Source organism: Tamandua tetradactyla, chromosome 1 (genome assembly GCF_023851605.1).
Source record: "Tamandua tetradactyla isolate mTamTet1 chromosome 1, mTamTet1.pri, whole genome shotgun sequence".
Taxonomy (NCBI): Eukaryota; Metazoa; Chordata; class Mammalia; order Pilosa; family Myrmecophagidae; genus Tamandua; species Tamandua tetradactyla.
In genome coordinates, this window is record NC_135327.1 from 161,993,950 (window position 1) to 162,282,307 (window position 288,358).

Below are 288,358 nucleotides of genomic sequence, written 5' to 3' on the forward strand. Positions count from 1 at the left end.
TATCCAAGGACTCAGTGGTCAAATTTAGTTCATTTCTAATTTAATCTTCATTTTCCATTTTTGTGAAGATTCTATTCAACCTCCTGGGCTGATTCTCTAATTCCTTTGTATCTTTTCCTAATATCTATCTCTGTCTTTTTCTTCTATCTTCTGGGAGTTTTTTCTCAATTTAATGGTCTGAAACATCTATTGTTTTTTTTCATATCTACTATCATATATATATATTAAATTTCTAAGAACTCTTTTTTATTCTTTAATCTCTCAAGATATTAATGCAAATTTTTAATGTTCCTTCTCTAGCAATTCTTTATATCAAGTTTCTCTCTTTTTTATTTGCTTAATTTGACTTCTGATTTTGAAGCTGGAGTGGAATATGAATAGGGCTGGTGGTTGTATCATTAAATGTGTAGACTTTGAAATTTTCCCTTGTTTTTTCTATTATGACCTCTATCTCCGAAGATGCCTTATTACCCTCTATTCTAGAGATCCTCTGTTTGATCATCTTCAGAGAAGAAATCTGCAATATTCTGCTGAATTGGATGGGCCAGTGACCTGGCTGTGGAATGCAGAAGGTAAATGGAACCTAAGTTTTTTTTTCTGGCATAATATTTTTATTCTGAAATGTATCATACATGGGACAGTAATGAATGCACACTAATATACAGAAACACTAACACATACACATGTACATAAACAGCCACATAGCTAAACAAATAACTGTGAAATGAACACCTATAATCCCCACCCAGGTCAAGATATAAAAAATTGCCAGAACCTTAGAACACCCGTGTATTTGGCCTGATTGCAGTCTCCCTCTGTCCACTGGGACTTTTATCACTGATTACGATAATCAATTTTTGCTTTTCTTAATAGTTTTTCATCCTATATATGTGTACTAAAGCTATATATTCTTTAGTTTGCATGTTTTTGTGCTTACTATTTATACATTATATATTTATAGTAATAAAATATTATACTATTTTCCTCTGTGAGCTGTTTCTTTTACCCAACATTATAAGATTTATCTATGTGTTAATTTATCTAGTATAGTTTATTTCACCAATATATAGTATTTCCTCATGGGAATATACTGAAATTTACTTTTACACCCTACTATTAATGGGTCATTTCCATTTTCTTGCTCTCATGAATAATTTATATGTCTTGGTCCACATGGTCAGGAGTTTCTCTTGTGCATCTATTTGAGAGTGAACTTGCTGCATCATGAAGTCTGTGCATGTTGGAATTTTCTAGGTAAGTTCAATGGATTTCCAAGGTAGTTGTGTCAATGTAACCTCCAATCAGTAGTGTATAAGGATTTCAGTGTTTCAACATCATGCCAATCCTTGCATTTGACCTATTTCTTAAATACACTTTCAAGCAATATTCCTGCTTTTAGCCCTATCTTCATCCCCACTTCCAGAGAAACCTAGTACTGCCAATTTGAGAGCCATTTGGAAGTTTTATAATTTGGTCACTGGTTAGATTTTCTCACCGTTGCCTTGGGTCCAGCTTCCTTGGCTCTGCTCAGTCAGTTATCTCTTTCTGTTTGCTTTCCATCTTGCAAATGTTTGTTACTCTTATTTCCTGTGCTATTCTGTTTGCTCTTTGAGGATATTTGTCTTTCTTTTTGAAAATTCTTTTCCTGTCATTTTAGTGGGCTTCAGAAGTGAACGGAAGTAAATGTATGTTTAACTGGAAAATCCTAAAACCAGTTTTCATGAGAATCAGTGGTCATGAGAATCAATGGACTGATCAGGCTGTAGTTCTCTGCTCCATTTTAGTATGGAGCTGAATTGGTGGAGAAGGAGCCTTAAGAGGATAAAGTTGTTTTCACTTATGGGCACATGGAGAAAGGAAGGTTAGCCTTAAATATTCTTATTATTAAAGTATTAATGTTAATGCAATTGAATTTCTACTTGGAAAACTTATAAGAATGATTTCAGAAGAAGGAAGAAAGAAAAGACAAAAGGAAGGAGGAAAGGAACAATAGAGGAACAAAAGAAAAGAGGGAAGGAAGGAGGAAAGGAAGAAAGAAAAAAGAAGAAAGGAAGTTAGTTGCAATACTTATAAAGCGAAGGTCCTCCAACTCGCACCTTGATGCAAACCTAAAATCAGTGCAGTAGTCTGCATGGTATTGTATTCAGAGAAAAATGCCTGAGAACCAGAAGACTAATTGGTTAGAAAAATTAAGTATTTACTGAAACTTTTAAAAGAATCTTCTTTCCCATATTATTTCTGACTTTCTCTCTGATGCATATGCTCACCCACACACACAGACCCCCCCACACACATTTTGTCTCTTTCCAATCAGTACACTAGGCCATTCCTAACTCTCCCCCCTCTACTCTAACTCTGGTCTTTGTTTGTATGCTAACTGAATCTCTCTGACTACACCTACCTCAAGTTGTCAAAACAAAAGAAAACCCAGGTCTTGGTCAGGAAACCTAAATCCTACATCCTTGAATGGGAGTGAGAGTGCATGTAATCATAACTTAAGATCTTATATTTTGTCCCTGTCACATTAGAAAAAAGGAAAGAAGTAAAGAAGGAGGGAAGGAAAGAAAATAAACAAGGAAGAAAGAAAGAGAGAAAGAAAGAAGAAAGGAAGAAAGAAGGAAAGAAAGGAAGATAGGACAGGGGAAGATTAAAAGGGTGGAAGGATATTATATTATAGAATTGTGGACAAAATGCTGATGTTTCCTAAAAGGTCAAGCCTAATTTTCAGAAAGATTTGAAGCAGCTTATGTTAAGAATACAAATATAAAGAAGTTATTAAAGTGAATAATAAGAAGAGAGCAAAGTGAGAAAGTGACAATAGCAGAGTATGCAAATACTCAACAGCAGAATAAATCCATAAAACCTTTTTGGTAAATAAGACACCTTCATGTTTCTATATTGAAACCAAGCTATACCTTTGCTATTATTAAACAGTCATAATGAAGCTAATAATCCAACTATATATTTCACTTTAATAAACTTACTCTTCTAAAGTCCTGTTAATTTAAATTGTATATTATATCTACTCCAGTAGTGCTTTCTCATGAATTACAAATTCTTTAAGATCAGCTCCTGAAAAAATAAAGCTCTATCATTGCAGAATCATTGCCAGGTTGAAAATCAATTTAGAGCATGATGTATTTCTTCAAGGTCAAAGATGACAAAAGTAATAATGATATTCCTTTACAGAATGAAAAAAGTATAACAATATTCCTTTACAGAAATAAAAACTCTTTCTTTGAAAGGAATATTATTATCAACAAAATGTTAATTCAAGAAAAATTTATTGCAAGTTCATGAGATGCCAGGAACTATAGGAAGAAATGAAGAATAATTGTAATATAACATTCAAGATTTCCCTTGTAGAAACTTCCAGTCTTTTAAGAGATGGGTCAGGCATGGTAGGCTTTAAATCACTAATAAAGATGGACTCATTTTGTCTAAGAAAGTGAAATAGGCCTCAGAGAGGAGGTAATGCTTAAACTGGTTCTTAAAATAAAGAAGTTTTCCAGGGACAAAGGAGGGAAAGATCATGCTTGTCAGACAGAGGGAAAGGAACTTAGGTCTAGAGATAAAAATGTTTTGAAGAACATGGCTAACTTGGTGTGAGCTTCATACATATGAAGAGGCGAGAGATGGGGTTTGAATGGGGAGCAGACCCAGAATATGATGAAGGGCTATGTACCTCTGGTAGTTAGGTTCCCATGTCAACTTGGTCAGGTGAAGGTGCCTATCTCTGTTTCTGTGGACGTGAGCCAAGGTATGTGAACTTCATCTATTGTTCATTACATCTGCAGTCAGCTAGGAGGCATGCCTGCTGCCATGAATGATGTTTGATTTACTTGGTTTGTGCTTAAATGAGAGAACTCAAAGTATCACAGCCCAAGCAGCTCAGCATACCTCATCTCAGCACCCACAACTCAGCCCAGGCCTTTGGAGATACAGAAAGGAATCACCCCTGGGGAAAGTTGTTGGAACCCAGAGGCCTGGAGAGAAGGCCAGTAGAGACCACCCTGTGCCTTCCCACATAAGAAGGAACTTCAGTTGAAAGTTAGCTGCCTTTCCTCTGAAGAACTAATGAAATAAATCCCCTTTTATTAAAAGCCAGTCCATCTCTGGTGTGTTGCATTCCGGCAGCTAGCAAACTAGAACAGTACTCAAAACAAGATGTTGTGCATTCAACTAATTAGACTAGTGATTTCTCTCACCTGACCTAAATGATTTTCAATATTTCAATAGAATCCATGGATATTGTCCATGAACTGTAATATTGTACAAACAAATATGGTTTTTTTTGGTTTTATTATGGATTTTTATGAATGAAATCTTTTGAAACAGAGCATCTTTTGAGTTGTGGGATATGACAAAAGTGATATTTGATCATGAAAATATTGGACATCTGAAAGTTCTTTAGCAGGAAATCATATTTAAATTGTAAAAGAAAATAAAAAAAGCAAAATCCCTAACCTCTGTGTGTTTTCTTTTCCTGTTTGTTATATGTAGTTGTGATTGTTTCTTTTAGATTTTAGCAAACCTTAAGAATTTAATGAAAACAAAAACGTATTAAATTAATCTGGGACCTAGCAGGGAACACAATTTATCCTATATAACTTAAATGAGAAGATACCACTGAAGAGATCTTATTAAGGTTTGGCAAGGTTTAACTAACTAAAGAATGAAGAAGGATCCAGAGACTAGCAGCACTAAAAAACCTTGCCACCTTTAAGGCTGAAGGGACAATTGGAGGAAATGGTGTAACTATGGCAGAATAATTGCTGGGACAATGGCGCACAAATCACCTAGAAGAAGCTGTCATAGTGGAAGGTGAAACCAAGGCTAGAGATGCAAGACCGTACTAGTTGGGAATAAATGCCCCAACCCCTCTCTCCTTCTGCCCTCTCACCTCCAGTTAGTGCTTCCCATTGTCAATGGCCATGGAGATCTAATGATGTAGTTCACAGCCAGCCTCCTAGGACAGAGTATTCCAGAGAAGAACAAGGAATAGTAACTGGGGATAGGGTGGTGTACACACAAAGGGTGCAGAGAAAAGAGACTTGCTAAAATATTAACTCAATGAATTAATCTCATTTAAAAATTTGCAAGAGAAAAGTCATGTTCACAGACCATCTGCAGAGAAAGAGATACTGTTATGCAAGGGATATCACTGGTTTCCAGTTCCTAGTTCTAATCTTTTAAGAGGTCTGCTTTATTGCTTCCTGTTTTAGTTTGAAAGCTGCCAGAATGCAGAAAAGCTTTTAAAAAGGGAATGTATTAAGGTTTAACTTAATACATGAAAATGTCCAAATTAAGACATTCAGAGAAAGATACCTTAACTCCAAAGAAAGGACCGATGAAGTTCAGGGTTTCTTTCTTAGTTGGAAAAGCACATGGTAACATCTGCTAGCTTTCTCTCCTCATTTCATAAGGGGCCCCAGGTGAGTTTTCCTTCTGCTCCAAAGGTATCTAGCTGTGTAGGCTCTGTTGGTACTGGCAACTCTAAAGTTTTTTCCAAAATGGTTCCCTCTTAAAGGGTGCCAGTAAGCAACACCACCTTGAAGAAATACATCTCCATGGAAACCATCTAATCAAAAGTTGCCACCTACAATTTGTTGGGTCACACCTCCATAGAAATAATCAGAAAAATCTCACCCAGCAATATTGAATGAGGATTAAAGAACATGTCTTTTCTGGGGTACACAATAGCTTCAAACCAGCACTGTTGCATTGAATTTTTATGTTACCATGGTTCCTTTTACTCAGATGGCTTCTATGTTTTGGAAACCAAGAGAAAACTAAGAGAGTCAATCTTAAAGAACAGCTGCATCATTGCAGAAATTTTGCCTAGAAGTGACTGGTATGTGTGTATGTACTGCTTCATATGGAGAAAGAAATACTTTCTCTAGGAATAGATATTTCCTTTCTCTCCATTTCTGTAGGTAGGTCATCAACTGCTGTTTTATTGCATATTGACTTAAGCATGACCTTTGTCAGTCAGGATAGGCTAGATTAAACTCTATAATAAACAACCTGAAAAATACCAGAAGCTTAAAATAAAACAGGTTTATTTCTTGCTCCTGCTACATGTCCATGACAGGTTGGTGGTGGGGCTTTGCTTATTATGGTCACAAAGCTGGACCCAAGCTATCAAAGTAGCCACCATCTCAAAGGCTTTCTTTGTTGGGGGGAGTCTCATATTGCTACCTAAGTGTACTGGCCCAGAAACTGTCACAGCACTCCTGTTCACATCTCATTGCCTAGAATTAGATATGCATCCTTACCCAAAAACAAAGGGGCAAGAAAATTTAAATCTACTAAGTACCCAGAAAGGCAAGAACTGAAAACAGTTGGCAAACATCTCTAATGACTGCTACCACTCATTCATGGAAAAAGATACTTTGAAATAGGATCTCTATATAATTGTTATATTTGTGGGTCAGGGACCCAAGATGCACTGGTTTAGTCAATAGAATAACCAGAACTGAGCACCTACCAAGTTTATATTTGATTTCCTGTGTATATTTGCTTGCAGTCTATATTAGTCAGGGCTCTTTAGGAAAAAGAACCAACAGGAGATATCTGTAAATATGAGATTTCATAAAAGTGTCTCACACAACTCTGGGGATGCACAAGTCCAAATTTCATAGGGCAGGCAGCAAGCTGACAGCTCCAGTGGTCACCGATGAGCCCTCCAGGAGAGGCTGGCTGGCTGAAGTGGACAGAGTGATTCTCTCTTCTGACTCCTTTAAAGCTCTCAGCTGATTAGATTAATGTCACTGATTGCTGAAGACCTCAGCTGGCCCTGATTGTTGAAGACCTCAGCTGGCCCTGATTGCTGAAGACCTCAGCTGGCCCCTTTGGCCAACTGCAGTTGTAATCAGCCATGGATGCAATCAACATGCTGATGATTTAATAAACCAGCCTTCTGATTTATTAACCAACCACAAAATGTCCCTGCAGTAATGGTAGGCCAGTGCTCGACCTGGGCACCATTACATGACCAAGCTGACACATGAACCCAACCATAACACACCCAGAAGGTCAATGGAAGTTTTACTTTTTCTCTGTAGAAAGAGAAAACCATTGACTATAATCATTCTCATCAGTTGCTGCCTTTGCAACACCTTCTAAGAAAAATCCTGTGGTGTGTTTCACTTAAGAGGTGATAAGATTTCTTAATCACAATCCAAACTGTCTTTAACAAGTTTCAACACAAACTATAAATAGCCAGAATACCATCTGTTTCATATACTTTTGCATCAGTGAAACATGAGGGAAAAAGCTACTTGAGTCACCTATTTAAAGTTCTTCAGAATTGTCAACTGTCCCTTTAAACCTGTACTAGCATACCCTTTTGCTCATGCCACAATCTCCATAAGCCAACCAGCATTATCTCACATAAATAGGACTCAATAAATTTATGTCTGAGAAAAAAAATGCAGCCTTGCTTAATAGATCTAAATATCAGCCTTGACTTTAATTTGCTTTTATGACCTTCTGTCTTTATGCCTCCACATGAGAGTATAAACACAAAATTTCCTCAATTTACTAACAGGTTATATTTCAAAATATTTTATCAATATGCTGGTCACATAGGAAATAGAAATTAATTTTCCCATGCAAATTATGTTATAATTTGGTTGTTAGATTCCCAGATTTGATCACAGGGGCTTTATTTCTTTCCCTTCTGTTTTCTATCCTCCTCCAAAGCCCACTTTATTTTCTTTGCTAGTTCCAACTGTGGAGTGGGGAGCCAAGTTTTAAAGCCTTAGAAAAAAATTAGGTCAGGTGGGGAAGGAGGGAGAACCAGCTGTGTTTATGTGGCAGTGGTATTGAACCAGAAGATAAGATTTTAATGGTAAGGGAAAAAAAGGAGGCATTCAGAGGAGCCCCAAAACAGTGCCTCTTTTGTGCAGTCTTTCATGTAAAAGGCTTCAAGATTGGTTCACATAAATTGAGCATTACCTTTACAGAAGTACTGATTTAGCACATAACATCCATTGCTATGCCATTTCTCTGGACTATCCTATCCCCATATCTAGATTCTAATCTTATTAACACATCTCAACTTCCCAATGCATATGTATACATCTCTTTCTCCTTGATCAGTTTGGCTAGAGTTTTATCAGTTATACCAGTATTTTCAAAGAACCAGCTTTAAGTTTCATGGATTTTCTCTATTTTTCTGTTTTCTATTTCATTGATTTCTGCACTTATCTTTATTAGCTCCTTAATTCTGCTTACCTTAGGCTTAATTTGCCCTTCTTTTTCCAGTTTCTTCAGGTGGAAATTAAGATAATTGATTGCGATCTTTCTTCTTTACCAATATTAAAAACAATCTATGTATTTCCTTGTAAGCACTTCAAAAAAAACATGTATATTCTTCTAAGTTTGGGGATAATGTTCTGTAAATATCAATTAGATCAAAGTAGTTGAAGTATTGTTCAAATTTTCTATCTTGATTTGTCACTAATTATATCAATTATTGAGAGGTATATTGAAATATCTATCTCTAGTAATGGAATTATTTTTTCATATCTAAAGTTCATCTCCTATAAACAGCATATAGTTTGATCTTATTTTTTAAATAAAATCTGACAATGTTTTCATTTTAATGGAGTTTTTGGTTGATTTATGTTTAATATAATTATTGATGTATGTAAATTTGTCTACCATTTTGCTATTTGTTTTCTATCTTTCCCATCTCTTATTACCTTCATCGTTTCTTTCCTTGATTTAAATTATTTTATATGTCTATTATGCATATTAATTCCTTTATTGGCACTGAAGCTATAATTCTTTATTTTAAAGTTGGCTTTTCTAGGAATTATAATGAATATCCTTAACTTAATATAGTCCACATTTAATTAATATTATACCACTTCATAGATAAGATCCTTATAATAATATACTTCTATTTACTCCATCTTTCCTAGTGTTATAATACATTTTATTTCTAAATATGTTATAAAATCCCCAAACACAGTTATTACTTTTGCTTTAAACAAGAAATAGTCTTTTAAAGAAATAGAGAAGTGAGAAAAAAATGTTATATTTGCTGGTATATTTAACATCACCTGTGCTCTTCATTTCTTAATTTAGATTCATGTTTCCCTCTGCTGTCATGTTTCCTCGGGTGAAAGGACTGCTGGGAAAGTCAAGAACATGCCTAGTGGTCATTTCCCAGCTCTCACTTACCTGTCCTTTTCTCTTTTATGCAAATGTTTCCATATTCTTCAGCCCAGAGGAGGCTTTAAGGTCTAATGGCCTGACCATACCTTAAACTAGAAACCAGGAATAAGAAGTTCCAGCAGCTTATCAGGACAAGAACTCTCAGTGGTGGGCACTCTTGCCCTAGGGTATATGAACACCCATTCTTGAGTAGTATAGGCATTTCTCACCTGTGATATGAAGTGGCTATGTGGAGCTGCTTATACCAAACCCCGACCTGAGCTGTTGACCTCCCTGAAGAACTGGCCATAATAGGATCTCTTCCTTTGCACTTTTGGACCATTCGTGCTGTGTAAGTAATAAAGCAGTCTTGCTGAAATTTCTGTAGTGCCTGAGCCTGTGTTCCTACAACATACCATATAGCAACTTGTATAGAAACATACCATAAGCCCTTTCTTTAACTTATCTTGTAATCATGATCTCCCAGTGGTAAATTCTCCTAACTTTTGTTTATATGTATTTGTCTTCATTCTGACTTCGTTTTTGAAGTATATTTTCTTTGAGGGTAGACTTCCACATTGACAACTTCTTTTTTCTCTTTCAACGTTTTAAAGACGTGATTTCATTCTCTTTTAGCTTGCATTGCTTCTGATAAGAGGACTGTGATCATTCTTATTATTGTGCCACAAATTTTTTTTTTTTAATTTCACCAATTTAATTTATTCCATAAAGGGGTTGCCCTCTCACTGACCTGAGGAAAAGAAATAGTTGAAGTCTAAGTTTAGATCCAAGTAGGGATCTAAACAAAGTCATACAGGGTCTGATAAATCCAGAGATTTAATGTAAGGTTTTTCTTTGATGGCTTTTAAGGTTTTCTCTCTATCTTGGTATTCAGCAAGTTGACTGTGATGTGCCAAAGAGCAGTTTTCTTTGTTTGGGGATTGCTGAGCTTTTAGACCCTTGGTTTGAAATTTTATAGTTAAAATTGGAAAAATGTTTGCCTTCATTTTCTAACCGCCCCCCCCCTTTTTTTTTTTTACTACATTCTCTTCTCTCCTTCTGGGACTCTAATTGCACATGGGATAGAGTGCTTTATATTTTCTGAAGTTATTTAGGCTCTATTCATATTTTTAGCTTTTTCTTTCCTCTATAATTCAGTTTATATAGTTTCTATAGATGTCCTTAAGGTCTCTAAACTTTATAGAATATATCATGTTTTATACTGATTCTTAATACTTTCAATAAATTTCAAGACTAGAGGCATTTTTACTTATCTTTACTGATATTATGTGTGTCTCCTTTCTCTCATAGTGAAAAGCCCAGTTAATAAGTGTTTAGTCCTATAATGCACACCTAGTCTGAAATTTATAATATAAATACTACCATCTCCATAACATGTTTCTTAAGCACAGCTTAATATTCTTGTGCAGAATTTTGTAATCCTTAGCATATCTCACTACAGAAGTTCAGTTATATCACTGTGTTTTAAAGTCACTTGGTATGGTAATGTGACTGATATTTAAAATTCCATTTGCTTTGTTTTGTTTTAATATTTAGGCATTTAAAATTTTTAAGGTTGTTTTATAACTAAATAAATTATATAGTTTCAAAGTCAAATCTACAGAGTATTTTATAAACTAAGAAATCTGGTTTCTATCCCTATCTTTCCACCCTTTCTCTTTCCCTTTATAGATGAATAAATATATAAATTATACTTCTGTTGTATGAAATAAAAGAAAAAATTTTCATATCCTCCTTTTAAAGCTAAATAGTACCACTAGAGGCATGCTTTTCCTTTATTTATCACCATTTTAATTCAATAATATATCCTAGAGATCATTCCATAAAATATTTTAAAAATCTTATTTTTTATTACAAATTTTTTTTTTTACAGAGGCATAATACTCTATTGTGTGGATGCACCATTAGAGTATTTAACCAGTCCCCTATTCAAAGAACTGGGTTGCTTTCATTCTTTAGCTGTTATAGGAAAAAAGCAATGACTCATTTATGCATATGTATGTTCATATTTTTGTTGGTTTATCTTTGAAGTAGTTTCCTGGCAGGACATTTGTTGTGTCAAAAGATAAGTGAGGTTTCTGGATCAAGATGGTGGCTTAACAACGTGCATGTTTTAGTTCGTCCTCCAGAACAACTACTAAATAAGCAGAAACAGTACAGAACAGCTCCTGGGGCCATGTCAGTGACCAGACACACAGTGTACCCCAGTATGGACCAGCTGGACCGGCTGCGAGCACCCTCCAGAACCGTGAGTTCCCAAAGCTGCGGCGGCCAGTGCCCCTCCCCCACAGGCCGCTTCCCAGAGGGTAAAGGAAAGAACTTTACCAGCAGCAGGGACTGGGCACAATCAAACGCAAATTGTGGAACTAATTAACAAATTCTAACTACTAAAACTAGGCCCCCAGCTTAGGTGAACCTGATCAAAGCAGAGGTTGCTCATTTTTGCCCCGGTGCCAAGGGGGCAGGACTGACAGAAAAAGGGGGGGGAAAAAAAAAAAGAAGGAAACAGAGGTTTTTGTGGCTGTGTATCTACAAAGGCTTGACTGCCTCTGGATACAGTGGCAGGACTTTTCAGGCTGCAACTGCCCCAGGCATAGGCAGAAATGAGCTCTTTTGGGGGCTTATCTGGAGCTTGTGCCTTCCCCAGGGGAGGGGTGAAGCCCAACTCAGGTGGAATCCCTCCATCAAGGAATTCAGACCCCAGGGCTTGGTAATTTGAAGCCATTAAAACCAGCCTACAACCTCTCCTCTCTCTCCACCATGCCCCCCAGCAGGGAGAGTCTGCCAAAGTTAAAGGCACCGCATCATCCTATGCTGGTGGGACCTGCAGTCAGACGAGCACCACACACAGGGCAGGATAAGAAAAACAGAATCCAGAAATTTCACAGGAAAGTCTTTCAACCTGCTGGGTCTCTCCCTCAGGGAAAACCGACACAGGTGACTTTTTCCTCCTGATAGGAGGCCAGTTTGATCTGGGAAAATCTGGCTGGGGTCTATAATATCTAAGTAGACCCTCCTAAGTGTGTGTGGGGGAAAGGCACCATACAAGCAGGGCAAGAAACAAGAAAACAAGAACTGAAAAATTCTCCTCTGTTAAACAAAACTTAAGCTAAAGGTTAAGATAAAGCTGAACGGAATGTCAAAGAACAGATAGACAACAAATTCATCCAGCAAGAAAACCCTAGATAAAAGAAGTGAAAGCAATCTCCAGAATAAACTAATTAAGGTAATTAAATGCCTAGACGCCAGCAAAAAATAACAAATCACACTAGGAAAATTGAAGAGATGGCCCAGTCAAAGGAACAAACCAACAATTCAAATGACATACAGGAGCTGAAACAGTTAATTCAGAATGTATGAACAGACATGGAAAACCTCATCAAAAACCAAATCAATGAATTGAGGGAGACTATAAAGAAGGCAAGGAAAGAACAAAAAGAAGAAACTGAAAGTCTGAAAAAACAAATCACAGAACTTATGAAAATGAAAGAAACAGTAGAACAGATGAAAAAAACAATGGAAACCTACAATGGTAGATTTCAAGAAACAGAACATAGGATTTCAAAACTGGAGGATGGAACATCTGAAATCTGACAAGAAACAGAAACTATAGGAAAAAAAATGGAAAAATATGAGCAGGGACTCGGAATTGAAAGACAATATGAAGCGCACGAATATATGTGTTGTGGGTGTCCCAGAAGGAGAAGAGAATGGAAAAGGAGGAGAAAAACTAATGGAGGAAATTATTACTGAAAATTTCCCAACTCTCATGAAAGACTTAAAATTACAGATCCAAGAAGTGCGGCGTACCCCAAAGAGAATAGATCCAAATAGACATACTCCAAAACATTTAATAATCAGAATGTCAGAGGTCAAAGAGAAAGAGAGGATCTTGAAAGCAATAAGAGAAAAGCAATCCATCACATACAAGGGAAGCCCAATAAGACTATGCACAGATCTCTCAGCAGAAACCATGGAGGCGAGAAGACAGTGGGATGATATATTTAAATTATTAAAAGAGAAAAACTGCCAACCAAGAATTCTATATCCAGCAAAATTGTCCTTCAAAAATGAGGGAGAAATTAAAACATTTTCAGACAAAAAATCATTGAGAGAATTTGTGACCAAGAGACCAGCTCTGCAAGAAATACTAAAGGGAACAATAGAACAGATACGAAGACAGAAGAGAGAGGTGTGGAGAAGAGTATAGAAAGGAAGACTATGAGTAAAGGTATAAAGAAGGAAAATTAGATATGACATATAAAATCTAGAAGGCAAAATAGTAGAAGAAAGTACTACATGCAGTAATAACACTGAATATTAATGGATTAAACTCTCAAATCAAAAGACATAGTCTGGCAGAATGGATTAAAAAACAGGACCCATCTATATGCTGTCTTTACTCAAAGGACACGAGGCCAAGGATACAAATGGACATTTACACACCAATGTTTATAGCAGCATTAAAACAATTACCAAGAGATGGAAACAGCCAAAATGTCCATCAACAGACAGTTGGCTAAACGAACTGTGACATTTACATAAGATGGAATATTATACAGCTGTAAGACAGAATAAAGTTATGAAGTACGTAACAACATGAATGGACCTTAAGGACATTATGCTGAGTGTGATTAGCCAGAAACAAAAGGACAAATACCGTATAGTCTCACTGATATGAACTGACATTAGTGAATGAACTTGGCATATTTCCTTGGTAACAGAGACCATCAGGAGATAGAAATAGGGTGAAATATTGGGTAATTGGAGCTGAAGGGATACAGATTGTGCAACAGGACTGAATATAAAAACTCAGAAATGGACAGCACAATACTACCTAACCGTAATGTAATTATGTTAAAACACTGAATGAAGCTGCATGTGAGAATGATAGAGGGAGGAGGGCTGGGGACATAAATGAAATCAGAAAGAAAGACAGATGGTAAAGATCGAGATGGTATAATCTAGGAATGCCTAGAGTGTATAATAATAGTGAAAGGTACAATGTACAAATTTTAAAAATGTTTTTGCATGAGCAAGAACAAAGGAATGTCATTATTGCAGGGTGCTGAAAATAGATGATAATTAATACTTTAAACTGTCACCTTCTGTGTGAGAGTAAAGCAAAAAATGTTTATTTGTTACAAAATTTATATTTTGACTAGAGCATTTCCTAATATAACTCATGTAGGTAGTTTGATTGAATGTCATAAGTACTTGGAATCTCAGGTAGGACATGAGATTTTGTTGGTTTGTCCAGAGTGATGCCCTGATGAATCCCAGAGTGATTTGATCAGTGACTGGAAAAGTATTTGCAAGCCCCCTTCGGGGAATGGTGAGAGTGGGGAGAAATTCAACTTCCCCAAGTTGAATTCTTGATATTCTCACAAGCAGTGTGGACAACCAAAGCTATAGGCTGAGCCCCAAGTCTTGGGGTTTGTTCATATGAAACTTAACCCCACAAAGGATAGGTCAAGTCTACTTAAAATTTAGGCCTAAGAGTCACCCCCAAGAGAGCCTCTTTTGTTGCTCAGATGTGACCTCTCTCTCCAGCCAACATGACGAGCAGTCTCACCACCCTCCCCCTCTCTGTGTGGGACATGACTCCCAGGGGTGTGGACCTTCCTGGCAACGTGGGACAGAGATCCTGGAATGAGCTGAGACTCAGCATCAAGGGACTGAGAAAAACCCTAGAATGAGCTGAGAATTAACATCAAGGGATTGAGACAACCTTCTCGACCAAAGGGGGAAGAGTGAAATGAGACTAAGTGTCAATGGCTGAGAGATTCCAAACAGAGTTGAGAGGTTATCCTGGGGGTTATTCTTATGCATTAAGCAGATATCACCTTGTTGTTCAAGATGTAGCAGAGAGGCTGGAGGGAACTGCCTGAAAATGTAGAGCTGTGTTCCAGTAGCCATGTTTCTTGATGATGATTGAACAATGATACAGCTTTCACAATGAGACTCTGTGAATGTGAAAACCTTGTGTCTGATGCTCCTTTTAGCTACTATATCAACAGAAGAGTAGAACATATGGAATAAAAATAAATAATAGGGGGAACAGATGTTAAAATAAATTTAGTTTGAAATGCTAGTGGTAAATGAAAGCGAGGGGTTAGGGATATGGTATGTATAATCTTTTTTTTTCTCTGTTATCATTTTATTTCTTTTTCTGTTGTCTTTTTGTTTCTTTTTCTAAATTGATGCAAATGTTCTAAAGAAATGATGAATATGCAACTATGTGATGATATTAAGAATTACTGATTGTATATGTAGAATGGAATGATATCTTAATGTTTTGTTTGTTAATTTTTTTAATTAATAAAAAAAGTTAAAAAAAAAAGATAAGTGAGCATGTCCTTTTACAAGATACAGTCATAGTTCCCTCCATAATGATTGTACTGGCTTTTGAAAAAATTTTATCTTCTCTAGTTTACTCCTCCTTCTCTTTTTTCTTTCTTTTTTTAATGAAAAATATATATACAAAATAGCAATAGATTTCAAAGTACATTGCAACAGTTAGTTGTAGAACAGATTTTGGAGTTTGATATGGATTACAATTCCACAATTTTAGGTCTTTATTCCTAGCTGCCCTGAGGTACTGGAGGCCAAAAGAAATATCAATATATTGATTCAGCACTCATACTCATTTGTTAAAGCTGAACTTCTCTGTATAACTCCACAATCACCTTTGGTCTTTCTCTCACTCTTTAGGGGTATTTGGGCTATGCCCATTCTAACTTTTTCATGTTGGAAGAGGCTGTTGATTATATGGGATAGGAGGATGGAACTAGGTAATGTTCTGGAAAGGCTGGTCCCTCTGCATTTTAGGACTTATCTGGTTCAGGCACCCATATGGAGGTTGTAGGTTTCTGGAAGGTTTCTAGTGCATGAAACCTTTGTAGAATCTTATATAATGCCCTAAGTGTTCTTTAGGATTGGCAGGAATGGTTTTGGTTGGGGTTTGGCAAGTTATGATACGTAGCAATGTCAAACTGAAGCATGCATAAGAGTGACCTCCAGGGTAGCATCTTGACTCTATTTGAACTCTCTCAGCCACTGATACCTCATTACACTTCTTTCCCCTCTTTTCATCAGATGGCATTGTTGAGTCCCATGGTGCCAGGGCCAAACTCGCCCCTGGGGGTCATCTCCCATGCTGCTAGGGAGACTTTCATCCCTGGATGTGATGTCACACATAGGAATGGCGCAATGGTTTCACTTGCAGAGTTGGACTTAGAGAAAGAGAGAGAGAGACCACATCTGAGCAACAAAAGGAGTCCTTCAGAGGTGACTCTTAGGCATACATATAGGCAGGCTAAGCTTCTCCGCTACATACATAAGCTTCACAAGAGCAAGCCTCAAGATCAGGGGCTTGGCCTATTGATTTGGGTTTCCCTAATGTTTGACACAGTATCAGGGGTTTCCCTGGAGGCAAAGTTTAATAGTTCCATATTGTTTTTCCCATCCCTCAAGGGACTTTGCCAATATTTTTTGATTATCTGCTTAATATATTCTAAGAGGTATCCAGGCATTAAATTAAGCTATACAGGATTAAAGGCCCTTGTTGTTATTCAGGACTCCCTGTGTTTCTGTTGTTTTAAATGAGCTAACCAGACTGGTTGAGTTAGATTAAGTGCTAGAGAAAATTTAGGTTCTGGACAAAATAAAACTTTCTTCCTTTGATCTCAAACGTAGGTGAGGTTTTAAAATGTAGACAATGTCTCCCTTATCCTTGCGTTCTGAGTTACCTTAATCCCAACCTGCTCGGCTTCCTTCTGATTGTACCAGTTTGCAGACCCAGCAGGTCTCTACGGGAGAACCTGTTTCCCTGTAGACTTGCCAACAAAGTGGGTTGTCAAACTTTGGGATATTTGCCCTTCTGCTGGATAAGAAATGTTATCTCAGTGTAGTTTTAATTTGCATTTTTCTTAAATAACAAACTTTTATACTTAAAATTTACCATTTTCTCAAGGGTAACTTTTCTTGCAAAGTCTTAGAAAAGGGAGAAATTTCTATTTGTGAAGGCTGATTCTCATGTGTACTAAAACATAATTTTAAAAAACCTTCCTCTTCTGCCAATATCTTGGGGTTTTCGTTTACACTACAGAGAACAAATTGTAAACCACTCTGCACAATGTCCCAGCCCTCAAAATGAGGGTTCGATTTACCATGTAATTTTTTTCTGGTTCATATTTCTGTTCTGAAAAAGCTTCTAGGTTTGAGGTTATAAACAACATAATTTGACTGTTTACTTGTGGTTAAACAAATGACATGGGTATATGTTAGGGAAAGAATTCCTTTTGAAGGAAAAAAGTAGGGCAACAGTTTCCAACAATTATTAACATCTATTTTCTGAAAAATATCTGATTCAATATTACTGTAGAAAAATCTGGTTACTGTCATAATAAAGGTATATTTTTTTCTATTCAAAGAACTTTAGGTCCTGGTAAGAAAGCCATAAAGGTCTGAATTTGTAGTCATTCTCATGAGTTTGACTCAGAAAAGATATTCAAACCTTTTTTCTTATTGATTTGTATTTTGTTCTTCCTACACTTCTTTATCCCTCCATTCCCAGGTTTCCTCAACCTTTTTGCTCAAAGCTTTTTATTTTCCTTTCCCATTTGTTTACATTTTCTTTTATTCTGTCTTGATCTACTCCTTCCTTAATTCCCATCTTAGAACAAGAAACATCTTTTACCTGAGTTATGATTTACACCTGAGTTATTTCTCGTAAAGAAAGGCTTCCATGTATGTTCTGGTTGACATTTTTGATCTAATGACCTTAACTTTCATGTCTGAGATCATTTATGGAAGGGTGTCAGGAAATTTCAGCCCCTAGCAGGCTGTGCCTACTTCCTGGACATGCTATACATTTCTGTGTCTTTCTCTTTATTTCTTTTATCGTATGTTATTATTACATGATATATCTTTTATCATACATTATGGTGCACATATTAAGTGCCAGTCCAAAGAAACATAGATAATTAAGGCAGAGTTTTTGCTTGAAAATGTTCACAATCTACATCTTGATTGATTTTGTTTATGACCTGTTAATGCATAGGGCAAATGGAAATTTCTGCCAGTGACCATCTTACTCTCACCACTACACGGCTTACTCCTACTTAGCACTTCACCTTATTTGCTGTGTTCTTCAGGAATCTTTTCTGACTGTTCCCTCTGTATTTCCAAAGTTGTTTGGTGGCCCTTCTCGAGGCTCTCAAATCATCCTGAACTTTCCCTATTTTCTTACATTTCACCAATGTATTGTAACTATGTCTCCCTCTAAACTAGAAGCTCCATGTGGCAGAAACAGATCTCTATCATTAACTGTGATTTCCTACTGCCCAACATCATATATACAACATAGGAGACAATCAAAAAGTATTTTCTGAATGAATGGTTATACACATACAGGTATATATAAATCAAAGATGTATGAGTCGGAAAGAAAGTACCTCTCAATATAGATACTGTAAGCAAGGGTGCCACAAGTAGAATAATCTCCTTGAAATGTGTTCCAATGAGTATTTGGTAGAAATTTTGCCTGTTCTAATCTCAAGAACATTTGAAGTGTGCTTTTAAACAACAACCAAATTTGTTTAACTTTCTTTAGTGGCATTGATTGTACCCATGAAACACTAATGAATGACTTATTCTGACATTTACTGGTACGCATAAGTATTAGATAAGCCTTATAAATGTTAATCAGTAATTCCTTTTAGTGCAATCACACTCTCACCAATGACTTTAACTAAGACCAAAGTGCATTATTAACCTATCTGCCCAGATAAGTCGCAACTTCGAAAATTAAAGCCTGAGGTAGGAGAGGAGGTATTATTTTCTTGTGATAACACATTCCCATTTACATTGCCCAAACATTAAAAAAAAAAAAAACAGTTTTTATGTCTGGATATATTTATTGAATTTTTCCCTGGCTGTACTTGTGGATATATATATATTTTTTGCTTGTTTTGGTTTTGTTCTTTTTATAATATTGGCAAGACATTGGGAACAAAAGAGACAATTTAATGGCTGAAGATTTTCCTAGCTTGTGATTATACCAAAGCAAAAAAGAACCAATTTTAGTTCTTGTTTATAATATTTTTAGAAAATATCTTGGTTTCAAAGCTACATGTTGGCATCTCTAATTTACAATCTTTTCTCCACCTTTTATAAATCACTTGTTCTCTCTCTGTCTCACAGGTATTTTCTATGCAAACTGAGTTTTGATTAAAGCTATTAGTCAAGCTGTGAAGGGGCCAACTGTGAACTAAGTAGGATTGTCTGTTGATGTTTTCTTTTGAAGAGCAGATTAGTCTTTGTTGGGACAAATGATCAAGTTATTTTACTGGACAAGTCTCCCAGAGAAATAAACTCATGTTAGTAAAGACAATAATAAAGTCATGCTAACAGAGTCTACATTGTGGACAGTCAGCTGTGTGAGGGGTAGGTAGAATTGGCCCTCAGTGTCTGAGCCGTGTTTCAGTATGTAGATCAATATGAACCTTAATGGATTCAGCCAAAAAGAAACCTTGCCTGTGTCAGTGAAACTTTTGTCTACAAAATGTCTGGCTCCTCTTTGAGACCTTCAGTTTGGGCCTGCTTTAGACACAAGGGAGCTGGCATTCAACACAAAGCTTTCTCTTGTTTTGAAAATGTTAAAGTCATTGCTTTACAGCAATAATAATTTTGATTATTTATGAGTTTTGACAGGCTATTTTATTTTTTAGGTTATCTTGTATGAATATGAACTTTTCTTGAGGCCCTGATCATAGCTGATTGATTACTGGATAATAATGTGCTTACTGTAGAACAGCTTTTTACTGGGGCCTCTAACAGCTGACATGGGGGTGAAGGGAGAGGTGGAGCACCTTCTTTCTTTGAACTCTCCTCAAATTACATTTCTTAGGCGGATCCCTGGTCTCCACCTAAAATATAAATATTTTTATGTTTTGTTTTTTTCCTGTAGGTTGCTTCTGGACCATACTTTCCTCTCTTCAAAAAACCAGAGATAAATTATCCTTACTTCTATCTTATGGAGTTGATCATTGAAATAATTCTAAGCATGTCACCCAAGATTTTCAAAGATACCCTATGGAACTTCATGGCTATAATGAAATTCCTCTTGACACTGTATGTGACTGGTATATACTTTAGAGCATTGTTACATTTTATCTTTTGATTTGAGAAAAGCTAAGCTCGTACTTTTAACTTTATGTTTGGCACAGGATGGACCTATGGCTCTGGATGTATAGGGAACAAGGAAGAGTTCCTAAAATGTTTCCTTGATGGAGGTATTGAAAGTGTCAGGACTCCATCTTCAAAAGCCGGACAGAAATTTTATTACTTTGGGGATATCAAATACCAGATGACAACAGAGAAAGACAAATCAAGCTTTCTAGACTAAGTTTCTTGGAGCTTCTAGTTCTGGCCTTGTAATAAGAAGGAACTAATTTAATTTCCCTGAAGCTTTAAGATTATTGAGTGGGATTTTTCATTCATTCAAAGTTTATTAATTCCTTAGCAATTATGAACACCTTTATATTCCTGGCATAGTGTTAAGATCCTAAGATAAAATTCTGAGTAAATCAGAATCAAAATCAATCTTGGTCTGAGCTCATGGAGCTCACATATGGCAGGTGGGAATGGATTAAATCACATGCTCATACTTGTAGTTGAGGTAAGAGCTATGTAGGAAAGAAAACAGTTGATTCTAACATGTAAACTGGCAGTACTCGCCTGACAGAGTGGCCAGGGAATGTTTCTCAGAGGTAGTGATGCTTTAGCTGATGTCTTGAAGGAAATGGTGATCAATACCAAGTCAATGGGCAAAGTATGAAAGTGTGAACTGATGATATTTAACTGTGCTCTGTACTGCTGTAAAACATCAAAGGTTAAAATCCCCCTTACCCCTATTTTTTGTTTTCCTAAAATCTCCATTTGTTGGAAATGCCTCACATGTTAACTCCAAAGAATCACCCCTTCCCCAAATGACTTAAATGACATTAACTATCCACCCTTCCTCCCAACTTATTTGTTTACCTGTGACAAGACCAAACATGGCCCTCTATCCCCTATTGCCCAAACCTGCTTACAAGGCCAGATACAAACTCTTCTGCTCTTGTCCCTCCCCTACTTATGTTATTCATGACATTAGTAATTATCTAAGATTCAAATTGTTTGTCCCCCTGAAGCTAGTTGGACAAAGGAATAAACATTTCCTGATTGTTTAACTGACTGAGACTTCCTCTAATTAGGAGGATATGATTGGAAACATTGCTTATGCAACCAAAGCTATGCCTGGAATATCATATTTGAGAATGAGGTTCGTTTCATAAGATATGACTAGACACTTTCAAGAAACGAATATTGACTTTATGGAGCCTTTACTTACAAAGTCCTTTTATGAACACTGGCCTTATATGTGGATTACAGGGTTTACAGGGTTCTTAGCCTTGCAGGTGAGAAAGGAAGGTCAATTTTTGGCAGTCTCAGGAAATAGCAAATTTGGGGGAACTTGAAAGAAGAGGAATTATCCAAAGTTATAGATATTTCAGGTGAAATCTGATGATGAATTATTGGATTGTCTTACTAGCCTTAAGTGATGTCTAAAAGTCCAATCTGTGATTCCTAATAAAAACTTCCAACAAAGTCAACTTAAGACTGAAATGATAAATTACCATTCCTCCTTCATCTATGTAAATAATTAAGCCAAAGCTACCAAGCCATGTTTTGTGATCAGTAAGAATAATTGTCTGAGATTATGTTTTATTAAAAGGGGAGGAAGATGACTGTAAAAAGAAGTTTTGTTTTTCATTGGAAAATTATAGCACACCTTTCTGGGTTATCAAATTCTGGCCCTGTGCTTTGTCTTTGAACTTTATTTTACCTTTTTGTAAATTGCTGGTAATTGATCGATTTGTAAACTGTCTTGTTTGATTGAAATTAATTTCTTCCTCCTCCACTATGGAAAAACTGGTTTTGCTACCTACCTGTAACTTTAACTGGATCCTCATACCTTGCACAGATTGTCAGCCATTACCAAGTTTTCATCATTTCCAGTTTCCTTCCACATCTGGCTATAATGTTTCCAATTTTTCTCCCCCATCCTGACTTGGTATCTGAGAACTAAAACCTGACTGCCACATCCTTGTGGGAACTCTAGTCTGCCTTGTAACTGACCTATTCCTTAGGACCTGAAGATTATTGATGAGGCTCAGTCACTTGCTAGAAAGCTTGAAGGACTGAACTCTGCAGCAGACCATGCCTGAACTGGATTTCTCCCGGGGCAAGTTCCTGGGCCACTAAGTGGGCCCCATGAAATGCTCAGGTCATACACAACCTCATACAAGAGGTGACCAATACTGGACAGTATTACCAAGAGTACTGACAACTTAGCTTCAAGAAACTCAACTTAGTTCAAGAAATTTATCTGTTTATCATTGAAAGATTTTCAACCACCAACCTCTTGGAATCTGCTAGCCTAAATACTCTCAGTGTTCAACTTCTTGGGTCTCTTACTTTAATACAATGTTTTATACTGATATTTCTATTTTTCATTTCAGGTATCCTCTTTTAAGATGACTGAATTCCATGACTCTAAAACAACTGTCCTTTGCCACCACTTCTCAATACCTGATTCAATTGTATTGCAGGTACTATGTCAACAAGTATCTTCAAGAAACTGTATCTTAGACCCTGGTTCACTCAATTCAGGGATTTTATTATCACCTGTGAATTGTTCGGTGATGAATGATATTCTTTTGTCTTGGATAAAATGGGGGGACTAACAATATTGAACTTTACATAAACCTATTGCTTCCAGAAATTCTCCCAACCTTTTGTTTACCTATTTTCCACCCCCCCCCCATCCCCCAACCCTTTTGTCTGTTCTGGGAAAGGGCGTACTGGACTACTGCAAAGAACCACCTTTCCCCCATATGATTTAGATAAGACTCCTTGGTCCACTCTCCTGATTCTCATAAGAATTGAGGACTCCTTTACTTACCTGTGACAAGGCCAAACAAAGGCTCTTTCCCCCTTTTGCCTCTAGCCAATTTCCTATTCTTCAAATCATGAGTGATTAGCTAACATTCAAAATGTTTGTCCCTCTGAAGCTAGCTAGCCACAGGAATAAACATTTCTTGTTTATCTGACTGACTGAGACTCCCCCCTCATTGCAAAATGATCCCAACTGGTCATCCCATCTGTAATTTGTCTACTTCTTCCAATAGAAGTGTAAGGCAAAACTACCTTCCCGAGACATTCTGCCCTTCAGATCTGGGGGTTTATCTTATGGCAATAGCCTGAATAAAATCATCTCCTTAATTGTCTGGTGCATTCTTTCTGAAAGTATTGAAGATAATTCCTTGTGTTGCATGGGGAAATGGGTGCCAGTGGCAGTTGCACTCCATTCCAGACAAGAAAAAGAAATAGAAGCATTGTAAAAAACTACTAGCTTAAAGAACCATTTGATAAGAGCATGAAAGGTACTGACAGATTGTTTGTAAAATTTCAACTTAGAGATATGAAAAATAAGCAATATAAGGTCTTTAAAAAACCTGCAGTGTTCAGTTACAGTAAGTCTAGCCATTTATAAAATAAAACACTTGAAAAAAATTAAATACTACTCATTTAATCATTCCTGACAATTGAAAATAATACCCTGAATTGGGAGAAGATTTTGTTTTTAATTATATTTTACCAATAGTTTTCATTGCTTTGAATATATTTTTGCACAAACCAGCATTTAGATTATTAAGTAAATTTAGAGATAAATGACCAGTTGAATCAAAACAAAGACTTCAATTAGTAATCCAAATAAGTTTTAAATTATTTGATATATTTAATTATTTCACATATTTGATCAGAGAGAATCTCCTTCAGAAAAGTTCTGTGTAAAACTTCAGTAGATGTTAATGAATAAAAACATATTTATGTTCACAGGGGTTGGCCTTAAGCTATTGCAAAATCCCTAGAGCCAAATATGAGTCGTCATATAGTCTACTATATGTCAACCCAGACATAACAGATATAATTGCAGTTTGGGAAGCACAGACTCAGGTTGCAACCCAAGTTGTGTCCCATCTTGGGTCTTGCAGGCAAGGGTTTTTAAAGAAAAAGATTACATAAATTGTTTGTGATTGGTGGCTATTTGGGGTGTTCCAAATATCCTTTGAGTTAGATAGTTTACTGAATTCCTTATCTTGGGGTTTGTTTCTGGTGTCCAGATATCCTTAGAGCATTCTGAAGAACATTGTTGTTTGTGGCTGTGCACACTTTGGTAGTCTGTGATACCTGGCTGAGATTTGCATAAGAGTAACCTCCTGGATAACCTCTTGACTCCATTTTAAATCCCTTTGCTATAGTAATTCTTTTGTTTTATTTCTCTTTAAATTTTTCCCTTTGATCAAGATCTTTCTCTGAAAGCTTTGCTGATCAACATTTGTTATTAAACCCTTGGTGCCAGAGAGACTCTTCCACAGGAGTCATGTCACATATTAGGGGTAAGATAATGAATTTATTTGCATTTTGGTTTAGAGACGAGCCACATTTGAACAACAAGTAGGTTTTCAGGGGGTGATTCTTAGGTATAAATTATAATTAGGTTTGGTTCCATCATTACAGAAATGTTTCATAAGTGTAAGCTTCAACATCGTGTTATCCTGACTAGGGAGGTAGTCACGGCTGTTATTTTGAAGTTGAGTCAAGGAATAAGAGACATTTAAGTGAGTATACTAAAAAAAGGATTAGTGAAAGCCTATGCTCTGAATCTGGTCTCCAAAATCTAAAATTTAGCTAATTAAATAAGTCTCAAACTTCAGGCTTCTCTAGTTCATGTAAAATTTGAATTTTCTCTTTGATATCTTTAATATCTATCTGGGTTTGAATGCCTATGGGTGCAACCAATAACTAAGGCCTCCTATGGAATCTAAATTAGCATGGATGCAGCAATTTGATACATTGTTTAGGTCAGCATTCATTTGTATGACTAGGAAAAAAAAGATGATTTATGGCAAGGGACTAGGCAGAGAGAGTAAGGGCAAGAATGAGGAACTAAAAAAGTAAAGGATTCATTATTGGCGGGATAGAGATGGACTGGGGTACAAAAGAGGCAGTGAGGGAGGGATAAAAATGTGAATAAGAGAGGTAATAAGGTAATAATGAAAAGTATAGCAGGTGTTATTGAGTTCATTTCAATCTGATGAAAATCAGGTCTGGTCCTGGTTCTTGGGTAGCTGTGTACATCAGATGCTGCCTACTTCTAGTCCTGGTAGGTCCCCACTAGGAATAGATTTACAAGCAGTACTTGGAGCTTTCTTTAAATGAGAAATATGAATCCAAGAATCAATACCTTCTAATTTAGCTATACATGGGTTAATTAAAAGTACTTGATAGGGTCCTTTCCAGTGAGGTTAAATGCATCTTTATGGAAATCTCTTTTCCAATATACAAAGTTGCTAGGCTGAAGATGGTGGTTTTGAATTTTTTCATCTCCTGAACTGCACTGTAAAAGGACAGTTCCACCAAGGTTTCATTTTTTCTTTATGGTTTCAATTAGTTCCTAACAATAGGTTAACATATGTCATTTTATGAGGTAGGACTCATATATTTCAAAGTTTATTTTCATGGCTCTCCCTATTATAATTTTAAATGGAGATAACATGTTTTCCAAAAGGCATGGATCTTGGATTTAATAAGACTATAGGTAAGGCTTTTGCCATGGTAGATAGAGAAATTCTATGGCTTTAGCTAATTGAGTTTTAATTATCCTATTTGTTCTTTCTATTAAGCCTTAGGATTGAGAGTGATGGGCACAATTAAAATGTTACAAAATGGGTCATATTTTGCATATTGTTTTCATAATTTGTCCTGTAAGTGGATTCCTCAGTCATGTTAATTCCAAGAGAATCCCCCAATTCAGAATTATTTTTTTGTAATAATACCTTTGTGACAGTAGAAGCAGTAGCACAGGGAAAGGCTTCAGGTAGTAGGAGAATATGCAAGTCATTATTCAAACATTTATAGCCTTGGGATAGGGGTGATTGAATAAAGTCCAAATTGGCAAATTTCAAAAGGTCCAGTTGGTAAGGGAAAATGTCCTTTAAGAACTATGAAAAGGTTTCCCTGGATTATGCTTGGGATAAATGAAACAATTGTGAAATATTTTCATAGCTATTTTAGGGGATGGTTTCTAGAAATATTGCTTTCTTCAGCTTTTCATATTCTCAGCATTTCAGTATTTCATTATATCAGTATTTCAGTAAGTCATATCATAATTAATTTCAGAGCTATTTCCTATTGGCACTTAGGGAGGACTAATTTACCATTAGGTTAAAACCATGATTTAATTGCAGGCTTATAAAAACTGTTGGCATTTTTCCATTTTTAAAATCTCTTGACGAGCATCATTTTGTTGCACCCCAAGGATGTTTTTATGCTTCCAATAGAATTATTTGGTTCAAAAGTCATTATAGAAACAGGAATAGAATTATATATTTTTAACTTTATTATTGTATAATATAAGATATAAAAAAAAGCAATAGTTTTCAAAGCACTCTTCAACAAATAGTTACAGGACAGATCCCAGAGTTTATCATGGGCTACCATATAATCCTCTTAGGTTTTTACCTTTAGCTGCTCCACAACATAGGAAGCTAGAAGGCTTAAATATTTTTTTTCATCACAATCGACTTTTTTTTTTTTGTAAACCAAAAAGTAATAAATTTCAAAGCACAGCACCACAATTAGTTGTAGAACATATTTCAGAGTTTGACATGGGTTGCAGTTCCAAAATTTTAGGGTCTTACTTCTAGCTGCTCTAATATACTGGAGACTAAAAGAGATATCAGTTTAATGATTCAGCAATCATATTCATTTGTTAAATCCTATCTTCTCTGTATAACTCCACCATCACCTTTGATCTTTCTATCCCTTTTACTAGGGGTGTTGGGCTGTGGTCATTCTAACTTTTTCATGTTGGAAGGGTCTGTCAATAATATGGTATAGGGAGATGGAACTATCTGATGTTCTAGAGAGGCTGGACCCTCTAGCTTTCAGGACTTACCTGGTCTAGGGACCCATCTGGATGTTGTAGCTTTCTGGAAAATTACACTAGTGCATGGAACCCTTGTGGAATCTTATATATTGACCTAGGTGTTCTTTAGGATTGACTGGAATGGTCCTGGTTGGGGGTGGGTAGGTTATGATAGGTAGCAATGCCTAACTGAAGTTTGCGTAAGCGCAACCTCCAAAATAACCTCTTGACTCTTTTTGAACTTTCTCTGACACTGATACTTCAGTTGTTGCACTTCTTTTCACCTTTTTGGTCAGAATGGAATGGTTGATCCCATGGTGCCAGGGGCAGAGGATTAGAATTTACAACTGTATATTTTGCAGCTATATCTTCCAAGTGGTTGCCAGTGCTATTCCCAGTATTTGCCTGAGAATGACCAGGAATTTTTATGATATGCAAAGCCTTTGTTAGCAGTATACCATCTAGGATTTCTGTAGCATAAGAATTGGTTCTTTTCTCCATTGGAGGTTAACAAAACTTTTTTCCTTTCCATAATATTCCAAAGTCATAAACAACTACAAAGGCATACCACCTGTATCAGTTTGAAATTATTAGGGACCCCAGAAAAAGTGTGCTTTAATCTTGATCTAATCCTTTAGAGGCAGCCAAGTTTCTTTTAGTCCTGATATTACTTAGGGTGGAAACTTTGCCTGGATTGTTTCCATGGAGATGTGACACACTCAATTGTGGGCACAATCTTTTGAGTAGATGAAGTTGTGACTGCTCATTCAAGGTGGGTCTTGATTAGTTTATTGGAGTCCTTTAAAAGGGGAAAAATTTTAAAGAAACCTCAGATGCTTGGAAACAGTTGCTTCAGAGCCAACAGAGACAGAAACCTCTGGAGATGCAGGAAGAATATACCCCCAGGGAAGCTGTTCGAAGCCAGAAGTCAAAGGATCAGCAGATGCTAGCCCTGTGCCTTCCCAGCTGACAGAGGTGTTCTGGACCAATTGGCCTTTCTTGAGTCAAGGAATCTTTCCCTGGATGCCATAGTTTGGATGTTTTTATGGCCTTAGACCTGAAAATTTGTAACTTAATAAATTCCCTTTGTAAAGGACATTCCATTCTGGTATATTGCATTCCAGCAGCACTTAACAAACCAAAACACAACTATTGGTGAATATGTTTGTCGTTTTTCCATCTGCAGTACATAGGTTCTTATGAGGGTAAAAAGTTCTGCTTACTAGGCTGATGTGGCATTATATAAGACATTTGCTTCTATGATTTCATGGCTAGAGGTTTTAGCATATCTAACTGGATAGATTTCTGAGTTATCTTTAAGGTAAAAACCATCTGTATGTTTCTAAGTATAAGATAATAACTGCACTATCAATTAAGGTTTCTTTTAATCTGTTCAAGGGATTAACAATTGGTCAGCTAAAGCTCTCCAGTTGAGTCAGAAGTAGTAGAAAGTAAAGTAGCAGGATTAAAGTTGTCACAATGAACAAGTGGGAAAGTAAGAGAATTTCATACGAAATTAATCTGTTGCTAGAAAAGCCTTCAACAGAATGAGGGACATAAATAGTTAAGGAAGAGCTCAAAAGTAATTTTTCAATTGATTCTAAAAGTTTTGCTATTGTAGCAATGGACCTCATGCAAGAGGAAGCCCCTTGACTACAGTATCCAACTGCTGGCTACAATATCCTAGAGGTATATGGTGGTCTCCATGCTTTTGTGTAAGGAAACCTAAGGAGTTATCTTCTCATTTATAAACAAAGAAGAAGAAAGGCAATTTGTAATTAGAGTGTCCTAGAGTGAGAGTGCTGGCAAACTATGCTTTTATTTCCTTAAAGGAATTTTGATTAGTTTTATTCCCAAGTAAGGGGTTCAACATTAATCAAGGTATATAAAGGTTGAGCCATCAAAGAGAAATTAGGAATCCAATTTCTGCGGTATCTTACAGGCCTAAAAGTCTTCTTAATTCATGTTTGATCTTGGGAAGAGGGACAGTTAGAATGCTTTAGCTTTGGTTAAGATCTAGGTGGAGGACCTGGAGGCAGAAATAGGTAGGGCAGAAAGAATGGGACCCATAGAAGACCCTGGGGACCATAAATGGGTTGGAATGGTATCTACAAAGGGGTGATGTTTAAGTTTTATTTCTTTGATTGAATTAAGCAAGATATGAATGGGTCTTAATTCCTTATCCAGAACTGTTGAATATGGTTCCTAGGGTTCTAAATTAATTTCTGCCTTTTGGGAGAAAGATACATGTTCTTGGAATAATCCAAGGAAATGTCTTCTGAGATGGTGAACTGTGGCAGAGGGGCTAGTTAAAATTGGTGTGCCTTGTAAAGGTTCTAACTGAAAGAGAATTGGGGGTAATAAAAGACAATCATGAGTTTATTGGAGACTCCCACCATTTGAATTGTTTTTGTACTCCAGGGAGGAGGGTTAATGAGGGTGGTGAGATTTAAGATAAAGAAAGTGGCTCCAGTATCTATTAGAGCTCATATAACCTTGTTTCCAATTTTAAGATCTATTTTGCCTAAAAATGTGACCTGGAAAATTGGAAAAACCTCTGTCATTTTCCCAGAGAATGCAGTCACACTGAAAGGCACCTTGTTTTCTTAGAAGGCAAAGAACATCCAGGGGTTTTCTGCTATTTTCAGGCAGTTTTCGGCATTCTCTTTTCCAATGTCCATGTTGTTTACAATAATTACAAGTACTGGTACCCTGAACCCTGGTATCTAAAGAGTTCATGGGGGGCTTGTTTAGCTGTTGTAATTGTAAATTCATAGTTTATGCCAATAGTATTTGTGCTATTTTGGCTTAGAATCATTTCTTTCTTTTTTTTCCCCAGACTTTTTAAAAGTGTGATCTAATTGATCTGTAATATTTACTAAATCATTAGGTTCCATTATGGCCCAATTTAGTTGTTTTCATTTTAGACTGGTACTTAGTTCTTCTGAAAGGCCATTACCCAAAGTGCAATTAAATTGTGTAGAGACTTTCATACTTAGTATGGTCAAGACTTGAGAATTGTTTCAAAGGGTTTTCTGTGTCTTTATAATAATTGTATATGGATTCATCCAGTTTCTGAGTATATTGTTGAATTTTTCTCCAGTCAATAATTTGGGGAAAACTTATAAAGTTCCTTAGCTAGCTTATAGGCCTCAGTTTTGTCACTAGCTCATTGCCTTGAAAAGTCATTTAAGAAACCTTCCCAATTAGTTTTTTCTGTCCAGATTTTGGAATGCCCTTCACCAGCTATCATGCAAATTAATTGGTAAAGGTCTGACTAAACAGGCTTATAAGTCTGAATGATAAGATTGAATTATTTTGCAAAACCTACTGGGCCTTCAGTAGGATTTGGAAAATCTTATTACTATAGAAGGGGATTTCAGCTAAGCCAGGACATAGAGAAGGAGGGGAAAAGGGGTTTAAAGGAGAGTTAAAACTGTCAGAGTCAGGAGTTTTGGGTAATTATTCAAGCTTCATAATGCACTTAGATAAGTCTTTGTCAGTCTGGTTAATTTAGTATTTTCTCTCCTTGAGAAACAATTTTCAAATTAGTTACATGTTTGGAAGCTTCCAAATATCAATTAAAATAAATATCCCATTTGGGTTGTTTAGTTTTAGAGCCTCTACCTTCTAGGTAAACATGCAAATATATCTGTTTAGTCATATTAAAAGATCCTTATTGTGGCCATTAAAATTCAAGATTTCTCTAATGTGCCAGGTCCAGCAAGCTAGGATTTTACATGAGGCAGAACCATAATTTTTGTACATTAAACCATCTGGTGTATTAGTTTGGTGGTGCACCATTAGAGTTCTTAGGAATTGGAGCCCATTCTTTTAGTTAGTTAGACTGTGAGCATTCCTAAATTCCAAACCTAAGAGCAATTGTCTGGGATTTGGGCAATTATGGTGTTTTATAGTGTGCCTTTCACAGGATTCTTGTTTTTACCTGGTGGATGGCCTGTGCTCAAGTTGCCCAACCCATGACTAGCTGTTCCTAGTTAAATAGAAATTGTCTCAAGGGTGGTAGGTGACCTTGTCTCAATTTAGCCCATTTGCGACTACCTTAGCCTTTCATGGGAGTCTTGGTCTTCGTAAGCGAAGGGTTCTCATCAAAAGGTGAAGGTGCTCTAATAGTGTTTAAGTGCCCATTCAGTGTCCCCTCCCCCAAATAATTATTTGGTTGCTTACAGTCAGATCATAGGTCAAATTAATTGTTAGAGAGGTGTTTCTTCACTGAAAAGAGCTCAGTACTAAAATGGGAATTTTAAAAATTTTCTTTGCCTGCCAAAAAGGACAAACACAAAAGAGCTTCTGCCACCAGTCCAAACCAGAAAAACAAAGGTTTGAATACAAAAGGGCTACCACGCGCCAAACCAAATGACCCAAAGTTCAAATGCCCTTACCAAAGAAAGGCCAGAACCTCAACCCAAAAGAGGGAGGTTCGGAACAAAGAGGACTCACCAACAGGACCCTGAGGTCGTTAAGGAGATGACAGAGTGCAAGGGGCTGTTGCAGATACCAGAAATGAATCCAACAGTGGCTTCAGAGTCAGGTTGGCGGTCACTTCAGATCCTGTTTCTGACATCATGTAATGCCAACCAAGAAATAACAAACCAAGCTACAAGGCAACAAAGGTGCTTATATGGGGTCTTAAAATTGCCATTTGGGGAGCACAGATTCAGGTAGCAACCCAAATAGTGTCCCATCTTGAGTTTTTCAGGCAAGGGTTTTTAAAGAAAAAGATTACATAAATTGTTTGTGATTGGTAGATATTTGGGGCACTACAAATGTCCTTCAGGTTAGATAGTTTATCTTGTGGCTTGTTTCTGGTGCCCATTTGTCCTTAGGGTTTTAAGGAATTATGTTGTTTGTGGCTATGCATACTTTGGCAGTTTGTGATATCTGTGTGAGATAACAGAAACCTCCAGAATAATAAGGAATTCCCCTCTATTTGCTTGAGGCCACAATTGTCCAACCTACTTCACTGCTTGCTTCATGAATTAGTCTTAGAGTAAGAAAAAACTTTGTTCTAGTTTGCTAGCTTCCGGAATGCAACACACCAGAGACGGATTGGCTTTTAATAAAGGGTGATTTATTTTATTAGTTCTTCAGAGGAAAAGCAGCTAACTTTCATCTGAGGTTCTTTCTTATGTAGGAAGGCTCAAGGTAATCTCTGCTGGCCTTCTCTCCAGGCCTCTGGTTCCAACAACTTTCCCCAGGGTGATTTCTTTCTGCATCTCCAAAGGCCTGGGCTGAGCTGCGAGTGCCTAGATGAGGTGTGCTGAGCTGTTTGGGCTGTGCTACATTGGGCTCTCTCATTTAAACACCAATGAATTAAGTCAAACATCATTCATTGCAGCAGGCATGCCTCCTAGCTGACTGCAGATGTAATCAGCAACAGATGAGGTTCACATACCATTGGCTCATGTCCACAGCAACGGAACTAGGTGCCTTCACCTGGCCAAGTTGACAACTGAATCTAACTACCACACTATTATTTAATGACTCTTCATTATTTGGGCTGAAAACTTGGGTTGAATGCTCCTTGGTTCAATAGCTTGTTTATCAGACTTTAAGATAAGGCACCTTACCTTCCAAGAGACGAGTGTTTATATATTCTGGAAGAAAACAAACAAACAAATGTTGCTGTTTATTGAGGATTTAAGTTAACAAAAGGAGATGGGGTTGCTGCTCCCATTCTGAGTCATAGGACTTTACTTGTAGTATTGGTATAAATCTCATAGAATAATCATTCAGACTAAACAAAGGTAACCTAACAGAATACCTTGAGTCAGAACTACAATCCCGAACTGCACACCCCGTTGGGGACCAACCTGCCACAGGAACCATCAATGAGCACTGACCCCCGTTTGGTATGGCACCTTTCTCACTGAATACTTTCTGACTCAGGTGTACATGAATCCCTATACAAAGGCAGCCCATCAAGAACAAGCCCAGAAACCAATCTTTCTTTATCCTGCTCTGCCAAAGGCACAGCAAAGAAGCAATTTTTAAAATCTATCATAATAAGTCAGTTCTTAGAAATTACAACTGGTGTGGGCAAGCCAGGCTGCAATGACTCCATAGGCTGAACCACAGTATCAACTTTTATCAAATCAGTCAACATTCTCCATTTTCCTGACCTCCCTCCTGCAATAAATATTGGAGAATTCCAAGAACCACAAGACGCCTCTAAACGTCCTGCTCCAAACTGTTCCCAAATCAACCGAGTCAGAGCCTCAAACCTCTCTACAGATAAGGGCCACTGCTCAACCCAAAAAGGCCCGCCTGTAGTATTTGTAGTGGATGTCCCTGGAGCATCTCCTCACTTTATGCTTTAAGAGTTCCCTTATTAGATCCCTGCTCGGGCGCCAATTGCCGAGTCCGGCTCAAGCAACTGTCGAAACAGGGTAAGAAGTGGTAGTGAGAGATTGAGAAGAAACACAACTTAGAGTTTAAGACAAAGCATGAGCCAGGTAGTTCATTGCCTGACTGAACACAATAAACAAATAGAAACAGGAATATTTTCCCCGTTTTGTTATGTTCACTGCAAAGCCTTCATAACCAATTTCCATTACTTAAGATTTAAAACATTATGGCCTTAAGGCTGAAATAACAACATTTTTGAATGAGCTCGAATAAGCTTACTAATTCAGATGTTTTAACAGGCACCCCAGTAGCTTTAACACACACACATACTCCTCCAGCCGCCTATTATGATTACCCGTTACCCTGATGATCCAAGGAAAATGCTTACTTTACCAATATGACTCGAGTCCTCTTCTATCGGCTGGACACACGTGCCTCTAATGAGACTTTTCCTTGGTTCCTTAATATTGATTTGGAGTCTTCTTCTTCAAGCCCCACGTTTGGGCGCCAAATGTTGCTTTCTGTAGAAACAGAGCTCGAAGGATATTAAGGAATGATGAGAAAAAAAAGAAAGGAAGAAAGAAAGAAAAACACAGACGGGCTCAGGAAGTCTTCGAGCTCTGTTTCTACAGAAAGCAACAAACAAACTTTCAAGGTGCTACAAATGCAGCCTTAGCAGCTTGGCAGAATTCTATGGAGTGGAGTAGTCATCAGAAATGTTTCATAGGCAAAGAAGGAAAACCACATCTGAAAAAATTGACAGTGCTTACACAGGTTCCAATGGAATTCTGTGATTTTCTTTTACATTGAGAGGGAAGCACTCATTTATGAATAAAAAGGTATAAAAATGTGCAAAAATAATTTTAAGAGCTGTTTTACTTTCAGAAAGGGAATATTTTAAAATTTAAGGAAATGTTAAAATGAGAACGCAGTTGGTGTTAAGCTATTTTAGATGCTCCTTGCTCCATCTAGTGAGTTATACAAGCAATAGCATCAATATTTGTCTCCTTTGTACATCTGGGAGTGCTTACACTGTAGAAAAGGAGACTAGGAGATAGAACAAACACATTATTAAGTTTGTTCTGAGACATCAATACAAGTCATTTTATAACCTTGATGAGCGTTTAACATTATTTGAATAATGCAGATTTGGGTCTCACTGAACATTAGAACATTATCTTTGTTCTTGAACCCATTATTTTTGCATAGCATTTCCAACTGAAGTTTATGGAAGGTTAGAATACATATTTTAGATGAGAAATAGCACCAAAATGCCTGTTGAAACATGGAAATAAGAAATCAAATATTTTCTTTAACTCTTAGAATATCTAATATCTAATTAGAAATGTTGCAATACTTTCTTATGTAAGAATAAGACAAAATACTTTTTAGAAAATAGTCACCTGATATTTGTAAATGATATTTCTATAAGAGCATTGTCACTTATTGAAAAGGAAAGTAAAGATAGCTTTGAAAAGGTTGAGAAACATGAGGGTCAGGGATGCTAAATGTAACAACATTGAGTTTTGACTGCTATCACAAACATTTTACTCAAAGAGGTATGGAAATAAAATATGTGAATTTACCTGAGAAAAGATATAGAGTGAGTTTTAAATGCCTTTAGTTCTTTCTAAAATAACTTCTTTCTGTTACAAATTAGGCCAGTATACAGGTGACCCTGAGCTGTTGGAATTGCAGGGAATCACCTGAGCATCACAAATCTTCCATTTGTTCCATCTGCCAGAATGGGTGGCCAAGTGAAGTGCTGCATCAGTCAGAGTTCTCCAGAGAAACAGAACCATATAAATATTTTTTATAGAATTATAATAGAATATTTATTATAGAGTTTATTATAGATTATATATTATTTTATATCCCTAAATATAGGCAGTAATATATATTATGTATTTTGGCATTTATTGGCTTTGTACTATTTTTGCATTAATACAGCATTTTTTTCTCATTGAAATTTGATTGCATAGGGACATTATGCCAAAGACTTATTGCTGTGGACTTAGAATTTCTTTTTCTTTTGTTTTTCAAAAGTTAATGTGAGTGGGCTAAAGTAAGTCTTTGTGAATTATGTCAGTTTGAAACTGTTATGTACCCTAGAAAAGCCATGTTCTGATCCAGTCTTGTGGATGCAACCCATCATGGGTGGGACATTTTAATTGGGTTGTTCCATGGAAATGTGACCCTACCCATTCACTTACTGGAGTCGATTAGGAGGGAGACATGTTGGAGGAAGCACAGATGCTTGGAGAGCTGACACTGACAGCAGATGCTTGGAGACAGACAATAGCTCAGGGAGGAGGCCACTGGGACCTGGAGCTGAAAGCAACAAAACCCCAGAGCAAAGGGCCAGCAGATGTCACCATGGACCTTCCCATGTGACAGAGATACCTCACATGTGATCGGCCTGTCTTGAGTGAATATATCCTCTTGCTGATATCTTAATTTGGACATTTTCATGGCCTTAGAACAGCATATTTGTAACCTAATAAATTGCCTTTATAAAAGCCAATCCATTTCTGGTATATTGCATTTTGGCGGCACTAACAAACCAAAACATGAATTGTGTAAAGCAAGCCATCAGAGACTGAGATTGATATCTAACTCTTTCTCTGTCCAAATTCTTGCAGTCATCATAGTTATGACTTATAAAAAACAAAGAAAACTTCCAAAATAAAAAGAAAACTATTCTGGAAGACTGGAAATCAGGCTTATTTATTTAAATGAAGACCATTTTAGTAATATGTGAATTCTGTTTCCTTTTACAGCTTGTAAAATTTTTAATAAAATTTTTCATTATAAATATCACTTTGGAAAAGGTTTCCTATATTATGAAAATATCACTTAATAGCATGTCTGGACCTTACCTATCAGTATCTTTTCAGAGTCCCCAGAGAGGTATCTTTGTAATTTCCAAATCTAATATTTATAATTTCTCTCCTGGGGCATTCCAAAATAGATGTTAGTTAAAATAAGATTAAAATTCCAGAATGATTTCCAAATTGTTAAAAAAATATGTATTTTGAGGTGAAAATGAGAACAGATTTGAATTGGAAGGACTGAGTTCATGATGGAAAGACTAAAATGGGCAGAAAGGAAATACTGGAGGATTCTAAGGCAAACTTTACCCACCTGACAAACTTCTTAATGAGTAGAAACTCTATTCACATCAGTAATTAAAATAAGTTTATTGGACTAGTGTTCTTTTATAGGGACTCTTTATGTATGGTTGGCTTGAGTCATATTAATATTAATATTAATATTCATGTTTGTAGCATTTGTAAAAGACAAATTGTAGTCAAGTTTGCAGAATATAGCATTTTTATTCAGGACACCAAAGTTTTACTGCACCAAAGGAAGCCAAATGGGAAAAAATGTTGGGGTTCTAGGAATGGGAAATTATAGACATTAAAAAAAATTAGCTTGACTACTGATTGGATGAATGTTTGTCTATCTTATAGGGGTGGGTTTAGAGCAGATGGGCTTTATTTGTACTTGGTCAAAGGTAATGAACTAGGGGCTTGATTGGCTTTATGGGTCAGGATTTCATATTTCAAAAGATCAAGAGGAAACTTAAGAAGGCATGTTTTATTGTTATCATTGTTGGGTTTTTTGCTCTGTTATTTATAAATACACAACCCTGGGTCCCCACTAAAGCACACAGCTCCTTGGAAAACCAGAATATAATCTAATGGCAATCAATTTTGTAGAGTTATTTTGTGGTGTTCCAATACTTTGTCAGCTGGTGAGCTGATAGCTTACCCTAGGTGGGAGGTAGATTTCTCTAACTCTCAAGGTATCTTTTTCCAATGCCATCTGTAAATTTTCCAACACAGTATATACCTGCCCTGATGACAAGGGAAACAATATCAAGAATAGATTACTCCATGAGTTTAGCCTGGGCTATAGGTTTTTCCATGATCCATTTATAACTGTCTCTAAGCAGTCTTTTAAAGATGTTTCTTCCAGTATATCAAGTCTGAGTTGAAGGTCATGCAGAGCCCACAGTAGAGGACTCTCAAGAAAGGCATACTAGGTCTAAGAACTGCATATATGGGATTAGTCCCTTACAATAATTTGCACTTTAACATTGTAATTGGAGTCCAAGAAAGCAGGGGAAACAATAACTCTCACTGGTCTTCCTGTTATGATTTCATAGGGGATTAACCGGTGTTTCCCCAATGGGCTAGATCTTATGGTCATCAGGGTTAAGGAAAGAACCATACACCAAGGTCAAGAAGGAGGAATTCAAATAATTTAGCTAATTTAAGTTCATTCTACCTTTCCTGAGGATTAATGTCAGTGACTCTGAAGCTTTCGGTTGATAGGTGAGACCTTGCAAAGTTCTTTGATTATAGTTAACAATAAACTGGGAGACTTTTGCTTGAGAGAATAGCAGGAATTCTACAGGTGGGGAAAATGAAGTCTAATAGTTGCTTTTAACTACTGTGAGGAAACTAATCTTGTAACAAGGAAAACTTCCATCCACCAAGAAAATAGACAAACGATATTCATATCCCATAGAAGGGGATAGCTGTATAAAGTTCATTTGAAGGTGTTTAAAAGGGTAGCGGTGTTTGACCCTGTCTCACCCTTACAATTTTACCAGGGTTATGTCAATTAAAGGTGGAACATGATTTATATACTTGCCTTGCTCCTCCTTTACACTTCTCCCTGCTTTTTTTTTTTTTTTAGCTAAAGCTGAAGCTCTGGCCTGTAGTTGCTTATAAGCACTTTCAGAGAGGAATCAGAATAAAAGCATGTAACTGACAAGGAAATTTGCCTGTTCTTATGGCATATAGCAATTTTTTAAAGAATAACTAAAATTATGACCAATAATAACATACTATTTATTCTAATATCATGCAAATCACTATCAGGACATATCATGGACAGTGAGAACATTGCCGAATCACAAGGACTTTTATATAATCTCTAAATATTTATATGAATAACATTTAGCCATATAAGTAGCCAAAAGAAGATTAGGAAATCCTTTTTAATTTGACAACACTTCCTGTGCAATTATTAAATATTAGATGAACATAACTACTTCTAGTACTTCTCTTTTTATGAGGAGAAAGAACAAACCTTTGTGATTTGAGATAAAAACAATAACTTTAAGGATTTGATTTTGAGAAGGTAAAATGTTAAAAGTTGTCAGGGGGTTTATGCACTTGGCTAAATAGGATAATAGGCCACTAAAAAATAGTGACTACCAACCAAAGTAACAAAAGATTTTAAAATAAATATAAGCATTATCATAAATGTAAAAAGAAAACAAAGAGGAAATAAGAACTTAGTTCTTTTAAAAGTGAGAAGACTGGGTATCTTAGTAAAGAATGATAAGATCAGTATAAGTATCAATGAAGGTATTATTCTGATATGACATAGAATCTCTGTCTTCTAGACAGATTAGATGGTAGATGGTTAAGGAAAACCTTTTATAAATTCTCACTGAAAGCAGACCAATAATCCAAGAAACTTTTATCACGTTAACAGAGAGATTACCAAACTCTGGCTTTGTCTGAATAGAGTATTTGATATGAAAGCTCTATGAAAAATCTTATATTTAAGCCTATCAAATCCTAGTCAGCATTTACCATAACAAATAAAATTCATTTCCACAAACCTATAAATTCCTTTCTCCATTTAGTTTTGTCCTACACTTCTTGCTTCTCATTCTGCAACCCCCAGTCATATTACTTTAAGACAAAATTACTCCTTTTCCTTAACAAAAATACATTCTGCATGCCTTACATACTTAAGTTCCCAAAAAGATCTTGGAAATTGTCTTCAAGCCAACATCCTACAAAACACAATAACTCTTGAATAAGGATAGTATTCTTATTATCCGTGTAATATCTCAGGATAACTCAATTTGGTTAAACATGAGTTTACACTTTTTTCAGCATTTTAAACATCTAGTGGATAAAAAATACTTAGCATATTCGATCAGTAAACCTGTATAAGTTTAGGAAGAGCATGGCCAAACAGAATAAAATTGTATGCTTGTATTGCACTTAACCTTGATAAATTTGCAGACATAGAAGTTTTTATCTAACTAACAGTATTAAACTAGTCCTGTTCATAAAAGGTTTATCTAGATTACATGCACTTGAATTTTTAAAACATTTGGATTTAATTCTACAAATACTCTTTTTGCATTGGAAGTATTAGAACTTTGATTTCCTTCATTTCTGGGACTTTAGGAGTATTTATATATAAGCACCTATTTATCTTTAAGCAATTTGAATAGAGCTCTTTTAAGAATTTTTACTTGTTCATTTGTTATTACCATTGGAGGTAGGAAGAAAACATACATCAAACTGATAGGCACGGGTATAGAATTTATACCTTCAATTAAAAGATTTTCAGCCATGAGTCAGACATAAAAGCACAGAAACACAGACATATAAAACTTACTAATTTATATAAAAGAGCTGGCTTTCTCTCCTTGCTCCACCCTTATATTTTTTTCAGAATTTTTGTAGTTGGCAGATGGGAGAAATGGAGCAGTGCTTATTAAAGTGTCGCCTGGGGGATCAGTGTTTTATGTTCGTCTTTGTATTCATGTGCTTGTTTCAGTTCCTGATCAATAAGTGGGTTTTGAAATGAAAATGTCACTCAACAATTTACATAAAATATTTCCTTAAAAGAAAAGAAAAGAAAAAAAAACCTTTCCCTAATTTTATATGGCAGTGCTGTGCTCTCCTATGCATAATTTCAAGACTTCCGGTAGTGGGAGATGGAATTGGCGAATTCAGAAACTCACTGACTACACCGATATTTATTTTGTTTTGCCCTAATTTAGTGTTTTAGTGTTCAGGAAAAACCATTGCATGTATGTACATATTTGTAGATATGTATTTATTGTTTATAATTTGTAGATATGTAAAGAGTAAAAAAATTGTTACAATTTCTGTTTACCTGATAAGATCAAGTGAACAAAATGGTAAATTCAGGCTTTTCACAGATGCTTCGAATTGTCTCTTACCCACTGTATCATCTTACTTGGTACATAGAGACAAATTCACTGTTGAGAATAATGATGCTTAAGCTTCAGGGGTGTTCTGAGGCCCTGGGACGCACCCTGGAAATTAGAACACAAGTTCATATGTTGGCAAAACTAAGATATTTTAAGTGTAATCTGTTATGAACTCCATTTCTATCTACTCTGACTTCTCCTTTGCTGTTGTATCCCCTTGCATTTCCTTGCATTCTTGTATTTTCCAGGTAGCACTGGAGTGGCTATGAGCATTTTTGAGATCCAGTTAAGGGGAAGTTGAGCTACTTTGCATTTAATGGATTATATTTTTTTGTGGTTTGCAGCTGCTTCTGTGTAGAGTTAAGCTATTGCCAGTCATCCTGAACAATCTTGCACCTCCTGTGCTGACTCACCCCTGCTTCCCAACTCAAAGGCACAGGGCTAGAGATTATATCTTTTTTTTTTTGCATTGAAGTAGTTTCTCTTACAGATGATCACAGGAAACGAAGTGGTGAAGAAATGGGACAGCCAAGCAAAGAAGTAAGGAAAATCAACAAAAGTTGGTTGCTACAATGGGCAACTGGGGCTCAATCCTTCTTGCACCCACTGAGGGAGTGTGTAGTACTCATCTCAGAACTGTGCCCTCAAGGACAAAGTAGTAGGGTATTTATCCATGGAAGCCATGAGAATATAGCTCATAAATCAGCTACTACAGGGTACTAATTGACTAAGATGAGCTGCTGTGCTTGGAAATCCACCACTGTGTTTGCACTTAGACCCTATCTCCCATGGGCTGAACCCTGGCAATGACTGAGTGTGGCAGGGATGCTAAGGTGGTCCATTTCTGGGAGACATGGGATTCCTTTTTTTTGGAGGACTTCAGCTCAAGGATTCCCTGAGGACTTTGCTGAACCTTTCTTAGACTACATGGCAGTGTAGGATGCACCCACTCAAACTTCTCTTCTATTTCTCTTAAGGTGAGACTAGCATGGTTGTCTGACAGCTCTCCCAGATTTCCCTGGTCCACTCCCTACCTCATAGCATCTACATCTCTCAGGACCCAGACAAACACATCCACCACCTTCTTGGTTGAGGGTCACTCTTAGAGGCATGAACTCGCCAGCATTTTCAGCCTGCCCCATGTCCTCTTCCCACATGTTCCCAGGACTAGCAGAGATGCAGGAAGCCTTCTATAAGGGATCTGTCAGTAGTCGCTGGGTGAGCATATATGCAGGGCATCAAAAGTGACTGTCTGCTATTAGCCTTATGGTTTGATTGACTGCTGAAATACACAAATAGAATGTTGCGCTCTATGAATATGACCAGGAGAAAAGGAGGGCTAAGGCAATGACATTCCTAGGTCTGTTAGAAAAAATAAATATTCTCAGCAAGTAGGGTTACTCTAGTTTTCTTTTTTAATGTACCTGGAGCTTTATTTCATCTTCTTTCCTCCACTTGTCTCTTCACTTGCCAATTTGATTGGTTGCTATTGATTAAAATGGAAAGTGTTTCATGATTAGAACATTTCTATCACCTGGTAACAAAAAGATACAAAAAGAATCTTTGTAAAGAAGCTCTTAACAATGAGTCAGATAGTTGGCTTTCCATAGTGCTAGTTTCCTTCCCAGTTAACTCCCTGAGGATGAAGGACCCCATGCATAATAGGTAAGATGCTGATAATCATACCCATTACATAGTCATAAAAGGACTGAAATGAGATAATTATATGAAAGCACATTGCAAACTGTAAAGGGTAAAAAGGAGTTACTTTGAGGTCTTTGCAAAACTTATTACACTGATTCAGATGGACTATCCGTCATAGGTTGGGGCAAGTCTGCAGAAGGACGTGTATAAAGAGGAAAAGCTCCCAAGAATATGATTAGCATACAGTATGTCCTTCAAATATGTGTTTCCTTCCATTAACTTACTTTAAACACACCTTAAAGCTCCTTTATGACATTCAGACAATAAAAGCAATTTTCAGCTATTGGGAAAACATTCTGTTCTATATGTTAAACAACATGCCAACTGTTGTAATTACAGCATCCCTAAGTGTTCTGCATTTATTTGAAATTTAATAGAATCAATTTTCTGCCTTTGGGATAGTATGGTGCAATTTCATGTGTACCATTAAAAATATAGATATTTTCTACTCACTGATTTAGTAGCAAATGTAGAGAAATTATTGATACTGCATGATAAAAATGAAGAAGCATGAAACCCTAAAAAATGAAGAATCTAATTTAAAGAATGAAAGAGGCAGAGATAAAAACAAGAGTGACTGGTCCAGCACCATGTACTAATATATCTCAATACTTTTTTTTATTAATTAAAAAAATTAACTAACAGAACATTTAGAAATCATTCCATTCTACATATACAATCCGTAATTCTTAATATCATCACATAGTTGCATATTCATCATTTCTTAGTACATTTGCATCAATTTAGAAAAAGAAATAAAAAGACAACAGAATAAGAAATAAAACGATAATAGAGAGAAAAAAAAAAACCTATACCTCACATGAAGCTTCATTCAATGTTTTAACATAATTACATTACAATTAGGTAGTATTGTGCTGTCCATTTCTGAGTTTTTGTATCCAGTCCTGTTGCACAGTCTGTATCCCTTCAGCTCCAATTACCCATTATCTTACCCTATTTCTATCTCCTGATGGTCTCTGTTACCAATGACATATTCCAAGTTTATTCACTAATGTAAGTTCATATCAGTGAGACCATACAGTATTTGTCCTTTAGTTTTTGGCTAGTCTCACTCAGCATAATGTTCTCTAGGTCCATCCATGTTATTACATGCTTCATAAGTTTATTCTGTCTTAGAGCTGCATAATATTCCATCATATGTATATACCACAGTTTGTTTAGCCACTCGTCTGTTGATGGACATTTTGGCTGTTTCCATCTCTTTGCAATTGTAAATAATGCTGCTATAAACATTGGTGTGCAAATGTTCATTTGTGTCTTTGCCCTTAAGTCCTCTGAGTAGATACCTAGCAATGGTATTGCTGAGTCATATTGCAATTCTATATTCAACTTTTTGAGGAACTGCCAAACTGCCTTCCACAATGGTTGCACCATTTGACATTCCCACCAACAGCGGATAAGTGTGCCTCTCTCCACATCCTCTCCTGCACTTGTCATTTTCTGTTTTGTTGATAATGGCCATTTTGGTGGGTGTGAGATGATATCTCATTGTGGTTTTGATTTGCATTTCTCTAATGGCCAGGGACATTGAGCATCTCTTCATGTGCCTCTTGGCCATCCGTATTTCCTCTTCTGGTAGGTGTCTGTTCAAGTCTTTTTCCCATTTTGTAATTGGGTTGGCTGTCTTTTTGTTGTTGAGTTGAACAATCTCTTTATAAATTCTGGATACTAGACCTTTATCTGATATGTCGTTTCCAAATATTGTCTCCCATTGTGTAGGCTGTCTTTCTACTTTCTTGATGAAGTTCTTTGATGCACAAAATGTTTAATTTTGAGGAGCTCCCATTTATTTATTTGTTTCTTCAGTGCTCTTGCTTTAGGTGTAAGGTCCATAAAACCACCTCCAATTATAAGATTCATAAGATATCTCCCTACATTTTCCTCTGTTTTATGGTCTTAGACCTAATGTTTAGATCTTTGATCCATTTTGAGTTAACTTTCGTATAGGGTGTGAGATATGGGTCCTCTTTCATTCTTTTGCATATGGATATCCAGTTCTAGGCACCATTTATTGAAGAGACTGTTCTGTCCCAGGTGAGTTGGCTTGACTGCCTTATCAAAGATCAAATGTCCATAAATGAGAGGGTCTATATATGAGCACTCTATTCAATTCCATTGGTCAATACATCTATCTTTATGCCAGTACCATGCTGTTTTGCCCACTGTGGCTTCATAATATGCCTTAATTCAGGCAGCGTGAGACCTCCAGCTTTGTTTTTTTTCCTCAAGATACTTTTAGCAATTCAGGGCACCCTGCCCTTCCAGATAAATTTGCTTATTGGTTTTTCTATTTCTGAAAAATAAGTTGTTGGGATTTTGATTGGTATTGCATTGAATCTGTAAATCAATTTAGGTAGAATTGCCATCTTAACTATATTTAGTCTTCCAATCCATGAACATGGTATGCCCTTCCATCTATTTAGGTCTTCTGTGATTTCTTTTAACAGTTTTTTGTAGTTTTCTTTGTATAGGTCTTTTGTCTCTTTAGTTAAATTTATTCCTAAGCATTTTATTCTTTTAGTTGCAATTGTAAATGGAATTCGTTTCTTGATTTTCCCCTCAGCTTGTTCATTGCTAGTGTATAGGAACACTACAAATTTTTGAATGTTGATCTTGTAACCTGCTACTTTGCTGTACTCATTTATTAGCTCTAGTAGTTTTGCTGTGGATTTTTCAGGGTTTTCGACGTATAGTATTATACCATCTGAAAACAGTGAGAGTTTTACTTCTTCCTTTCCAATTTTGATGCCTTGTATTTCTTTTTCTTGTCTAATTGCTCTGGCTAGAACTTCCAACACGATGTTGAATAACAGTGGTGATAGTGGACATCCTTGTCTTGTTCCTGATCTTAGGGGGAAAGTTTTCAATTTTTCCCCATTGAGGATGATATTAGCTGTGGGTTTTTCATATATTCCCTCTATAACTTTAAGGAAGTTCACTTGTATTCCTATCCTTTGAAGTGTTTTCAACAGGAAAGGATGTTGAATCTTGTCAAATGCCTTCTCTGCATCAATTGAGATGATCATGTGATTTTTCTGCTTTGATTTGTTGATATGGTGTATTACATTAATTGCTTTTCTTATGTTGAACCATCCTTGCATACCTGGGATGAATCCTACTTGGTCATGATGAATAATTCTTTTAATGTGTTGCTGAATTCGATTTGCTAGAATTTTGTTGAGGATTTTTGCATCTATATTCATTAGAGAGATTGGTCTGTAGTTTTCTTTTTTTGCAACATCTTTGCCTGGTTTTGGTATGAGGGTGATGTTGGCTTCATAGAATGAATTAGGTAGCTTTCCCTCCACTTCAATTTTTTTGAAGAGTTTGAGCAGGGTTGGTACTAATTCTTTCTGGAATGTTTGGTAGAATTCACATGTGAAGCGTCTGGTCCTGGACTTTTCTTTTTGGGAAGCTTTTGAATGACTGATTCAATTTTTCACTTGTGATTGGTTTGTTGAGGTCATCTATTTCTTCTTGAGTCAAAGTTGCTTGTTCATGCTTTTCTAGGAACTTGTCCATTTCATCTACATTGTTGTATTTATTAGCATAAAGTTGTTCATAGTATCCTGTTATTACCTCCTTTATTTCTGTGAGGTCAGTAGTTATGTCTCCTCTTCCATTTCTGATCTTATTTATTTGCGTCCTCTCTCTTCTTCTTTTTGTCAATCTTGCTAAGGGCTCATCAATCTTACTGATTTTCTCATAGAACCAACTTCTGGTCTTATTGATTTTCTCTATTGTTTTCATGTTCTCAGTTTCATTTATTTCTGCTCCAATCTTTGTTATTTCTTTCTTTTTGCTTGCTTTGGGGTTAGTTTGCTGTTCTTTCTCCAGTTCTTCCAAGTGGACAGTTAATTCCTGAATTTTTGCCCTTTCTTCTTTTTTGATATGGGCATTTAGGGCAATAAATTTCCCTCTTAGCACTGGCTTTGCTGCAGCCCATAGGTTTTGATATGTTGTGTTTTCATTTTCATTCACCTCGAGATATTTACTAATTTCTCTTGTAATTTCTTCCTTGATCCACTGGTTGTTTAAGAGTGTGTTGTGGGCGGGCCGCGGTGGCTCAGCGGGCAAAGTGCTTGCCTGCTATGCCGGAGGACCTCGGTTCGATTCCCGGCCCCAGCCCATGTAACAAAAACGGAGAAACAGAATACAATAAAAACAAGAAAATGTTTAAAAATGTTTCCCTTTCTTCCTTCCTTCCTTCCTTCTATCCTTCCTTCCTTCTCTCTGTCTTTCCTTTAAAAAAAAAAAAAAAGAGTGTGTTGTTGAGCCTCTACATATTTGTGAATTTTCTGGCACTCTGCCTATTATTGATTTCCAACTTCATTCCTTTATGATCTGAGAAAGTGTTGTGTATGATTTCAATCTTTTTAAATTTGTTGAGACTTGCTTTGTGACCCAGCATATGGTCTATCTTTGAGAATGATCCATGAGCACTTGAGAAAAAGGTGTATCCTGCTGTTGTGGGGTGTAATGTCCTATAAATGTCTGTTAAGTCTAGCTCATTTATTGTAATATTCAAATTCTCTGTTTCTTTATTGATCCTGTGTCTAGATGTTCTGTCCATTGATGAGAGTGGGGAATTGAAGTCTCCAACTATTATGGTATTTGTGTCTATTTCCCTTTTCAGTGTTTGCAGTGTATTCCTCACGTATTTTGGGGCATTCTGGTTCGGTGCGTAAATATTTATGATTGTTATATCTTCTTGTTTAATTGTTCCTTTTATTAGTATATAGTGTCCTTCTTTGTCTCTTTTAACTGTTTTACATTTGAAGTCTAATTTGTTGGATATTAGTATAGCCACTCCTGCTCTTTTCTGGTTGTTATTTGCATGAAATATCTTTTCCCAACCTTTCACTTTCAACCTATGTTTATCTTTGGGTCTAAGATGTGTTTCCTGTAGACAGCAGATAGAAGGATGCTGTTTTTTAATCCATTCTGCCAGTCTATGTCTTTTGATTGGGGAATTCAGTCCATTAACATTTAGTGTTATTACTGTTTGGGTAATACTTTCCTCTACGATTTTGCCTTTTGTATTTTATATATCATATCTAATTTTCCTTCTTTCTACACTCTTCTCCACACCTCTCTCTTCTTTTCTTTTTGTATCTGACTCTAGTGCTCCCTTTAGTATTTCTTGCAGAGCTGGTCTCTTGGTCACAAATTCTCTCAGTGACTTTTTGTCTGAAAATGTTTTAATTTCTCCCTCATTTTTTGAAGGACAATTTTGCTGGATATAGAATTCTTGGTTGGCAGTTTTTCTCTTTTAGTAATTTAAATATATCATCCCATTGTCTTATTGCCTCCATGGTTTCTGCTGAGAAATCTACACATAGTCTTATTGGGTTTCCCTTGTATGTGATGAATTGTTTTTCTCTTGCTACTTTCAAGATCCTCTCTTTCTCTTTGACCTCTGACATTCTAACTAGTAAGTGTCTTGGAGAATGCCTATTTGGATCTATTCTCTTTGGGGTGCGCTGCACTTCTTGGATCTGTAGTTTTAGGTCTTATATAAGAGTTGGGAAATTTTCAGTGATAATTTCTTCCATTAGTTTTTCTCCTCCTTTTCCCTTCTCTTCTCCTTCTGGGACACCCACAACACATATTTGTGCGCTTCATATTATCATTCAATTCCCTGAGTTCCTGCTCAAATTTTTCCATTCTTTTCTCTATAGTTTCTGTTTCTTTTTGGATTTCAGATGCTCCATTCTCCAGTTCACTAATTCTAACCTCTGTCTCTTGAAATCTACCATTGTAGGTTTCCATTGTTTTTTTCATCTCTTCTACTGTATTTTTCATTCCCATAAGTTCTGTGATTTGTTTTTTCAGACTTTCCATTTCTTCTTTTTGTTCATTCCTTGCCTTCTTCATGTCCTCCCTCTATTGATTGATTTGGTTTTTGAAGAGGTTTTCCATTTCTGTTCGTATGTTCAGAATTAGTTGTCTCAGCTCCTGTATCTCATTTGAACTATTGGTTTGTTCCTTTGACTGGGCCATATCTTCACTTTTCCTGGTGTGATTTGTTATTTTTTGCTGGTGTTTGGACATTTAATTACCTTAATTAGTTTATTCTGGAGATTGCTTTCTTATCCTGCCCAGTATGTGGCACTTATCTGTCTGCGGGTCCCACCAGCAAAATATTTTGTGGCTCCTTTAAATTTGGAAGGCTCTCCCTGCTGGGGGCATGGTGGAGACAGAGGAAAGGTTGTAGGCTGGTTTTAATGGCTTCAAATTGTGAAGCCCTGGGATCTGAATTCCTTGAGAGAGGGATTCCACCTGAGTTCCGTTTCACCCCTCCCATGGTGAAGTTTCAGGTGGTAGACAGCCCTGAAAGCAGCCTGTTTCCATGCCCGGGGCAGTTGCAGCCTGTGCAATCCTGGCGCCGAGTCCAGATGCAACCAAGCCTCCGCAGAAACAGCCCCAGAAGGCTCCGCTTCATCCCCTTTCCTCCCTTTCAGTCAGCCCAATAGATGACTTCTGCCTTGATCAGTTTTGCCTGAGCTGGGGGCCCACTTCTAGCAGTCAGAATTTGTTTGTTAATGCCACTATTGGTGTTTGGTTGGACCCAGTCCCTGCCACTGTTGGAGACTCTTTCCTTTCCCTCCGGGAAGCTGCCTGTGGGGGAGGGGCACCGGCCACCGCGGCTTGGGGAACTCGCTTTTCTGAGACTTGCAGCCAGTCTGGGAAGCCACCTGTGAGGGAGGGGTGCCGACTGCCAACCTCCGCGGCTTGAGAAAGTGCGCGCGGTGCAGGAAACTCACTGTTGCGGAGTCTTGCAGCCAGTCCAGCTGGTCCAGACTGGGGTACGCTGTGTGTCCGGTCTCTGTCGTGGCTCTGGGAGCTGTTCTGTACTGTTTCTCGTTATTTAGTAGTTGCTCTGGAGGATGAGCTAAAATGTGCGCACCTTACTAAGCCGCCATCTTGGCCCCTCTAAATACTTTTTCTTCTTAAACTGAGTAATGGAGGTAGGTCAGAATTTGCACTGGTGTGAATCACTCAGATCAAGATACAGAAAAAGGGGACACATATATTATTGGTTAGTGTTAAAAATACAGTTAATTGGCCAATGCTCTGTTTGTCTTTTACAAGCCAGATTTTAACAACAGTGACCCTCAGGACTCATTACAAGATTTTATTATTTGAAATACATTTTACTTTTGTATTTTCTTGAGACAGCCTTAAAGATTAATGTCTAAAATAAACTCAAGTGTTGAAAAATTTTTTAAAGATACAATCAGAAAAGTAATTCAACATGTCCCCAATTCTTTTAAATCCAGTGATGAAATGCTAATCTTCAACACATTTGGCAAAAAGCAACAACACTCTTGGGTTTTCATACCTCCTTATGTTTGTCTTTCAGCTAACAATCTTACCTATTTTTCATCCAAGACAAATTAAATTAAACCACTAGAATTCTGTAGGCATCTTCCCCCCTCAACCATCTGAAGAAATAAAGTTAGCACAAAATTACAATGTTAAAGATGTTTCATATTTATGAAAACCATAGTGTTAATTAAGTAACAACAAAAAAAATGAGGGGTGCTTTTAACTAAAAATCAGTTCTACTATTGACTTACCATTAGTTTGATAGATGTCCTCTCTTAGCATGGAATTTAACTAACCTTGATCTCTAAAATACCACGTGAATTCATATTCATATTGTCATGTAATTGCCTGTTAACATATCTCTCTTGCTACTAGACTCAACTTTTTGAGTGCAAGAACTGCATTGTGTTCTTGCACCTAACCCAGTATCCTGCACATAGTACAGATTCAATAAATGTGTTGAGTCAATGAATAATTACATGTAAATGAATATAAATATGTGTTTCTGTTCAGATGTATATGTTCATTAGTTAAAGGTGATAAACACTCTAACTGATGGCCACAGATGACCAATATGCATGACCTCGAGAAATGGCATGACAGCATGAAATAAAAGGCATGTCCTGGTGTCTAGGTAATATCAGATCATTTCTTTACCTGGTCAATAAATTTAAGGGAAAGATGGAGAAATAGGATTACAAACTTTTATATTTCTGGGACACAAGTGCTTCTAGAGATCATATCTCGATCAGCACATGTCATCCAGCTCCCAGCACCACACGTATGTGGGAGCAGAGAAGAAGCATAGTTTAACATGTACAGACACAAAAGTTCATCTCTGTAACTACAAGAACTATTAGCTAGAGTTCTCTGGAGAAACAGAATCAGCAAGAGATATCCATAGATATAAAATGCATAAAAATGTCTAACGTAACCGTGGGAATGTAGAGTCCAAGGTCTGTAGGGCAGGCCGCAAGCTAGTAACTCAGATGAAGGTCCACAATGAAGTTCCAGGAGAGGCTGGCTGGACAACTGTGGGAACAGAAGAGTTCAAAATCCATAGGGCAGGCTGTGAAGTTGGTGATTCCAATGAAGGGTCTGGGCAAACTCCACCAGAGAGGCTTGCCAGCTGAAGCAATAAGGAAGGACTGTCTCTTCTGAATCCTCCTTAAAAGCCTTCTGGTGATTAGATTGTCACTCACTGCAGAAGACATTCACCTCAGCTTATTACAACTGCAATCAGCTGTGGATGCAGCTGATATAATCATGATTTAAATCCATGAAATGTCCTCATAGCAACAGATAGGCCAGCACTTGCCCGACCAGATGACCAGGCACTACCACCTGGCCAAGTTGACACATAAACCTAACCATGACACCAGGAAAAGAACATATTTATGATACTGATCATTTTTTTCATACTTGTTATATTGTAATTTCTTTTCACATTTTAAATAAAATTCATTTCTGTATATGTATTTGTATTTGTAATTTTGAATGACTTTTCATAAATTGCTCCTTTACTATCACTTTCGATTAGAGAAGCTTCAGACTACACAGAATCAGGATTTGCCCTGTTGGAGGCTGAGAAGTTAAAAAAAAAAAACAGAAAGATTGAAAGCCTGGTCTGGATTTCATTCAGATCATGGTTATGTTTCATGGCAGATCAAGATCAATAGTGGCTGAGCTGTAGGAGAAACCATGTTAGCTGAAATTTTATTATTTATTATAATACTCCTCAAATTCTCCATTTGTAGGATTAAATTGTAAGATTTCAGAATTTCTCTGGTGCCCAAAGTTGTAATAGGGATGAAAAAGGGAGAGCTATGACTTCAGCAAACTGCAGCTTCTCCCCTTAACCTCTGGCCAGCCTAGCTCCCACCTTAACCCCCTTCTGAGTATCATGCCTTCCCAGTGGGGGCTCCTTTCTTTCCATAGGTCCTGCTCAGTGCATCCCCTTCCTTTCTCCCAGTGCTCCTTGTGCTTCCCCTCTTCTATCCAGGACCCTTCTGAACAGAGTGACATCCCAGCTCTAAATTTTTTCCAACTTCAATCTCTTCAGAATTTATCTGATCTACTGGTCCTTTTCTTCTGGGGCTTATTTTCATAGATAGCTAGTAAATAAAAAATAAAAGCAAAATAAACTTTAAAACAGTTAATTAAGTGCTAATGACTAATATCAACTCCCTTCTTAACTTTTTTTTTTAAATAGGCTTTATTTTATAGAATACTTTTAGATTTATAGAAACACTGAGAAGATGGACAGAGAATTCCCATATATAAACCGCACCCAATTTTCTCTTTTATTAACATCTGACATCAGTTTGGTAAATTTGTTACAATTAGTAAGTCGGTATAATATATTATCATTATATAGCATCCATAGTTTAATCAGATTTTCTTAGTTTTTACCTTATTACATCCTTTTTTTTGTCCCAGGATATCATCCTGAATACTAGATTAAATTTAGCTACCATGACTCCTTAGTCTCCTCTTGTCTGTAATAGTGTCTCTGATATTCTTGTTTTTGATGATATTGAAAATTTTGAAGAGTACTAGTCAGATATTCTGTGGGATGTCTCTGATTCGGAATTTGCCTGATGACTTCCTCATGATTTTACTGGGGTTAACTGTTTTGGGGAAGAAGATCATAGAGATAAAGTACTATTTATGTCCCATCATATTAAGGGTACATCCAGCCAACATGATTTATTACTGTTGATGTTGACCTTTGTCAGGTTTCTGTACTGTAAAGTTTCTCTTTGTTTTGCCCCTTTCCATACTATATTCTTTTGGAAATCACAGAGTGAAAAGGTTTGCTCCCCTTCCCCAAAGGCAGTTTCTACATAAATTATTTGGAATTCTTCCTTACGGGAGATTTATGTTTTCTGTCCCATTTATTAATTTATCTAGTCATTTATTAGTATCAGTATGGACTCGTGGATATTTATTTTGTACTTTGGGTTATAATCCAATACTACTTTATTTATTTTCTTGTTCAATTTTTTCCAACTTTCATCACTGGGAGCTCTTTCATTGGCTCTTGATTTGGTGTCTGTCTTAGTTTGCCTGGGCTGTTGTAACAAAGTACAACAGACTAGATGGCTTAAGCTACAGACATTTATTATCATGCAGCTCTGGAGGCTACAAGTTTGGAATCAACGTTTTGGCAGGTCCATGCTTCCTCTGAAGTCAGGAATATGCTGATGGTGGCTGGCTGGCTTGTGGCATAACTCAGTCTCTGCCTCCAACACGTGGTTGTCTCTCTGTCTCTAATTGTGTCCAAATTTACTTGCTTATAAGGACACCAGTCACATTGGATTAGAGCCCTCCCTAATCCTGCTTGGCCTCATTTTTTTTTTTTTTTAACATGGGCAGGCACCGGGAATCAAACCAGGGTCCTCGGGCATGGCAGGCAAGCATTCTTACCCACTGAGCCACCGTGGCCCGCCCTTGGTCTCATTTTAACCAATAACATCTTCAAAGATCTTATTTCCAAATAGGATCATATTCATGGAACTGGGTTTAGGACTTCAACATATCTTTCTCGGGGGATATAATTTAATCAATAATAGCTTCTGTATCCTTTTGATATACCCCATTGTTCTGGGATTTTCTTTTGTTGTTATTTTTTGTTGAATGCTTTTCCTTACTTTTTGGCACTACAAAATTTCTCAGGCTCACCTTGCGTATTGTCAGTTATAGAATGAGTGATTTCTTCAAGGACCCTAGTTCCTTCAATAAAGAATGGTATTAGAAAGATCTAATGCTAGGTGCATTAGATCTGGGTGCTAGGTGCTCTTTGCTTTTGATTTTTGATTAATTTTTTATTATGAGATAACTATAGACTCACATACAGTTCTAAGAAATAATGCAGAGAGATCTTGTGTATCCTTCACACAGTTTACCACAAAGGTAACACCTTGCAAAATCATATAGCACAACAGATTTGACAATTTTCTTGATTTGGAGTTCTTTCGGTTTTATACTGTTTGGGGTTCGCTCAGCTTCTTGGACTGGTAGATTTGTGTCCTTTGCCAAATTTGAGAAGTTTTCAGGCCTTATTTCTTTTTTTTTTATTTTTTATTTTTTTTTATTTTTTATTTTTTTTATTAACGGAAAGAAAAAAAAAGAAATTAACACAACATTTAGAAATCATACCGTTCTACATATGCACTCAGTAATTCTTAACATCATCACATAGATGCATGATCACTGTTTCTTAGTACATTTGCATTGGTTTAGAGGAACTAGCAACACAACAGAAAAAGATATAAAATGTTAATATAAAGAAAAGAAATAAAAGTAGTAATAATAGTAAAAAACAACAACAACAAACAAACCAACAAGCAAACAAAAACAGAAAAAACCCTATAGCTCAGATGCAGCTTCATTCAGTGTTTTAACATGATTACTTTACAATTAGGTATTATTGTGCTGTCCATTTTTGAGTTTTTGTATCTAGTCCTGTTGCACAGGGGCCTTATTTCTTTAAGTACTTTTTAACCCCTACCTTCTTTTTATTTTCTTTTCAGGGCTCTGATGACATGAATATTAGTTCTTTTGTTTTAGTCCACAGATATCTAAGTCTCTGTTCATTTTTTTTTCAGTCTATTTCCTCTCTGTTGTTCAGATTAGGTAATTTCTATTGGTCTATCATTCAGTTCACCAATCTCTTCATTCTGCTGTTGAGACCACCACTGCATTTTTTATTTGTTATTTTATTTTCATTTATAAAATTTCTATTCAGTTCATCTTTCTATCTTCAATTTTATGGCTATTTTTCTGTTTCTTTTCCAAGGCTCTATTTGTTTTTCAGTTGTTTCAAGCATGTTGGTAATTGCTTGTTGAAATATTTTTATGACAGTTGCTTTAAAATATGTCTCAGATAATTCTAACAATCCATGTCATCTTGGTGTTGACAAGTACTGATTGTCTTTATTCATTGTTTGAGTTCTTCCTTGTGCTTGGAATGATGAGTGATTTTTTACTTGCAACTTGGGCATTTGGCATTATATTATGAGAGTCTGAATCTCATTTAAATCTTCTGTTTTTACCTGTTTTTCATTGTTCATTTTGACATTGAACTCTTTTCTTACTGCCAAGTGGGGTTAGAAGTCCAACTTCTCCACTTGACATGTGTTTACATCTGAGCAGAGCAGGGGTTCCTCAATAGGGCTGGGTGGAGATGGGTGCTCCAGCTCTCCATCACTGATACCTCCTGGCTATGTGTGGTAGAAGTGCCTTCCTACTGCTCCTCAAGTGGCTTTCACCGATGCCTTGTGTGGTTCATGTTGTGTAGTTAGGAATTGGCTTCTTTATAACTGGGTAAAAGTCCTGACTCTATTCTCTGCCTCTCTGAAACCACTGCAATGGCATGAGAGGAAGTCCCTCATTACTTCTGAGTGGGAGTAGAAGTGTAGCCTCTGGTCTTGGCCTTTGCCAGCGTGGGTGGTGGTGGTTCCACAGTTTTGTCTTTGGTGTTTAGCTGAAGATAAGCTGTTATTATCCAAATATTTTCTGCCTTTCTTGTCTTATGGCTAAAGAGAACAGATTTAGGGGGAGGCTTATTCATTTATTGGTCTTTATCTGTTGGTCTTTCCAGGTAGCTGTTTCATTCAGCTGCATATCTGGGGATATATGAGGCAGGAAGAAAACCCATAGAATTCATCAACATATTATTTCTTACCTCCCAAGATCCCTAACTGGTCTTGTCTCCATCTTCCAAAATTATCTTATATTTATTTTATATATAATATCTAGTGTTTTCAGATGTACTGAGAAAAAGGAATAGGGAATACTGTATCTACCCTATATCTCAAAAGTAGAAGCCTCTTACTTGCTCTTTGAGTTATTTTTGGAAGCAGCAATTTAATTTAGCACCATCACAGAAAGGTACTGTATTGCAGGTGGAACTATCTGTTTTTTTTTCCATGAAAGAGTCACATTTCTTATTTTCCTTTATAAAACATATTTGGACTTCTGTGTTACATTGCATTTGTAAACTTTAAAGGTGAGAAATAGGATATTAGCCTGCCATGGAAGAATGTGAGTTTTCATTTAAATCTACTTAAGTGATTGCTCTAAGTTTAAATCAGTGGTATACATCCACTGCACAGATTAATGAACTAGTTTCTGTTCTCACCAACAGTAAGAAATGCATTATACAAGACAGGAAGGCCCAAAGAACTTCTGTGAAATGCAACAAAAATGTTTTGGCTTCCCTACAGCAGCAGGATGGCATATGAGAATTGAGGACTACCCAAGAGTACTCCAAAAGCAGTGCCCAATACCTGGTATAACTTAGAAACTTTCCAGAGATAGTTACTTGTGCCAATTAACCTATAATTAATTATCATTTTGTCAGTTGAGTAAAATTCATTCACTCCTGTGGGTTCTGCAGAATAGTTAACCCAAAGCTCCATAAGCAAACAGTCAAATTCGGTCACATGATCATTTTCAACCACAGTGAAAATAAGCTTTTTTGTCATGTAATAACTTTCAGGACTTTGTTTTTTTCTTTTTAAATAAAAAATTAAATGATTCTTGAATGAATTCCTGAAATCTTGAACATGGGTGGAATTTTCCATCTGAATCCTTCAGAAAACAAATATGTACCTAATAAATTCAGAAATGAATTGAGATGGGACAAATTGTGGTGGCAAACATATCCTAAAGATCAAGATTTCTATACAAGAAAGAAAAGAGTAAAGTAATAGAAAAATCAGAATATTATCATTAGTTGTATTAGTTGGGTTCTTCAGAGAAAAAGTGACAGGAGGTGTGTGTGTATATATATATATGTATATATATGTATACATATATATATATATATAGAGAGAGAATATAATGAGATTTATTATAGGATTTGCCTCACATAACCATGGAGATTGACAAATCCAAATTCTGCAGGGGCAGACCTCAAGTTGGAAACTCCAATGAAAATATTGATGAGGTCCCCAGGGGAAGATAACTGGCTGAAACAGAGATACATATTTTTCTTTCTGATTGCTGAAATTATCAATTCTCCCTTTAAGGCCTCCAACTTATTGGATGAGACTTCTTTCACTGCTGAAGTCAAACTCCTTTGTTGATTGTAGGTACAATCAGCTATAGACGTGTTCTAGTTTGCTAGTTTCCAGAAAGCAATATACCAGAAATGGAATGGCTTTTAAAAAGGGGGATTTAATAAGTTGCTAGTTTATAGTTCTAAGGCTGAGAAAATGTCCCAATTAAAACAAGTTTATGGAATTGTCCAATCTAAGGCATCCAGGAAAAGATTCCTTGGTTCAAGAAGGCTGATGACGTTCAACATTTCTCTCTCAGCTGGAAGGGTACATGGCAAACATGGCAGCATCTGCTGGCTTTCTCAGGGCTCTTCAAAAAAGGAACTCTCTCCAAAATGTTTCCTCTTTTAAAGGATTAATGCATCAAGTCACAACTCCATGGAAATTATCTGGTCAAAAGTTACCACCCACAATTGAATGGGTCCCATCTCCATGGGAACAATTAAAAAGCTCCCAGCCAGCAATATTGAATGAGGATTAAAGGACATGGCTTTTCTGGGGTCCACACCAAATTCAAACTGGCACATTCCACCCTTTGAACTCCCAAAAGATGTAACAATATCAGAAAGCCTTTAACCATTTCAGTAACAATACACATACAACACGAAGTCAGAAACAGTATAAAATCTCATCAAAGTCAGTTACAGGTATGGTCTATCCTAAGGCAAAATTCTCCTCTGGCTCTGGACCTGTAAAACTCAGAACAAGTTATTTACTGCCAACATACAAAAGAGTAAGATTCATAGGCTACATATACTCATTTCCACAGGGAGGAAGGAACACAGGGGTCACAGGACCCAAGCAGTTTTGAAAACCTGCAGGGCAAAGTCCATTAGAGTTTAAAGTCTGAGAGTCATTTATCTTCAGGGCTTTAGAAAGGGGCAGTCCCACCCTTTCCAAGGGCTTATACAGTGGCCTGCTTCTCTCTGAATGCAACCTTGGGAGCACTGGGGAGACCACCTTCTTCTCGGCTCCACCCTCTCCAAGCATTTGGGCTGCACACAGGCTCTCTGCCATCTCCAGGGCACATGCTCAACCCCTCCATGTGGTGGCAGCCAGGCTTTCCCCAAACCCCAAGGAAAATGCTTCACCCTCTCCAAGGACTGAAGTGGCATGACTCTTCCACTGCAATGAGGTGGAAGGTCCATCCTCTGCCTTTGGGGCAAACTTACCCTCTCCACATGCTTGGGTGCTTCCATTCTCCTGGCCTGAGGTTTCTTGACTTCAGACCCCAGCCTTCATAGCTTTGCCTCTGAAGTTATTTTTCCTCCAATGTGTCCCTTCTCTGTCCCTCTCAATCCCAACTGGCACTGATTCTCTTTACACAGATCCCACAACACTCTCATGGGTTTTCTATGCAGTAGCCTCGGATTGTGCCTGTCAGACATAAGGAGATTTCACAAATCCTTCCAGGATAATTCCATATCCGATCCTGGCTTTCTCTGAAATGGTTGGCTGTGTCCACATTGGTTACATCCTCACGTGGGGCACTATTCTCTGGGGTCTCACTTTCTGGAGGCCCAGAATTTTCTAGAACTTCAATTTCTGGTTTCTTTGTACCCAAGAATTCAGTTCTCAGCTTATTTCTTTCCTGTTGCATTTCACTATAAGCTGTAAGGAGAAAACAGGCTGTGTGATTTCCACATTTAATTTGGAAATCTCTTCTGCCAAATAGCCAAGTTCATGGATTTTAAAATCTGCCTTCCAGCCAAGGCCACTGGTCAATTTTGCCAGATTATCTGCCATTTTAAAACAAAGATCACCTTCCTTCAAGTCTGCAATAATACATGCCTCATTTCTGTGTAGAGCCTGGACAGAGGTATCTTCAAAGTCCCCATTTCTACCAAGAGACTCTTCAAAACATTCTAGGCCTTTTCTATCAAGCTCCTCACACCTTCTCCTAAATCTTCCCCTTATCCATTTAAAAAGTCATTCCAACATGTTTGATATTTGCAAACCACAGTAGCACCCCATTTTCTGGTACCAAAATCTGTTCTAGTTTGCTAGCAGTTGGAATGCAATATACCAGAAATGGAATGTTTTTTTTTTTTCTGGAATGGCTTTTAAAAAGGGAAATTTAATAAGTTCTAGTTTACAGTTCTAAGGCTGAGAAAATGTCCCAATTAAAACAAGGCTATAGAATTGTCCAATTTAAGGCATCCAGGGAAAGATACCTTGGTTCAGGAAGGACAATGATGTCCAACATTTCTCTCTCAGCTGGAAGGGCACATGGCAAACATGGTGGTGTCTGCTGGCTTTCTCGTTTCTCTACAAAAAGGAACTCTCTCCAAATGTTTCCTCTTTTAAAGGATTAATGGGCGGAGTCACAATTCCATGGAAGTTATCTGATCAAAAGTTACCACCCACAACTGGATGGGTCACATCTCCATGGGAACAATTAAAAAGCTCCCAGCCAGCATTATTGAATGAGGATTAAAGGACATGGCTTTTCTGGGGTCCACCACAAATTCAAATAGGCACAGATGCCACCAACTAGTGATTCAAATTCACAAAATACTCTCACAGTAACAATCAGGCCAGTGTTTGCTCAACCAAACAACTGGATGCCATAACCTAGCCAAGTTGGCACATGACATTAACCATCACAGTAGTATAGAGCAGTATTTATCAAAGACCAATTGCTTTTGAAAGTATAGAGCAAGTTATTAAGTCTACTGCTATAAAGATAAAGGAAGAAAGGAAGAAGCAAACTAAGATAATTATCTAAAAAATATCATTGGTTTTCAAAGTATGGTCTCTGAACCAACAATATTAGCATCACCTAGGAATTCATTAGAAATACAAATCCTCAAGCACCCAGCTAGACCTATTGAATTGAAATATTGGGTGCAACCCAGAAATCTATGTTTTAACAAGCCCTCCATGTGATTTTAGGTAAATGTATATTCACTGATAACAATATTTCATGTCACTCTAGGTGAGGAATAATTTTAAATATTTTTCTAATGTGTTTATATAATATTCTCCTCTTCATTACTTGGATTATCAAATAACCCAGCAGTCTATTCATTACTTCTATTGTAAATTTCTCTTTTTCTTTATGAATTGATGCCTTTGGTATAATCTGGTTTGTTTGATTTTAGTTAAAATTCACTTTTCAGTGTTGGATTCATTTCTCTTGATTTCAGCCTCATCTTTAGGAACTTTGTTTTATATTTAATTAATTTTCTATTTTTTCTCATTTCTTTAATGAATACATTTTTAAATACTAAAAGAAGATACCCCTCGTATATGAAAACATTGGGGAAATGTAATTTCTAACTTGTTTTATAGAAACATTTCAAAACGTAACATCCTCCAAAATATTTCAAATTCAACATCTGTTTAGTTGAATCCCCAAAAGAGCCATGTACAGTCCAGCACCACTCAGTGAGATGGTAGTATGATGGAGGAAGGTCAAGGTGAGATGAGTGTTAATCATAAACTTCAATTTCAGGTAAAATATTTTACTTTCGCAAACTTTACAAAAACATATGTATTAGTTTCCAATGCTGCCATAAAACTACCACAAACGTGGTGGTGCAAAACAACAGAAATTTATTCCCTCACATTTCTGGAATCCAGAAGTTGGAAATGAAGGGTGACAGTAGGGTTATGCTCACTCCAATGGTTCTAGTGGAGAATCCTTCCTTGCCTTTTTCAGGTTCTGGTGTCTCCAAGCTTTCCTTGGCTTGTGGCTGCATAACTCCAATTTCTAATTTCATCATCACACGAACTTCTGCTCTTTTTCTTGAGTCTCTCTTGTGTTTATTTATAATGATATTTGTCATTGGAATTAGGGTCCACCCACATAATTCTGGATGATATCATCTTCAGATCCTTAACTAAAGTACATCTACAAATGTCCTTTTTTCTAAAAATTGTCATGTTTACAGTTTCTGGGTGTTAAGATGTGTATATATCTTTGGGGGGGCCACTATTCAATGCACTACAAAATGCAATGATGGGAGTATATGGTTAGCCAATCTTGCCCTCCTGCCCCCATCATTCTGGGACTGTGCAAATGAGAGGCCCTGAAGCTGAAGACTTTTAGCCTTTATGTTACAAACTCTAGGCAAATGATCTCTTATGAAAGATGCCTTGTGTTTTGTTCTGCAACTGGAATGGAATCCGTTTATAATTCTGGGGTTAAACATCCCATAATGCCCACCCCATAAAGATATGTTAACCATGGTATTGCAGCTTTCACAAAATCTTTTCTTTTTATCTTTTTTTAAGACTATAAATTGAATCTTTTTTTTCAAATCATTATAACAAAGAACCATAAAACTTTATGATAATATCATTTATATTGGTATTTTAGGAACAGCTTAAATGTTTCAATATGACATTATATCCCATTACAAATATTTTTTTCCCTCTCCTCTTCTCAAGATTATTTAAGTGAGTGAGAGACATCTTACTTGTGTTTCTTACACAGAGTAATAGATACTCAAAAAAACATTGAATTTATTTGAAAATTGAATCCAATAAGAGAACAAAAATGAATTTTTCTTGTATACTTCAGAAACTTCTACATGAGTGACAATTTTATAAAATCATAAATAACTCACCAAATCCAAAATAGTTATAGAGGCTAGAGATAAACCCAGAAAGCATATTAGTCCAGATGTCTGTCAAACTGAAATTCTTATTCTATTTAAAATTGCCCCATTCATGGCCCCTTGCCTTAGACAAAAGGGATTATCTCATTTGTGAGGTTCCCATCTATGCTGGTTTGAAGGTATTATATACCACAGTGAAGTCATGTTTTAATCTTGATTCAATCCTGTGGAGGCAGCCATTTCTTTTGATCATGATTCAATATTGTAGGTTGGAATCTCCGATTAGATTATCTCCACAGAGATGTGACACATACAATTGTGGGTGTGACCTTTGATTAGATGGAGATGTTACTCCACCCATTCCAGGGGAGGTGTTGATTAGTTTACTGGAATCCCTTAAAAGAGGAAACATTTTGGAGAGAGTCAGAAATGACAGAAGCCTCAGAGCCAATAGAAAGCAGATGTAGATGCTTAGAGAACAGTTGCTTCAGAGAAGAGAGACACAGTTGTTTGGAGATGCTTAGAGCCCAGGACATATTACCATGAGATATTAAGCAAGCCAGAGCCTGGAGAGAGCCAAGGGAAGCCAAGAGATGAAAGCTAGCCCTAAAGACACAAAGTGAAGACCTCCCATAGGAACAGAGGCTGAAGGCAATGGAGCCCAGGAGCGAAGGATCAGCAGATGCCAGCCACATAACTACTCAGCTGACAGAGGTGTTCCTAACCCACTGGCCTCCCTTGAATTTAGGTATCTTTAATGGGGTGCCTTAAGCTTGGACATTTTTATAGGCTTAGAACTGTAAACTCACAACTTATTAAATTCCCCCCTTTAAAAATCATTCTGTTCTTGTGTATAGCATTCTGACAGCTTACTAACTAATACACCATCCAACATGAAGTCTTCTGACCAAGAAAGCATTGTAATTAACCCAATTAATCATGCTGGTTCCCTTTGGCATTTTTAGTAGACAATCAGAGGGAGTTGAACATTCCAAAGGTGAGAATAATATTAACAAAAGCTTCTTGAGGGCTTTCTCTGTGCCATGCCAGGTGCTCTTTTGAACATTTACATGAAATAATAATTCTTTCAACAGATAAATCTATAAAGTAAGAACTATTAGCTCCATATCATAGATTAATTTAAGTCACACAGAAAGTTAGTAGTAGGGCCATGATTGGACAACAGAAAGTGTGACTCTATAATCTAAGCCCTTAATGGCTATTCTATAAAACTGGGTAAAGGAATAGTGTGTATATACTCAAAGAGAATTTGATACTCCTTGAGACAGGTACTGGTTAGGCCTTTAGAAACATAGAGGCAGGTACTATAATGCATACCTTTACAAAAACCTTGCTTTTTAATTTTTCAGGTAGATTGAGTGAGTCAAACAGAAAAAGCTGCTGAACTTGATCCTGAAGGTGTCCACCATTCTTCTCATTATTTTGATATTTATACTCTATGTGGACAGCACATACACTTCTGGGAGTTAGGGTGAGGTGACCAGATGTCCCAGTTTCTTGGAGATAGTCTCAGTTTTGTTATGTTCTCTTCTTGGTAGTTGATGGACCTGGTAAATATCTTGGATCAGGCTCTCCTTGACTTTCCTTGAAAGAAACTGAGAAATATTGGTTAGTATTATGATAACTCTATTAGGAGCTTAGTAAATAATGTATGAAACAATTTCAGCACTGTTCTCTTAACTTTGTAGTGCATTATAGCCTTCATGGTAAGTCTTCATGAAAAGAAGTGAATCAAGTGAGGATGATCCAGACATATCTCTCTAGAACTAAGAGATACAGTTCCCAGGCATCATTCTCCAGTCAAATTCACTTAAAGGAACTATCCAGACTTTTCTCTGTTTAATCTGTTGAACAATTTATGTCATATTTTAAAAGTACTACAGGACAGTCCACTGAACTACAAATTATAATTTAATTTTACCATATTATGTTCTCAGAAACCAAAAAAATTCAACTTTTTGAGTGGTTGAATGATAGTAAACAAGGATGCAATTTAATCTAGAAAACCATTCAATTATATTTTCAACATTGCCTTTTTTAATGGGGGAAAGAAAACCTGAAATACCAAAGTATTATAAAACAAATCCATTTCACAAATTAAAAAATATGCCAAGATGGAAAATATGAGTAAATATAACCTGTCACTCTACTAATAAAAAGTATATGGTTTCTTCCATATATGGTGTCTACAAAATCATCAACAAGTCCTCTTAAAATGTGATGCACATCAGGAAATTTGGACAAAGTTTAGATCTCTGAGTGGTAATCAAGCTGAGAAAGTGGAGGATGAGGAAGCAAAGTGTACATTCAGGACTTTCTTAGGGGAGCCACATGATCTAAGTATGACACACAAAAGGCCCCTTTTCTTGTCCAGGTCACCTGGGCAAGAGGGGGATCTTGTTAAGGTCCTCTCATGCCTCTGACTTATAAAGCCAAAGGGCATTTGGAGAGATATGAGTGAATCTCAGCTTTTCTTTACCTGGAAGGAGGAGAGGGAGAATAGAGGTGCCTGAGTGAGTAGAGAATTCACACTTTGAAGCCTATAACTAGGTTTCCACATGATTTCCACCCTCATTAAAGAAGTTTCTGAGTTTGCTAGCTGTTGGAATGCAACACACCAGAGATGAATTGGCTTTTAATAAAGGGGGATTTATTTCATTAGTTCTTCAGAAGAAAGGCAGCTAACTTTCATCTGAGGTTCTTTCTTACATGGAAGGCTCAGGGTAATCTCTGCTGGCCTTCTCTCCAGGCCTCTGGGTTCCAACAACTTTCCCCGGGGAGATTCCTTTCTGCATCTCCAAGGCCTGCACTGAGCTGCAAGTGCTGAGATGAGGTATATTGAGCTGCTTGGGCTGTGCTACATTGCACTCTCTCATTTAAGCACCAGCCAATTAAATCAAACGTCATTCATTGCAGCAGGCATGCCTCCTAGCTGATTGCAGATGTAATCAGCAACAGATGAGGTTCATGTACAATCGGCTCATGTCCACAGCAACAGAACTAGGTGCCTTCACCTGGCCAAGTTGACAACTGAATCTAACTACCACACAAAGTATATCATTGAACATATACACTTCACAAAGAGAGGTTTATGGATTCTTTTGGAATGCATGAAGTATCAGTTGCAATTGGTATGCTATGCACAAAACCTGGCAATAGTTGGAAACCAATCGATTCTTCCAGCCATCAATAAATAATTCAACATACCTTTTCAAACATTTACTATGTACCATGCATTGTGTTAGGTTCTGGTGATAAAACAGAATTCTGCACCTTAAGGGACTTAAAGACCAATAAAGAAGACTGTATATAAATGAATAAGTGCTATGATGATTTAAAGGAGATCTGACTAATGCATTTTAGGAACACAAAGGAGACAGTCAAATCTATCTATGTGTGCCTGTTAGTATGTGTGAGTGTAGGAGAATGTTGTCTTTTAGAACATGGTCTTAAATTCTTTGAAACTCTTCTCTTCAAGGTAGAGTCTTTTTCCTCTCTCCTTGAATTTGAGAAGGCCTGTGCCTGTTTTGACCAAAAGAATGTGGTAGAAATAATACTATGTGACTCCAGAGGATGAGTCATGGAAAGCCATGCAGCATCCTCCTGTTTCTTTTGGAATGCTCACTCTCTAGATACTCCTTTTGGATACACTTCTCAGAACCAGCTGCCATGCTGTGAGAAGCCTACGCCATGTGAAGAGGACTGTGTAGGCTTTCTGGTTCCTACCGAACCGAGCCTCCCCCTCATCCAGCCCTAGAACAGACATGATTCTGATTTATCTGTGCAAGGCCTTTATTTATTACTAGGCTTCACTGAGATATATTATAGGAGAACCAGATAACTGGAGAGATATACCGTATTTATGAGTAAGAAGGTGTCGTGGTTAATTTTATGTGTCAGCCTGAACAAACTGTAGTACCAGTTGTTTAATCACACATTAATTTAGGTATTGCCGAGAAAATATTTTGTAGATGTGGTTAACATCTACAATCAGTTGATGTTAAGTAAAGTTAATTACTTCAATAATGTGAGTGGGCCTTAAGGCCTTAAGAGCAAAAACTGGAATTTCCCAAAAAAGAAGAAATTTTGCCTCAAGACTACAGCATCAACTCCTGCCTGTGCTTCCAGCCTGCTGCCCTGTCCTACATATTTCCAATTTTCCAGCACCCATAATCATATGAGTCAATTTCTTGAAATAAATCTCTTGAAATAAAAAAGTAGACAAAGGCATAGATAAATACATTAGATAATAGATATATATATAGAGATAGATAGCTACATATACACCTACCTGCATACACACATACCTACACACATATATAGATAATCCTATTCTTTATGTTTCTCTGGAGAACCCTGACTGATATAGAGGGGATGGGAATGTTAAAATGCCTCACACCTCACTGTCCTAACCAAGTTTCAATCATTTTTCTCAATAAGTACTTTTCCATTGTTTATGCCTTTTTTGTACATCAGAGTTTCAAAAGTTATCAAATGACATTTTTAAATTTAAATACTTTTCCAGTTTTATCGCTGCTTTTTTGCTTGTGAGAAGGATTTGCCAAAGTCTTACCATTCCTCTTACTCATTTTAAAGTCCCAATAAATTCCAGTTCTTCAGATAAGTGTGTTTGAAAGGACAGGTACCACTGTTTCCATCTGAATGTTAAGGGTTCTCTGCTTCTGCACTTCTAATTTGATTATCTGGCCAGTTAGATGGCATTTATCACATATAAGTTTGTAATATTGTCTATATATTTTTCTGACTTTATCATATTTTCATTTTACATTTTCAACTGCAGCATAAGCTTCCCCTCTCCATTTTTCAAAGATTCTTCTGAGTAAGAAAAAAATGTGCAACAAATGCTATTATTTCTTTAAAAAACTGAATATACTCTTATTATTGTTTATTACCTTTTTGTCTCCCTTCATTGTAAATTTAATATAGTAGTCACTTAATGAATGATCACCTGTCTAATGAAAACAAGCAACCTTTACACTGAATTGTGTTTTTATAGAAAGTCAAAGTCCAACAGAGCAATGGCAATTTCCACATGTTGAAAACTAGCTACAGTCCATTTATCTCAAGCAAGACCTAATATAGTAGCATTCTACTTTGACAAAAGAATTGGGGCAGTCCCTTAGAGTTCATGCTAATTAGATTGCAGATGGCTTCAAATCTTTTCAAGCTTTTTTTCTTTTTTAAATTTAAACACAATGGGGAAATGAATTAAGTATTGCATGTCAGTTAGCCCAGCTGCATTGTAAAGCAAGTGTAATTTCAAATTATGCATGTCATCTAGCCATAGGCTTACTCAACTGTAGGAAATTGGTCTCATTCTTGGCGAAGCAAAATCAAAATAAACTTTAATCCAACAATCTCAATATTTGATAAGCAATAAAAAGTAGCATCTGTTTGTCAAAAGAAAGAGTCTAAAATGCTGGACAAATAGATATGCTTCCATAAATGTCAAGATTTTTTGTTCAGATTGTGCAACGCAGAAATATTATCTCCATGACCATATACGTTTTTATTATCATGTCTCAACAGGAGTGCTCTGGTTGAGAAACCACTTTGATTCTAATTTTTTGCCCCCACAGATTATGAGTTTCTCATTCATCCTTTCAATCCCCTGTTTTTTTTTCTTCTTTTGGAATGTTCAATCAAATTCAATGTGGCCAATTTTGAGTTATTGGAGCATAAAAATGAAAATGTTTCTTTCATCAGATAGATCATTTTTCAAGTGTCTGGGGATAGTTAACTTAAGGGATGATTTTTGAAAAGTCAGACTTTCTTAAGAATGAAATTATTCAAGAAAAGTTATTTCATCGGCAATAAGACCATTGAAATAAATGGGTGGTAGGGTGAGATTTGGAGATGTATAGAACCTGGAATGCATATAATTAGTTTTATAATAAATACTTTAATCCATCTGTTCTCTTCCTTCATTATAGGAAATGATCAGTAATAGGTGGCCTTGACTTTTCTCTGTTATTCCACTTTCAATTTGTACTTCTTGTATGTCTCCAATACCTTGGGCAATTGGACCCCAACTCCTTCTTTTGTGCATACTCTTGTGGCAGAAAGGTTGGAGAAACAGAGTAAAAAGGAGAGAAGAGTGTTCTTCAAGACTAAATCCCCCCTTCTACATTGCCCTTCTGTATCTTTTAGAAAGGCCAGAGTTGGGTACATGATATTAGCCACACAGGAGGTTGTTGTTACTGCCCCATATCACGGTATTTTCGTTTCCTGAGATGCTCAAGCAAATACCATGAAATGGATCAGGTTAAACAATGGGAATTTATTTGCTTACTGTTTTGAAGCTAAAAAAAAATCCAAATCAAATGTCATCAAGATGATGCCTTCTTCCCAAAGACTGACTTTCTGGGGTTGTCTGCTGGTGATCCTTTCTTGGCTTTTCTTCATATGGCAGTGAACATGGCAGCCTCTCCTGTACTCTCCTTTCTCTTCCAAATTCGTTGATGTTCAGTTTCTAGCTGTTGCACTGGTTTTATCTCAGTTTGTCCAGATTTCACTCTATATGAAGGACTTCAGAAATAGGATTAAGATCATCTTGATTGAGCTAACATCACAACTGAAATAACCACATCAAAAGTCCTACTTAAAATGGGTTCACACCCACAGAAATGGATTAAATTTAAGAACATGTTTTTTCTGGGGTACATACCACTTTAAACCACCACCACAGCTTTATCTTATTTAGTTGTCCTGCTTTTCCTTTGCTAATTATTTTCTTGCCCTGAGATTCCATAGTCTGAGCACTCTATTTTCCATAATAGTAATGCTTTTGGCAGAAGTCTAGGGAAGCAAGTGTTGTCTCAATAAGCAGATCTTTACAACATGACAGCTACCTGACTTATGGAATGTAATTCAAATGGTAAAAGAAGTTTACTGGGTGCTGATGAAACTGCACAATATCTCTACAGTACTTTGATTGTCTCTGTTGGTGTTCTATCCAGGTTCCCTGGTATCTATTTTCTGTGTGTCCATCCCCCAGCTACTGTGTGCTGTGCTTCTAACCGCTTGCCCCGCCCGCAACCTTCTTCAGAAGACTGCCCTTTGGCTATTAGAGCTGCTTTGCTAGTCTGCACTAAAAAACAGGCAGTGTACAGGGCAGTCAGTAGCCTATGACCTACTGGTGTGTGAGCACAAAAGCCCAACTTGCTTGCATCAGGGCAGGACAAACTCTAGGGTCTCATTTATGCTTCAGAGCTTGTCACAGGATCAAGCCAGAACTGGGACTTTACTTGAAATCCATTAGAGCTTGGCTTTGATATCTTGCCTTGCTTCCTTCTCTCTGTTACTGGTTTTGCCCTGGAGTACATCTTTAACAAATCACTTGTACATGAATCCTCATCTCAGGGTCTAATTCTAAAACTCAACTCAAGGCAAATATCATGACTGTTGTAATTATAATAATAATGATAGCTAATATCTGGCTTACTCCATATCAGACACTATTTTAAGCATTATGTATAATGCATACATATATTATAAGTAAATAAATATATATCATGTATGTTCACAAAACTGTGAATAGGTACTAATCAGCATAGCAGTTGACTTTGCACAATAGTTTAAAAGATATAAGGCCTGATCAAAGGTCATCCCTTCTAGTTTTATTACTGACCTCTCTTTTTTCCTTCCCCACTTACTCTCCTCAGTCCTACCTAGGCCTTATGTTTGCAAGTCTGCACCTGGTATCACCACATAGTCTTTAGATACCTACAAAGATTTAAGGTTCTTGCCTCAGGGAAGTTTGAGGAAGGGGTCCATTACATACAGTTGTTCCAAATCACACACAGACCTGAGAGGGAAGTGGGGCTCGGGCTGTGGCACCCAAGATTACAATGGTCATGAAAATGGTGGTCAGCCCTTCTGCAAGAGAGTTAATTAAAATAATTTTAGGTAGGAAGTGGCAAGAGGGTAGTGATATTAACATACCTGGTTTTACAGAATTATGGAGATGTCAAGGATTTTGATATCAATTTTGCTCCCATTCTTCTCCCCACATGTACCTTATTTAAAAGAAAATCATAACTTTATTATATGCAAATTACTAATTAATAACATCTTGTAGGATTAGCAATTCCAGTGCTCCTGAAATCCTATAATCTTTTTCTGTAAATTAAGTCAAAATTTCAAATTTCTCATGCCCAGGAGCCTAGCAAATACATTTATTAAACACTTTTGTTTTGTTACATTTCTTTATGTTTCCTTTTATTTGGAAATGGAGAATGACCTATACTTGTCAGGATTGCAATCCTTTATGCACTGGAAAACTGTCATTATGCGGCTTTCTCCTGTGTTGGCAGAATAATTCCCTTTTTTTTTTAGCTCTTCATTTTCCAATCATTTAATCATCTTGCTACTTTCAGATTCCTTTCTACATTCCTTTTCCTCCTAAGAGAACACCTCAGACTTTGCAAGACATATTAAGTAGGTGTATTGCATACATACAAATTCCATGAATGCCTGATTGTTTTACAAATATCCTTTAGGCTTACTCTACTTCAGGCTTCTTTCTCAAGTGTTGTATCAATGTCTGTGTTTCCCATGCCTAACTACTAAATAAATAAAGTAATTAATAAAGGCAAGAGCAGTACCCTATGCATACACTTTATTGCGAACCCTAAATGTTTTTCTGCCTTTTAAAAAAATGACATCGATAAATCACTTTGTCCCATCTTGACTCCAACCCAGTTGAATCTCTCTTACATCACAGCATCTTTATTCCTTCCTTCAACCTAATAAATCCATTACCAGGGGTTAATGCCTGGTATCCTGGAAGGGAAGGTAATCTAGTACATCACAAAAAGCATTCAAGATTTGGGTTTGCATCTTGGATCTGCTATTTTCAGCTGTAGGATATTAGGCAAATTTCTTAAGTCTTTCAATTATTCAGTCTCCTCACCAGCAAAATGGAAATTTTGATAGATACTTTGAAATTTTGACAGTTGGAGACAATACATCTAATAGGTTGTCAGTCAGTAGTCCCTTATCAATTGAGTGCAGCTGATGTCAGGGAGGCTTTCAGCTTCAAGGAGAACCTAGGCCAATCTTAGTAAAAGAGCTTTGACTTTCTTGAGAGGAAAATTTTCTCTGATGTATATACAACAATGACTTTGTTTGAGGAAGTCTTTGCCTTACAAAGATTTCACTGATAAATTTGAGAAAGTGCAGGGTATAATGAAAGGAGTACTCAATGTGGAATCAGGAGACCTGACTATCCTCCTTTGCTTTGCTAATGACCTCCATAAATTGAGCAAATCACTTAACCTGTATGGGTACCAGTTTCCTTATCTGTGATAAAACGTTGAAATAGAGGATGTCTAAAATGTTCCTTCTAAACTTTTGTGACTCGGAAATCCTTTTTTTTTCTTTTTAAATTCAATTTTATTGAGATATATTTACACACCATATAATTCTTCCAAAGTATGCAATCAATGGCTCACAGTATCATCATCTGAGATTCTGTTTGAAGAGCTCATGAGAGACTGGGGGAAGGTAGTTGCAGCAAAAACAGCTGAGAAATTGATGTAAAAGAACAGCTTCCTTAGTTATAGGCATAAGATGATACTCAGCAAAGGAAAACATCCTATAGTTAAAACTAAATTTAAAAAGAAAAGAAAAAAATTGGCAACTTTAATGTATTTTGGAAATTTATGTTTTCATGGAATATTTTCAGAGTTCATTGGCATTAAAAACCTTGCAGTATGTCAGCTACACTTTCCTAGGATGGTTTCTAGCAGCATTTAGAAACCCAGCCCTTGGAACTGGATAGCATTAGGTTGAAGGAAGGAATAAAGATGCTGTGATGTAAGAGAGATTCAACTGGGTTGGAGTCAAGATGGGTAATGACACCATTAATTTTTTCCTTTGTGTTTTTGACTTCTATATCATATGTATTTATTTTTCAGGAGGGAGATTATTTTCATTATGATTCTGAGATGTGCAAAAAGTAACTTCCAGTTGCCACAAACTTACCAGAGACCCTGCTGGGAGACAGAGCATTAAGACACATGCTGTGCTTTCATCCCTGTAGAACCTAGAATGTAGAGTGAAATGGCTGTGTTTCAGCAGTCAATCCACTACTGTGCATATTACTTGCCAGAGGAGCTGCTGTTACTGAAATGAAAATAGATTCAATTTTCATTTTTCATATCAGATGGTAATATGCATTATAGATATACAATGCATCCATCCTCATCAATATGGCCATGACCCCAGCTACGTCCTTTATCCTCTCTTTTATAACAAATGGCAGAGAACTTGATAACTTTGCCGTGAAATAAAGCTACATTGGTATAACAGTTATTATATAGATTTTGTATCATTTTTATTGCTAAAAAATACATTTTATTAGGGTGCATGGGTGGTAGAATGCTCAGCTTCCATATGAGAATCCTGGGTTCGATTCCCAGTCCATGCACATGCTCCCCCCAAAAATACATTTTTATTGATGATAATTGGGAAGACACAGAAAATATAAATGCAAAAATTAAAATACTCTGGAATAAAATATTATTACCGATAGCTATTGGTAAATTTTTTTTCACATGAACAGGCCCTGGAAATTGATAATATTTTGATGGGCATTCTTTCAGTCTTTTTCTGTGCATTTCAAAAACTGTATCATGAAATGTTTTCCATGACATTAAATGTTCTTTGGGAATATGTTTTAGTGGCTATTACACATGGATAATATTAACAATATTAAGCACCAATATGGCATAGGCACTGATTAATCAGAGGAAGTCCTACTGGTTCACAGTGGCTAGAAATCAGTTGCTTGTACAGTTCATGGTTTCACTTATATTCTAGTTTACTAGCTGCTGGAATGTGTTGTACCAGAAACAGAATAGCTTTTAAAAGGGGGAATTTATTAAGTTGCAAGTTTACAGTTCTAAGGCTGTGAAAATGTTCCAAATAAAGCAAGTCTATAATAATAATGTCCAAATTAAGGCACCAACAAGAGGTTACCTTCACTCCAGAAAGGCTGAAGAAGTTCAGGGTTTCTCTCTCAACTGGAAAGGTACATGGAGAAACTGGTGATGTCTACTAATTTTCTTTCCAGGCTTCTTGCTTCATGAAGCTCCCCCAGGGGTGTTTTCCTTTTTCATTTCCAAAGGTCTCTGGCTGCGTGGGCTCTCGTGGGTCTCATGGCTCTCCCATCATTCTGAAATTTTCTCCAAAATGCTTCTTCTTTTAAAGGATTCCAGTAAATTAATCAAGACCCATTTGGAATGGGTGGAGTCACATCTCCTTCTAATTAGAGGTTAATACCCACAATTGGGCTGGTCACATCTCTGTGAAGATAATGTAATCAAGCTTCCAACACACAGTACTGAATAGAGATTTAAAAAAAAGGCTGCCTCCACCAGGTAGATCAAGATTCAGACATGGCTTTTCTAGGGTACAAAACCCTTTCAACCAGCACAACATACATATAAAAAAATTTAAACAATACATGATTGCTGAAGTTCCAATAATTTTTCATTATGAATTATGCCATAATGTTCACACCTTTCATTATATTTGGTATATAAATGGAGTCATTGGATCAGAGGAGCTGCACATTTTTAAGCGCTTTAATACATATTGACAAATTGCCACCATTTCCTCCCATCTGCAATGTATGAGAGTTCATTTCCCTTTGCCTCGTCAAATGGGTAGTATTTTAATAAATAAACTCTAGAGTCACTGTCCGCGACTTCTCGCTCAGCGTCAAGCCCCTGGCCGGCGGGTGAGACAATGAGGAGAGACAGAGAGACGCAGACAAATCCGCGCTGGTGAGAAACACAGATCCAAGACACGTAGCAGTTGTAAGCACAGACCTTTACTGGAGTTAAGCTTGCATTCTCTGTTACAGGTTCCGCGCGGGCGAAATATCCCGCGGGGGAACAACCTCTATGCGGCCGTCAGGTACGGCTCCCTGTGGGTCGTCTCCACCCACCCCGTCCGGGTAACCTCTTATATACTGTGCCCAAACCCAATAGGTTAGTGCCACGTATACAGAGGTGATTGGAAGATAGGGTTGGTGGGCGTGTGCGTCATTTGCGGAAGCAGGATGTGAGCGCCATCTTGGCTCACTCGATGGGCGGGGGGAACTCTAGAGCAGGCTGCAGCGTGTCCACTAGGCCAAACCCGGAAAGCGGCTCTCTACAAGTCACTTTGGCCAAAATCATTTAAAATTTTAACTTGCAATTTTTTCATATATCTCCATTTGTAGTCCATTTTTTCCTGTTATATATTTCCTTTTTATAAATATTTACCTTTTAAAATTTGTATGTTTCATCAGTTTGCAAGAACTAACTATATTTTAAGGATCTTCATTCTTTTTCATTTATGTGGAAAATAGTCTTTCTCATTTTTGCAGTGACTTCTCTTTCAGCTATTGATGACCTTTAAAAAAATCCCTCAAATACAAGAAAAAAACTTGTGGTACATGAATAAATAAAATACGCTTGGAAAAAGTTTTACTCAAGTTAACATACCATAATTACATGATAACCTTTTCAATTAGGACTTGATTTTGATAAAATATAATCCTATAAGCCTTAATTGATTGCTAAGGATTTATAGCAGTTTTTCACATGATCAGAGAACTAGAGTTTCAGTAAATGTATTAGTATATTTTGTCATGTATTCATCCTTCTATCCTTATCTCCTCCTTTGGATTCTTAGCCTTTTTCAGATGTTTTAGTCAGAATGCTGTTACCTACTATCAGTAGAACCCCAACCTGAGTGCCTAAACATTAAGGAGACATTAGCTTACATAACAAGATCCCAAAAGAGGCTGGCCGTCGAATTGGATAATTTGGGAATTCAACCTTATTAATGACTTAAGTTCTCTTCATCTTCTCAGTTCTGTATCATTAGTTTATCTGCTATAACTCTCCATAGTTGCAAAATATTTTTAGCAGCTCCAGGCACACATATTCATACTCCAGAATCCAGAGACAGAGAAAGGTACTGTTCCCCCCCTCCCATGCTTATTTTATAACAGAGTTTCCCTGAAAACATCACACTTTCCAGAATTGCATAACATGCTTATTCCTCAATCAGTTAACTAGCAAGGGAAATAATATTTCCATGATTGATTTAGACTATTCAAGATCTACCTGTCTCCTGGGGCTGAGGATAGAGTCATGTTTACTGCCCACATAGCAAAAAAGGAGATGAGAGGGCATGTTGCAGTCAAAAAAGAAAGAGAAGGGTTGACACAAGCAATCAACATTACCTGCTATGGAAGAAAAAGAAGAACGGTGGTTTGCATATTAAAATTTCTATACAAAAGTTTGTTGGATAAATCAATAAAATAAAATTCTTAGGTACTTTTTTGCCTAATGTGCATGTGGTACTCAAACACAATAACCCAATGTGTTAGGTATTGCTACTATTTAAATTTTTACATCAGATAATTTAGATGTTAGCAGACGTTTTAAACAACTTGTTCAAATTAATTGAATCTGGGTTATATTGCAGTATCCTTGTCTGAAGCTTATATATGCTCTTAGCACTATACCTAACTGCCCCTTTGAAAGAAGAAATCTTGCCTTGCATTTTCTTGCATCCCAAGCAGCTAGCACTGTATACTGTTCAAGGTAGGCATTTGAGAGTCCTTCATGATGCCAGTGGTAATGCAACCAGATCATAGCTAAGGTGTATGTGCTGTGCTCTCCAAGAAGTCTCAAAGTTAGCATGGATGGAATACTAGAAAAAAGAACATAGTCATTGTGATCTGATTTCTACAGCTCTTTTTTTTCCCTACAGTTATTTTTAATGTCTTATCTCAAACTTTCTAAAGTTTGAGATTAAATATATACATGAGGAAAACTGGGTTCCTATCCATATGCCTAATAGCTATAGTGGATAGTAAAAGCTCTGCAGTAACCCTCTCACCTACTGTACTCCTCGTTCTTAACTACAACTGATAGGTTATATCTGTAACAATCTTAAATTCAACATTGCAAGAAAAACCCACAGCCACAGGGCTAAGTGGTAGAAAATTGAAAAGTGCTCTATTATCTTAAAGTCAATGTCAGCATAAAGAAAATGCTTTGGATAAAAAAGAAAAAACATCCACAACTATAATTGTTTCTCATTGCTGGTAAGAATTATGATTTTTTTTGAAAAAGCTCCTTCCAAATAAATCACTTGTTTTAAATTTTATAATGAGGCAAAGTCATTTGTGAGGCCTCCTCTTCAGCACGTTTGTATAAATATTATAAATAAATAGGACTCATGTCTCATTAGAATTCAAGATCTGCTAAAGAATATCACAGGCTTGGGTATTATTATGATTTCAGAACTCTGGAAGTGACTTCCAATCTACCTAAAGTTTCATTAAAGGGAATAAAATTAATTAGAAAGTTACTATATTAGGGAGGCTTTTACTCCTAAAGCAACATGGGTTCATATTTCAGTGCAGTATCAGTTGTAAAGACAATATTGAGGCTGCTGGAAGTGGATATGCTTGGTTAAAAAAAACCCTTTTGTTGCATGGATCCATACAACATTGATAACCACATTTCTAGGGCAAGAGGTGCTTTTGTGGGTAGGGTTTCCCAGGAGATGAAGTAACCACTAATTCACCCAATGTTTATTGAGAAGGAGTTACTGTATAGGACATTGGGAATACAAAGTTACCCCTGAGCTCACACTCTAATGGGACTATAGATAGATAAACCACCAATTAGTCTCCAAGGTGCTAAATATTCTGCTAGATGGATGCAGAAAGTACTCTGGAATCCCAGAGGAGAGAATAACTAAATCTGAGTAGGACAATTGGAGACTCCTTCACAGGGTGGCAAGTCTGTTTTGTGGGTGTGCAGACTGGGCCATAGCACTATGTACAGTGCTGGCTGCTAGGATGCAGCAAAGTATATGACAAGGTCTCTTTGGGAGTGACAGCAAGGTGTAGTGGAGAGAGCACGTTTAGAAGGCTTTGCACTTGGTTTTAATGCCCTACTGTCTTGAAATTCCTAGTAATTTTTTAACAAGGGGTTCTGTATTTTCATTTCCCCCTGGCTCTCATAAATTATATAGCTAGCCTGTGTGGTGGTCACATGTGAGGGGCATCAGAGTTTAACATATGAACAGAAAATGGTGAGAAAAATTTATGTTGGGTCATAGGGACAGCCTGTACAAAGACGTTATGGTATAAAAGCTCTCTTCATGGGAGTAGGGATGAGGTAAAAGTTGAGATGACAAAAGGGAAAAACAAAAGTGGTGAGAGATTAATTGGTGTTCTAGTTTGCTAGGTACTGGAATACAATATACCAAAAACAGAATGGCTTTTAAAAAGGGGAATTTAATGAGTTGCTAGTTTACAGTTGTAAGGCTGAGAAAATGTCCCAATTACAACAAGTCTATAGAAATGTCCAATCAAAGGCATACAGGGAAAGATACCTTGGTTCAAGGCCAATGAAGTTCAAGGTTTCTCTCTCAAGTGAGAAGGCACATGGCAAACACAGTCACAGTTTTGCTCTCATCTGGAAAGGCACATGGTGAACATGATCAGGGTTCCTCTCTCATCTGGAAGGGCACATGGCAGACATGGCATTATCTGCTAGCTTCTCCTCTTGGCTTCCTGTTTCATGAAGCCCCCAGGAGACATTTTCCTTCTTCATCTCCAAAGGTCGCTTGCTGGTGGACTCTACTTCACGTGGCTATGTCATTCTGCTCTGCTCTCTCTAAATCTCCTTCATTCTCCAAAATGTTTCCTCTTTAATAGGACTCCAGAAACTTCTCAAGACCCACCCAAATGGGTGGAGACATGTCGTCACCTAATCCAGTTTAACAATCACTCTTGATTGGATTATATCTCCAGGGAGATTATCTAATTACAGATTCAAACACACAGTATTGAATAGGGATTATTCTGCTTTTATGAAATGGGATTTACATTAAAACATAGCTTTTCTAGGGGAACATACATCCTTTCAGACCAGCACAATTGGAAAGGCTCCTTGGGCCTGGCTTGTGAAGTAATAAGTCTCTCGTGCTCTGTGCTATGGTAGAATAAGAGGTGGCATGTTAATGAGGAAGATAAGCAGTAATCATTGATCCCACCTCTCTAAATTCAGAATGAGTTGGATTGTTCAGCAGGATAACCTGAGACACCTGAAATTCATTTGTCATTCCTAGATCTAGAGAGCATGGTGGAGTAAAAGAAGCACGACGTTGAAGTCAGACATTTGGCTCCTACACTTATCAGATATGGCACTGAGACAAGTTATTTAATATCTCTGAATCTTGGTTTCCTCATCTGTAAAATGCAGAAAATAATGCATAGCTCACATTGAGGATTAGATGAGATAATGCATATGAAGTGCATGCCTATGTTCTGTGTGCTTTTCTAGGGGTGGCTATTTCTTAGAAACGATGACAACTTATTTGTGTGGTTATCATTTTCCCCTTGTTCAAGAAATTGGAGTTGATAATTCTCAATCCATTTTAGCCTACCAAGCAAATACAAAGTAAAAAGAATAAAAACTTATTTTGGAAGGGAGAAGTATGGGTTTGGTGAAACCAATGCCCCTTGAATTCCTCTTGTGGTTGCTCTTTCCCCAAGATGATGGTCCCTTTGTATATCCAGTGTCTCCAGTGCTCTCAGCCCATTCTTCTTTGTTCTTCCTCTTCCTGATCCAGGCAGGTTCCCACTGTTCCCTTCCTCCCAAACCTAGAGCACCATTGCTAATAAATTCTTCTAGACTCATTCTCCTCACTTCTTGTAAGATCTCCTAACACCTGTAAAATCGCCTGGGTTCACCTTCTGTATCTGCCTCTAACAAGTTGTGGGAACTGGAAGGGGTGTGGACTTAATAATCCTTATCTTTTTTCTTCACTTGTAAAATGGGAATAATAATGGTATCTACTTTATAGGGTTGACATGAAGACTCAATGAATTAAGACATCAAGTACCTACAATGATAATTGGTAGAAAGTAAGCACTTATATATTAACTATTTTTTTTTGTATTTTCTGTAACAATAGGTATAATAGCAGCTATCATATGGCACTGTTTGAATTAGGTAATATACCTAAAAGCACTTCATTTAAAACCTGGCACCAAGTAACCCTGAATGATGATGGTTATTAATATCTGAATCCCAGTTATAGTGAAATAGTTTCAATTCTTCAAATGAATGATGCTTTCCCTCACTTCCAGTCCTCTTCATACACTGTTGCTTTTGGCTTGAACACTATTCTCCTTTAGGTAACATCTGTTCTTCAGATGTGAGTGTATTTATCACTTCTCTGGGAAGCTAGCTTTGTCAATATCATAGAATGGTCAGGTGCCCCTGCCTTGTCTCCCCATTTGCTTTAACACCCTGGGCTTTTCCAATTGTAGCATTTAGCAATCTTTACGATAATTATTGATCTTATTGTCCTCCCCACTTGTCAGGAACTCTGTAACAAAGAAAGCTATGTTTCCTTTGCATACCTTTGGACAGTTCTGATGCATACTATGCATTAAACAAATAATAATAAAATTGTTGAATTAATGAAAAATAGTAAGAAAGATAAGAGGAAAACCAGGACAGAGTAGTACCAAGAAATTCAACTTATAAGTGTGTATCAAAAAGGGATTACTAAGCTGTCAAATGCTAAGAAAGAGATTAAGTAAACTAAAGTCTTAAATGTATGCATGGGGCTTGACCACTAGGAAATTATTGGTGGCCTAAGAGAAAACAATGTAGTGATGTGATGGAGCAGGGAGCAGATTGCAGAGGAAGGAGGAATGAAAGAGAGGTGATAAACTGGAGTAGCAAGTGTAGATGCCTCTTTTATAAAGTCTGGCTATGAAGGAAAGAGTAAGAGGGCAGTGGCCAGAGGGAATAGGGGACCTAGAGGTGGCGTATGTGTGTGAGTTTGTGACTCTGTGGTGTTCCTGTATATAGGAGTGTGTGTGTATCTGTGTATAAATCTTTGTATGCCTCTGTGTGTGTGTCCATTTATCCATGTGTCTGTGTGCCTCTGTGTATGTCTCTGTGTGTTTGTGTGTGTCTTTATTTATCAATGTGTGTGGGTCTGTGTCTCTCTCTGGATGTGTTAACTGTGTGTTTGTGGGGGGAGAGAGAGAGAGACAATGTTTAAGATGGAAGAGAAGTGAATATATTTCTAAGTTGGAGAGAAAGAGGTAGCCTGAAGGGAGAGGTCACAAGAAAAGCCTGTTAACATCCTTCCTGACTGTAGGATGGGAGGAACTCAGAGGGCTGATGTTTCTGGGAATTTGCCTGCTAGGATTGGAATGAAGATGTTTTAGGTACTGTGTTTTATATATATATATGTATAAATGTCATATGTCATATATATATATATAAATGTACATTTTATTATCATCACATACTTTGAGTGTATTAGTCCTTAAGTACTGACTTATATTTCGAAAACCTGCATCCCTCCATTTGATACATATCTGGAAAAACCACATTATAATTCATTGCAAGTGAAAAGATTTGACTGCTTAAAGACATTGAATTGTTGTCTCCATTTTTACTTACAAAATATTCTTCATGCTTTCGTGTAAACAAAGTCTGAGAGAAAAATGAACAAATGATACATTTATTCATTGAAAGTTTAAGCACACTCCAGATATACTGTACACAAACTTAAAACTGTTAAATTAAAAATGGAATAATGTAGAAATCTCTGCTTCTGGTTTTGAAACTCTCAATATTTGCTCTTTTGAAAAAACATTGGGAGTGTAGCAGGGGACGTTGAATCCATATTACCAAGAATACCAAGAACAAGTAAATAAGTCAGACACCATTTGCACTTTGTCACTGTCTAAATTCCTAAGCAACATATTTGCTGAAAGAGTATATACTTCTGTCAGACCACTAGAAAAGAGGGAAAACTTTAAAACAGTACTTGGTAGAATAGAAGGTTTATTTTTTGAAAAATGTGATCACACACATAGAAAAGGGAAATATTTTCAGTTTTTTTTTGTTACTGAAAGTTCCTTCTCAACGGAGTTATCAAAAATGTAGAAATACAATTTTTAAAATTATGTGAAATTTTTTATATTTTATATTTAGAAATATGTGAAATTGAGAGAAAATTTTAAAAATTCATTTTGATTAGGGATTGCATGCCCATGTAAAATATTCACAAGGTAAAAATGAAATACAGTGACAAGTAAGTCTTCCCTTCACTATCCCAGTCACTCCAGGTCTTGTCCTAGAAGCAAGTGCTGTTATTAATTTCTAGTGTGTGAATCTTGGAAACATTCTTTGCATTTATAAACCTGTACATATTTATATGTTTTCCTCTATTAGTAGCAGACTATATACCTTGTCACGCACCTTGCTTTTATCCTGAATAGATACTGAGTTAAGGAAGTAAAAGAAAGATAATATTGGATGTCCTTAACCAGCAGAGCTTTGGCCAAAAGTTACAAGTGAAACTGCTGTTTCCACATCCTGTCCATCCAAAAATATGCACAGAGGTTTCTGTTTTGTACTGGGACATGAGGGTGGAGAAGGAAAGAATTTGAGATGGGGTGTCTGTGGTTGTGGGGAGTTAAGGATGGGAGTTGTTCTGGCCCTTAGACTGGGTTGGACTGTCCAAACTTCAGAGAAGTGGCTGTGGTCAGAAAAATAGCTGTTTTTTTAGGAGTGATTTGGTGGATTTCTGGGAAGTACGAGATGGCCAAAAGTTAATTTCTGGGAAAGAAGAGTCATTTCAGATCCTTGGTAAACAAATGAGGCATAGAATTGTAGAGGAGGCCATTTCCTCCACCTTGGAACCCAGCAATGATGTGACACTTGTTAAATCTGTAGGCAGAGAAGGTGGAAAATTATAAGCCAGAATAGGAAAGGAAGGAAAATGCAGACACCATGTAGTTATAGACTAGTTTGTGATACATGTGCGGCACCCTTTTGGAGAACACCCAAAAATAACTTACAGGATACTTAGAGATGAGCTAATTGCTAGTCAGTGAATTAGTTGGGGCTCTGCCGTCATAATTTGGTTATAAAAATAGGCTACAATTTTATTTTATACTTTCAGCTTAATGGAACCTGGGAAACCTGGCTGGATAGCTACAACAGAAAAGCTGAAGTAAAGGTGGTTGCCTTAAGGTCCACCAGCAACCCCAGAGTTCAGTGGAGCAAAGAGCATGTGAGTGTTTGGGTGAGAGGTGTATGAGTGAGAGAGCTTGGGTGCAGAATCATCCTAGGTCCTACCCAAGAGGGCTGCAGAAATAGATTGGCCATCTTGCCAGATTCTTAGGGGCTAAAGAAAGCATGTGAACAAGTAGCCTAGAGATAGACCCACCTAGATCCAAATAATTGGGTGGGCTTTCAGAATAACCCACTAAAATATCTCTCAGTAGAATCAACTCTAAGGACCAGCTCTAAGCTTCAGCCAAGCTCAGGTAGTGCTGCCCCCATTTGACCAGTCAAAGAACTGCTGTTCTTCTGCCAAGCATCCCTAGAAGGGTCAGAAACTTCCACACTGTGAGGAACAGAGGAGGAACAGATGCACTGGGGGAGCAGAGAGAAGAAGCTGGCCATACTCCATGGGAAAGTAGAGATCTCAACTTTCATTCAAATTCAGAATTTTGTATACTACATAGAACTGAACATTTTAATAGTGAGGCAGCAGTTTATGAACTTAAATTGTCTGTGGTGTCCGCACATTTCCCATTTTCATGCAAGTTTAGGAAAGGAACTAATTCTACTAAATACATAGGACAGTGCTGTATGCTCTCATCCCATGAGTTGTATTTGTTCCAGGTAACGGTTACCTGTAGACATAGGAGAAAAACAAAATTAAAGAAATCCTTGGATTCTCACGATTTCACTTCCTATCTCCTAGAAGTTCTTCAATTTTTACTTTGTTTTTATAGTTTTCTTCCTTGCAAGGTCACTAACACTTTCCTGTCACTGCTTCCCTATCATTTATTTTCTTTTATTCTCCCAAGGTTTCTTCTATTATTTTGAGCTACTGCCCTAACCGTTATAATGTTATGCCCTTCTCAGGCTGATTTGCCCACTGTCCTTACTGTGCCATTCACAGGAGGCATCATACAAGCACTTTCTGCTTCATAAAGTACAGCCCCTTGAGAGGGAACAGCCTAAGAACATTGCCCTCCAGCTGCTGTGGGCACCCCAGAGCCAGGACATTTGGTGATGGCATTCCCTTACTGGTACTCAGTTACTAGCCAACACCTCAAGATTCATTTGAAGTTATAGGCTGCTCATTGAAAATGAAACACCCTTTGCACACTTCCATGGATTATTTGAACGCCTTACATTAAGCAATCAGTTTGGCCTGTATTAGGGCTCCCTGTTAGTTTAGAGTGCTTCTCCTGCATAAATGCCCTATAGGCAGAGAGGAAGGACCTTTAACTCTTAGCTCCACTCTAACAATGTGTATTTTGCAAGCTGAGGATGATGTTTACCTCTCAATTGAGGACAATATTGCCACCCATTCATAAAATGAGTGAATAGCCACAGCATTTTTAGCAAAGTGCAAGTCTTTATTAAAGCATTTGCTCAGTGTTAACTATGGATGATTATTTAACCCTAGGTTATTTAAATCACAAATTTGCTTATTTCTTATGTTCTCAGGCTGTTACTACCTCTCTATCTACCCTCCATCTACCCTTCTCCCCTTTTTTGAGGGCAATAGCAATAGCACTTTGATTTACTTCCTATTACTATGGAATTCACATGGGTCTTTGTTTCTGGCCAGGGACTTCCACCTTAATCATCTGCACAGACAGTTTAAATGGCTTGCAAATAATAACCCTGCAACATTTAGGACTCAGTTTCCTTCCCATCTAACTTAATGCTAAAGCTAGAAAATAGGAGAGCATATGGTTGAATTATAGAATTTTAGAATCGGACCCCTTAAAACTTCAACTCTCTCATTTCACGCACTTTCTTGATGTTTCCCTTTTGTCTCCCTTTTATATTGCCTGGCTTCTTAACACATGGAGAGGTTTAAAAACACTTCTTGTATTTGGCAGTTTCATTACACTTTTATTCCTTAGCCTTCACTGACATTGGAGTATTCCCTTTCCAAACCACGTAGCACTATAATTTATTTTTTGGCTCCTGGTAAGACTCTACATTACTGTTCATTCCATGTAGAATCAGGAACCAGTGCGCATGTTGTTGATGCTTTTGCTCCCTGATGACAGGTAATAGAAGAAGAAATAGCATCTAAAAAAAGAGTTAGTCCCTGAGGACCTTCCCTGTGGTGAGTGTGTAGGATGAAAGGACGAAGGTGGACCATATACCTCAAGATTCAAGATCAGACATTATCCAAGAAGTGCCAGAAGAACACAGAACTCAACAAATTTTCTGAATGCTAATTGGTTTCCATGATCACTTTGTCATATGTTTTCTCCTTTGTTATTAAAGTGGAATTTCTTATAAAGAAAAAAGTAAATCTATTGGGATTTGTAATCCAAATTAATTTTGGAAGATTAATAGCTTTACTATTGTTGTTATGGGACAGATCGCAAAGAAATGGGAGGCAGGAGGTGCTGGGTTGTTTGCATGATGAATGGACGTGAATATTGTATCACTTCAATGGGCAGCTGTCAGATAGAGAAACTGTAGGAACATATGGGGAAGTCCATGCAATGTTTTTCTTCGTTAGATGAAGGACACTGTGCCTTTCTTCACCTACGGTTTTTGCTTAAATTCTACTTTGTAGAAAAAAATAAAAATTAGCACCTATAACAAAATATATATTAAAATAATCATAATGGTTAAAATTCTTCTTAATATTTTAGTTAAAAATCAAATAGTCTTGGTTTAACCAATTTGCAGTTTTTATGACTAGTTTTCAACTCCTACACTATTCACAGCAAGGAAGCCAACAAACGTTACAAGTAGTCTTGATTTTTGCCCCTTCAATTGCCTCCTCCAAACAACTGGATACCATAACCTAGCCAAGTCAACACATTAGCTTAATCATCGCAACACTCAAAAGAAAAAGTTAAAAACACTTTAAACATAAGCAAAATTAAGTTCCAAGTTTCAAAGTTTTCAATAGTTTGGAGAATTAAGCCAGTATTTCTTTTCTTTGTAAACTGTATCTTCCAAAACTTGATACCATAAGATAATTGGCTGGCAGATTAGTTGATATTTGAAGATATCTCTTTTATCTTTCTGTCATAGGATCATCGAAATGAAGCAAGAAGGAATATCCCTCAACTAGCCAGAGCTATTCTGTCCATTTGCTAAAGGACACTTCTCAAGAAGCACAATAATGTATCCAAGAACTCAGTGCAGTGCCATTTTCCTTGTGACTTTTTTTTTTTTTACTTTGGCAGCCATTTTAATGCTATTTAAGAGGTAAGCTTTTTGATAGGAATTTAAGAAAATAATGCTTTTCCAATGTTCTTTTTCCTTGTCAAAATTTAAGTAGTTCTAAAAGAAAATATATTTTGGATGGTTAATAATATGACACATTTCTCAATCAAACAAATCATGCCAAGTTCCAAGTGGGCCTACTTCTCATTTTGATATAATTCCCAGAGCTAAAATTTTAATATGAGAAGTGGACTGGGGAGTGCTAATCTAATTACATTTCACATTTGGGAAACTGAACCAGAATAAGACTTGCCCCTAAGCCATTACAGAAAAACATATAACTGTATTTTTATTGTTGTTTCTTATTTTTTTAATTAAAAATTTTCAATTTTATGAAATTTAAAAACATGCAGATAGTTTAAAAAGCCAATTAAGGCATATTAGAAAACAGCTATTCCTTGCTTCCATTTTTCCCCTACTCTGAATCTGATCTCCTATAAAGTATGTCAAATTCATTAGCAGTTTTTTTTCAGATACTTGCCTTTGTTTTTGTAAATTATATTCTAATGCTGTCATATCTGAATATAGTTTTAGATATTTTAGACACTATTATATATTAGTTAATTGATTTTCAAGATGAAAATCTAGTTTCTTCACTTTTTGCACCCTGAATTTTACATTATCATAATACGTATGTATTTGTTTCTACTAAACCTAAAAGTATACATGATTATATTTCCTTCCTTGAAAAATCTCTTGCTTTTTTTTGGGATTAGCAATTGCCTTGTTTTTCACTTATTTATTTTTCTCCATGACTTTGTCTATATTTCTTTCCAAAGACTTCTGTGAATCTATAAAATCTTTCTAAATCTTATATTTTCACAAGCAAAACCAACAGATGACATATCTATTCCACCTTTTTCCTGGAAATCTCTTTACATCCTCTTATTCTATTCTGGGTGCTGCTGCACCACTATTGCTTTGGAATGACCCTTTGCTACAATTCCTTTAACTCCTCTTCTGAATAGGAAATGCTGAATCTGAATTTGGTCATCTTTTTATTCCTTTTTTTTTAAATTTCTTCCCTCATTTTGGTGGCACACATCCTCCAACAGCTTTCTAAGAAAGGGGTAACTCATTTAGAGAATTTGAATAACCAAAAATGCCTCTATTCTATTTTAATACTTGACTCTCACTCATTTATCTTATTGCTTCATTATTTTCAAATTTCCGAATTGTTGAGAAGTCCAAAGATATTCTGATTTTTATGTGTAACTCATGGTTTTTATATGTGACTTTTTTTATATCCTCTTTGAAAGCTTTTAAGATTGTTTCCATTTGCTAAAGGTGCTAGAATGCTATATACAAAATGGGTTGGACTTTTTTTTTTTTTATTCTTAAGTATTTTATTCTTTTAGTTGCAATTGTAAATGGAATTCATTTCTTGATTTTCCCCTCAGATTGTTCATTACTAGTGTATAGAAACACTACAGATTTTTGAACGTTGATATTGTAACCTGCCACTTTGCTGTACTCGTTTATTAGCTCTAGTAGCTTTGCTGTGGATTTTTCAGAGTTTTCGAAATATAGTATCGTATCATATCTGCAAACAGTGATAGTTTTACTTCTTCCTTTCCAATTTTGATGCCTCGTATTTCTTTTTCTCGTCTAATTGCTCTGGCTAGAACTTCCAACACAATGTTGAATAACAGTGGTGATAGTGGACATCCTTGTCTTGATCCTGATCTTAGGGGGAAAGTTTTCAGTTTTTCCCCATTGAGGATGATATTAGCTGTGGGTTTTTCATATATCCCCTTTATCATTTTGAGGAAGTTCCCTTGTATTCCTATCCTTTGAAGTGTTTTCAACAGGAAAGGATGTTGAATTTTGTCAAATGCCTTCTCTGCATCAATTGATGCAGAGATGTAAAGGTTGGCCTTTACAATGGGAATTTATTAGCTTGCAAATTTAGTTCTAAGGTCATGAAAATTTCCCAGTTAATGCATCAAGAGAATGATACCTTCTCTGAAGACAGGCTGCTGGCATCTGGGGCCCCTCTGTCAACTGGGAAGGCGTATGGCCAGTTTCTACTGGTCCTTCTCTCTGGGTTCTGTTGCTTTAGCTTCTGTGTGTCCTTTTTTGTTTCTGTGGGCTTTCCTCTCTTTGTGAGCTCTCTCTCCAAGCTCCTCTCATAAAAGACTTCAGTAAAGGATTAATCAGTAAAGGATTAAGACCCCCTCAAATTGAGTGGTTGATATCTCAATTGAAACAACCTAATCAAAAGTCCCATCTACAATAGATCTGCACCCACAGGGATGCATAGAAAAAATATGGCCTTTCTTGGGGCTACATAACAGCTTCAAACCGGCAGAAAGATCTTTTCTTTTTTCCTAATATTCTGCAATTTCATGACAATGTGCCTAGGTGAGAATAGACTTCCTTTATTTTGCTAGATCCTCAGAGGTCCTCTTTAGTCTGGAAGCTGATAACAGATTATACATGCAAGAAACTAAATGGGGGGAATGCCTGAGAAGAATAGAGGAAGAATCAGGAATAAGGAGGGTGAACCTTTTGGCTGCTAATCTAGTATTACACCTGTGAGCAGAAAAGAAGGGCAGCAACAGAGGAAGACTGGGCAGAAAAATCAGACTGCAATGCAATTCTAAGTTTTAGCCTGGTTGATGGCAGTCCTCAAGTTAGCATTTCCTGTTAGAGAGATCCTGCATCCCATACACACATCAAGCTTTCACTGAGGGAAGTGTGGACACAGTGCGAATGTGGTGGTGGATCCAGAGATGCAGCAGCTGGGCTGTCAGTCAAATACGTTCCCCAAAGCAGGTTCTCTTTAGGGGGACCTGAGCAATGGATTTCCATGGCTGCTACAGGCTACCCTTGTTCTATACAGATTTACCTCTACACACAGGTTTTGAAAGCAGCTCCTTCATGTTTCCTGTGGGTTTGTCCTTGAGAGGAAACATGGAAGAAGGAAGTTAGTGAGATGTACTAGAGCAACTTTTAATGCAGTTGGGCTCAAAATAGCAACTTGTACTCACCCTCTCCCATTTCCACTATCCATTCTTGATTTTTCTCCCCCTTATCTATCACCTCAGTAGATCTTGGTGAATTTCCTAGTGGTATAACCAAAACCATCATTCCTGAAGGGTCCGAGACCTTAGAAATCAGACTTTTCTCCGGTTGGGGTTCTGGCACATGTCCATTTAGAGTAACAATAAGGAAAGGAAGTACCTAGACGCACCAAAGTGGATCTCCTGAGTTCCACACATGTTTCTCCATGCTCCTGTTGTTGAAAAACAAACCCCTCCTCTGGCAGATGAAGGTTGCTACTCTTGCCAAGATGATAAGTCTTTAGGGTGGGAAGAATTGTGGCTCTATGAATATTTAATTTGAAAGGTATTTCTAACTTCAGAATATTTGGAAACTATGTTGACTAACAAAAAGAGAAGAAAATTATTCATTTTTTAATGTGACATGGAATAGGAAAGGAACAAAATGTATCTGCTGTCTCCCACAAGGTGAAAAATGCAAGGCCCAATCTTGACACCTATTAAATAGGCAGAAGGAGAAGCTGCCTATTTAATCACAAAGTTAGAGCCACTGAAGGATGACAAGAGTCCTTTGGTCTAAATTTTCCTGTAAGTAGGTCAGCAATGAAATTATTCCAGACTGATAATTTTCTGTCCTATTTTTTGAGCCCTTTATGGAAATTCCATAATCCCTTTCTTCATTATACTTTTTAGCATTTAATTACCTGCAGAATAAAAAAGAAGACTTGTAATATAGTAACTGTTAACATTTTGTATTATAAAATCCATGGCAAGTAGAGTCTTCCAGAGATGGCTAGCTACTTTTTTAGATGACTATGGAAATTGAAGAACTGTTCATTTTTACTAAATGTTCTAAATGTCTTGTCCACATGGATAATTCTGTATTCAGTCACCAATCCCCATACCACCCATTGAGAATCATTGCTCCAGAAAAGATGCTTTTTAAGTCTACTTTAAATAAGAGTAGATTTCAGAGTATGGGTGTATCATATGATTTGAAGGGCTGACTATGAATGAGAACTTCAGGAAACCACAGTGAATTATCTGGCAATTAATCTGAATCCTAGATTGGTCTCAGGCCTTTGCTTTAGGATTAGCAAAACAATCAAAGGAGCCTGAGCTGTTTTGTTCTAGTGCCATGGTTTCCACCTACTGCCTTCTTCTATAATCCTCTTTCAATGGGAAGTGGTATCAGAATGCCACTTCCGCTGCTATGCTTTGGAAAGCAATAGAGTTCAAGATGTTTATCCTGTGTCTTCTGAAACCAAGCGTCTTCCATTCTAAGACTTACAAACAAAATTCAAAACAGTGCTCTTGGAGCAGAATTTCAAGGGAAGCCCCTACAAAGACCGCCAACTGCATGGTTTTCAGAAAAAGGAACTCCTGCCTCAGTCTTTTGAAACCTGAATCAAGTAAAATAGCATTCTCATACCAGAGTTTGAATCACATTTCCTCTATCCACACAGTTTCTATAGTCTTGCCAGAAAGAGTATTTACCCGTCTACTTCCTGATTTAAAAAAAAAATCTGGCTGACCTATTTTTAATATGCTAATCATCTCCATCTGTAGGCACTTCCTAGCCTCTTTAGCTTTTCTTGGCCCAATCTCAAATCCCAACATCTCTTCTAAGGCAAAAAAGAAAAAATATGGTTATCCACCTTATGGCTAGACACCAAGGTGCATAAAAAGAAAATTGGACCTTTCCATAACTAAACATAAATATGGACACAAATTAGCAATCAACATTTCAACAGTAAGTCTATTTAAAGAAATAAACTAAACGGGAACTTCTCTTCACTTTTCATTCTGTTCCTCTGAAAAAATAGTTCACCAAGATACTTTAATCATGGACACGTTTTCACACATTTCCTAGATATATAATAAAGTCAATATCAGCCCATTTAAATGAATCAGTGGATGTAATCATGCTAAGTCTCTGCGTTTTCTACTGACTATAGCTACTTTGACCTCAGATCATATACTTAGCAATAAAAATTACATGGGCTACCTCATGAAACCTCAGATTATGTGATGAAGGAAATAACATCTTTGAAAAATGGACTACACTTTTAAAATAATATGTTTTCCTTGGTTCCTTGGAATTGTTTTTAGAACTGAGAGGAGGAATTAAAGCAAAGTTCCATCATTTTTAGAAGCACCATTGCATGTTTTCTATTTAGACAGGAAGTGGATGGACTGAGATTGAAACTGGCATAATTTTCTGACAAAGATATTGAGAATGTCTTTTTAACCAATTCATGGGAAGCAAACTTTTGTTTTCTTATATATATTTTAGAAATCAGGGAATGTTCTTCTTTTGTGTTTTAGCCATCCAAAATTCTTTTGAAAGCCACAAAACTATTTTAAATCACACTAAAGTCCATTTTCACTCTCCCCTAGTTTGGTCAATAGCCAAAATAAACACGTAGAGATGGGTGTTATTGGCTGGGAGGAAAAAAACAAAATGAAAAAGAAAACAAGTCCATGCATATAATTTTGTAATTATAGAAAATGAAATAAAACCACATGCAGCATCCACTCTCATTTTAAAATGTATTCACTTTCAATTACTTAAGTAATATATGAATACATACCTCTTAAAATACTCAAACAATACAGAAATACATAGAGTAAAAAGTTAGTCAAGACTTCCAGGAAGATGGCCAAATAGAATAGCTCGAGATTAGCCCTGCTCCATGGAAAAGTTAGAGAAAGGACAGGAGGGTGACTGAGGCGGTGATTCGGGAGGGTGGCTGACCTGGGAGAGCCTTCTGTACCACATAGGGCAGCCATAGTTGTAGAGGCCGAGGAACTGAGAGGCAGAAAACTGGAGCCTAGTGTGGAGGTGCTGAGCCCACAGGAGTGCGCGATGGGAATCCGGGACTAGGAAGTAAGCTGGGCTGCGTTCCTTGGGCACGCTACCCTCACCAGTGCAGCCACATGACCAGTGACTCATCCCATACCCCATGCACCTGAACCTCATCACCCACTCTCATTCCCCATGCTTCAGGTACCCTGACTCCACCAGCCCCAGTGTACATACTTGCCCCCCCCCACCCAAAGTGCAGCCCAGCCCACCATACCTACATCTCTCCTGAGCACTACCTCCCCTCCCTCTTCCCTGCAGGCTTTTGCCAGCACATAAAGGCTGTGGGCACTAACCTACATACCCAGGCTACCCCTGCTTTCCTGCCCATAGTGTTGCACAGCCTCATTCCGCCCCTCCCCCATGAGCTCTGCACCTCAGTTTATGGCACTTCTAGACCCACACATGCACATGAGCCCCCAATCACATCATTCAGCTCTGGGAACCTCAGTTTATAGTAGTCCTAGAACCGCACATACATACAACCCTCAGCCATACTTCCTAGCTTTGAGAAAGTGTTGACCTGTGCAGCTGGTTCACATTTGTCCCCAATCCACAAAAGCATAACACCAACCTGCTGCCACTGCTCTACACATCATATAAAGGGTCCCTGGCCTTAGGCCAGTGCACAGGAGGGTTACACCCACCCAGATTGGTGCACCTGCACAACTACATCTTCCCTGGCCACTGGGCACCCATGTTCACAAGCATCAGCGTAACATCCCCAACCTGCACCTATACCTGCCCTGAAACAAATCACCCATGCCCTGCTCCCTGCTGTATAACCAGCCTGCAAACACAAGGCCTTAGACTACTGAAAGAAATCAACTCCCAAGGTAAATCAACCAAGATATTCACATGTTACGAAGACAGCAGAAGATGCTAAGCATATCACAATGCAGACAGATATAATCCTGCCTAATGACCAAATTAAAATTCCAGAGGAGACACAGACATTGGAACAGCTAATCAAAGAGGTTCATACAACTCTACTTAATAAAATAAGTGGGATAGCAAATGACATAAAGGAGATCAAGAAGACAGTAAAAGAGCATAAAGAGAAATTTTAAAGAATAAATAGAAAAATAGTGGATATCACAGAGATTAAAAACTCTATTGACCAAATAAAAAACATACCAGAGGCACACAATGCCAGATTTGAAGAGACAGAAGAAAGAATAAGTGATATAGAGGGCCAGGATAACTGACTTTGAAGACTCAAAACAGCAAATGGCAAAAACGATGAAAAAATTTGAATTGGATCTCAGGGAAATGATAGACAAAACAAAGTGCACAAATATAAGAATCATTGCTCCAGAAGGAGAAGAGAGGAGTAAAGGGCTAGAAAGAGTAGTTGAGGATACAATGAGGGAAAACTTCCCAACCCTCATAAAGGACATAAATATACAAGTCAAGGAAGCCCCATGAACTCCATACAGAATATATCCAAATAAGCCTTTCCCAAAACACATTTAATCAGTCTGTCAAATGTTGAAGAGAAGCAGAAAATCCCAAAAGTGGCAAGAAAAAAGCAATTGACTACATACAAGGGAAACCAAATAAGACTGAATTCAGACTACTCAACTAGCACCATGGAGGTGAGAAGGCAGTGGTATGATATATTCAAGATACTGAAAGAGAAAGACTTCCAGCCAATAATTCTGTATGCAGCCAAATTGTCCTTCAAAACTGAGGGAGAGATTACATTTTTCAGAAAATGAAGTCCTGAAAGAATTTGTCAATAAGAGACTGACCCTACAAGAAATACTAAAAGGAGTTCTACCAGGAGAGGGAGATCTGGAGGAGGGCACAGAATTGAAGAGTACCACTAATGGTAATTTAAGAAATAGAAAGAGAAAGAGGGAAAAGAATATATAGATCTAACAAATAAAATTAAAAAATAAGATGTTGCATTCAAGAAATGCCTTTTCAGTAATAACTTTGAATGTTAGCAGACTAAATTTACCAATTAAAAGATACAGATTGGCAGAACGGATTAAGAAACATAATCCAGCTATATGCTGCTTACAAGAGACACAGTAATACAAATAGATTGAAAGAGAAAGGATGGAAAAAGATTTCCCATGCAAGTTGTAACCAAACAAAAGTAGGAGTTGCTATACTAATATCAGACAAAATAGACTTTAAATATAAAGACATCATAACAGACAAAGAAGGACATTATATACCAATTAAAGGGTCAATTCACCAAGAACATATAACAATCATAAATGTTTATGCTCCCAATCAAGGAGCTCCAAAGTATATGAGAAGACATTGGCAAAACTGAAGGGAGCAATAGATGTTTCAATAATAGTAGGAGACTTCAGTACACCACTCTCCTCTATACAGAATAAGCAGACAGAAGATCAACAAGGAAACAGAGAGGTTAAATAAATTAGTAAATGAATTAGACCTAACAGACATATATAGGTCATGTACCCCAAAGCACAAGGATATACATTCTGCTCTAGTAGCCATGTAACATTTTCCAGGATAGATAGATAATATGTTGAGGCACAAGACAGGTCTTTATAAATGTAAAAAACATTGAAATTATTCAGAGCACTTTCTCTGATCACAATGGGATGAAGCTGTATCTTAATAACCACCAAAGAATGAAAACATTCACAAGTATATGGAGATTAAATAACACTCTTAAACAACCAGTGGGTCAAAGGAGAAATTGCTAGAGAAATCAGTAGCTATCTGGAGATGAATGAAAATGAGAATACAACTTATCAGAACTTATGGGATGTGACAAAGGCTGTGCTGAGAGGGAAATTTATTGCTCTGAATGCCTATATTAAAAAACAAGAAAAAGCAAAAATTGAGGACATAACAACACACCTAGAGGAACTTGAGAAAGAACAGTAAATTAACACCAAATCAAATAAAAGAAGAGAAATAACAAGGATTAAAACCAAGAAAAATGAATGGGAGAACAAAAGGACAATAGAAAGAATCAATAAAACCAAAAAATGGTTCATTGAGAAAATCAATAAAATTGATAGGCCAGAAGCAAGATTGATAAAGAAAAAAAGAGGGAGGATGCAAGTAAACAAAATCAGACATGAGAAGGGTTGCATTACCACAGACCCTGAAGAAATAAAAGAACTCATAAGAGGATACTATGAGCAACCATACACCAACAGATTCGACAACTTAGATGAAATGGACAAATTCCTGGAGATAAAAACAGGCTACACTGACTCAGGAAAAAATAAAAGATCTCTACAAACCAATCACAAGTAAAGAGATTCAATGAGTCATCAAAAATCTTCCTACAAAGAAAAGCCCAGGGCCAGATGGTTTCACAGAGAATTTTATCAAACACTATGAACATAATTAACTTTTCTTTTCCTGCTCAAACTTTTCAAAAAAATTGTAGAAAAAGGAACTCTACCTAACTCATTTTATGAAACTAATATCATTTTAATACCAAAACCAGGTAAAGATACTATAAGAAAGGAAAACTACAGGCCAATTCCCTAATGAACATAGATGGACAAATTCTCTATAAAATATTAGCAAATCAAATCCAACAACACCTTAAAAGAATTATAAACCTTGACAAACTGGGGTTTATACCAGGAATGCAAGGATGGTTCAAAACAAGAAAACCAATTAATGTAATACAGCACTTTAACATATTGAAAGAAAAAAATCACATGATCATCTCAATTGACACTAAAAAAGCATTCAACAAAATCATCATCCTTTTCTGATAAAAACACTCCAAAAGATATGAATCAAAGGTAACTACCTCAATATGATAAAGGGACTATATGAAAAACCAACAGCCAGCATCATACACAATGGAAAGAGATAGGAAAGCTTTCCCCCTAAGATCAGGAAAAAGAAAAAGATGCCCACCATCACCACTATTATTCAACATTGTGCTAGAAGTTCTAGCCAGACCAATCAGGCAGGACAGGGAAAAAAAAAATCCAAATTGGAAAGGAAGAAGTAAAACTCTCATTATTTACAGATGGCATGATACTAAGAAGATCCTGAGAAATCTACAGCAAAGTTACTTGAGCTAATAAACAAATGTAGCAAGGTGGTGGGATAAAAAATTAATGTGCAAAAATCAGTAACATTTCTATACACAAGTAATGACCTAACTGAGGAATCAGTTAAGAAAAAATTCCATTCAAAATAGCAGGTAAAAGAATCAAGTACTTAGTAATGAACTTAACTGAGGACGTAAAGGACTTTTACACAGAAACCTACACAACATTGCTAAAAGAAATAAGAGAAGATCTAAATAGGTAGAAAGACATTCCCTGCTCATGGATAGGGAGGTTAAATATAGTTACGATATCAATTCTCCCCAAATTGACCTGCAGATTCACCACAGTACCAATCAAATTCTAACAACCTACTTTGAAGATTTGGAAATGCTAATTACCAAATTCATCTGGAAGAGAAAGAGACCCCAAATAGCTAAAAGCATCTAAAGAAGAACAAAGTGGGAATATTAACACACTTTGAGTTTAAAACCTGTCACAAAGCCACATTGGTCAAAACAGCATGATATGGCACAAAGACAGAAGCATTGACCAATGGAATTGAATCAAGAGTGCAGAAATAGACCACCAAATCAATGGTTCATTGATTTTTGACAAGGCCCCCAAATCCTCTAAACTGGGATAAAATAGTCTTTTCAATAATTGGGCATGGAAGAACCGTATATCAATAGCCCAAAGAATGAAAGAGGACACCTATCTTATAGCCTACACAAAAACTAACTCAAAATGGATCAAACACCTAAATATAAGAGTTAACACTTTAAAGCTTCTAGAAGAAAATGAAGGAAACATCTTCAACACCTAGTCATAGGAGGTAGCTTCTTAAACTTTACACACAAAGCACAAGCAACAAAAGAAAAAAAATAGATAAATGGGAACTCCTCAAAATCAAATGCTTCTGAACCTCAAGAGATTTTGTCAAAAAGGAGAAGAGGCAGCCAACTCAATGGGAGAAAATATTTGGAAATCACAAATCAGACAAAGGTTTGATTTCCTATATACGAAAAGAAATCACACAACTCAACAAAAAATGAACAAACAACCCAATTACAAAATGAGCTAAAGATATGAATAGGCATTTTTCTGAAGAGCAAATCCAGATGGTTCAAAAGCACATGAAAAGATGCTCCTTTTCATTGGCTATAAGGGAAATGCAGATCAAGACTACAATGACATACCACCTCACACCTATATGAATGGCTGCTATTAAACAAATAGGAAACTATAAATGTTGGAGAGGATGTGGAGAAACTGGGACACTTATGCACTGTTGGTGGGAATGCATAATTGTGCAGCCACTATGGAAGACTGTTTGGCAGTTTCTTAGGAAACTTAATATCGAGTTGCCCTATGACCCAGCAATAACACTACTTGGTATATACCCAGAAGAGCTGAAAGCAATGACATAAACAGACATTTGCACACTGATGTTCATAGCAACATTATTCACCATCACCAAAAGATGGAAACAAACCAAATGCCCCATAACAGATGAGTGGCTCAACAAAATGCAGTATATACATACAATGGAATATTATGCAGCAGTAAGACAAAGTGACATCCTGAAGCACATGACAAAATGGATGAGCCTTGAGGACATAATGCTGAGTGAAATTATCCAGACACAAAAGGATGGATACTATATGATTCCACTTTTATGACCAGCATAAAGATATAATCAGAGGCTTATATTACAGAATATAGGGGACTTAGAGATATATAGAAGCTAGAGATGGGTGAACCATTAGCTAATGAGGTTTAACTCCAATGTAGGGGAATAGACAGGCAGGAAGGTGGTTCTCTAGTGGGTTTATAAGTAATATTACCATATTGAAGATGAACAAGAGTGAAAGGGGTTGTATAGACCTATGTGTCCCACTGATTAACACTAGAAATATGAATTACTTCTTGCGAGAATTACTTCAAATAAATGATTCTTGTACAAAGAGTATTTAAGTCCAGGGTACAGGAGGAAAACTGCCATTGCATGCTGTGAACTATGTTCAAAAGGAAACCATCAGTACTACCACACTAACAGCAAAGGTAAATAATGGGGGGAAGGATAAGAGTTAAGAGGAGGTTTAGATTTCCTATTTGGCAAGGGTGTGTTTATTGGGTTTCTTTCTCTTGAGAACAATGAAATTATCTAAAATTGAGAATGTTGATAGACTGTGGACTTTGGGCCCTATCCCTGATGCCCAATGAATGCAGATGGCTGGAGGATGCACTGATGCAGAAGTAGATTGGCCAACAATGGTGTATACTTATGAATGAAGGTTGTGCTGCTACAAAAAAGAACAAAGTCATGAGGCATACAACGATGTGAATGAACATGTGGGACATTTGGTGAGACAAAATAAGCCAGAAAGAAAAGGACAAGAATGGTATGGTCACCTTTAGAAAATGCTTATAAGGAAACAGGGGTCTTGATTGTAAGCTTTTAGAACAGACACATTAAGTCTGGAGTGGTGATTATTATTTCTGGATTTTGAAAGGCTGTTATATATATATAACCTGATATTTAGAGATAAGAATGAAGCTGAACAGGTTGGGGTTAAAGTAATTCAGAACATAGGGGTAGGAAGACAGTGTCTATATTTTAGAACCACACATACTCTTTGAGACCAATGGAAAAAAGGTTTATTTGGTCTCAAACTGAGATTTTCTGTAGTGCATAATCTAATTCAACCTATTTATACAGTTCATTTGAACAATTGAAACACAGGGAGCACAGAATAAGAAAGAGGCCCTTTAATCTTGTGTAGATTATTGTAATGCCTGGGTACATCCTCGAGTATATTAAGCATATTATCAAAAAGTATTTGAAAGTTCCCTGAGGGATGGGAGAAAGAATATGGAACTATTAAACCTTATCCTCAGGGAATCCTCTGATACTGTATCAAACTTTAGGGACACCAAAATCAATAGGCCATGCCCTCAATCATGGGGCTTACTCTTGAGGTAATGGAGAAGCATATACTACCTATAGGCATGCCTAAGAGTTACTTCTGAAGGACCTCTTTTGTTGCTTAGATGTGGCTCACTCTCTGTAAGCCCAACTGTGCAAGTGAAATTATTGCCCTCCCCCCACATGGGACATGACATCCAGGAGTAAAAGTCTCCCTGGTGATGTGGGAGATGACTCCAAAGGATGAATCCAGACCTGGCACCATGGGATCAACAATTTCATCCTGACCAAAAGGGGGGAAAAGTGTAATTAATAAAGTATCACTGGCAGAGATTTCAAATGCAGTCGAGACGCTACTGTAGAGGTTGCTCTTATGCAATTTCAGTTAGACCTTGTTACCCATCATAACTTGCCAACCCCCAACCAGGACCATTTCAGCCAATTCTAAAGAACACCTAGGGCTATATATAAGATTCCCTAAGAGTTCCATGCACTAGAGTAACTTTCAGAAACCTACAACCTCCAGATGGGTCCCTGGTCCAGATGAGTCCTGAAATGTATCCCAGCCTCTCCAGGGCATCAGATAGTTGCATCTCCCTATCCCATATTACTTACAGACCCTTCTAGTTGTTACTTCTAGCTGTTCTGAAATACTGGGGACTAAAAGAGATAACAATTTAATGATTCAGCATTCATATTCATTTGTTAAATCCTATCTTCTCTGTATATCTCCACCATTACCACTGATCATACCATCCCTCTTTTTAGGGGTGTTTGGGCTATGGCCATTCTAAATTTTTCATGTTGTAAGGGTCTGTCACTAATATGGGGTAGGGAGATGGAACTATCAGATGCTCTAGAGAGGCTGGGGCTCTAGGTTTTAAGACTTATCTGAACCAGGGACCCATTTGGAGTTTGTACATTTCTGAAACATTACTCTAGTGCATGGAGCCCTTGTGGAATCTCATATATTGCCCTAGGTGTTCTTTAGGATTGGCTGGAATGGTCCTGGTTGGGGGTTGGCAGGTTATGATAGGTAGCAAAGTCTAACGGAAGCTTGCATAAGAGCAACCTCCAGAGTAGCCTCTTGACTTTATTTGAACTCTCTCTGCCACTGATACTTTATTAGTTACACTTCTTTTACCCGTTTTGGTCAGGATGAAATTGTTGATCCCATGGTGCCAGGTCTGGATTCACCCCTGGGAATCATGTCGCACATCTCCAGGGAGACTTTCACCCTGAATTTCCCATTCTATTTTAAATCTCCTAGCCATAATTACTGTTTTATTTGCAGAGTTTGGCTAAGAGAGGAGCCACATTTGAAGAAAGTGGTTCTCAATAACTGATGCTTAGGCATTAGTTATAGTTAATTTCACCATACATTTTATAAGTACAAGCTTTAAGATTAAGAATCTCACACATTTGCATAGCTCCATGGGTAACTTGGCCATTATTTTAGATATGAGACAATGACTAAGAGACACTGTTATTAATAATAGGAAAAAAGATTAGCAAAGTTTTTAATATGCTGAGATTCTAGTTACCGCAAGATCCAAGGTTTGGCCAGTACCTTTTTTTTTTTCCAGAAAATGTTTCGGCTTTACAGAACTATCATACATAAAACATAGGTTTCCCATATACCACCCCACCACCAACTCTGCATTACTATGGAACATTTGTTATGAAGACAGCACGCTTCTATAATTGCACTATTAATTAAAGTCCATGGTTTGACTTAGGGTTCACTGTGTAGTAGAGTTCCATGAATTTTTTTAAAAGTCTGTTTTATTATTGTATATGAAATCTAATATTTCCCCTTTTGAACACATTCATATATATATTTCAATGGTTTTAATTGCATTTACAATGCTATGCTACCATCACTACCATCCATTACTAAAATATTTCCATCATTCCATTAGGAACACTGTGCATTTTAAGCCTTAAATTCCCATTCCTCTATCCTGTCCCTTGGTAACCTATATTCTAAATTCTGACTCTATGCTTATTGTAATTGTTTCAAATGAGGGAATTCACACAATATTTGTCCTTTTGTTTCTGTTTATTTCACTCAACACGATATCCTCAAGGTTCATACATGTTGTCACATGTATAAGGGCTTCTTTTTTACAACTGACAAATAATTCCATTGTGTGTGTGTGTGTGTGTGTGTGTGTGTGTGTGTGTGTGTGTATATCATATTTTATTTATCCATTCATTGGCTGATAGTTTGGTTGTGTCCATCTTTTGGCACTGTGAAAATGCTGCTATGAACATCAGTGTGAAAATACCTATCTGGGTCCCTGCTTTCACTACTTTTGAGTATATACCTAGTAGTGGGATTGCTAGGTCATATAGTATTTCTATACTTAACTTTTGGAGGCATCACCAAACTCTTCTACAGTGATTGCATCATTTTACAGTGCTACCAGTAGTGAATGAGTATCTGTATTTCTCCATATCCTCTCCAACAGTTTTTATTTTCCTTTTTTTTAATAACAGCCATTCTAATAAGTGGAAATAGTGTCTCATTATGGTTTAATTTGCATTTCCCTGATGGCTAATGATGTTGAGCATCTTTTCATGTGCTTTCTGGCCATTTGTTTATCTTCCTTGGAGAGATGTTTGTTCAAGTCTTTTGCCCATTTTTAATTTTTTTATCTTTTTGTTAAATTGAAGGATTTCTTTATATACACTGTATATTAAACCTTTATTGGATTTGTGGTTTCCAAATATTTTCTTCCATTTTGTTGTTTGTTGTTTAACTTTGTTGATGAAGTCCTTTGAGCACAAAAGTTTTTTATTTTGATTAAGCCCCATTTTTCTATCTTTTTCTTTGGCTATTTATGCTTTGGGTATAAAATTTAAGAAACAATTGCCCAGTGCATTAGGTGTCAGGACACCTAATGTCCTGAAGGTGCTTGCCTATGTCTTCTTTGAAAGTTTGATAGTTCTGTTTCTTATATTTAGGTTTTTGATTGGTTTTGGGTTGATTTGGGTATATGGTATGAGGTAGGGATTCTCCTTTTTTGGCAAATGCAAATCAAGTTTTCCCACCACCATTTGTTGAAGAGAACATTCTTTCCCAATTGAATGGGCTTTGTCCCCCTGTCAAAAATCAGTTGGTCATAAATGTGAGGGTTGATTTCTGAGCTCTCAATTTTATTCCATTGACCTATGGCTGTCCTTGTCCAGTACTATGCTTTGTTTGCTATGTTTGCTTGTTTTTTTGCTGTGACTTTGTAATAAGTTTTAAAATTGGTAAGTGTGAGTATTCCACTTTTTTCTTCTCTTTCAAGATGGCTTTAGGTATTCAGGGCCCCTTACACTTCCATATAAATTTGATGATTGGGCTTTCCATTTCTGAAAAGAACTTTGTTGTAATTTTTATTGGGATTGCACGACTCTACAAATTGCTTTGGGTAGTATTCACATCTTAATATTTAGCAGTCCAATCCACGAACAGGGAATATACTCCCATTTATTTAGATATTTTACTTATTTTAGTAAAGTTTTGTAGTTTTCCATGTATAAATCCTTTAAATATTTGGTTAAAATTATTGCTAGATATTTTATTCTTTTCATTGTTATTGTAAATGGGTTTTTTTTCTTGACTTCCTCTTCAGTTTGTCTATGGAATCACCACTGATTTTTACTTGTTGGTTTTCTACCCACGATTTCTCTAGGGATTCATTTTTATATCTAGTACCTTTGTTGTGGATTTTTTCAGGATTTTCTGTTTATAGAATCTTATCATTGCAAATAGGACAATTTTATTTCTTCCTTTCCAATTTAGGTGGCTTTTTTTTTTGCTTAAGTTCTCTGGCAAGAACTTCCAGTACAATATTAACTATTCCAGAATAACAGTGGGGACAATGAGCATCCTTGTCTTTTTCCTTATCTTAGAGGGAAAGCTTTCAGTCCTTCAGCATTAAGTAGGATGTTAGCTTGGCCATTTCATATATGTCCTTTATCTGGTTGAAGAAGTTTCTTTCTACTCCTAGTGTTGTAAGAGTTTTTTCAAAAAAGTGTACTGCATTTGTCAAATGCATTTTCTACATTGATTGAGATGATCATGCAGGGTTTTTCTTCATTCTTTTAATGTGATGTATTACATGAATTGATTTTCTTATGTTGAACCACCCTTGCATACCTCAGATAAATCCCACTTGATCATGATGCATAATTATTTTAATATGCTGTTGGTGGGGGTTGATAGTTATTTTGTTGAGGATTTCTGCATCTATATTGATAAGGGATATTGGTCTGTAGGTCCATTTTCTTGTGGTATCTTTATCCAACTTTGATGTAAGGATGATGATGGTCTCATAGAATGAGTTAGGGAATGTTTCCTCCTTTTCAATTGTTTTGGAAGAGTTTGAGCAAATTGTTCTTGGAATGGTTAATATAATTCCCTTGTGAAGGCATCTGGTCCTGGGTTTTTCTTTGTTGTGAGATTTTTGATGATTGATTCAATCTCTTTACAAATAATTTGTTTGTTGAGATCTTCTATTTCTTCTTGACTCCAAGTAGGTAGTTTGCATGTTTCTAAGAATTTGTCCATTTTATCTAGGTCATCTAATTTATTGACATGCAATTGTTCATAGTATCTTTTTATAGCCCTTTTTATTTCAACAGGATCAGCAGTAACATCCTCCTTTTCATTTCTGATTTTCATTATTTGTATCCTCTCTTTTTTCTTTGTTAGTATAGCTACAGGTTTGTTGATTTTGTGATCTTTTAAAAAAAAAGCCAGCTTTGGGTTTTGATGATTTTGTTTTTTTAATCCTTTCTATATAATTTATCTCTACTCTAGTCTTTATTATTTCCTTCCTTCTGCTCACTTTGGGTTTGGTTTACTTTTCTTTTTCTAGTTCTTGCTGTTTTGAAGCTAGATCTTTGCTTGAAGTCTTTTTATTTTTTAATGTAAGCATTTAGAGCTATTAATTTCCCCCCTCAGCACTGGCTTTGCAGTTGTATTTTCATTTCATTCACCTCAAGATATTTCCTAGTTTACAGTTGATGTCATGCTTAGCTCATTGGTTGTTTAAGAGTATGTTGTTTAATTTTGACATATTCATGAATTTTCCATTTCTCCTTCTGCTCTTGATTTAGGTCAGATAACATAAATTGCATGATTTCAATATTTTTTAATTTATTGAGACTTGTTTTTTGACCCAACTTCTGGTCTATCCTTGAGAATGATTTACGTGCACTTAAGAAGAATGTGTGTTCTGTTTGTGTTGGGTGCAGTGTTCTATATATATTTGTTAGGTCTAGTTGGTTTAACTTATCATTCAAGTTCCTGTACATCCTATTGATCTTACCAGATATTCTATCCATTATTGAGAATGGTGTGTTAAAATCCCCTACTATTAATGTAGAATCAACATTTTCTCTCTTTGAATCTGCCAGTATTTGATTCATGCATTTTGGAGTTCTAATATTAGGTGCATATATTTTATAATTATAAATTATATATAAAAGACTTTGTAAAGCCTTATACCTTCTTTGTTCCTCATTCCATTTGTCTACTTTTTACATTTATTTATTTTTTGTGTTGAACCATATTGAGTGCAATTTCACATGTATCTGGAAATTTTTTCATCTATTTTCCTTGTGGTTACCATGGGCTAAAATTTAACCTCTTAAATATATAACAATCATTTTTGGTTTAATACTAATCTTCAATAACATGCACATATAATTTTCCTATGCCCAACTGACTCCTACCATTTTTGTACTTGCTACAACTTATATCTTCATACATTGTATGTCCCAAGTCATAGATTTATCATAATTTTTATGCATTTCCATTATAGTGCTTGTAGGAAGTAAGAAGTGGAGTTATATACCAGATAATTAAATACAATACTACTGGCATTTATAATAACCCAAATGGTTAATTTTTATCCTAGGTTTATTTCTTATTGCTTCTTTGAACCATTGTCTAGTATCCTTTCCTTTCATTCTGAAGAATTTTCTTTGGCATTGCTCCTAGGGCTGGTCTAGTGGAGATGAACCCCCTCAGCATTTGTGTATCTGAGAATGTCTTAATCTCTGCCACATTTTGGAAGACAATCTTGTCTTCCAATTCACTGATTATATCTTCTGAAAGATCCAATCTGCTCTTGAAACCCTCCAGGGCACTTTTTATTTCAGTTATTGTGGTCTTGAACTTCAGTAGTTCTGTTCGATTCCTTTTTAAAATTTTTATCTCCTTACAAATTTTCTCTTATTGCTCATTCATTGATTTCCTGATATTCTTCAGTTCTTTCTCTGTATTTTCCTTTATCATCTTGAATATTTTTAAGATCATTTTTTAAAAGTTTTCATTTGGTATGTCTATACTCTTATCTTCTTCATTGGTGTTTTCTGTATTTTTGTCCTTTTCCTTTGGGTGAATCATAATTTCCTGTTTGTTTTGTTGGTCTTACGCTCTATTTTTTTTTTTTTTGCATACTGTAAGTTTTTAAGTTTTAACTTTGGAATTTACTTCCTGGGATATCTGTTTCTTGGTTTTATAATCAGCTTGTTATAAGACAGAGTTTCTTGAGCTTCAGGAAGGTCTGCCAAGGGGGATGCAGTGAGCAGGGTTTTCCCTGTCTTTCTGGATTTCTGCTTGCTCTGTGATTTTGCTTGTTAGTTTTTTTGGAGTTTCTCTGTTTCCAGGAGTTTGGTTGTCCCCTCTGTTTCCCAGGAGATAGACTTTTCTCTCCCAGTTATTTAATGCTGGCAGGACTTTGCCCCAGACTGTCTGCTTCTATAGTTTTTTACACTCCTTTCATTGTCTCACACCGCTTTTGCCTGGAGGGCAATTCTTAGAGGGGAGTGACCTGGAGACGACTTTCCCAAGTCAGTCTTTCCCAGCCAAAACAGGACTAGAAACTCACGAAGGGGTGTAGACCAGTTCCAAAGTGTTCTAGAGAGGGGATCAGGAAGGGCTCCAAAAACTTCTCCAATGGCTCCCCAAAGCTCAGCTTTTCTGGTCTGCCCAGCAAGTACAGACCTTCAACTAATTGCCTCCCACAGCCCTGAGGAATGCTCCATCTTTAAATCTCTAGCACAATTGTCCATGTCCAGAGAAGGTTGAAACAATACTTGCTCTCAGAGTCAGGCCCCGAGATTTGAATTTGCTAATTAAAAGCCATGATCAACGATTGGCCATGTATACCCTTGTTCTTGGAGAAGGGGATTTTTACATCCATTTCTTTCACTGGCAGTTAGCCAGGTACTGGTCCCTGTAGTGGCCTGCTGTGAAAGGGGGGAGCAATTTAGTTATTGATGCAGCACAGTGTTCTTCTGGCCTCTGGAGTTTCAATAGTTGTTTTAGACATTTCCTACCTGTGTAATAGTTTATTTATGGGAGGACTGAGTCCTGGAGATCCTTACTGTGCCATCTTCCCAGGACGTCTTCCTGGCATCATTTTTAATTATGATATTTCAGTTAAAGCTTTGGTTATATAACCAGAGTCTTCAATTATATCCTGTTAACAAGGAGCATATTTTTATTGGATATATATTTTAATAAAAATAAGAATATTCAGTAAGGATTTCTGAATCTAGAGCATTAGGCAGGAAGAAAAAGATGAATATTTTATGAGTTTTTGATAGTTGAAAGGAAAAGTAAAGGGGATTTCTTGCATTAAAGAAAGCAAGATTTTTAGCAAAATCAATTTTTTAATCAATTAATTAAGTCCTAAGTAATCAGTTTTTGCTCCTCTTAATGTTGTTTTAGCTATTTCATGTCTCCATTATCATTCTGCTAGATTTTTGGGAATTTTGAGTGAGTCTCATGTTCTAGTTTGCTAGCTGCTGGAATTCAATATACCAGAAACAGAATGGCTTTTAAAAAGGGAAATTTAATGAGTTGCTAGTTTACAGTTCTAAGGCTGAGAAGATGTCCCAATTAAAGCAAGTCTATAGAAATGTCCCAACAAAGGCATCCAGGAAAAGATACCTTGGTTCAAGAAGGCCAGTGAAGTTCAGGGTCTCTCTCTGAAGTGAGAAGGCACATGGTGAACACAGCCGCAGTTTCTCTCTCATCTGGAAAGGCACATGGTGAACACAGTCAGGGTTCCTCTCTCATCTGGAAGGGCACATGGTGGACACAGCATCATCTGCTAGCTTCTTCTCCTGGCTTCCAGATTCATGAAGCTCCCCAGGGGGTATTTTCCTTTTTCATCTCCAAAGGTCGCTGGCTTGTGGACTCTCTGCTTCATGGTACTGCAGCATTCTGTGCTCTCTCTGAATTTCCTTCATTCTCCAAAATGTTTCCTTTTTTATAGGACTCCAGAAACTTATCAAGACCCACCCAAATGGGTGGAGACATGTCATCACCTAATCCAGTTTAACAACCACTCTTGATTAAATCACATCTCCAGGGAGATGATATGATTACAGATTCAAACATACAGTATTGATTAGGGATTATTCTGCCTTTATGAAATGGGATATAGATTAAAACATGGCTTTTTTAGGGGACATACATCCTTTCAAACCAGCACATCCCATGTTATGGTCCTAAAATTCTTTAAGCAATGCCATTAGAAGCTGGTGCCCTAGTTTACCTGACACAGATCTTTTTACAGGTCTCTGAAACAGTATTTTTTGTTGGAACACTGTTCTAGTTTGCTAGTTGCTGGAATGCAATATACAAGAAATGGAATGGCTTTTAACAGGGGGAATTTAATAAGTTGCTAGTTTACAGTTCTAAGACCAAGAAAATGTCCCAATTAAAACAAGTCTATAGACATGTCCAATTTAAGGCATCCAGGGAAAGATACCTTGGTTCAAGAAGGCCAACGACGTTCAACATTTCTCTCTCAGCTGGGAGGACACATGGCGAACATGGTGGCATCTGCTGGCTTTTACGTGACTCTACCAAAAGGGGTTCTCTCCAAAATGTTTCCTCTTTTAAAGGATTTCAGCAAGCAACTCCACCTTCAGTGGGTGAAGACACACCTCCATGGAAATCATCTAATCAAAAGTTACCACCCACAATTGGGTGGGTAACATCTTCAAGGAAACAATCAAAATGCTCCCACCTGGCAATATAGAATGAGGATCAAAGGGCATGGCTTTTCAGGGATCCACCACAGATTCAGACTAACACAAGCACCTATCTGTAGTTCATTTCAAGTGTTTTCAGAAAAACATCAGAATAAAATAAAAAATTATCAGTGGAATACAAAAGATAAAACATAATATAGACAAAAAATAGTTATGGTTAACTTATTACTGTTTCATAAAAGTGAAAGATCTAGTGAGTTTGTTATTAAATAATGCAATTGAGAAGGAAATTTGGTTTGTTTTGTGGGTTGTAATATATTTTTAAGAATAACTGAAATTATGACTGATAATATTAGACTGTTATCTAATATGAGGCAGATTAGTAAAGGATCTTTTCTGGACAGGAAGGAGATTGATAAATTGTTAGGATGTTTATATAATTCCTGGCATAAATATATACTAATAACATTTTATTTATATGAATCCAACAAATAGAAGGTTAGAACATCCCTTTTAATTTGCTGACACTTCCTATGTAATTTATAATACATCAAATAAACATTTCTAGCACCTCTTTTTTTTTTATAATATGAAAGAGTAGATTCTTTGTGATATTCCAGGGGCCCTGTGGAAAATTCTAAAGAAAGTTGGAAATAAAAAAAGATAACCATTTAGCATTTGATTTAAGAAGGCAAAATATTAAAAGTTGTCAGGATTTGAACTCTTTGGCTAATAGGATCACAGGTCACTGTGAAACAGTCTTTGGCTCTCCTTTTTAATTAAAGTAACAATAAAAGATTTTAAAAGTAAATATAAGAGATAATATGATGGTTAAAAGCCTGTTTTTTTTTTCTTAAAAGAAGACTTATTTCTTTTAAACAGTAAAAAATGACAAAGTTAACATAAAATACAATAAATTGTTTTGATAAAATACACTTTCTCCATTTACATTGATTATTCAGGAAAAACCTTTACCATCTCTTATTAAGAATAGATCAATAATCCAAGAAACCTTGTTGTTTTAATAGAAAGAAAACCAAATTTTAGTCTGGCATTGTTATGCTATTTGATACTAAGGCTTTAAAAGGTTTTATAGATTCACTGATCCTTATCCAACTTACTCATGAGAAACAAAATTCCTTTTCCATCAATCTTTTATAACTTTCTATATCCATTCAGGTTTTATCCTACATTTCCTCTTTCTTATTTTATAACAACCAGTCTTTTTTTTTTTTTAGGACAGAACTATTTTCTTTTTCTTTAATATAAACACATCCTGTATACCTTATACACTTAAGTTAACAAGATAATTTTGGAAACTGTCTTTAAGCTGACATCTTACAAAACACAATTACTATCAAGACAAAACTTATCCAAATAATGACCTAATTTGGTTAAATGCACATTAGGAACACATTTTTTTAACTGGGTCTTTTATGTGCCCAGTGCTTGCTTTCTTCCTTTAAAATTGGACAATCTCATTTACAACGTTCCTGTTGCTTGCAATATATATAGATATTGTCCTTTATGTTTCCTTCTTTAGAGGTACTTCTATTTTTATATTAATTGTCATTAAAAAGGCAATCAGGGACACTTTTATAATTTTTGTATTCCACCTTTTTGGAGTTATTATAATTATAAAGCTGTTATTTTATTATCACTTTATTTTTATACTGATTCAGAGTTCTTTTAAGATTAAGGTTCAGCTAATTTAACATTTATCTAAAGGAGCAGCTTTCCACTCAAGTTTATGTTTTTTAATTAATTTCCTATGATCAGGTTTAAGTTCATAGATAAATAATGAGGTTGTTGTCTTTTAAATGCTTCAGCAAAAGGTGAAAGACCTAAATAAGCAGCAAAGTTCTAAGACAGCTGCTGCTTAGAATTACAAATGGATTTATCATTTCTGCTTGTTTGTTTACAAATTTGGACTATTGACTAACTGGTTTTTTTTCATGAAGAAAACTTTTGGTGTGGCATTTAATAAGTCCTTTGTAATTTAGCTGGCCTTTCTAAGAGTGTTCTTCTCTGTATTTGTAAGGTCCCTTTTATCATCTTTGACTTTCCCATTTAGCCACCTCAATCCACTTTTTTTTTTCATTCAGACTCAAAACCATACGTATAAATTAAAAATGGTCAGGCAATCCTGGATAATATACTTCAATCAGAATTCTAAATTTCTCATAAAATTGGTCCATTTTAAGATTGGGAAATTCCTTAATAATAGCCCTGAGCTCTGCACTTGATCGGGGGCTAAAAGTTATCAAGGAAGCCATTTTGGCAGTCTTACAATGTCTTGTTTCATAGGAAATTTGCCAAATTTTAGTACTCAGGCAAAGGATATATGGAAGGAACACAAAGGGAAGCAGTAGGATTGGGAGAATCAGAAAGGGTAATATGGTTCAGTCTAGTCTTTTTAGCCAGAGGCTAAAATTTTTTAAATTATTAAGGCTAAATTTTTACTTTTCCTAAGCTCTCTGCAAGGAGTCCTTTAAAGCAGCAATTTTGGAATCAGATACTCATTTGGCTGATTTGACAGACAAATTAAAGAATGCATTTATTTTTTCTGTGGGATCCTCAGTAGGATTTGGATTTTTTTTGGTTATGGCTTATAGTTTGACTTTAGTCCAAGGAGTGTAGGTGATAGGAGCAGTTCTTGAGCCTCCTTTATTAGGTTTTATTTTCAAAGGGACTAGGAGAGGAGGGTCTGAAGAAGCTTCAAGGCCCTTATTATAAAAGGGCAACTTGTAGGGAGGAGGATAAGAAAGTAGAAGAGGTGCTGAGGCAACCTCAGAAAATTTAGAAGTTTTTGAAGTTTAGTTATGCATTTAGATAAGTCTTTGTTTTGTTCATTTTGCATTTTTTTCTTGAAGAGAGGCAATTTTTTAATTTGTTATACATTTGGAAGCTTCCAAGTGTCAATTAAAAAAGGTATCCCATTTAGGTTGTTTGATCTTATAGTCTCTATTCCTTAATTTGTGTGCACAAATATACTAATTTGGGCATATCAAAAGAACTTGATTGTGGCCATTGTAATTCAAGATTATTGTTAGTATTTCAGGTCCAGAGAGATAAGAATTTATATGATGCAAGACCATATCCTTATACATAAAAACAGTGGGAGAGTTTGATGGCAGTGCACCATTATTTCTGACAGGATTTATCTTAGGGTTGGGTTAATGAGGTGTTTTACAGTGTGCCTTATACAGGACACTTTAACCTGACAAACAGCCTGTGTTCTAGTTGTCCCACCCACCATCAGTGGTTCCGAGTTTGTTGGAAATTGTCTTGAGGGTGGCAGCTGACCCAATTGTCAATTTTCCCTGTCCATGACCACCTTATCCTTACACAAGTGTTTTGAAGCCAAGGCTTTTCAAAGAAGACATAAGGTTTTCTTATAGCATCAAATGACTAACCCATGCCCACCAAAATGATAACGGGATTGCTCTCAGGACAAAGTTCAATTAAAATGCTAGGAGGCATTCTTCTAAATAATATCAGAGAAAGAGAAAAAGAGGGGATTACAAATATTTGAGTATTCACCAAACAGGAGAAATTCTTGTATAATGAAAAGGGAAACCAAAAGGCCTGCAGCCACAAGTTCAAGCTAAAACAACAAAATTCAAAATAAAACCAGAAGAACCAAGTTCAAAATGCCCTTAACCAGAAGGTGCCCCAAAAAGGCCAGGACCTCAGCCAAGGGAAGGGAGGTTCAGACCAAGAGGATACACCAAGAGAAGTCCTGAGCCGCTGGAAAACAACAGGGTACAAAGGGTTCTAACAGGTACTGTGCTCAAATCCAATGATTTGAGTTGAGGTTGTGAGTCCCTTCAGAAGACTCTTCTAATACCGTGTAATGTCAATCAAGAAATAAACTGAGCTGCAAAGCAACAAAAGCATTTACTTGAGGTTTTAGATTTGCAATTCAGGGAGTACAGCTTCAGGAAGCAACCCAAACTGTGACCCGCTTGGGGGCTTCCAAGCAAGGGCTTTTAATGAAAAAGAAGATTACATAAATTGTTTGTTAAGAATTGTGATTGGAGGATATTTGGGGCTTTTCCAATGTCCTTCAAGTTAGACCGTGTTTTGGTTTGCTAAAGCTGCTGAAATGCAATATATCAGAGATGGGTTGGCTTTTACTATGGGGATTTATTAGCTTACAAATTTACAGTTCTAAGGCCATGAAAATGTCCACAACCTTTTCTGGAAAAAGGCTGCCAGCGTCTAGGGCACCTCTGTCACATGGGAAGGCATATGGTCAGTGTCTGCTGGTTCTTCACTCTGGGGTTTCATTGCTTTCAGCTTCTGGCTTCAGTGGCTTCCTCTATCAGTTTCTCCAGGGGCTTTGTCTCTCTGCTCTCTCTGAATTTCATCTCTCTTAAAGGACTCCAGTAAAAGGATCAAAACCCACCTTGAATGGGGTAGGTCAAATCTCAATTGCAATAACCTAACTGAAAGGTCCCACCCACAGTAGGCCTGCACCCACAGGAATGGATTAAAAGAACATAGCCTTTTCTGGGGTACATACAGTTTACTGATTACAGTTTACACAGTCATTTCACTGATGGTTTTTCATTTTGGTTCCTGGTATCCAGATGTCCCTAGAAACATTTTTGCTTTTGGTTTTGCATACCTTGGCAGTGTGTGATACCTAACAGACATGCATAAGAGTAGTGGCCTCCCAATACCATTTTAAATCTTTTAGCCATAGTAACTCCATTTTGTTTTATTTCTTTTCTCAGAACTTATTTGTAAATGTCATATTTTGAAGATGTATTATCCATTAAGGTGCGGACTCATTTGTGAAGATCGTCTAAGATTCTATCTAAGTGTGGCCAAACTGATTGAAAATAGGCCTTATTCATATGGCTGAGACCTTATTCTGAGAAGAAATTGAGAGGCAGCAGAGGAGCCAGAAGCCAAAAGTCACTGAAAACCCGAAGATCAAACACAAGGAGATTACCGTATGAAAAGAGGCAGAGATCAAAGCAAGGACCCAAAGATTGCTGCAAGCCAGCAATAGAATTCAACAGACATAGACAGAACAGACGTAGGAGAGAAAGCATGGTCCCCGCTTTAAGGAAGTAAATGTCTCTGAGATCTTGACTTCCTTAACTTCCTCACGTTTATGACTAAAAGTTCATATTAAGTAGTAACAGGCAGATGAATTTAGGGAGTAGGTAAATATTGGCATGATAGAAAGTGTGTGCTAATTTCTATGTATGCCGTGGTACCTAAATTTAAAATATAAATGCTACCATATTTCTGATTTTAAATGACATTATAATGAGCTCTTAATTGCCTTTGTAGCTTTCTCCTTCTTCTTGATAACAACTAATTCATTATGCCAAAAGCAGCACAGATCATGGGACTAGATTAGCTTTTAAACTGCTGCCAAATCTGTTTTTAGGATTTTATCTTTGCATTTTTCCTTAATGCTATATTTTAAAATATTTATTAGACTCTAAAATTGACTACATTACCTGATTACCTGGGAAATCTGGGACCTAGAGATATCAAACACCAAAGAACAAGGGAATAAGCAGCTTAGGCAAGAAAATATTGCAACAACTGGGATCCTATGTCTGTGCAAATATTGGTCCTGCCTGCTAGGCTTCTACTCAGATTTATCTTTTCCTTTTTATTGCTCCTTAAATTTAGCAAGATAAAAATTTCCCCTACTTGTAACCTAAATCATATTGAACAGGTCATTTTGGTTTGAGGTCATAAATAACAGCAGAGCCATATTAGGTTTTGGCAAATTTATTGGATTATGGGTTTGTAAGCCTTGAGGAAATATCTCTTGGAATATTAATATATTTGTCATCAAACTGAAGGAATTCTTTAGAAATTGGAGGAATTATCTTTAAGAAAAAAATTTTATTATAAAATAATATGTGCTCATTGTAGAAAATTTAGAAATATATATAAAGTGATCAAAACAATCAACTATAATTCTACTGTCCAGTGATAATTCTTTGTAGGAGACACTGTTGGTTACTTATTTGATAGACATTTCCAACTCCTTTCCCTTCTAAAATAAACCAGATTTTTCAAAGTGACAATATACACAGTCCCAGGGGATGTATCAGGTTTGGTCTAAAGCAAGCATGGGTAATACTACTATTCTTTCCTCTTTATGTGCATGTGATGAGTTCTGGCCTATGGGATGCAGAAAAAAATCTTCTGAAGATGCTTTCTAATAAAAGGCTGTATTTTAGGAGAAAGTCTCTCTCACTAACAACCATCTTCCTTGTTTGAACTCTGTCATATCTTGTGAGTATTGGCCAAGGCAGCCTAACTTTTCATTAGCTCCCCTTAAACTTTAGAACAAGCTTTTCTCTGACTCCAGAACCCTGGCCTCCCTCTTACCTTGGCCAGGTATCTAAGAGCCTCTAAGTAGTTCTTTATCTCCCTCTCCCCACCTCCTGGCCCTTGCAACCTCCAGGTGGCCTAACTGCCTCAAAGGAAAAGATTTTGAACCAGATGGTCAACCTCAGAAAATCTCTCACCCCTCCCAGAGGCCAACTCTACTTACTATCTTCAAGTACTTTTTCATAAACTTACCCTTGGCCCTTAAAATGCTCCCTGTCCTTTATTTTAACAGAGTTAAGTTCTACTCTCTCTTTCCTACCAAAGTAGCTATATGCAGTGGTTTTTAACTGTGTGTGTAGAAAATCATGTTCTTTTTTTTTTTAATTAATTAAAAAAAGAATTAACAAAACAATTAGAAATCATTCCATTTTACATGTACAATCAGTAATTCTTAATAACATCACATAGTTGCATATTCATCATTGCTTAGTACATTTGCATCGATTTAGAAAAAGAAATAAAAAATAAAAAGACAACAGAATAAGAATTAAAACATTAATAGAAAGAAAAAAAAAAACAAAAAACCTATACCTCACATGCAGCTTCATTCAGTGTTTTAACATAATTGCATTACAATTGGGTAGTATTGTGCTGTCCATTTCTGAGTTTTTATATCCAGTCCGGTTGTACAGTCTGTATCCCTTCAGCTCCAATTACCCCTTCTCTTTTTTTTTAATTAACGGAAAAAAAGAAATTAACCCAACATTTAGAAATCATACCATTCTACATATGCAATCAGTAATTCTTAACATCATCACATAGATGCATGATCATCATTTCTTAGTACATTTGCATCGGTTTAGAAAAACTAGCAACATAACTGAAAAAGATATAGAATGTTAATATACAGACAAAAATAAAAGTAATAATAGTAAAGTCAAAACAAAACAAAACAAAACAAAAACCTATAGCTCAGATGCAGCTTCATTCAGTGTTTTAACAAGATTACTTTACAATTAGGTATTATTGTGCTGTCCATTTTTGAGTTTTTGTATCTAGTCCTGTTGCACAGTCTGTATCCCTTCAACTCCCATTGCCCATTATCTTACCCTGTTTCTACCTCCTGCTGGACTCTGTTACCAATGACATATTCCAAATTTATTCTCGAATGTCTGTTCACATCAATGGGACCATACAGTATTTGTCCTTTAGTTTTTGGCTAGACTCACTCAGCATAATGTTCTCTAGGTCCATCCATGTTATTACATGCTTCATAAGTTTATCCTGTCTTAAAGCTGCATAGTATTCCATCGTATGTATATACCACAGTTTGTTTAGCCACTCTTCTGTTGATGGAGATTTTGGCTGTTTCCATCTCTTTGCAATTGTAAATAACGCTGCTATAAACATTGGTGTGCAAATGTCTGTTTGTGTCTTTGCCCTTAAGTCCTTTGAGTATATTCCCAGCAATGGTATTGCTGGGTCATATGGCAATTCTATATTCAGCTTTTTGAGGAACCGCCAAACTGCCTTCCACAGTGGTTGCACCATTTGACATTCCCACCAACAGTGGATAAGTGTGCCTTTTTCTCCGCATCCTCTCCAGCACTTGTCATTTTCTGTTTTGTTGATAATGGCCATTCTGGTGGGTGTGAGATGATATTTCATTGTGGTTTTGATTTGCATTTCTCTAATGGCCAGGGACATTGAGCATCTCTTCATGTGCCTTTTGGCCATTTGTATTTCCTCTTCTGATAGCTGTCTGTTCAAGTCTTTTTCCCATTTTGTAACTGGGTTGGCTGTCTTTTTGTTGTTGAGATGAACAATCTCTTTATAAATTCTGGATACTAGACCTTTATCTGATATATCATTTCCAAATATTGTCTCCCATTGTGTAGGCTTTCTTTCTACTTTCTTGATGAAGTTCTTTGATGCACAAAAAGTGTTTAATTTTGAGGAGCTCCCATTTATTTATTTCCTTCTTCAGTGTTCTTGCTTTAGGTTTAAGGTCCATAAAACTGCCTCCAGTTGTAAGATCCATAAGATATCTCCCAACATTTTCCTCTAACTGTTTTATGGTCTTAGACCTAATGTTTAGATCTTTGATCCATTTTGAGTTAACTTTTGTATAGGGTGTGAGAGATGGGTCTTCTTTCATTCTTTTGCATATGGATATCCAGTTCTCTAGGCACCATTTATTGAAGAGACTGTTCTGTCCCAGGTGAGTTGGCTTGACTGCCTTATCAAAGATCAAATGTCCGTAGATGAGAGGGTCTATATCTGAGCACTCTATTCGATTCCATTGGTCGATATATCTATCTTTATGCCAATACCATGCTGTTTTGACCACTGTGGCTTCATAATATGCCTTAAAGTCCGGCATCGCTAGACCTCCAGCTTCGTTTTTTTTCCTCAAGATGTTTTTAGCAATTCGGGGCACACTGCCCTTCCAGATAAATTTGCTTATTGGTTTTTCTATTTCTGAAAAATAAGTTGTTGGGATTTTGATTGGTATTGCATTGAATCTGTAAATCAATTTAGGTAGGATTGACATCTTAACTATATTTAGTCTTCCAATCCATGAACACGGTATGCCCTTCCATCTATTTAGGTCTTCTGTGATTTCTTTTAGCAGTTTTTTGTAGTTTTCTTTATATAGGTTTTTTGTCTCTTTAGTTAAATTTATTCCTAGGTATTTTATTCTTTTAGTTGCAATTGTAAATGGGATTCGTTTCTTGATTTCCCCCTCAGCTTGTTCATTACTAGTGTATAGAAATGCTACAGATTTTTGAATGTTGATCTTGTAACCTGCTACTTTGCTGTACTCATTTATTAGCTTTAGTAGTTTTGTTGTGGATTTTTCTGGGTTTTCGACGTATATATCATATCGCCTGCAAACAGTGATAGTTTTACTTCTTCCTTTCCAATTTTGATGCCTTGTATTTCTTTTTCTTGTCTAATTGCTCTGGCTAGAACCTCCAACACAATGTTGAATAATAGTGGTGATAGTGGACATCCTTGTCTTGTTCCTGATCTTAGGGGGAAAGTTTTCAATTTTTCCCCATTGAGGATGATATTAGCTGTGGGTTTTTCATATATTCCCTCTATCATTTTAAGGAAGTTCCCTTGTATTCCTATCTTTTGAAGTGTTTTCAACAGGAAAGGATGTTGAATTTTGTCAAATGCCTTCTCTGCATCAATTGAGATGATCATGTGATTTTTCTGCTTTGATTTGTTGATATGGTGTATTACATTAATTGATTTTCTTATGTTGAACCATCCTTGCATACCTGGGATGAATCCTACTTGGTCATGATGTATAATTCTGTTAATGTGTTGTTGGATACGATTTGCTAGAATTTTATTGAGGATTTTTGCATCTATATTCATTAGAGAGATTGGTCTGTAGTTTTCTTTTTTTGTAATATCTTTGCCTGGTTTTGGTATGAGGGTGATGTTGGCTTCATAGAATGAATTAGGTAGTTTTCCTTCCACTTTGATTTTTTTGAAGAGTTTGAGGAGAATTGGTACTAATTCTTTCTGGAACATTTGGTAGAATTCACATGTGAAGCCATCTGGTCCTGGACTTTTCTTTTTAGGAAGCTTTTGAATGACTAATTCAATTTCTTTACTTGTGATTGGTTTGTTGAGGTCATCTATGTCTTCTTGAGTCAAAGTTGGTTGTTCATGTCTTTCCAGGAACCCGTCCATTTCATCTAAATTGTTGTATTTATTAGCGTAAAGTTGTTCATAGTATCCTGTTATTATTCTCCTTTATTTCTGTGAGGTCAGTAGTTATGTCTCCTCTTCCATTTCTGATCTTATTTATTTGCATCCTCTCTCTTCTTCTTTTTGTCAATCTTGATAAGGGCCCATCAATCTTATTGATTTTCTCATAGAACCAACTTCTGGTCTTATCGATTTTCTCTATTGTTTTCATGTTTTCAATTTCATTTATTTCTGCTCTGATCTTTGTTATTTCTTTCCTTTTGCTTGCTTTGGGATTAGTTTGCTGTTCTTTCTCCAGTTCTTCCAAGTGAATAGTTAATTCCTGCATTTTTGCCTTTTCTTCTTTTCTGATATAGGCATTTAGGGCAATAAATTTCCCTCTTAGCACTGACTTTGCTGCGTCCCATAAGTTTTGATATGTTGTGTTTTCATTTTCATTTGCCTCGAGGTATTTACTAATTTCTCTTGCAATTTCTTCTTTGACCCACTCGTTGTTTAAGAGTGTGTTGTTGAGCCTCCACGTATTTGTGAATTTTCTGGCATTCCGCCTATTATTGATTTCCAACTTCATTCCTTTATGATCTGAGAAAGTGTTGTGTATGATTTCAATCTTTTTAAATTTGTTAAGACTTGCTTTGTGACCCAGCATATAGTCTATCTTTGAGAATGATCCATGAGCACTTGAGAAAAAGGTGTATCCTGCTGTTGTGGGATTTAATGTCCTATAAATGTCTGTTAAGTCTAGCTCCTTTATAGTAATATTCAGATTCTCTATTTCTTTATTGATCCTCTGACTAGATGTTCTGTCCATTGATGAGAGTGGGGAATTGAAGTCTACAACTATTATGGTATTTGTGTCTATTTCCTTTTTCAGTGTTTGCAGTGTATTCCTCATGTATTTTGGGGCATTCTGGTTTGGTGCGTAAATATTTATGATTGTTATGTCTTCTTGTTTAATTGTTCCTTTTATCAGTATATAGTGTCCTTCTTTGTCTCTTTTAACTGTTTTACATTTGAAGTCTAACTTGTTGGATATTAGTATAGCCACTCCTGCTATTTTCTGGTTATTTGCATGAAATATCTTTTCCCAACCTTTCACTTTCAACCTATGTTTATCTTTGGGTCTAAGATGTGTTTCCTGTAGACAGCATATAGAAGGATCCTGTTTTTTAATCCATTCTGCCAGTCTATGTCTTTTGATTGGGGAATTCAGTCCATTAACATTTAGTGTTATTACTGTTTGGATAATATTTTCCTCTGCCATTTTGCCTTTTGTATTATATATATCATATCTGACTTTCCTTCTTTCTACACTCTTCTGTCTTTTCGGTTCTGACTCTAGTGCTCCCTTTAGTATTTCTTGCAGAGCTGGTCTCTTGGTCACAAATTCTCTCAGTGACTTTATGTCTGAGAATGTTTTAATTTCTCCCTCATTTTTGAAGGACAATTTTGCTGGACATAGGAGTCTTGGTTGGCAGTTTTTCTCTTTTAGTAATTTAAATATATCATCCCACTCTCTTCTAGCCTCCATGGTTTCTGCTGAGAAATCTACACATAGTCTTATTGGGTTTCCCTTGTATGTGATGGATTGTTTTTCTCTTGCTGCTTTCAAGATCCTCTCTTTCTCTTTGACCTCTGACATTCTAACTAGTAAGTGTCTTGGAGAACGCCTATTTGGGTCTAATCTCTTTGGGGTGCGCTGCACTTCTTAGATCTGTAATTTTAGGTCTTTCATAAGCGTTGGGAAATTTTCAGTGAAAATTTCTTCCATTAGTTTTTCTCCTCCTTTTCCCTTCTCTTCTCCTTCTGGGACACCCACAACACGTATATTTGTGCACTTCATATTGTCCTTGAGTTCCCTGATACCCTGTTCAAATTTTTCCATTCTTTTCCCGATAGTTTCTGTTTGTTTTTGGAATTCAGATGTTCCATCCTCCAAATCACTAATTCTATCTTCTGTCTCTTTGAATCTATCATTGTAGGTATCCATTGTTTTTTCTATCTTTTCTACTTTGTCCTTCACTTCCATAAATTCTGTGATTTTTTTTTCAGTTTTTCTATTTCTTCTTTATGTTCAGTCCATGTCTTCTTCATGTCCTCCCTCAATTTATCGATTTCGTTTTTGAAGAGGTTTTCCATTTCTGTTCGTATATTCAGCATTAGTTGTCTCAGCTCCTGTATCTCATTTGAACTATTGGTTTGTTCCTTTGACTGGGCCATATTTTCAATTATTTGAGCATGATCCGTTATCTTCTGTTGGCGTCTGCGCATTTAGACAGATTTCCCTGGGTATTGGATCCAAAAGTTTGAAAGATTTTTCTGTGAAATCTCTGGGTTCTGTTTTTCTTATCCTGCCCAGTAGGTGGCGCTCATGGCACACGTTTGTCTGCGGGTCCCACCAGTAAAAGGTGCTGTGGGTCCTTTAACTTTGGAAAACTCTCGCCGTCCGGGAGGTTCGCTAGCCGAAGCAGCTTGGAAGAGTTCGAGCCGGCCCGGGGTCCGGACGCGGGGAGGGTTGCTGGCTGCCGCAGCCCGGGAAAGCGCCTGTCCGAATTTCCTAGTCGCCCGGGCGACAAGCACGGCGGGAGGGCGCCAGCTGCAGCGGGGCCCGCCCGGGAGAGTGCACGTTCCCGGGGAGTCACGGGTTTGGAAGGGGCCTCCCCCACCCGTCACCATTCTCCGCAGCCTGGGGATTTCCGATCCAATTCTCTCAGTTGGTCCGGTGGGCCGCGCGTGGTGTGGGCGCCAGCCGCGCGGTTTCAGGGGACCGCCTCTCCAATTCTCCCAGCCGGCCCGGGAAGGGGGAAGGGAGTGTCTCTGGCCGCTTGCCGCCCCGCCTGGTGAAGCCCGCGCGCCTCGGCGATCTCACCTGAGTGGCTTCTCTCAGCCAGCCAGCCGTTCCAGGATGGGGTACGCTGTCTTTTTTATCTCTGTTGTGGCATTGGGTGCTGTTCTGTATCGTTTCTACTCCCCTAGTAGCTGTCCTGGAGAAGAAACTAAGATCCGCGCGTCTTACTAAGCCACCATCTTCTCCGGAAGTCCGAAAATCATGTTCTTGAAACTAGCTCATTCCTGTGGGTGAAAACTTACTATAAGCAGGACTTTTGATTAGGTTACTTCAGTTAAGATGTGGCCCAAGGTGGGTCTTAATCTTCTTACTGGAGTCCTTTATAAACAGAATGACTAGAGAGAGAGAGAGAGAGAGTAAGAGAAAGAGAGAGAGATACCCACAGAAGTAAGAAGCTGAAAGCAAGGAGAGAGAAGGTAGATGATCAGAAGGCACCATCATTCACCTTCCCTTGTAGGTTGGTGTTACGACCCTAGAAAAGCTATGTTGTTTTAATCCAACCTTGTGCAGGAAGATCTATTGTTGAGTGGGAATTTTTGATTGGTTTGTTTCTATGGAAATGTGACCCTGCCCATTTAAGGTGGGACTTAATCTGCTTACTGGAGTCTTTTAAGAGGGAGACATTTTGGAGAAAGCACAAATGCTTAGAGGCAGACAGAAAGTGCCCCGAGTGATGCCAAACTAAGAGATGAAATTCAGAGTTTGGACTGGAGAAGCTAAGAGAGGATCCATAGACACTTAGAGAAAGAAAACGTTCCAGGAGAAACCAGAAGAATCTGCAGGAGCTGAGAGAGCCATTTTGAGGCCAACTCAGGAAAGAAGGGCCAGCAGACATTGCTATGACTTTCCATGTAACAGGGAAACCCTGGATGTGATCAGCCTTTCTTAATTAAAGGTATCCTCTTATTGATGCCTTAATTTGGACATTTTCATGGCCTTAGAACTGTAAATTTGCAACCTGATAAATCTCCTTCTAAAAGCCAATCCAATTTTGGTGTACTGCATTCTGACAGCATTAGCAAACCAAAATACCATGTGGCAGAGGAATCCAAGATTGCCAGCAGCTGTTTTTCAGGAAGTAATCATCATCTTGATGATGCCTTGATTTGGGCATCTTCATGGCTTTAAATCTTTAAGCTTGTAAACTAATAAATTCCCATTGTTAAAAGCCAACCAATTTTATGATATCTGCTCTCAGCAGCTTAGAAAACTAAAACACTTTGAATAAAATCATCGTTGCCTGTTTTACATTGTCTGTACAATTTTTTTTCTTTGACAATATATATAGCTTGGAGCTTTGGCAGTCATCTTGCAACTGATGAGACCACAAACTGCAAGACAAAAACTAACTTGGTAAGCACAATGGAATGGAAGACTAGAAAGAACTTTGATCTGTGATGATAGAGTTAAGCTATTGAACTACAATGGTACAGTTTACCTCCAGCCTTTTTGTTATACTAACAGTAAATATTCCTCTGTTTAAAGTAACAATAGAGTACTCTTGATTAACCTGAACTCATTCAAATTGATACACCTATTATTAATGTTTTTTATTATATCCTTTTATGTAAATACATTTGGGTTCATGTTAAACATGCAGATTTCTTTAGGATATTATTCTAATTCAATAAATACTCCCTAAAACATATTTAGAATAATTTTGGTCCTATTTCTACTTACTAGTGTATTCTTATATTTAGCCCTTCTTTTATTGTTGGAAATCTGGGTTGTTTTCTTCAATATAAAAAATAATGCCACTAAGAAAATTCTTATACATTAAAAAAATCATATTCCTAATTTTTGCTTTAGGATATACTCCTAGAAGCAGATGCTCTGAATTTAGATATAGAAAACTATTCCATTAATGCTATCAACAAAGGAGGATCTAAGTAATTGAATGATTTGTCTTTACTCTTAAACTCTTCAGCCACCCCCTTGCTCCTCCTCTCTGAAGCAGTGTCCATTGCCAATGGTAACCTTGGAATAGCCTACAAATCTTCACAGCATTCACATGCAGTTGCCTTTCTTTTTTGTTCTAGAAATGCAAGTCAAGAGATGTGGATAATTGTGTCTTAAAGGCCTGAATTGTGTAAGCTATTAGAATGGGTTTAGAGTTAGGCTGTGCTCTAGTACCATTGAGTCATCCTGAATGACAGTGGCCCCCAGATGTTCTTTAATACTTTTATGCTTTTATTGTGTTTGTGTTATGTAGACCACCTAAAGAACAGAAGGATTAGGGGCAGAAGTCTCTCTTGCCTGGATATAAGGGCAGTATTTACTTAATAAAGGCCACTCATTATTTTAAAACAAAGAAAAATAATAACATTTAAATTATATTTTTCAAGCCAGTATTTAACTTAATGAATTTTGCTTAGTGCCATCCCATCAATAACTGTATGTATATGAAGGCACATGGAGTTTGAATTCTTGGTTTCTTTTTACATTGTGATGTTAATGCCTCCTATATATGTTTATCCCTATTGATATGAGAATCAGGAATTCATAATGGGTTCTTTTGATAGATTTACATGTACAGCCATTTATATACACGTGAGTGAATGTAAAAGAAAGGCTATTGTGGATTCAAGCACCAGATGGATTCTATATAAAACCACATCCCACAAGTAATTTTTTTGGAACAATAGTTACCAAGAGCATATGACACATTATAATTTCTTTGCTAGAGCCTTAGTTTTCATAGATTTGTACACAGTATGCCAGCATCTATTAAATTGATCAAAATGCTAAGACTATTATTTTGTATTACTAAACATTTTACAATATTTACAATGTTTAGTAAACCTGTGTTGATGACATTTGCAGCTGTTTTGTAGAAAAATATGTACTGTATGCAAAAATTGATCGCTTCACAGTTAATATATTCATGCTTGTTAATTTGTCATGATGGCTTTGCCATATTCACTCAGAGTAGGAAGGCAGAGAGTAAAATATATGGCACTGAGTAAACTAGGATTCAGGGGACTTGATATTCAGTTCTAATTCTGTCACCAATTATCTATGACTTGGCCCAAGTCACTTCGTCTCTTTCATCTATATGATGAGGTGGTTTGTCAGTTAATCTGTGAGTAACCTGAATAACAAGGTTGTATGAGAAGGGACTTGAGATGTATGCAATCAAGTTGAATAATATGCTTGTATAATGCAGTGTTAAGGTGCTGGGGCTGTCATCCAAAGTCATAGGCAGGGGTTGTGTACGCTGCAACCTGCCATCATTATTAGATGTTCGTGTCTATGAAGAGGAAGAGAAGGAGGAGGAGGAAGGAAGAGGTGGAGGAGGAGATCCATCAATTCAGAAAGGTCACATTTATTATCTTTAGCAATGCTGCTAAGAATCCAGTTTGGGGATTCATTTTAATGTGGAGCTGTCTTTATATATACAAGCCAGTTTATTCCTTCCCATGTTATATTGTAATTATCCCCAATAGGGCTAGGATGTGGCACTATCTGGTTTGGAAAATAGATTTGAAAATTGGTAGGAATGAGTCCATATATTAGAGGTGACGCAGGAAAATAAAAGGACAACTATAACTTAGGAGTCCTCCAAGGAAGACAAGTTAAGAAATAATGTGAAGTTGTCAATCAGTGAAGAAATACAGAGGTATATGAAATGCAATCCTGGTTTGCTTCTAGTTTAACATATTTTTTAGAATCATAGAAGTACTCATGGTGCTGCAATTGCTGAAGAAGTGCCCTTATTTTAGTCAAGATGCGCAGCATGAATACCTTGTTTTCCAGGCAAGCACAATTTCAAATTTCAGATAATAAGAATGAGCAATTATGGAATATCGTCATGACCCAGGTATTGGGCTAAGTGTTCACACCATTTGAAGTAGATGCCTTTATTATCCCCACTTACAGACAGGGCACTTAAATGTAAGGAGACTAAATAATCTGTTTTTGGGCACAGTGCTAATGAATTGTTGAGTTAGGATTAAAATGTGAGCTCAGTTTCCTCTACCCCTCTATGCCTTAATATTTATATAATACTAGGTCTACATTTGCTATCCAGACCACCTGTATCTGAAGTGGCATTTCCCTCACTTGTCATTCCCCTTGCTATTTTTCTTTTAAATTTTTTTCTTGTTCTATTTTACACTTAAATTTTAATTCTTTATTTTTACCTTTTTTCATTCACCATGTTTTGTTAATTGCTCATCTCCTCTACTGGGATGTGAGTTCCATATTTTGTCTTCTGCTGATCCCTAAGGCCTTGAACTGTGCCTGGCATACAGCAAATGCTCAATAATCAGTTTTTGAACACATGTGCAAATAACAATTTGTTCAAATGTTACTGTGGCTCTTTTTCCCATAATTGGAGATTTTTTCTTTAGCTGTTTTTTTGCATTAATTTTAGTTATTGCAATTATGATTTTTAGCATATAAACTTCAGTTTTAATGTGAATAGAAGATTAAAAGATTGAGACTTTGAAAGAGAATAAATGTCAGAAAAGTACTTAAAAAACAGAGGTTGGAAGATTTTGCCCTGACTAAGAGCTAATAGGCAGACATTAGTTCAAACCATTTCACAGAACAAGCAAGAAAATGGGTAATTGATTGTATTTTGTCTGGGGACACAGAGGTTATTTTATTGAAAATGATTTTTAAAACTTTTATCAGAAAATTGCTTAATCATTTCAAATTTTGAAATATCTTAGCTTTAGTGTTCCACTTCAGAGAAAACCCTTTTATCACGCTGTTCAGCAAAGATATTTGCTTTATAACTTTCATCTATGTTGTCTAAAGATTTTTTAAAAAGTATTGTGCTGTACCTTCATCAAGGTGGTGAAACAAAAAGTGCCCTATTGAAAATGTACTGGAATTAGCCTCCAGAAAATTTAATAATTCAAGTCCAAATAGATGAAAAATAATATTTTTCATTTATTGCTGTTTACCCTGGCTTTGAACTTTCAAACCAGTCTAATTCATGTACCAGCAAGTCCTCTGAGAAATAAAAGCTGCTTTGCTTGTGGCCATTGTCCTAGACCTCTCTTTCTGATCCTGTTTTTCCTCCAGCGCTGCCTACCACACTCACTGAGTGTTAGTCCTGCTGACCCTTTGGCTTTGTCATTCATGTTGGTTCCATGCTGGACTTTTGGTTTTAAAAATGAGTGGCTTGAAGAAATTTGGCCTTTGGGTGTTCTGTCCAGAACTGGCTTATATTTAACTTCAGGCTCCACCAAATTTTAGTTCTAACTTTGAATATAATGCCTTGTCTCTTAGTTTCAGTTCCCAAGATCCAAGATGCAATTGAATATAATGCCTTGACTCTTAGTTTCAGTTCCCAAGAGCCAAGATGCAATTAGGGTCTAAGCAAGGCCTGCCCTATTCTTCTTCTAGGGGAATTAGACAATTATTAAAGTGATATGCATGTTTTGTTTTCTTCCAGGTACAGAAGTATTTTATCTGTCTGGAAAAGGCCAGACATTTGTCCTCCAGATGCAAAAAAAAGGTCAAGGCATTAAAAAAAGGGTGCCACTGTAAGAATGTAGCATCTGCTACCATGCAAAGGTCTTTACTGTGCATCCTCTTTGAAGGTAGAGAAAGTGGCTCATTTTCTTAACTCCCAAAGTACCTAGGACAGTATGTTCATGGCAAAGCAGGAACATACCTTTGCTGAACATACCTTTCATCAGAATGGCTTCTCAGCTTTGCTAAGAAATGGCACATGTGAGCACATACCTTCATTCCAACAGCATTTATATAGTTCAGCTATTACATGGTCCTTGAGTTTTTCTTTCCTCAAGTTCAGGAATAAAACGCAGTGTTCTAGTTTGCTAGCTGCCGGAATGCAACACACCAGAGACAGATTGGCTTTTAATAAAAGGGGATTTATTTTGTCGGTTCTTCAGAGGAAAGGCAGCTAACTTTCCACTGAGGTTCTTTCTCATGTGGAAGGCACAGGATGGTGTCTGCTGGTCTTCTCTCCAGGCCCCTGGGTTCCAACAACTTTCCCCAGGGTGACTTCTTTCTGCATCTCCAAAGGCCTGTGCTGAGCTGCAAGTGCTGAGATGAGGAATGCTGAGCTGCTTAGGCGGTGCTACATTGCGCTCTCTCATTTAAGCACCAGCCAATTAAGTCAAACATCACTCATTGCAGCAGACACGCCTCCTAGCCGACTGCAGATGTAATTAGCAACAGATGAGGTTCACGTACCATTGACTTATGTCCGCAGCAACAAGACTAAGTATGCTCACCTGGCCAAGTTGACAACTGAATCTAACTAACACACTCAGGTAGGCCAGAAAGATAGTTTTATGCATGTAGTTCAGAGAAGAAAAACGATTATGAAGAACCAACAATGATGCCTGCCAAAGGCTCTGCCACTTCCCCTTATGACACATAGAGCTAGACGGGTCCCTTCTAGGTTGCCACCTATAGTCCAGCAAGGCTAAAAATGAGTTCCATAACATCATAATGTCACTGTGCCTATTAAAGAACAAGTTTTTGAGACTTACAAAGCATGGGTCAGCAAAAAGAGAGGGCATATAACAATCTGTGTTTCATTATACCCAAAGAGAGGCTACTAAGCTAAGGTACTGTCTTGGACTGCTATTGGGTATCCGTTCCAGGGAAGAGATGCTACCCCTCTGTACCTCACTCTTTTTTTTCTTAAACACCAAAAACACCAAACAAATGCAAACATTTTTAGCTTTTGATCATTCCATTCTACATATATAATCAGCAATTCACAATATCTTCACATAGTTGCATATTCGTCATCATAATCATTTCTTGGAACATTTGCATCTATTCAGAAAAAGAAATAAAAAGAAAGCAGAAAAAATTTCATACATACATACCCTTACCCCTCTCTTTCATTGATCACTAGCATTTCAATCTAAATTTATTTTAACATTTGTTCCCCTATTATTTATTTTTATACCATATGTTTTACTCGTCTTTTGATAAAGTAGATAAAAGGAGCATCAGACACAAGGTTTTCACAATCACACAGTTACATTGTGAAAGCTATGTCATTATAGAATCATCATCAGGAAACATGACTACTGGAACACAGCTCTACATTTTCAGGCAGTTCCCTCCAGCCTCTCCATTACATCTTGAATAACAAGGTGGTATCTATTTAATGCATGAAAACAACCTCCAGGATAACCTCCAGACTCTGTCTGGAATCTCTCAGCCATTGACACTTTATTTTGTCTCATTTCACTCTTCCCCCTTTTGGTCGAGAAGGTTTTCTCAATCCCTTGATACTGAGTCTCAGCTCATTCTAGGATTTCTGTCCCACAGTGCCAGGAAGGTCCACATCCCTGGAAGTCATGTTGTACCTCACTCTTTTTAAAGGGCCAGTATGGGAGCCACCTTGTCAGTGTAGGATATCTACAGACCTCTTGGGCTCCAGGCAAGAGGGTGCAAGTGCTGGCTATTTATAGGCATCCTCTGGGACAGCTGACTGACTAGTGCTGAAAGACATTGGGGCTCATGGGATAGTGTAATTCCTCCTGCGAGAAGGAGGAAGCCACCAGTCTCATAGAAAGCTGAGTCTGGGTTACTCCCTACTGATGATAGCCCAAAGTCTTAGATACGTCATCATCCAGGGAACACCAAGAAAGTCTCAGAATCATTTCCAGACAATCCTGGGTTTTGCACCAGACCACCTGTCTCAAAACATTACTAATTATGCTATTTTAGATATGCTTAAGGGCTGATTGCAAAACACTCTGACCTATAAAATATTGTGCAACAGAGTTTTTTAAAAATAGCCTGTAGTTTCTATAGTTCTGTTTACTTTGTACACAAGCCAGGACAATCACTGCAAGGCTGGCTCAGGCTACTCGTTGAAATGCATGTGGATGGGGAGTGTTGAATATAGATGAGAAATGGTTACTGGGTTATAAATGTATGTTATTATTTCAGTACTGGATGGAGCAGCTGTGTGGTCACAAATTACAAGATACATAAAAGGTGAGTATAGCACATATGTTTGGTTGTATATTTATCTTCTCTGTCAAAGTTCTGGCATGCTCTATTTACTCACTCACTCACTCATTCACTCACTCACTAACTCACTCACACACCAAGGGTCCTACTCACAACTTTTGATTACCAGTAACAGAAAAACTAACTTAAACTAGTTTGACTCAAAAGGGGGAGTTTTTATCAGCAAGTAAATAATCAACATTAAAGGCATGGTTTCAGGGAAAATAGAAACCTGGAACTCAACACCATCTGGACTGTTTTCTCCATCTCTCTTTTCTACTCTGTGTTTTGTGTTCGCATCCTGGGTAGTCTTTTCTACACACGAGGGCATAGCTGTCTGCAGATTCTGGATTCACTTCATCTCAGATTTTCCACAATGGGAAAAGAAAATCTCTCCTTCTTGTTTCCATTTTTAAAACATCAGGAAAGGATTCTAATTGATCCAGCTTGAGCTTTGTGTACAAGATAATAGCACGGTGATGAGAGCCCCTGCAGAGCTATATCATTAGAGAAGGTTAGAGGGGAGGAGAGGAGGGTGCAGAGATGCTCTCTAAAACGAAGTGGGCACATACCAGAGACCCGGGTTCAATTCCTGAAAACTGCTTATGCCAAAAACAAAAAAAGTTAAACAAAATAGGGTTTTTAACGTAAGAACAGAAGCTCTGCAAACGAAACCTCAGCCATTCACCCTATCAGGCATTTATTGAACATTATTTCGCCTCTGATCTCAGTGGTAGTATCATTTTGTCGATGTGAGTCCATAAACCAAAGACTAATCTTTGCAGAGTAGAAGAGTTCCGAAAGAAGAGGATTTTCAAAACAGGCCATTAAGGCAACACAACTTCAGTGGTTACATTTTTCTGCATGGTTTTGCTTTTCTAATTTTGTCATTCTGTGACATTCTGCTAGAATTACCGTTTTAATTATATTTCTTGGGAATTCATTGTGTACACAAACTAAAAGATTTTTTAATGTTTCAAAATAACTTTCAATCGTAGTTTTACATAAAGATAGTTTCCTTAGCAATTCCGGAAGCTAGGCTGCATTTTTTCACAAAATAATTGAATTGCAGACAGACTAATGGCACAATTTTCTGGAATATTAGGCTTTTCCAAAAAGCATTTTGGGTGTTTTTTGAAACTTTGTAACTATTAAGAATAGTGCTGTATTACTTAGTGAACTGAATTATGCGGACTATGTTCAATGCTGTAACACTGAATTATCTTATTGGTAGGAGGAATGGGTGGTGAGTGAATCTTAAATAAAATATATATGAAGGAAAAATAATTGTAGACTCCTGAAATCAGCAATACAATTTTCAAAAATTCTGGACAAAGCAGTATTCACTAAAATGCATGTGCTTTGGTGGTTATTTTACTTGGGAGGCCATAAGTAGAGGCTAGTATCAGTAGGCTCAAACATCATCAAGATACTAGTCATAATTTCTCTAATTTTGAACAACATGCCTAAACTCTGAATGGCTCGGATTTATCTATTAATATCTGGGAATAGCCTTGGCATTAGTCCATATGAGGGCTGTGTCTATGCACTCTTATATTTGAAAGAAAATTGATTCAACTTAGTAAAATAGTGATAACCCATTGTTTCTAAAACAACTGAACTTTATAGAAGTTTCTCTTTATATATTTCTATATTAGAATATATATACTCTAAGAGAGAATACACCTTTTTCTTTCTGAATGCATCTTTTTCTTTAATTGAAAGGGAGTGTTATCATTAACTTAATGTATTTGCTCTATTTCACCTGGGCATTTTGTTAACATTTTGTATAATATTCAGCTCCACTTTCTTGTTTGTGGCATGTGGCAGTTAGAAGTTGCTGCAGATGTCATGTTCATGTTTCTGAGGTCCCTGCTGTCAGGACTCGGCTGTGTGAGTGTGCAGGGCAGGCTCTCTTCATCAGAATTATGACAAGCAGCTGGCCATTTGCCTATGGGCCCATCTGCCAACCTCTAACAAAACCACACAAGTATTTCCTAGGCCAATACTGAGACCGCACCAATATAATGAGCTCAGTTCATGAAACACCACTCCCCTTGGTTATTTTCATTTTATAAAGATATTGTGATTAGAAAGTAGTATTTTGGACTGATGGAAATATTTCTTATAAAATTTGATGCATAGATAACTCCCCAAAGAAAATATGTTTTTAACAAGCTGGAAAATTATCATAGAAAGATTCAGTCTCTAAATTGGAGGAGAATTAATGGTCATTGAATTCAATCTATCTGATGCATATATCACTTCTGCAACATCCCTGATAAGTGTTAAATAGTGTCCGTTTGAAATCCTCCAGTGATAGAAACTCAGGGCCCCCACAAGAGGCCATTCTATTTGGTTCAAGGCATATTTTGAGAAGCAAGTAATCATAATGGAAATAATAATGTCAAGAGTGTTCCAGGAGAAAGAGGACAAGAAGAAATCCATCACCACCTCCATTCCACCCTCCACAATTTATAAAAGCTTCTTCATCCTTGATGTGTACATTATGAAGAGGGGGTGGATGATTTACAGGGAAAATTTAGGGACCTTCTGGAACAAAATGGGTCTAAGAGATCTAAGAGCCCCTTCCTGAGATTCAAAGTTGGGGGAATTTTTTATGTGAATTCCGATGACTCCGATCAAGTTGAAGGAGTAGAAAATGGCAATGGTGGTCCTGAAAAAGAATTGCTATAAAGAAAAGAGCTGGCCACTTCATGTAGTCATGTAGGTGAGAGCAGGGAAGGGTTCTCCTGGATCTTTGAGATGTTTAATCCAGAGCTTGCTTCTGATGAGCAATGGAATCAAGAACACAGGACTTCCCCCACCCCAGATCTGGACTTTAGGGAATTGAGTACATTATGGGATATGTCAGACAGGGTTGGGAGTGGTGTGGGTAACATTGTTTGCACCCAAATTGAAGATATCTAAGCTCTGGTTAACTCTTCAAGGATTGAGGGCAGCTTTCTACTCTCTTCTCTTATTCATTCCAAATTTTCTCAACTTTTCCTCTAAAGACATACTTTCCAATAAGCAATCTTCTCAATCTGGTCCTTCTACCAACCCTTTACTTAAATATTGCTCTAGCGTCCAAATCATGGCATGTGAAAAACACCTTTTGATCATTTGGAACACTTGGAAGGTGACTAAGGAACATGGCACTTTATTTATATCTTAGATTACTAATGAAGCAGATGCTGCTGATCCATCTGTGACTTGGCAGTCACTTTCTCAGCTCATGGCTAATGCATCCTACAGCAAACACCTGTGATTTTTACCTGAGGGCTTTCTCTCAGCCTCTCAGTGTTGGCAGGTCATGAATACGAAAAAGTTAAGGTCTCTGAAACCAATGTTCCAGCCCAGTACAACCCTAAGTCCAAAAAATCACACCAGTCAGAAAATTAGCCATGGGTTTTAATTAGGGACTTACAAACAGGAGAAAATTCTACCCAATGGCAGCTAGTTGGGAAATGGGAGTCAAAACTCCTCACCAAAACCAAGAGAGAGAGGAATGCCAAGAGGACAGCTTATAACTTTAACAGAGTCCCATGAGATTTGGTTACAATGGGGTTTCAGCAGACTTTCGTCAGTTTTAGTTCAGAATAGTTTCACAAGAGTTGGTTACCAGCAGTGATTGGGGAGGGGAGTTTCATACAAGCTGCTACGTGCTCCCTTAAGGAAGGGGGTTCCATTACCTGGATTGCCACAATCTACACCCACGCAGCAGTTTGCATTGATTATAAGGCAGACACTGCATCCATATTCTGCAATAACAGTATAAGAGGCAGCAGAATATTAAGAGTCCACAAACTGATGCTGTCAGGGCTGAGAAAGGGAATTATATCATTCTACTGATAATTGATAAAGGCTGTGATTACAGTCCTAAAAGAGAAGATTCTTTTCTGGATTTTCTGATGTGCTGAATTCTGCTAGCCAGCAAGGTATTTCAGGCAGTCCAATTCACAGGGGTCACGCGTAGTCCAAGGCAGGCCACTGGCACCCAACAGTGGCAGTTAGTGCACCCTTAGTATTGAGTTCTATTGTGTATATAGGTTACCATGGAAGCTTATTGCAGAAAAGGATTTGTTACATTGATAAGGGAAAAAGAATACAAGCTAAATTTCCATTAGTAGGGGGGAAACCACATCTTTCCCCCCCTGCAATTGCCAGGAGCTTTCTATAGTCAAATCCACAGTCAGCTTAGGCATAGTAAGTGTCCATAGAGTCATAGCATGCTGTGCCTTGAGATATGGGGGGTCCTGTGTTGGTTAAATATTTTGTGTATAAATTGTGGCCTAATACTTAAATTTTGGGTGACCTTGATACCCCATTGGCTTAGGATTCCCAACCAGCACAGCTGCATTGGTCAGGATCATGGCCAATCAACCTTATTTTTCCCAATTTCTAATGCTTGTGGCTCAGGCAAAAGCAGGTTATTTTCATTACCTTATTGTGGCTGCAACATTGCTTGTACTTTTACCTAAATTCATAGTGCCTGCATGGGCCTGCCATTATCAGTTCAACAGGAGTGGAAGTGGCTGTGAACCAAGACTGGTGAGGGCTAGATACAACTGGCATGTGCACTGCCATAGAGATGGCTTGTTATCTTTTAACTGCTCCTCTAAAAGAGCCCCTTCATTCTTTCAATTAGCCCCACTACTGTGAGGTTGTAAGACAAATGAAATGTGCATAAATGTCATGTTCAGTAGCCAAGGCTTGGGTTAGTTGTCTGGTAAAGCAGATCCCCCTACCACTGTCCACATATGTGGGGGCCCCAAAGAATGTACTTAGATTTTCTAAGCTGCAGGTAGCAGCTCTTTGATTAGCTTTCCCTACTGGGAAGGCCAGTAAAAGTCCAGTGGCCATATCTATGACTGTAAAAGTATATTTTGCAACTTCATATAAGGGAAGGGGACCAATGTAATCTACCTGCCACCTGGTGACTGGACTCTGCTCATGGCCAATGTGGCTGGGTTGTTGAGGAAGTATCCTTGGGAACCACAGTGAACATGAGGGGCAGGCATCCACAACTTCGTTCAGTTGTTTTCTGGTGATAGGCAACTGGAATTGCTGTGCCATCCTCCACAGAGTCTGATACCCTTGGTGTCTTATTTTTCTATGCAACCATTTAGCAGTCTCATGCAATGTTGGCTTTAGACTACAATTTTTTGCTAAAGCTAGGTAAAGAATCAGTGTTATGGGCAGAGATATGAAACAGATACCTTTTGCTTGTGACATGTAGTCCAGATGTCTTCCCACATTTCTTTTCCCCATAAGTGGCATCTGACAAGTCCACTGCTCTTGCTTCCACATGGCCATCCATCCTGTCAGGCCCAGTAGGCTGCCCAATTGTCAACAAATATTTAATACATGTTCTGATTCATGAACAATAACCATCCATACAGCCCTTAATCCAGCCCACTGGCTGTTTTGCAAGTACCAGTTTCCCATCATAGAGTTTCTGCACTTGGTTGCACAGCTACTGCCATCCAGGTGGAAAGCTGCCCGTGTGTTGATCCATCAGTATACTAGGCAGACTTAGGCAGACTTCCACATCATTCAGTTGTGGGCAGAGAGATAGCCACATTGGGAAAATCAGCAGGGCAAGGCAACTGTTTTTCCACATAGGAAATGGTTTCAGAATATCAAGCATTCATGCACTTAAGGGGCTGTTGTTGAAAACACTGTGCTGCAGCAGTTAAGGTTTCCATTTTATTAACGTGCTTGACTGTGCACTACCAGAATGAGGCTTAATGGCAGTGTCATGTATCCACCCCTGTATGGGGATGGCCATTCTTAATTTCACAAAGCATTTCTGAATAGTCCTTCAACTTGCAGGAAGGCATTATAGGCAGCACAGAGTTGTTTTTCTAATGAATTTTTCTGCAATTTGGCTTCTTCCCAGAGCTGAGATCAAAAGCTGATGAGAATGTGCTTTGCCTGTTGCCTTTGTCACAAACCCCACTCAAAGCCAATATCAGTTCTGGGCATACATAATACTCAAGACACATCTGGGTTCATGCCCCGCCGCCAAAGCTTGAGCCAGTCCTATAGCCCATTTGGCTTTTTGAAAAGCAGACTTCTGGGAAGTATTCCATTCCCAGGGATAGTTTTTCCTAATCAAAACGTAGCTGGTTTTAACACTTGTGCTAGATGAAGAACAAAAGGCTGGCAACACCCCAGCAATCCCAAGAAAGCCAATAGTTGTTTTGGTAAATGGGGCATAAGAAATTGTACCTCATCAATTACTAAAAAAGGAATAAATTTTGCCTTTCTCAACCATGCAACACCCAAGAATTTGACTGGGCTGCCAAGGTATTGCAGTGTATCACAATTAGTTACCTATCTCTGAAATAGCAATGAATCTGAGGCTTCTTTCAGTTCTGGAACAGAGTCATTGGTCAACATGACATCATCAATATAATGAAATAGAGTTACACTTTTCTGATTAGCCAACTTCTTTGCTATGAGTCTGGGGCAAATGATTGAGTCATGTAAATAGCCTCATGGGAGCACAATGTAAAATTCTTTGTTCTCCTTCCCAGGTGAAGGCAAAAATAGGCTGGCTGGTCTTATTTAAGGGAATGGTAAAGAATTGAGTTTTAATTAAATTGGAGCCACTGCATACAAAGGGGACATCACTTCACCCTTTGCCTCCAAACTTCTTTTTTTCTCCTTTTCATCATCGGATAAAGAATCTACAGGACCCCATGCCTGTAAGTCCTAGTTAGGGGAGGTCAGTTGCCCTCACTTGCCCCTTGCTCAATCCACACTCTCCCACTCAAGCACCACATGTCAATATCTCCAAACTCTTATCTACATGGTGTAACTTCTCATTCAATGCATCCTTCAAATCTACTGCTTTCTCTGTCTTTCTGAGATAGTCTGACCATACCACAAACAATGGACAACTGATTGCAGTGCAGTAAAGCAAGTGGACAAACCCTCCCCACACCTCAGGATTACCCCCACAGAGTCTTCTTTCCCTAGACTTATACTTTCTGTGGCCAGCAGCTCTTTGGTTTCCTGACTGGCTCACCAAATTTTCCAGTCCAGCACAACCTCAAGACCAATGAACACAGCAATCAGAAAATTAGCCATGAGCTTTAATTAGAGACTTACAGGCAGAAGAAAATTCTACCCAATGGTGGAGAGTTGGGAAATGAGTTAGCACTCCACACCAAAACCAAGAGGGAAAGGAATGCCAAGGGGGCAGCTTATAAAGTTTGAAAGTCTCATGAAATTTGGTTATGATGGGGTTACAGCAGGCTCTCATGAGATCTAGTTCAGCAGCCTCATGAGAGTTGGTTATCAATGGTGATTAAGGGATGGGAATTTTCACTCAAGTTGCTATGTGCTATGAAAGGGAGGAGGTCCCAACCCCTTGGTTGCCACAGCAGTCCTTATGCTGATGAGATGGAAGCTGGAGAATAAATACTTTGACTTTTTCCCCTTGAATATGTAACTACAGATTAGATTTTATAACGTCTTCCAAAGTGCCCCAGTAGGACTGAGCCTCAGGTCACATGATCGCTTACTGACTAAGTCACTTACTTTTTAAAGCAGTTTTATTCGCATACCATACAGTCCATCCCATGTGTATAGTCAGTGGGTCTCTGAATAATCACAGTTGTGTTTTCAAAACCACAATCAATTTTAGTATATTTTCATTCTCCTAAAAGAAAAACCCCCACACCCTTTATAACCCCTTACTTTTGACACTTAGCACTAGTGTGGTACCTTTGTTATAACTGATGGAAGGACACTATAATATTACTGTTAAATATAGTCCATAGTTTGCATTAAGTGTATTTTTCCATATACAACCTTATTAATAGCACCCTGTAATAGCGATATACTTTGTCCTAGACCATGGAAGACTATTCTTCTATTTGCATTATTAACCACATCCATTGTCCACAACAGAATGCACTATGTTATACAGCCTCATGTTTTATCCTTTAGCTTTTCTTCTAGTGGAATACATGACCCTAAACTTCCCTTTTTAAATCACAATCATACACACATTTCAACACTATTAATTGCACTCACATAAGGTGTTACTATCATGTCTTTGCAATTCCAAACATTTACAGTCAACCTTATTAAAAATTATTCACAAGTTATACATCAGGTCCCCATTATCTACCCTGATTCTATCTCCTGACAACCTGTATATTAGATAACAACTCCACTGAGTTGAATTTGCTCATTATATTTAGTTTCTTTTACTGAGATGATATAATATTTGTCCTTCTGTGTCTGGTTTATTTCATTCAGCCTAATATTCTCAAGGTTATTCCATGATGTCACATGCATCAGACAATTGTTTCTCCTTGCAGTTGAATAATATTCCATTGTTTGTATATACCGCATTTTGTTTGTCCATTCATCAGTTGATAGACATTTGGATTGGTTCCAACTTTTGGCAACTGTGAATAATGCCACTATGAACATTGGTGTTAAATGTCTGTTTGTGTACCTGATTTCAGTTCTTCTGTGTGTATACCTATTTGTGGGAATGTCAGATCATATGACAGTTCCATGCTTACGTTCCTGAAGAACCAGCAAACTGTCTCCCACAGCAGCCGAACTATTTTACAGTCCCATCAGAAATAAGTGTTCTGATTTTTCAACATCCTCTCCAACACTTGTAATTTTCTGTTTGTTTGATAGTGGCCATTCTAGTAGGTGTGAAATGATAGGTCATTGTGGTTTTGTTTTGCATTTCCCTAATAGCTAGTCATAACGAGCATCTTTTCAAGTACTTTGTGGCCATATATATTTCCTCTTTGGAAAAGTCTATTCAAATCTTTTCCCATTTTCTAATTACATTTTTTGTCTTTTTATTGTTGAGCTGTAGGATTTCTTTGTATATTCTGGATGTTAAATTCTTATTGGATATATGGTTTCTGAATATTTTCACCCATTGAGTAGGCTATCTTTTCACCTTATTGATAAACTTCTTTGAAGCACAAATGTCTTCAATTTTGAGGTGGTCAGCTTGGGGAGGAGGCAAAAAGGCTTTCTTGGTGTCTTACCTGACCCTCTCCCCAGGGTCCTTTGGAAATGGCCTGTGTCCACAGCATCTGTCCCTGACCCTGTTTTGACTGGAAAATACTGATGAAATGAGGGTCAAAGAAAAGGTTTAACACAAACCCAATCAACAATAAAATCTTCATTTCTACCCCTTCCTCCAAACCTCTTTGTCCTGTTTTTACTTTTCAGTCTGCAGAACACCCTTTAATATTTCTTTTAGGGGAGGTCTCTTGTTAAGGAACTCTCTCAGTTTCTATCTATCTGTAAATATGTTAAAACTTTTACTCATTTTTTGAAGGAAAGTTTTTATGGATAAAGAATTATTGGCTGCCAATATTTCTGTTTTAATATCTTAAATATATCATACCACTGCCTTTTCACCTCCATGGTTTCTGATGAGAAATCAGCACTTAGTCTTATTGCATATCTTTTCCTCAAACATTATTTCCTCAAATATTCTTTCTGTCCCTTTTTCCTGCTATTCTCTTCCTGGAACTCCATGATTACATGTGTTTGTGTACAAAGCACTGCCATTCAATTCCATGAGACCTTATTCAATTTTTTCATTCTTTTTTATATCAGTTCTTTGGTCTGTTCAATTTCAGATGACCTGACTTCTAGCTCACTGAACCTTTTTTGTCTGTTCTACTCTGCTATTGTATGCCTCCAGTGTATTTTTATTCTCATCTATTGCACCTTACATTCCTATAAGTTATGTTATTTTTTTTGTATTCTTTCAAATTCTTCTTTGAGATCATAGATCATCTCAAAATATGGCTCTCTTTAGCCGTATTTTCCTACATCTCCTTGAGTTGATGTAGGAGATTTGTTTGAACTTCTTTGATTAGTTGTTCCAAATTCTGTTTCAACTCCGACTTTTTAATTTGTTCCTTTTATTGAATCATATATTGCTGTTTCTTAATGTGATTTGTAATTTTTTTCTGACATCTGGGCATCTGATTATCTTGATGAGATTATTCCGAATGGTGATTTCTCACTCTTGTCTAGGATTTTGTTGTTGATTTGGTTTGTATTAAGTTTGTATCTTTGACTCTTGTTTCATCATTATTTTCCAGTCAGAATAGGGCCAGGAACACATGCTGTGGATGCAAACCATTCCCAAAGGACCCAGGGGAGAGGGTCAGGTTAGACACCAAAAAAAAAGGGACTTTTTTTTCAACTCTCCAAGACTGTGCTTTCCTGGCCTGTCCAGAAGATGGTGCTCTCCAGCAACCTATTCCTCACAGCCCCAAGATGGTTGGGTATTTTTAGCCCTCTAGTGGCTCCACTTCTGAGACAGATCAAAACAATGGCACAGTGATACTTGTGCAGGACATTCTAAAGCAGTGGGATGCAGTTGTCTAAATTCACCATCCAATAGCTGGTTCAGTACTGCACCACATCTCCCTCTGTTCTTTAGGAGGAAGATTTCTGTGGCCCTCCTAGTTCACAGAATCCCACTAAAAAGAACTGAGATGACTCATCTGGTTACCTTGAGGTTGGGAGATGGGTACCAGGAGCCATGGCCAGGAGAGTTACTCACAGTTTTTCACTGCAGTTTTTCAATCTCTTTGTCTTAGTCTTCCCTGGATGCTGTGAAGTATTCCCCTAGTCTCTGGAGAACAGTTATTTGGGACAATTTTTGCCTGTCCACCAGCTGTTTTTGGAAGAGAAGTGAGTCTTGCAACTCCTTATTTTCCCATCTTTCTGTAAGTTGTTTCACTATTGGCCTCCTCTTCCCTGTCTCACTCACTACTCACTCCCCTGCCAGTATTTCCTCTGATACTTCCAAATCATGTCCTTAAATCCTTGTTTCACAGTCTGCTTCTAAGTCAGTCCAAACTAGATACCCAGGCTAATGAAGAAAAAAATAGGGAACGTGGATATTCATCAGGAAAACCCATTCATTTCCAAGAACAAAAAGGTATCATATGTTGTGTATTTGTATATACTCCCAGTTGTATGTACATTCTGGCTAAAATGTGTATACACAGAATGTAAAAGGTGGATAGATACATGTCTCAGGAAGAGTTTAATTTTAGCTATAACTTAAGAGATTTGGAACTTCACTGAAAATCCCATGGAGACAAATTACTTCTTGGCTCTTTTCCTGTAACTGTTGGGACATGGGATGATATTACATTATGAATGTTTAATGTGCATTTAAGTTTCCTTTGGAGTACAGATAACAGAGTCGATATTCAACATTATTCAACAAAATATTTATTAGTGTTAAGTATGTGCTTGGTAGGGAGGGGAGAGTTCTAATATTAAGAATCTATGCTTGTCTTCAAGGTGTTGATGGTATAGTAGAATTGTAGAAAGGTAGGCAAACTAATTATAATACAAATTAAAGAAATGCAGAAAGGGAAAAACATTTAACTTTGAACAGAGAATCAACATGTTTGGGGACTTAAAATAAGACTAGGAATTAGCTAGATATATAAGGGAAGGGTGAGCATACAGATAACTTGTCTGAGATGGGTGTGCCTGGAAAAAAACATGATATATTTGTGGAATAACAAATATTTCATTATCATCAGATATAGTATCTGAGTCTTGGTTACTAAAGGGTAAGAGGTGATATGCTAGGGAAACATGTATCCACTTGGTTGATGCAGGAGAAGTTTATCCTAAGGACTGTGGGCAGAAAGGGAAAAAATAAAGGATAATTAGGGGGAAAATGCATCATATATCAAGCTGTAAGAATAAGGTTAACAATACAAATAATAAGTGAGCAGTGATGTTGATGATATTCAAAAAGTTGAAATAAGAGGTTATTATTGAGACAGTAACTTAGAGTTAGTTATATCAGATGGTTAAGGAATTCCATTTATGGAAATTGGTCAAGTAGCTCACATTTGTCTTAAACAGAAGCCACATATCATATTTAAGTGATTTCAACTCCTTTATCAGTCATAATTGCCCTCATTCCATACCACAGAATCCCAAATAAATAAGGGATTTATTTTACTCAAACAATAAAGATACAATGGTACTCAAGCCATATTCAGTGAAAGTTCACAAGAAACCAGGCTTTTTCTAGCTTCTTGCTGTAATATATGATACTTGGTCACAGGATGGCTGCCACACTTCCAGTCATCTCATCTGCAGCAAAGGTGAGACTAATGGGGAAAAGTAAAGGGCAAAAATGTGCACATAAGATTAATTTGGTCAATACTTTTCCAAGAAAAAATAGTTATACTTTTAAACTTTATTTTTATTTTTGTATGCTGTATGGCAGGGGTCACATTTCATTCTTTTTCCATATGACTATCCCATTATTGCAGCACTATTTGTTGTTTCTCTATTTTTTTGGTGGGGGGCAGTGCATCAGAGAATTGATCCCAGGTCTCCTGCATGGCAGGTGAGAATTTCACCACTGAACTACCCTTGCACCTCCTAAAAAAATGATTATTTTTCTAATTCCCATCTGGTAGACTTCTATTTTCATATTGTTTACCAAAAACTATGTCACATGTTAATTTCAAGGGAAGACAAGAAATTGAGATTTTTAGATGGGCACACTGCTACTCCAAAGTAAATTGAAATTATGTTAGTATGAAAGAGTGTCAGAAAGATATTGCAAGACAACCAGCAATGTCAGTCAAAACTCCTTAAAGGAATTTCATTAGACTAGATTTAATAATATATTAGAGAGAGTTGACATAAATAGATTGTCTGTAATGTTTGTTTATGAGTGAATAAGTGAATATAAAGAGATTAGAGAGAAATATTGGGCCTTTATCTGCAAATTCAGTTATTCCTAGTGTTTTAGAAACAGACTTCTGAAGTCATTCATAGGATTCTAATGCGGATTTTACAATTCATGTAACCATATTCTGTTCTCTACCAAAGATAACAGAATTTTATTTTAATTTTCTAATGTACATTTCAGAAACATGATGAAATACTCTGTTAAATTCCAGCATATCAGGTAAATGGGTGCCATAAACAGAGGTGATATTCAAAATATTTGAATAAGGCCTGGGCACTGTCCAATCAAAATTGATGCTGTATGCCAAGTGTGAGCAAGCATTCTGACTAAATAGCTGTTCTAGATCTAAGGAAACCATCCCCCGAAGTTTATGATTGTACTGATCTTCTGTGGAGCCCAAGCATCAGTGTTTTTAAGGAATTCACCAGAAGACTGTGTAGTTGTTTCACTGGTTTGTAATGGTGAACTTTGGGATTCCCAAAGTTCTGAGATCTTCCCTGCCTCCTGCTTGTGCTTTATCTACTACTTATTAGCGGAAAGGGTTTCATCCAAGATTTTTTGTGGGAGTTACAAAGTAATTCTTCTTCCCATAGAAGTGTCTGTTTTTATCTCAATGTGTCTAAGTATGGATGAAAGAAAATGCTATATTCTAAGCAGTCTCAATTCATGTGAAATGAAGAAGCAGGGGATATTCTACAAAACTGATATCAAAGGATGCCTAAATTAAATGTATTTAGAAAAAAGCAGGGCATTATCTATATCTCATTATTAAATTGTGTATTCTTTAAGTCAACAAATATTAACTAAGTGGCTACTACAGATACATGCAACAACTTCTCTAGGGGCTATGTTGGCCAATGAATTTACATGGAATTTTGCTGAGTGAGAAAAAGCAATCCTTAAAGGTGACATAGTGATGATTCCATCTATATGGCATTTTTGAAATGACAAAACATTAGAAATGGGTGAGGCATGGAGATTGGGGAGGAAGAAGGTGGACATGATTTTAAAAGGGCAACATGAAGTCTTCTTGTGGCATGAGAACTGTTCAACAGTTTGACAATGGTCATAGATACGTAAACCTACATTGATGAAAAAAATTGAATAAAACTCAATAGACGTGCACACATATGTGCAAACACACATAAGTACAAGTAAAAACTGGGGAAACTGAATAAAGTGTTTGTATTGTATCAATGTCTATATCCTGGCGAGGATATTATACTATAATTTTATAAAATGTTACTATTAGAGGAAACTGGGTGAAATGTACAAGGGAGCTCTCTGTATTATTTCCCACAACTACATGCAACTATACAATTATCTCAGCAAAATTTTCAATAAAAAATTCTGGGAGGTTATGCTGGGAAGGAAGAAGGACCAGAGCAGAGGAATTTATTGAAAAGGCAGGTAAAATATGATAGATTCAAGAATAGGCAACCAGTGGGATCTTAGGTGGAGAAGGACACTGAAAAGAATATTGGTAACAGGAATTACTGAGCCTCTTTGAGTATAAAACCTTATAATGGGGGGTGTGAGGGTAGTTCAGTGGTAGAATTTTCGACTACCATGTGGGAGACCCGGGTTCAATTCCCAGCCCATGCACTTAGCAAAAACAAAACAAACAAGCAAAGAAACAAATGAAATGCCAAACAAAAACAAAAAAAGCAACAAATGGTGTTGCAATAAAGGAATACTCATATGAAAAAAGAATGAAATGTGACCCCACCATACAGCATGCAAAGGAGAAAATAAAACCCTCATAATGAAATTAGATGCTTAAAAATTCCTAAGGGATCCTCTAAAATGGTAAGTGTTGATGAAGAGTCAACTGAGATGTTGTTTTGGTTTGCTAAAGCTACCAAAATCCAAGGTACCAGAAATGAGCTGGCTTTTTCAAAGGAGATTTATTAGGTTAGAAATGTACATTTCTAAGGCCATGAAAATGACCAAATTAAGGTATACAGAGAAAATACCTTGACTCTGAAGAAAGTCCACTGGCATTCAAGTTTCTTCTGTTAAATGTGGAGGCACATGGGGATATCTGCTGATCCGTGCTCCCGGGTTCCATTTCTCTCAGCTTCTGTTTCCAGTGGCTTTCTCTCTGAGTGTCTGTGGATCCTTGCTTGCTTCTCCAGTGACAATTCTCTGAGTTCTCTGTGCCTGGTGGATCTCCTCTCAGCATCTCCGGGGTATCTCTTTCCCTGTGTCTACCCTAGGTTTCATCTCTCTGCTCTCTGTATTGACTCTGAACTCTATGTTTTCTGTCTTTTATTCTCTTCATAGAGGACACGAGTAAAAGGATTAAGATCCACCTTGAATTGGGTGGTCCACATCCCCATGGAAACAATTTAATCAAAAGTCCTCACCCACAGAATGTCTGCCCCCACAAGAACAGATTAAAAACATAGTCTTTTCTGGGGTATATAACAGAGTCAAGCTAGCATAAGTATATATAATGGATTGTGATGAAGTCAGAGACTACTTCAGAAGTTAATGTATCAAGGCAGACTTGATTTGACAAAAGGCTATATTTTAGAGAAGCCAGTAAGAATGAAAGGAAATAATTTTAATGGGAGGTATTGCAAACATATTACCAGGGTTGAAATGGGGGCTTGAGTCAATCTGGAATTTAGAGCAGATGAATCAATGTGAACCCCAATTCTAAAACTATATTGCTAACAAAAATAAAGAATTCATGAGGAAAACTGAATGTGCAGAAAGATGATGGATTCAGGCTTTAAGCTGAGATGAACTTCTTTTTCTTTTTTTTTTTTTTAACATGGACAGGCACCAGGAATCGAAGCCAGTTCTCCATCATGGCAAGTGAGAACTCGGCCTGCTGAGCCACCGTGGCCTGCCCAGGATGAATTTATTTTTTATCTCAAGCAGATGGCAAAATATTTTTAGTCCATTAACTATAGATACTGTCAATAGTCAACTCAGGGCTTTCACAGTCAATTCAGGGGCAGCCCTCCTCCTTTTGCTTTCCTGGATTTTACCTAAATTAGCAGCACTGGGGAAGTAAGAGGGAGGGGCAACTGTTCCTTGCTTATGGATTATCCATCTTAATCTGCTGTTGCTGAATTGTTCTTCCTTGTCTTACTGTCAAGGGGATTACAAGACACTTTTGGATGTCCTTCCATTCTCCAGGACCTGCAGAGTCTGGTTATGTTCTTTGGGACCCTCTCTGCCTATGCGATATGCTTCCGTTTCCTGGCTACTGAAAAAATTTCATAAAATAGGTTGGCTTAACAACAAGAATTTATTGGCTCATGATTTCAGAGGCTAGAAAGCATATTTCCTCCTCAGGTCTGCCTCTTCTGGTTAGTCCACAGTCTTTTGGATTCCTTTGCTTTTCTGACACATGGTAGTGTTTTCTTCTTTTTTCTTCTGGATTCTATTGATTTCTAACTTCTGTCTGCAACTTGTGGCTTTCTCTCTCTGTGTCCAGTCTCCTTTGGTTATAAGGACTTCACCCATATTGTATTAAGGCCCCCTCATTTAGTTTGGGTACACCTTAACTAATAACATCTACAAAGGTCCTATCAACCAACAAAGGTCCAATGGGTGCACACCCACAGAGCCAGGGGTTGGGACCCAAACATGCCTTTTTTTGGGAGACATTATTCAACCCCCCAAACCATATATATATACATATATATGTTTTTGCTGCTACACCATTCTTCCTGAGGAACCTCTAGGATCTTGCTGCTGCCCTGGACCTCATCTGAGAAAACAAATTCAACCTTTATATTGAACAAGCACAAACCAAGAAACTTATAATTTCAGGTAATGAAATATTCTCTAGCTAATAAAAAATGTTCCCAGGCCGGTGCAATTATCAAAATTTTAATCCCTATACAAAATTGGCATCAACTTTCTCAGCTTGGATTTTTGTTTTTCCACTTCCTCTCCCAGCTCACTGTGAGACTTGACCACTCCAGTGTCAGAGCAAGTGGAAGAGAAAAAGAAACAAAGAGGTAGAGAAGTGTTTGCAAGTTAAATACTATTGCAAACTGGCAGGACTCTTGGGACAGAAATCTCATTTTTTGTTCATGAGGAGGAGGGGCTTTCATGGCTCCTTCAGAGCCCCCATCTCTAAGAAATCTCTCGCCTGCAGTTGTCCTAAAGAAGGGCAGTCTATATTTTAACTGGTTTCTTGTTATCCTCTATCCTAGACTTCCAACAACACCTCACACTTGTCTCTGATTGGCCCATCTACCTCTGTATAAGAGACCACTGGGACAAGGATTTAAGATTATCCTGAGCTAGCTTCTCCATGTATTTCCTCAGTGTGTGAATGAGAAAAACGTTTTGTTTTGTTTTGTTTTTTAAGTTTTTACTCTGCAACAAACTCTGGGAGGTGACTTGTCCTCATACACAACTATGTTTTGTTTTGCCACAAGAGTAACAAGTCCAACATAGTTTTTGACTCTTTATATGTCTCAGAGCTGGGAGTAGCAGTTAGTCACCTACCATTCTGTTTTCTAAACAGAGGACACATATCAAAGTCTTTGAATGGAAAGCCTCCTCTCCTGTGGTGAGGGGGAGAAGGATATAGCCTCACCTGTCCCAAGTTGGGGTACAGCAAGAATCATAACACAGTAGCATCTTTCTTAATATCCTGATCCCTCAAATTTGTTGTAAAACATTACTAAAAGTGAGAGAGTAAGAATTATGTTACAAGTGTTAGCATTCCTCCCTTATAATTCCTACATTATAACCTTGCACTTCACCTTGAAATACAGCATCTATTGAATTAATGTCTCAGCTGACACCAAGACATTTAATACCTTGTTGCATAAAGCAAAAGGTTCTCTCTGATCTAGCATCATCTAATTTAGTGAAGATTCTCTTGTTCACACTTTCTGTTACAGATGGAAATTCCAACCACTCTCCAAAATTATTGACAGTATGAGAGATGGAGAGTAAGGGGTGTAATAGAATGTACCAGTTCACTAAGCTGAGAGTGGAATTGACTTCAGGCAGAACCCCCTCAGCACTACAGATGCTCTCCACATGCTGGAAATTGATCAGGCATTAGACAGCAATAAAATGTAAGACATAGGCCCTATTAATTTTGGGGGGATGTTTGTTGAACATGAACTCTTCTTCATTTCCTCTTTGAAGCATTTCCCCTCTGTAGTATGTGTAGATAGTGTGAACACAATAATGCTCCTATAAATAGCTTATTTTCTTTAATTGATACAATGATGCCAGCAATTGCTTTCAGTGATAGCCATAAGAGTATTTAAACATGATATGAAAAATTGTACATATTCCATATTTGGGATTAATTTTAAATCTTCACATCACAGTGATAGTATTTACAAAAGAGGGAACTGTAAAGGACACTTAATTCGGTGTACTACACAAAGTCCTGTTGCACCTCTGACTTGGCTCTTCAGCAGGTGCTTGGATGCTACACGGCAGGAGAAATCATTATCCCCCTGGCTACCGAACGATCTCATGGATAGAGGAAATTCAGTTATCAGATGAGTGATTTGACTGGCTGACTTTGGGTTGCTCTATAGCCTTGGAATCTACTTTTCTCTTGTATCTCCCATTTATATTTTGCTAATTGAAAGATTATCTACCTCAGAGTAACTTCCAGAAAACCTCTTTTGTTGCTCAGATATGGACTCTCTCTTTCTAAGCCCAACTCTGCAAGGAAAATCATTGCCCTCACTGTACGTGAGACATGACTTCCAGGGATGAGTCTGGCCCTGGCACCATGGGATAAATGCCTTCCTGACCAAACAGGAGAAAAAATGTAACAAAAGAATGTATCTGTGGCTAAGAGAGTTCAAATAGAGTCAAGAGGTTATTCTGGAGACTATTCTTACCCTAACTTCAGCTAGATATTGCTAATTGCCAAACCACAATCAATACCATTTCTGTTAACTCTAAAGAATGCCTAGGGCTCTATCTGAGTTTCTACAAAAGTTTCATGGACTAAGATTACTTTCCAGAAACCTACAACCTTCAGGTGGTTCCTAGGCCAGATAAGTCCTGAAACCCAGAGGGGCCAGCCTCTCCAAGAACATCAACTAGTTCCATCCCCCATCCCTTATTGTTGACATTCCTTTCCAACATGAAAAAGTTAGAATGGTGTTTTTGTTTGCTAAAGCTGCTAGAATTCAAAATACCAGAAATGTATCAGCTTTTATAAAGGGAATTTATTAAGTTACAAGTTTAGAGTTCTAAGACCTTAAAAAATGTCCAAACTAAGGCATCTAGAGAAAGATACCCTGACTCTGAAGGAAGGCTGATGTCTGTCACATGGGAAGGCATGTGGCTAGCATCTGCTGGTCCTTGTTCCCAGTTGTTGCTTCCAGCGTCTGATTCCAAAGGCTTCCTCTCTAAGAGTTCATGAGTCCTGATTTAGCTGCTCTGGGGCAAAACTCTGGGTTCTATCTCTTAACTTAGCATCTTGTGGAAAGGCACATGGTGGCATTTGCTGGGCTGTGGTTCCTGTTTAGTTTCTGTTGCCTCTTTCAACTCCTGGCGTCTCCTCAGGCTTCTGCATTTCCAAACACCTGCATCTTTGTCAGCTTTGTTTAAGGACTCCTGTAAACTAATTAAGACCCACCTTGAAGGGCTGAGTCACATCTCCATCTAATCAAAAGGTCACACTCATAATTAGGTGTGTCACATCTCCATGGAAACAAACTAATCAAAGATTCCACCTTAAACAATAGGTCTGTCCCCACAAGATTGGATTAGAAAAAAGAACATGGTTTTTCTGGGGTACATGCCCACACAAATGGGTATACCCAAGTACCTGTAAGGATTGGCAGAAGGATCAAAGGGGAAGGAGGAGTTATAATGGAGAATAAGGATTTAAGAAATGAGTATGACTGCTGAATGATTATATTGATATTTATTTTAGTCTCCAGTGTTTTGGAGCAGCTAGAAGGAGAAACCTGAAATTGTGGAACTGTAACCCACACCAAACTTTGAAATCTGTTCTATTACTACTTGTTACAATGTGCTTTGAAATTTATTGATTTTTTTATATATGCTATATATCACAAATAAAAAAAGTCAGAGAAAAAGAAAGATTACCTGACATCTGCTGAACTCATTTTGTCTATTGTTAAGGATGGTATTCTCTGTACTAGGTATATACAAAGGAAATTTGACTAAAACTTCCACTTTCACATATGTCTGAAGTTGTGAGATATTCAGTAACAATCTCCCTCTTGGTACAACAATTTCAACAGAAGCTTTCCATATGAACAGAAAACACTTTAAACATAGACACCTGGTTTCTTGAGGTTTACCTTCAAAAGTATGCACATATTCCAATATCCCATTTTTGACCAATAATAAACCTTCAAAATTTTCAACAAGCAAATCTGTTCTTGTCTGCTCCAGTTATTTCTTAGGGAAAGAAACATACTTTTCTTTTGATCTAAATATAAACTAAACTCTGACACAGCTTCTAGAGCACATAGAAATATCAGATGCTGGAAAGAGGTGAAAAATGCTTTCCTGGTTATTCTCCTCTAATCAAATCCCAAGTGACCATATCATCATTTTTTCAACAGGGTTCTATGAACACAGTGATTAGATGTTGTCATGGTCGGGTTCATGTGTCAACTTGGCCAAGTGGTGGTACCTGTTTGTCTGGTTGGCAAGTGCTGGCCTGTCTGTTGCAATGAGGACATTTCATAGAATTAAATCATGATCATGTTAGCTGCATCCACAGGTGATTTCATTTGTAATCAGCCAAGGGGAGTGTCTTCTGCAATGAGTGGTGCTTAATCTAATCACTGGAAGTCTTTTAAGGAGGATTCAGAAGAGACAGACTCTCTTCCTGCTTTGGCCAGTGAGCCTTTCCTGTGGGGTTCGTCCAGACCTTCCTCCATCGGAATCATCAACTTCACAGCCCGCCCCGTGGATTTTGGACTCCGTGTTTCCATGGTTATGTGAGACACTTTTATAAATTTTATATTTGCGAGTGTTTCCTGTTGATTCTGTTTCTCTGGAGAAACCTAACTAATACAGAGATCAATAGGCATATGATGAAAAAATAATTCTATGGTCTATGGAATAAAATCTATATTCCATAGATATAGTTGCATACCATATCCTTTCATAGTGCCCATAGGCATGTTAAAGACATTGAGAAATCCTACAGCAAAGAAAACTATTTAATCCAGGAGTTGACCACAGAATCTCCCTTTTCCCCAATAACTATGAACAAAACATGACCCCTGGAATACTGTTTAGGAAATCTGGACTGCATTTTTAATATAAATTGTGATGACTAAACAGAATGTTTCAAATGTAATCTATCAGGCAAAAGAAGACTGGATTACTTAAGACAATCTCCCATTAATGTAGCAAAATAATATATTTGCTTTTTTCTCACTACTGTTGACTTGCACAAAGTTTACTGTCTAATACAACTCCTAATTATTTTTCCCACAAGTTTTACTGTGGTTCTTGTTAAATATTTGCAAATATATAAACAGAAAATGTGATACTTGTTCCTGCTAAATTCTGTTCTGTTTAATTTAGCCATAGGAGATAGCAAACCAAAATTAAAAATTGCATTTGCTGTATGGTAATTTAACTATGTTACAAAACTTTTCAGTTTAATTTTTGCAACTGTAAAATATTTATTTTTAAAGTGCCATAAACAATATTAAAATGTTTAAAGTTGCCATACTTTTATGTCCCAGAAAATTACCATAGTTAGGAATTTCATACTTGGCAATCACTCTGTTAAAAAAACATAAGACCTTTCCAGGTCAGTCCAATCAGCTTTTACCTTCCAGGATTTAGCATCTGAGGTTGTGATCAACATATGTACAAATTGCTATAAGTCAGTAGTTTTGGATCATATGCACCCAAAAGAATTTTAATTTTATATATAAGTAATTATGCATCTGAGTTCCTACTTTGACCATGGGGTTAAATGTGGTGGGGCTTGGGCGCCAAGGTCTGTGGAGGGTTTAACCTTAAAGGGCATCTCCCAGTTTCTTTTTCTTTCTCCTCTTCCAAGTAAAAGGTTAAATGAGGAAGATGGTTAATAGATTCAGAGTAATTAGCTAAAAGAACATTAAGAGAAGGCACAGTCGGAGTCATGTCAGGTTGTTGACAGTCCTCATTGTTTGTCTTGGTTTCTTATTTCTTAAAAAAAAAATTAGGTTAACCATTGTAAAGGGTCTTTTATTGAGGCTATTTTGGAGTCACTAATTCTTTTCAATACCTCCAAAAGCAATAAAAATATGTAGCCCATTTGTTTTTGAGATGCAGGATCTCTAATTTAACAAATGTCCTGAGGAAAACTACTTTATCTAAATTAAAATTTCCCCATTGTGGACACTGCAATTTTAAGTTATCCTTAGTAAAGTCTGACCATAGACAATTTAAGGGTCCATAGTTTTTATATTTGTACCCCGTTGGCATCCTAGCCAGGGGGGTCCCAGATTCCAAATTTTTTAAAAAAGAAGAACCCATGTTACTTATTTGAGATCTCAAGTCTTTAGTATCTAATCTCCAGACCTGTTTAATCCAGAGTGTAACCAGTCCTTTTCTGATCATCAGATTTGAGCACTATTCAAACAAAGTTAGAGCTCAAAGGAATTTATGGAACTTGGATCTGAGAGGAATTTAGGACCTCTGACCACATGAGAAAGCAAAAAGCAATAAAGATTCAATGGGTATTCTCACTGCCTCTGAAGGTCATCCAGGTCTCCTTCAGACCGTATTTCCACACCAAAACTGCTGAAATAATTAGACAAGGTATCATTTATGGGGATTTAGTTGAGCATTTTACAATTCATGAATCAGGCAGCACTCAAAATACACATGGAAAGGACCTCCACTGAGGGGGTGGAATGGAGAAAATTATCTAGGGCAAACACAGAAGCAAATGAGAAAATGTTCTGATGGGCTAATGTTAAGGTTCCATTTTACATAAGGGAAGTCTTACAAAGCGGGATGCAGATATACATTGACTATTTTGGTGTGCGTGTCCATTCAGATAAACTTTCTCTACTAGACCAAAGCTAGATTATCACCAAGGTGTTGCTTATCTGCAATTCTTATCTACATTCCATTATTGTATTTTCTCAGAAAGCCCCTGCAAGTCAATTATTATTATATTCTGGAAAATCCTTTCTTTGTAAGGGTCCCTCCCAGCGATGTCCAATGCAGACAGTCATTTAATTTTACTTAACACCTCACATGAAAGATAAAAGCCAGACTCCCTGACAAAATTTGAGGGGACAGCAGAAATGGAAATAATACTGGTTTATTGATAAAATGTTTCATTTTCAGAATGTCACCAGACAGAAAATTCCAATTAACCCTAAATGCTATCTATGAGCCTCACACTGTTAAAGCTAAGACAGAACTGTCTTTTCTCATTTGTAAAGTGACATGAGAACTAGGATATAAACCAGAAGGTGAAAAGACATTTAAATGGGCTTTTAAAAACTCAAGAAAAATTATTCATCTTAATTACATTTGTTTTTGCTACAAATTGTTGTTATAAGTACAAGGATTTAGTGGAGGAAGCCATTGCATTTAAATATATTAAATATTATACATATATGTAGAACAACATTCTGACAAATCTAAGGAAATATTAGCAAATTATTATCATATCAAGAACACTTTGAAAACTCAGCTATTTGAACTTGTATAACTTTGTCTGCTTTTCAATAAAAAAATTGTTCTGTTACTAGGTACCAGAAAGCCAAAATTCCTAAAAAATCTCAAATTATCTTTGATAGTAAAAGAAACACTGTCGATTCATTAGTATTAGTTCATCTTCTTTAAACTTTTAATGAGGGTGAGTTTACAAATATATTTTATATAAATTAAGTGATGTTTTTGAAAAAGGTTAATTTGATAAGCTCCATTTTAATATTTTCTAGCTAGTTATCTCTATTTTTAAAATATGAACATTTTATGGTGTAAACAATCAGGTTATTTGCACCCACAACTATTTAAAGGTATGCCCTTTTGGTATCAAGTAGAACTTGGTTTCTAGGTGAGCTTCTTATTTCAAAACATTATCCTCACAGTCCCCAAAATAAAAATGTGTTACATTTGCCTTAAATAGGGAATCTGCTCTTATTGTGATACAAAATAAAAATATAGAATTAAAGAAGAATGGGTTTAATGTACACTTGGCAAAAATATAGAAAGCATCTATTTCCTTTTCCTGCATTAGCCAAGTAATGCTCTCATTAACACAATCATACTTCCAATCTGTGTATATAAATTATATTTCAAAAAAAGGGTTTCTTCAATTATTTGGAACTGCTTACAGGATTATGAGCAAAATTATTTTGTCAGTGAATAGTGAAATGAGAGACTTTATGGCAAAACAGAAAATGAAGGAAATGATGAGAATTAAGGAAATTTTATTTTCAGGTCATGTGTATCTGATATGAAAAAGACTGTGGTCAACAGAAGAGAGGGTTGTAAAGCAGTTATTGTCCAAAGGTTAACTATAAATATCAGCAACCAGTATGCAGAGATAGAATGCAAGTAACACTTAAGCCATTCATTCACATTTGGATGTTCAGGAAGTGAGATGGAAATTTCTTCATCATGACGAATGTCTTTAAATATTAGGAAAAACATTCAATTGATGGAGGAAAAAAACCCTTTTCAGCTTCTGTACTGCACGTATCTGAGACGGCGTGTCTGCAGAGCAGGCTATGTGGGAGGAGGCTTCTGAGTGTGTGTGTCACATGCAAGGGGTGCAGAGTAAAAAGACACGAAGAAAGGGAGCTGACTTGTAACTTATTCTTACCCTTGGAGAGATAAAAAATGCAGACAAGATGGGGGAACTCTCTGGGATACAGAAGCAACGTTTCAAATTTTCCCAGGTTCTTCATGCTACTTTCTGGGAAACCAAATTCGTTAATGTAACTCCCTAACAGGAAGGCTAGCCTTAGGAATGTGTCGGTCTCCAAAAGCACTTCTTAAAGTTTATCAAGATTCTTATTGCATTCTTAAGAATGCTCTTTGCTGTGTATGGATTTTTGCTTGATTAACTAAATGAAGAGGACTGAACTACGTTTTAATATTTCTCAAGACTGGCTGCATATGAAAGGCACCCAGGGAGATTTTTGAATTGGTCTGGCCTAAGGCTCAGGCATTGGGAGTTTTATAGAGCACCCTAGGTGACTTTATTATACAGTCAGGGTCGGGAACCACTGAACTAAACACGCTATGAAGGAGGGAGAGGAAGAGTTACATGCTAAGCTAAATGAATCGCTAATGGAATAGATGTAAGGGAGATAAGTTTTTGAGTGCAAAGAAAACAATATTGGGGCTCTTTATTTCAAAAACAACTTTGTCAATTTTCAGTTTCAAAACAATTATATTACTGCTTTTACTTTCTCCCAATCAGTATCCAAAAGAGACTTGACCAAAGGAGGGTACATTTTAAGCCAATAAGCTGCAAGATGACCACCTAACAGACTCAACAGAAACCTCACCAACAAAGGAGGCAATGGGTGCAATGAGCTTTCCCACAAAGGAGTCTTTCCCTGGGCTATGTTTGGCTCTCAGTAAGGCAAGCCCATACCTCTTTCCCTCCTCTATGGAGACGGTAATACCTATTATGCTGAAAAGTTATCTTCCAAAAGCGAGAAAGGGATTATATTGTTGCTTCAGAGCTGTGGCATTATTTGGAATGTTTTACACCTGGCTGCCACAACAACAAATAAGGGGATATTACAAAAGAAATATATGCCACAGCATGATTTTAAAGACATTTGCATTGCGCTCACATTTCCTTAAATGTTTTTCCCAAAGATGCTCAGGCCCTAACCCACCTGCAATCTCTGGGAAAGTTAGAGACAGTTTGGTGAAAAAGACATGAGGCTAGGGGTGGATAGGCTAGAGGAGAAAGCAGCTTTCTAGCCAAAGACCAGCCCTCAAGCAGGCTGGAAACAGGTGGAGTCAGGGTCAAAGGGAAGAGCAGCAGCAGGGCAGGACTGGGTGCTCTACATCTCATCCAGGACAAGAAAAGTCTGGTCCAGCATTCTCTGTGTACAGAGGTGCTCCTCTTTGGTGCATTTCATTTATCTTCCAAATCATCAATTGTCTTTTCCAGCTTGACTAATGTTCTCTTAGCAAACTCAGTATAGGTCTCTGCCTCTTTGAGTATGTCAGTGAGAATCTTTATCTCCTTTTCATATTTGTCTTCTCTTGGGAAGTACTTTTCTTCAGCAATGCTCAGGTTCTGGACTATCAGTCTTATCTGCTCATCTATCTAGTGGCAATGGGACTCTGCAAACTCAGCTCATTCCTCAGTGCATTCCAAGACTCCTTAAGTAATCACCAATTTAACCACCTCCTCATACTTCCCATCTGCCTCTTCTGCAATGTGCTTAACTTCTTTGAGCTGGATTTCCTGGAGTTGCTTCTTTTCTTCATTTTTTAAAACCTGGTTTTCAATAGCCTTCATACTTTTCTTGTTCTCATCAGCAGCTTTCTCTGCTTGCTTCAACTTTTGCAGGGCAGTGGCCAGGAACTCTGAGTGTGGTCCAGCTTCTCTTCAACCAGCTGGATCTGATGGCTCAAGGAAGCCAACTCAGCCTCAGCCTGTCCCCTAACCATCTTTCTCCTTCCATTTCCCACTGGAGGCACTCTGCTCTCTCCTTGGTACCATACACTTACTGCTGTAGAACTTGAATCTTGCACTTCACTGACTTGATGGTGTTGATCCTGGCTGTGGCACCCACTCTGAACAATTGTTTGTGCTCATGTTCCTGCCTCTTCCACTTTTCTTTGCAGCCACTTCTCCAGAAACTTCTTTATTCCGTGACTGCCAGCCTCTGTTCTCCCTCTCTACATTCTGAACTTCACTGCCAACATCTGTGCTGTGATGGCTTAGGAACAAGAGAGAGCAACTGCTGCAATGGAAATGAGAGGTCAGCTTGCAACAGTGTGAGGGAGAGAACATTAGTCATATTCTTCCATTTATTGATTCCACAATTTTAACAGTACACTTTCATGAATATCCTAAGTACTCAACGTGATCCCAGCTGTAATTTTGGGGGATTAATGATTTTGTTCCCTGCGAGAATCAGAATTGTACCTTCAGTGAATGGTTTAGTATCAAAAAAAAAAAAAAAACAGAACATCTTAACATTTCAGAGAGGAACAGGGGGAAGGAAGATTTCTCCTGGGGATGAAACAATTGTGCAAATACTGCAATCTCAAAAATTATAACCTATATCTAGTGCAAATATCAGATGAGTAAGAGCTGAAAAAAATCTGATCAGTTAAATACAAACAATTCTAAAGTTTTAGAATAAGTTGAACCAAGGGTCAAAGAAACACGAATTTAGCACACAGCCAATCAACAAGAAAACCCCAGGCAAGAGAGAAAAACCAATCTCCAGATTAAATTCATCAAGAAAATTAGGAGCTTAGACACCAGAAAAAAATTACAAGCCATACTAAAAAACAGGAAGATATGGTCTTAGTCAAAGTAACAATTTAAAACTTCAGATGAAACACAGGATTTGAAAAAACTAATCAATGCTGTTCAAACAAATCTCCTAAGTCAATTCAAGGAGATGGAGGACAATATGTTTATGAAGATCAAGGATATTAAGAAGACACTGTTGAGCACAAAGAAGAATTTGAAAGTACACAAAGAAAAACAACTGAACTTATGGGAATGAAAGTCATAATAGAAGAGATTACAAATACACTAGAGGCATACAACCACAGATTTGAACAGGCAGAAGCAAGAATCATTGAACAAGAGGATAAGGCACCAGAAATCCTACAGACAAAAGAGTAGATAGAGAAAAGAGTGGAAAAACTGAAAAGGGTCTCAGGGAAGTAAATGACAGCATGTAGCATGCAAATATATGCAGCATGTGTGTCCCAGAAGGATAAGAGAAGGGAAAAGGGGTAGAAATAATATTTGAGGAAATAACGGCAGAAATATTCCTAACCACTATGAAAGACATAAATGTACATGTTCAACAAGTGTAGCATACTCCAAACAGAATAAATCCTAACAGACCTATTCCCAAACATGTACTAATCAGAATGCCAAATGTAGAACACAAAGAGAGAATTATGCAAGCAGCAAGAGAAAACAATTCATCACATGCAAGGAACACTGAATAAGACTAAGGGCTTATTTCTCATGAGAAACCATGGAGGTGAGAAAGCAGTGGAATAATATATTTAAGATACTAAAAGAGAAAAAATGACAGCTAAGAATTCTTTATCCAGCAAAACTGTCATTTAAAAATGAGGTAGTTTAACATATACACAGATAAACAGAAACTGAGAGAGTTCATTACCAAAAGACTTGCCCTGAAAAAATACTAAAGGGGGTTCTGCAAGCTGAAAAGAAAAGACAGGAGAGACAGGCTTAGAGGAGAGGGTAAAAATGAATATTATCAGCAAGGGTAAGAGAGTGTAAAAAAGAGAGAGAGAAAAAAACAAGATATGACATATAAAATTCAAAGAGTAAGATGGGTAAAATAAGTACTGCTTTTAAAGTAATAATATAGAATGTTAATGCATTAAGGCACAGATTGGAAGAATAGATTTTAAAAATGACCCATCTGTCTACAAAGGATTCACCTTAGATCCAAGGATACAAATAGGTTGAAAATGAAAGGTTAGAAAAGATATTTCAAGCAAACAATAACCAGAAAAGAGATGAGTTAGCTATAATACTCTTGCACAAAATAGACTTTACAAAACTGTTAAAAGAGACAAAGAAGGACATTATATATCAATAAATAGGACAATTCACTATAATAATAGTAAATATTTATGCACCTAACCCAAAATACATGAGGCAAACACCGGAAAAACTGAAGGGAGAAATAGACATCTCTAAAATATAGTCGGAGACCTCAATACACTACTTTCACCAATAGATAGAACACTTAGACAAAGGGTCAATAAGGAAACAGAGAACTTGAGTAACATGATAAATAAACTAGAACTAACAGACATATAAGAATATTGCACACACACCCTCCCCCCAAACAGCAAGATGTACATTCTTCTCTAATGCCCATAGATCACTTTTAGGACAAAACAAGTCTCAATAAATTTTAAAAGAATGAAATTATACAAAGCATTTCCTCTGATAAGGGTTGCATGAACCTGGAAATCAATAACAGATGCAGAACAAGAAAATTCACAAATATATGGAAGTTTAAAAACACACTCAAACAATCAGTGGGTTAAAGAAGAAAGTGTAAAAAAAATCCAGTAAATATATTAAGATGAACAAAAATGGGAGCACAGCATTTCAAAACATACCAGATGTAGTGAAGGCAGTGCTGAGAGGGAAATTTATAGCCTATATGCCTACTTAAAAAGGAAGAAAGAGCTAAAATCAAAGACCTAGCTTCACACCTGGAGGAACTAGAAAAATAACCAATCTCAAAGCAAGCAGAAGGAAAAAATAGCAAGATTAGAGTAAAAGTAAAGTAAATTGAGAATAAAAAAAGAGAGAATCCACAAAATAAAAAGCTGGTTCTTTGGAAAAAATCAAAAAAATTGACACACCCTTAGCTAGGTTGACAAAAGAACAAAGAAAGAACATCCAAATTTAAAAAATCAGAAGTAGAGGGAGGATTAGGATACCAAAGAAATAAAAAAGATCGTTAGAGATACTATGAACAACTGCATGCCAACGAATTAGACAACAAAGGTGAAATGGAAAAATTCCTAGAAATACATGAACAACCTACACTGACTCTAGAAGAAACTGAAGACCTCAACAAACCAATCTCAATTAAAGAGATTGAAATGGTCTTCAAAAACTTCACAACAAAGTAAGCCTAGTATCAGATGGCTTCACAGGTGAATTCTACCATTCATTTCAAGAAGAATTAATACCAATCCTACTCAAACTCTTTGAAAATGTTGAAGAGAGAGAGCATTACCTAACTCATTCTTTGAAGCAACAATACCCTAATACCAAAGCCAGATAAAGATAATACAAGAAAAGGAAATTACAGATCAATTTCTCTGTTGAATATGGATACAAAAAGCTCAACAAAATACCAGTAAATTGAATCAGCTTCACATTAAAAGAACCATACAACATGATCAAGTGGGTTTTATTTCAGGTGTGCAAGAATGGTTCAAGACAAGAAAATCAATTAATTTAATACACCACATTAATTAATCAAAGGGGAAAAACCATATGATCATCTCGATTGATGCAGAAAAAACATTTGACAAAATCCAGCAGTCTTTCCTGAAATGAAGACCTCAAAGATAGGAATAAAAGGAAACTTCTTCAACATGATAAAGGACATATATGAAAACTTCACAGCAAATATTGTACTCGATGAACATTTCAAAGCTTTCCCTCTAAAACCTGGAAAAAGACTAGGATGCCTACTATCACCACTTTTATTAACATTGGGCTAGATATTCTGGTAAGAGCAATTAGGCAAGTAAGATAAATAAATGGCACCCAAATCATAAAGGAAGAAGTAAAACTTTCACTATTTGTAGATGACATGATCATATATTTAGAAAGTCCAGAAAAATCTACATCAAAGCTATTAGAGCTAATAAATGAATTCAGCATAGTAGCAGGACACAGGATGAACACACAAAAATCAGTATTGTTTCTATACATTAGTAATAAGCAATCTGTGGAGTAAATCAATCAAAAATTCCACTTATAGTAGCAATTAAAAGAATCGAACATCTAGGAATAAATTTAACCAAGGATGTAAAGGACCTGAACACAGAAAATTACATAACATTGCTAAAAGAAATCAAAGAAGACATAAATAAATGGAAGGACTTTCTGTGTTCATGGATTGGAATATTAAATATCACTGAGATGTTAATTCTATCCCAATTGATTTACAGATTCAACACAATCTAAATTGGTTTACAGACTCAATGCAATCCCAATCAAAATTCCAACAGCCTACTTTGTAGAAATGGGAAAGCCAATCTTCAAATTTATTTGGGAGGGTAAGGGACCCCAAATAGACAAAAACATCAGGTGAAAGAAGAATGAAGTCGGAGGACTCACACTTTCTGAAAAGCATATTATGAAGCTACAGGCTTCAAAACATCAGGGTACTGGCAAATATATATATCAATTGAGAGTTCAGAAGCAGAGAATGTAAAGTGAATGAAGTAAAGTAAGAAAAAAAAGACCCTCACATCTAGGGTTAACTGATTTTTGACATGGCTGCCAAGTCCACTAAATAGTCTCTTCAACAAAGGACAGAATAGTCTCTTCAACAAATGGTGCTGGGAGAAATGGGCATTCATATCCAAAAGAGTGAAAGAAGACCCTTATACCACACTTTACACAAAAATTAACTCAAAATGGGTCAGATGCCTAAAATTGAGAACCAGGACCATAAAACTCTTAGAAGAAGATGTAGTTAAGCATCTTTAAGATCTTGTGGTAGGTGCTGGTTTCTTAGACTTGACACCCAAACACAAACAACAAAAGAAAAAATGAGAAATGGGACCTTCTCAAAGTAAAAAGACATTGTCAAGAAAGTGGAAAGGCCACCTACCTAACGGGAGAAACCCACATATTCAATATTCTGGATATATCAATATATTGTGGATATATAGATATGCAGAATATATAAAGAAATCATACAACTCAACACTAAAAAGAAAAACAACTCAATTTTAAAAAAAAATAAAAGACTTGAATAGACACTTTTCCAAAGAGGAACTACAAATGGTTAAAAAACGCATGAAAAGATGCTAGACATAACTCGCTATTAGGGGAATGCAAATCAAAACCACAATAAGATATCATTTCACATCTACTAAATTGACCACTATTTAAAAAACAGACAACTACAAGTGTTGGAGAGGATGTGGAAAAATAGGAAAACTCATTTATTGCTGGTGGCAATGTAAAATGATGCAGTCGCTATTGGAGATTTTGGCAGTTCCTCAAGAAGGTAAGTATAGACCTATCAAATGACCTGACAATCCCACTACTAGGTATATACTCAGAAGAACTGAAAGCAAGGATTTGAACTTACATTTTCACACATACATCCATACAGGCATTATTTACAATTATCCAAAGATGGAAACAACCCAAGTGTCCACCAACCAACAAATGGATAAACAAGATGCGGTATATACACACCACGGAATATTATTTAACTGAAAGAAGGAATGGAGTCCTGATGCATGCAACCACATGGATGAATCTTGAGGACATCATGTTGAGTGAAATAAGCCAGACAGAAAAGGACAAATATTGCATGATCTCACTGTTTTGAAATAATTCAAATAAGCAAACTCAGTATCTAGAATATAGGTTATAAGAGAATGGGCTGTGGATAAGGAATGGGAAGTTAAAGTTTAAAATATGCAGGGTTCCTATCTGGAATGATGGAAATTTTTTTTTGGTAATGGTTGTTGGTGATAGTAGCACAACATTGTGAACACAATTAATAGCACTGAAATTGAATCCATCACTTACCAATCCACTTTTTCCACTGAAGTAGTCCCTCATTTACTGGTTTGAAAAAATTTTCACTTGTTTTGTTTGAGCTCCACCTCCTCGTGTTTATTCAAAAGAAGCTTTCCTCCCTGCAAGAAAAGTTACTGTTTCCTTTCCTTTTGTAGCTTTTGCTAAGGCTGGTTTTAGCCACTTAAAGCAACTAGAGCATGTGCAGTCAGGAGAAGACCTGACCTAAAGTCACTTCTGCTTAATTTTAATCATAAAAATCCCTCCTTCAGATCATAATAGGCTACCATTTTTGAACATGTGATGCATGAAGTAGAACAATTCAAAACTGAGCATGTTCCACTTTAGCCTACCCCTAGTCCACCATCAGCTCATGCCATCCTTAGCCACTTCCTTAAGCCTGCCTTCCCTATATGACATAAAGCCCCACCTCCCATTTTGTTCAAGGCGAGTCATCTGAGTCTTGCCTCCAGTCACCTTGCTGGCTGACTTCACAATAAACACTTTCTCTTCTAGAAATCCTGGTGTCACAGCCTTGACTTCTGTGCACATGCAGCAAACAAGCCCACTTGGATGGAAACAAAATAGGAATGTGATTTATCAAATGGGAAATGTTAGATTGTGTATATGGTAACAGAATAAAAATTTTTTTTAAAGTCCTTGGAACTACCCTAACAGTGAACCCTAAGTTAAACCATGGATTTTAATTAATAGTACAATTATAAAACAGTACTATCATAAATTGTAGCAGATGCTCTACACCAATGCAAAGTGTTGGCGGTGGAGTGGTATATGAGAATCCTGGCTTTTATGCATAATTGTTCTGTAATACTACAACTTCTCTAATAATAATAATTACAAAGTGTAGTTGTTGTGGCTTTTGAAACTTAGATTGAGACAAAACAGAATAATAAGTGATTTAACCAATTCTATTCTCATAAGGGCATAATTATAATCTAAGAAAGCTAATGTGCTTTTCTACAGAGCACTCCCTCTTCCTTGATTGCTAATACAGTAAGTGAGTGCATCAGCCTAACAAAGTACTACTCATCTTTCATGTGTAGACTGCGGACTGATGCACTGGTAAGATCATGCATACTCATCTCTCCTGTTAAGATTCCCCTCGTTCTCCTGAGCAATTGGACTGCATTGTGTATGGATGATGTGGATGGCTAAAATGATTGGATGAGCCGTGCACTGCCTTGTATGGTGGCTCTACAAATAACCATCCAAATGTCCATTTAAAAATATCCAAAAGCTAGTGGCCGGGGGTTATCAGGCAGATTACCTTTGACAAGCAGGTAATCAAAGCTAACATCTGAGGGCCAAGAAATAAAGTGGTAGAAGTTGCAGAAAATATTCGTGTCTTTTTAGAGAAATCACTCAACATGTGCTGAATGTAGGGAAAGCACACATATTGGGGGTAAGTGCTCACCTGGGAAAAGGCCACTGTATTACATCCCACAATACCTCACTGGTGGCTACTGTTTATTTCTGAAGCTTTGTAGCCTCAGAAACTTGACTTTTTCCCTTCCTCTCCTGCGTACCTCTTAGGGGCAGACCCACATTAAACCTAAAAACTTCTGTATAAACCAGAATGTTAATTTGCTAATTTATCATGAAAAATGACAATATAGGAACCAAAGATTTGTAGTATATATGGCCAACATATTCTTTTTTATAGGAAGAATTATATGGAAAACTAAATAATAATTAAAATACTGCTTATTGAGTGAATATAGAATCCGAGTAAAAGGAGTTAATTGGGCGAATTGGGTATTTAATGGAATCTGCTCAGGTAGTCTACTGCATTTAAATCCATATAGAGATGGTCTTGGAATGAAATCAGAATGCTCGGGGTCCTTTGGGTGTGACCGCCTTCACAGGACAATGGTTAGTTGGACACTACCAATGTTTGATCCATTGCCTCTCTTATTCTGGTTTTTCTGCTTTGAAGGAAAGCCTTAAAGGCAGGTAAGGTTTAGATCTGATCACTAATGAATCAAATGGTAGCATTTCTAGAAAGACCAAAAGAGGGTCAAGATATAACCCCAGAGGGCAGTAAAGGAAAACATTTTTCTCCCATGTGGCGGATGGCAAATTGCCTGACATTAGAATTTAGTGAATGAAGTAAAATAATGCGTGAAGTGAGCAAGTGAACATCTACCATGTGTCAGTCACTGTGTGCAAATTGCTCTAGATATACAATATTAAAAATAAATGCTGGGGGTGCAAGGGTAGTTCATGGGTAGAATTCTCACCTGCCATGCAGGAGACCTGGGTTCAATTTCCGGCCCATGCACTTCCCAAAAGACAAACAAACACACAAGCAAAACAAAAAACAAACAAACAAAAATCCAACAAATGGGGCTGCAATAATGGGATACTCACATGGAAAAAGAATGAAATGTTAGACCTCACCATACAGCATACAAAAAAAATGTTGCCCTTCAAGGAACTTACAGCCTAACTGTGATACAGGCCATGTCAGCAAAGTGTTTATTAAATTTAAGTACAAGAGAAATTTAAAAAGTTATAGTCTACTGTGGGAAGAGGATTATAGTTTCATCCACTAAACCTAGAAATCTCTCATCTCTCCAATTAAAATGAAGTTTGTGTTCCTGTATAATCTTCTGAGTTTATCTTCTGCCAATCTTCAAGTGTAACAATCTAGGAAGAAGAACAGACAGTAGAGGGTAAGCATGTTAGCTGTTTTTGTAATAAATCACGGTCTTAGTAGAGGATGAAGCCCTGCAGCTTTGGTGTCCTCCTACCTCTCACTTACTGCCTCTTGTTGAGCTTAAACCGCATAACTAACCGAGGTATGACTTCACAGGAAATGATGCCCTGTATTACTAAACTCAGGATATAAATAACTAATATAGTATAAGCTTAATCTAGAAAGAAAACAGAGAAATCTATTTCTGCTTTTAAAAATGATGATATCCTGGGATTCTTTAATTACAGAAAAGTCCATGGGCAGTGCTAGACTGAGGCAGGGGACGGAGGGGGCAGAGTTGCCACATCTCTCCTCCCCCGCCTTTTTTCCTACTTCGTGGGAATATTGCTAAGAGGGGACATCCATAACTTGCTGCCTCGGAAAACTGCCCAGTGAACTGACATCATGGGAATTTGCTGAACCTCTTTTGTGGAGGTCATCTAATTCTGGGCATCAGGATTGTTGTGGGCAGGAAAATTTCTGTAGTCTTTGAAATGAACCAAAAATCACCATCCCAGGAAATTAAGATGGCATTTTATCAACTGCTTTCCCTAAAAATAGCCCGAAGCCAGGCAACCACTAGTAATGCTTTTATAGTCTAAGCTAGACCATATAACCTTGATGAAGTACTGTCCCAAGGGTGTCATTACCTAAAGAACACAGCCTTTACCTCACAGTTTCAAGCAGTTTTAAAAATTTCCCTTAGCAAAATGTTGCTCTTTCTATATCCCTTGAACGCCACCTCAGAAGAAATGAGAGAGAAAATAGGTTTACCAATCCTATGAGAAATACTCCAATATTTAATGCAAGTACAATGAAAATTGTGATGTGAAAAATTTTAGTGTGCTATTTGTCATAGATTTAGACTATATTATTAGTGCTATTGTATTATTGTAATTATCATTGCTACATTATTAGTAGTTATCATTGCTACATTATTAGTAGTATGTTGTGAGGATATTTAGAATTGTAATTTGTAGTATATTGAGAATTATAATTTGAAATTTTTTCTGTAACAAAGATGGCTACTTTGTTACTATTTTTGAGCACTAACTAATTTTGACTACTAATTTTGAGTTATCAGTTAATAACGTACCAGTCAATACTTTAATACTTTATATACATTCACTCATTATTTTGTCTTTGAGGACACTCCATGTAAGTGGCAGAGCCTGGATTTGAATTGTAGATTCTTTCTTTACTTTTAATCTCCATTTTAATACTGAGTTGAAGTTCAGTACACACAGATTACTTTATATAAGGGAAGTAGTATTCTTGGAGAAGGACAAATTTTAATAACACTGGGATTGAAATTTTCTTTATCTCAATGTTGATTTTTGAATAATTTTTAAAATTTTGATTTTGAACAAATCACATAGTATAGAATAGCTGCAATTCCAGTATATAGAAAATTTTATTTCCTGAACAAGTTGAATTGGGACGTGCATTCTTCAACATAACAGCAACACAGCCATCAAAATCAGGAAATTAATATTGCTGCATACTACTGTCTACTGCCCAGACCCCATTCAAATTTGTTAAATATCCCAATAGTGTTCTTTATAGCAAAAGGATGTGTGTTGAATTTAGTTGTCATGTGTTTATTTAAATATGTGTTATTGGGTTTTTTACCCATGTTTACAAGTGAATTGGTTTATATTTTTCTTTTCTCTTTGTTTGGCTTTAGGGTTAAGGCCTAGATTCACACAAGAAGTCTGGCTGCTTTCCTTCTTTTTCTAGATTTTGAGATTTTAAATTTAATAAAAAGATTATTTTTTCCTTGAAAGTTGGAAAAGTTTAGCTGTAAAATCATCTTGGCCTTATGTCTTTGTGGTAAAAGACTTTGGTTTCCACAAACTATGAGTTTTTGCTTTTGTTCATCATTCATTTTTTTCCCTAGGTTTTCTGCATCACTGAATGCTATACTTTTATTATTTCCTTCCTTTTACTTTTATATTGTTTTCTTTATTTTTCCTTCCTTCTACTTTATTTACTTTATTGTTCCATTTTTCTAGCTTACTTCAGATGCTGATTTGAAAGGAGGTATGTCCCCTAGAAAAGCCATGTTTTAATCTAAATCCCATTTTGTAAAGGCAAAATAATCCCTATTCAATACTGTATGTTTGAATCTGTAGTTCGATCATCTCCCTGGAGGTGTGATTTAATCAAGAGTGGTTGTTTAAACTGGATTAGGTGACAAAATGTCTCCACCCATTTGGGTGGGTCTTGATAAGTTTCTGGAGTCCTATAAAAGAGAAAATATTTTGAATGAAGAAGATTGAGAGAGAGCAGAGGATGCTGCAGCACCACGAAGCAGAGAGTCCACTAGCCAGTGCTTTGGAGATGAAGAAGGAAAACATCTCCCAGGGAGCTTCATGAAACCAGAAGCCAGGAGAGAAAGCTAGCAGATGATGTGGTGTCCACCATGTGCCCTTCCAGCCAAGAGAGAAACCCTGACTGTGTTCGCCATGTGCCTTCTCACTTGAGAGAGAAACCCTGAACTTCATCAGCCTTCTTGAATCCAGGTATCTTTCCCTGGATGCCTGTGATTGGACATTTCTATAGACTTGTTTAATTGGGACATTTTCTCGACTTTAGAACTGTAAACTAGCAACTTCATTAAATTCCCTTTTTTAAAAGCCATTCTGTTTCTGGCATATTGCATTCTGGCAGCTAGCAAACTAAGAACACTTAGTAAAATGCTTTCCTTATTATTTTTCAGTATTACCTCATTTTTAAAACAAGTGTATTTATGGTTATAACCTTACTCACAAATAACACTTTAGCTACATCTTCTATATTTTGATATGCTTACTTTCATTGCCATTCAATTTTATTTTGTAATTTTCATTGTTATTTGCCCTTTAAATCTTAAGTTATCTTTGAGTCCATTTGTAAGACTCCAGGCATATTTGTTTCAGTTTAAACATCTTTCTAGTTTTAATTTTTAGTTTACTTGAGTTTTAAGGAGACAATATGTTCTATATGATATTGAATCTTTTAGATTTATTCAGATTTTGTGATCTAGCATGTGTTCAATTTTTTGCAAAATTTTCTTAAATACATGAAAGAGTAAATATTTATTGGTTTGTAAGTATAAGGTTTTGTAAGCATGTGTTTGTGTGTGTTATTTATATATACGCAGATCATGGATGATAATTTCATTGTTCAGATCTTTATAATCTTTACTATTTTTTGTCCATCTGTGTATTAATTTACAATAAGGTCTTGTTAAAGCTCTGATTGGTTGGATATGTTTTAGTTTGTTTTTGTGATTCTGCCAATTTTTGTTTAATATTGTTCAAACTTTTTTTTTAAGTACGCTCATCCATTATTCCTATTAAAATTTATATCTAAATTCTATTTTGCCTGGTATTTATATTACATTAAAGCTTTCTTTTGGATGGCATTTGCCTGATATCTTTTTCTATAGATTTATTTTCCATTTCTCTGTGTGATCTTATTCTGTGTATGTTTCTTGGAAACAGAATATAGGAAGATTATTTATCAACCAATTTGATATTATCTGTTCTTTAATAGTTGTCTTGATCTATGTGTATTTACTGTGATTACTGATACAGTTTTACTAATTTCTATCACTTTTTTTGGCGATTTTATTTTACCATCCATTTTCATTACCCTCTTTCCTCCTCATTAACTACCTTCTCTTCTCTTTTCCTCTACTCATTTGAAAGCTATGGATTTTTATATTGTTTCTTAAAATTGTTACACTTCTTAGACTCATACTGAACTATATATTTTGCAATCAAGTTAACAGTTAGTAATGCTATTCTTGTCTTGGACAGGACAAAATCGTCTTGCTATGGTTGTTTAGAATTTGTTTTGGGGGAACGAAAATTAATCATTTGTAGAGTCAATAATTTAATTAAGTATACTAATTATTTTAGGAATAAATTTTAGTGTTCGTTATTGCTTAATACAACCCATGCTTCTTCTGCTGTGTCATTTTTCATCTTGCTGAAGTAGAAATAATTTCGGTAGTGAGTTACCTCAATGTCTTACAATGTTTTCATTTGGCTTCACTTTTGAATCAAAGGTTGGATAGGTTGACCTTATTTTCCTCAGGACTCTAGACACTTTGCTTTTTGGTAGTGAGAAGTCAGGTGAGCATGAAAGAGTCAATCCTGTTTTGGTAATCCCTAGTTCTTCAGATGCTATGCTCATCTTTGATATTCTGCTGTTTGGTATAAATTTATTTTTATTGATCTTGCATAGCATTCAAGGATTTTTCTGCTTATGAGGATCCATTTTTCTTGAAAATTATCATCAATTATCACTTAATATATTATTTCTCCATTATTTCTAACACCAATTTATTTTCAAACTCTTAGACTAGCAGTATCCAATAGCTATATAATGGGAGACATACGTACTTTTGTTTTTTAACTTTTTATTGTATAATATAACATATATACAAAACAAAGAAATAAAAAAGCAATAGTTGTCAAAGCACTCTTCAAAAAATAGTTACAGTACAGATCCCAGAGTTTGTCATGGGCTACCATACGAACCTCTCAGATTTTGCCTTTTAGCTACTCCAGAATATAGGAGGCTAGAAGGCCTAAATATATTTTCTATCACCACAATCGACTTTTCTTTTTTTTTTTTGTGAAAAATAGCATATATACAAAAAAGGAATAAATTTCAAAGCACAGCATCATAATTAGTTATAGAATATATTTCAGAGTTTGACATGGGTTACAATTCCACAATTTTAGGTTTTTACTTCTAGCTGCTGTAAGATTCTGGAGACTAAAAGAGGTATCAATTAAATGATTCAGCAATTGTATTCATTTCTGAAATCCTATCTTCTCTGTATAACTCCACCATCACCTTTGATCTTTCTTTCTGTCTCTTTAGGGGTGTTTGGCTATGGCCATTCTAACTTTTTCATGTTGGAGGGGTTTATCACTAATATAGGGTAGAGAGATGGAACTATCTGATATTCTGGAGAGGGACCCATCTGGAGGTTGTGGATTTCTAGAAAGTTTCTAGAAAGTGAATGGAACCCTTGTGGAGTCTTATATATTGCCCTAGGTATTCTTTAGGAATTGTCCTGGTTGGGGTTTGGGAGGTTTTGATAGGGAGCAAAGTCTGTCAGTCCCATCTTCATTATTGAAAACAGAGTCATTAGTGTCTTTGTGTCTAATAAGAGTAGAAAACTAATTGTAAAAACCCATTTTTAAGATTCTGTTTCTCAAGAACCTCTCCTTGTATCAAGCTGCATTAATCAGGGTTCTCTAGACAAACTGAATCAACAGGAGATATCAGTATATATGAGATTTATAAAGGTGTCTCACACAACCACAGAAATGGAAGAGTCCAAAATCCATAGGGCAGGCTTGAACCTGGCTGCTCCAATGAAGGGTCTAGGTGAACTCCATAGGAGAGGCTCACTGGTTGAAGAAAACAGTGTGATGTGATGATATTGTGAGCAATTGATTTTAACCATTTCAAGAATGTTTATATGTTTGTTCATTGTTTATAATGAAAATTTTTTTAAAAAAAGAAAAAGTCTCTCTTCTTTCTTAAAAGTCTTCAACTGATTGCATTATCTTGTTGATGGGAGACATGCCTTAATTGATTGCAGGCGTAATCAGCCCCAGATGCAATCAACTGACTGATGATTTAGTACACCTGTCTTTCGGTTTATCAACCAGTCATGAAATATCCTTGCAACAATGTCAGGCCGGTGCTTGCCTGACTAGATAACTGGGCATCATCACTTGACCAAGCTGATAACAGAACCTAACCATCACACATAGAATGAGGAAAATCTTTAAGAAAATATTTCATAGGTCAGGTAAATTATTATAAGCAACCGCAATTTCTTAATTACTATCAACCAATGTAAATTTTCTGAAGAAGTCTTCATACTTCTACTGAAGTAGTCTGAATGTTCTGCAAACTTGGCCTATGTGTTACATTGTTGATTATTAGGGAATAAAAAATATATATGTGGAATAAATAATATGGTCCTGAAATTGGATCTGGAAATTAAAGCTCTGTATATGTACATGATCACAGGGTTGGCCTAAGAAACGAGTGACAAAAGCAAGAATACCTTGATGTCAGAGCTATTTGCATTTCACCTTTCGCCTTCTCTCATCTTTCTCTCCTATCTAAGATATTCCATATTCTCATGGAACTTGTTTTGCAATTCTGGTAGAGAAAACAGTTGCCCCTTTATCCCATACAGGATAACAATGCTTCTCTTCCCTGTCAAGAACATTCTCTTCAACTGTGTAAAAGCTTTGAGAGAGGTAGGTTGGAAGAAGGGACAGGCCAGACAAATCAACATTGCTGTAACAAAAATGACAGACGTGTCTCAGCCAGATCACCCTCAGTTGATTTTTCTTAGGACCGTGAATGCAGGAGTAAAAACAAACATTTAAAAAAACATGATTTCTAACTTTTATCTGTTATGGGCTAAGAAAATGAAGATTCTAGGATTGAAGATAACATTCTCTTCTTCATTAGCTTAGAATGGGGGCTGAAAGAAAATTCATAGTGGGGAGTGTGTATGCTTCATGTAAGGAAACTTTCCCATCTCTCTGCTCAAGGTCTCATTATCTTGGCTGCTGTCTACTTTCCTCATTCAGTTACACATTCAAAACTTGGGAACACTGAGATACAATAAAGACACAGTTTTTTTTTAAACTTTTTTTATTGTATAGGATTACATATATACAAAGCAAAGGAATAAAAAAGCAATAGTTTTTCAAAGCACTTTTCAACAACTAGTTACAAGACAGATCCAAGAGTTTATCTTGGGTTACCATATGATCCTCTCAGATTTTTCTTACTAGCTGCTCCAGAATATAGGAGGCAAGAAGGCTTAAATATTTTTTTATCATCATAATCAACTTTTTTCCTTCTTTTTTTTTTTTGAAAAATAACATATATGTATTTCAAAGCACAGCACCACAATTAGTTATAGAACGTATTTCAGAATTTGACATGGGTTACAATTCCACAATTTTAGGTTTTTACTTCTAGCTGCTCTAAGATACTGGAGGCTAACAGAGATATCAATTTAATGATTCAGCATTCGTATTCATTTGTTAAATCCTACCTTCATTGTATCACTCCACCATCACCTTTGATCTTTCCATCCCTCTCTTTAGAGGTGTTTGGGCTATGGCAATTTTAAATTTTTCATATTGGGAGGGTCTATCACTAATATGGGGTAGGGAAATGGAACTATCTGATGTTCTAGAGAGGCTGAGGCTCTAGGTCTTAAGACTTATCTGAACCAGGGACCCATCTGGAGGTTGTACATTTCTGGAAAGTTACTCTAGTGCATGGAGCCCTTGTGGAATCTTATAAATTGCCCTAGGTGTTCTTTAGAATTGGCTGGAATGATCCTGGTTGGGGGTTGACAGGTTATGATAGGTAGCAAGGTCTAACTGAAGCTTGCATAAGAGCAACCTCCAGAGTAGCCTCTTGACTCTATTTGAACTCTCTTTGCCACTGATACTTTATTAGTTACACTTCTTTTCCCTGTTTGGTCAGGATGAGATTTTTTTATCCCGTGGTGCTAGGGCCAGATTCAACCCCAGTAGTCATTGCCAGGGACACTTTCACCACTGGAAGACACACAGACTTTTATCCTCACCTGAAGGCAGTTCACCTCCCTGCTAAATATTTCCCTTTGGATGAACCTTATGAACCTGGACTCCAGCTGTGTAAAACTGACCTAATAATTTTCCATCTAATCTCCTCCCCATTTCACTTTCATTTTTGTATACCTTTCTTTCTGAAAGTTTTCTAATAAGAGAATCTGAATATCATTCTTCCTGTTTAACATCACCATTAAAATATTCACTAGGATTTGTTTATTCTATTTTCTAAGTATCTTCCCAATTTTCCTTGATTCATTGTCTCCAACCACAGCTTCACAGTCTGCCCTATGGATTTTGGACTCTTTTATTCCCATAGTTGCGTGAGACACCTTTATAAATCTCGTATTTGCAGATATCTCCAGTTGGCTCTGTTTCTCTAGAGAACCTTACTAATAAACTTAGTAAAATTCATTCCTAGGTATTTGATTCTTTTCATCGGCATTGTAAAATTTTTTCTTGATTTCCTCTTCAGATTGTGTATAGAAACATCACTGATTTTCATATGTTGGTCTTGTATGCCACCACTTTCCTGAATTCATTTATTAGCTCCAGTACCTTTACTGTGGAGTTTTCAGTATATTCTCTGTATAGGATCATGTCATCTGCAAATAGGGAAAGTTTTACTTCCTTTCCAATTTTGATGCCTTTTATTTATTTTTGTTGCATAATTGCCTTGTCTAGAATTCCAGTACAATGCTGAATACTAATGATAACAGTGGGTTTCCCTGTTATCTTTTTCCTGATCTTGGAGGGAAAGCGTTTAATCCTTCAACATTGAGTATGATGCTAGCTTCCTTTACCATGTTGAGGAAGCTTCTTTCTGTTCCTAGTTTTCTGAGTGTTTTTTTCTTTTTTTTTTTATCAAGAAATGATGCTGGGTTTTTTCAAATTCCATTGCTGCATTAACTCAGGTGATATTATGGCTTTTTTTTTTAACTTTGTTATATTAATGTAGTATCTTAAATTAATTGATTTTCTTATGTTGAACCATCCATCATATCTGGAATAAATACCACTTAATTATGTTCACAGCACCATCTTATAATCCTTTTTATTTCTGTGGGGTCAGGAGTAATGAACTATTTTAATCCTGATTTTAGTTATGTGTGTCATCTCACTTTTTCTTTGTCATTCTAGCTATACGTTTGCTTATTTTACTGGTTTTTTAAAGAAACACCTTTTGGTTTTGTGGATTCTCTCTATTTTTAAAAATTCTCTATTTTATTTATTTTGATTCTAATATTTGATATTTCCTTCCTTCTGCACAATTTAGGTTCAGTTTGTTCTTCTTTTTCCAGTTCCTCAGTTGGGAGCTTAGGTCTCCAATTTGAAATCTTTCTTCTTTTTTTAATGTAAACGTTTGGAACTTAAATTTCCCTTTCAGCACTGCATTTGCTTCATTGTGTGAGCTATGGCATGTTGTGTTTTCATTTTAATTTGCCTAAATATATTTCCTAATCTTCAACCCATTTGTTGTTTGAGTGCATTGTTTAATTTCCACATATTTATGAATTTTCCAGTTCTCCTTCTGTTACTGATTTATAGTTCATTCCATTGCAATTGTAGACAATACATGATCTTGTGCTGACTTGAAAGGATTATGTGCCCTAGAAAAATCATGTTTTAATCCTGATCCATCTTGTGAAGGCAGCCTTTTCTTTTAATCCTTATTCAGCACTGTAGGTTGGAAGCTTGATTCGATTATCTCTATGGAGATAACACCCAATTGTGGGTATTAATCTTTGACTAGAGGGAGATGTGATTCCACTCATTCCAGGTGGGTCTTGATTATCTTACTGAAAACTTTTAAAAGAGGAAACAATTTGATAAAAGCTTCAGAGCCACCAGATGCAGCAGAGCCAGAAGAACCATGAGAGCCCACACAGCCAGAGACCTTTGGAGATGAAGAAGGAAAATGCCCCTGGGGGAGCTTCATGAAATAAGAAGCCTGGAGAAAAAGCTAGCAGATGTCACGAAGTTCACTATGTGCCTTTCCAGTTGAGAGAGAAACCCTGAATGTCATTGGCCTTCTTAAACCAAGGTATCTTTCCCTGGATGCCTTCTATTTGGCATTTCTATATCCTTGCTTTAATTTCAACATTATCATGGCTTTAGAACTGTAAATTTGCAACTTAATAAATTTCCCTTTTTAAAAGCCATTCCGTTTCTGGTATATTACACTTTGGGAGTTAGCAAACTAGATTTATTGAGATTTGTTTTGTGATCTAGTATAGGGTCTATCCCGGAGAATGACCCACTGCACTAAAGAAGAATGTGTGCTCTGCTGCTGTTGGTGAAGTGTCCTGTATATGTCTATTAGTTCTAATTTGTTTATAGTATCAAGCCTTCTATATCCTTATTGATCTTCCATCTAAATGTTTTAGCCATGATTCAAAGTGACATATTGAATCCCTACTATTAATGCAGAACTGTCCTTTTCTCCCTTCATATCTGTCAATATTTGCTTCATGTAATTGTTATGTCTTTTTGTTGAATTGACCACCCCTTTATCAGCATATAGTATCCTTCCTTGTGCCTTGTAGCAGTTCTTGAATTAAAGCTTATTTTTTCTAATGTTAATATAGCTACGCCAGCTGTATTTTGGTTATTATTTGTACAGAATATTTTTTCCCTTACATTCACTTTCAGTCTACTTGTGTGTTTTAAATTAAGGTGAATCTCTTATAAATAGCATATAGTTGGTTCATGCTTTGTATCCATTCTTCTAATATATGTCTTTTGACTGGAGAGTTTAACCCATTTACAATTAAAGTAATTACTGATAATGTAGTAATTACATTATTACTTTCTTCTACCATTACATTATTACTTTCTTCTACCATTTTGCAATTTTGTCTTTTTTAAGTCTTATGCTATTTCTTTCCATCAGTTCTGCCTTAATCCTTACTTTCATATTTATTTGATATCTTATAGTGTACATTTTGAATCTCTTATTTCCTTCTCTTTGTATTTCCCAGTTATTTTCCTTGTGGTTACTATTGGGCTTAAATGTATCATTCTAAGTTTATAACAATCATTTTTTTATTTGATACCAGCTTAATTTCAATATGATTCACAAACATTGTTCCTATACCTCTCCATTTACCCACCTTTTTGTTGTACTTGCTAAACTTTATACCTTTATACATTGCATGTCAAAACTATAGATTTTAATTTATTTTAATATATTTGCATTTTAGAGTCTGTAAGAAGTAAAAAGTGGAGTTACATGCCAAAAATTACAATGCAATAGTACTGGCATTTGTATTCAAACCTATGGTTAACATTACCAAAGATCTTTATTTTTTTTATGCCACTTTGACCCACTATCTAGTTTCCTTTCCCTTCAATCTGAAAAACTCCTGTTAGCTTAATTTGTAACACAAACCTAATGGGGACAAAATCTGTTAACTTTTTCTTGTCTGGCAATGTCCTAATCTCTCTCCCATTTTTGAAAGGCTGTCTCATCATTTATAATATTGTTTGTTGGCAACAAAATAATTACTTTTTAATACCATGCTATCTGTGTTGTTTGTGGGTGGCCATCAAGGGCTAAAAATACTCAGGTATGAGTCACTGAGGTGCAATGCTGGAAGCAAAAGTGGGCCAAAGGCGGGGGTGGAGTGGGCAGAATGATCAATAGATTTACAGGAATATTAGAGAAAGTCAGAGTATAATTAAAAACTCCAAGGAGAAAATCATTACTTTAGTTTGCTAATGTTACCAGAATGCAATATACCAGAAATAGACTGGCTTTTATAAAGAGCATTTATTTAGTTACAAATTTACAGTTCTTCAGAGGAAAGGCAACTGGCTTTCTTCTGGCTTTCTCTGTCATATGGGAAGGCACACAGTGTTGTCTGTTGGTCTTCCCTCCCAACTTTTGGATTCAAATGACTTTCCCCAGGGCAATTTCTTTCTGCATCTCCAAACATCTGGGTCTGACTGAGCTCCTTAGCTCTCTTCTGGCCTCTCTCTTTTAAGCCTAAAGCTAATTAAATTAAATGTCACTCATTGCAGAAGGCACTCCCCTTAGCTGACTGCAGATAAGACTGACAGCCATAGATGGATTTCACATACTATTGATTTAAGTGCACAGTAACAGAACAGCGGGGCACCATCACCTAGCCAAGTAGATACCTGAAACTAACTACTACAACCATCCATCAGAGATCAAGTCCAGGGAGCAATTCTATCTGATTTACTGCTATATCCTCAGTCCATAATGTAGCACCTTTATTAGTTTCCTAAGGATACCATATGAGTTGCCACAAATTTGGTGGCTTTAAATAATGGAAATTTATTCTCTCACAGTTCTGCAATTGGGATATCTGCAGGACTGTACTTCCTCCAGACTCTAGAGGAAGATCCTTTCTTACCTCTTTCTGTTTCTGGTGGCTCTGGGTATTACTTGGCTTATGGCTGCATAACTCCATTCTCTGTTCCTATCTTCACATGGCCTTCTTCTTTGTGTTTCTCAAATTTCCCTCTGTATTTCTCACATAAATGCACTTGTAATTGGGTGTGGATCCCACCTGGATAGTCCAGGATGCTCTTATCTCAAGATCCTTAACTTAATTTATAAGCAAAGACCCTTTTCTCAAACAAGGTCACAGTTCCAAGTAGACATATCTTTGAGAGGCCATCATTCAACCCACTATAGCCTGCCATCTATCCTCCCTCAAATTTATGTACACCCAAATGCAAAATATTTTCAACCCATCTCAACATCCCCAAAAGTCTCAACCTATTTCAGTATCTGCTGTAAGTCCACATCTCATCTCAGAAGCACCAAATCTTGTCATCTAATCATCTAAAGACTCTGGTATAATCCAACCTGGGGTAAAATTCTTCCCTATGTGTGGACCTGTGGCAGTTGAAAACAAGTTACCTGCTTCCAAAATACAATGGTGGGAAAGGAATAGGATACTTATTCCCCTTATGGAGGAAATAAAGGGTCACTGGACCCAAGAAAAGTCAATATCCAGCAGGACCAATTCTATTAGGTTTCACGATCTAAGAAGGATCTTCTCTGTCTTGAAAGTCTGGGCCTGTGAAGACTTCATTAGCCATTAGCCTCTGCCTATGAGCCTGTGACTCTGTCCTTGGAGCCAATCTGTCCTTGAAAGGTTAGACTTCTTTTCAGCTTCTTAGCTCTATTAAACTGTTTTCTTGTGGAATATGAGGAATCTAATAACCTCCCTTCACTTCATTCTACCTCTGTTCTTTTCAGTCCAGACTGGCTATATTTCTTTAGGTATAACATTCTCAAAATACCTTGTGGGTCTCCCCTTTATGTCAAAGGGATACACATCATTAGAAAATAGGGTTGTCCACTACTAGCCTTCTGTTCATGACAATTCATTTATTCTCTAGGATTATAGAAGTTTTCTCTACCACGCTTCTCATTTTCTCCTGACCCTTCAACAGAATCAACTTTAACATCTATATTTCTACCAACTGTTTCTTCAAGATAATGTAGGCTTTTTCTATCATGCAACTCAACATTTTTCCAGCTTCTAACCATTACTCAATTCCAAAGCTTCTTCCAGATTTTTAGGTATTTATTGCAGCAGCACCCCACTTCCTAGTACCAGAATGTGTATTAGTTTTCTAGGGTTGCTTTAACAAATTACCATAAACTTGATGGCTTAAACAAGAGGAATTTATTCTTTCACAAGTTCTAGAAGCTAGAAGTCTGCAATCAAGGTGCCTGCAGGACGACACTCCCTCTGATGGTCAGCTAAGTATGCTTCATTGCCTATTCCAGCTTTTGATAAATCCAGGTGTTGCTTGGTGTTCTAGTTTGCTTGCTGCTGGAATGCAATACACCAAAAATGGAATTGCTTTTTTAAAAAGGGCAATTTAATAAGTTACAAGTTTACAGATCTAAGGCCATGAAATGTTTCAATTAAAGCAATTCTATAGCAATGTTCAATCTAAGACATCCAGGAAAAGATACCGTGATTCAAGACAGCCAATGAAGTTAGGGTTTCTCTCTCAAGTGGAAAGGCACATGATGAACATGGTCAGTGCTTCTCTCTCATCTGGAAAGGCACATGGTGAACATGGCATTGTCTGCTTGCTTCCTCTCCAGGCCTCTTGCTTTGTGAAGCTCCCCCAGGGGCATTCTCTATCATCTCCAAAGGTCACTGGCTGGTGGACTCTTTCATGGCCCTCAACATTTTGTCATCCTTCTTTACTCTCTCAGAATCTCCAAGGTAGACTCTGTGGTTTTCTCATCATAGCTCTGGCTTGGCTCTGCTGTGGCTCTCTCCTCATTCTCAAAAAGCATTCTCCCCCTCCAAATGCCTCCTCTTTTATAGGATCCCAGTAAACTAATCAAGACTCATGCAGAATGAGTGGAAATATGTCTCCAACTAATCAAGTTTAATACCCATAATTGATTGAGTCATATTGTCAGAAAATAGCCTAATCTAGTTTCCAACCTATAGTACTGACTAGAGATTAGAAGAAACCATTGCCCCCATAAAACCGATGGTTTTTACTTTTCTAGGGTCCATAAATACTTTCAAACCACCACACTTGACTTGTGGCTGTGTAACTCCAATCCCTGTCTCTGTCTTCAAATGGCTTCTCCTCTGTTTGTCTCAAGTCTCCATCTGCCTTTCTTTCACAAGGACAAATGTTATTAGATTTAAGGTCCACCCAGATAATTCAGAATGGAAAAGCAACCTTGTTTTCCAAATAAGGTCACATTTGTATATTCTGTGTGGATGTATTTTTTGAGGGGCTAACACTCTACTTACTGCAGTGCTTGTTGTATAGTAGGTATCAATAAATATTTCCTGAATGAGTTAATAAATTAATAAATATATGGTCAAGAAACTAGAAAACTGATTTCTGGAGTCTCTTTAATAAAACTAATTTCTAAAAGTCCAGGCTTGGCTATCATTTTAGTTATCAATTTATTGCCTCTGAGCTCCAAATCTACCTTTCTTTGTCCTGTTTTGTCAAAGTGAAACTGAATCCTATAGTATTTCTCCTTTGCTACAATACAACATTAAGTATTATAAATAGAGGGCACTGGAGAAAGGGGCTTTTTTCCTGGCTATGGTGTACTTTTTGTTCCTGTTTCCTGTGGCATGCAGTTGCAAGTGGCACTCACTCTCCAGTGAGTCATGCCACCTCCCCAATAGATGGCTCCCCAGTGATTTTTATGGGCACTTTAGAGGGCAGCCTCTTTGCCAGTCTTTCCAGACACTCCAGTGAATGGATTACCAGTGAGTTTTCAATCTTTTCTGGTGCTCTAACTGTCTTCCCAAGTGAGTCATAACTGATATCTTAGCAAGCAACTTCTTATTGAGTCTTGCCAACACCCTCAGTTGTCATATATAGACTTTGACACCTCAGCAAACATGTTGTCATTCAGTGAGCCACATCCACATACTCTCCAATGAGGACTGTATCTTAGCTTGGGTGAGTCTCTCTTTCAAATTTATTCATTCCTGTGTGCTCTGCCTCCTCCCTAGAATGGTGGCTTGCTATTCTTTTCATATTTAGAGTTCTCTTTACTCCTCTAGGAAATTTCCTGTTATTATTAGTTAATAATTCTTTATAGTAACATTTTCCTGTTCAGATTAGCGGTGTGATTCCTCTTTCCTAACTGGATTTTGACTGATACAATTATGGAGGAAGAATTTCCCTATGAGAGTGTCAGCAATACCCCATAGTCCTGATTCTTGTTCTTTGCAACGTATCTTCTCTTTGAAGTTTCTTCTTATCACCACAATTTCCATAACACTAACCTCAAGGAGACAGTGCCCTATTTTTAAAGATTAATTTAAATAGTCTAAAACTGAGAATAAGGACATGGGGCCCAGAATAGGGAATGAGATCTGGTGATTTGATACAGTTTAATGGAATACCATGATGCATTCCAGAGTATTTGGGGCAGATTAAAAAAAGTATTTGCAATGTCCCTTAAGGGACTGGGAAAAGTATAGAACTATTAACTTCACCATCAGGGAAATTCCTGATATTTCCTCAGGTATTCGAGACTTCTAATTTAACAAGCTGAGCCCTCAGTCTTGAGGCTGGTTCTTATGAAACTTATTTCTGTAATGGTGAAGCTAAGCTTACTTATAAACATACTTAAGAGTCACCTCTAGAGAACCTCTTTTGTTGCTCAGATGTAGCCTCTCTCTCTCTCTTTCTCTCTCCTCTATATAAGCCAAACTCTGCAAATAAATTCATTACCCTCCTCCTTACGTGGGACATAACTCTCAGGGATGAAAGTCTCCCTGGCAACAAGGAGCATGACTCCCAGAGATGAGCCTCACCCTAACATTGGGATTGAGAAACGCTTCTTGATCACAAGGGGAAAATAAATGTAACAAAATAAGGTTTCAGTGGTTAAGAGATATCAAATAGAGTTGAGAAATCATTTTGAAAGTTACTTTTATGCAAGTCTTCACACAAATATTACAAATTTCCATTGGATGCTGTGCTGGTTTGAAAGGATGCATGTACCCTAGAAAAGCCATGTTTCAATCTTAGTCCCATTTTGTAAAGGCAACAATTTCTTCTAATCCTTATTCAGTACTGTGTTTGAAATTGTAATTAGATCATCTCCCTGGAGATGTGACTCTTGATGTGATCTTGAGTAACCAAGAGTGGTTGTTAAAATGGATTAGATGGAGACATGTCTCCACCAAACTGGGTGGGTCTAGATTAGTCTATTGGAATCCTATAAAAAAGGGAAACATTTTGAAGAAAAGGGATATTTCTGATAGAGCAGAGAATGGCCTGGCAACGAGAAGCAGATAGTCTACCAGCCAGTGATCTTTGGAGATTAAGAAGGAAAATGCCTTTCAGGGAGCTTCATGAAACTGGAAGCCAGGAGACAAAGCCAGTAGATGACACTGTGTTTGCCACATGCCTTTCCAGATGAGTGAGAAACCCTGACCGTGTTCACCACATGCCTTCTCACTTGAAAGAGAAACCCTGAACTTTGCCAGCCTTCTTGAAGCAAGGTATCTTTTCCTGGATGCCTTTGGTTGGACATTTCTATAGATTTGCTTTAATTGGGACATTTTCTCAGTCTTAGAACTGTAAATTAGCAATTTATTAAATTCCCCATTTTAAAAGCCATTCCATTTCTGGTTTATTGCACTCTGACAGCTAGCAAACTAGAACAGATGCCAAGCTCCAACCAACAGTATTCCTGAAAACCCTAAAGAAAACCCAAGGCTCTATCTAAGACTCTATGAAAGTTTTACTTATTAACTTTATTTTTCAGAAATGTAAAACCTTCAGATTGTTTCTATACCAGAGGAGCCCTAAAACTTAGAGATACCTGTTTCTCCCAGAACATCAACCAGTTGCATTTACCATAATGTCGATACCACTTTTCCAAGTGAAGAAGTTAGAAATGGCATTGGCCAAATATCCCTGAAGATTGAAAGAATGATCAAATGAGAGGGAAGAGTTGTAACAGAGAAGTTAGGATTTAACAAATGATCAACACTACTGAATCATTATATAGATATTTCTTTGTAGTTTCCAGGATATCAGAAGAGCCAGAAGGAAATACCTGAAATTGTGAAGCTGTAACCATACTATATTTTGAACTTTGCTCTATAACTACTCATTAAACTCAACTTTAAAATTTATCATTTTTCATATAGGTCATATTTCACAATAAAAAAATGCCTTCAAAAAAGATTAATTTCAGATTTTGCTGATGTAAGGAGCAAGGATCAAATTGTCTAACTGATGCTTCAATGATTTCAGAAGAGAAGGAGGAAAACCTATGAAGAAATAGGTTCTTCCCCAAAATGCTGAGATGGAACAAGATTCGAGAGCATCACTATCATTCTAATAAAATAATTTATTCCATTTTACATTTTCTACATGTAAGGACCACTTGAAACACAGAGAAGGAATTTGTCAGTATACGAAGTAGCACGGTAATTTAAGGAGATAAATAGTCACATTACTGCAAAGTTTGCTGCAGGGATTAAATATAATTTAGTTGATAACATCCCTTTGTATGCCTTTAATTTAGAAAGTGCTTACAGGAGACCAACTTTAAAGACTAAAATAATAGAGATGGACCTTGCTATGTCCTCTGAATCATTTTCAGCAATAATTAGGTCATGCTAATGAGCACAAACTCAGGATGGTACCAAAGCAATCAATAGTACAATGTGCACTGAATTTCTTTATTAAGAATCTAACAGAATTTGCTTCCCATGCAGACAAAATTCAGAAGGAGCATATTTTGTGTTATATTTTCCTAATGGCTTTTGAATTAAGCTTTATAGGGTGTCACAGCTGTCAACATCCTCCTCAATATTATTATCAGCAAACATTTAGCACACACCCACTGTGTACACAGCACTGTGGGATTCATTATGTGGAAAGAGCAATAATTTCCAATGCTTGAAATAGTAGAGGGGTTATTATTTACTCTGAGGACTGTAGTTCATTTACCAGTGAATGGGCAGGAGGTCTTGGAACTCAATGACCTGATATTTTTATACAATTTCATCATCATTACAGCAGTAACATAAAAATGTCCCAATCTGGTATTCTTTGTTTTAAATTATAAAAGAATGTATTAATATATTATCATGATATGAGAGTTAAACAGAACAGCAGTTATAACACAAAAACTAAAATTCTCCCTTAATAAGGCCAATGACTGCTTGCTAATTTATGCAATGTTTATTATGTAACAAGATCTGTTCTATGCAGTACTAATGTAACAAGATCTGTTCTATGCAATACTCACACTTTCACACACATACACTTTATTAATGAGGAGACTGAAGGATGTAGAGAGGACACACATTTAGTAAATAGCACAGCTAGGATTCAAGTTTAGGAATCCAGAAGCCAAATCCATGCCTTAGCTACTGCTCCATATAGTTCCTCTAAGCCCCTTGTTTTTTATATAAACTACCATGGAGATAACCACCAAACTAAGGGGTATGTATCTCTCTAAAACCTCATTCTATTCACTAAAATTTATATTTGTGCATGCATACATTTCTTTTAAAAACATAAATAAGATCACAGTAAACTACTAAAAAAAATTGTTGTTCTAGTTTGTAAGCTGCCAGAATGTGATAAACCAGAAACCGAATGGCGTTTAAAAAGGGGAGATTATTAAGTTGCAAGTTGACAGTTCTAAGTCCATGAAAGTGTCCAAAAGCAAGGCGATAGAAATATCCAAGCTAAGGATATCCAGTGAAGGACACCTTCATTGAAGAAGGTCAGTGATGTTCAGAGTTTCTCTCTCAACTGGAAAGGCACATGGTGAACACAGTGATGTCTGCTAGTTTTCTCTCCAGGCTTCTTGTTTCATGAAACAGCCACGAGGTCATATTCCTTCTTTATCTCCAAATGTCTCTAGCTGCATGGGCTCTGTGGTTCTCATGGCTCTGAAGCTTTTTCTAAAACGTTTCCTCTTTTAAATGATTCCAGTAAACTAATCAAGACCCCCCTAGAATGGGTGGAATCACATCTCCTTCTAATCAAAGGTTATCTCTGTGGAGATAAACTAATCAAGTTTCCAACCTATAGTGCTGAACAGGGATTAAAGAAATGGCTGCCTCTGCAAAATGGATCAGGATTAAAATATGGCTTTTCTAGCATACAAAATCCTTTCAAATCAGCACAATTGTTTTCTTTTTAAATGTTTTGGCTATATTATAAAATATATGTTCAAGACATTTTTTTGTATTTATATAATTTTAAGTAGCTTTCTAATAGTCCATTATTAAAATCATCAAAATTAATTTGAATATTCAAAAATTGTTTCCATTTCTTGTTTTTAGTCAGTATATTTCTTTGTGCATATCTATTTGTACATATATGGAATTATTTTCTTAGGAAAGATTTCCAGGAGAGAATATGTTTCATCAAAAGATATGATTAACTTTGTCAACATGTCTATGTTATGGTGTCCAGTTGTTTGGTCAAAATTGGCCTAGATACTGTGGTGGAGATATTTTGTAGATGTGATTAGCATCTATAAACAGTTGACTTTAGGTAAAGGAGATTACCCTCCATAATCTCAGTAGGCCTCATCCAATCAATTGGTGACTGTAAATACAAAGAACTGGAGTTTCAGGTGCGACAAGGAATACTGCCACAAGATTACACCCCTCTGCTCCTTGAATTTCCATTCTGAGGAATTTGGACTCAAGACCACAGTGTTACTCTTACCAGAATTTCTGATCTCCAGCCTACCCTACAGAATTCAGACTAGCCAGCCCCAACAAGGACGGAGTTCTTGCCTGACTTTACCTTCTTTTTAGTGCATTTAGCATGATCCTCCTTGATACAAAATCTCCTTGAATTTCTTGCAAGACTTCTGGAAGTCACCTTTGACATTCTTTTGTCTAAACTTATTACCACCCCTTAGTCATCAATTGCTTGGTTTTGAAACATATACTGTGGTTGTCAGAGATGAGGATGATTGTGTAATGATTTCAGTAATGATTCTGAATTCACATAAAAAATTTCTTTATAACCCAAAAAGATTGGTGAAAAGAATAGTGAAGGCATTATGGTCTTCATTGGGTTCCTTTGGATTTTTAAGTTTTGGCTTTCATTCTTTCTTTCATTTCTTCTCCAACATACCCACCCTCTCCCTACACCAAGATAGTTTCCAGAATAAAAAAATCAAAAGGTGGATTTTTGATATTAGACCCATCATTACCACTAGATATTTATATAGTTGACTTCTGACCTTCAGCAGCTTTTCAGGAATCAAAGTCTTCCTACTTTTTTCTCAAGCAAACTGTTTGGCTATTCATGTCTGCCACCTGAAAATTTTCACACACACACACATGTGTATATATTTGTAAATGATTTTAAATCTCTGCTCTAGCTAACATCATGAGTCTAGTTTCTAAAATTCAGTAATTCTTTTGAAGTAGTTAAGAATGATAAAAAAGGGAAATTATTAGGCTTTTTCTCTTATTAGGAAGGGCAGATATGTTGAGTCAAGCAAGTGATAAGTATAGAGCATGGATATGCATAGAGTATAGAGCTCTTATGCTTTGTTAAATTATTATATTGTCAGAGTTATACATGTATATAGTTTAGTGCTCCAATAACTTGACAAATTTTATAAGAAAAATCCAAGAGTCCGACTACCCAAACACAGTTCCCTTTCCAGAAGCAAACTTTTCACCAATTTTAGCAATTATTTTGGTATTATCTAAATATCTCTAAATGATATGCTTGATTGTCATATCACGGTGTTTCAGTTTTAAGCTTTGCTGAAGTTTCCATTTTGGAAAAACAAAAGTTTTAGCTTTCTTTGCTTTCTTTACCCTTAGCTCACAATGGTACCTGTAGTTAGGTTCAGATGTCAACTTGGCCAGGTGAAGGTGCCTGGTTCTGTTGCTGTGGACATGAGCCAATGGCATGTGAAGTTCATCTTTCACTGATTACACCCATGGTCAGCTAGGGGTCATGCCTGCTGCAATGAATGATGCTTGATTTAATTGGCTAGATACTTAAATGAGAGAGCTCAACATAGCACAGCCAAAGCAGCTTAGCATACCTTATCTCAGCACTCAAAGCTCACCCAAGCCTTTGGAGATGCAGAAAGGCATCACCCCGGGGAAAGTTGTCGGAACCCAGGGGCCTGGAGAGAAGGCCAGCAGAGATCACCCTGTGCCTTCCCATGTAAGAAAGAACTTCATTTGAAAGTTAGCTGCCTTTCCTCTGAAGAACTATATGTTGTTAGCTAAATAAATCCCCTTTTATTAAAAGCCAGTCCATCTCTGGTGTGTTGCATTCTGGCAGCTTTGGCAAACTAAAACACTACCCTATCTATTCCCATCTCCCAATATATTTTCATTTTAATTTTTGAAAGATCAATATTTTGTGTTTTTATTGGAATTACTGTGCAAATACCTTTTACGATGAAGCAATGTAGTAAACTAACTGATTCTTTCATTTTCACACAACTTTTGTCCACTGGTATTTATTGTTTTATGTTTGTTTGCTGCTGTTGTCTGTTTACTTAGTGTTCTATATACTTATCACTAATTCAACACTAATCTCATTGGCCATTGTCTTAATCTTCTATAAACACAATTTGTATTCTGTCAATTTTATTTTCCTGAAGAAATCCCTTTAGGAACCTTCTTCCATGCTCTATATGAGACTATTTGTCTTTTGTGCATAGTGTGTACCTCATCCTGGGGTCTCCCTTCATATCTTCTGGGTTGGAGCTCCTATTCTCAGTTTTGCATTGTTTCCTCTTTCCTGGTTTAGTCTCTCATTTTAGTGGAGCATGTGTACCCTAGAAAAGCCATGTTTTAATCTTGATACAATTTTGTGGGAGTAACTGTTTCTTTAAATCCTGATTCAGTGCAGTAGGTTAGAATCTTTTGTTTAGATTATCTCCATGCAGATGTGACCACAATTGGGTGTGACTTTTGATTAGATGGAGATGTGACTTCACCTATTCCAGTTGGATCTTGATTAATTTGCTAGAATCCTTTAAAAGTGGAAACATTTTGGAGAGTCAGATATGACAGAAGCCTCAGAGTCAGCAGAGAGAGTAGATGTAGATGCTTGGAGAATAGTTGCTTCAAAGAACAGAGACACAGACCTTGGAGATGCTTGGAGCCCAGCAGACATTGCCATGAGATGTTAAGCAAGCCAGAACATGGAGAGAGTCAAGGGAAGCCAAAAGATGAAAACCAGCCCTGAAGAAGCAAATCGAAGAACCCTCACAGAAACAGAGGCTGAAAGCAAGGGATCAGGAGATGTCACATGACTTCCCAGCTGACAGAGCTGTTCCAGATAGTATCAGCCTTTCTTGAGTGAACATAACTTCTTATTTATGCCTCGATTTGGACAGAAATAAGACAAAATCACATTCTGAACCATATGACAAGATGGATGAGCCTTGAGGACATAATGCTGAGTGAAATAAGCCAGACACAAAAGGATAGGTACTATGTGATTCATGACCAACGTAAAGGAAAATCAGAGGTTTATAATATAGAATATAGGGGACCTAGAGATACACAGGAGTGAGGGATGGGTGAACAGTTAGCTAATGAGATTGAACTCAAATGTAAGAGGATAGAAGTGAAGGCAGTTTACTACTGGGTTTATAAGTAATATTACCATATTGACGATGAACATGTTTGAAAGGGGTTGTATAGACCCATGTGTCCCACCAATTAACCCTACAAATATAAATAAGTTCTTGCATTAACTACTTCAAAGGTATGAATCTTTTACAAACAGTATATAAGTTCAGGGTATAGGGGGAAAACTGCTATCACATGATATGGGCTATGTTTAACAGGAAAACATCAACAGTACCACAGCAACACCAGGGGTAAATAGTGGGGGGAGGGACAAGAGTTAAGGGGACATTTAGATTTTCTATTTGGTGAGAGTGTGTTAATTGGTTATCTTTCTCTTGGGAACAATGAAATTATCTAAAATTGAGTGTGTCAATGGACTGCTGACTTTGGACATTATACATGACATCCAATGAATGAAGATGGCTGAAGGATGCACTGACTGAGAAGTACATTGGTGAATGATGATATATACATATGACCAAATATTGTGCTGCTACAAAAAGGAAGGCATGCAACATTGTGAATGAACATATGGGACATTTGGTGAAGCAAAATAAGCCAGAAACAAAAGGGCAATTATTGTATGGTCTCATTTATAAAATACTTGGAAGAAAACAGGGACCTAGATCGTAAACTCTTATAGCAGTCACATTTAGTCTGGAGCAGTTATTATTATTTCTAGATTTTTAGAGGCTGTTTTATATATGAATATTGTATATGTATATGAAGCCAATCAGGTCAGGATTAAGATAATTCAGAATACAGAGGTAAGGAAGACCAAGGAAAACACTGTCTATATTTTAGAACCTTATTCTAGTTTGCTAGCTGCTGGAACGCAATATACCAGAAACGGAATGGCTTTTAAAAAGGGGAATTTAATGAGTTGCTAGTTTACAGTTCTAAGGCCAAGAAAATGTCCCAATTAAAACAAGTCTAAAGAAATGTCCAATCAAAGGCATCTAGGGAAAGATACTTTGGTTCAAGAAGGCCGATGAAGTTCAGAGTTTCTCTCTCAAGTGAGAAGGCACATGGCGAACACAGTCAGGGCTTCTCTCTCAGCTGGAAGGGCACATGGCGAACACGGCATCATCTGCTAGCTTTCTCTCCTGGCTTCCTGTTTCATGAAGCTCCCCAGGAGGCGTCTTCCTTCTTCATCTCCAAAGGTCGCTGGCTGGTGGATTCTCTGCTTTGTAGTGTTGCTCTCTCTGAATCTCTCATTCTCCAAAATGTTTCCTCTTTTATAGGACTTCAGAAACTAATCAAGACACACTCAAATGGGTGGAGACATGTCATCCCCTAATCCAGTTTAACAACCATTCTTAACTAAATCACATCAACCAGGGAGATGATCTCATTACAGTTTCAAATATACAGCACTGAATAGGGATTATTCTACATTTAAGAAATGAGATTTATATTAAAACATGGCTTTTTTTAGGGGGCATACTTCCTTTCAAACCAGCACAAACCTCATCTACTCTTTGAAACCAAAAGAAGAAAGGTTTATTTTGCCTAGAACCTACATTTTCTGTAGCACATATTCTAACTCAACCTGTCTGGATAGATCATTTAAACAATGCAAACACAGGGAGCCCAGGATGAGAATGAGGGTCTTTAATCCTGTATGGCTTAATGTAATGCCTGGATACATCACAGAGTATATTAAATAGATAATCAAAAAGCACTGGCAAAGTACCTTGAGGAATGGGAGAAATATATAGAAGTATTGAACTTTACCACCAGGGAAACCCAGGAATACTGTATCAAACATTAGGGACACCAAAATCAATAGGCCAAGCCCTTGATTTTGAGGCTTGCTCTTGTGAAGCTAACATATATAACAGAGAAGTTTAGCCTACCTGCAGGTATGTCTAAGAGCTACTTCCAGAGGACCTCTTTTCTTGCCCAGATGTGGCCTCTCTCTTTCTAAGCTCAACTCTGCAAGTGAAATCATTGCCCTCCACCCTATGTGGGACATGACATCCAGGGGTGAAAGTCTCCCTGGCAGCATGGGAGATAACTCCCAGGGATGAGTCTGGCCCTGGCACTGTGAGATCAAGAATGCCATCCTGACCAAAAAGGAGAAAAGACGTTTAACAAATAAGGTATCAGTGGCTGAGAGAGTTCAAATAGAGTTGAGAGGCTACTCCAGAGGTCACTCTTATGCAAGCTTCAGTTTAACATTACTACCTATCATAACTTGCTGACCCCCAACTACGACCATTCCAGCCAATCCTAAAGAACGCCTAGGGCACTATATAAGATTCTACAAAGGTTCCATGCACTAGGGTAACTTTCCAGAAACCTACAACCTCCAAATGGGTCCCTGGACCAGATATGTCCTAAAACCTAGAGGGGTCAACTTCTATAGGACATCAACTAGTTCCATTCTCCAATCCCATATTATTGACAGTTCCTCCAAATATGAAAAAGAATGGGCATAGCCCAAATATTCCTAAAGAGCAGGAGAAAGATCAAAGGTGATGGTACAGTTATACCAAGAAAGTAGTGTTTAACAAATGAGTATGATTGCTGAATCATTATATTGATATTTCTTTTAGTCTCCAGTATCTTAGAGAAGCTAGAAGTAAAAACCTAAAATTGTGAAATTGTAACCCATACCAAATTCTGAAAACTGTTTCACAACTAATTGTTGTGATGTACTTTGAAATTTATTCCTTTTTTGCATATATGTTATTTTTCACAAAAAAGTAAAATATATATTTCTTGTATCCTCCAGTGTTTTGGAGCAGCTAGAAGGAAAAATCTGAAACAGTGGAATGGTAACCCATAACCAACTGAAATCTGTTCTGTAACTACTTGTTGGAGTTTACTTTGAAAATCATTGCTTTTTCTTTGCTTTCTTTGTTTATATGTTATTTTTAACGACAACAAATGTTTTTTAAAAAGTGTATAGGCTCTCTTTCCTCCACTCTTTTGCCCACATGCTCACAAACACTTAAATCTAAAACCCATGGTCAGCCTTGAGAAACCTCATGAGAGAAAACATTTTGTTATGTATTAAAGCCGATGCTGGTCTTGAGTTGGGAGCATTGATTTCTCAGTGCTGCACCAAATGTGTCCCAGACATCTGTAGGATTCTTGGAGGAGAGTACTGATTCAATATTGACCATTACTTTTGCAAGAAGCCTTGTACTTTCTAGCAATATGAAAAAAACAGACAATTAGTGTCTGGATATAGGGCTAAATTAATACCTTTAAGCAAGTATCATGGGGGAAAGATGACTTAGGAATTTTCTCATACAATCCTTATGCAGAAGAGCTCTTTAGGAAATTTGGGGGAGAGAACTTGGAAACCTATTTTTCTGTTTCTTCTTTTTTCACATTTATTAACTTTATTAGGGTATAATTTATATACCACATAACACACTCATTATAAATGTGAAGTTTGATTATTTTTAGTAAGTTCATACACCTGTACAACAATTACTACAATCCAATTCTAGAACACATTCACTATCACTTAAAAAATCCCTTGTGTTTGAATTCATTGCCAACGCCCACCCTTAGGCAAACACTGATTGTTTTTCTCTATATATAAACTTGAATTTTGTTTGAAATTTTGTATAAATGGAGCCATACAATATATAAATTTTTGTATCTGGATATTTTCAATGGACATAATTTTTTGAGGTTCATTCATGCTATCACATGATCAATTTAATCTTTTTATTGGAAGATAGCACACATCTTCACGTGGACATATGTTTTCTTTGCTCTTGAATAGATACCCAGGAATGGAGTTTCTGGGTCCTAATTATTAAACTTATTTTCAAAGTGGCGGTACAATTTTACATTTCCATCAGAAATGTATGGGTTGTTTTTCACATCTGCATTCATTTCTTGTTGCTACTCTAGCACATCACCACAAATTTAGTGACTTAAAACAATGCAGATTTATTATCTTACAATTCAGGAGGTTATAATTCAAAAACAGATCTTATGGGACTAAAATCAAGGTGTTGGCAGAGCTGCTTTCTTTCTGGAAGCTCTAGCAGTGCAGTCATTGCTTGCCTTTTCTGGCTTCTAGAGGCTGCCCATGTTCTTCAGACCCTGGACCTGTATCATTCCAATCTCTGCTTCCATCATCACATCTCTCTGACACTGAGCCTCCTACCTCCCCCTTCTAAGGATCCTTGTGATTGTATTGGGCCTGTCCATATAATTCATTGTACCTTCCCATGTCAAGGTCCTTATTAATCATATCTGCAAAGTCTCTTTCGCAATGCAAAAAATGTTTATGGAATTTGGGCAGGCCATGGTGGCTCGGCAGGCAGAGTTCTTGCCTGCCATTCCGGAGACCTGGGTTCAATTCCTGGTGCTTCCCCATGCAAAAAAATACAATAATAATGTTTCTGGGATTCAATGTAGGTATCCTTGGGTGGTAGGGAACTATTATTCTTCCTGTCTGTGGTAGTTTGTACCCCAACAAAAGCATGCTCTTAATCTTAAACTGCATATCTGTGTGTGTGTGTGAACTCATTTAAAAATAATCTCTTTTGAAGATGTTATTATTAATTAAGGTGTGGTCAACTGAATCAGGATGGGTCTTAATCCATATGACTGGAGGTCATACAGGAAGAAGCTGGGAGTCAGGAGAAACCAGAAGACCACCGTGTGGCAGGAGGTAGAAAAGCAGGCTAAGGAACCCCAAGAATTGCAGCAAGCCAGCCCCAGAATGCTATAGAATTTAGGGAGAAAATATGGCCATACTATCTTGATTTTGGAATTCAAGTCTACACACCCATGAGCTAATAAATGATTGTTGTTTAAACCATCCCACTATGTGGTATTTGTCATAGCAGCCTCACAAACTAAGACAATACCACAACAATTCAGGATCTTTGTCAACACTTGCTATTGTCAGTATTTTCGATTATATTCATTCCCTAACCTCATCGTGGTTTTAATTTGCATTTCCTTAATGATTAATGAAACTGGATATATTTTCATATGCTTTTTAGTCATTTGGTAAAATGCTATTCAGATATCTTATCCATTTTTACTGGTTTGCTTAACTTATTAATAAGTGGTAAGAGTTTTTAAAAATATATTTCAGATACATGTCTTTTATCAGATAGATACTTTTCAAATATTTTATCATTGTCTTTGGCTTATTTTCTACTTCTCTTAATGGAGATTTTACTATAGCAAAAGGTTTAAATTTAGGTGAAATCTAATTTAACAATTTTGACTCAAATGGATAATTCTTTTGGTGTCCTAACTAAAAATATTTGACTAACCCAAAGCCAATAATTTTTCTCCAATTTTCTTTCTAGAAGTTACATAATTTTAGCTATCAGATCTCTGATACACTTAGACTTAATTACTCTGTATGGTGTTGGAAAGTATTAAGTTCCTTTTTCAAAACAGATTTTTAAATATTCCTCCATCTTTGGTTGAATGGATAATAATTTCCCTAATAAGTCACCTTGGCACCTGTAGCAAAGGTGTATTGATGTAAATGTTTGTGCATTTATTTCTGGATTCGCTGCTTTGTTACAATGATCTGTAAGTCTATCCTTATGTTGATATTACACTGCCTTGATTATTGCAGCTTTAAAGTAAGTTTTAAAATCAGGCAGTGTGAGTTTTCCAACTTTGTTCTGTCATGTAAAAAATGTTGTGTCCTATTTTAGGGTCTTTCAATTTCTATATAAATTTTATGATTAGTTTGTTAATTTCTAATATTAGTTATTTGTGTCCTCTATTTCTATTTTTTGTCACTGTAGATAAAAATTTGTTAATTTTATTTATTCAAAGAACTGTCCTTTGGTTTTGATGATTCTCTCTACTGTGTTTTTGTTTCCCATTTCACGTATCTCTAATCTTTCTTATTTCCTTTCTTCTGCTCACTTTGGGTTTAATTGCTCTTCTTTTTCTAGTTCTTCCAATTTTAAGATTAGGCCTCTGATTTAAAGTCTTTCTTCTTTTTTAAATATCAAAATTTAGAACTATAAATTTCCATCTTGGCACTGCCTTCAGGATGTTCTGGAAGTTGATAATATGAAGGGGATTCACTACAATCTCTGTAAACCTTCTCTTAGCCATACATGAGTTGGAATGCTGATCAGGATTAATCATCACTCTTACCCATATGGAATGTGTATTTCTCTTGAGTTTATATCATAACAGCTGGGGAGATTGATGGTGCTGGGATTATTAATTTAGGTGTCTAATCGAAAAGTCACACAGAACGGACACCTTTATCAGCACAACACTGCTGGGAACTAGACTCTGGTTTTGTTTGTGGCACAAAGTTCCTAAGAGGACTCATTAGAGATTAGAATTTTAAAATCTGCTATTTACAAAACTTATCTCAAAACTTCATGGGAGCTGGGCATGTTCATCTCTGTAAACAGCAGTGAAATTACCCCACTCGTTCTGAGCATTGGTTCAATTACTTTCCTGAGAAGAGTGAATATAAGTGTATAATATACATTTTTTGTTTGATCTGGTAGGAAATACAAGAAGGGAAAAAATAAATGGTTTGTGTTCCAAGTTTTGAGCCAAGTTGTTATCTGAACTATTGCTAGTGTTTGGATTGCTTCAAAACTTTATGTAGTATATAGTGATATGATCTATACCGTATATGTTACATTAGAATTTTAGAAAGGATAGCAATTGTAATAATTATTATAACAGCCTCCTTTTAAACTATTAGTATAGAAATTTAAGAATAACATCGATTAATGTTTCCAAATTCCATACATATTGAACAATGAAATTTATTAAGAATATTAGAACAATTTTTTTACTTGGATTATTTTATCAAAATTAAACTGTATTGAGGAATTCACATTTTGCTTTATAAACCAATGGATGTTAAAGCCATTATATTTTTAAACTATATATATTTTTTCTTTTTTTATATATTATTTTTATAATGGGCAAAACAGATTTCCATTTTTAAAGTTATAACTAATAGATTCTTATAAATCAGGTAGGGCTCCCATCCAGGCTAGTATCTAATCTAAATTAGACAAAACAGAAATGGGAAATAAAAGAGAAAAAATGTAAAATTTACAATATCTCAATTTGTAAGTATCCAAATATGTGAAAGAAAAAAAAAACCTGCTCTTTTTGATAGTCGATTTTCAGGCTGTGTATATGGCAATTTATTTTCCTTATGATACCATGCCTTAATTTCCAGAAGATAAAGATTTATTCAACAACTACTCTGCTACTCAGGATTAAAATCTTTGGGTTGTGGGCCCTATGACATGAGCAGAAAAAAGGACCAGGGATCTGAGGATAAGTATCTGTCTTTCACAACAATCACAGTTTTTGCAATTAAATTATAAATATGTATTAATTTAAGGAGAGAATATCACATGACTTTTTGCACCTAAGTCATTGAAAATATGTTCCTTAAGATTTAAAATGATTTGGATTAGAAGAAAAATTAGATTGTGAAGGATATGAAAACTATTCAATTCCTACTTAAAATATATTTCCTAATTTAAGATACAAGTTAAATATTTGCCTCCTTAGAGTTAATAGAAAAATCTAGTTCCTTTGTAATTAGTCAGATGGTTAATATACAGGATTAACCAGTTAATTTTTTACTGTATGTAGAAGTCTGTAAAATCATAAACAAATCAGTTTTAGGGACAACCAAAAGGAATTAAAGTATTAACAATTTTAAATAGGGCTATCTCTGAATTAAACTCTATAGAAAATAGTAAAATATTTAATCAAAACATGGTTATGCAGCTTGGCTTCACAAAACCTATTTTGATGTTTTATAAAAGCAACAGAATCATATTGTAGTACAGAAGGACATTTTTTGCTTTGTTGTGTTGTGTTTTTGCATTTATTTGTTTGATTTCTTAACCCACGTCAGATTGCTAGCCCAGAAAAAAATTAGAGTTCTATGCACTTGGGGAAGGACACAAAAAATAGTACTCTTGATTACTTGTGTATAGTTAATATTGGCAAATTACATTTCATTTTCTAAGCATACAAGTTGGTAAGGAGCAAGTGCAATATCTCATATTTCTCAGTCAGCCTGGTAAAGGTTTACAATGTTACTGGATCTCTCTCTCTCTTTTTGGTTTCCCCCACTCTTCCCATTATAAACTATACAAATCATTATTCTTGGAGTCATTGGTTCTTCCTATTAGCTCAATCTACTTTCATCCCCAGGTACATGTGATCGTTCTCCTACAAAAGGTTGTTAAATGGAACTTTTGCTCTTGTCTTGAAATTGAGACGAAGGCCCAAATTACTAAGGATGATCAGATAACCATCTTCTCTACCCTCTTAGCCAATAGAAAAGGGAAGAGGATCATTTGTTGGATTTGTAGGCAGTGCAAAGACCCCATGAGAGGACTTCCTTCCCTGTTTTAGGAAGTGAAGGGACCTGAGATTACAGTGGCAGAGAAGAGGGCTGACCTCTCATGATTAGCCAGGGGCAATTTTCTCTTTGCTTTATTTCACATTGGCTGCTCAATAGGAGCAGACTTGAGCTCACTGGTCTTGATTTAATGTAAAAAGAAAGGATAAAGTAATGATTCCAGCCTAGCTGCAGCTATGGATGGGGATTCTAGTATTCCTCCACATAGATCTGGCCCTTTGGCCTCAGTTTGAAACAGGTTTGCCTGCAGCTATATTAGCATAATAAACTCCAGCCTATTCCTTTTCTTCCCCTAGTATTTTTCCTTCAGCATTGGTAGAATACTGGAAACCCCACTTTTTACACATTTAGTCACACCCACCCAAAAATATGCAGATCAAGATCAATCTTCAGGGATTTGATGAAGGAATTTGAGGGTGTTCTTTCCCCCTGTACCATAACACAAATTTAAAAAGAATCTAATGCTTAGCATCATCGATAAATAATATAACAAGGTTGTAAATACCAGCTCTTTTAGAACATGTCATTGGAAGTCAGAGCTGCTCACAGTCATGCAGTAAATCATTCTTGGTATTAAAGCCATTATTTATCCTCTCTCCATTTAGGAAAAAACAAAGCCCAACTTCATTATGTACTGTAACCAGTAGACACTTCTAATAATTTCTAACTAAATTAGTTCAGAACTCTAAATTCTTTTTTAATCATAGAGTGATTTAAAATTCTCTGTCTTTAGAGTTTTGATTTCAAATGTCAAACTAATTAAATGAGTCATTTTAGATAGTTGTTCCTATTCATTACTAAATAATTGTCTTTAATCTATAACTCTTTGCAAAGTAGTTTTCTTAATTACTTGCAGTGCAGTAGCTGTCTTATAATCTAAAGTGCTTTTTTCCAGTTGGCAATCTTAACATATTATTACCACCTACTAATCACATTAAATTTTTTAAATTAAAAGCTTTTCTTCTTTCATATGCTTTCAAGACCAGAATCTGTATACAAAACTGTAGGAAAGAAAAAGCCTTTACTTTATATTCACTATATTTCATATATTATGGTTTTCTTTTATTTTCAGGTGGTCACTGGCACTTTTCCAGTATCAGTGAATCTATTCATGTCCATTAAGTGATTTTATCTCTGCTTTAAACTACTTGCAGTATAAAAAAATGTAAACAATTTATGTACGTCAAGATGAATCTTCAGATGTATTTCACATGAAAAGATTTTAACCTGAAAATAAAAGGCAGGTGTTTTCCATAAAATATTCAAATTTCATTTTCAGAATGACCAATGTAGACAGTTAGATATTGTGAAGTGATGGTGAGGATGTGAGTGAAAGGACACTGTCTAGCCCTGCCAGTGGGAGATTTAAACTGTGACAGCAGTTCTGATGGGCTCTGCAAGAATGAATGATGATAACATGCTGTGGAATAAGGAGTGTTCAATTTTCTGAACTTGAGTTCCAAAGCAAACACAATTATAATATAAATATAAGGGAGTTACTAGGAGAGGTATACAAGGAAATTATTTCATATTTTCTCTTCCTTTTCTCACATGTTATAAAGGTTGAAATTCTAGGGTAGTTGGAAATCACTACCTATTTTAGCTGGGTATGGTGAGCATTATAGGGTCAAAGGCAATGAAGGTTAGCTTTGCAGTTAAAAAAAAAAAACACCATTTTTTTTCCGTTTATAGAGAAAATTTACTCATTTTGGAAAAGTCCCCAGTGAAAAATTTATAAATGAGGTATGAGGACACATAATTAATTGTACATAAACTAGTTATGCATATTATAACTCATAGTTCAAAACACATATCTTCTTTTTCCTTCTCGACCATCTTTTCCATACACAGAAGCCCTTCTGCAGCTGACTAGAGATCACAGTGAGGAAATCAGATTAGTTGGAAATCCATTTAATCTGTCTTTCCCACATACTCTTAATGGTATTAAAAGCAGTGATGGAATTGTGTCTCTCTGATTGCTACCTTCCAAGAGAGAAGAGTGTATGCACATATGCCTTCACCAAAGGGGAAAATGGTATGGAATTCCTGATCTGAATCAAGGGGAGTGTCCACACTACTTCATACTCCTATTATTAGCAGTGATTCACAACTAAATTAAACCCATGTCTTATTGGAGTTGTGGACTGCATAATGCTGCTCTCTCAGAATATTTACCTGGAAATAAATATTTTCATATCACAGTAACTATTTTTATAAGTATGCATCACTCAGGGCCCAACATTACTTTAAAATTTGAAATATGTTACCTTAGAATATTTTTGAGAATTTCAAATCTGTTTTCAATCACTTCTAACAATCTGTAAGCCTGATATTACAGTCATCATTAGTCATTATTTATTGTTACACCCACTATGTGCACTTTTAGCAATCTGTAATAATGGATCATCATTATCCATTATTTACTTTTACACCCACTACATATACAGCAGAACAAAAAATTTAATAAGTTATTTACCTACTTGTCAGTATTATTCTACTGTAAAAATGGTCATAATTTAGAAGAACTTAGTCATTTGGGTAAGTTAAGGCCTTTATACCAAATGTACTAATCCTGTAAGAGTCTTATTCAGGGTTATTTTTACAAAGGTGCTCACATAACATTTGTTACCCCATCTGTCATGAGGATTGCCTGTTCTTGCCCAATTCAGTGATGCTGCTGCTACAAACAGTGATGTATACATAAAATCAAATGAAATGTGTGGTTTCTTTAAGTAATAGGCTACCTTCCTACATCTAGAAACATCTTCATTAAATCTTTTGAAATACCAATAATTTCAAAACTATTTTTGAATTTAGATATAGTTATCTATAAAGAAGCACTATGTGCCCATTAGTAGGGTAAATTCAGTGTAGAATGAGACAACCTTTTACAAGAGATAAGACCTCTGATGGTGAAAAAATTCAAAGATAAGGCACATCAAATCTTGAAATAATTACAGGTCTGGATCTTTCCTCTCCCAGACTCAAATTTTCTAAAGGTCAAGGGCTGCGTTTTAGGCATATTTTTATATTTGGTGTCTAGTGGAGTGCCTGGCACACAGTAATTGCTCTAGAACTCTGTGGAATGAGTGAATGAAACTTTAATATACTTAAGAAGGCAAAAGTAAATATTAACAAAAGAGAAATATGAACTTTGCAGGACTAAACTCAATGCAAAGGAGAGACAGTGTGGATTAGACTGATCTAAGTTTTCATGGCAGCTTTGAAATAGAACTGAGGAGGAATGTTGGGTTTGGAGAGAGGAAAGAGAAAAGTAGGATATTCCAGGTGGATAACCTTCCTAGCAGATCAGCGGTAAGGAAGACTGGGAAGGCAGGAATTAAAAAATATGTGAAGCATAATTGAATGAATGAGCATACTGTGTTTGGAAAACAGTGAAGAATCTGGTCTAATAGGAATGGAATATGTATAACTGGGAGTAATGAACAGTAGAATGAATGGGGCTAGATTATCTATGTCCTTGCAATTCAGACAGAAGTGTTTAGACTTTAATAGAGTATAGGGAGGCACTACACATGGGGAGGTTGACATCAATCAATCAATAATCACCCCAAATGTGTTGTGGTCAGCATTGTGTGCTTCAGGTAGATTTTTCTGGAATCAACATAAAAAAATACACTGGTGTTAGTAAAGGCCTGGGAGACATTAAAACCATGGAATTCATTTTGAAAAAGACAGTTTACTGAATTCATGTAGATGTGAGGAATCAGAGTGCTGGAAAATTAAGTGTTAAGAGTACATATATGGGAGATTTCAAGAGAATAAAAATAATATACAACCTGGTGAAAGATAATCTACTGAGCATAAAAAGAGGAAAAATGAAAAATGACTTCAAGACATTTGTGCTACTCTAGATTAAGAAAGATGGCAGTGAAGCCATTGCAATAGGACTCATCAACCTGTTTTCATTATTATAACCAGATACTTCCTTGGATTCCCTAGGGCCTCCCTGTAACCTGCGCCCCTCATGGTCAGTCTACCCCATCTCCAATTAGATCTAAACAGTTTTCAGGGATTTACCAAGACCATGTTTGCATACTCCCTACTAATTGTGACTGAAAGTAACCTACCCAAGGGAAAAAATCTCTTTTTACATGCTTAAACTGCCCTTTTCTGGTCTTGTGAAGTTATGTAGAACTTCACATGGCCCATGCTTAAGCTTAGCACTTGCGCTTTGAGATACTCTCATTCCTCCTAATCCCTATAAACCCCATTGGACCACATGGGTGGGGGTGGGGAGTGGAAGTAGCGATTTAAGCTTTACTTCTTCTCCTGTCTCTTTGCTGGTAAACCTTGTTATAAAAGCCCTTTCTTTTCTCAAAATCCCCATGTCCATAGTTTTGGCTACTGGGCACCTCAAGCAGCGAGACCTTGCTTGGTAAAGCAGCATTGATGGAAGCCCTTAAGGGCAGGAACTGAGTATTTCTTGTTCATTATGGTATACCAAATACCTAGGGCAGCCCTCGTAAGAAGTAGGCACCCTATAGCTATTTGTTGAGTGAATGAATGAATGAATGATTAGTAACTACACTGTAAAAGTCTAGTACTCTGATGTTGGAATGGGATTGGTACAAAAAAATATATGAAAAATGATCCCCATGCTCAATAGAGAGCATCTGTGAGGGAGGCAGAAACATATACACATAGACATGCAGACATTTTTATGGCTCACATATAAGGGAATGACTAAAAGGGAGGGAAGAGGGAAATGTTCCCCATATTGGGCTTATATTTCTAAACTTTGCATTACCAGGCAAATGGCTGAATCACTGCTGAATTGTTTTTATTTTGTCAAAAGATATAACAATTTCTTTAATTTAAATATGCATACATATTCCTATACATATCTGAGTGACATTATACTAAAATGTAAGTAGGAATCCAAAAATAAACATTGTTCCTCTGTTTAAGGTCTTTGCATTTGCTATCTAAATCTTCCTTCTCTACCAGACATGATGATAGATGTGTAAATAAAGTTTATAATCTGAAAAGAAGGCTTGGAGTAATATGAAGAAGTCAGGAATATAGGAGAGTGATGCACTATGGAAATGCCTGCAAATGTCTGAAGTGCACTGGGGAAGAGAGACAGCACTGCAGTTTAATCTTGAAGAATACATACCATTCTAATTGACGAAAAAGTAGAGAGAGGACATTTCAGACTGCAGAAGCAGTTTGAGGGTGGCCAGAAGAGAGAAAGCACATTCTGCTTACAGGATGACCAAGGGTCCACAGGGCAGAGCAAGATACAATTGAACAAGAGTTTAAAAGGTAGATTGGTGTCAAAGCATCTAATGACCTTGAATGAGAGTCCAAAGAACTTGGATTTCATTTTCAAGGATATAGTAATTTAAAGAAAGGGAAGGAAATAGAGACTGTTTCAGTTTGCTAAAGCTGCCAGAATACAAAATACCAGAAATGGGTTGGCTTTTACAAAGGGGATTTACTAGGTTACAAATTTATAGTTCTAAGACCATGAAAATGTCTGAATTAAAGAATGAACAAAGCAGGTACAAGGGTAGTTCTGTAGTAGAATTCTCACCTGCCATGCAGGAGACACAGGTTCAAATCCAGGCCCATGCACTTCCCAAAATAAACAAACTTACAAAAACCAAACACACAAACAAACAAAAATTCAACAAATGGTGCTGCAATAATGGGATACTCACATGGAAAAAGAATGAAATGGGATCCCCACCATACAAAAAATAAACAATAAAGCAACCACCAGATACCTGGACTCTAAAGAAGGGCCACCGGCATCTAGAACACCGCTGTCATCTGGGCAGGCATGTGGCTGCATCTGCTAGTCCTTGCTCCTGGTTCATTGCCTTCAGCTTCTGATTCTAGAATCCTCTCTTACTTCTTTGGGGCAAACTCTGAATTTCATCTCTTAGCTTAGCATTCTCATGGGGAATTTTTTTTCTCCAAGTGTCTTGCTTTTCTCTAAAATGTCTCTCTCTTAAAAGACTCCAGTAAGTGGGTTAAGACCCACCCTGAATGGGCAGGGTCACATCTCCATGAACACAATGTAATAAAAAAGTCACACCCACAATTGGGTGGGTCACATTTCCATGGAAACAACTCAATCAAAAGATCCCATCCAATAATAGGTCTGTCCCCACAAGATTGAATGAAAAGAACATGGCTTTTCTGGGGTTCATAACCGTTTCAAACCAGCACAGAGATCAACTGATGATCAGTTGTTATGTGCTAGAGACAACTTAGAAATTTTTCATATGTCATTTTATTTAAGCCAGGGTGCTATCTCATCTTTATCCTTATGTGTATCATTCAATTCCAACCACTGCTTGATGAGGTAACTGGAAAGGTTAGAGGTTATAAGAAAATCTAGCAAATTATTATTTAGGAAAAAATGTATATTTTTGTGGACTGTTTTATGATTATTTGTTAATCACCTTCCTAAGGGTACAGTTTAATGATTGAGTTGGTGTGTGTCACGGTTAATAACAAGGGCGTTGAAGTCAGACACTGTGGTTGAATCCTTGTGACTACTTATTAGCTACAAAGGCTTGAGTAAGGTTTTCTCTCTAAGTATAAGGAAAATAACACGGTCACTACTTCATGGAGTTCATGCAAGACTCACTTGAGGATTAGCTTACAAAGTGTGCTTCACAGCATACCCAGCCAGGTTCCCAGTAACCCATTCTCAAATGCTGCTTCTAAAAGTGTGACCACATTATTTGTGTGGCCATTTGATTACAACCTGTTTCTTCCAGTAGACATAATGCCCGGAGGGTTTTTGTTGTTTTCCCATTGTGCTTCAGATCTCTGCACAGTGATGGCTCATCTTCTGCTCAATATCTGTTGGCTGAATGTATGAAGCTATTACTGTAAACCGTAAGTGAGAACTCACACTATACTTCTTTTTTTTGTAATTTCCTGGTTCATTATAATTATATCTCTAGCTAAAAGGGAAAGTAGGGGTTCATTTAGTTTTAAAACTACACTATCATCACCTTGGGTAACAAAAGAAAAGAAAGTATCAAGAGCCATTTGGCTGTATTGGAGGGATTTACACCAGGAATTAAGTGAGAAAGTATTATCTAAACTATGTATAGTATTTTCAAATTTTTGTAAACATGTAGTAGGTTAAGAAAGTCTCCACACCCTCGACCTGCCCTTTGATTTTTTTTTATGCTGTATGGCAGGGGTCACATATCATTCTTTTTCCACGTGAGTATCTCTTTATTGTAGCACCATTTGTTGAATTTTTGTTTGGCTGTTTTTTTTGCGTGTTTGCATGCTTGTTTTGGGAAGTGCATAGACTGGGAATTGGACCCGGGTGTCCCACTACCCTTTGATTTTGTTTGTTTGTTTTGGCATGTTCAGGCTCCAGGAATCGAACCTCTGTCTTTAGCATGGCAGGCGAGAATTCTGCCACTGAATGACTGTTGCACCGCCCTGCCCTTTGATTTTTGAATCTGGAATATATTTTCACACATTTTGCGTGATAGTTCAGCTTTATTTTCTTCCAGATACATAAGAATCATTCTTTAATAGAGAAACTAATCTTTTTCCCATTAAATTGAAATACAAACTTTGTTGAATATTGATTTCTCATATATTTCAGGATGTTTATCTGGGTTTCCTATTTTGTTCCTCTGATTCATTTTTTCAACACCTGGTTTACATTCATGTGATTTTAGTGTTTTTGAAAGATGGTGTGATGATTAGGTGTCAGCTCAGCCAGGTGATGGTGCTCAGTTTCCTGGTCAGGCAAGCACTGACCTAGCTGTTAAAGGATAATTCATGGCAGGTTGATAAATCAGAAAGTTGGTTTAGAACGCATCAGTCAGTTGATTGTATCTATGGCTGCTTACATCTACTATCAACCAAAGGGAGTGTCTCCTGCAAACATAATCCAATCAGTTAGATTTGATTGAATCAGTTGAAGACTTTTAAGGGAAAAGAGAATTTTCATGATTTTTCAGCCAGCAAGCCTCTCCTGTGGATTGGTTGAGATTCTTCTTCAGAGTTGCCAGATTCACAGACTGCACACAAATTTCGGACTCTTATGTCCCCACAGTGCATAAGACACTTTTATAAATCTCATATTTACAGATATCTCCTGTTGGTTTTTTTCTTTAGAGAACCCTGACTAATACAAATGGTTAAATAAATGCTTTACCCCTGCCTGCCAACTCAGCTCAACTCTCCTCCCCTTTTTCTCTCTCTCTCTTTTTTTAACTTTCTGCATTTATCTCAATTTTCTTGGACACTTATTCCTCCATATGAATTCTAAGACTATCATAATCCAGTATTTTAAAAATTCCTGTTGGGATTCTAATCATAATGCCATTTAAATTATACCTTAATTTCAGTAGAACCACCATGTTAATGATATTCTTGACATAATTTATTTCTGTTATTACTCATTTCACAGTGTTGAATTTCTCTTTAATTTTCCTATTTTGTGGAGAGAGGCTAAGCAAGTTGCCAATCATTTCTTCTTCTGCTTTTTTAAATGGGAAAAATTCCCTTTCCTTTTCTGAATCTCATAATTTAGCAATTAATTTGCCAATATACAAAAACAAGCCTTCAACCATTTCCATATCAAGACGACTATTTTCCCACTATTTCCATTCTCCTTCCAGAAAGAGGGCACTTAAAACACTTTAGCTTGGCTTCCCTGTACTCCTATATTTTCCTATAGACAAATATTTTTATTCCCTGACTATTACTACAATTTCACAAAATTTCTCTTGTATTTCAAAAGCCCTTGATGAACAATTACATATTTTCAGCGGTAGATAAGCATACAAAGTCCAGTTTCTGCTCCTCCATATCTTCCTCTATCTCAAGATATCCATTTTGATTGATTTGTTATTTGGCCAGAGTCCTTTCTCAAGTGATTTCCTAAGTGTAAAACTTCTTCGAATCATTATATATCCTAATTTATCCCCCGAGCCCCCTGTGGTGGGTGCATGGCATTGTGGCTGTTTGTGAGAATCTTCATGTGGTATTGATATTCAAGTGTCAACTTGGACAGGTGAAGGTGCCTAGTTCTATTGCTGTGGACATAAGCCAATGGCATGTGAACCTCATCTGTTGTTGATTACATCTGCAGTTGGCTAGGAGGCGTGCCTACTGCAATGAATGACATTTTATTTAATTGGCTAGGTGCTTAAATGACAGAGCACAACCTTAGCACAGCCCAAGCAGCTCAGCATATCTCATCTCAGCACTCGCAGCTCAGCCCAGGACTTTGGGGATGCAGAAAGGAGTCACCCCGGGGCAATCTGTCAGAACCCAGAGGCCTGGAGAGAAGGCTAGCAGAGATCACCCTGTGCCTTCCTGCGTAAGAAAAGAATTTCAGTTGAAAGTTAGCTGCTTTTCCTCTGAAGAACTATATGTTTTTAACAAAATAAATCCCCCTTTATCAAAAGCCAATCCATCTCTGCTGTGTTGCATTCCAGCAACTAGCAAACTAGAACACTTGGGTTGCAACTCATTTCTCCTTTGCTCACTAGGAGTATGTCTTTCTTCTTTGAGTCTGATATCAGTTTTTATTCTTTTTCCTGCACATGAATCTTATTCTTTCTTTTGGAAACATATATGATTTTTCTTTTCATATTTGGAAATTATTATTTCTTTCTTGGATATGCCTTGATGTATTGTTTTATTTCAGTCTCATCTTGTACTTAGTGAGAATTTCTAGTATGTACATCAGGTCTTTTTGGCTCAGGAAAATTATCTTCTATTGTTTGTTCTAAGGTTCTAATGATTGTTTTTCCTCCATATGTTTCTTCTTTCTCTTTCTGGAATGCTTATTAGTCATAATTTGGCTCTCTCAAATGAATACAACAACTTTTTTGCTCATTATTTCCACCTTTTTCATCTGTGATGTGAGCTTGTTTTCCCACTTGATTGTCCAGTTTGTTTATTACAGTTGCAATGGTGACCATTCCTTTCAATACATTTACTGAAATGAATGTTTTGATTTAAAAATTTGTTTTTAAAAATGTACAGGAAAATTGGGTTAGGACCTATATTTACACATCATCCAGAAGCTGTATTTCATTAGGGGGCTGGCCCTTTTATTCTGCATTCTTCCTCTCATGGGCTGCTGGACCCCTTTCGATGTGTTAATTTTTTTTGCCTTGTTGCTTGCTCATATGCTTCTTCTAGGGAGCATTGAAGAGTGGAGGAAGGATCAGCAGTCTCTTCTCTTCTGTGCAGGTCGACCATTCTCTTTGAAGAATGAAGTGGAGGCTGCGCTCATTGGACCCTCTGGCATTAGACCTGATGAGGAGTGTTTGCCCTGTCTAGCTTCTTTTAACTTTTTGTGGGGCAAGGAGACCAGGGCAGGTACTTGCTTGGACTGATATTCATCGTTCTCCTTTTGGCTCAGGAATTTCCGAGAGGCAAACTCTTTAGTGTTCCAATCCTTACTTCCTCACTCATCCTTGTCCCAAGCCCATCTTAGGATCTAAAGTAAGAAAGTCTGACAATAGACTCTATCCTGGGCACCTACTTGCCACAACATTGCCAGGCTCAGGAGAGGGAGAAAACTTGCATTCAGTAGCAAGAGTGGGGATTGGAGAAATGATGGACAGCTAATAATCTCCAATATCAGCTCAATAACAAAATTGCCAAGGAAAACCCAAATCTCCTTTTTGGTACTGCAGTTTATTTATTAACAAGTTAACTCTCAGCTAGAGCTAAGAGAGTCCTTTCTATACTCACTTTCTCTTCTAATAGAATTCACTGTAATCCGTACTTCCAAGATTGGGGTTATTTTCTATTTAAAATGATTTCCACTTATGAAATGAGACATTGCCTCCTGGTGGAAAATACTTCCTATCCATGGCAAAGCCTGCTCTTGACCTTCACAGTCTTAAATCCTAAGGGACAGTCCTTTTTGTCATTGCTGAATTTAGTTCATTTCAGCCACTGGTGCTGATTTACATGATTCTTTCAAATGCCAGATTCTAAGTCATGCTGGGTTGGCAAAGTAGCCATTAAAATAATTGTTTTCTGTCTGACAACCTGCTGACTAAGTCTCACATGTGTAAAATCTTAGGGTGAATGCCTGAATCACCAATTTATTTTCTGTCTAGTTTCTCTATTTTCATTTTCAAATAACACCCTCATTTCTGTTCATAGTGCCAGAATAACTATTTTAACCAATACTTTATTAAATTCACTAGTGACTTGCTTGACCTCCTTGCAGATTATTTTTTTCAACTTTTGATTTGTGAATTACAATTATTACATTATTTCATATATGTGTTCACTGTTTCCATTTTCTCTATTTATCCAACCTCTTTGCCCTTTTCTTCACTTTTCTATCTCATCTTGCAGTTTTCCTAATTGCAACGCTCATTTCTCCTTTGCACCCATTGAAAAATTCATACACTCATGTATTCTTTTTAGTTTTTTTTTTTGTGAATGTATCATAGACTCAAATGAGTGCATAAAACTCATATTTGACTTTAAGAAGAATCATAGAACAAATATACAGGAGAAGAACTACTCTATTGCTAGCATCTCATAAAGTTCCCATGAGCCCAGAGTTCCCAGTCACAAACCCACATTCCTCAGTGTTAAAAATTACGATAATAGTGATTACCAAACTGTGAGCTAATATTTGTAGAGCATTTAGAACAGTACCTGGCATGGGTGTTTTAAAAATAAATAAATTAGGGCTGTGCAAGGGTAATTCAGTTGTAGAATCCTCACCTGCCATGCGGGAGACCCAGGTTCAATTCCTGGAACACACACCTCCCCAGATAATAAATAAATAAATAAATCACTTAGCCCCTTCCTTGCATTGCTTTATATCTTTATATATAATTCATTTAGTTTGGACAGATTTTGAAATTTATGTAAATGGAATTATTCTGTCATCATTATGTGCCTTGTTTATTTTGCTCAATATTATATTTGTGAAATTCATTTATGTTGCTTTGTATAGCAGTAGATAATATTCTATTGGATTAATATATCCATTAACCATGAATTGTTTATTAATGTGAGTTATTATTTATTTTGAAATTCTTGGGCCTATTCTGTTGTATGTGAGCAAGAGTTTACTGTGTATTTACTGCTATATGGATTTTCTCATTTTTAAAGCACCTATTCAAGACTTCTGTCCATTTATTTCTACACAGTTGGTTGACTATCTTTTCCTTATTTATTTGGAGCAGCTTTTGAAATTTATTTATTCTGGATAATAGTTGCTTTATGAGATGTATGTGAAGCAAACATATACTACTTTCCTGGAGTTTACATTTTCACTCTCAATGGTGTTTTTTTTTTTTTTTTTTTTTTTTTTTTAAAGGAAAGACAGAGAGAAGGAAGGAAGGATAGAAGGAAGGAAGGAAGGAAGAAAGGGAAACATTTTTAAACATTTTCTTGTTTTATTGTATTCTGTTTCTCCGTTTTTGTTACATGGGCTGGGGCCGGGAATCGAACCAAGGTCCTCCGGCATAGCAGGCAAGCACTTTGCCCGCTGAGCCACCGCGGCCCACCCTCAATGGTGTTTTTTGATGAATAAAAATTCTTCCTTACTCCCAAGTCAATAGGCCAAGCCCTTAATCTTGAGGCTTGCTCTTGTGAAACTTATTTATGAAGCAGAGATGCTAAATGTTTCAGTTTGCTAAAGCTGCCAGAATGCAACATACCAGAGATGGATTGGCTTTTAAAAGGGGGATTTGTTTAGTTAAAAACTTATAGTTCTTCAGATGAAAGGCAGCCAACTTTCATCTGAGATTCTCTCTTGTATGGGAAGGTGCAGGGTGATCTCTGCTGGCCTTCTCTCACGGCTTCTGGGTTCCCACAGCTTTCCCCAGGGTGATTCCTTTCTGCATCTCCAAAGATCTGGGCTAAGCTGAGTGCTGAGATGAGGTATGCTGAACTGCCTGTGCTGTGCTGTGTTGAGCTCTCTCATTTAAGCATCCAGCCAATTAAATTAAACATCACTCATTGTAGGAGGCACTCCTCTTAGCTGACTGCAGATGCCATCAGTGATAGATGAGCCTCACAAGTAAATGGGTCATGTCCACAGTAGCAGAACTAGGCACATTCACCTGGCCAAGTTGACACGTGAACCTAACTACCACACTAAGCCTACCTATAGTTATGCCTAAGAGTTACTTCCGAAAGACCTCTTTTGTGGCTCAGATGTGACCTCTCTCTCTAAGCACAATGCTGCAAGGAAAATCATTACCCAGTCCTGCTATATAGGTCATGACATCCAGGGGAGAAAATCTTTTTCACCCCTGGGGCAATGTGGGATATGACCCCCAGGGAAGAGTCTGGCCCTGGCACTGTGGAATCAACAATGCCTTCCTGACCAAAAAGGGGAAAATTGTAACAAATAAGGTATCAGTGGCTGAGAGAGTTCAAATAGAATCAAGAGGCTACTCTGGAGGCTTCTCTTATACAAACCTCATGTAGATATAGCTATTTGCAATGGTTTGCCAAACCCTAACCAAAACCATTTCTATCATCCCTAAAGGACATTTAGGGCTCTATCTGAGATTCTACAAAAATTTCATGCTCTATGATTACTTTCTAGAAAACCACAATCTCCAGATAGGTTTCTAGGCCAGATAAATCCTGAAACTCAGAGGGGCCAGCCTCTCCAGGAACATCAACTAGTTCCATCCCCTATCTCATATTACTCCCCCCACCCCCAACTTCCAACATGAAAAAGTTAGAATGGGCATGGCCCAAATACCCCTAAAGATTGGGAGGAAGATCAAAAGACAAGGTGGAGTTATAACAAAGAAGCTAGGATTTAACAAATGAATATGACTGCTGAATCATTATTTTGGTATTTCTTTTAGTCTCCAGTATCTTCAAGCAGCTATAAGAAAACACCTAAAATTGAGGAACTCTAACCCATACCAAACTCTGAAATCTGTTCTATAATTAATTGCTGAGGAATGCTTTGACATTTATTGCTTTTTTTGTATATATGCTATTTTTCACAATAAAAAAAAATCTTCCTTTAAATTCAATTAAATTTTCAGAACTTTTCTCTGTTTACAACATTTTCTATATCTAGCATAAGCAATCTTTTCTTACTCCATATCGTGAAAATATTCTCCTATATTAACTTCTAAAAGCTAAATATTTCTGTCTTTTTCAGAAAGGCAAATTTTTTTTCCTGGAATTGATTTTTGCACCTGAGGAGAGCTAATTACGTTTTTCCCCTTATGTATACCAAATTGTCCTGGCCCCATTTATTGAAATGGCCACTCTCTCTTTCCCCCCTTTTCTGCAATGACACCTCTGTCATACCTCAGCCATTCATATATATGCAGCTCTGTGTCTGGGCTCTCTACTGTGTTCCATCTATCTACTTGTCTATTACTGCACTCTACACCAGAACAGGAGTTAAATCTAGTCCACAGTCTGTTTTGACAAAGTTGTATTGGAAAACAGGCACACTCATTCATTCACATGTTGTCTATTGGTGATCCTGTGTCAAAGAACATACAGTCAGCAAAGCCTAAAGTATTTACTATATAGTTCTTCACAGACAAGATTTGCCAACCCCTGCATTAGAATAGCATAGCTTTACTCTAGCTTAGTCTCTAGTAGAGAAAGTTTTCATACCTCATTCTTATCTGCCATAGTGTCTTGGCTATTCTTTGTCTTTTGGACTGCCATGTAACTTTAAAAATTAGCCTATCAAGTGTCACACACATGCATATATTCCAACTATTGGGATAGAAAACTTTCTAAGGAAATATTTATTTTTCCTTTTCTTCTTTTATTTGTAAGAAATTCTCCCATCTTTGATTAGTGAATTAATCATATATTTAGCAAGAAGGCACGAGTGGGCAAAGGACAGAAGACAGAGAGTTGGACCACACTGAAATTTAGATAAAATAAGAACTCTATTTCAAATTCATATTTAAAAGCAGTTTACAATCAGCCTTGCATCAGATGTGCCAAATGCCCGTTCTCAAGATCATTTTATACTCTGCCGTGTAAGTGGCTATGTCCCCCTTTCATATTTATAATGGACTATTTGTATATTCTTTCTTCTTTATCAATTCCAATAGATTTTTGTCAATTTTACTTTTGTTTTTGTGATGCTTTCTATTACATGATTGTTTTCTGCTCATCTCTCTTTTATTTTCCTTGAATTCATTTTGTGCTTTTTTCCTAACTACTTGAGTATGTTGAATATCTGTCAACTTTTCTTCTTTTTCTCCTCAGTGTCACTGTAGTGCATTCCACAAATGTGTTTAGGTAGTAATTTCATTATCTTTCAGTTCAAAGTATTTTCTAATTCTCGTTACAATCTCTTCTTTAACTCAATTTAATACTATCTTAATTTCTAAATGTGTGTGGGTTTTCTAGTTACATTTTTGTAAAGGATTTCTATCCTAAATTCATTGCCAAAAATTATGTTTTGAGTTGCTTAAATGTTTCGAAATTTGTTAAAATTTGCTTTTTCTTGCCAAGTATTTTGTCAATATTTGTATATTTTGTGTGATCTCAAAATAAATATATTATTCTACTTTCACTTTTGTATAAATTCTATAAATGCCATTTTATAGATATTTGGTTGTCAAATTGATTGATCATCTAGACCTAACTTGAAATTTTGGAATCTATTTGATTAGTGACTTTTTGCCTACTTAATTTATTAATCATATAGAGTGACAAGTTATAAACTCCTATTAATTTTGTGATTTGTTGATTTTTTCTTACATATCTGAGAACTTTTGCTTCATATCACTTCAGGTGTATAGATCTATATCGTGATAGCTTTCTGGAGAAATGAATCATTTATCATTAAGTGACTATATCATGTATTAATTGTTCTTAATGTATATTTTGTATCTCAGTGATACAGTTTACTAACTTTTGTTTAATTAATATTTCTCCTGGCATATTTATTCTATTCTTTTACTTTCAACCTCTGAATATTTGGGGGTTTTTTGTTTCTTATAAATAACAGTTGAATATTTGGTTACTCAAAAAAATGATATACTCCTAGAAAGTATAAAACACATACCAATTTTTTTAAGTCCAAAGTTGAACAATGCTTTTATCTTTTCCCCAAAATAGGCAAGAAACTTAGAACATTTTTCTTCCATTTATTTTCCCCTGCTGACATATATTATGTTATACATAATTTAGATAATAATATTTGTTGGTTATATTCTTTCCCAATTTGTCAACTGTTGTTTAATTTTGTTGTATCTTTTATTGAACTGAAATTCTTAATTTTCATGTACTCATATTGATCTTTCCTTTTTATTTATAGTTTGGGCATTTGAAGTCTTATTTAAAAGTCTTTCAACACATATCACTGAAATATTCTTTCATGATCTTTTATTAGTTTTATAGTTTTAATATTCACATTTAGAGCTCAAACAGCTTTTGTGTATTGTATTAGGTAGTGATCTAGCTTTATTTTCTCTCTGTATACTATTTTTATCCAGTGCTTGTCACACCTTCTCCCATAATCTCCTGGCTTTATTGTATGATAATTTTCCACATGTTCACAGAAGTGTCTCTATTCACTATATTTTGTTTCAGTGCTCCATTTCTGTATTTTTCTTTTGCCTGTATCATTTTTTTTTTGCCTTCGTAGAATGTCTAATATCTGACCAGAAAGTTCCCCTTCGTGGATTTTCAAAATATGCAATTTTATTCTTTTATGAGGTAAACCTATATACTTATACATTTTAGGGTATATTTATCAAGTTCCAGAAAATATTTAACTGGATTTTGATTAATATTTTGTTAACTTAATTATTAATTTTATGAGAATTGACATCCACCCAACAACATGAAATATCCAGATTATAATTCTTAGCTATTCTATGGTTTTGTTGCTATTGTGAATATCTTATTTCTAATTATATTCTCACATTGGTTATCATTAATATAAATAAATATAATTCCTTTCACAAGTAGATCTTTTATCAGCACTTTTGCTGAATTCTAATTACTCTGTATTAACTTCTGTACCTGGATGATCAAAATAACAAATGTCTTATGCTTTCTTCTCAAAATCATCGTACCACTTACATTTCTCTCATTTCCTTATAGCAATGGCCAGGATCTTATTATTTAATATGTTGTGTCTGTTGGCTTTTGTAAATAGATACTAGTGAATAGTGAATGTTTTATCCTTTTTCTTCACAATCCTTGTAACACTTTTTAATTTTCTTATACAATGGTGAACACCTTCAATTTAAATAATAGCAATGATATTTGTTTTATTTCTGATCTTAAAAAGAATGCATCTAGAGTTTCCATTAGTTAAAATATTTGCTATAGATTTTTTCTTAAATGATTTTTATATGCTGTTTACCAAATTAAGTAAATTTCACTGTATTATTATTTAATGAGTTTATTTTAAAATCATAAATAGATATTTAACTTTTTCAAAGTTTCTAGATACAATTTATTTTAGAAAATAATACTTGCTTTCCATGAATATTGTTTTCTTTATTTTTATTGGATTTTAAATATTAGTTTGGGGGAAATTATAAAGACATTATATCTATAAAAGTTTTCATATTTCCTCCCATTCATTTAAATGCATACTAGTTTCTTCCAAATAAATGACTGTTTTTCATTTCATATCTATTGATATAAAAGCAGTTTGTTTCAGATTTTGTCTTTTGTTATTAAGTTTGTCAGACATCATTTGAGTTAAATGTGGTGTTTCCTCCTAAACAAGCAGACATTAATCATTTAAATGCATCTTACTTACAAAATAGCCTATAAGTTGCAACTAATGAATTTTCACTTGCTAAACATTCAATTGTTATTTTCTTTTTAATTAGAGAATTGTCAGTTTACAGAACAATCATAATAAAATATAAGGTTCCCATATACCAAACAATTATTAACATTGCATTGCTATGGTCCCTTTTACAATTGATGAAAACATATTTTTATAATTGTACTATTAACTATAGTCCATGGATTAACTTAGAGTTCACTGTTTGTGTAGTAATTGCACAATTATTCTGTTACCATGTGTATTAGTTAGGCTTCTCTAGAGAAACAGAATCAACAGGGAACACTTGCAAATATAAAATTTATAAAAGTGTCTCACGTGACCGCAGGAACGCAGAGTCCAAAATCCACAGGGCAGGCTGCAAAGCCGATGACTCCAATGGATGGCCTGGATGAACTCCACAGGAGAGGCTCACCAGCCAAAGCAGGAATGGAACCTGTCTCCTCTGAGTCCTCCTTAAAAGGCTTCCCATGATTGGATTTAGCATCACTAATTGCAGAAGACACTCCCCTTTGGCTGATTACAAATGGAATCAGCTGTGGATGTAGCTGATGCGATTATGACCTAATCCTATGAAATGTCCTCATTGCAACAGACAGGCCAGCGCTTGCCCAATCAGATGAACAGGTACCACAACTTGGCCAAGTTAACACGTGTCCCTAACCATGACACCATGTATACAAACTAACATTTCCCTGTTTTAACCACATTCAGATATATATTTCAGTGCTGTTAATTATGTTCACAATGTTGTGCTACCATCACCAACATCCATTACCAGAACTTTCACATGGTTCCAAATAGGAATTTTGTACATTTTAAGCTTTAACTCCCTATTCCCTATTCCCACCCCATCCCCTGGTAACCTATGCTCTAGATTCTGCCTCTATAAGTTTGCTTATTCTAATTATTTCATATCAATGAGATCATATAATATTTGTCCTTTTGCTCCTGGCTTATTTCACTGAACATGATGCCTTCCAGGTTTATTCATATTGTTGCATGTATCAGAATTTCATTCCTTTTTACAGCTGAATAATATTCCATTCTATGTATGTACCACATTTTGCTTTCCCATTTGATCAGTTGATAGATACTTGGGTTGCTTCCATCATTTGGCAATTGTGAATAATGCCACTATGAACACTGGTGTATCAATATCTGTTCATGTCCCTTTTTTCATTCTTTGGGGTATATCTTCATAATCACTATTAGAGGGCTTCACTAGACACTGGATTTATTCTGCTACCAGGGACAATTTCTTTCCTAGTTCTTCAACATCTACCTTAAGTTCTGACCTGGATGAAAGGGACTCATTTTTAAGTGGATTTCATTTACTTGACCCATTTATTTAATTACTTAAAAATCTTCCCAGGAAATATTATTTCTTTCTGAATTTTTATTTAAGAGGAAGAAACAAAAATAAAGAATTAGATCAAGGTAATCCCACTGCTATTCAGCACATAAAAGTAACCAGACATCATTTATATGGTTGTGCTTTCCTCAGTGCCACACAATCTGGCACACAGAAGATGCAACTTCACTGCTGCCCTGAGATGGGAATCCTTCCTAGATATAGTAAGTAGTTTAAGAACTTTAATACAACTTAAACTTTCTACCTGTAATATATGTTCTCACAAGCCCTTTTTCAATGAGTATGAGCAGATAATCTTGGCAGTAAAGACCTGAAGAAACACATAATTGGAGTAGATTTGAATGTTTTACTCCAATAGTTGGAAATAATTTATTGACATGATTTTTAATGGGTAGTTCATTTTAATTTTAATAGCTCTTTGCATGACAGTTCAGCTGTTTTACGAATTAACGATTAATTGTTAATTCATATGTGAATTAAATATGTTAATGCATATGTGATGCATACGTGAACTATTAAGGACTAAATGTTCTGATTTGATAGACACAAGGAGGACAATAGGCCCACCAAGGAATAGTCCCATGATGCCACATCTGTGGCAAGACATTGGGATAAACCTCATTTTCCATCTCAGAAAACGTGGCATTAGAAGTATGGAAACTGGAAGGAAGATTAGCAAGCATATTTGGAGTCAAAATATAGGTTTACTTTGTCAGTTGAAGAAGGAATGAAGAACAATGCTTTAATATATAACATATCACTATCTGTTTGAACATTTATCTGAAATTTATATAGTGCCATGTGTACCAGGCTCCATTATAATCACTTTACGTGTAATAACACATTTAATCCTCACAACAATCCTGTTAGGTAGCTACATTTCTATGCCCATTTTACAGATTGGGAATTAAAGCACACAGAGGTTCGGAAACTTGTCCAGAATGGCTAAGGGATAGTGGAAATGGGATTTGAATTAAGAAAGCCTGGTTCTACATTTTTACACCAAATATGCTCAAATCTAATTTGGGGCTCCTTCTAAGGAACAAATGTTTTCACCACAAGCTTGATTTTTAAAGTTTGAAAAGTCATATTTTTTCCAGGTACTCTTTTTTCTAATCATAATGAGAGCATAGTAATCACTGTGTCAGTAAATCACAATAGTAGGTGGTCAGCACATGGATGCATGCCGGGAGCTTTATCCAAGTAGGAGTTAATCACCGTGCTCTTTACAAACAATTAGAGGACAGATCTAATGTTTAGCTTTATATTTTCTCTGAAGGTCATCATGAAGCAGAATGAAGGAGAGGGAAATGAAGAAGCATGCAGGGGGTTTAGGTATTAATGCCGGTTAAATGGCATTTAACACTGAGGTCCAGGTTAACACTTTGTTTCAGGCACCAAGTAATGAGGCTGCTCTGTGATGAAAATCATCTGCTTTGTGTGCTATCCTAATTCATTGTGAAAATTTTGCCTTGGTTTTTGGTAGAGCTGATTTTCAGAGATCAGAATTTAATTAAAAATTTTAAAGCTATATAAGTAACAAAGTAAAAAAACCCAACAACATCAAGATGTCAATAATGTGACATGACACGGGAGCATCATTTCCCTTTAGTTGCTTTTGTTGGATTTTTGTGGCCAATAAAAATGAGAAAATATAGAGATATCTTCTACCATTTCCTACCACAATAGTCAAGTCTAAAATATTTTTATTCTTACTCCTCAGAACCCTAACTTCCAAAGTACATGAGATAGAGCCTTTATTTCATTTCTAATGTCTTTTTTTTTAAGCTGACTTGTTACAAGGAGCATGAATGCTTCTGAATTTGAAAAACCTAATAAAAACTATATTTTCTTAATGCCAATGTACATATAAATCAGAATATGTAATTTTCCTGTTTGAACATTTCAATGACTTTTGCTTCCTATTTACTTAGAATAAAACCCCAACTCCTTAAATTGATCTACAAGGTCTTTTATAATCTGGGCCCTCCTGTGTCTTCAATCGAATTTCTTCCTTAAAAACAAACAAACAAAAAACAATTTCAAATGAATATAACTGTTTCTTGCTTCCTGTAAAGAATGGTCTTTCATTATCACTATTAAAACAAAACAAAACAGCACAAACAATTTTTTTAATGAAAGTTTCTTTCTCTGCATTTCTTTTTCATTCTTTAATTTGAATTTCAGTGAGATTCTTACATAAAGGACTTCCTTGTCCTCTTTATCTGGTCCCTCATCACTATTAGTTTACTGGAAACAGCTTCTCTGCTAGTCAATATCTGAGGGACCTTTTCATTTCCTTCATAATACATCAAACTTTGCCAAATCCAGCAGCCATTTCTCAGTTCTTTTATTTAATAGCCACTCAGTAGCCCTTTACCCCAACCTTAATACTCTTTCATCTCACCAATTTTATGACATCACTTTCTCTTGCTTTTCTCCCACCTCACAGGCTGCTGCTTTTCAGTATGATTTGTTGGTTCCCTCTTTCCCCAACTTCTAATTTGTTGTTTGCTCCATGGCTCAGCTCAAGGGCTTTTAGCTGTACTTTCTCCCTAGGTGTTCTTATCTAATGCCATGAGTATATATTATCTATATACTCACTCCCAAATGTCTATTTCCAGCTCTCACTTCTCCCCTAACTCTTGACTTAACTGTTGAATTATATACCCTGATATCTCCATGGTGTACAGTAAATACATCAAACTTAAAATGTGTAGATCAGAACTTCTGATTCCACCACTCTTCCCTTAACTCTGGCTTGATCTTTTCCATCTCATTGAGAGCATCATCATCCATGCAATTCATCAAGTTCACAAAGCTCATCCTTTATTCTTCCAATTCTCTCACCCCCTAATTGCAACTATCTCCACATCAGCCGGCCAGCGTCTCCTGGAGAATTTATAAAAACCTTCATCAGAGTTTCCAACTTGCAGCCTACTCTATGGAATTCAAGCTTGCCAGTTCCCACAGTTGATGAGCAAATTCCCATAATAAATCTCTTAATATTTACACATCCTTTCAGTTCTTTTTCTCTGGAATATCCTGACTAATAGACCTGTTACGAGATTAACCAGACTGCACATTAAACTTGGTAAGAAGCAAATTGAGTTCTCTCTGAAGAGAACTGTGGGAATCCATGATTACAGAACATGAGGTTATTTTCGTTTTATTATGTCATTAAGGATATTATAAATGTATTTCCTAAAACATGTATGTGCTTTAAATATTCATATCTGATGATTTAAATATACCAAAATGAACTAGATATTCTATGGCAATCTTCAGAGTAGAAATGGTATCTTGCTCTTCTCTTTTTAACATCTTTTCTGACTACTACAACGAATTCAAGCATATTATACTAATAGGCCACACAGAAAAAAGAAAATGTAGGTATAAAGCACCACAAGAATCCTCTTATAATCTAAAAGCTATAAGTTATTCTACTTAGTGTGGCAAATCCAAATTAACATGGTAAGCCCCACCTGCTAATTGCAGCTCTAGTTCAACAAAACTAAACAAACTCCTTTTCTGCCTTAAATAGAAAGGGAAAGGCAAATGGGGAAAAGAGTTTCTCTTATGGTATGGAGTCAGATATGGAACACTGAAACTTAAAAATGGTGATAGGACTAGAAGACAAGCAGGCTGAGTTGGCAGTAGAAAAACAGGACCTGGGATGAGTGAAGGAGGATGAGATCCAAATAGTGCTTGGAGTTGTGCCCACAGTAGCTAAGACATGCGTCTGACTGTGCTCTCCTCTAAGAATTTTAAGCCCAACAGTTTATCTTTCTAATAGCACTGTTTTTTTTTTTCATAAATGGAATCTAAGGATGTCTAAGAAGACATTCATATAATAGATGGCTATGATAGAAAGAAAATACAGCTTCAATTTTGGCATTTGCTTTAAACAGAAATAATTCAACTTCATATTGTCAGACATTTCAAATAGTAAAACTGTACTCATTATTAATGTATGAGAGTAGACTAAAACCTACAGCAAGTTAACCCCCAAATCTCAGTAGTTTATTTGTCACTTACATCACTTTAAAAGATATCTGCATTATTCTTATTCTAGGATTCTTTTTACCTGGTGGCTGTCCTATTTCCTAAGGGTTTGGTGGCCCTGTCAGAGCCTGGTCAGCTGGTGAGGCAAAAAAGTGACCAAAAAAGTATCACCCAGAATGTTCTCATGGATCAGTCCTCAAAGTAGTAAACATCACCTCCCCTCACAGTCCATGTACTCAGAAATCAGTTGCAGAATTCCTTGTGGCCATAGGAGAGGCTGGAATGCAAAGTCTACCTCTGATCCTAGAAGGAAAAGAAAAATAAGTTTAGCAGCCTTACAGCAGGATTCCTGTGACACATTGGGATCCCAGTAATTCTAAATTTGTCATCATCCCAATAGGTGGTCTATAAACATGTGTGTACATTTGTATTTTCAGCCTAAAGTTGTATGTGTGGAATGGATTGGGGAGGTGGGGTGGAGCTCTTAACACATGAACAGCATAAATGAAATACCAAACAAAATATTTGCTCCTTAAGCCAACAAACTTTCTCAAGTAGTTGGGAAATATTTATGTCCATACAAAAATCTGAATGTAAAGAACCTTGCCATTGCTTCAATTGATGCTTTAATAAGCTTATTAACTTGAAAGTAATACAAATTTTTCTTGGGAATAGTTGATAATGCAGCCTTCTAGCTATTTCAGATAGGCCCCTCCCCCAATTCACCCTATTAGTGAAGTTGCATTAACCTGGGTTATATCAAGATTGTGAAAATCAGGGATATGCTAATTCTAGAAGCACATATATTTGCATTAATATCTCACTTTTTTTTTTTTTAACTTTTCCCAACCTGGTAAGTAATTAAATAACCAATGTACATTTTTTTTCCCCTGGGGAATATCATTGTTAATGCAGCTGAGTTGTGTCAGCTTGTGAAAATTAACAGGAGCACTGCAGCTTGTCTGAATGCTGTTTAAAAAAATGGAAAGGTTGGAAAAGATGCCCTCATCCTAAGACCTATTATTATTTCTGGAAAGTCAATGCTTGGCCCTTAGAAGAAAGGAGACCCGCAGGATCCTGGCTGATGAAAATCTTTATATACGGAGATATGTTGTAATGTGTACCCCAAGGATATGTGCCCAAACCCTCCTTGACCGCTGCCAATTACTGGCAGAAAAAATAAAGTATTGGAAGTCTCACCCCTTTTCTTGAGAGGTGCCATTCCCCTCTGAGGCATTGTAGGAAAAATTACAGTGCCATAATGAGACTCATAATTCATGTCAGCCCCGAGCCTTTTCATTCATTTATAAATGTTTTAGAGCCCTATGATTCATAATGCCATGAGCTGGGTTTCTGTCGGAACCTTCATGCTCCCATTAATATCAACCATCCCTGCTTCTTGCCAAGAGACAAACCTTACAGTAATACATCATAAAGTTTAGTGCTCTTCTTAAGTTGTCATAGTCAAAAATTTTCTCTAGGTACTGAGTTAGTACAAAAACAGTTTCTAGAAAAATATTGGACTTTGAGAAAGAAATCAAGGAGCAATTCCCAGGCCATTTAAAAAGTCATTTTAGAGTTATTCTCCATTATTAATATAATGTACATTATCTTGGAATGCAGAAATTACTACACCCTAGAAAAAGGGGAAACTTTAATGCTAAATGAATACTAAAATTAAGATGAACCTGTCTGGAATTAAAAGCTTAGAATAAAAAAGCCTTTTTACCTTAATCTTATTTTTATGTTTTTTCTCTTCTCGTATAGATTTGGTTTACAATAAACTTTCTTTTTAAGAAAATCACTCACCACATCATTTTTCTAACTAATTAAAAACATTAGAGATTATTCTATTAAGCAAAACCATTGAAGCCGTTCTTAAACCACTTAGAGCCACATAATGTGAAGCACATGTTGTCAAGATGCTGTCGACCCTTTAATTTCTAATGCATTATCTCTATAGCTGTTGTCCTTTACTGGCAACATCCTCCAGTGTCATTTTGGTATTCTAGCCCAGCACAGCCAATTCATTATCACTTAAATCACAATATAGCACTACAGTGTGGTATGGCAGAAATTATCTTCGATTCTATTCCACTCAATAAAAATTCGCCATCCACACCCATTGTTTGAAAGGTCCACTGAAGACTCTCTACTGCTCTAGTTCCTGAGCCAAGTCAGATTCAGGCTGGGAGTTATCAACAGCTTCAGGATACCCATGTAACAGGCTTACAATTAGGTTCTTCTGCCAGATCTGGAATCCCATTTACTCAAAGATGACTGCTGGAGGTCTTTGCTATCCCTTCTGCCTTATGGTGTTAAAAGAGAGCCTGATTCCTTTTCCAGAATTGTAATACCTTACTTCACTTTGAATCTTGGCAATGATTCTCCTGCCCCGGATCCCAGTCCAAAACAGATGTTTTGCTGCCAACAGAAAGGTTTCTATACTATGTTGATTTGTGTCCCCCCAAAAGATACATTCAAGTCCTAATCCCTGGTATCTGTAAATGTGAAATAAGGTCTTTCAGATGCAATCAAATTGAAATGAGGTCATACCAGTTTAGGATGGACCCTAGTCCATTGGCTGGTGTCCTTATATGAAAGGGAGATTTGGAGACACACACACACACACACACACACACACACACACACAGAGGAGGATGCTTTGTGAAAATGGAGACAGTGATTGGAGTGATGCATTTACAAGCCAAAGAATACCAAGGATCTCTGGCAATCACCAGAAGCCAGGAGAGAGGCATGGAACAGATTCTCCCTCAGAGCTGCTAGAGGGAAACAACCTTGCCAACATCTTCATTTCAGACTTCTGGCCTCCAGAACTGTGAAAGAATAAATTTTATTGTTTTAAGCCACCCAGTTTGTGGTAATTTGTTACAGCAGCCCTAGGAAATTTTAACAAACTTCTTAATGAAGAACATCGTTCTTGTGAGTTTAGTAATGATGACTGACAAGAACGTCCCCCACCAAATTGAGATGGTGATGGCCAGGCCAATGTTCTCTGAGCACAATGAGTTTTCCTTGGTCTTGGGGTCTCTGCCTATTTTTCAGGCCTTAGGCTGAAACAAAAAGGCATTATTTGTGAACTTTTTGTTTTTCTCCTTTACTATAAGTGAAAAATACTTAAAACGTATGCTAGTTGTTAGGGGATCAAGAAAGAAGAGGGTGAAGCTGAAAAAAACAGATTTGGTTTCACCATGACATTGGCAAAAAAACACACTGAGTGGAAGAGCACAAAACAGAAGAATAATGGATTCCAAAGGAAAAGGAAAAAGGGGGCACATTAGAAGTTTGTTCTGATATCCCCTAAGTGATTCCCAGTCAATTCTATTTTATCCTTAAATATAAAGCAAATAAGACTTTTTTTTTTTAAAACCTAACTCAGAAAGAAAATATACTAATAAGTGTCCTGGGAGATAGACAACACATAAGATCATATTGCAGCCTTCACTCTAATTTTGACTTTATTCTGTTTACTTGACTCTTTTTAAGTGTTCACATTTAAGGCTAAGCAATAACAGTCTTCAGTTCATTTATAAAATAATAAAATAGTCTATTATTTTATTTCACAAATATCTATTAGTTTATTTCTATATTAAGCAAATGACTCAGGGCTTACAATATTTCAGGAACTGTTTATAGCATTTTGTATGTGTTAAATAATGTACTCTCCATAGCGTGGGTATTATTATCATTTCCATTTTACAGATGAGAAACCTGAAATGAGAAAATGAGCTTAAGGAACTTGCCCAAGTCTACAAAGCATTTATATGTGGGAGCCAGGATTTGAACCCAGGCAGGCTGTCTACATTCAATACGATAGCCATGTATTTTAGTTTGCTAATGCTGCTGGAATGCAATACACCAGAGATGGACTGGCTTTTATAAAGGGGATTTATTTAGTTACAAATTTACAGTTCTGTGGAGTAAAGGCAGCTGACTTTTGTCTGGGTTTCTCTGACACATGAGAAGGCATACGCGGTGTCTGCTGGCCTTCTCTCCTGATTTCTGGGTTCCAATGGCTTTCCCAGGGGCATGTCTTTCTGCATTCCTAAATGTCTGGGTCTGAGTTGCTGAGCTCTCTTCTGACTTCTCCTTTTAAGCCTCCAGCTAATAAAATTAAGTGTCACTTATTTAGTTTGCTAAAGCTCCCGGAAGACAATATACCAGAAATGGAACAGTTTTTATAAAGGGAATTTATTAAGTTGCAAGTTTACAGTTCTGAGGCCATAGAAATGTCCAAACTAAGGAATACAGAGAAAGATACTTTAACTCCAGAAAAAGGGCCAATGAAGTTCGGGGTTTCTCTCTCAGCTAGAGTCTGTTAGCTTTCTCTACTGGCTTCTTCAAAATGGTTTCCCCAGAGGTGTTTTCTTTCTGCATCTCCAAATGTCCCTGGGTGTGTGGGCTTTTCAGCACTGAAGCTTTTTCCAAAATGATTCCCTCTTAAAGAGTTCCAGTAAACAATCTCACCTCGAATGGTTAGAGATGCATCTCCATGGAAACCATCTAATCAAAAGTTACTACCTATAATTGGGTGGGTCACATCTCCCTGGAAACAATAAAAAGGATCCCACTGAGCAATATTGAATGAGTATTAAAGAACATGGCTTTTCTGGGGTACACAACATTTTCAAACTGGCACAGTCACTCATTCTGGAAGGCACTCCTTTTAGTCAACTGCAGATGTAACCAGCCATGGATAAATTTCACATGCTGATGATTTAAGTCCACAGCAACAGAACAAAAGGGCTCCATCACCTGTCCAAGTTGACACCTGACCCTACTACACCATATATGTTCCTACCAGTAATCTGGTGATATTAGAACCATCATTTAAAGTTAATGATTAAAGAAATGTAGTATATGCATACTGGACAATATATGCAAACATTTGTTATAAAAGCTTGAAGCACAGCTATTTGTCTCTAGAATTTTGGTGATTCGGGCAAATATGGCAAATTTTCATGATCATTTTAGTTTTTTACTCCATTCCAGCTCCCGCCCCTTTTTTTAAATTTCATTTTAATGGGAACTAATAAATTTGCCATACTATTTAGCAGTGGGGTTTTTTTGTAACTGTTTTTATTGTATAATATAACATACATAAAAGCAAAGAAAGAAAAGAACAATAGTTCTCAAAGCACTCTTAAATAAGTAATTACAGGACAGATCCCAGAGTTTGTCATAGGCTACCATACCATCATCTCAGATTTTTCCTTCTAGCTGCTCTGGAATATAGAAGGGTAGAGGGAGTAAATATTTTTTATCATCACAGTTGACTATTTTTTCTTTTTTGTGAAAAGTAGCGAATATACAAAAAAGCAATAAATTTCAAAACACAGCATAACAATTAGTTGGAGAGCAAATTTCAGAGTTTTGTATGGGTTACAATTCCACAATCTTAGGTTTTTACTTCTAGCTGCTCTAAGATACTGGAGACTAAAAGAAATATCAATTTAATGATTCAGCAATCATATTTGTTTGTGAAACCCTACCTTCTCTGCATAACTCCAGCATCACCTTTGATGTTTCTATCTCACTCTTTAGGGGTATTTGGGCTATGGCCATTCTAACTTTTTCATATTGGAAGATGCTGTCAATAATGTGAGGTAGGGAGATGGAACTAGCTGATGTTCTGGAGAGGCTGGGCCCTCTAGGTTTTAGGACTTACCTGATTCAGGGACACATCTGGAGGTTGTAGCTTCTGGAAAGTTACTCTAGGTCATGGAAACTTTGTAGAACCTTATATATTGCCTGAGGTGTTCTTTAGGATTGGCTAGAATGATTTTGGTTGGGGTTTGGCAAGTTATGATAGATAGCAATGACTAACTGAAGTTTGCATAAGAGTGACCACGAGAGTAGCCTCTTGATTTTATTTGAACTCTCTCTCAGCCACTGATACTTTATTAGTTATACTTCCTTTCCCCCTTTTTGTCAGGATAGCATTGTTGATCCCACAGTGCCAGGCCAAACTCATCCCTGGGAGTCATATCCCACCAGGAAGACTTTCACCCCTGGATGGCATGTCTCATGTAGGAGGAAGGGCAATGATTTCGTTTGCAGAGTTGGACTTAGAGAAAGTGAAGTCACATATGAGCAACAAAAGAGGTCCTCCAGAAGTAATTCTTAGGCATACCAATAGATAGGCTTATGTTCTCTGCTACATATACAAGCTTCACAAGAGCAAGCCTCAAGATCAAGGGCTTGGCCTATTGATTTGGGTGTCCCTAATGTTTGACACAGTATCGGGATTCTCTGATAGTAAAGTTTAATAATTCCATATTTTTTCTCTCATCCCTCAAGAGACTTTGCCAATACTTTTTGAGTATCTGTTCATTTAGTACTGTTTTTGAAAGTATAGTCCAGGCACATCTCCAAATCACCAGGATTGTTTATTCAATGTTCAGATTCTAAGTCTCTACTCAAACCCTTCTGAATCAAAACCTGGGCTGGAGTATAGGAATCTGCAGTTTTTACAAGCTTCTCAGGTGTATATAATGCTTCTGGAGTTTAAGTCCTGCCAACTTAGAGGCTATAGAGCTTCTTAGCCAACTTTAAAATTTCTAACTTCAACCTGCTTTGATTTAGACTAACTTGATAGAATATATTAATTTTCCACTCTTCTAGTCCTAATTATCTATCTAAGGAATACAACCTCTTTTAAGTGGCTCCCAAGTAGTTCATACAGCCATGTCCTCTCCTATCCACAAACTTGTGTCCAATCCATGATAAATCAGTCTCTAATAAGTGCAAATGTTCCCCTCACTGCCTCAGTAGCTGCTTCACTTATAGCTTCCTCCTTCAAGCATTTTCTTTTTTAGTGCTTAATTTATTTTGAACCAACCATTGGCTATGCAATGACTTTAAATATTTTGTAGCCTGCTTTCTGCATTTGTCTTAAATCGAGATTTTTCCCCCTAGAGATTCTTCTCAGCAAAACTTAAAAATTGTTTTCCAAAATGTTTAGAAGCGTTTTGAGCAGAATAGTTTCCAACCAAGCATGTTTGCTTACATTGTATATTACACTGTTAAAATAATTTCATCCTGGATCAGCCATAGCTAAAGTTATGTCTTGAGTTAGGGGATATTATGAACAACAGAGTACTGGACCACAGCCAGTTTAACTTCCTCAAAGTGAGGCTTTGGAGACATGTGCACTGAGCATCCCAAATGACTGCTGTGAGGTCAAGTGAAGCAGATGTTAGCACCACAAATTTCAGCCAAAATTACACTACAAGGCCATGCTGAGATATCATTGCAAATGATGTAGATTATTTGTGAAACTCTAAGAAATACCAGAAAAGGAACAGATATCCCTGGTAGCATTCAGGGATGAGATGACCAATTTTGAGGCATGACTAAGTAAAAAATAGAGATAGGCATGGAGTACAATTTCCACAATCACTTATAAAGGAATATGATATGATCATGCATTGTGAAAACTATAAGGCCTCTAAAAGCTTTATTATCATTCATATACATTGAAAGACTAAGTACTCAAATAACAATCTTTTCAAATCTAATGCTAAATTTGTATTTAAATATAGTTCACACTTTGATTTGTAAGAAATTGTTTTATGTGCTCTATTTCATTAAAATGTTATGATTACAGCTGTTTTCTAAATATCGGGTAACCATTACCTGGAAGGCTAGGGAATCATTTAGTTGGAGATTTGGATGGGTGAGTAATGGGATTTAACCCATAAATATAATGCTGCAAAATACTTTTTATTGGTAGAAAAAAATCAGTTTTTTTGAAATCTTTACCTTTTACAACTCTGATAAATTTAGTGTTATACTAGATCGGAGTCTGTAGTGTATGACAAATCACTTAAAAATTCCAATTTCACCTTTTGTACTTGAGTAAGTGAAAGAACTGTGGCTACAGCTAGTAATATTACAATCATATTTAGTTACACTAAATTAAAGTGAGATAGTCTTGCCAATTAAGTGAGAGAATATACAAAATAGTATTTATTATGACCTATAATTTTGAAATCAATGGCTGTGTTTAAAAAATATTTATTTACTGGGAAAGTCTGCAACTGTGCTGGTTTGAAAGGATGTATGTACCCTAGAAAAGCCATGTTTTATTCTTAATCCCATTTTGTAAAGGCAGCCGTTTCTTCTAATCCGTATTCAGTACTGTATGTTTGAAACTATAATTAGATCATCTCCCTGGAGATGCAATTCAATTAAGAGTGGTTGTTAAACTGGATTAGGTGGAGACCTGTCTCCACCCATTCGGGTGGGTCTTGATTAGTTTACTGGAATCCTATAAAAGAGGAAACATTTTGGAGAATGATAGAGATTCAGAGAGAGCAGAGCAGAATGACATAGCCATGGAAAGCAGAGAGTCCACCAGCTAGCAACCGTTGGAGATGAAGTAAATGCCTCCCGCGGAGCTTCATGAAACAGGAAGCCAGGAGAAGAAGCTAGCAGATGATGCTGTGTTTACCAAGTGCCTTTCCAGATGAAAGAGAAATTCTGGCTGTGTTTGCCATGTGTCCTTTTACTTGAGCGAGAAACCCTGAACTTCATCGGCCTTCTTGAACTAAGGTATCTTTTCCTGGATGCCTTAGATTGGACATTTCTATAGACTTGCTTTAATTGGGACATATCCACAGCCTATAAACCGTGAATTTGCAACTTATTAAATTCCTCTTTTTAAAAGCCTTCTGTTTTTGGTATGCTGCATTCTGGCAGCTGGCAAGCTAGAACAGCAACTAAACTTCAGGATCCACCCTGACAACCAGTTAACTGATATTCCTGCTTTAAAAGCCTGAATTTTTAAAAGGTGTAATTCTGACCTGGTCATTCAAAGCCTTCTTTGAAAGGTAACTTTAACCTCCTTTCTGATTTCTTTGAGATCATCAGGCTCATTCTCAAGGCTACATATCTGGAACTTGGGTATATTTGGAACATCTCCAAATTTTTAATTCTCTGGTTCCTCTTTTAGAAATTTTTGTACACCACCAACCCTAATTCCACTATACACATTATACAGAGTGAATTTTTTGTTTGTTTGCCAGAGTCCCAACTAGACTGACACCTGCTCAAATGTTTGGGTGCTTTATTTGGTATAGCACTGTTCTTTGCCCTCTACCTTCTTCCTTTGCCTGAAACTGAACAACTTTGCCCAGGTAAGGAAATCTATGCTTAATCTTAGCTTATTCAGCAGAGAAGCTACTGACTTCATGGCCAGTGATATCTAAATGTTCTATAATCAAAACATGCCTTAACATAGGCCCCGGTCTTTAAATAACCTAGTTTTATTAAATTAGATTTAAAAAACAACTCAGTTATGTAATTTATGCAAACATTAAACTCAAAACTTAGATTTTAAGTCATTAATTTTGTCTTTTCCTTTCTTTTTCTCCCTCCCTTCCTTTTTTCTTCTTTCTTTTTCTCTTATTTTAGTATATGATTTTCTAAACAACACTAATGAATGAAATAGAATGTTTTCTCAAAAGAATTAGCCACAAAAAAAAATGATTCCAACTAAATATTTCAAAATGGCCAAGAAGAAGGTATTTTTCCTTTACTTTATTTCAAGGTTGATAGCTTGATTATGAGATTCTGTAAAAAATTAAAAGGCAAGACCATTTCTCTCTAAGCTTTGTGTACATTGCTTTTCAGTGGTGTAACACATTACCTTTTAAAGCACATTTTTTATTGTGAAATATAACTGTATACAAAAAAGCAATAAATTTTGAAGTACATTCTAACAAGTAGCTATAGAACAAATTTCAAGTTTGGTATAGATTACAGTTCCACAATTTTAGACTTTTTCTTCTATCTGCTCCAAGACACTGGAGACTAAAAAAAAATCAATATAATGATTCAGCAGTCATACTCATTTGTTAAATCCTATCTTTGCTGTTATAACTCTTCCTGCTCTTTTGATCTTTCTCCCAATTTTTATGGATATCTGGGCTATGCCCATTCTACCTTTTCACATTAGAAAGGGGTGTTGATAATATGGGGTAGGGGGATGAAACTTGTATTAGCTTACAAGATGCTGAAATGTGATATACCAGAACTGGAATGGCTTTTATAAAGTGGAACTTAATAAGTTGCAAGTTTATAATTCTTAGGCAATGAAAATGCACAACTTAAGGCACCATGAGCGGTTACCCTAATTCAAGGAAGGTCCGTGGGTTAGGAACACCTTTGTCAGCTGGGTAGTCACATGGATGGCATCTGCCTCTCCAGGTTCTGGCTTGCTTAACATCTCATGGCGATGTCTGCTGGGCTCCAGGCATCTCCAAACATCCATGTCTCTTGTTCTCCACATGTCTGCTAATATATCAGCTCTGCTCTGAAGTCTGTGTTGACTCTGAGGCTTCTGTTATGTCTATCGCTTCTGTCATTTCTGACTTTCTCCAAAACGTTTCCTCTTTTTAAGGATTCCAGAAATCTAATCAAGACCCACCTGAAATGGGTGGGGTCACATCTCCATCTAATCAAAGTTTAATACCCGCAGTTAGGCATGTCACATCTCCATGGAAATAATCTAATCAAAAGATTTCAACCTACATTATTGAATCAGGATTAAAATAAAGGGCTTCTCCCACAAGATTGGATCAGGATTAAAACATGGCTTTTATAGTTTACATAATAATACTTTCAAACCAGCATAGAACTACCCAATGTTCTTGGAGAGGCTGATGCTCCTGGGTTCCAAGACTTATCTGTGCTAGCAACCATCTGGAGGTTGAAAGTTCCTGGGAAGTAATCTTAGTGCACGAACCTTCTGTAGAATCTCACACAGAGCCCTAGATGTTCTTTAAGGTTGACAGGAATGGTTTTGGTTGGGATTTAGCAAATCAAATACATTACCTTTTAACTCAAGTTATGAAAATATTTAATTTCACTAATGTCTCTACACTGCGTGAACTTGAACTAATTAGAGGGGTATACAACTCTTTGTTAATCCATAGGAAAACACAGAGACAGTAATATTAGAATATGTGCAGGTTTCATTCAGAAGACAAGACTTAATGAAGGATAGACAAAATTTAGCTGAATGGATGGATAGAGGAGAAGATAAGAAAGAGCTTTGAGAAAGAGGAATAGAAATGGGAAAGATGGAAATAGGAAGTAGCCTATAGTTTTAATACTATTTCAGAGACTTTGTTTTGGAGGAATTTCTTTAAATATGTTAATGGACTCTTTCACCAATGCTCAAGATATACTTAGAAACCTGGCTAGAAGGAGACTCTCCTTAAGGGAGAGTGGTTACTATGAAGAGAGCCTGGGCATTATGGGGATTCTAAGAGCCAGGCGCGCTAGTGAGTGGCATAGTGCTGACAAAGAGACTGTGTTTCAGTGATGAACGAAGTGGACAGCAGCATCAAACACTACAGAGAATTCAAATTGGATTTACATTTACAAAAGACGACAAGATACTTTCACAAAAGTTTCTTAAAAATCCCCCAGATCCTGCACAGAATTCTTGTCCTTCAAACATAGGACCAGGAACTGATGCTACTTGTCTGCCTAATACATCAGTGCTCTCAAAGCCCATTTTCTGTTTTGTGAGTGAGGTCCATACAGATCTAGACATGAATGACCCTGTCTTTGAACTTCAAGGTAACGAAATATTAAATTCACCTATTAAAAATTCTGCATGCACCAATTCTCCAGAACTCTTGTCTATCCAAAACAAAATTCCTGCTCTTCAAATAAACAAAACACAGCCTGCAAACACTGAGTCAAAGGAAAAATACATGAAGGATACATTGAATCCCAGTACTATGTCTATTGGAGCATCTGAAAATATAACCCTTAATGTGCCTCAAACAACAGAGCACTCTTTTTCTGAACAACAGAATAATGAAAATTTAAAAGTCCTAACTGAGAATTCTGTTGCATATTGGAATGAACTTCTGCAGTCTGCATATACCCCAATATATAACTCTTCTGAACAGTCATTTGGAAATTCCTATCCTTATTATGCCTGGTGTGTTTATCATTACAGCAGCACCAATGGCAATTCTATTAGCCAGACATACCATGAGATAACCTCCTGTGATGCACAGCCACCTCCTTCTGGGATGTTGACTGCAGTTGCAAGCACTGTCCAAAACACATATACTAATCTTTTTTATTCTCAATATTTTGGTTGTGCTGCTGGGGAGCCACAAGCAAATGACTTTGTGCCAGTGAATGGGTATTTTCAATCTCAGATACCTATTTCTTACAATTTTCAGCAGCCAATTTTTCCACAGTATCTTTCTTATCAATCTTTACATAAAGCTGCATACCCTTATCCACCTAATCCAGATGTGCTGCCAGAAGTTCCTTGGACTTATGCTCTGTGGCAACAAGAGCCCTTTCAGCCAGGACATTGAAAATAGTCTTCTGTGTACAGAAATAAAGGAAATTTAACAAGTTCTTCCAACAATTAAAAAAAAATCAAATTGGAAGAGGATTGAAAAGTGCCTATTGGTTTTAGGAATTAAGCAGCTGTTATTGAGTCTTGCGAAAGCAGTTTCTGTGGAACCCAGATTGTAGAGCATTAGGGAATGATGCAAAGATACAAATGAAATGTGCCACTTCAGTTTATAAATGTGTAATAAAACTAGATCATCTTTTCTAGAATATTCAGTTTCACGACATTGTGACAGATTGGGAATATTTATTTCTTTTTAAAATTTTATTTTATTTAATGAACAGCTATAATATAATAGCATGGATGAAATATCAAAAGGTATAAAATAATAAGTGATGAAAAGCCTTCTTCCCTTCCCTGTGTCTACAAACTGCATAGGTTCCATCGCTTCTATGAGTAAGTATCTTATTAATTTCTTCCTTATCCTTTCAGAGATTAATTTTCAAATAAAGCAAGCATGCGCATATGCATATATACATTTTCATATGATAGTAGTGTACTATACTTCCTCTCACCGCCCCCCACACCCCACCAGTTACTGAATCTTGAAGATCTTTCCACATCAGTACATGAACAGTTCCTTTTTTTTTTTTTTTTTTTTGGTATTTTGTATGGCGGGGGTCACATTTCATTCTTTTTCCATATGAGTATCCCATTATTGCAGCACCATTTGTTGAATTTAGTTTGTTCATTTTTTTATTTGTTTGTTTGTTTTTTGGGGGAAATGCATGACCCAGGAATCAAACCTGAGTCTCCTATATGCCAGGTGAGAATTCTACCACTGAACTACCCTTGTATCCCAGTTTCTTATTTTTTAAACTTCAGAACAGTATTCCATTAGGGATATAATATAATTTATTTATCCTGTGTAAATGAAATTTAGATTGTTTACAAATGTTTGCTGTAACAAAGAGGGCTGCAATTTTGCAAAGATATCCTTGCAGATACTTCACTTGTAGGTAAATTCCTAGAAGTGCAAATGCTGAGTCAGAGAATATACACTGTTGCAATACTGCTTTATACTGCCAAAGTGTTCCCAAAACATTGTACATCCATGGTCAATGAACTACATCCTCACTAATGCTGTGTATTATTAAACTTCTCGATTTTAAAGCTATTTGTTTGTTTTGAAAATCTGATAGGCAAAATTTGTGTCTTAGTTTGTGAGGACTGCTATAACAAAGTATCATAGACTGGTTGGCTTAAACAAAAAACTTTATGGTCTCACTCAGTGTCCAGGATACTAGAAGTCCAAAATCAAGGTGTCAACTGGTCATGCTTTGTTGGAAGTCTGCAGCATCCTGGTGGTAGCTTGCTGGCAATCCACAACTCAATCTCTGTTTCTCTCACATTTCTCTCTCTTTCTTTCTGTTTCCTTCTATTCCTACTGTGTCCAAATTTCCTCTGTTTATAGAGACTTCAGTCATATTGCATAAGCTCACCCTGATTCTGGTTGGTCTCATCTTAATAGAATTTTCAAAGATCATATTTATAAATGGGTCACATCCAGAGGACCAGAAGATATAATGTAGGCATGTCTTTGTGGGGGATATAAATCAATCCATTATAATATGTCTTAATATGGTTTTAATTTGTATTTCTCTTATTATGAGCGAAGTTGAGCATCTTTTTATATGCTTAAGAGTCATTTGTATTTTATTATCTGTAAACCATCTGTTCATAAACTCCATTTATTATTTTCTAGGTTGTTAGTCTTTTTCTTGAAAACTAATAGGAGCTCTTTACATATAAAGGAGCTTTAGACCTATGCCATCAAATGAAGTAAAATAATTTTTTTCCAGTTCATTATGCTTTTGTCTTTTTTGGTGCTTTTTCAATGCAAATTTTCTTTGGTTTTTACTTTTACAAAGTTGTATTTATTAGACTACTTTTTATGGCTTCTGGAACTGTATCATAGTTAGGCCATCCTCACTTCAAAGTTATAGAATAATCTCTTATGATTTTCTAATATTTGTTAAATTTCTATACGCATCCAGTCCATATATGATGTACAATCAATGGCCCACAATATCATCACATAGTTGTACATGCATCACCATGAATAATTTTTAGAACATTTCCATCAATCTAGAAAAAGAAATTTTAAAAATCTCATACATCCCATACCCATTACCACTCCCTCTTATTGATCATTAGCATTTCAATCTACCTAATATTTTTACCCCCTATCCCCCCTATTATTTATTTATTTTTATCATATTTTTTTTGACTCATCTGTTCATGCCCTTGATAAGAAGAACATCAGACATAAGGTTTTCACAATCATGCTGTCACATTGTAAAAGCTGTATTATTATACAATCATCTTCAAAAATCAAGGTTAATGGAACACAGCTCAACAGCTTCAGGTACTTCCCTCCATCCATTCCAATACACAATAAATTAAAAAGGGATGTCTATATAATATACAAGAATAACACCCAGGATAACCTCTCGACTCTGTTTGAAATCGCTCAGCTACTGAAACTTAATTTTGTCTCATTTTTCTCTCCCCCTACTTTTGGTCAAGAAGGCTTTCTCAACCCCATGATGCTGGGTCCCAGTAAATTCCAGGAGTCTTGTCCCATGTTGCGAGGGAGATTTACACCCCTGGGAGTCAGGTCCCGTGTAGTGGGGAAGAGCAGTGAGTTCGCCTGCCAAGTTGGCTTAGAGAGAGAAGCCACATCTGAGCAACACAAGAGGTTCTCTGGGGGTGACTCCTAGACATAATTATAAGTATGCTTAGCCTGTCCTTTGTGGGAATAAGTTTCATAGGGGCAAACCCCAAGATCAAGGGCTCAGCCTATTGATTTAATTGTCGTCATTGCTTGTGAGGCTACCAGAAATTCTCCAAATGAGGAAATTGAATATTTCCTCCTTTCTCCCTAGTCCTCAAGGGGACTTTACAAATACTTCTTTATTCACCTCCCAAATACCTCTGGTATATATTGTTTCATCACACTAACCTGACAAACCAACAAGATCTTATGCCCTATTTAAGATTTCATGTCCTTCTGGTGTTCAACTAAACTGACCATACAAGTTATATTAGATAATGCACTACCCAAAATACAAAGTTTGCACCAAATAAACATCTCTCCCTTTGATCTCACACAGAAGTTGAAGTTTAAAATTATGGACAATATCATCCTTTACTCTGTATTCTGATCTATCCCAATCCTACCGTGATCAACTTTGTTCATATCTCTAGTTGAAGTCTGACCCCTTTTCCAACTTTTTAAATAATTTCTGCATGGGGTAGTCCTAACTTTCATATCTTCAGAGCTCAAACTCTGAGCCTCAGGTGTCACATAAATATCCAAAGTTTCTGGAAACAACCAGGTTGTATACAAACTGCTCAGTATCTCAGCATTTAGAAATAACAGTTACAACTCCTGAATAGATGTGACTGCTGTGAGAACTTACAATCTAGGATCCTTTATAATAGGCCCCAACCTGATAGCCCATGCTCATGACTTTATTTCACTGAGTTTTTATATTGTAGTTAGTTCATATAAGTGAGGCATGATAATATTTGTCTTTATGTTTCTGACATTTCATTCAACATACAGTCCTTAAGTTTCATACATCTAGTTGTATGCCTCACAACTTCATTCCTTCTTGTGGCTGCTCAGAAATCCATTGTATGTAAACACCATGGTTCCCCCTTCCACTCCTCAGTTGATGTACCCTTAGGTCACCCACCTTCATTCATTGTGAATCATGAACACTGCCACCATAAACACAAATGTCCATTCGTGTCCCCACACTCAGTTCCTCCCGGAATATACTGAGCAATGGGGTTGCAGGATTATATCTCAGCCTGACCTCTAGCCTCCTGCGGAATGACCACACTGTCCTCCAAGGGACTATACCTCTCAATTTCCTTGCTGACATTGAATAGGTACATCTCTTTCTCCACATTTTCTCTAGCACTTGTTTCTCTCTGTTCGTTTTTAAAGTTTTATTCGCACATAATACAAGCTGACCTAAGTAAATAGACATACTTTGCCACCATAATCTATACGAAGATATTTCCTTTTCTTCTACAAAGAATCCATACCCTCCCCCATGCCACCTGCCTGTTGACATTTAATTTTGGAATAATGTCTGTTACTTTCAGTGAAAGCATATTACAATGCTACTGTTGACTATAGACCCTAGCTTGCATTGATTGTACTTTTTCCTGTATACCATCCATTTTCAACACTTTGCAATTTTGGCATTATTTGTCCTCTCTCATGCAAAAATTCTTTTTTTATTTCTGCATTTAATCGCCATCATTGTCCACTCTAGTCACTCATAAGTTATACCATCTCAGCCTTTATCTTCTATTTTTATTTCTGGCTTCATATGTGCCCCAGCATTTTTCCCTCAATCACGCTCACATTCAACTTCATTCAGTGTACTTATATCATTGTGCTACAATCAGGTAGTATTGTGCTATCCATTTCTGAATTTTTACAATCAGACCTGTTGTACACTCTGTATTACTTTAGCACCAAATGCCTGATCTCTTCCCTATTTCTATTTCCTGAAATAGAAATTTATTTAGGTCTTCCATGATTTCTAAATAAATTTCTTCCATGATTTCTTTTTGCAATTTCTTATGGCATTCTGTTGCAGGTCTTTTGTATCCCTAGTTAAATTTATTCCTAAATATTTGATTCTTATGGTTGCTATTGTAACTGTAATTTTTTCTTGATTTTCCCCTCAGATTGCTCATCACTAGTCTATAGAAGCACTACTGTTTTGGGGAATTGATCTTGTACTCTACCACTTTGCTGTATTCATTTATTAGCTCTAATAACTTTGCTATAGGTTTTTCAGGACTTTTGACATATAGTAACATACCTTCTGCAAACAGTGAGAATTTTACATCTTCCTTTCCAATTTGGATGCCTTTTCTTTCTTTTTCTTGACTAATTGCTCTAGTTATAACTTCCAGCACAATGTTGAATAACAATGGTGACAGTTGGCATCCTTATGTTGTTCCTGATTTTAGAGGGAAAGCTTTACCCATTGAGGATGATGTTAGCTGTGGGTTTTCATATATTCTGTTTATTATGTCAAGGAAGTTTCCATCTATTCTTATTCTTTGAAGTGTTTTCAAAAAAAAAATGCCTTTTCTGCATCAATTGAGATGATCATGTGGTTTTTCTGCTTTGATTTGTTGATATGGAATATTGCATTAATTGATTTTCTTATGTTGAGTCAACCTTGCAAACCTGGAATAAATCCCAGTAGGTCATGGTGTATAATTCTTTTAATATGCTGCTGGATTCAATTTGCAAGTATTTTGTTGAGGATTTTGCATCCATATGCATTAGAGAGATTGGTCAGTAATTTTCTTTTCTTAAAGTACCTTTGTCTGGCTTTGGTATTAGGGTGATATTGGATTCAGAGAATGAGTTAGGTAACTTTCCTTCCTTGTGCTGGTTTGGAAGGATTTATGTACCTTAGAAAAGCCATGTTTTAATTCTAATCAATCTTGTGGGAGCAACAGTTTCTTCTAATTCCTATTCAGCACTATAGGTTGGAAATTTGATTAGGTTATCTCCATGGAGATGTGATCAGTTGTGGGCTTTAAACCTGATTAGATGGAGATGGGTCTCCACCCATTCTATATGGTCCTGATTAGTTTACTGGAATCTTATAAAAGAAGGAGCATTTTGGAGAAAGCAGAGAATGCTGCAGAACCATGAAGCACTGAGTCCAACAGCCAGCAACCTTTGGAGATTCTGAGAGAGAAGGATGACAGAATGATACAGAACCACAAAGCAGAAAGTCCACCAGCCAGCGACTTTTAGAGATGAAGAAAGAAAATGCCTCCCAAGGAGCTTCATGAAACAAGAGGCCTGGAGAGAAAGCTAGCGAACCTTGTCATGTGCCCTTCCAGCTGAGAAAGAAACCCTGAATGTCGTTGGCCTTCTTGAACCAAGGTATCTTTCCCTGGATGCCTTGATTTGGACATTTCTATAGACTTGCTTTAATAGGGACATTATCTTGACCTTAGAACTGTAAACTAGCAACTTATTAATGTCCCCTTTTTAAAAGCTGTTCCATTTCTGATATATTGCATTCTGGCAGCTAGCAAACTAGAACACTCCTCTTCAACTTTTTTGAAGAGTTTGAGCAGGATTGGTACTAATTCCTTCTTAAATGCTTGGTGGAATTCAAATGTGAAATCATCTGCTCCTGGACTTTTCTTTTTTGGGAACTTCTTGATGACTGATTCAATCTCTTTACTTGCAATTGGTTTGTTGAGGTAATCTATTTCTTAAGTCAATGCTGTTTGTTCATGCCCTTCTAGGAAGTTGTCCATTTCATCTACATTGTTTAGTTTATCAACATATAGTTGCTCATATCTTAAGTCAATGCTTGTTCTTCATGCCTTTCTAGGAAGTTGTCCGTTTCATCTACATTTTTGTTTAGTTTATTAGCATATAGCTGCTCATAGTATCCTCTCATTAGCTCCTTCATTTCTGGAAAATCATTGGTTATGTTCTCCTCTTCCATTTCTGATTTTATTTATTTGTACCTGCTTTCTTTTATTTTGTCAATCTAGCTAAGGGTCTATTGATTTTATTGATTTTCTCAAAGAACCAATTTCTGGTTTTGTTGATTTTCTCAATTGCTTTCCTGTTCTCAATTTCATTTATTTCTGCTCTAATCTTCATTATTTCTTTCCTTTTGTTTGCTTTGGGGTTAGTTTGCTGTTCTTTCTTTAGTTCCTCTAAGTGAACAATTAATTCCTCGATTTTTACTCTTTCTTCTTTTTTAGATATAGGCATTTAAGGCAATAAATTTGCCTTTCAGCATTGTCCTTGCTACACCACATAAATTTTGATGTGTATTTTCATTTTCATTTGCTTTGAGATATTTCCTGATTTCTCTTGTAATTTCTTTTTTGAGTCACTTGTTGTTTAAGAGTGTTATTTAGCCTCCATATATTTGTAAATTTTCTGGCCTTCTGCCTGTTATTGATTTCTAACTTTATTGCATTATGATCTGAGAAAGTGTTTTGTATGATTTCAATCACACAAATTAAAAAGATGATTTCAATCATACAAGTTTGCAAAGATGATTTCAATCTTTTTTTAATTTATTGAGGCTTGTTTTGTGACCCAGCATTCCTTGAGAATTATCCATAAGCACTTGAGAAAAATGTGTATCTTGCTGTTGTAGGATGTAATGTTCTATAAATGTCTGTTAAGTCTAGTTCATTTATCATTTTAAATCTCTGTTTCTTATTGATCCCTTGTTTAGATGTTCTAGCCATTGATGAGAGTGGGGAATTGAAGTCTCCTACTATTATGGTAGAGGAGTCTACTTCTCCCATGCCTCATGCATTTTGGAGCACACTGGCTTGGTGCATAAAGATTTGTGTTTGTTATGTCTTCTTGTTGAATTGTTCCTTTTTTGGGGGGAGGGGGTGTTCATGGTCTAGGAATCGACCCCAGGTCTCCTATATGGAAGGCAAGCATTCTATCACTGAACCACCCGTGCACCCTGAATTGTTCCATTTATCAATAATAATGTGCTTCTTTGTCTCTTTCAATTGTTTTATGTTTGAAGTCTAATTTGTTGGATATTACTATAGCTACTCTTGCTCTTTTCTGATTGTTGTTTGCATGCAACATCTTTTCCCAACCTTTCAGTTTCAACCTATTCTTGTCTTTGGGTATAAAATTAGTCTTTGCAGACAGCATAAAGATGGGTCCTGATTTTTAATCCATTCTGCCAGACTATGCCTTTTGATTGGGGAGTTTAATCCATTAATATCTAATGTCATTTGCTGTAAAGGCAGTATTTTCTTCTACAATTTTGTCTTTTGGATTTTATATGCTGCATCTAATTTTTTTTTCACTTTTTACCATTACTGATAGTCTTCATTTCTAAATTCTTCTTCAGACCTCTCTTTCCTGATTTTTCCTGTCTTCCTGTAGTGCTCCCTTTAGTATTTCTTGTAGAACCAGTCTCTTAGTCACAAATTCTCTCAGTGATTGTTTCTCTGAAAATGTTTTACTTTCCTCCTCATTTTTTTCTTTCTTTCTTTTTTTTCATTTTTTGTATGGGCAGGCACCAGGAATTGAACTCAGGTTTCCAGTATGGCAGGCAAGATTTCTGCTGTTTAGTCACCATGACACTGCACCCCCACCCCCACCCCCCATTTTTGAATGACAGTATTGCTGGGTATAGAATTCTTGCTTGGCTATTTTTGTCTTTCAGAATCTTAAAATATATCATACCATTGCCTTCTTGACTCCATGGTTTCTGCTGGGAAATCCACACATAGTCTTATTGGGCTTCCCTTGTATGTGATGGATTGGTTTTCTCTTGCTGCTTTCAAAATTCACTCTTTGCTTTGACATTTGAGAATCTGATTAATAAGTGTCTTGAATATGTCTGCTTGGATCTATTCTATTTGGGTTATGCTGCACTTCTTGGATCTGTAATTTTATGTCTTTCATAAGAGATGGGAAATTTTTAGTAATTATTTCCTCCTTTTCCCTTCACTTCTCCTTCTAGGACACAACATGTATATTCATGTGCTTCATGTTGTCATTCAATTCCCTGAGATCCTGCTCATATTTTTCCATTCTTTTTTCCCTATATTTTCTTTTGTGTGTCATATTTCAGATGTCTAGTCCTCTAGCTCACTAATCCTTTCTTCTGCCTCATCAAATCTATTATTGTAGTTTTCATTGTTTTTGTTTGTTTGTTTGTTTTTTATTTCTTCTATTGTGTCTTTCACTCCCATAAGTTCTATTCTTTGTTCTTTTAGACTTTAGTGTTCTTGTTCTGGGTGGCCCAATGTCTTCTTTATATCCTCTCTCAAATTGTTGTTTTGATTTTTGATGAGACTTTCCATGTCTGTTTGAACATCCTGAATTAGTTGTTTCAACTCCTGTATCTCATTCGAAGTGTTGGTTTGTTCCTTTGACCAGTCCATATCTTCAGGCCATATCTTCAATTTTCCTAGTATGACTCGTTATATTTTGCTGGCATGTAGGCATTTGGATTCCTTAATAAGTTTATTCTGGAGGCTGTTTTTGCCCTTTTATCTAGAGTTTTCATGCTGGATGACTTTGTTTCTTATCTGTTCTTTGACATTCAGTTCAACTTATTCTAGACTTCTAGCATAGGTTCTATTTAACTGATCAGAATTTTTCAGTTCTTACTTTTCTGTTTCTTGCCCTGCCTATATGGAGCCTTTTTTTTTTTTTTTTTGAAGAGGGTCGCCTCAGATATTATAGACCCCAGTCAGATTTTCCTAGTCCAGACAGGCCCACATCTCAGAGGGAAGGAGTAACCAGCATCAGTTTTCCCTGAGGGTGAGATCCAGCAGGTTGTCAGCAGGTTTCCTCCATAGGAAAGAAGTCTTTAGACTCTGTAGTTGTCATTAGACTCCTGCACAGCATGTGGTACTTGTCTGCCTGTGGTTTCCCACCAACTTAAAGTGATGAGCTGCCTTTAATTTCAGCAGACTCTTCCTGCCAGGGTGTGGTTGAGACAGAGGTGAAGTAGAAGGATGACTTTGATTGCTTGTTTTTCAGCCCCTGAGACCTGAATTCCTTGAAGTAGGGATTTCACTTGAGCTTGGCCTTCCCCCCTCCCATTTCTTGGGGGAAAATACACCCTTTAGGGAATTAATCCCTTTAACCTGACTGTTACTTTGTCTCTCAGACAAGCTTAATTCCACCCTTGCCTGGGGCAGTGCTGGAATCTAAGAGTGCTGCTAGTTGTATCTAATGAGCTGCTAAGGAGTAGAAAAAAGAAAAGAAAGCCTTTGCAGAGCTAGACCTGGTTCCTTGGGCTTGTCAATAAAGAGCTTGAGTTGTTTTGTGTCTCTGTGTATCTTAAGGCTCTATGTGTCCCCTTTTCTTGGGGCCCAGCCCTTTTCCAGTATTTTGTGCTTTCCCACTCAAAAATCCTCCATTTTTTTTTCTGTCATCCCACCCTCTCTGCCAGGGCAAAAACTCATACTTCCTTTGGTACTTATTCTAGGTTTTTCTGTGCTAGGAGCCTGTTTTTAGTAGTCAGAATTTAATTAATTCTGAAATTGGAGCTTGGTTGAGCTAAACCCTTGCTGCTAGTAAAGTCTGTTTCTTTTCCCTTCAGGGAACCAGCCAGCCATGGCTTGGAGGAGGGGTGATGGCCTCTGAAGGCTTGGGATACTTACACTTCTGCATGAAATCTCAGCCATTCCACCTGGTCCAGACTGGTGTACACTGTGTGTCCAGTCACTGATGTTCCCCCAGCAGTTGTTCTGTACTGTTCCTGGCTATTTACTAGCTGCTCTGGAGGACAAACTAAATTCTACACCTCACTAAGCCACCATCTTGCCCTAAATTTTATCATCCTGTCTAGTTTTGAAAAAATATTATTGATCTTTCAGGATCATGTTACATTTATCAATTAATTTGGGTAGGATTAAAATTATTGGGAAGTTGAGTCTTCCTATCCAAGATTATGGAGTCACTTTACAATTTTATCATCCTGTCTAGTTTTGAAAAAATATTATTGATCTTTCAGGATCATGTTACATTTATCAATTAATTTGGGTAGGATTAAAATTATTGGGAAGTTGAGTCTTCCTATCCAAGATTATGGAGTCACTTTACAATTGTTCAAGTCTTTTATGCAACTTTCAAGAGTGTTCTAAATATTTTTTCATATAAGCTTTATATTTTTCTTGTTAAAACTGTTCCTAAGATTTATCACTTCTTTGTTTTTATTATAATTTTCCCTTTCATTATATATGCACTGTTTTAGATTTATTAGATTTATGTGAGTGCTAGTGGTAGATAAATATTAATTATATATGTGATTTAATGTGTTGTCTTTTCTTGTGCATTTTTAGTTGATCTTGGATTCTCCAAGTACATAATGGCATCATCTGTAGTAATTCTAGTCTCACCTCTTTTCCAGTATTTATATCTCTGGTTTATTTTCTCACAATCACACAGGTAAATACATTCAAAACAATGTCAAATAATGATGGTTCAGTGGGGGAGATAGAAACCATACAGTAATTTAAACAAGGAAGTTAATTATAAATAATTATGTTACACTATGATGGCAAAGTAACTATAAAGACATAAAGGGAACTCTAAAGGTACCCTGAGGCTGAGGGAGAGGCTCAATTTAAGGAAAAGCAAATTTAGAAGGGATGCCCTCCCAAGCCTGGTGTTGGACCTCATTGCAGAAGGTGTCATTGCAGCACACTGGATGGAGGAGTCAGAGCTGGTCCCTGGTCATTGGGAAAGTAGGAAACATACCAGGGGTGCAGGTGGGTTGAAACTGGCAGGCAGAGAATTGTGGCCAAGACCAGCAAACAGGAAACAAATCTCAGGGACCCAATGGACTAAGGTTGGTGGGCGGGTGCACAGAAGGCATCAGAATACAGCTACAGGCATGAGGCCAAAAGCATGATTTTCACATCAGAAGGACCACAGGAATGTGGCCACCTGGCTCCAGCTGTACCTGCAAGCCTTCCAGGTACTGCATACGCTGGGGTAGAGCACCATCCAATGTGTCCCCACATGTGCCTGGACAGACCATTCATGAGGTGCAAGTAAAAGCAAAACAGCACACTAGAACCAGGCAGAAAAGCCTCCTCCTACCTTCAGTGTCCCTCCAGCATCCTCACTGGCAAAATTTAACTTCACGCTCACTGTAAAGGAGAAATACCCATGGTTCTAGTTTGCTAGCTGCCGGAATGCAATATACCAGAAATGCAGTGGCCTTAAAATGGGGAATTTAATAAGTTGCTAGTTTACAGTTCTAAGGCTTAGGAAATATCCCAACCAAGTCTATAGAAATGTCCAATCAAAGACATCCAGGAAAAGATACCTTGGTTCAAGAAGGCCAATGAAGTTCAAGGTTTCTCTCTCAAGTGAGAAGGCACATGGTGAACATAGTCATGGTTTCTCCCTCAGCTGGAAGGGCACATGGTGAGCATGGTTTCATTTGCTAGCTTTCTCACATGGCTTACTGTTTCATGAAGCTCCCCAGGAGGCATTTTCCTTCTTCATCTCCAAAGCACTGACTAGTGGACTCTCTTCTTCTTGGTACTGTAGCATCCCCTGCTTTCTCTGAATCTCTTTCATTCTCCAGAATGTTTCCTCTTTTACAGAATTTCAGAAACTAATCAAGACACACCCAAATGGGTGGAGACATGCCTCTACCTAATCCAGTTTAACAACTACTCTTGGTTAAAGTACATCTCCAGGGAGATGATCCAATTACAGTTTCAAACATACAATACTGAACAGGAATTAGAAGAAAAGGCTGACTTTACAAAATGGGATTAGGATTAAAACATGGCTTTTCTAGGGTACATACCTCATTTCAACCCAGCACACCCTTTATTTTCTCTTTATGCGGAGAAAATACTGAAAGGTGAATTTTCTACTGAGAGACCATAAACTGATAAATGGCCTAGTTACATCCTTTATTGACTTTGCATTTTAAAGGAAATTCTTCTAGTATTTTCCCTTTAAGCATGATATTTGCTTTTGAGCTGAAATAGATATAATTTATAATGTTAAGAAAGTTTCCATTTTATTGAGAGGAATTTCTTTTTCTTTATTAGAGAAGCTATATAATTACAAAACAGTTATGCATAAAATATAGTACTCCTATATACCTTATAGTTATTAACACCTTGCATTTGTGTGGAATATTTGTTACAATTGATGATAGCACATGTTTGTAATTATACTACTAACTATAGTCTATGGTTTATAGTTAGGGTTTACTGTTTGTGCAGTGTAGTTCCATGGATGTTTTAAAATTTTTATTCTTTTACCATATATACAATTGAACATTTCATCTTTTAACCACATTCAGATATATATTCCAGTGATGTTAATGGCATTCACAATGCTGCATTATCATCACCACCATCCATTAACAAAACATTTCTATCATTCCAAATAAGAACCCTGTACATTTTAAGCCTTAAATTCCCATTCCCTATCCCTGCTCCATCCCTTGTTAATCGGTATTCTATATTCTGACCCTATGAATTTGTTTATTCTAGTTGTTTCAAATTCATAAGCTCATACAATATTTGTCCTTTTGTATCTGGCTTATTTCACTCAATGTAATGTCTTCAAGGTTCATCCATGTAGTTGCATGTATCAGGACTTCATTCCTTTTGCATACCTGAATATTATCTCATTGTGATATATATATCACATTTTGCTTATCAATTCTTTGATTGCTGGACATTTGGGTTGCTTCCATCTCTTGGTATGAATATTGCTGTTATGAACATTGGTGTGCAAATATCTGTTCAAGTCACTGCTTTGAATTGTTTTGGGTATATACTTAGTTGAGGGATTACTGGGTCATATGGTATACTTAGCTTTCTGAAGAACTACCAAACTATTTTCCACAGTGGCTGCATCATTTTACATTGCTACCAGCAGTGATTGAGTATTCCTCTTTCTCCACATCCTCTCCAACACTTGTTATGTTCTGTTTTGTTGAGAGCAGCCATTCTAATAGGTGAGAGATGGTATATCATTGTGATTTTCATTTGCATTTCCTTGTTGGCTTATGATGACAAGCATCTTTTCAAGTGCTTTCTGGCCATTTAAATATCTTCTTTGGAGAGATGTCTGTTCAAGTCTTTTGCACATTTTGAAATTGGGTTCATTTTTTTGTTGTTTTAAATAGAAGAATTTCTTTATGTATACTGAATATTTATACTTCATTGTATAAGTGGTTTCCAAATATTTTCTTCCATGATGTAAGTCATCTTTCTACTTTCATGATAAAATCCTTGAAGTAATAAAAGTTTTTATTGTGATGAGGCCCCATTTATCTGTTTTTCCATTTTCTTTCTTGTGTTTTGGGTGTAAAGTCTAAGAAATTATTGCCTAACACAAGGTCCTAAAGATGCTTCCCTACGTTTTCTTATAAGAGTTGAAACTTTTGGCTGTCATATTTAGATCTTTAATATATTTTGAGTTGATTTCATGTAAGGTGTGAGGTAGGATCCTCTTTCCTTTATTTTGCAAATGGAGATTCTGTTTTCTTAGCATCATTTATTGAAGAAATTATTCTTGCCTAATTGAATGGTCTTTGCCTTCTTGTCAAAAGCAATTTAGTCATAAATGTGAGGGTTGTGTTCTGAGCTCAGTTCTACTCTATTTTTCTATATATCTGGCCTTGTGTCAGTACCATGCTGGCCTTGTGTCAGTACTACCCGTGTGGCTCTGCAGTAAGTTTTAAGATAGGGAAATGTGCCCTCCAACTTCATTCTTTTTCAGATGGCTTTTGTTTTTAGAGCCCCCTACCCTTCTGCATAAATTTTATTATTGGCTTTTACATTTCTGTAAAGAATTGTGTAGGAATTTTGACTGGTATTGAATTGAATCTATAAATTGCTTGGGTAAGATTGACATCTTACAATATTAACCTTGAGAGTATTTTTTAAAAACTCATCAATAGATTTTGAATTTTGTTAAATGATGTTATTTATCTGTGGAAATGATCATATGATTATTTATTAATATCATGGAGTATAGGAATAGATATCTTGTATTTTAATATTTCTAGAAAATCCTTGTTCTTCCATTCCTAGAATTAATTCCACTTGGTAAGGAATATTTTTCAATATGCTGCTAAGTTCTTTTTTTTAATATTTTACCTTGAATTTTTAGCATTGGGCCATAGATCTTTACTTGCATGCAATCAAGGTTGGTTTGGCATTATGTTTTATCATAAAGAAACTATAAGCTTTCCCTTTTCTGGGGGGGGTCTGATTTGGAAAATTTACAAAGCTTTGGCATTCTCTTTCTTTAAAACCTTGTTAAAATTTCTCTATAAAAATATTTAAATCTGGTGATTTTGAGAAGGGTGGATTTTTGTAACTTTTCCTGCCCAATCTGTAGACATCAGCCTTTAAAATTTTTTTTATCTCTTTTAAGGACAGTTTTAAATATTATATGTCCTGGAAAATATAGTGTTACACAAAACTTTTTTTAAGTAATTAATTTTCCTCTATTTCTTGGTTATTTCCCTATTACAATTTTTTTGATTCCATGTACTTATTACTTTCTCTTTTTTTCTTCATTTGGTAGCTAGTAGTCTACTTTTATTGGTTTTATCAAAGACCCTACTTTGAATGTATTAGTTCTACTCTTTACTGTTTTCTGGTCAATGTTGATGTTTTTCCTGGTTTATTTTTATGAATTTTTCCTCCTTTTTCCTTTTTCTTATTCCTTTTTATAGTTCTTTGATTGGATTTCCATAGTAAGTTCATACTGTTATTTTCTTCAATTTCAGTTTGCAATTTATCTTTTTTGTTTTGCTTTCTTTCCCCAAGAATTATTTCCTTATTGAATATGGAATGTAGAATAAAATCTGCCAATTTTAAGTTTGAATCTTTTAATTCTGTTCACACACACATATACACAAACACATGCATACAACAGTTAGCCCAAGGACGAACTTACTCATTTTAACAATAGACTGTTGCAAACATTTGGACACCAAAACCTTTAACAAATTTTAACTGATTACAAAAAAAATCCTTTTTCATGTAGTTTTCTACTTGCAAGGATCCAAAATTACATACGAGTAATAATATACAGCAGACCCATCATGAACCCTGGATCAGCCCTACACCATAACCGAAAGATCCTTACATTTTAAACCTGTAAATAGAGATCAAGAGAAAGTCATTTCATTCTACTTAAAATAAAATTTACAGGTGCCCAAACTGAGATGCCAAGAAAAACAAAGCCCTCAGTACTGAGACTTATGCTCAGAACATAAATGTGTAGTGGCCTAAAATGCCTTAAGCCAAACTGAAATTGTGGTGCACAAAAGTGCTGCAAAATTCAAGAGACCTTACATGTTGGCATCAAAAATTCAGAGGATTTTTTTTTCCCAAATACTTGAATACATACTTTCTATGCACAGCAGTGAATAGAAAAGACAGCCCAGAAAAAAAAAGAAAAAAGGAACTAAACTTCACTGAAACCCCACAAACAGATACATATTAGGCAGAAACCAGAATGAAATGGTTGTTAGCAGGTGGAAGTAAAAAACTAAAATTGTGGAATTGTAACCCTGTCAAACTCTGAAATATGTTCTACAGCTAATCGTGTTGCTGTGCTTTGAAATGTATTGCTTTTTGTATATATGTTATTTTTCACAAAAAAGGAAGGAAAAGAAAGTTGATTGTGATGATAAAAAAATATTTAAGCCTGCTAGCCTCCTATATTCTGGAGCAGCTAGAAGGAAAAATCTGAGACGATCGTATGGTAGCCCGTAACAAACTCCGGGACCTGTCCTGTAACTACTTATTGAAGAGCGCTTTGAAAACAATCGCCTTTTTATTTCTTTGCTTTGTATATATATTATACTATACAATAAAATTAACAACAACAACAAAAAGAGCAGGCATTTTAAACAGCTCTGCAGATTTGGAAGTAGAGTAAGCACCTGAAAGGACAGGGGACCCCAACACAATGGTGTTATTAATGACAGAATATTCTATCCCAAATTTCCATATCCTGCTGCTTATGCTTTACAAATGTCACTACCATCGCTAGTTCATTAACCATTTCTTATCTTAATTGTGGTGAGCTTCTTTTCCATATGTCTCAAACTATTTGTGTGTGGCTTTTATACATGGAAATCAGTTTTATCCAGGTAAAGGAATCGTGACTCACTCTTTCCTCTTTAGAGGATTGTTTACATCACTTTCTTCTGATATTAAATGTTGCTGTGGAGTTTGAGAAAGCTTAAATTTTTTTATCTTTTTAAGTGACATGATCTTTTTACCTGGTTTTGAAAAAGTTTTTCCTTTATCTTTGTAATCCGGTATATTCCCTAGATTGTTTTTCAGCATTGATTTCTAGATTCATTTTTCTTGGCAAGTTTGAATCCTTTAAATATATATACTAAAGCCATTTTTTTGTTTGTTTTAAAGAACTTTCAAAAAATTATGTCTCTAACTATTTGTTTTGAAATTTTATTTTGATTTTCTTCTTCAGAAACTTCAAGTATGCATATGTTGCAACATCTTTGTCTATTACATGTATTTTTTCCACTTAACTTTTTTTCAGTTCAATCTCATTACTGTCCTGTATGTTTCTACTGTGTATCCCAGTGTCCATTTGCCTTTAGAATTTTAGTTTTTCTTTTTCGCCTGAATTAAGCTAGCACAATTTCACCACTCCTGGTCTTTTGCCATCTCTTCCCTGAATTCTTGCATTTTGTTTTGTGGTTTTCCTTCATGGAAGTAATTGCTTCATTTTTGTTGTTGTTGTTGTTCTTTGGTTTTTCGCTTGGTTTTGTTTTGTTTTAATTGAGGGAAAAATTGGGGTTCATAATTTTCATTTACTACATGTCAATTTTTTTTTTCTGGTGTACCCTTCATCTGTCTTAAATTTTGCTGTTATTTTCCTTCCTTTTTTCTTATAGCATCTTTATATGAATAATGTGCTAATTATTTTTAATACTTGTCTTTAAGTGAGTTGGACCATCTCTTTGAAGATGAAGACTTTCATCTAAGCTTCCCAAAAGACAAACCAGTTCCTCTAAGTGTGATTTTCGTGTGGTATACCTCCCCTGCTTCTGTGGATGTAACTGCATCCTGAGGAACTTCTGACGTCAAGATACTCTATCCAGTCTGCTCGCCCCAATCTCTCATTACCATTATACAGTAAAGGCCATAGATTTTATACATTAGAGCATGGTTTCACCTTCAGGAATATATTCTTGTTGGTGCTTTCTGAAATCTGCAGCTGCTGGATTCTTTCTTCAGTGTCTCTCCACATCCTCCTTCTTGGCTCCCACATTGGAAGCTTTTAGAAAATTTTTGGAGTTTGGCTACTACTTTCATTGAGAACACAGTTTTTACTTTTTCTTCAATTGTCAATCATTTTTGGAGGTGAGGAAAGAATGCTCAGCTTATGCAGCCATATTTGTCTCATAAGTCTACTTCACTTACCTACTTCTCATAATAAAGGAAATTAGAACATTACAGCATGCTTATCTTCCTCACAGTTTTGTGATTTTTCAGAATTGTGGTGAGAAGTATAAAAGTGACAAAAAATAGTCTACTTCTAGTTTCACATCACTGGGCCTGTTATAAATAACAGCAGTTCCTTTCCAGTGTAAGTCCCTGCTACAGCTGCACCAAGGCACAAAAGTGAACCTAGTTTCCTTTTGATTTCTGTATTACTTCCTTTGCAAGATCTTGAGTCCTTAAACTTTATAGGGTCTAGGGCCATAAAGACTCTTCAGGGGCCTGGTTGCTTCCAGCTACTCCCAACAGAAACATGTTGCATCTGCACTCTGTAGTTGATACTAGACGTAAATTCATTTTTTGGTATATTTCAACCTTCTATACTATAAAAGAGCAGAATATAATTTACTCTATAAAATTCTGTAGGTTCTGAACCCTGTATCTTTTTGAAGTTAGCTTCTGCTCCTCTATTTTATTCATGCAAATAAACAGTGACACCCTGTTGACAGTGTCCAGGTTTGAATTGCAGTGTGAATGGAAGCTGAGTAATTCTTAGGTGTTGAATACTGTTGACTTTCGGGGCGTAGTGCCAGGTTCATTCAAGCACATAACCATTTTCCTAAGAAACCATCTAATATCAGTATTTTTAAGCTGCTATTTTGTTACTACTGGATGCCATTAAATACTGGTCTATGAACCAGGCAAAGAAAACATTTCAAGTCAGCAAATAGAAAATCCCAAAAAGACTTGTAACTCTGGGAAGTAAATAGAACACCTAGAAAAACAATAAGTACAGAAATGATACAACGTTTCATCATCTCATGACTTTTCATTTTCACTTTGTTAGGTTTCTATCTTTATGCCCTGGTCACATTTTAATAAAATTTAAATGTACGTTTATTATCCAATGTTTGTCTATACCTAGAATTCTATTATATATAAGAAAATATTTTATTTTTACTCTTAAACTTTTTTGATGAATGAAAAAGAGAAGAGTCTACTTTGCTGCCTTATTCATGTATAATAGGCACCACCAGTTTTTAGTGTTAGAAAACTGCAGGCTTTCCCTCAAACCCACAGTAGCCTACTCCTCTAATGGGTATGGAACAGAGCCAGGAATGTTTTAACCTGAAGTGACTCTAAAAGAAAAAATCATATCCACAAAATTAAAATGTCCAGAGATTTTGTCTTTACCTCATCTTTTAAAAAATATAAATAAAATTCCAGTGGACCACAGAGTTCTTTGTCTCATCATTTTTTCACTTGTCATTCCCTTTCTTTCCAGCAACATCAGTCTGCTTTCTATGTACATCACTGAACTTACTTTTCTTTGTTTTCCATCTCCAGCATGCCGATCTTCCTTTACTTTTGCCAGTATGGCTCAAAAGGCTTTGTAAGGGAAACATTACTTAATCTGTTGCCCATAATACTCCTATCCTTGTTCTCTCTTGGGGAATGTCTCAATCAGTTATTAGAGGTCTAATCTTTGTGAACCTTTCAAGTAGTAACTTGTTTGAGATATAAGTCAAGACATTTGACTGCCTCAGTTTGTTGCAAACAGCAGAACTGATTTAGTCTGATTAAGTAGAAGTTTATTAAAAGGATATCAAGTAGCCCAAGTATTGTCCAAAAAGCTAGAAAAAACAAGACTTGAGACTAAGCTTCTAGGAAGAATGGCCAAGATTATGCATCAGAATTGGCTTAATGACAAAAGTGGCACCAGTAGTGCTGGCCCACGGAATAGCACAAAGAACAGTGGTTAATGCTGCTCCCAATCAGTGCAATTTCTGCCCAAGAAAACTGACCTTGCAACCGCTGGGAAGTCACCAGCACTCCCACCATTGCCAAAGGATTTCCTGGTTTAGGTTCCTTCTAAGATGGAGGTTAGTATGCAGGACTTTTTAAAAGAAGTGTTCTCGAGATATATACCTGTGCAAGGCAGAAGAAAAAAGTAGAACATGTCAGAGGAAGAAGTCGAGCTGTAATGTGGGCCCAAAGTAAGACTCAAGGACACTACAGTGACCTTTGGAACTAAAATGGGCATTCAGGGTTGTCTTGAGTTGAAGAACAGAAAGCTGAACACTGTTTGCCAACAGCATCCTCAGCATCTGGGGGAGGAAGTCTTTCACTGAAGGAAGATCTGGGTGATGCATTACAATATCCACCACAGTCTACCCCCTTGTACTGCTTGGATTTGTTTCTTCATATGTATTCTTGGAGCAACTTCTCCAGGTTTATGGTAGATTTCTATTCCTGGAGTACTAGAAGAAACAAGACCACAGGGCCTCAACTGATATTCATTGTCTCTTTCCTCTACCACCCATTTTAGATTACCCTCATCTTCACCTAGCATCTCTGCTGGCCTAGATGGTTTGTCTGGTGCCATTTCCAAGAAACTATCTCCAATTAGTCTGGGACCCTGGTTACCATGCCTGTTTCAAGTTAGAATTGTCACACTTATCCGTTCACCATCAAAATTCTGCAAGAGAGTACCAAGAGGTACCCAAATGGACCACTTGGATGCAAACATAGTTTTCTCTGTCCTTATTGTGTAACAGCAGCCCTACCTCATCCTGATGATCAGGGCTAATTACTCCTGCCAGGGTGATGACTACATTTTTGCTCACTGGTCCCTTAGCAAAAGAATCCTGAAATGTCCAGGTAGAGTCATAACTTAAAAATTCTATGGGAATTACTTTGAACATTTTCTCCCTTAGCAACCAGAACCTCAAAATATGCAGAGCCCATAGTTGTGGGGTTGGGAAGCACAAATTCTCAAGTAAGTCACTGATTTTGATGATGAGTGTGGCCACTCTTGCTTCTACCCTTTTGTTCCCATTCCCAGGTATTCTTTCTTTCCTTCTTTTTTTGGGGTGTGTGTGTCTGTCTGTGTGTGTGTGTGTGTGTGTGTGTGTGTGTGTGTGTGCGTGTGCGTGCATGGTCTGGAAATTCAACCCAGATCTCCTGCTTCCAGCACTCCACCACTGAACCACATGTGCATCCCCAGGTATTCTTTCAGTCAGAGATGCAACACCACATAAAGGCTTTTGACTTAGAGTTCATACTGTCTGTTGAAGCAGCCATGTATATCTATAGTATATATATATATATGTCCTTCAAAAACATTAAAATTGTTGATACCAACCCTCATCTATCTGAATAAAAAATTATTTGAATGAGTTGTTTCCCTTGAGATGACCATATACTGAAGTCTTTCAATTGTTTTTGTCTGATGTTTTTATTTCTAATATTCTTTCTCAAAAATTCATTGTGGTAAAAGGGGGTAGTTATGCTTCCCCATCAAAAATCTAGGCACAGACAGGATTAGCATATTCTCTTTTCTTTAATCCATGCATCTTGCGATCAATACAGAGATAAGTCAAGAAAGGAAGAGTTTATCTTCTTATGGGACTCTCAAAATTATCAGTTTATACATGACTTTATCCAATTAAGGGGAAACATGAGACCCATTGATTAATACAAGACAGGGTCAGGATGTTAGAACCATGGTTACAATTTTTCCGTGCTACTTCACTCCTTAAGGAGAAATCCAATTCTCATACTACTGGTTTACCCATCAATCAAACGGATGTCTTCTTCAGGGCTTTGGGTTTTCATGGATTGATAAGGGATTCTGAAAAATGCAATGTGGCAGATTGGCACCAGGTAAAAGTCACCCTCATTTATCTCACCTCTATCTTTTTATAGTTGTAATTCCTTGATCATTTAATTGGGCAAGCTAATTAGACAACAGAGCGTCTGATATCTCTCTCTTCTGCACTCTTTACATGCATGATTTCATTCAGCCTTACAACAATCCAAATGGATATTATTATTCCCATGTTTCAAATAAGGAAACCGAGTTCACAGGGCTGTTGTATATCTGAAAAGGGCTTTGAACTTTTTCTAAACTAGTCTAGAGTATGGAGCTGATCAATTTACACACAATATATTTCTGTATAGATAGACACAAGGATAATTCTCCAATGAAAACAATGTGAATATGTAAACATACATTGAGACTTTACACTGGATAAGCATGTGTCTTCTTTATGAAACATACATGCTCACACATGAACACACTCATGTGAGAGATTTCATAATATAGCACTAACATATCTCTCCCATTTCATCTCTGAAAACTTTCCCTACTTCTTTTATGCTTTGACTTTGATCACTTTATATCCTTTGTCTGGAGTCTTATCCCAATGATCTTTAGTCCAAAAGCCCATGGTCTACTGTAACTTCCCAGATGGCCACTGTAAGAAAATTAAGTTTAGCTTTCACACAAGATGGTGCCTGAAAGGGCTAAAGAATAACTCAAACCAGTTTTGCAGGCAGAGAAGGAGAGTACCTCTGATGTAAGCCAACAATTGGTAGAAACAAGTTTAAATAAGTAACGGCCAGGGTCATTGAAAAATAAAGCATAATCAAAAGCGGTAATCATCTGCCAGAAATTTAAATTAGACTATACAGATAGGCTGCAACCTCTGGAGTATCCAATCAGCTGAGAAACAGGGGAGGGTCTGTGAGCTAGGCACAGGTATAACCATTTTGGGGTTCTATTGTTTGGCACACCACCATTTTGTATTCAGCTGGGCACCTGTTCTTACAAGATTGTGAATAAATTATTTTCTTCTCTACAATAGGGTTAGCATTTATTCACTTTCAAGTATGGTGTTTTTTCTAGCAGCCACCTCCCACATAAGTTTCCTCTTGGTCATCCCTTTTATTTTACTCTTCTTTTAATATTTATTACAGTAATATTTTTATTTCAAGTAATCACATTCCAGTTCTCTATAAGGTTCTATAAGTCTCCAGTTGTCTATAAGACCCTGCTAATAAGATCCAGCTCACACCCGACAAAATGTATGTATACCTGTGTGTCTAGGATCACACTGATCTTTAATTACCATAAAACCAAAATTTTAAGTCAGAATAGGTAAAATTAAAAATGTTCCCCTTAAATGAACCAGAAAGCGAATGCTAGTTAATATATTTAAATTTCCCTGAATAATATATTTAGCAAGTCTATTGTCACATAATTTGCCAATTCTGAATTAATTGTGCAATTATTTTACTTGCTTACCATTAAAATGCTACCATTTCCAGAATGTGATGGTGGCTTTGTCAAATTTACCAGCAATTGTGCATTTGTTTTGTTTTTTTTTAACAGAATTAAAATATGTCATCCAATTGAAGTGAGGAAGAAAGGTGGGCAAGCTGAATAAAATCATCAAAGTTGAAATGTAACTAGCATCATGTAGATGGCAGCCAGATGCTCTTGTGAATGATGGGTTTTGTAGGACTGTTTCTAGATGATTGCAGGCCTTGTTGAGTCATAAAAGTATTTTCTCTTTTCACTGTTCAAGCCACTAAAGATTATTCAGGCTTTTCCAAATGAAATTAGAACATCTAATGGTAGGTCATCTCAAGGATATGAAAGCAATCTGACAGCGACATCTGTCACTCCATTGAATGCCAGGTTGATTTGAGGGATGTGGTTAGCTGGAAAGTGTCCTGTGATTCCCTCAGTGTTCTATGCTGTCATTCTGCCACAGGCATTGGCTACATCTTCAGGATGTCACCCAAGTCAGAGAGGGTAATGCTTACTTATAGATGAACCACATAATAATCTAGGTGATAGATTTAGCTGAACATGCCTGCTAGAACTTAAACAAGCATGCAAGTGCCACTTCTAATTTTTCTGTTTGTAAAACAGTAAATGCACTTTAAAATGTAATGAATTGTTCAGTTGAAGAGAAATAGATTCAGGGAATCTGTTTATTGAGGGGTCTTTAGTGCACATTTTTCTGGAAAAATATTACTCATTTGATCATTCATTCAACAAATAATTAGTAACCATTCCATGCAGGGAATAGTATTTGGAAAAGCCTAGGGAAGAGAGAAAGCATGGCGGTTTCAAAAGGTAACAGAGGTCATTAAGGAAGGACCAGATTGGCACTAAGAATGACAGAAAGAATTTGAAGGGCTCTCAACTGGGAAACAATTATCAAACTGCATTTTAGATCAACTATTCTGGTTAGACAATGTAGAAGGCATATCAGAGAGCAAGAGAAAATGAGGGAAAAACCATTTGAAGGCTGTTGCAAAAAAAAAAAAAAAAAAAAGATTAGACATAAGATCCTGGCAGAAATGAAGAGATGGTGGGAATTAAGAGAAGCAGATGGATTTAAGAGATATTTAGATAGCAGAATATTGGATTTGTGAGAAATCAGATATGGGTAGTGGCAAGGTTGAGGTAGAAGACATAGGAAATGTCCAATTTTCAGGTATATGCACCAACGTAGGTGATCAGGAGAGATGATGAGTTCAATTCAGATATATTGAAGTCAAAGAAATTGTGGGATATCTAACAGAAATATCCAGTGGGCAGTTGTAAATATAAGGTAGGAGGTCAAAAAGAAAGACTGCAGAAGTCTTTGTTTGAACCTAAGATGTGTTCACTTGAGTTATTTTTGTACGAGGGAATGAAAATCTTCCTAGGAAGGTTCTCAGCCCAGGAAAGAAAGTGTTGAGGTAAATTTGTACAACGGACAATGAGTTAAGTATTTTAGGGAAGGGGTAGTTCTTTACATAATAATTTGTCTATTTTTAGTCAATTCCTCAGTTACGTTGTCATCAGTCTTTAAAAAGTCTGCATTAAAGGCATAACAGCTAAAAAAGCATAATTTTAATAAAAGCTTCATAGTACATGGAGATCAGGGCATAGCAGCAGCATTGCTGACAGTTGAGTATACTGTACTGAGAAATGGCAGGCTTCGTGAGATGGACATGACTGAGCACAAGTCCCTAAGACATCAGATGTTTGTGGGTTTTGGCTCACATATACATAGGTATCTGCAGCACAGAGATGTCTTTACAAAAAGCAACAGACATAGGAGAATCTTGGCAAGCATGGGTGTCATTCAGTGGAACTATCACCAGAAAAATGGTGCTGCAATCACCAAGAGGACTGCTTGGTGAAGGACACTGGAAATCAGGATATGTAAAATTTATTTAAAGAGAGAGTTGGCACACCCTTTGAAGTGGTGGTGACACGGCCAGAGACATTCTCTTTTGTTACTGCTTTGTAACTTTATTTTTCACATCAGGCTGGTGCAACTTAGGGGGGAACAGTCTGCTTGTTGCATATTCATTTCAACATATTGAAAAGGCATGTTTTAAATTTCTTTTTTTTTTTAAATTTATTTATTAATTTAAAAAAATTAACAAACCAAATAAAACACCAACATATATAATCAGTAATTCACAATATCATCACTTAGTTGCATATTCATCATTTCTTAGAACGATTGCATCAATTCAGAAAAAGAAATAAAACGAAAACAGAAAAAAAATTATACATACCATACCCCTTACCCCTCACTTTCATTGATCACTAGCATTTCAAACTAAATTTATTTTAACATTTGTTCCCCCTATTATTTATTTTTGATTTTTTTAAATTTTTTTAATTAATTTTTTTATTAATCAAAAAAAAGAAAAGAAATTAACACAACATTTAGAAATCATTCCATTCTACACATGCACTCAGTAATTCTTAGTATCATCACATAGATGTATGATCATCATTTCTTAGTACATTTGCATCAATTTAGGAAAAGAACTAGCAAAACAGCAGAAAAAGATATAGAACGTTAATATAGAGAAGAGAATTAAAATAATAATACTAATAAATATATATATATATATATAAAAAGGAAAAAGAAAAAAACTAAAACAAAAGATACAAACAAACAAACAAACAAACAAAAAACCATATTTCAGGTGCAGCTTCATTCAGTGTTCCAACATAGTTACATTACACTTAGGTATTATTGTGCTGTCCATTTTTGAGTTTTTGTATCTAGTCCTGTTGCACAGTCTGTATCCCTTCAGCTCCAATTACCCATTATCTTACCCTGTTTCTAACTCCTGCTGGTCTCTGTTACCAATGATATATTCCAAGCTGATTCTCGAATGTCGGTTCACATCAGTGGGACCATACAGTATTTGTCCTTTAGTTTTTGGCTAGACTCACTCAGCATAATGTTCTCTAGGTCCACCCATGTTATTACATGCTTCATAAGTTTAGTCTGTCTTAAAGCTGCATAATATTCCATCGTAGGTATACGCCACAGTTTGTTTAGCCACTCGTCTGTTGATGGACATTTTGGCTGTTTCCATCTCTTTGCAATTGTAGATAATGCTGCTATAAACACTGGTGTGCAAATGTCCGTCTGTGTCTTTGCCCTTAAGTCCTTTGAGTAGATACCTAGCAGTGGTATTGCTGGGTCGTAATCCATTCTGCCAGTCTATGTCTTTTGATTGGGAAATTCAGTCCATTAACTTTTAGTGTTATTACTGTTTGGATAATATTTTCCTCTACCATTTTGGCTTTTGTATTATATATATCATATCTGATTTTCCTTCTTTCTACACTTTACTCCATACCTCTCTCTTCTGTCTTTTCATATCTGATTCTAATGCTCCCTTTAGTATTTCTTGCAGAGCTGGTCTCTTGGTCACAAATTCTCTCAGTGACTTTTTGTCTATAAATGTTTTAATTTCTCCTTCATTTTTGAAGGACAATTTTGCTGGATATAGAAGTCTTGGTTGGCAGTTTTTCTCTTTTAGTAATTTAAATATATCATCCCACTGTCTTCTAGCTTCCATGGTTTCTGCTGAGAAATCTACACATAGTCTTATTGGGTTTCCCTTGTATGTGACAGATTGTTTTTCTCTTGCTGCTTTCAAGATCCTCTCTTTCTCTTTGACCTCTGACATTCTAACTAGTAAGTGTCTTGGAGAACGCCTATTTGGGTCTATTCTCTTTGGGGTGCGCTGCACTTCTTGGATCTGTAAATTTAGGTCTTTCATAAGAGTTGGGAAATTTTCAGTGATAATTTCTTCCATTAGTTTTCTCCTCCTTTTCCCTTCTCTTCCACTTCTGGGACACCCACAACACGTATATTTGTGCGCTTCATACTGTCATTCAGTTCCCTGATCCCCTGCTCAAGTTTTTCCATTCTTTTCCCTATAGTTTCTGTTTCTTTTTGGAATTCAGATGTTCCATCCTCCAGTTCACTAATTGTAGCTTCTGTCTCTTTAGATCTACCATTGTAGGTATCCATTGTTTTTTCCATTTTTTCTTCTTTGTCCTTCACTCCCATAAGTTCTGTGATTTGTTTTTTCAGATTTTCTATTTCTTCTTTTTGTTCAGCCCATGTCTTCTTCATGTCCTCCCTCAATTTATTGATTTGGTTTCTGAAGAGTTTTTCCATTTCTGTTCGTATATTCAGCATTACTTGTCTCAGCTCCTGTATCTCATTTGAACTATTGGTTTGTTCCTTTGACTGGGCCATATCTTCAATTTTCCGAGCGTCATCCATTATTTTCTGCTGGTGTCTGGGCATTTGATCAGATTTCCCTGGGTGTGGGACCCAGCTGGTTGAAAGGTTTTTCTGTGAAATCTCTGGGCTCTGTTTTTCTTTTCTTGCCCAGTAGGTGGCGCTCGTGGCGCTCATCTGTCTGCAGGGCCCACCAGTAAAAGATGCTGTGGCTCCTTTAACTTGCCAATCCGAATCTCGCAGTCGGCCCGGGAAACCGCACGTGGGGGGGGGGGTCGCCGGCCGCCGCGGCTTGGGGGAGTGCTGGTCCAAATTGCCCAGCTGGCCCGAGACGCCAAGCGTGGCGGGAGGGCCCCACTCTCCAATGTTCCCAGTCAGACCGGGGAGCCACGTGCGTGGAGGGGACCCCAGTCGCCAGCCGCCCCGGCCGGGAAAACGCGCACCCCTCGGGTATCTCACTGCAGCGGATTCTCCCTGCCCGTTCAGCCGTTCCAGAATGGGGTACGCTGTCTTTTTGGTCTCTGTTGTGGCTCCGGGAGCTGTTTTGTATTGTTTCTGTTTCTTTAGTTGCTTTTCTGGAGGAAGAACTAAGACCTGCGGGTCTTACTAAGCCGCCATCTTCTCTGGAAGTCCCTTAAATTTCTTTTTAAAGGTGAGTTTTATATGTTCTGTTTCTATTTGTAAAACTTACTGTCAATTGCTTTTTAAACAATTGGTTTCCCAGTTCATTTATTCCCCTCAGTCAGAGGTTTTAAATGGAAAAACAGTTTCTCTATTTCTCTTTAGAATAAAATGGAAGGAATTTTGCTAATTACAGTTACATGAATATTTTTTATATCAGGGGCACTACTAGATTGAAAGATCTTCCCACCATGAGAGAAGTGGAAGATATGTTTCCTTAATTTAGGTTTTAATTTCATCTAATCCTGAATTCATTTTCACACATAAACTGTGTTTTGTCAAATTAATTAAAATTAGGGCAATTGCTTCTGGTCTCATGTGCCGAACATTATGTGAGGTTGAAGAAGTGCTATCAAATTATGTTTCTAACTTGTTCAGAAGCAATATCTGATGATAAAACTTGCAAAGAGAAATACAAAGCTGCTAATTTTAAATTAAACACTTCAAAACTCCAAATTACATTGGAATATCCTTATGCTTTCTGCAGGACTTTGAATCTAGGTTATTTCAAACAAGTTACTTTAACCCCTTTTAGCTTTAGTTTTTTCCTCAGGTAAAAGGAATTCAATGTGTATAATATACAGAAAATGTGAAATCAATGTACTTTTATTCTTTCTGTAAATCACGTACCACCTCCAAACAGAAGAGGACATGATGTTGAAGCAATCCCTGACTTATAATGTTGGGAAAGAGAAGAAAGTTTTTCTGGCTCCAGAGGAAGAGGAGGGAAAGGAAACAGAGAGTAAGAAAAGAGGTTAGGCAGTGAATTGAATTCCCAACCACCCTCCTTGTCACTCCCTAGATTGAATCTAAATGTAGGGGACAGATTGATGATGGTTTTAATGGAGAACGGAGTGGGATGTAGTGAAAACTTCAGTTTCCTTGTTCACACTCTGGAAGGAAACTGGCTCAAAGGAAACAAAGTGGGACAGTCATATCAGAACGATAATAATGAAAAAAAAATGGTGGCAAGGTGATGAGAAGCTTGAAATGAATGTATAGATTGGGAGTTCCGGCCAGGCTGCAGGGGGATCTGCAGCCCCATGCGAGCCAAGGTAAGGCTGAGGCAGCAGCAGAGATGGACAAATAGTGCAGGAATTTGTCAAAATTTCATAGCCATGGACTTCAACACTGGAGGCCTGCGATGCCTCGAAGCACAGCATAGGATCCTGCTCACAAATGTGACACTCCGACTCCCCTCACAAGAAGACACATGGGGCTTAACTTTCTTCTCTATCCAGAGACCATGTGATAAAGGGCGAGATGGAAGGAACCATGAAAGACAAAGTATCTGCATCCTCTGCAAAGACCAAATTTACCTGAAAGGGATGGTAGCGTACAGGAAAAGATTGAATTTTTTAAATTGAAAAGTTGTCTCTATTTCCTCCCAGCTCACTCCTATGACAATTTGAAGCCTACAAGAAAGTTGAAATCAGTTATAGGACATTTATATGTCCTATACACACATACACACACACCCATATGTTTAGGCCCTGTCTGAATTATACATGTAAGTTTCCAACCATAATTATTAAAAATAAAAGTAAATAAACACAATCACAGCCCCCCCATATTTTTAATATTGGTTAAATAAGAGCTCTTTCATTAAGCTATTGTGTTAATACGGTGGCATTCCACTAGCCACTAGTCATACTAGACAAGGCACCGTGACATAGTCTCTGCCTTCCATGGGTTTGTAAATTTGTAGCACAGGGGAGTTAAGTTGGCTATCAGAACTAATTAATGCCTGGGCTCCTCTGGCAGGCTTGAGGTATACCAGTGGATGAAACTATGTGAAAACAAGGAAAGAGGAGACAGGTGAACGTGGTAGCACGTTACTGACAAAATCCTAATCGTCACTGAAGGATATTTTATACTTGGCATATAGCCTATACCCATGCTTGACCTAATTCTGAAAGGGAATTTAAGGGGAAGGAGACTACAAATGGCAAGAGTATGGCTCACTGCCTTTTCATAAACTGTCTTCATCTGCTCCAAGGAGATTTGCTTTGCTGGTGAAACCACATCTTTGGAGAGTGCAGCAAATTCACAGTTGTTGCTGCTTATAATCATGGTCAATAAAAACCTTTTGTTAAAAAATATTACATATAATCCCACAATGTTATACTTCAAATTTGTTGTACTTTGCAGAAATACTCACAGACATTCAAGTGTTTAATGAGAAGAGAATGGAGGATGTTTCTTTTTCTATAGTATAACAAAACTTGCCTGCTGGGGCTTTTATTAATACTTTCAGCATTTCTCTAATCACAAACTATGTGGTGTTACCAATGAGGTTCTTCCAGATGCAATGACCAGGAATTGTTATTAACTTCAGTGACTTTCATTAAAAACTTCAAGAAGAGCAAACATCAAATAAGGAACCCAATGTCACAAATTATCTGAATAAAAATTTCATTGAGTTGATTTAAAATCTCTGAAGAAATGTTTGACCCAATAAAAGTACAGGGAGGGTGGTGTGGAAATTTTCCATGTGATCCAAGGAATTCGTCAAGGCAGAACCTATGTACAAAGGTATATTCTTGTTCTAACACAAGACATAGGGTGCCTCAGGAAAATCATTTCATGGCCAAGTTGCATATACATTTCAGTACAGATTAACAGTAATAATTCAATACTGTAGACACCTGAACATTGTTACGAACTTCTAATCCTAACAACATGCAAATCTATGACTTTGCCATGCATTCTTATTTAAACCTGTTGATTCCTCTGCTTGAATTTCCTCTCTCTTCTGCCTGACATGGTTTTCCCTCTGGCCCCAAGAAAAACTTCTATTCTTCCTTCCATTTTACCTCACGCATCTTTTCTTCTGGGAAGTACTCACTGATCTTCTTAGGCTTTTTAGAAGATTCTTCTGTTCTCCATTGGCACCTTCTACTAAATTCAATTAAGGCACTTTAAACACTGTGTTCCAATTATTTGATGCTATGTCTGTTCTAGGCTGTGAGCAACTTGACGACAGAGACCATGTTTTCAATACTCATAACTCCCTTGCCTAGCACAGGGACTGGTATGTAGGAAGAGCTCAATAAATACTTAAGTTGATTTTTAAGATATAAAGTGCAAGTCAAACCAGGTAACTAGGTGTCAATTATAATGATAATTTTATGTTCTTCTTGCACTGTGTATTTTGGTTAATTTTACAACCACTGCATTATTCATCTAGATGAGTCCACACAGCAGCCAACATTTGAGCTGTCACTGGTCATTGGGAGTAGTTAATTAGGAGGACAAGAAGAAGAAAAAGATCGCATGCAATGGTAGCATTGGAGCATGGAAATAAGAAATGGATTTTAAATTTCATTAAAATTAGAATTTGGAGTTTAATTGTGGGCATGAGGAGTCATTGAAGAGTTGAGTGAATTTTAATTTGTTTGAAAACTAAAGGTCAGACATTATAGAAGGAAGAGCATGTTTAGCATAAAGATGACGTTTGCCTTTTAAAAGTGTTGATCTTGAATAAATTATAGGGAGATTAAATCAGAGGTAATACTCTGGCGGTCAGTGGGCTACTTCCATCATGCAGATGTGATTTGTTTGGCTTACCAATGTTTAAAATAAAATAGGAAAAATTTAAAATTCAGAAACTATACATAAAATGCCATTTATGAAATCTCTTCAAAAATTTGGAAATTTAGTAAAGTTTTCTCCATATTTCCATACGACAATATTCTTGAGGAAGCATCAGCAAATAGCAGAGAAGACTGTGGGCAACAAGGCCAAGGCCCAGTTCTGTCTCCAGGAATGCAACAAGATTTCTTAAAATAATGAGATGCACCCAATCACATGATTCTCATCAAAATAATAATAAATACTACTTTTTTGTGTGTGTGTTGTATGGCAGGGGTCGCATTTCATTCTTTTTTCGTGTGGGTATCCCATTATTGCAGCACCATTTGTTGAATTTTCGTTTGTTCATTTGTTTGTTTTTTGGGAAGTGCACGGGCCAGGAATTGAACCAGGGTCTCCCGCATGGCAGGCGAGAATTCTACCACTGAACTACGCTTGCACCCCCAATATATATTACTTTTATGACAGCAATATTTCTTTTGTTCTATTAGAAAAAAAATTATTTAAAAATACTGTTTTATTTCTATTTTCATCTCTCCTTTTAAAATGCCTTCTTTGAATGTCATCTTAGCTGAATTTATTAGAAGTTATAAATAAATGCATATTTATGTATGTGTGTGTGTCAGCCCTGTGAATTGCTAAGTCTGTATTTTATTGGTTATAAATATGCACATTTCAAAACCTTCTGGAAGACATTTCACACGCATTAATGTTTAAATTTAAGTGGGTTTTATGGGTAAATGTCCTTTTACAGAGATCTAGATGTCTCCATAACTCCCTATAACACTAATGTATTTAGTTTATGAGTTAATAAACAGTATAATTCATATTAAAAGAAAGCTGGGATTGCTAAATGTATACTATAATCCTTATATTATACAGCAAATTGAAATTCAAGTCTTCTTGTCACTTTGTTCCAACTTGGATTCCAGGCATCTTCTTCCCCAATGACCACACATCAAAAGTTTTACTGAAGACATCCTCCTCCCCACTCCTTACCAAATCATTTCAAATGGAGCCTTGAAAGAGATCGTTCACTTCAGAAGCAAAGGGGTAGATTACTTCACACGAGAGCATCTTACCTGTAATGACGAAATCCATCCGACAGAACAAATGGCATCATAGAACTCAAATGATTAACAAGAAAATAATTCCTTAATCTTGATTCTAAATAGCAACCTCTTAACACACATCCAAAAACTGAAAGGGAGTCAGCATGAATTAAGGTCTTTCAACAACCTAGAGAAAGGTTTCGTGTAAAGAAAAGGCACTATTCATAGATGCCACACCTTACATGACTTTCTCCTTTCAATAGAAAAGAAAATGAAATCGAGCCCAACCCCAAAAAGCCTGCCCATCAGCTTGACTACCAGGTGACATTGATTACAGATTTAAGGCCTTCAGCCTAGTTATTTGGAACCATCACGATGTTTGATCAGTTACTCAAGTTTAAACATGATTTAACTCTGAATTAAACTTGTATCTATTTGAAATATGATTTTTGAGCCTCTTCACTTATTGTGACTATAATGGCATCTGCGCCAAGCCCCCAAAGGAAGAGGTAACATCCCACCCATTTCTGCATCTAATGGAAAGTCCAACAGCGAACTGTTCCTACTTATTAAGTTTGAATTCTATATCCTCCATTTCTTTTCTGGCCCTCAGGTGAACGCTTCTGCAACAAAGAGTCAACTCAGGCCCAGTCAGTCAAGCATTCCTTTTAGCACTGTCAAGATAGCAAAGTGGCTAAATGAGAACATGCTGGAGTCCTCTGTCCATGTTCGTCTCCAGCTGCCAAACTTTGTAGCTATCCAGCCTTGACCAAATCACTTAACCTCTTGTGCCTCAATTTATTCCTTTGTAAAAAGAGGAGGATAATATTACTTACTTCCTACAATTGTGAGGATTAAAGAGACAATCTTCTTAAGGGTTTCTCACATACCAGTACTGAGTGCATGTGAGTTTTCATGATATTTTTACTAAAAGGCAAGCACCATCAAGGAAAGAGCCTGTGCCTGGCACATCATGGATGTTCTCCAAATGTTTGTTAAATGAGCACATGTTATTTTTCAATGGTCTCTACAGATTCAGAAAGACATATATATAGTGTTCACTACGTGCCAAACACAGTTCTAGGAACATTACAAATACATTCATTCAGTCAGTCCTCAAAGCACTCTAATAAAGAAGGAACTAATATTATCCCATTTTATAGAAGAAGAAACTGAAGCATGGATTATTTAAATAATTTGCCTAAGGCCACTCTGCTTTTAAGTGCCTGGGTAGAGATTCAAACTCAGTCTGAGTCTTTGCTCCACTATGTAGAGCTTTGCAAACTTCAGTGTGTTAAGAGACTCCTAGAGAGTTTGCTGAAAATACAGATTCCAGAGCCCAGCCCTTGATATTTGGGCATGGGGACTGTGGAGTGAGTTCAAGAATCACCATTTCTGCAAGCATTAAGGGGTTCTTGTGTAGGTGGTCCTTAGCCCACACTTTGAAAAAACTTGACCATAATCAGTACATAAAATGAACGGCATGGAGTAGAATAATTCAATCTTTAGACCAAGATACTTATATAATAGCACTGAGCCAAAAATAATACTTTGTTCCGTTCTGGAATTATGCCTGGGCTTTGACATATCTCTGGATAAAATGAGAGATAAAAGAAAAATGCACCATAGTCAAATGGTGAACTGGCAGCAAAATACCAATGCTGAAATGCTCAGCCAAGAGGCAGTGTAATTTGTACACGTGCAGGCAGAAAACCAATACAACTTTGATGAGTCATTTGAAGTACTGCCATTTCTTCATTGATTTCTCTTCAGAGAAATCAAGCGTCGCTTTTAGTCATATTTTAAAAACAGCTGAAGTTCTTTCTGTGTCCATTCTACACACTTAAATGCAAACACGTGGAATATGGTTTTATAGCAAGGATCATATAATCAAGCTTGATTTCTTACAGGAAAAAATACATAAAATTTCTTTGATTTCAAAATGTTCATTTTTATGCATCTGATGTTCTAAAACTAAGATATGTCTTATAATCCATGTGTTCATTACTGGGTAGTATTTTTCCCTCTCTATCCCAAATGGTGTCTTAGAATTAAAGAAAAATAGTAAATTAGTTTTGAATCAGTTTTTAGCTGGCAGAGATTACAAAAAAAAAATAAAGCATAATTTAAAGTCATAATCAAAAGAAAATGATTTGCAACTACTATTTTTGTTTTAAAATCGTCAAATTTGGTATGATTTTCAAATGTGTAGATCAAGACTGAAATCTCAAAATATAGGGTAATTAAGCCAAATAATGAGTTCATTCAGCATGATATAAATTTTCCTAGTGGTGAACGTTAGCAAACTACAAATAACCTCTTTCTCATACATTTACTTCCTCATACCCCCAAATCCGAAAAGCTAGGCAATATTTTATTCTCCATAGAACATGCTTTATCAGAAAATACTAGTGAATGTCTAGTAGTGAAATTGACAAATGCATTTTTAATCTTCTCATTCTTGTACCTTTTGATATATTGGCTAAGTCCCAATATGTAGCAACATGAAATAAAGTATAATTGAAGAGAAAAGACAAGGACTGTTGAGGACAAGCTCTTCACTGAATATAGTTCAGAAAAATCACCCCTGGGTCATTGGGCTCTGTAAAGCCCAAACCGGCATTGAATTAAGTAATTATCAAATTAATGAATTAATACTTAAAAGTTATGTTTACAAAGCTGAAAAACAAAAACTAACCTCCTGAATTTAAGACTATAATTATATGCAAAGGGTATTTACAAAGGAGTAAAATTCTAAAAATATGTGAGGAAATTACCAGCACCCAAAACAATGGAGAACAAGAATGAAGTCTGGGAAACATGAAGGGGTGCGTAAAAGCTCCAAATTCTTCCATAATCAGAAGGATTAATTAAGTATTCATTTATCCATGCATTTAATTCTTCATTCAACAAATACATCTGGAGCATGGAGTCGACGGGCAATGTCAGTACTGAGTGATCAATGTCATACCATGGTCAGTAGAATCCTAAAAGGATTGGAAGGAAGGTAACATTTAGCCAGGTGAGGGGGAGATGTGTGATGAGGAAGTAGCATTAGAGAGGAAGGAAAACACATGTGCCTGGACCGGAAGGGAAGGAAAAGGACAGCACATTCACAGGCCATGTCTTCAGTATGTCTAGAACCCAGAAAGGGAGTGCGGTAGGTGTGGGGTATGGATGAGGAATGATGAAAGATGAGGCTGGAAAGGTGAGCAGAAGACTGATCTTGATTTTTGACCTCCTGGGTAGCCACTGAAGAGCAAAGTGCATAAGATAAACATTTTCAAGGGTCCTATTGGCTTAATCTCAATTATAGAAAAGGCTATTACTTTTACTTTCTCTAAATAACTGTTCATTTTTATGAATATCATTAATTTTGTCAATGTGTAACACCATGATACCCCAGCTAGCATAAAAAATAAGTAGCTCTTTATTTTATTTAAAGAAAAAAGCAAACTTCTGAACAAGCATTAGCCTGATGGAGATGAAAGAGCATACTAAAAAAAAAAAATAGGGTACAAACAAAAAATATGTATTTCTTCCTTTCATACTCTTGTTCTTTCACGAAACAAGTAAAGCAAAGCAGAACAGGTATCATAATGCATTTTGAAAATGTAGTAAAGTTTTTAAGTAGGCTAAAATCTCTAAAGAGGATAGTTCTATTGAACATTTCAAATCAGAATATGGGAGAATAAAACTGACTTAGAGATTTTAAAAAAAATGTATACATGTTCTTTAAAAACAGGTTCCTTATAGCTCTGGATTTTAACAAAACTATTTATCCTTCTTTCTAATTAATTTTCACCCTAGTTAATTTTCCCACCCTTTTATCATTTGTGATGATGTCTCCTTCATTAACGGGGCACTGCTATTCTATTTATTCCTATTGAGGAGAGATTGAGTGCTGGTGGTCAGGAGAAGACAAAAGAGGCAGAAGCATTTCTTTGTGCAGAATGGGACTGAGATTGCCGGGAATAATTCATGGGGTTCCTCAGATCCTTCCTATGATTCACTGGTTGATTCATAAGAAGTTGTTGGGTGTGACCCCTTCCCTTTAACCACAAGGAAACTGACTCAGAATAGCGAACAGTGAACTAAGCCCACCTGCTGAAGCTTTTGATAATGGTGCCAGGTTATCTTGGTTATCTGAAGACATTCCTGCCTTTCACCACTTTTTTTTTCCTCTTAAAGTTCTTTCCAGAACTATTATGAACAGCATTCACTTTATATTAATTCAACACTTATTTACTGATCCCTGTACAAGCCACTGTTCTAAACGTTTTCCTCCTAAAATTTCATTTCTATTATCACAAGACATTTGCACTTTTTCTTTTGTATTATTGATAGGAAGAATAATCACTATCAGTGGTATGTGGAACAATAAGAGATGCCTACAATAGTTCTTTCTGTCAGAAATAAAGTTGCCCTGTCAGTTGAACTTTAAAATTGACAAATAATCACTAAAACAGATTTACAAAGTCACTCGGCTCCAAGGATGGGTAGACTTATGTTTATCAGACTGAAGTTATTGTCTTTAAAGAAGAGCCATATCTTGTAAAAGGAAGGTTTCTTACCTATGAAAATATAGAAAAAGGAGATTTTCAGAGATAATGGTTGCAAGTCTCATACAAGCTCTCTCAGGGTGGGACTTGAGGCTACCAGTCAGGTCAGCTTGAGAAAATAGTCACCTTAGTAGATTTAATGGAGTCCCAGCATCCTGGCAGAGCCCAACTGCATAAAACATTTATATCATATGATCAAGTTCCTCTCTTCCAATTGTTTGTGCAATTGGGATGTTAATTATTTCATTCCCTAGTAGTTTGCCCACAGGAAAAAAATACATTGGTCAAATAGATGTTAGTATTAGGTTCACTTGGCAGTTGTGTTTTTTACTGTGAATAAGTGATTTTTCCACACCATTTACCAGTAACTTCGTTGCCTGTTTAGCATAAGTGGGTGCCCTGAAAGTCAATCAATTCCAGAATGCTGGCAAATTCAAATTCTGAGCCTCTTAGGTTAAAAACCAGTCTCTGGTCATCAAGGAATTTACCAGGTAAATATTACCTAGTGAAATATACTGGTGGTGGTGACTGTTTTTTTTTTTTAGGTGCATAGTCAGGGAATTAAACCTGGGTTTCCTGCATGGAAAGTGAGCATTCTACCGCTGAACCATCCATTCATCCGGCAGTGACTTTTTGTGATGCCTTGGTCCTGTCACTTAACTTACTTTTTAAACATCAAAAACCAAAACTTGAAGAGGTGTATTAAAGTGGGTACATGTTTCCCTCCCTCATTTGGCTAATGAGACATGGATGCTAAAGGCCCATTAATTGAATGAGGGTGGCAATAAGGAGTGTTAAGTGACCCTAAGGAATGCTTTGGCCAGTTCTAAATTTAAGGTATTATTTTAAAATAGAAGAATCTGAGGGTGAGGGGTAAACCAGCAATATTCTAAGTACCCTAACTATTCTAAGTACAAACTTCAAGGGTGTTTTTTCAATATCTGAAAAGCTCAGGCCAGACTCCAGATGCAACTTTTATAAGCTTCAACAATCCATATCTTAGTCCTCAATAGAGGATTTTTTAATTGCATAAAGGATGTTAGGAATAATTTTCCATAGGTGAACTGAATGGTGCCTAATAGCTATGAATTGGATAGAAATATTGTGCAAGCACCTTCAACTTTGCTTAGGCTGTATGAATCTCTGCAGTTAGGGATATCAATTCAGTAGTGGGTTCCATCGCTTAAGAATACTATGGATCGCACTCAAGTATCCTGGACATGAATCCGAATTAAAAGGTTAGTTGAGTCCTGCTACTAGAATAGTATAACATCTGTCTCAAATGAATGCTTCATGCAAAATGCTCAAGTGTTGATAAAAGGATAGGGAACTGGAGGTTCTCTCAAGTGAAATAACAGCATAGTTTACTATTTGGGAGTCTGCTTGCCCATAAATACTTGCATTGTGGCAGATTGATTCTGACAATTTCTAATTTTAGCATTCTGTCTGGTTGTGAAAGCATGGAAGAGGTATCTTATCATCCTCCACACTCTAAGGTAAGGTTGCCTCTGAGATACACCAAAAGACTCTCACAGTTGTGAATGGACAGATTGACTTAGGTCAGTTCATAATTCCATAAGAAAATATCTGTTTTACAATTTTATTTTCAGAGCCAGGTAAAATTCTAATTAATCAATCAATGAAAAGTTGAATTAATGAGCATATAGGTGTTATGATTTATTTTTGTTTTTAAGATGTAGTAGTTTAAACAATGTTAGCCACGAATTATTTCTTTCCACTCTCTTTTTTATTGCTTAGACTCTTTTCAGGAGTTACCATTTTAAGGACAGAAAGCAAAATGCCAAAATTACCCTGGCTTTATGTTGCTTGTAAACTAACTGAAAAGATTCATTTGCTGGTGTTTGCACCTCAAGCCTTAGAACTTGTGCATCTTTATTTTCCCCAGAGATTTTCCTCTTACCTCTGAGTAGCAGCTATGTGGGAGGTCTGTGTTTCCTTCCAGGAAAGTCCACATGCCCTTAGTTGACAGATCTTTAATCTCCTGCCCCAGAAGCACAAACTGGGCACTGGCTTGTCTATTCCTCAGTTCCCTTTCTTTAAATTCACCCAACATAAGAACTAGGCGCTTCCTCAGGGAAAGACACCAACTATCTAATATATTCATCAACTAAATTTGAGAAACAAGAGCTTCATCTGATTAGCTGACCCCAGGGTATCATTTGGGCCATAATGACTTTCTTTGTTTTCTTACACTTCATGGAAGAAGCCAGTTCCCAAGGGGAGAAGGGCCCCTAGACAACTTGCTAGGAAGTTGTTGGCCATCTTGCAGCTAACAGAAGTTTTTAACTTTTCTCATTTCATACTACATTGAAGATGTTACTGGAAAATAGGAGAAATCTTTTCACAGGTTACTGTATCAAGGTGGGGAAAAAAAAGGAGAGGAAAGATAAGATAAGGGGGGGGTGGTATAGAAAGGAGAGTAGGAAGTCTTGAGGTGGGTAGGACTTGAGCAATGTCCCATCTTCATTCCCCTCAAAAGCCTGCAGAGAATCCCATCTATTGAGCTACTTTAACTATCCTAGAAGCTCCCATAGACATTTTTTACAAAGAGATTGCAGCCTTGATTAAATTTATTTGTCAATTTCAGGCCTTTGTTTTTACATTAATCAGTACATTGTCTGTCTTCTCTTAACACTATTCTCTTTGAGTGATATGAAAATTCTCCATTTTTAATTGTTTAGTCTTCCAGGTATGGAAATAGACAAAGCACAATGTGAGGAAAGAAGGATAATAGTTGCCTAGGGCACTCAATTTGTATGACATCAAATGCCAGTCTATGATAATAATTGTAATATGTACCACCTATGATACCTTTTTTACAGTTATTATTATTGTTTTCTTCTTTTCAAGGAAACTATATCTGTCGTTTCACTTGATTCCTTCAAATTCCATGAATTTGCCATATGGTTGATATGCCATATGGTTGATATAGTTCAAAGGAAGAGATCAATCCAACCTTTACACCAAAGTGGGGAGAATACTGGAAACATCAGTCAAGGCTGCTTTTCTTCTCACTGCCACATGGTGTCATTCTTGAAAACTGGTCCTACTCTGGCAATATTGGTCTTGATTCATCCCAAGAATATTTTTCATTTTTAAATATGGACGGTCCCATTCTCTTAGACCAGCTTTGGCTCAGAGTTTCCTCATTGAGTTCCTAGGTTTGTAGCTCTTAGCCCTCATTTTCAGGTCCTGCACAGTCACTCTTAGGTCACCAGTTCCTTCAGGGAGGTTGGAGAACCCAAAGCATCCACCCAGAAATCTGCCATCTTTCCCTCCATAGGGATTTATACTAAGGATTTTCCAGTTCCTCAAGGTGTTTGGAAATACATCATATCCTTGGTTCAGTCATCACAGGTCACCTTGTCTCTGAGGCTGGATTTCCTTGAACTTATTGTCTCCTACTGCAAATTTAACAAAAGGGTTTGAAATGTTTGCTATAAGGAGACCAGAAAATCCATGCTTGGAATGCAAAGATGGCTGTGTTACGGTTCTCTAGGAAAATAGAACTGACAGGATAGATAGATAGATAGATAGATAGATAGATAGATAGATAGATAGATAGATAGATAGATAGAATATAAATATTGTGAGTTTTTATAATTGTCTCATGTGACTTTGGAGATGGGCATGTCCAATCCATAGGTCAGGCTTCAAATTGGGAACTCTGATGAAGGTTTGCAACAAATTTCCCAAGTGAATCTGACTGGCTGAAGTCAAGATGGAAATTCTTTCTTCTTATTGCTGAAATCATCACTTCTCCTTTGAAAACCTTCAACTGATTGGATGAGACTTATCTCATTGTTGAAGACAGTTCCCTTAGTTTGTAGCTATAATCTACATCTACAAACTTAGATTGTAGATGTAATCAGTCATAGATGCAATCATGCTGGTGATTGAAGTCCACAAAATGCCTTCACAGTAGCAATTAGGTCACTGCTTGCTTGACCAAACAGCTGAATACCATAACCCGGCCAAGTTGACACATGAACTTAACCATCACAAAGGCCAAATCCTCACGTGCTTCCCTCCCTCAGGGAGGATAGTCACAGGACAGTGGGGCCTTCTTGCTTTCAGTTCATTCCCCAAACTACAGTCCATCATCACTGTGAGCTCTGACAGCATGACATCAGAATTGTTTCAGGAGTCTTCTACTTCTAGGAGCCTGAATCTCATTTCTATTTCACCAGGAACCTCTCTCAGATCTGCTAGTTTTTCCATTTTAAATCCTGGAAAATCACCTCCCTGTCCACTTGAGATAAAGCTAGTTAATTATTTGGTACAAGGTGTCTCATTACAAGTTAATGTTGTAAACAAAAGGGCCAGGGGTCCTATTCTTGCCCTTTTGGGTGTAACTACCTTCAGTGACACAAGATGCTTTACCCACCCATGTTCCAACAGGGCAGGGTAGCTTCTCTCAGTAAATCCAAGGTGGCTTCCTAGCACTTTCCTTTAGAAGAACAGAAAAAAGAATTTAAATATTTTGTAGGACTCTGTGCTATAGATATAATATATCTATATATATATAATATTATATATATAGATATATTAATATAGGTAATATAATATAGATAATATAATATATCTATATTATATTATAGATATAATAATGAAGCTTATGTGACAAACAACCTTAAGCCAATTTTGTTGATTTACAACTGTTTGACTCTTTTTGTGGAATATCCTAGGTTATTTTCAACTGTTAGAGTCTATCTGCAGAAATCCCTACAACCCCACTCCCAGGTTGTTGAAAGTCCTACACTGATCTTTCCCTATAGGAAAACATTCATTAGAAAGCAGGCACAAAAGCAATCATATAGCCTTTTGCATAAGTTTGAGGAAATCCCAGTTCTTTGTGCTTCCAGGAACTCTTGACAAAATCTGGGAAGAAAGATTCCTTTCAAGGTAAAAATGCAATTTAAAATTTTTAACTAAAGTTCTTTGAGGACACCAGTGACATCTGTTAAGTGAGGGAGAAGACTGGATGTTGTTCTAGACATAGGGCTCGAGCCAGGCATTAGGTTGCTGGGCTGAGGGTCAATTACATGTACCTCATTTACACACGTGGTCTTTTTAGCCATTTATTGAACTAGACTAATTGTCACATCAAATACTCATTTTAAACTCCACTATATGCTAATTAACAAAGCATCTAATGCAGATTTACATGGCAAGTTTTGACATGCTTCCTATAACCACCTCTGTGGTACGGGCTCATAATAAAGGTCCTCCAGACCTTTAACCACAGACCGAGTGCATACTGTTTATATGAATACTTCAAATAAAAATAAACTATCCTAAGTTAATCTACCACCACCAGATCTATGGTAAACTGATCTTTGACAAGGACCCCAAATCCACTGAACTGGGACAAAACAGTCTTTTCAATAAATGGACATGGAAGAACTGGATATCAATAGTCAAAAGAATGAAAGAGGATCCTTACCTTATACACTGTACAAATATTAACTCAAGATGGATCAAACACCTATATATGAGAACCATTACCATAAAGTTCCTAGAAGAAAATGTAGGGAAACATCTTCAAGACCTAGTAATAGGAGGTAGCTTCCTAACTTTTACACCCAAAGCACAAGCAACAGAAGCAAAAAAAAATAGACAAATGGAAACTCCTCAAAATCAAATGCTTTGGCACCTCAAAAGACTTTGTCAAAAATGTGAAGAAGCAGCCATTTCAATAAGAGAAAAGATTTGGAAATCACACATTGGATAAAAGTTTGATATCCTGTATACCTAAAGAAATCATATAACTCAACAACAAAAGAATAAGCAACCCAATTTTAAAATGGGCTAAAGATGTAAAATAGACATTTTTCTGAATCAAATGCAGGTGGCTAAAAAGCACATGAAGAGATGCTAATTTTCATTAGCTGTAAGGGAAATATAGATCAAGACTACTATGAGATATCACCTCACACCTATAAGAATGGCTGTCATTAAACAAACAGGAAACTACAAATGTTGGAGAGGATGTGGAGAAATTGGGACACTTACGCACTGCTGGTGGGAATGTGTAGTGGCACACCTGCTATAAAAGTCTGTCTGGCAGTTCCTTAGAAAACTAAATATTGAGTTGTCCTATGACCTGACAACACTACTACTCGGTTTATACACAGAAGAGCAGGAAGCAGTGACACAAACAGAGATTTGCTCACCAATGTTCATAACAGCACTATTCACAATTGTCAAAAGATGGAAACAAGCCAAATGTCCATTCACAGATGAGTAGATTAACAAAATGTGGTATATACACGTGATGGAATACTATGCAGCTGTAAGGCGAAATGACATCCTGAAGCAAGTGACAAGATGGATGAGTCTCGTGGATATAATGCTGAGTGAAATGAGCCAGACACAAAGGTTAAATACTGTATGACTCCACTTTTATGACTATGGTAAAGGTAAAATCAGAGGCTTATAACACAGAATATAGGGGACCTAAATATACACAGAGGCTTGAGATGGGTGAATAGTTAGCTAATGAGTTTGAACTTAATTGTAAGCAAATAAATAGAAGTGACAGTGGTTCTCGAGTGGGTCTATAAGTGATATGACCATATTGAAGATGAAAATGATTGAAAGGGGTTGGATAGACTCAGGTGTCCTACTGATTAACACTACAAATATAAATAAGTTCTTGTATGAAATGTCGCAAAGATGAATCTTGTATGAAAAGTGTAAGTTTGGGGTATAGAGGGGAAAATGCTATTGCCTATTATGGGCTGTTTAACAGGAAAACATCAGCAGTACTACAGCAATACCAGGGTAGATAATTGGGAGAGGGACAACAGTTAGGGGAAGGTTTGGATTTTCTATTTGGAGAGGTTGTGTTCACTGGCTATTTTTCTCTTGGAAACAATGAAATTATCTAAACTTGAGAGTATTGATGGACTATTGACTGTGGGCATTAATATATGAAGCCCAGCAGATGGAGGTGGCTGAAAGACGCACTGGCTAAGAAGTAGATTGGCGAACGGTGGTGTACACATATAATCGAACATTGTGCTGCTACAAAAAAGGAACAAAGTTGTGAGGCATGCAACATTGTGAATGAACATATGGGATGGACATTTGGTGAGGCAAAATAAGCCAGAAACAAAAGAGCAAATATTGAGTGATCTCATTAAGAAAATTGGGGCCTCGACTATAAGCTCTTATAGCAGACACATTTAGTCTGGAGTGGTAATTGTTATTGCTGGATATTGAGGGGCTGTTTTATATATGTATAAACTGGCATTTAGAGATAAGAAAAGAGCTGATCAGGTCAGGATTAAGGTAATTCAGAACATACAGGTAAGGAAGACATTGCTCGGACTTTAGAACTTCACCTACACTTTGATATCAAAGGAAAAAAGTTTATTTTGTCTAGAACCTAAATTTTCAATGGCACATAGTCTAACTCACCCTGTCTGGATATATCATTTAAACAATCCAAACACAGGGAGCCCAGAATAAGAATGAGAGCCTTTAATCCTGTATAGCTTAATGTAATGCCTGGAATATCCTAGAGTATATTAAGCGGATAATCAAAAAGTATCAGCAAAATCCCCTGAAGGATGGGAGAAGCAATACGGAACTAATAAACTTTACAACCGAGGAAACCCCAGATACTGTGTTAAACATCAGGAACAGCCAAATCAATAGGCCAAGCCCTTGATCTTGAGGCTTGCTCTTGTGAAGCTTATGTATGCAGTGGAGAAGCTTTGCCTCCCTATAGGCATGCCTAAGAGTCATCTCAGAGGACATCTTTTGTTGCTCAGATGTGGCCTATCTCTCTCTCTGAGCCCAACTCTGCAAGTGAAATCTTTGCCCTTCCCCCTACATGGGACATGACATCCAAGGATGAAAGCCTCTCTGACATCATAGGAGATGATTCCCAGCCTGGCCCTGGCACCACAGGATCAACAATGCCATCCTGAACAAAAGGGGGGAAAGAAGTTTAACAAATAAGGTATCAGTGGCTGAGAGAGTTCAAATAGAGTCAAGAGGCTACTCTGGAGGTCACTCTTATAAACTTCAGTTAGACATTGCTACCTATCATAACTTGCCAAACCCCAACCAAAACTATTCCTGCCAATCCTAAAGAACACCTAGGACATTATATAAGATTCTACAAAGATTCCATGTACTAGGGTAACTTTCCAGAAACCCACAACCTACAGATGGGTTCCCTAGACCAGATAAGTCCTGAAATGCAGAGGGGCCAGCCTTTCCAGAACATCAGCTAGTTCCATTCCCCTATCCCATGTTATCCCACAGCCCCTCCCAACATGAAAAAGTTAGAATGGCCATTGGCCAGTTACCCCTAAAGAGAGAAAAAGATCAAAGGTGATAGTGGAGTTATACAGAGAAGATAGAGTTTAACAAATGAGTATGAATGCTGAATCAGTATTGATATTTCTTTTAGTCTCTAGCACCTTAGAGCAGCTAGAAATCTGTTCTACAACTTATTGTTCCAATGTACTTTGAAATATTGCTTTTTTGTATATATATTATTTTTCACAAAAAAGAGAAGAGTATAATAGAGAAGACAGGATTTAACAAATGAATATGACTGCTAAATCAATATATTGATATTTCTTTTGGTCTCCAGTGCCTTGGAGGAGTTAGAAGAAAAAATGAGAAATCATGGAACTGTAACCCATACCAAACTTTAAAATATTTTGAAAAACTACTTGTTAAAATGTACTCAGAAATTTATTGCTTTTTTGTATACATATTATTTTCACAATAAAAAAAGATTTCAAAAAGTTAGCCTATCTACATAGACTCACAGTTTAAACTGAAATTGCCTAAAGAAAAAAAGGCTAATGGAATGCCTTACATCTGTGTTACATCTTTTAGCAATTTTTGCATATTTATAAGACCTTCACAAATATAATTTTACTTAGACTTCACAGAAATTAAATGAAATAAAAGTTACGATCTTCATTTTACAAACGGGGAAGTTGAGGCTTAGAAGATAGATAACTTCTTCACAGTTATTAGTTAGTAAAAGGTAGAGTTGGCTCCAACCCTGTTTTATGACTTTCACTTTCCAAATCCTTTTATCAAGTGTTCCTACACAGAATGAGTTCATGAACCAGTAGCATCACCTCATCCAGGAAATTGTCAGACATGTAGAATCTCAGGGCCCCATCCACAAATACTGAATTGAAATCCTCATGGTTTGATGGCTCAGTAAAGTTTGGGAGGCATTGGTCTAGAGCAGGGAGTACTCCCTGTTTTTGTAAATAAAGTTTTATTGGAACACATCCATACCCATTTTTGTATGTATTGTGTCTGGCTACTTTCACCCTTTAAAAATTGAGTTACTAGTTGCATCAGTGACTCTATGGCTCACAAAAGGCTAAAATATTTACTATCTGGGCCTTTACAAAAAATTTTACTGATTCTTGGTCTACAGCAGAGCATCTCAAATTATAGTTTCAAAGGTCTAGTTTTTTGTTTGTTTGTTTTTAATTCCTACCTATCATAGACTGTACATTTTATTTAAATAAAAGAAAAAGAATTACTAAAAAAAACCCATAAAAGTATAAGCCTTTATTCTAAAAACAAAATGTTATATTCAACAGACATACACTTACTCTGCAAATTGGTAAAAAAAAAAAAAAATTGAAAATCCATATTCCTAATTTCTGAATTTACTGTAGGCCTGTAACAGTTTACAGACTAGTACTGGTCTATAAATGGCTTTTTTTTTTTTTTTTTTTTAACATGGGCAGGCACTGGGAATTGAACCCGGGTCCTCTGGCATGGCAGGCAAGCATTCTTGCCTGCTGAGCCACTGTGGTCTGCCCTATAAATGGCATTTTTAATAGCTCTGGGTCACAGGAGCACAGCTGATTCCATGGCTTTTTCATAGCAATTTTCAACCTGCCTTTGGGATGCCTTGTTTAGTCACTTGATAATGAAACCTAGGAATTATAAGTATTTCCCGAAGTTTAGGATGCTACTTCTCTTAGGTAACATCTCTTTTAGGAAGTTCAGCTGAAGTTTCATTTACTACTCTCTCACCACAGCTGTTAGTTCCACCTGCCTTGTTATCTCAGCAATGTATGCAGCCACCATTGCTACTTTGCATTAAGTGGTGCTCACCAATTTGCTTCTGAGCTCCAAGTTTTAAATATAGTATCTATCCTCATACTGCTGAAGGAGCAGAACCCCCAAAAGATATTGCTCTGCACACAGGGACAGATCACTAAATTCTGTAGTCTAATTGACACACAAAGCTGATGTTGGACTCCAGGAAAGAAAAAGATACAAAAACACACTTTCCAAACTCCCCTAGAAAAATTATCTGCAGTATGGGAAAGCAAAGAGACTCCCCTTTATCAGCAGGTCTCACGTTGCTAGGCAACACACTCTCAATAGTACTTGGCCTGTATCCTCAACACTTGGCCTGTATCCTCAGCCAGGCATGGCAGGAGTCAGGCCTGTCTTGCAAATCCCTAAGGGCCCTCAACTCTGACTCCTTCCCTCTTCCCTGCCTTCTGGTTAAGTGTCTGTGTGGAGACTTTGCCTGATCCTGGGATCTGGGCAGGACTGCTAGCCTATGGCTTTGTCCCTTAGAAGTTACAGGTGGGCAGAAAATTTGTCTTGGCATTCAATTCTGTGTTTGCAGCCTGGAAGAAACTCTTCAAGTCATTATGCTGCATTGTGGGCTGACTGTTGGCAGTTTTACCTAATGCTTTCATGCAGAGCTTCTGGAATCTCAAGTGTGCACATGACGCCGATGGAGGGTATAATAAAGGACAGGGATGGAAAGCATGCTGGGTCATTGAGGGGCACCCCCTGCCAGTACAAAACTGTTCTCCTCTTTTTACCCCTCAAGGGCATGAATAGAGTTGTCCGTCACTTCAGACACCAAGCTTCTTTAGACCAGAAAGTGGGCATATTAGCATTATCTGCACAGCACACACCACTAAGGAGAGACATAAATAAATGTTAAATATTAATAAGTGTCACTTTTTAAGACATTAGAGTAGAATAAGATTAGCTGCCAAGTAAAGTTGCCATAATTACACTCAGTGAATCTCATTAATGTGCTCCATTTATCACCACTTTGTAGGAACAAGAAAAATGGTCCAGGTCCTTTTCCAGGCACTTACAAGTTTGAGCCTAAATGGGCTGAATGAGAGATCTAGGAGAGAGAGAGAACTGAAACCACTTACTTCCCCTGCTGAAGGGGAAGGAGGGAACAGATGAAAGAAATTATGCTCCTTACTCCAGTAAAAGGCAAATCCATTCATGAAAGGCTCTCTAGATGCCAGGCCATTTTTACTTTTAATCCTAACAGCAGTTAGTAACTAGATAAGTAAAACCATCCTCACTTTAAAAACAAGGAAATGGAGACTCAATTAAGTGTCTTGTCCAAGTCATGGAGTTTTTAAATGGCAGAGGCAGGATTTGAAACTGGATCTGTTGGGCTCAAGATGTTTCTATTAATTGCTTTCCATCTTGTGAGTGTTCCTCAGTGGCAAATCCTAGTGCTTAGGCAATTGTAAGTTCTTAAAAATAAAAATCGCATTAAATAATAAACAAGAACTTCTTAGTCATCAATATCTGGTACCAGGTTAGAGAGCAAAAAATGAGGCCCAGGAATCTTTAGCTAGGCTTTTAACAAACGTAAAGATGGAGGTGGGTGCGGGGAGAACTAAGGGGTTTAGGGACATCAACAAGCATTTGGAACTTTTTTGGAGCTTTGTGTGCACTGTTTCTCAGAGTCTCATCTGGTATTTAAACTGTTAAAAATGCTAAAACAATAGCTTCTGAGAATAGATTCAATGCAGTGTTTCCTAGTTATGTTGGATGTGTACATCAAGGGGTAAACATTTCAAACTATATTATCCAACAAGAATTTAGTATTCATCTATTACTGATGAATAATAATGTGAGAATAGGAATGTTGCTGAAAACTGCAGGTTCTCTACCTGATGCACACTGACATCTACATAGTGGCATCTGTGCTTCAAAGAGAGAAAGAACTTTATTTCATGGCCACCAAGTAAGGAGACAGGGATAAGAAGAATCGCAAATTTGTCTCTTAAGAGTCTAAAGAGTTCAGGGTTTTATGGCTTCAAACAAGGAAAGGTGAAGTTGTTACCATTACAATAACAAGTAACTAAGCTATGATAGCCATTACAATAGCAAGTACAAATAACTAGAGTGCCATGTAAAGGAGTGGAAATAAGCTAAAGTAACCATTGCAATAACAAGTAAAAACAACTATAGTATCATATAATGGAGTGAAAAGAAATCATTACAATAAGAAGTGTAAACAACCATAGTATCATGTAAAGCAGTGGAACAGAGTTAAAGTAACAACCATCATGATAACAAGTATAAATGACTATAGTCAGCAAGATTATTTTCTATTAAGTTAGAAGAAAAAGCTACTGATAAAATCACTGAAAGCTGTGTTTCCTAGGTAACTACTCTTTAAATATTTTTGAACCATCAGTCTCAATTATGTACAATCACCACTAAACTATATGGATGTGTCTGTATGCCCGAGTATATCTGTACTGTGTCTATGTGCATGGCAGAGGTAAATTTGGGAGGCTGGGAATCCAAACAGGAAAATGACATGTCACCAAAGAACTTAAATTTAGCTGAAGAAATGACACATACACTTAAAAAACAAACACTCCATCAAGACATTAAAAAAGTAATGATTTCTCAGGAATAATATAATACTGATTATCCCATGTCTCCTGGAACATATTCCTCTCCCTTTATATTGCTTCCTTCCTATCAACTTTCAGATTTTTAGAAGCTATTCCATTAAAAAAGCTTTCCTTCAACCCTGTCACTACTCAGCTGCCACCTTATGCCTCTCCTCCCGTTTATAGTCAAACTTCTCAAATAAGTGTGTAGCCCAGTAATTTCCATATCTTCAATATACGCATACACCCCCAGCCTTTACCAACTGCATCCTCTGAGATTGCAATCTACCCTATAGCACCAAATCCAAAGGACACTTTTCATTTCAAACCATTCTCAACAACACAGTAGTTTTTGTTGCATTTCTTTGTTACAGTGTTCCACTCCTTCAAATGTTCTCTGCCCCCATCACTCATACTAGTCCTTTGAAATCTTTGCCACCTCTTTAGCTGGCTCCTACTTCTCTGACCAATTTTAAAATGTTGGCATTCTTGAGAAATTTCTCCCTTTGAATTTCCACTTTATGCCTCTCACCCTTTCACATGGTTAAGTTACTGCTACCCATATGACTTCTATCTATACACTACTAATTCCCAAATCTCTATCTGTAGCCCACCGCCTTTTCCTGAGTTCCAGGTGCAAAATCATCTGCCTAGTCAGCACCTCTACTTTGATGTCTCCCAGGTACCGAAAAATCTATATATCAAAAGATAAATTCATGGTCATTCCTTCTGCCTTCCCGTATTCCACACAAAACGAATTCTCCTCCAATAATTCTTGTCTTTGTAAATGGTCCTACTATCTCCTTAATCGCTTGAATAGAAAGCTGAGACATATCCTAGACTTCCTTACCCTTTAACAATTTCCTTAGTCCTATAAATACCATGTCCTAAAAATCTCCCAAATCAATTCATTTCACTCCATTCCCACTGCCATTATTCTGGCCCAAATTACCCTTGTTTCACACCTTACACTAACTCCTCACTGGTCTGTACATTATTCTTTCCTTCTTCCAATTTACTTTTTAAGGTCCAAGCATCCTAATATTTTTGTTTGTTTGTTTGTTTGTTTGTTTGTTTGTTTGTTTGTTTTCATCCCAATATTTTTAGAATGTAAATCTTATCATAAAACTTTGCTTAAGAATGTGAACTCTAGGTTTGAATCCCAGCACAGATGTTTTACTAATTCAGTGAAATTCAGTGATCTTGGGTAAGTTTTTTAGCTTTTTGTGACTCAGTTTCCACATATTGAAAATTGGAATAATAATACCACCTCAGAGGATTGTGGTGATAAGCGAATATATATATATATATATATATATCATAACTGAATGATAGTAACAGATCCAAAAATATGCATTAGTAGTAGTGGTGCTGTCATTATTATTTAATAGCTTCTTGTTGCTCAGGGTAAAACTCAATACTTTTAACATGACCTGTAGGTCCCCACTTATAGCTCCAGTTTCATAATGCACCATTCTCTCCTATATCTCTCTGTGTTTTAGTCATCTTACTCTTCTTTTTTGTTGTTGTTTGTTTTTTATTTTGCATGGGCAGGCACCGGGAATCAAACCTGGGTCTCCGCATGGCAGGTGAGAACTCTGCCACTGAGCCACCGTTGCCTGCCCCCTACTCTTCTTTTAACATCCAGGACATACCTTGCTTTTCTTTGCCTGAAGACCTTGCTTTACCATAAAGAGCTTTTCTCCTTTCTGTGGCTGAGGATTTTTCTGCTAGGTTTTCAAAAGCAAGTCCCAGTATCAGAGTTGGGGTAGAGGAAGATAGGAAAGTGAGTCCATCCTCACCAGAAATGAGGAATCTTTTGTTACCCAGCCCCTCAGAGTTTTCTCTGGCAATAAAATATATAATATGGTAAACTATACATAGTGCAAAAGCCTCTAGAAATAGATGTCTTTCCTGGTCCACTCCCCCCCTTCCCAAGTCAATACTGTTTGTTATAGTTTCTCACACAGTTCCATATACATCTTCCTAAAGCACCCGTAAAAATTGTGATTATTTGTTCAATATGTCCTCCCTGATAGTATGTTAATGCTATAGGTTTTGTCTTTTTGTATTTTTGGCACAGCATGTGGCACAGAGATGACAATCAATAAACATTTGTGGACAGAATCAATGATTGAATGGCATTAGTGAGTTCAGGAATTAACACTGAAGTCATTCATAAAGGAAGAATTTGTCTTTAGCCTGGGACATTCAGAGAAAGCAATTAAAAATTAAGAACTGGATGAAATCTGGGGGCATTTCAATGACAATTGCTTCTTATGCAGCATCTTTAGATGCTTAGAGCCAAAGCAGAAGTAGAGTAATGGCACATAAACAGACATAAAGAATTAAAACAGGCTGAGATGATGACATTTGAAGCAGTTAATGACTATGCATTAACCGTCAGTAAGCTTTATATTCTCTGAATCTCAAACAGACAAATTTTATAAAGTGAATAATTTACATTAGTTTCATTATATATGGTATTTAAATTTATTATCAATTATGGTGGTTTGGAGCTATATGTACCCCAGAAAAATATGTTCCTAAAGTTTGGCCATTCTTGTGAGTAAGAACCCATTGTAAGTAAGACCTTTTGATGAGGCTATTTTAGTTAAGGCATGACCCATCTCATTCAGTATAGGTCTTAATCCTTTTACTGGAGTCCTTCATAAAGAGAAGTCAAACAAAGAGAGAATGCCACAGAAGCAAGAAGCTGAAGTCAATGAAACCCAAAAGAGAAGGGAGAGATCAACAAACACTGCCATGTGCCTTGCCATGTGACAGAGGAGCCAAGGATCACTGGCAGCCAATCTTTGGGAAGAAAGCTATTCTAGTTTGCTAGCTGCCAGAATACAATGTATCAGGAATGGAATGGCTTTTTAAAAGGGGAATTTAATCAGTTGCTAGTTTACAGTTCTAAGGTCGAGAAAATGTCCCAATTAAAACCAGTCTAGAAAATGTCCAATCAAAGGCATCCAGAGAAAGATACCTAGTTCAAGAAGGCTGATGAAGTTCAGGGTTTTGTCTCTCAAGTGAGAAGGCACATGACAAACATAGCCCGGGATTCTCTCTCAGCTGGAAGGGCACATGGTGAACATGGTGTCATCAGCTAGCTTTCTCTCCTGGCTTCCTGTTTCATGAAGCTCCCTGAAAGGCATTTTCATTCTTCATCTCCAAAGGTCACTGGCTGGTGGACTGTGCGCATAGTGCTACAACATTTTCTGCTCTCTCTGAATCTCCCACTTCCTCCAAAATGTCCCCTCTTTTATAGGATTCCAGTAAACTAATCAAGACTCACCCAAATGGGTGGAGACACACCTCCAACTAATCCAGTTTAACAAGCACTCTTGGTTAAATCACATCTCCAGGAAGATGGTCTAATTACAGTTTCAAACCACAATGCTGAATAAGGATTAGAAGAAATGGCTGCCTTTACAAAATGGCATTAGGATTAAAACATGGCTTTTCTAGGGTACATACATCATTTGAAGCCAGCACAAAAACCTCACCCTGATGATACCTTGATTTGGACATTTTCCTGGCCTCAAAACTGTGAGCTAATAAATTCCCATTGTGTAAGTCAACCCATTTCATGGTATTTGTTTCAGCAGTCTAGGAAACTAAAACACAAATGAAACCAGTAGTTGAAATACACAACTTTTAAAGAGCTAACGTTCTGACAATACATTTCTCTTTACAAAGGTCATGATTTTTACAACAGAAATGTGAAATATAGTATCCCTTTTAAGATTCTGTTTTCATTTTCATATCCTTTTTAGATTAAAGGAAAGTATCCCATTTAATAAGTTATCTGTTTTTACTAAATTCTATAGTTTGTAGAATTCCTCTGAATTTTGTAATTGAATAGAAATTTTGAAGATGTTCATTATGCTTTGATACCTACTTTGTAGTAAAGGTCTCTGAGGGGAACCTCAGGATCTTTACTTTGGGAAATCTGACAGGAGGGTCAATATGAAGAGCCAAGTAGCATCACGATGTGATGACTTTCTGAGAAAAACAATGACGAGGAAGCAGGATTCACAATTTGATGAAACTCCCCTGACAGCACTGTCATTTGAAGGGTCTATTATTCATTCCATCTATGAGTTATGGACAAATTAAAATGAAATCCAAGTATCAAATAAGGATCAAGGTATTAGCTTTAACACCACCAAAGATTAATGGGAAAACAAAACTGCCTTGCCCCTGAGGCTAAAATCAGACCTCCTAAATCTTCCCTTTTGATCAGAACTAAACTTGTCCAGGCAGATACAAGGCAGAGAGGTCTCATCCACTGAGTTTACCACATAGTAACAGAACAGAGAGAATCACATTACTTACAGGCAGGCCTATTTCAGACATGCATCTTACTCAACATGTTTTTTCCAAATAACATCAGTTGAATGAGTTCTACCTTATCATGAGGAGATGAGCAAGCAGAAATAGAGAAATAAGAACAACAACTTTACCATCACTTCCAAAGTGGGTATGGGGGAGGGAAGAGGAAAGGGATGAGAAGAAGGAAAGAAGATACTTTTCTTTGTAACTTACAACACGCCTACCCTCTAAGATAACATCAGGGATGTCAAGTGACTGTAGAAGAGGCATTCTGGGATACATAGTATGGGCATGGCAACTCATTTTTTAAAATAATACTGAGGGGTTCTTCCCTAAATTTCATAGGAGGATTGTAGCAAGAAATTGAACAATTGAGGCTATCCTTTGGGACATTTCCAAGTATCACATGTGAACTGAATTTCCAGCAAAAAGAAAAAAGGACTATTTCTTCCTGTGTGTCTAGAAAACAGACACCATTTCCAGTAGACTTTCCAGCATTTTCTCCTATCTATTAGGAGACTTACTGACATTTTCAAACTCAAGCTTGGATTTTGACTTAGGTATTAACTACCTTGATTAGCTTACAGCAAATTTGTTTTGTTTTTTTTTAATGCAATTCTGAGATATATTCACACACCATATAATCCATCCAAAGTATACAATCAATGGCTCACAGTATCAGCACATAATTGTGCATTCATCACCATGGTCAATTTTAGAGCATTTTCATTATCCAAACAAAGAAAATAAATAGAAATGAAAAAGAAAACCCCGAACATCCTATACCCCTCATCCCCCCACCTATTATTATTATTATTTCTTCATTTTATTACTTAGACCAACTTTGAGTCACTTCCTGGAGCTAGGAGCTCCCCAAGCACAAGGCTCCATAGAATAAGACAGAAAACTACACAAATAAGGGACTCATAAGAAAAATAGGGGAAAAGACTGATAAGTTAGACACAAAAATCTCAGTGCCTAGAGGTTCAATGACATGGATGGGCAGGGGCTCACAGCCAAGAATCTCTGCACTTTTAATGTGATAGATACCCATGAACTGGTTTGTGAATGCAGCCTGAGGAAATTAATGCCAAATCTTTGAATTGCTCTCTGATACAGATCAACCCTCTATTCTCATTATTTTATAATTCCATATTTGCAAATTCACCTCTTCACTAAAATCTACTTGTAACCTCAAAATCAATACCTGTAGTGATTTCACAATCATTTACGGACATGTGCAGAGCAGATCAAAATTTGAGTTGCCTGATATACACATTCCCCCCCTGAGGTAGGACCTCAAGCAAAGCTCTGTCTTCTCAGAGAAAGACATGGAAGCAAGAAGCTGGAAGCAACAAAACCTGGGAGAGAAGGGAGAGACCAGAAGACACTGCCATGTACCCTGCCACATGACAGAGGAGCCTAGGATCACGGGCAACCAGCCTTCCGGAAAAAAGCATGGTCTGATGATGCCTTGATTTGGACATTTTTCTCAGCCTCAAAACTGTAAGCTTCCTGAACATGATGAGAATTATAGACAGTAAAAAAACATGTGTTTTGGGAGAGTGTGGAATTGAGATGGAGTAATTTGCCTCGATGAATCCTGGGTTACTTGGAACTTGACAGCTCATGATTTTCCAAGGTGAAATTTGGCCCTGATAACTTAACTGAGGATGTTTTGGCATATTGTGAGTGAGTGGGAACATCTGTTTTATTATTTTGCATGTCTGACCACTTCAGTTTCTACAAATGGATAAGGACCTTAAGTTTGAGAGATGGCAATGATGACAGGGGCAGTGAAATACATTCCTTGGATGGTTACAATGTTTAGTCAATAGGTCAGTTTCTTGAATGAACATTTCTAGCTAAAGTAAGCAGAAAAAGCACTTCATGAAATATTAACAGGAGGATTTTATGTTCTCTTGGTTCAACCCATTAATCAAAAGGAATCACTGAATTGAACTTTTATTTTTAATTTGAAGAATCCCAGAAATCCGTTTTAATATAATTCCCATATGGAAAACCTAAAGATCAGCAAAGTTGTAAAACTTAATTATTTAAGTGCATTTATATTTATTTTACTTATTCTAATATAGTTGTGAAATATCTGCCATACTAAAAAGCACATGAAAAGATGTTCCCTAGCTATCAAGGAAATGCAAATTAAAACCACAATGAGATATCATTTCACATTACTAGAATGGGTACTATTAAAAAAACCCCCACAAAACTACAAGTATTGGAGAGGATATGGAGAAATAGGAGCACTAGTCACTGCTGGTGGGAATGGAGAAAGGTGCAGCTGTTGTAGAAATAATTTGGCAGTTCCTCAGGAAGCTAAGTATAGAATTACCATATGATCTGGCAATCCCATTACTAGGTATATATTTAGAAGAACGGAAAGCAGGGACACAAATAGACATTTGCACACTGATGTTCATAACAGCATTATTCACAAATTGTTGCCCAAGATGGAAACAATCCATGTGTCTGTCAACTGATGAATGGACAAACAAAACATGGTATGTACGTACCTCAGAACAGTAAGAAGGATTGCTGTTCTGATGCATGTGACAACATGGATGAACATTGATGACATTATGTTGAGTGAAATAAACCAGACACAAAAGGACAAAAATTGTATGGTCTCACTAATGTGAATTAATTATAATAAAAAACTCTTGGAGTTAAAACCTAGAGTATAGGGAACCAAGAGATAGAATGGGGGTAGAGAATGGGGAGCTGGTGCTTTGTTTGTATGGAATTTTTAATAAGGTTGAGTGTAAATTTTGGGAATGGATAAAGGTAGCACTTTACTGTGAGAGTAATTAACAACACTGAATTATGGGTGTGATTGTGCTTAAAACGGGGAAGTTTAGGGTTATGTATGTATGCACTAGAAGGAAAGCTAGAGGATAAACCATGGGGCTGTATAACATAGTGAACCCTGTTATGAATGATGACTGTGCTTAATAGTACAAATATAAGAATGTTTTACATGAACTAGAACGTACATCACTATCATAAGGTGTTAATAACAGGGTGGTATATGAGAAAAATATAACTAATGCAACTATGGACTATAAGTAACAGTAATATTGTAATATTCTTTCATAAATAGTAACAAAGGTACTAAACCAATCTTAAGTGTCAATAGTAGGGGTATAAAGGGAATGGGACTTTTATTTTTGGAGTAATGAGGATGTTCTCAAATTGATTGTGATGATGAATGCACAACTCTATGATTATACTGGGGGCAACTGATTATATACTGGATGGATTGTATGGTGTCTGAATAAATCTGTTTCTTTGAAGAAAAAAAAGTCTGCCTGCTTGTTTTAGGTCTCATATTGTAAAAAAGTGTCTCTTCCATGGTATATTTCATGCCACACTTTTTGCTTTTGTTGGAAATCTTACTGTTTCAAATAGCCTCCATGTATAGTGCTAAAGTGTTATCGAGTGTTCCTAAATGCAAGAAGGCAGTAATGTGCATTACTGAGAAAATACATCTGTTACTTAAGCTCTGTTTGGGCATGAGTTATGGTGCTGTGAGCCATGAGTTCAGCGTTAATGTTTCACCAGTATATATGTGAAGTAAGGTGTCTTTAATCAGAAGCACACATAAAACAAGGCTATATATTGATTAGTTGATGCAAATGTCATGACCAGAGGAACCTAACTCAGTATTTCCTATAGCAGCAATGGTTCAGTATTCACTAATCAGTGTTCACAGCAACTTTATAGACCATAAATACAGGGAAAAAATGAGAATCTGTTATATCACCATGTAATACGACAGGCAGGCACCATGCACATTTTCATTGGATGGAATTGATCTGAGTTAATTTTATTTATTTATGCAAACATCAGAGTAGAGGTGAATAATTCTCAAAAGAAATGTAAAAATGATTAAATGAATTATTTAGTAGAAAATTGCCATATGGTTCCAATTAATTAAAGAGTTTTAATGTTAAAAAACAGTTTACAGACAAGAAAGATGACCAAGGATATCCCTCTATATTCCCCAACTCCCTTTAGAATAAAAATCAGTTATTATGCCTCATGTGATGATAATGTTTATGCTTTTTCATCATCTAGAAAAAGCATATGAATAAAAAATTAATTTAAATATTTGAATTAGAGAATTAATTTCAATATTTGAATTATATATTTAGATCAAAAATTAATTTAAGTATTTGATATTATTAGATGCTAAATTATCATTCAGCAGTTGATTTTCAAATTATATTTCTCATAAACAACAGATTTTGAGACTTTTCTAGACTTCATTAAAATTAAGATGGTGGAAAGTCTAGTGTTTTAGACTTCTTGGCATGTCACATATCTTTAATTTCTCTAGATTTGTTAACTTAGCAAACTGAAGAAAGAGTATTTCTTTTTTATGTCTAGAGTGAAAAAATATTTAATGATTCAAGGACAGTAAATGTAATAGCACAAAAACTTTGAAATCTCATAGCCCTCTTACATCTTATATCCATTTCTGGATATACAGAAATATATACAATAAGTACACATTTCATTGCAAACAATGAAGGGAATTGTTTTAGTTTTCTTGACTATTCAAGCAAATACTATATGTGATAGTTGGCTTAAACAATGGGAATGTATTAGCTCATGGGTTTGAGGCTAAGAGAAAGTCCAAATTAAGGTGTCATCGTGGCAATGCTTTCTTCCTGAAGACTGGCTCTCTGGGGCTGGCTGCCAGTGACTCTTGGTCCTGGACTCCTCTCTCACATGGCGACCTCCACTGACTTCTCAGGTATTTTCTGGATTCCTGTGAATTTCAGCATCTTGTTTACTGTGGCTTTCTCTCCCTCTGAATTTCATTCTGCTTACAAAGAACTCCAGTAATAGAATTGAGACTTATTGTGATTGGGTTGAGCCAAATCTTAACCGAAGCAACCTCATATAAAGATCTTACAATGGTTTCACACCAATAGGAATGGATTAAGTTTAAGGACATGTTTTTCTAGAGTACATTACTCCAAATGACCACAGGAGTCTATGTTTGAAATTTGGTATCTTGTTAGGACAACTTTAAGTGGAAGCTTCTACAATGGGTTTTCCTTAAAT

At 36.7% G+C, this 288,358-nt stretch overlaps 1 long non-coding RNA gene and 1 pseudogene across 1 annotated transcript; one reads left to right on the forward strand and one right to left on the reverse strand.

Annotated features, from left to right (window-relative positions):
* The first annotated feature begins 481 nt into the window (after window positions 1-481).
* On the forward strand, window positions 482-120,764 carry LOC143687118 (uncharacterized). The gene is made up of 3 exons (XR_013177436.1): window positions 482-572; window positions 84,480-84,656; window positions 120,680-120,764. It is a non-coding gene; the product is annotated as an uncharacterized LOC143687118 (long non-coding RNA).
* Window positions 120,765-153,099: 32,335 nt separating this feature from the next.
* Window positions 153,100-153,767, reverse strand: LOC143687124 (tropomyosin-like; annotated as a pseudogene).
* Between the last annotated feature and the right edge of the window lie 134,591 nt (window positions 153,768-288,358).